Source organism: Schistocerca piceifrons, chromosome 8, assembly GCF_021461385.2.
Source record: "Schistocerca piceifrons isolate TAMUIC-IGC-003096 chromosome 8, iqSchPice1.1, whole genome shotgun sequence".
In the NCBI taxonomy this organism is placed as follows: Eukaryota; Metazoa; Arthropoda; class Insecta; order Orthoptera; family Acrididae; genus Schistocerca; species Schistocerca piceifrons.
In genome coordinates this window covers 5,205,631-5,493,988 of record NC_060145.1, presented here as the reverse complement: position 1 = coordinate 5,493,988, position 288,358 = coordinate 5,205,631, and the positions used below count along the sequence as shown (strand labels likewise).

The 288,358-nt window shown below is 42.1% G+C and overlaps 1 protein-coding gene, 1 non-coding gene and 4 pseudogenes across 2 annotated transcripts; 4 read left to right on the top strand and 2 right to left on the bottom strand.

Moving 5' to 3' along the window:
* Positions 1-84,615: 84,615 nt before the first annotated feature.
* On the top strand, positions 84,616-84,690 carry Trnas-cga. Its single transcript has one exon. It is a non-coding gene; the product is annotated as a tRNA-Ser (tRNA).
* A 44,809-nt stretch (positions 84,691-129,499) lies between these two features.
* Positions 129,500-260,823, top strand: LOC124711481 (proteoglycan 4-like). Its single transcript, XM_047241589.1, has 7 exons — positions 129,500-129,859; positions 156,779-157,081; positions 167,098-167,229; positions 176,908-176,995; positions 200,446-200,585; positions 204,644-204,734; positions 260,354-260,823. Exons 1-7 carry the CDS (start codon positions 129,500-129,502, stop codon positions 260,821-260,823), a joined length of 1,584 nt encoding a protein of 527 aa, XP_047097545.1.
* On the bottom strand, positions 227,686-227,803 carry LOC124712837 (annotated as a pseudogene).
* LOC124712930 lies at positions 228,940-229,057 on the top strand (annotated as a pseudogene).
* On the bottom strand, positions 250,745-250,862 carry LOC124712836 (annotated as a pseudogene).
* LOC124712929 lies at positions 251,999-252,116 on the top strand (annotated as a pseudogene).
* Positions 260,824-288,358: the final 27,535 nt, after the last annotated feature.

Below are 288,358 nucleotides of genomic sequence, written 5' to 3'. Positions count from 1 at the left end.
CCCGGGGCAACAGTTCTTACTGGCCAGGCATCGATGATATTCGGTAAGTTTCAAGCTTTGCCTCTTTTTTATATGATAAATACTTCTCAAACTTTAACTTGTCAAAACCATGTTTTCGACATGGTTATCGTCGCCCACGCTACAATTCTCATCCGATTTTAATGATTTTTGGTCCCCCTTGAAGCAAATTGAATTCTCCTCAGTTCATCGTAGTTGATGTTAAGTATTTTTTCGGCCAAAACAAGTGGCATCCAAAAATGGCATTTTCTTCAAATATCTATAATGTCACCAATTTTTTTTTGCAAATTCCTACGATGAACTAAAATTACATCCGTAAGAGTCAGGGAATATGTTAATTTCATGTTTCAGATAACCACAACCGCAGTTACAGCGACAACCTCCGATCTACTTCCCTTCAGAGCTGCCTCAGGAAAATCTCAATTACACAGTGAAGATATTAGGTTTTTTCAATAAAAAATAGTAACACAACTGGAATGTATGCTTTATTCATTGCAGTAAGCCCCATTTGTCTACTAAGTTCCAGTACGGAGAAGAAAATCCTGAATTTGAGCAATATTTGCGTCCGTCACCCTGTCGCTCCGCCTTCAGCGACTGGCGGAGTGTACAGAATCTACATGTTCATCTGTATCTTCACTTTATTTTGAAGATGTTGTGTATGAATAGAGCAAGTTGTGTTTCTTGCTATGGTTATCCCTGAATCCGTGCCGACTGTCTAAGATAAGACTGTTTTCCTTCAGTCGCGTCAAAATGTGTACGTTTACACTAGAAAGTATGGTCTAGGATCGTGGACGAATCTGCTGCTAGCGGTATCGGCATGCAAGTTTTCACGCTCTAAGAAGAAGAAAAAAAGACACGGCACGAAGTCATCATCCAAACTGAACGAAAATCGTTAGATGTCCTCAACAGAGAACAAAATGATTACAGTTTTAGAAAAATTGGATGAAGTATTCAATAGGATAAGCTTCACAAATTGAGTGAGTGAGTAACACTTTGATCCACCTCCGGTCCTTATGCCTATAGTTACCTGCTTGACACTGACTTACGGAGCTGTTGGGTGTGCTCCTGAGTGATATCATGCCTAATTCTGTGGAGAGATTCGGCGACCTTGCTCGCGAAGTTAGGGTTCGGCCAGCACGAAGACAAACGGTAGAGACTCTCGCCGCCTGCGATCGGAAATGTAACAAAAGGATGGTTTGCCACAAAGGAAACGAAACGGGGCGTAGACTATCGTCGTCTTAAAGCTGTACTGCAAGGGTGCCGCGAATAACACTAAAGGAGTCCGTTATGACCAGAAGTGGCTACCCAGAACATCAACATGCTTCAAATGACTCTAAGCACTATGGGACTTAACATTAGTCCCCTAGACTTAGAACTACTTAAACCTAACTAACCTAAAGACATCAGAGACATCCATGCTGGAGGCAGGATTCGAACCTGCGACCGTAGCAGCAGCGCGGTTCCGGTCTGAAGCGCCTAGAACCGCTCGGCCACCCCGGCTGGCGATGCAAACTGACAATGCAAATATGACCGAAGTTTAACAATATTGTACCGCTGATAACCTGAAATGGCAAAGATCTGTCGTAAATTATACAGTCCGACAATTCTCTGAAAGGCGAGCGCTCTAAAGCGCTGCAGTCATGGACTGTGCGGCTGATCCCGGCGAAGGTTCGAGTCCTCACTCAGGCATGTGTGTGTGTGTGTGTGTGTGTGTGTGTGTGTGTGTGTGTGTTTGTCCTTAGGATAATCTAGGTTAAGTAGTGTGTAAGCTTAGGGACTGATGACCTCAGCAGTTAAGTCCCATAAGATTTCACACACATTTGAACATTTGAACAATTCTCTGAAAAATGTTTAGCACTGTTGGAACATCACTGCTGGTTATCGGGTCATACAGCGGGCGACAGTCAGATCGGTATCGCTCTGCTGTCCGGAGCGTCTGCAGACGCGTCTTCGCTCAGTTCGAAGGGGGACTCATCGCAGAAGACAATTCCAGGCCGAATGTGCCCGACACCGCTGCAATTGGGCTTGTTGGTGTACAGAAGTCAACTGTAGTCGGCTCGTGGGGCAACGTAAGCTCAGCCTCCGTTTTGTGAGCCGCCTGTTTTTTCCTTCTTGTGGTCACTGAAGCGCCAATTACACGTGGGATCGATGACGATGGTGAATCCGTGGCTCTGGATGCCTCTCTGACGTTTGCTCCATGCTCAGGATCTGTCCTCTCTCTAGGTCGACGGTTTCCTTCTTGATGCTGTCTTCGGCCACGGTTCACCCATTCCTGCCAACGTCGTTGAACAGTGGCATGGCTCCTATCTAAATCTGGAGCGATTCCCCGATTACCCCAACTGGCATCTTTGAGCCCAACTACAAGTACTCTCTCAAACGTTGGCGTATGCGTATATTGTTCACACGCCGATCTGCGTCGCATACTGAGCTACTGACGAGGGGAACTCCCCATCGCACGCCCTCAGATTCAGGGGTGAAATGGCCCAGCAGGTTGCCCGTCAAAAACCGAAGACCTATCAAGCTTAAAAACAAGAACGTGTACTGAACTGTAGAAAAAGAAGCAAAAGAGATATGGTGAATGGTTCAAGCAGAAGACGTGCAACATTGAGCGCCTTGCAGGAACTACGACTTCGTGGTGGTGTGGTCACGGTGTTTGACTGCTAGGCGAACAGCGTGTTCGGTCAGAGGGTTAGCTGCCCTCTGTAACACAAAAAAACTGAGTTAACCGATCAACGACGAACTGAAACGGGTGTCTTACGACGTCCGCCCCGAGCAGATGCAACGAACGAAAGCGAATAAAATGAGACTAAAAAAAATAAAAAAGGCGGAAGATCCCTATTCACGTCTCCCTTGTGCCACACTTTTTTTTCAGAAATTTGTGAACTTTCAGTCCTGTCAGTGCTGAATCAGTTCTCCTTCTGTAATGTTGGCAGTTGTCCTACTATACACTGATTTCAAAAGATGAGTCATGTGTAAGAATATATTGCTGTCGCAAGTGAATATGATGAATAGAGACAGCAGGCGAAATGTCGCATAGAAGTCTCACAGAAATGAAGACTACAAATAAATGATTGTCAACTGTGTAACACAAAGAGTCAAAACTTCCAAAACGGAACGGAAGAGGTATAAGATGTGGTACTTGTGTAGAAGAAATAGGACTTACGTACGTCTGGAGGTCCCAACTTTACATATCGCTGTTGTAAACGGACGTTACACCATAACAGTCACAAATTTGAATATGGCTCACAGACGCGTCAATTACAGGACGGACAGTTCATAATTTTGTGAAAAAAAATACGTGTGGCACGAGGAACATTTGAAGACGGCTCTGCCCCTCTGCCCACCCACACCGTGACCAGATAGCCACAACGCCGTGCTTCTTGTTATTGCCTCCGTGTTGAACATCTTGAGCTTGGACCGTTCACTGTTTCCATTTTTTTTTTCACAGTTCAGTGCACTTCCCTCCTGTTTCCATGCTTGATCTGTGTTCTGTTTTTGACGGGCTACCTACTGCGCCATCTTACCACTAACTCTGAGGGGGGTGCGATGGGTAGTTCCCCTCGTGACTACACGGAATGAAATTCGCAACGACTTTATGCCCTAGTATCGCTATGTCCCCTGTTTACCATCCTTGCCAATTTCGCGGTGAAACTGCGCTACAGCGTCACAAATTCATCCATAGGCTGCCAAAGTTTACAATTTTGCATTTGATGAACTCTTCTCGGGTTATCAGCCGAGTGGTGGCGTCATCTTGTCGCAACGTTTCAATGAGTTTCGTACACATTAACTTCTGGCGCCAGAAGATCATGGGTACGACAGAATATGATGGGTACGAAACTCATTGAAATGTTGCGACAAGACGACGCCACCACTCGGTTGATAACCCGAGAAGAGTTCATCATTGGAATAAGCCGAGAGGGACTGCAATCGCATAAATTTTGCATTTTCTGTCGGCAGCTGTTTGGATATCAGTTTCTGACCTCTTTGCATAGCTCCTTCGTGGTGCGCCGTTTTTTTACGTTTATTTTTTTCTCCTTTTAAAGTGTGCATCAGGCGCCGATCATTCTAGGTTTTCCTAATAGATCTTTCGCAGGATCTGACAGTGGAAATTGTTACTGTTGTGTGCCTTGCGCATGGCTCTTTTATGCACTCACGAGTTGGTATTAATTTTTCTTTATCAGTTTTCCTTCAGTCTGTTTGGCAGTAGTCTCTATTTTCGCAATACTCTCCGAATCGTATCATTCAACCAACTTGGATCTCTGCGCCTTTTATTACTTTACTTGGTACGCATTCATCTATGCAACACTTTTTAAGTCCATTACGTCTTCGAGTTTTATGTGGAAGTACAAACCTTTTTGACGACACAGAGTTGTTGGAACGCCTAAATGGACTCTCAGCAACAGGGTCAGCAAGCGGCACTTTCATCGTCCGTGGAAACATTAGTTTCTGCGTGTTTTCCTGGTGTGAGACATGACGTGGGAGCAGACCTTTGCTGTCAATCATATAAAGCGGTCTGCTTTAAAACACCTGATAAGTGCGGGAAGATAGTGACACTCGGCAGCTGGTTTTATGACTTTGTTCTGCCTTATTGTTTCGGTTCTCCAGCTCCAAAATATGAACCCACAGAAGTTGGTCTAGAGGGATTCACCCTCAAACTGTACATTCCTGTAAGTCTTGATCCGGATGTTTTACATCAACACTAAAATGCCGACCTCTATGCAGGCTTAAAATCATTCGCTTCAACAAGAGTGTTGTGCCGGATTTTCGCAGGCTTTAGTACAGCCTTCGGAAATGGTAACGTAGGGTGCTTCTGCTTCCCTCAATGAACAACTTTAAACACGTAAGAGAGCGAGATGTGCAGCTACCGCCTTTGCACAAACGTGGCGTCAGTAATAATGATTTTTTTGTATTGGTACGTATTGCACAACAACATTAGTGAAGTCGTAACTTGCTTTTGATGTTATATTACAACATTCAGTCACAAAGAGAAACACGTGTGATCCTGTCATTAAGTGTGAACAACTGATCGATTCTTCTGTTTAGTATATTTGATCGTTAAAAATGTCGTGTGACGAGGGCCTCCCGTCGGGTAGACCGTTCGCCTGGTGCAAGTCTTTCGATTTGACGCCACTTCGGCGACTTGTGCGTCGATGGGGATGAAATGATGATTATTAGGACAACACAACACCCAGTCCCTGAGCGGAGAAAATCTCCGCCCCAGCCGGGAATCAAACCCGGTGCCTTAGGATTGACAGTCCGTCCGGCTGACCACTCAGCTACCGGTGGCGGACTATTTGATCGTGACAGGGTTACATAAATGGTGGATAAACCAATGAACTTATTTACATTATAATCGAAACAAGTACCTGGCAATAATTTTCTTAGATTTTCCAATTTTCCAACAATGTAATGAGAGATTATTGTTTAACACAGTTGCAAATACAGTGACGAATGGAATACTTTGGTTAAAATTGAACTATAGAAATCTGTTGACGTAAGTTATGGAAGCAATTTGGACATGACGCTAACATTAATCAGTTGGTTGTTTAATATTACTGCAAAAAAAAATGTATACAGCTGGATTCTAATCGCTCTGTTTCCTTATCATTGATTGTAATTATACAGAAACAACGGTTCTCACGCCACTTAAATATTTTTAGTATTTTACTTCAAACAGAATCTGAAACGACTAATCAACCAAGTTCTACAATAAAATGTACCGCTTTACAAAATAATAATTTATTTGTAATACAGTTTGAGCTATTACTCTCAATATACAATAATACAAGAACTGCGACACTGTTGACACAACACAGGTACATTCACTCGTGACCAGTCACAATAAGCATAAGTACATAGACAACACTTATCTAAACACAGCTCAAGAATATATCTCAATGCCATTGACAGATTCCATGAAACTGAAATTACAGTTTAAACTATAAAGGATTAATTTAGAAAAATCATTACAGTTCTGCAGTTTACTGAAAACTGGCGTTGAAGTACGAGGGTTGTCCAGAAAGTAAGTCCCACTCGGTCACTAAATGAAAACCACAGTGAAAATCAGAAACATTTTATTTGCAAGAGTTAGCTACACTTTCCAGATACTTCTCTACATAGTAGCCGCTCCGACTCAGACATTTTTCGCAGCGGTACACCAAATTTCCAACACCATCGTCATAGAAGGCAGCCGCCTGTGCTTTCCGATAATTCTCTACGCTGGTCTATAGCGCGTAGCCTGCGCCCAAGTATTGTCCTCGTATCCAGCGTTTCATGTGATCGGAGATGATACTCACGACGAGCCAATTATGGCTGTGTTGTGGGTGATCGAACACTTGCCATCGGAAAGGCTACAGGAGCGTCTTCACTGCCCCTGCAGAGTGTGGCTGGGAATTGCCGTGAAGAAGGAAGTGCGTGGCAGTTGTGTCAGGTGGGCTGCATTCATTAAGGCGAAGCCTCTGAGCGGGCCCTCCTACTTGGCGGGAGACATTATTGTTCTAGGCACCTTTACTCGCTCACAGTGCGCTCATGACAGAAAAGAGCGTCTTGACGCGATCGACGGTCATACTAGAGACACTACCCAACACATCTGTGCAAAGCTCCATCGGGTTTTCACTGTGGTGTCCATTTTGCGACCGATCGGAACTAACTTTCTGGACAACACTCGTATTTCAAATAATTACTGTAGAGTGCAGTCTGTCAGTTATTCACTGAGGCACACAAGCAGATGGCGGTAGTATTGCGTACACAAGCTATAAAAGGGCAGTCCATTGGCGGAGCTATTGTGTGAAATGGTTTTCGACGAGATTATAGCCACACGACAGGAATTAGCAGCTTTTGAATGCGGAATGGTAGTTGGAGCTAGACGCATGGGACATTCCATTTCGGAAATCGTTAGGGAATTCAGTATTCCGAGGTCCATAGTATCAAGTGTGTGTCTAGAATACTGTTGCATGCTAACCTTGTTTAGGGCAGTAAAACTGGTAAACTTTTGAAAGTCCTAGAGCGAAGCTATCTCGGTACATTATGGCAGTGTCAACACGAGGCGGCCACAATCAAAACAGTTTGCTACCGAGACTGGATCAGGTCAAAACACATGGGTGTTTCTGGCAAGCCAGACAGCAGAGTTCACCAGAATGTAGTGTGTTACAGCAACCAAACAGGGTCACGTCACCTTCGTCATGTGAAGAAAGAAAGGCGAGGGCAAATGCAACAAATGGTATCAAGAGCTTCTATGAACCAGATATATGTATGTATGTATGTACACTACTCGCCATTAAAATTGCTACACCACGAAGATGACGTGCTACAGGCTCGAAATTTAACCGACAGGAAGAAGATGCTGTGATATGGAAATGATTAGCTTTTCAGAGCACTCAGACAAGGTTGGCGCTGGTGGCGACACCTACAACGTTCTGACATGAGGTTAGTTTCCAACCGATTTCTCATACACAAACAGCAGTTGGCCGGAGTTGCCTGATGAACCGTTGTTGTGATGCCTCGTGTAAGGAAGAGAAATGCGTACCATCACGTTTCCGACTTTGACAAAGGTCGGATTGTAGCCTATCGCGATTGCGGTTTATCGTATAGCGACATTGCTGCTCGCGTTGGTCGAGATCCAATGACTGTTAGCAGAATATGGAATCGGTGGGTTCATGACGGTAATACGGAACGCCGTGCTGAATCCCAACGGCCTCGTATCACTAGCAGTCGAGATGACAGGCATCTTATCCGCATGGCTGTAACGGATCGTGCAGCCACGTCTCGATCCCTGAGTCAACAGATGGGGACGTTTGCGAGACAACAACCATCTGCACGAACAGTTCGACGACGTTTGCAGCATCATGGACTATCAACTCGGAGAACGTGGCTGCGGTTACCCTTGACGCTGCATCACAGCCAGGAGCGCCTGCGATGGTCTACTCGATGACGAACCTGGGTGCACGAATGGAAAAACGTCATTTTTTCGGATGAATCCGGGTTCTATTTACAGCATCATGACGGTCGCATCCGTGTTTGGCGACATCGCGGTGAACGCACATTGGAAGAGAGTATTCGTTATCGCCATACTGGCGTATCACCCGGCGTAATCGTATGGGGTGCCATTGGTTACACGTCTCGGTCACCTCTTGTTCGCATTGACGGCACTTTGAACAGTGGACGTTACATTTCAGATGTGTTACGACCCGTGTCTGTACCCTTCATTCGATCCCTGCGAAACCCTACATTTCAGCAGGATAATGCACGACCGCATGTTGCAGGTCCTGTGCGGGCCTTTCTGGATACAGAATATGTTCGACTGCTGCCCTGGCCAGCACATTCTCCAGATCTCTCACCAATTGAAAACGTCTGGTCAATGGTGGCCGAGCAACTGGCTCGTCACAATACGCCAGTCACAATTCTCGATGAACTGTGGTACCGTGTTGAAGCTGCATGGGCAGCTGTAGTTGTACACGTCGTTATTACGGCCAGAGGTGGTTGTTCTGGGAACCGATTTCTCAGGATGTATGCACCCAAATTGCGTGAAAATGTAATGACATGTCAGTTCTAGTGTAATATATTTGTCCAATGAATACCCGTTTATCATCTGCATTTTTTCTTGGTGTAGCAATTTTAATGGCCAGTAGTGAATTAAACTGGGAACCTAGAAACGACTGAGAGGCTTTGTCCTTCCACAGCCCTCAGTGGTTTACAACACCACTACAGGCCACAGCAGTCCACCCATACCGCCGCCCCCCTCCCCTCCCCCCACCGAACCCCGGATTATTGTGCTGTTCGGGCCCCAGTGGACCCCCCCCCCTCCCCCGGGGACGTCTCATACCAGATGAGTGTAACCCAAAATGTTTGCATGGTACAATAATTACGGTGTGCGTGTATGTGGAAACGGTGTTTGCACAGAAATCGCGGAGACTGTGTAACTGAGGCGGAATAACGGGAACCACCCCGCATTCCCGAGGTAGATGGAAATCCGCCTGAAAAACCACCCATAGACTGGCCGGCACACCGGAACTCGACACTAATCCGCCAGGCGGATTCGTGCCGGGGACCGGCACGCCTTCCCGCCCGGGAAGCAGTGCGTTAGACCGCGCGGCTAGCCGGGCGGGCGTAACCGGTTACATACTGTGACCAACTCGTTAAGCAAGCACTGCAGGAGGAACACCACTGATACCTTCGTTACAGCAACCCCTGTGCGGTCATGACGAATGACATTGGATAAACATTAGCCACTACTTTGGTCCATAAATACCCCAGCAGTTTAGCTCTTAAGAGAAGACCCCGCAAGTGGCAAAGTGCCACTTGTTCGCCCACTGCTTGAATACTGCTCAGCAGTGTGGGATGCGTACCAGATAGGGTTGATAGAAGAGATAGAGAATCTCCAACGGAGAGCAACGCACTTCGTTACAGGATCATTTAGTAATCCCGAAAGCGTTACGGAGATGATTGATAAACTCCAGTGGAAGACTCTGCAGGAGAGACGCTCAGTAGCTCGGTACGGGCTTTTGTTGAAATTTCGGGAACATACCAACCACGAGTCAAGACGCTACTTGTATTTTTATAGAAATAGATAAACTAATCCTGAATCTTCTGCCAGTGCGCCTATTGATGACCATACGTCACTACCATTCTTCGGAGGAAAACTGGCAAGGAACGAACTACCGACCTACTTACGCCCTCCTAATAGTCGCCTCTTGCAATACCAAATCTCAGGCGTTACTTCTCACCACGGACAACACAGTGGCCGCAAGTATTCACTTAACGACCGAGAGCAGCGATGTTTGCATAGAGTTGTCAGTGCTAACAGAAAAGTAACATTGCCTGAAATAATCGCAGAAATCAATGTGAGACGTACAACGAACGTATCCGTTAAGACATTGCGGCGAAATTTGGCGTTAAAGGTCTATGGAATCAGACGACCGTCGCGACTGCCTTTGTTAACAGCACGACACTGCCTGCAGTGCTTCTCCTGGGCTCGTGGCCATACCGGTTGGACCTTAGAAGACTGGAAAACCTTAGCCTGGTCAGATGAGTTTCGATTTCAGTAAGTGCTGATAGTAGGATTCGACTGTGGCGCAGACCACACGAAGTCATGAACCCAAGTTGTCAACAAGGCAATGTGCAAGCTGGTTCTAGGCGCTACAGTTTGGAACAGAGCGACCGCTACGGTCGCACGTTCGAATCCTGCCTCGGGCATGGATGTGTGTGATGTCCTTAGGTTAGTTAGGGGTCCTATGGTGCAACTGGAAGTGATTATGTTCGGCTTCTTGGAGACCATCTGCAGCCATTCATGGCTGGAATTTTTGTGGATGACAATGTGCCAACCGAGCGAGGTGGCGCAGTGGTTAGACACTGGACTCGCATTCGGGAGGACGACGGTTCAATCCCGCGTCCGGCCACCCTGATTTAGGTTTTCCGTGATTTCCCTAAATCACTCCAGGCAAATGCCGGGATGGTTCCTCTGAAAGGGTACGGCCGACTTCCTTCCCCATCCTTCTCTAATCCGATGAGACCGATGACCTCGCTGTCTGGTCTCCTTCCCCAAACAACCCAACCCCCCCAACCCAACCCAACAATGTGCCATGTCATCCGGCCACAACTGTTCACGATTAGCTTGAAGAGCATTCTGGATAATTCACGCGAATGGTCTGGCCACGCAGATAGCCCGGTATGAATCCCATCGACTATTTATGAGACATAAAAGGTATGCCTCTTCGTGTACAAAATCCCGCACCGGCAACATTTTTGCAGTTTTGGACAGCTATAGAGGCAGTAAGGCTCAATATTTCCGCAGGGCCCTTCTAACGACTTGCTCAGTCCACGCCACATCGAGTAGCAGCACTACACCGGACAAAAGGAGGTCCGAAACGACATTAAAAGATATGCGATGACTTCCGTTACCTCAGTGTATGACTATACTTGAAATTGCTATATTATGTACGGAGGATTAATTTGGAAAAATTGTCATAGTTCTGTACTTTACTGAAAACTGGCGTTGAGATATATTATCAATACTAAATAATAATTACTTTAAAACGCAGCCTGTCAGTTGCACACTGAAGAGAAAAGAAACTGTTACACCTGCCTAATATCGCGTAGGGCCCCCGCAAGCACGCAGAAGTGCCCCAACGTGACGTGGCATGGACTCGACAAATGTCTGAAGTAGTCCTGGGGGGAACTGACACCATGAATCCTGCAGGTTTCTCCACAAATCCTATAAGAGTACGAGGTGGTGTAGATCTCTTCTGAACAGCGCGTTGCGAGGCGTCTGGGGAGTTTCGTGGCCAGCGGAAGTGTTTAAACTCAGAAGTGTGTTGCTGGAGCCACTCTGTAGCAATTCTGGACGTGTGGAGTGTCGCATTGTCCAGCTGGGATTGCTCGTCAGAATGCACAATGGACATGAATGGGCGCAGGTGATCAGACAGGATGCTTGCTTACGTGTCATCTGTCAGAGTCGTATCTAGACGTATCAGGGGTCCCATATCACTCCAACTGCACTCGCCCCACACCATTACACAGCCTCCACCAGCTTGAACAGTCTCCTGCTGACATGCAGATTCCATGGATTCGTGAGGTTGTCTCCATACCCGTATACGTTCATACGCTCGATACAATTTGAACCGAGACTCGTCCGATCAGGCAACATGTTTCCGGTCATCAACAGTCCAAAGCCGGTTTTGGCTGGCCCAGGCGAGGCGAAAACCTTTTCGTCATGCAATCATCAAGGGTAAGCGAGAGGGCCTACGGCTCCGAAAGCTCATATCGATGATCTTTCGTTGAATGGTGTGCACGCTGACACTTGTTGATGTTCCAGAACTGAAATCTGCCGCGATTTGCGGAAGGGTTGCATTTCTGTCACGTTGAACGGTTCTGTTCACACGACGTTTGTCCCGTTCTTGCACGATCTTTACCCGGCCGCAGCGATGTAGGAGATTTGATGTTTTATCGGATTCCCGATATTCACGGTACACTCCTGAAATGGTCGTACGGGAAAATCCCCCACTTCATCGCTACCTCGGAGATGCTATGTCCCATCCCTCGTGCGCCGACTATAACACCAAGTTCAGACTCACTTAAATCTCGATAACCTGCCAGTGTAGCGGCAGTGACCGATCTAACAACTGCGTCAGACACTTTGTTGACTTATATACGCGTATTGTGACTGTTTACATATCTCTGTATTTGAATACGCATTCCTATACCAGTTTGATTGGCGCTTCAGTGTAGTATGATGTGAACTGTAACTGACGAAGTCTCCAGATACACAGCACGTAATGCTGTAAATAGTGTTCATATCCTTCCAGTGGCGCTCCAGTGTAATATCCTCTTTTATAACTTTATCATTATTACGGTATTATAGTTCACTGACAAGACATAAAAAAGAACACTACGCGTGTAAATTGAAATGAGACAATAACAGGCTGCACACACTGTTCAAATTCCAGATGAATTGTATTCAGTTCATAACAACACATACTGATGTTTAAAATTCTAAATAATACGGGGCATAGAGTTGCCGTGATGCTGTGCGTAGAAAGAAGTGTTTGTTTTCGACGTCCATTCAGTCTCTCTACACATTTGGCTCACACGTAGCACTTTTTGACTGTGTGTAGGTTCTATCCAGATCAACGTAAAACGTCTAATAACACATTATGGAACCTCATAGAGAACTCTGACGCGGCAATAAAAGTTATCGGAGGCCATCACATCACTACTCGTACTGTGTGGACCGCTGTTCATATGTCTTGTTTCCAAACTACTCTATCCGATCTGGGGCGATTCTTGGTTGATGAACACACAGTTCTCGTTCCTTCCACCTTGTCCTTTGTCTTCTTTACATCTTTCTACTATAGAGGGACGTCTATTCCGCTTTTAGTGTCAAACATTACAGAAGTTTACCTACCGATTATCCCCATACGTGAATCTTCCTTTTTCGAGAACCTATCGCCAACGAAAATTCATTAGAGATTTATTAAGTCTGAAAGAAGTTTGCTCCTTCATTTTCAATAGTTAATAAATGGACAGTTAAGACAAAAAGGCGATATAGTTCTCTCAAAGATGGTGTATGTAAAGCAGCTGATCACGTTGGCGCCGTGGTTCGAGCTAACATCCCAGAGATATTCGGGCTCACATGTGGTTCCTCTTCGTCGAAATGCCCTGGCTCAAACTAGTCTAGAGGTTGAACAGCAATTGTTGCATTGTTGTTGTTGTGGTCTTCAGTCCTGAGACTGGTTTGATGCAGCTCTCCATGCTACTCTATCCTGTGCAAGCTTTTCATCTCCCAGTACCTACTGCAACCTACATCCTTCTGAATCTGCTTAGTGTATTCATCTCTTGGTCTCCCTCTACGATTTTTACCCTCCACGCTGCCCTCCAATACTAAATTGGTGATCCCTTGATGCCTCAGAACATGTCCTACCAACCGATCCCTTCTTCTTGTCAAGTTGTGCCACAAACTTCTCTTCTCCCCAATCCTATTCAATACTTCCTCATTAGTTATGTGATCTACCCATCTAATCTTCAGCATTCTTCTGTAGCACCACATTTCGAAAGCTTCTATTCTCTTCTTGTCCAAACTATTTATCGTCCATGTTTCACTTCCATACATGGCTACACTTCATACGAATACATTACATTGCATTACACGCCCTAAATTAAACACTTGTGACCCGTTGGTTAAATTTTCTGGCTGATGGCAAGTTTGCAAAATTGTATGAAACATACAATGTTTATATAACACATAATAACAGTAATAATAATATCAGGAGCTAGATTAATGACCCATAAATGATGTAGACCACACAGTTGCAATTGGGTTAGAATAATATTTATTCAGAAAGCAATCTAACAGCGAAAGTGGTCGTATTTAGAAATACTATTACACTCGAGCGCATTCCCATTTGACACAGTTCACAATCTCATCGCGAATTACAAGTCCAATACTCCATCTCGTTGACTACGCGAAAAGTTATTGTTCACACGAGCCGCGCGACTACTCACCGCTCAGAGATTGAGTCCCGCTATACAACACAACGCGAAATTTTCTACCTTATTTTACATTTTAACATATCTAAACAATCAAAGGTTGACCACTTTCACGTTCTAAATAAAGTAACAGTAATATCCATTACATAATAAACGTTAAATTCTTTTGCATAAAACAATTACAATTTACTTATTAACTTTGAATGACATGGCCAGTAGCCTTGCACCAATGTTCTTTCTGATAAATAAATAAAGAACAAAAGTAACTATTATGCACTAAACTGTACAACAAATATTCTGTTACCTAATGATTCAATAAGGTGTCATGCTGTCATCGTTCAACGTGTTTTGTGTCGAGAAAATGATGATCTGATACTTAACTGAAAATACTGATTATTTAAATTTGCTGTATCTTTTAAACAAATAATGTTATTTTTATGATGCGCTTCTATATGAAATGTCAATCGTTAGCATCGACCAAAACGTTGAGATTTTAGCATTCAGGTCTTTGTTACAAAATTTGTTAACTTCATTTTAACAGTAAATCATAAACTATTATAGATATGATCAATATTCAAGTTTTATTGGGATCACCCTGAAAATTTACGAAGGATGTTACATTAAAATTACTGCGGCTTCATTCCCTAAATTACTACAAAATTAAACAGTTTTTATAAATGTTTCCGATTATGGCCAGTTTCAGGTCCGTCGTATTTAAGACGCCTCCCTGGCCACAAACAGCTTCTCCAGGGTTTCCCTATGACGTCTGGCTCATTCGCAGACTACAGCGCTTAGGCCCCATTCAGCACAATAGACGCCTGTAAATTTTCCCATCTCGTGGCCAATCTGCACTCTTTGTGGCACACGGTCCTGGACGACACGGTTTGTTTCACAATTTCTGAAGTCTGACTCTTTCGGCCACATACGTAAATAAGAGCAGAACGCTCGTTAACTCGCAAGGCCTAGGACACGCATCAGGACGAGCAGAGTTGAAATTCCTGTTCGATATCGAGATTTGTTTTCTTTGGTTTCTTTAAATCGCTTAAGACGGATGGAGAAGGAAGTGTTTAGTAGTTAAGTAAGATTAAACGTGAACTTTGCTTTGATACCTATCTAGTCTTTCATTCCATGGGCAGATGATCAGCGAAAGACGTGTGTGACGTTTGCTGAATTCCTTTCAGAGCTACTGACAGTTCTCATGAGGACTAATAAAGGTAACTTTTCCCTCTAGTTTTGTAAATGTATATGCTAAAAATCTTCTTAAATTGGTATACATCATTTATGACGAATTTCATGAGAGAATATATATGAATATTGTCAAATAGCAGTTAGAACATCTAACTCCTTGAAGAGGCGACTACAAGATGACTATGGATGAATACCACTTATTATTCTACTTTTGTGCACTCAATGTTTTGTCCTAAAGTGAAGAAACATTCGCGGACCAGTGTGGCCGAGCGGTTCTAGGCGATTCAGTCTGGAATCGTGCCACCACTACGGTCGCAGGTTCGAATCCTGCCTTGGGCATGGATGTGTGTGATGTCCTTAGGATAGTTAGGTTTAAGTAGTTCTAAGTTCTAGGGGACTGATGACCTGAGCAGTAAAGTCCCATAGTGCTCAGAACCATTTGAAGAAACATTCAGGATATTATACCTTATATATTAACGAGTGGTTCCGTTTGTTTCCTAAGCTACCAGTAAAACGAAGAGCAAACAGTTTCAACGTTTGCGTTTGAGAAACCCAGTAGCGTGTTTCTTCCACTTCAGATTTTTAATCAGTACTCGGGAGGGCCAAAAATAACCGGAATTTCTCTATAAAAAGAATGTACTTTTTTACTACTACAACTTTAATCTCCAAAGTACCGTCCACTAGTACTAATGCACTTGTCCAGAGATTCATTCCAGTGTTGGAGGTACCTTTTAAAAATCGTTCCCATTAATACTTACTAGTGCCACCGTAACATTATATCTTACATCGTCGACATCGAGAAAGCGCTTTCCGTTCAAGTACGTTATCACCCCAGGGAGAAGAAAGAAGGTCGACGGGGATAAATCTGGTAAACGGAGCGGGCAGATCAAGGTAGGCTTTCTCGTTGAGGTCGAAAGCCGGTGAACACTGGAGAGCATTGTACGCAGGGCCTTTGTCGTACTGCACACACCTCTAGCTGAAATTCCACAAAACTGCATGTTTTCGCCCCAAACTTCTGCTGCAAAGTGTACCGCCAATTCAACGGTCGGCCTAAAAGAAATTTTGTAACACACCCTTTCCTAGCCGCTCAGCCCATGGTGTCTAGTGGTTAGGTGTGGTATCCGCCGCGGCCGGTATCCTGTTTACGTGGAGAAGGCTCTTGAAACTTCGCTGATCTTTCTAAAGGGCTCGGCCGGGACCACGTGGCTGGCTTACTGGGTGATCATATATATTTCCCTGTGGCGGCCATTGCTTTGCCTCGTGGCAGGGGGCAGCACGTTACAGGAGCACAGGTGGCGGTAGCGGGAGAATTTCCAGCATTATGCTTACTTTTTGCTCCTGTTTTCGGCCTGGCTGAAAGACACATATTTTAATCAATTTCCTGGATCTGAGATGGCAAAATCCGGGTGTTAGCCCATATCCGCGAGGGGCGCACCTTGTGTCTTCAGTGGCGTATTTCAGAAGTCAGGAGTAGCCGATGTTTCAGTATCCATCAAGTGTTTTAGTGGAATACGTAAAACTGAGAGAATCCGAACTGCGCGTTCGGTCTGGAATCTCATTCACTGGAGTAAAACTGCATTCAGTGATGCATCCAACTGAGTCCCGATGTGTAACAGAGGCATGCCTGGAGACCCCCCAGACAGCGCTAGGACACCAACCTATCTATTGCCCGGCAAATGACCCGACAATCAGGAACGATGGTCTGGGGGTGCCGTGTCTTTGGTTGTCATCAGCGGCACCCTTAAGCACACCGGTATGCCGAGGATACCCTACGTCCCATTTAGTTGCCCTTCATGGCAAGCCATCGTGGGCTTCCATTTCAGTAAGATACTTCCCATTGTGTTGTAATAAAAAAATAAATAAAAATATTATTATTACTAAATATCATTAAATATTCAATGAAAACACATTTTTGCAGTATATAATACAATTGCCTTATTAGAAATTTTCTGTGCTCATATTGAATTTTTCTTGGCTATCGGACTTGGCTTACATTTCCATTGTACTTGCAGGCAGCGGACTCCGATAACGGAGATATACAAACAAATAAATTAAGTAGAGTAAATCGTGTATTATCAATCACGGGGTAGGTTCCTCTGAATGGAATGAGATACCGCCAAATTCTTTGGGTTTAAAGACCTTAACTAATAGTACCCTGGTAAATATAATTAACATTTAAAATAATAGGGTATCTAATCCTAGTTTATTATTCAAATTTCACAGATTCATAAAAAGAGCTATAAATAAATTTTAACATTTCACCTTACAAATTTATATTTTAACCCTAAAAATATAAATAACTGTTTTAACCAATAATATTCACTTGTATCAATCGTATAACCGCGGCTGCTGGCATGAATTATGCCGATACTAAATCAATTGCTAAATCCAAAATCACTTGATAATTAAATCAAATTACTGCAAAATAGAACATTTAGTTTAACAAAACTTACATATAATACAAAGAAAAAGTGAATAAATAAGCAAGAATAAAACTTTTGGAAACAAAATAAGAAATTTTAAAATTTCTAAAAATAAGAAAAAATAAAAGATTCAAATATTTAAAGAAAAAAAAAGAAAAGAAACGCAAAAATGACAAAAAAAAAGAAACGCACCCTAGAATGACCACAACAACTTCTCTATTATATATAAATAAAAATTAATATGGAACATGTATACCGATAAATGTATTATATTCTTTCTTATTTAATCTTTCTTTTCACTAATAATAAAGAAAGATTAAATAATATAATAAATATATTTAATATAATTATGTAAATTAATGTAATATGGTATTAATATAAAATTAACTTTATATTAAGTTAACTTAAATATTAATTAGTTAAATAATCTAATTATAGATAATATATTAAATTATATTATTATAATTAATATAATTATTTATATTAATATCAAACTTTATATTTAATAATATTAATTATATTTATTATATCCAATTATAATAGTATTTAATATTAATTTACATATTATTATATAATTTATAATATAATAACCTATTTTAAGCTAAAAACATAAGTAGCTATAATCCTAGGTAAATAAATGTATTAAAATAATCATTTAATAATTATAAAATAACATTATAGGTATTTAAATTTAATTAAATGTAACATATTAATATAAATTATTTATTATATATAATATATATTCAGATTATCCTAACCGAGATAAATTAATTAGAAATAACCAAAATAATACATAAACAAATTTCTAAAAAAAAATTTTAATTTATATATTAAATATAAATGAAGTGCCTGATTAAAGGGTTACCTTGATAGGGTAAATCAAGTAAATAAAATTACCTTCATTGAAAATTACATAAGACAGAATTAAACTACCTCCTCTAGTATCAAAAACTAACGTGCATCATACACCTTAATGTAAAAAGGTAAGCTAAACAAGCTAATGGGTTCATACCCCATTTATAGAGGTATCAATCCTCTCCTTTTTAATGACCAACAACTCTACAAAACTTCTCTTCCTATCAACATTAATGATAGGAACGATCCTGTCCATTTCATCAAACTCCTGATTTGGAGTTTGAATAGCACTTGAGATCAACTTACTTTCATTTATTCCGCTCCTAACAAGAAATAAAAATATAATAATAAATGAATCATCAATTAAATATTTTATTGTCCAAGCAATAGCATCGACAATACTATTATTTTCAATTTTGCTGATTCAAATAAAGTATCCAATAGGATGAGAAACAGAATTTATTCCATCAATAATAATTAGATCTAGATTATTATTAAAGATCGGGGCTGCACCCTTTCATTTCTGATTTCCAGAAGTAATAGGAGCTTCAAGATGAAATAACTGTTTAACACTAATAACATGGCAAAAAATTGCCCCAATAATAGTATTATCTTATTGTATTCAACTAAGAACTTTCATTTGAACAATTATTATTCTAAGAATTATTATAGGGGCAATAGGTGGTTTAATTCAAACATCGCTACGACAACTTCTAACATATTCCTCAATTAGACATTTAGGGTGAATAATTAGATCCCTAACAGTTAGAGAAAACATTTGAGAACTATACTTTATTATTTATTCACTATTAAGATTAATTATGGTCCTATTATTTAAGCAAATAAATCTATTTTTTATAAATCAGATCTATTCAGCCAGAAATATAAAAACTGAAATTAAATTCATAATATTTTTATCCCTTTTATCCTTAGGTGGTTTACCACCATTTCTTGGATTTCTACCAAAATGAATTGTAATACAATCATTGATGGAAAATAACATAACAACTATTATAACAATTATGGTTGTATTAACTACAATTACACTTTATTATTATATACGTATTAGATTCTCAGCCCTAATTATATCATACACAGAAAATTCGTGATCTATAAACATAAAGTCTCAAAAATCAAGAATTATTCTTCCTATAACAGTAATAATTTCAACAATAGGATTAATCTCAACATCGACCTTAATCTCATTATACTAATGACTTAAGTTAAACAAACTAATAACCTTCAAAGTTATAATTAAAAGAATAATCTTTTAGGCCTTAGTAAAATTTTACACCTCTAGAATTGCAGTCTAGAATCATAATTGAATATAAGACCTAAAGTATGGTAAGAGAGAAACATCTCATAAGTAGATTTACACTCTACCACCTTAAATTCAGCCATCTTACCGCAAAAATGATTATTCTCAACAAACCATAAGGATATTGGTACTTTATACTTCTTATTTGGAGCGTAAGCAGGAATAGTAGGAACATCAATAAGAATACTTATTCGTGCTGAACTTGGTCAACCAGGATCTCTAATTGGAGATGACCAAATTTATAATGTCATTATTACAGCCCACGCATTTGTAATAATTTTTTTTATAGTAATACCTATTATAATTGGTGGATTTGGTAATTGACTCATACCATTAATAATTGGTGCACCAGATATAGCGTTCCCACGAATAAATAATATAAGTTTTTGATTACTACCGCCTTCACTTACCCTTCTTCTTACATCTTCTATAGTAGATAACGGTGCTGGTACAGGATGAACAGTTTACCCTCCTCTTGCAGGAGCTATCGCACATGGGGGGGCATCTGTAGACCTAGCTATTTTTTCACTTCACTTAGCAGGTGTATTATCTATTCTTGGTGCAGTAAACTTCATTACAACAGCAATTAGTATACGATCAGAAAGTATAACTCTAGATCAAACACCTTTATTTGTCTGATCTGTAGCTATTACAGCCCTTCTCCTCCTTTTATCGCTTCCAGTATTAGCAGGGGCTATTACTATACTATTAACAGATCGAAATTTAAGTACATCATTCTTTGACCCTGCGGGAGGAGGTGACCCAATTTTATATCAACACCTATTCTGATTCTTTGGGCACCCAGAAGTTTACATTTTAATTCTACCGGGGTTTGGAATTATTTCTCACATTGTATGCCAAGAAAGAGGAAAAATTGAATCATTTGGAACATTAGGTATAATTTATGCTATATTATCAATTGGACTAATAGGATTTATTGTATGAGCACATCATATATAGATGTTGACACACGAGCATACTTTACATCAGCAACAATAATTATTGCTGTACCTACAGGAATCAAGGTATTCAGATGATTAGCTACACTATATGGAACTAAATTCAAATTCAATCCACCGTTATTGTGAGCTTTAGGATTTATTTTTCTATTTACAATTGGTGGACTAACAGGATTAGTATTAGCAAATTCATCACTTGACATCGTATTACATGATACATATTATGTAGTAGCCCACTTCCATTATGTGTTATCCATAGGAGCAGTATTTGCAATCATAGGAGGTGTTATTCAATGATACCCATTATTTACAGGATTAACTATAAATAATACATGATTAAAAATCCAATTTACAATTATATTTATTGGAGTAAACTTAACATTTTTCCCTCAGCACTTCCTAGGACTAGCAGGAATACCACGACGATATTCAGATTATCCAGACGCATATACATCATGAAATGTAGTATCAAGAATTGGGTCCACAATTTCTATTGTAGGAATCATTATATTCATTGTAATTATATGAGAAAGAATGGTTACAAACCGGGCAATCATATTTAGAGCTAATATAAGAAGATCAACAGAATGACTACAAAATAACCCACCTGCGGAAAACAGTTACTCAGAGCTACCATTAACTTCTAGATTCTAATATGGCAGATTAGTGCAGTAGATTTAAGCTCTACAAATAAAGGTTTGACCTTTTATTAGAAAAATTAATTAATGGCAACATGATCAAATTTATCCCTTCAAGATGGAGCTTCACCATTAATGGAGCAACTATCATTCTTCCATGATCATACTATGGTCGTATTATTATTAATTACAGTAATTGTAGGATATGCCCTAAGTTACATATTATTCATTGCCTATACAAACCGAAACATACTTCACGGACATTTAATTGAAACAATCTGAACAGCACTACCAGCAATTACACTAATTTTTATTGCACTACCATCATTACGACTACTATATTTACTTGATGATTCAGTAGACGCAATAATTACAATTAAAACAATTGGACGACAATGATATTGAAGATATGAATATTCAGACTTTATAGATGTAGAATTTGACACTTATATAACACCAGAACAAGACCTAGAAAACGACGGATTTCGACTTCTAGATGTAGATAACCGAACAATTTTACCAATAAATACAGAAGTACGAGTATTAACAAGAGCATCAGACGTTCTACACTCATGAGCAGTGTCTGCATTAGGAGTTAAAATTGACGCAACGCCAGGTCGACTAAACCAAGGAACATTTACAATAAACCGGCCTGGACTATTCTTTGGACAATGCTCAGAAATCTGTGGAGCAAACCACAGATTTATACCAATTGTAATTGAAAGAACTTCAATAAACATATTTATCAAGTGATTATCTAAGATAATCTAAGGAGTTAGTTAAAATATATAACATTAGAGTGTCAATCTAAAATAACTAAATAATTAGTACACCTTGAAATACATCAGATGACTGAAAGTAAGTAATGGTCTCTTAAACCAAAAAATAGTAAATTAACGACTACTTCTGATGGGGAATTAAATCCAAATCCCTCAAATATCCCCTCTCATATGATTCTCCCTATTTATTATATTTTCGACTACATTAATTTTATTTAATCAAATAAACTTTTTCTCATTTAAACCAAACCTTATGAAAAGAGCATAAAAAAGAACAATTGATATAAAGAACTTGAATTGAAAATGATAACAAACTTATTTTCAACAGTTGATCCATCAACTAATATCTTCAATTTATCATTAAATTGAACTAGAACATTCCTAGGATTATTATTAATCCCATCAATATTTTGACTTACACCATCACGAATTAATATTATTTGAAATAAACTAAACTTAACCTTACACAATGAATTTAAAACATTGCTAGGACCAAAATCATTTAATGGAACAACATTCATCTTCATTTCAATCTTTATTATAATACTATATGATAATTTCATAGGATTATACCCTTACATCTTTACTAGAACAAGACATTTAGCATTAACATTTGCAATCGCTCTACCTATATGATTAAGATTTATATTATTTGGATGAATTAATCATACAAATCACATATTTACACACCTTGTTCCCCAAGGAACACCACCTGCATTAATATCATTTATAGTATTAATTGAAACAATTAGAAATGTCATTCGACCAGGTACACTAGCAGTACGACTAGCAGCAAATATAATTGCAGGACACTTACTATTAACGTTACTAGGAAATACAGGACCATCTATAGCAATAAACTTAATTTCACTATTAATTATTGGACAAATACTTCTATTAATTCTAGAATCAGCAGTAGCAATAATTCAGGCCTATGTTTTCTCAATTTTAAGAACTTTATATTCTAGAGAAGTATACTAAACTTATGTTAACAACTCACTCAAACCACCCATTCCACTTAGTAGATTACAGACCTTGACCATTAACAGGAGCAATTGGAGCAATAGTTCTAGTATCAGGATTAGCAAAATGATTTCACCTATTTAACATTAACTTACTTATAATCGGATTTGGAATTACACTTTTAACTATAATCCAATGATGACGAGATGTAGTTCGAGAAGGAACGTACCAAGGACTACATACTGGATTTGTATCAATTGGATTACGATGAGGAATAATTTTATTTATTGCATCAGAAGTACTATTCTTTGTTTCATTTTTCTGAGCATTTTTTAGAAGAAGACTAGCGCCTGCTATTGAACTAGGAATATTATGACCCCCAATTGGAATTCAACCTTTTAATCCTATACAAATTCCATTACTTAATACAGCTATTCTTTTAGCGTCAGGAGTAACAGTAACATGAGCACATCATAGTCTAATAGAATCTAATCATACTCAAGCATTACAAAGATTATTCTTCACAGTACTACTAGGACTATACTTCACTATGCTTCAAGCATATGAATATTGAGAAGCACCCTTCACCATTGCAGACGCAGTTTATGGATCAACGTTCTTTGTTGCAACAGGATTTCATGGTCTACATGTAATTATCGGAACAATTTTCTTATCAACATGTCTACTTCGACATTCAATAAACCAATTCTCACCAAGACACCACTTTGGATTTGAAGCAGCAGCATGATACTGACACTTTGTAGACGTAGTATGATTATTCTTATATATTTCTATTTATTGATGAGGTAGATAATTGTTTTTCTAATATAAATAGTACATTTGACTTCCAATCAAAAAGCTTGATATAAATCAAGAAAAACAATCCTAATTTTATCTACAAGAATTTTTATTAGATTTATTATTCCAATAATTGTTATAATCCTTGCAACAACATTATCAAAAAAATTAATTAATGACCGAGAAAATAGATCACCATTTGAGTGCGGATTTGAACCAAAAAGATCAGCACGAATACCATTCTCACTTCGATTCTTCTTAATTTGGTAATTTTCTTAATTTTTGATGTAGAAATCGCATTAATCCTTCCAATTGTAATTATTTTTAAAACTTCAGACATTACGATCTGAACAGTATCAACAATATTTTTTATTATAGTATTATTAGGTGGACTGTACCATGAACGAAATCAAGGAGCCTTGCAATGAGCAGAATAAATTGTTGTAGTTAACTATAACATTTGGGTTGCATTCAAAAAGTATTGATATAATCAATCAACCTTAAATAGAATAAGAAGCGAAGTATTGCAGTCAGTTTCGACCTGGAAGGTTGGTAAATAAAATACCCTTATTCTTATTAATTGAAGCCAAAAAGAGGCGTATTACTGTTAATAATATAATTGAACTATAAAGTTCCAATTAAGGAAATGTAAAGCCAATATGAAAGCTGCTAACTTTTTATATTAGCAGTTAAACTTTGTTAACATTTCTAAAATTTATATAGTTTAAATAAAACATTACATTTTCACTGTAAAAGTAATATATGTATATTTATAAATACCTAAAAGTAAAAATACTTCCTTAACATCTTCAGTGTCATGCCTAATTATAAGCTATTTAAGTAAACGAAAAATAATACCACCAAAATAAATATTCAAAAAATAAAAGTTAAAAGATAAATCTTAAAATTAGAATCATATCAACCTTGTATATAACTAATTAAATAAATAAATAGTCTATATAAACCTTGACCACCAAATAATCCACCTCAACCATAATCAAATGACTTTGATGAATAATAACCCAATTTTAAAGGAACATATCTAATAAACTTAGTTGAAATGAAAGGTATAAACCACATAGAACCAGCAAATCTAACAAAAGAAAGCATACTTAAAGAAAATAAATTTTGAGAAAAATCAAAGTTAGAAATAAGATAACCCAAATAAGCACCCAAAACAACTACAGTAATAGTTAAAAACTTCAAATAATAAGGCAAGGCAATCACACGAGGAACAGGAAAAATTAACCAAGACAAAAGACTACCACCAAAAACAGCAAAAAACAATAAACCAATTATACCAAAAGAAATATAATAACCCTTATCGTAAAAAGAAAATCTAGAATAAAAATTATTGTCACCAGATATTGAATAATAAAAAAGACGAAAAGAATAACAAGCAGTTAAACCAGTAGAAAAGAAATAAAGAAAAAAAATCAAACAATTAATTCATCTTAAACAAACCATCTCAAGAATTAAATCCTTTGAATAAAAACCTGCTAAAAATGGTATACCACACAAAGATAAACTAGAAACATTAAAACAAACTGAAGTTAAAGGCATAAAATTAACAATTGAACCTATAAAACGAATATCCTGAGAATCCTTTAAATTATGAATTATTGAACCTGCACACATAAACAATAAAGCCTTAAATAAAGCATGAGCTAATAAATGAAAAAATGCAAGTTTTGGATAACCCATAGCCAAAATTCTTATTATTAAACCAAGTTGTCTTAAAGTAGAAAGAGCAATAATTTTCTTCAAATCAAATTCAAAATTTGCACCCAAACCGGCCATAAACATAGTTATACAACCAATTAAAAGTAAGAATCAACCACAATTATAAGTATCTAATATTGGTCTAAAACGAATTAATAAATAAACCCCAGCAGTAACAAGAGTAGAAGAATGAACCAAAGCAGAAACAGGAGTAGGGGCAGCCATAGCAGCAGGAAGTCAAGAAGAAAAGGGAATTTGAGCTCTTTTAGTTATAGCTGCTAAAACAATTAATATAGTAATAAGCTTTATTTCAAAAGAATTAGAAATAAAATCATAATAATATATATAATTTCAACCGCCAAAATTCAATATTCAAGCAATAGAAATTAAAATAGCAACATCACCAATACGATTAGAAAGTGCAGTTAACATACCCGCACTATAAGATTTTACATTTTGATAATAAATAACTAAACAATAAGAAACTAAACCTAAACCATCCCATCCTAATAAAATTCTAATCAAATTAGGACTAATAATTAAAAACCCTATAGAAAGAATAAATATTAAAACAATAATAATAAAACGATTTATATTCTTTTCTCCCGATATATAATCCTCTCTATAATAAATAACCAAAGAAGAAATATACATAACAAAAGATATAAAAATAAGAGACATTCAATCTAAAATTAAAGTCATAACAACCATAGAACCATTTAAATTAAAAAGCTCTCATTCAACAAAAACTCTATAATCAATTATTAAATAATAAATACCCAAAATAAAAATTATAGTTCTAGAAAAAAATAAAGAAAAAAAACTCAAAGAACAAATAGAAAACAAATTCACGGCCTAAGATGAAAAAATTCATATCATTGATTCCACAAAACAACATTTTTAATTAAAATACTTAAGCAAACTAAACAAAAAAATACTCCCCCTTTAAACAAAGAATATTTAAAGGCAATCAATGTAAAAGTAAAAGATGATATTCACGAAAATAACCAAGAGAACAAATATAAACACCAGAATAATAATTACCATGCTGAGAATAAGAATACATATATAAAGTATAAACAGCTCTAAAAAAAGACAAAAAAATTAAAGCAAGAAATCTAAAAGAAGATCAAGACATAATTCTATTTAATAATCTAAGTTCACCTACCAAATTTAAAGAAGGAGGAGCAGCTATATTAGAAGATCTCAAAAGAAATCATCATAAAGCCATTCTTGGCATCAAATTAATTATACCCTTGTTAATTAATAATCTTCGTCTACCTAAACGCTCATAAATAATATTAGATAAACAAAATAAACCAGAAGAACACAAACCATGACCAACCATTAAAGAAAGAGAACCTATACAACCTCATCAATTCATAGTTATCAATCCTCCAATAACCATTCTTATATGAGCAACAGAAGAATAAGCAATTAAAGACTTTAAATCAACCTGACGAAAACAAATAAATCTAACAATAACCCCACCAGATAAACCTAAAGACAATCAAAAATAATTAAACTTTAAACCCAAATAAGAAATAACCTTTATAACACGAAAAATACCATAACCACCTAACTTTAATAAAACACCAGCAAGAATCATTCTACCTGAAATAGGGGCCTCAACATGGGCCTTAGGAAGCCACAAATGAACCAAAAGTATTGGCATCTTAACTAAAAAAGCAAGAATTATAAAAACATAAAACATAAAATAATAAGAACCAAAATCAACCAATAAAGGAAAGTATAAAGTATTAGAAAATTCATAAACCCTAAATAACACTAATAATAAAGGCACTCTAGCAACCAAAGTATAAAAAATTAAATAAACACCAGCCTGCAACCGTTCAGGTTGATAGCCTCAACCCAAAATCAAAAGTAAAGTAGGAACCAATCTAGCCTAAAAAAAAATATAAAAAGAAAGAAGACTCAATCTAGCAAATGAACAATAAAGTATAATCATTAAAATTAAAACTATAAAAACAAAAATATTAGAATGATAAGAACTTAAATAAACTGAACCTCTAGCAGTAATTATTAAAGAACAAATTCAAAAACTAAGTAGAATCAAACTAAAAGAAAAATAATCAATACCAAAATAATATCTAATCATATTTAAATCTGCACATGAATAAACACAAATCATAAAAACCAAACTAGACAGAAACATTAAAGAATGAACCAACCATCAACAATTATTAACTAAACAAAGAGGGATCAAAAAAATAGTTATAAAGAAATACTTTAACATAAGGGTAAACCAAAAGAATTAAAAAAGAAAGACCTAAAGCACCTTCACAAACAGAAAAAACCAAAAAAATAACAGGAAAAAAATAATCATAATCAAACTCAATAAGAAAAACAATAACCAACATAAATAAAGAAAGAACAATATATTCTAATCTCAAAAGAACCATTAATAAATGCTTACGTTTAGAAGAAAAAACATAAACACCAGCAAAATAAATCAATAAAGAAGTAAAGACAGAGAATATAAACATTAGTTTTAATAGTTTAAAAAAAACGCCGGTCTTGTAAACCGGAAATAAGTCTGGCCCCCGCTTTTAAAACTTCAGAGGTGGAAAGCTTTCCATCATCGGTCCCCAAAACCGATATTTTAAATAAACTAACCCCTGAAATGATCAAAATAATAATTATATCACTATCAAACGTAATAAATATTAATTTTATTAAATTAAGACACCCAATATCAATAATGCTTTTCATTATCCTACAAACTTTTCTAGTTGGACTAATAACAGGAACAATAATGGAAAGATATTGGTTATCATATATTTCATTTTTAACATTTCTTGGTGGTATATTAGTCCTATTTATTTATATTACGAGAATTGCATCAAACGAAATATTTCAACCTAAATCAATTACAATAATTATTACCTTAACAATATGAATATTTATCATATCAACAGTAATTATTTTAGATATAACAATATTTATAGAATTTTTCAAAAATACTGAAACTATAAATATTGATAATTCAATCAATTATCAAGAAATAACAATATCTTTAGAAAAACTATATAATAGACCAACATTCATTATTACAATAATAATAATTATTTATTTATTTTTAGCACTATTAGCAGTTGTTAAAATCACCAACATTAACCAGGGGCCTATTCGTAAAGAAGATAATTTACTAATGAATAAACCCTTACGATTGAGACATCCTTTAATTAAAATCATTAATAACTCTTTAGTTGATTTACCCGCACCAACAAATATTTCATTTTGATGGAATTTTGGGTCCCTACTAGGGCTATGTTTGGTAATTCAAATTGTAACTGGACTATTTTTAGCTATACATTATACATCAAATATTGAAATAGCATTTAGTAGTGTAGTTCACATCTGCCGAGATGTAAATAATGGCTGAATTATTCGAACCTTACATGCAAATGGAGCTTCTATATTTTTTATTTGTATTTATTTACATGTAGGACGAGGAATTTACTACGGATCTTATATATACATACACACCTGAATAATTGGTACAGTAATCCTATTTTTAGTTATAGCAACTGCATTTATAGGATACGTTTTACCTTGAGGTCAAATATCATTCTGAGGTGCAACAGTAATTACTAATTTATTATCAGCAATCCCATACTTAGGAACAGATTTAGTTCAATGAGTGTGAGGAGGGTTTGCTGTTGATAATGCAACATTAAATCGATTCTTTACATTTCATTTTGTACTACCATTTATTATTGCTGCAATAGCAGCAATTCATTTATTTTTCCTCCACCAAACAGGGTCTAATAACCCCCTAGGGCTAAATGGAGATATTGAAACAATCCCATTTCACCCATACTTTACTTTCAAGGACTCTATTACATTTGTATTAATAACATCATTATTAATTATACTGTGCTTGATTAATCCTTACCTCCTAGGAGATCCAGATAATTTTGTACCTGCCAACCCATTAGTAACTCCCGTCCATATTCAACCAGAATGGTACTTCTTATTTGCATACACAATTCTACGGTCAATCCCTAATAAACTTGGAGGTGTTATTGCATTATTCTTATCAATTAGAATCTTAATAATTTTACCATTTTATAATAAAACACCATTCCGAGGTATTCAATTCTATCCTATCAACCAGATTTTATTCTGAATTATAGTAGTTGTTGTATGCTTATTAACATGAATTGGAAAACGGCCTGTTGAAGAACCTTACATTATAACAGGACAAATCTTAACAATTATTTACTTTACATACTTCTTAATTAATGTGCATGTTGCAAACGCATGAGATAAACTAATTAAGGAATAATAAGTTAATTAGCTTAGGAAAAGCATATGTTTTGAAAACATAAAACTAGAAGTTTAACTCTTCTATTAACTTTTCTTAAAAAATTTCACTAAATAAATGAAATAAATAAAATCTTTAAACCAACAAAGAAAATAAAAAAATTTAAAGATAATGGCAAAAAACTTTTTCAAGCTAAGTACATTAACTTATCGTAACGAAAACGTGGTAATGTGCCACGAACTCAAATAAAACCAAAGGACATAACAGCAAGCTTAATAAAAAATATAAAAGAATAAAAATCACCACCTAAGAAAATTAAAGCTAATAACATTCTTATAAAAACAATTCTAGTATACTCAGCTAAAAAAATTAAAGTAAAACCTCCTGCACCATATTCAATATTAAAACCTGAAACTAACTGAGATTCACCCTCGGCGAAGTCAAAAGGAGTACGGTTAGTTTCAGCTAAACAAGAAGCAAAACAAGCTAAAGCTAAAGGAAAAGAAATAATAATAAATCAACAATAAAGCTGATAATTTATAAAATCAAACATGTTAAAACTACCAATTAAAATAATTAAAGATAATAAAATTAAAGCCAAACTAACTTCATATGAAATTGTTTGAGCAACAGAACGAAGAGAACCTAATAAAGAATAATTTAAATTAGAAGACCAACTAGCAATTATAACAGTATAAACACCTAATCTAGTACAGCATAAAAAAAACAAAAATCCATAAGAAAAAGAACATATATAAGTTAAGTAGGGGAAAATCACTCAAACAGCCAAGGAAATTTTTAAATTAAAAACAGGAGAAAAGTAATAAAGTAAATAATTAGATATAATAGGAATTGGCTGCTCCTTACAAATTAACTTGATAGCATCACTAAAGGGTTGAGGAATTCCAACAAAACCTACTTTATTTGGGCCCTTTCGAATTTGAATATAACCTAAAACCTTACACTCTAATAAAGTTAAAAAAGCAACACTAATTAAAACACAAATAACTAATAAATGAAAATTCAGAATAAACATAAATAAATCATAAAGTATCAATACTATTTGTAGAAAAAAATCTACATAAATGAATTCTAAATTCAACACTTTAATCTGTCAAAATAGTAATTTAATTAGTATTAATCAATAAAATAAAAAATATTTCAACCATATGGTCCTTTCATACTAATATGAATTAATAATCTTAGGATAGAAACCGACCTGGCTCACGCCGGTCTGAACTCAGATCATGTAAGAATTTAAAGGTCAAACAGACCTAATTACTGGGCTACTGCACCCAAAATTTTTCTTAATCCAACATCGAGGTCGCAATCTGCTTTGTTGATATGAGCTCTCAAAAACAATTACGCTGTTATCCCTAAGGTAACTTAATCTTATGATCATAAATTATGGATCAAAACAACAAACATAAATAAATGATATAATAATGAAGAGTTTATTTATTCTTCATGTCACCCCAACAAAACATCATCATTAAATATAGAAAGACAAACAAAAAACTATATAAAAATAAAATGTTAAGCTCTATAGGGTCTTCTCGTCCTAAAGAAAAATTTAAGCCTTTTGACTCAAAAGTTAAATTCAAAAATTTATTAAGAGACAGTTGATTTCTCGTTAAGCCATTCATTCCAGCCACTAATTAAGAGACTAATGATTATGCTACCTTTGCACGGTCAAAATACCGCGGCTCTTTAAAAATCTGCTCAGTGAGCAGGCCAGACCTCAAAGTATTTTCTAGAGGACATGTTTTTGATAAACAGGCGGAAATCAATTTTGCCTAGTTCCTTATAATAAATTAACAAGGTAAAAATTATATACAAATAAATATACCAATTCTATCATTATTACAAAAAATTCAAAATTAAATTTATAATCTTAATAAAAAACCTAAAATAATTATAAAATCAAAAATAAAAATAATGAACTAAAACGTAATCTTAGAGATAGCTGGTTTAAAGCTTACTATTATATTTTATAAAACAAATTATAGGTTATTAACTTCAAAGCTTATCCCTTAAAGAATAAATAAGTTAATATTTATAACTAAAAAATTAAATAAAAACAATTAACTTCAAAAAATTAAATTTTTTCTTAAGAAACTAGATATCTTGGGAAACGATTAACATCTCATTTCTATAAATAATTTAATAATAATTATGATACATTAACTATAAATTATTTATAAATCAACCCAAATCGAGACAAGTAAAGTAAATACTAAAATTTTGATAAACCCTGATACAAAAGGTACAATAAATAAAATCTACTTTTAAAAATTTAAAATAATATTTCATAAAACAATTACATTACCAATAAACTATAATATAAAAAATCAATTCTACAAAATATACTAAGACAAAATTCGACAAAATTATTTTTATTAAATAATTAAATAAACAAAAAATTAATATAATAAAATAAATAATCAAGACATCCTGATTTGCACAGAAAAATTTTCAGTGTAAATGAAACACTTTACTAATAAGTTATATCTTGAAACTCTTCCTAGATACACTTTCCAGTACATCTACTATGTTACGACTTATCTCATCTAAATTGAAGCTAAATTAAAATAATAAAATAGAATAATCAATAATGAGAGCGACGGGCGATGTGTACACACCTCAGAGCCAATATCAGTTAAATTAAATAAATTAAATTACTATCAAATCCACCTTCATTAATAGTATTTCACCATCAAATCCGTTATAAACAAAAATCTATTGTAACCCACCTCCTCTTAATTATAAGCTGCACCTTGACCTGAAATACTTTATAATTATAAATCTTGAGAATTATAACTCTAAAAAGATTCTCTGATAACAGAGATATACAAACAAATAAATTAAGTAGAGTAAATCGTGTATTATCAATCACGGGGTAGGTTCCTCTGAATGGAATGAGATACTGCCAAATTCTTTGGGTTTAAAGACCTTAACTAATAGTACCCTGGTAAATATAATTAACATTTAAAATAATAGGGTATCTAATCCTAGTTTATTATTCAAATTTCACAGATTCATAAAAAGAGCTATAAATAAATTTTAACATTTCACCTTACAAATTTATATTTTAACCCTAAAAATATAAATAACTGTTTTAACCAATAATATTCACTTGTATCAATCGTATAACTGCGACTGCTGGCACGAATTATGCCGATACTAAATCAATTGCTAAATCCAAAATCACTTGATAATTAAATCAAATTACTGCAAAATAGAACATTTAGTTTAACAAAACTTACATATAATACAAAGAAAAAGTGAATAAATAAGCAAGAATAAAACTTTTGGAAACAAAATAAGAAATTTTAAAATTTCTAAAAATAAGAAAAAATAAAAGATTCAAATATTTAAAGAAAAAAAAGAAAAGAAACGCAAAAATGACAAAAAAAAAAGAAACGCACCCTAGAATGACCACAACAACTTCTCTATTATATATAAATAAAGATTAATATGGAACATGTATACCGATAAATGTATTATGTTCTTTCTTATTTAATCTTTCTTTTCACTAATAATAAAGAAAGATTAAATAATATAATAAATATATTTAATATAATTATGTAAATTAATGTAATATGGTATTAATATAAAATTAACTTTATATTAAGTTAACTTAAATATTAATTAGTTAAATAATCTAATTATAGATAATATATTAAATTATATTATTATAATTAATATAATTATTTATATTAATATAAAACTTTATATTTAATAATATTAATTATATTTATTATATCCAATTATAATAGTATTTAATATTAATTTACATATTATTATATAATTTATAATATAATAACCTATTTTAAGCTAAAAACATAAGTAGCTATAATCCTAGGTAAATAAATGTATTAAAATAATCATTTAATAATTATAAAATAACATTATAGGTATTTAAATTTAATTAAATGTAATATATTAATATAAATTATTTATTATATATAATATATATTCAGATTATCCTAACCGAGATAAATTAATTAGAAATAACCAAAATAATACATAAACAAATTTCTAAAAAAAAATTTTAATTTATATATTAAATATAAATGAAGTGCCTGATTAAAGGGTTACCTTGATAGGGTAAATCAAGTAAATAAAATTACCTTCATTGAAAATTACATAAGACAGAATTAAACTACCTCCTCTAGTATCAAAAACTAACGTGCATCATACACCTTAATGTAAAAAGGTAAGCTAAACAAGCTAATGGGTTCATACCCCATTTATAGAGGTATCAATCCTCTCCTTTTTAATGACCAACAACTCTACAAAACTTCTCTTCCTATCAACATTAATGATAGGAACGATCCTGTCCATTTCATCAAACTCCTGATTTGTCACAATCAAGCAAGTCCCCCTTATATAGTTTTCACTTCACTTTAATACATAAAAATACACTTGGTACTGTTGTTCAGTACACTATTAATCATGCACATATATGTTACAAACGACTCGTAATACTTCAAATTTAAAATGCACATCTTCATCGCTTTTCTACATACCAGAGAGAGTGTGTGTAAAAAAACAAAAAAACTGTACAAAAAACTGAAAGTTTTTCTTTCATTTGTCTGCGCATTTCCGTGCATTCAGAATTAACGTCTTTGCTAATGCTTATTATCTATCGCTGTTTCAATTTTTATTTTTTAATAATTATTAACTTCACGATATCCTCGGTGTCTTTCATCATGTACTTACACACGACACGCACGCGGCAAGGGGTTGTAGTGCTTACCTTTGTGCTTGCCTAAACCTCCCTTGGCCCACAAGGACACTGGATCTCTCCCCAATTGAGAGCGTTTGGATCATTATGGGCAGGGCCCTCCAACCAACTCGGGATTTTGACGATCTTATGTCCCAATTGGATAGAATCTGGCACGATATCGCACAGGAGGACGCCCAACAAATCTTTCAATCAATGCCAAGCCGGATAACTGCTTGCATTAGGGCCAGAGGTGGACAGGCGTGCTGCTAACTCGCTCAGTTTGTGAAGCTCTTTCTCTTGAATAAGTCATCACTTCGGTTCTTGAGGGAGAATGGGCAGCCATTCCCCCCACAGACAATTAGATGCCTCGTGGAAAGTGTGCCCAACACAACTCAAGCTGTGACAAAGGCGAAGGGTAGACGCACCTCATAGTGATGTCCCGTAATGGGCGTTTGGATACCTTTGATCAGAAAATGTACCTGTTGCTGAGAGACACAAATCGCCAGCCAGTAGGATGGTGGGATCTGGCACAGAGTTGTAGCAACACGGAACTCGAGGTCACAAGGAGAGGCCACGGCGTTCACGTCACGAATTTACTTCAAACGTTCTACACATTTAGTACACCCGCAGGCGAACATAATGTGCTAATAATAAAGCGTACTAATTAGGCGATTTCGAGAAAATCGCAAGAGAAGTTTTGTATGTCAGCGCCGTACCGGCGCGTTGCGACCCTAAGCACGAGATGTCAGCTGCCACGTGGTTAGCGTCCAAGCTCCGTAGTCGCTCAACTGAGTCCCGCTCTTTTTTTTTCTTTTATTTATATATTTTCTCAACACTAGTCATTATTTCATAGATACTACATTTGGGAGGTAATATGATGGAAAGATACGCGTATGAACGTTTATTGAATAGTAGATGATTTTTTGCTTATCTTTTTGCCGCATCAAATATTATATTTATTTATTTATTTAACCTGGCAAGATTAGGGCCATCAGGCCCTCTCTTACATCTAACCAGGCATTCTACTTATTTTACATTCAATGTTTTAGTAGGCATGTTAAACTACATCTAGTACAAAAAGTGAAATAAACAATTTGAAAGTTACACCTGGAAAAATACATACATATAGAGTTTATATTCTTAGGTCACAAGTACTGTTATAATTAGACATGATTGAAGAGACAGATTTTAGATAGGAGTGCTGGCAGCAGGGAGTATGAGGGAGACTCATGGTGAAGGGAGGAGAAGAATAGAGACATGATGAAACATAATTACGGAAATATAAGGGAAAAGAAGATTGCGTGGCTAATAGAGATAGATGAAGAGGAAGGCATCTCAGGAGCAAGGTAGGAGACGCTAGCTTTGCTATTTGACAGATGAGGGGATTGTCCTTGTACATTAATTTTGCGGAGAACTTTGTGAGGATGATAGTAGGAAATGCTTCAACTTCTTCTTAAAAGCAGCAGGAGATCGAATTTTGCGCAAGGTAAGGGGCAGTTTGTTCCAGAGGCGGACAGCGGCAACTGAGAAGGAGTTTGCAAAAGTTTTTGTTTTGTGAGTGGGCACAGTTAGGATACCAAATAAGAACGGTGTTAAGCTTGCAATTTTGGCTCGAGTAGCTTCACTTAATACTATTCAGTTCTGTCATGTTTGTGACTGTCTTCTTTCCAGCTGCTGTCTTAATGATTACTCTGCCATCCTGAGTCCACACATTCTGAAGACCGAAATGGGATATGGCACTGTTTAAAATCTTTAGCCGTTCGTGTGTCAGATCTTCCCTTATTGTAAGCCCTGTCCTTGCTAACTTCTTCTTCTGGCTAAAGATCTCTGCCCTTTTTCGGTACGAGACAAATTTAATTATTATTGGACGAGGTTTGGTGGCACCTGGTAGTTTTCGTTCCACCCGATGGCTCCTGTCAATGTCTGCCTTGGTCACTTCAACGCCTAATTTTTCACGCGCAACCTGTATAAGCAGGTTGTCCGTGTCTTCTTCCTTATTTTCTACTACTCCAAACAGTCGTAGACTATTTCGCCTTTGGTACTGTTCTAGTTCGTCAGTTGCGGCAGATAGTTTCACTTCCAACTCTCGTGCCTTTTTCTCGTATTCAGACACAGACTTTTTTAGTGGTGTAATTTCGGCAGTATTGGCCTCAACAGTTTCACGCATTTTGGCCAATACTGCTGCCGTTACAGTATCTGATATAGTGCCTGCTATCAGATCAAATATTATAAGTGTCGACAAGCAAATTTTTCCTGTCGTGATTTCAGAAATCCCTTATACCTGCAGTTGGGTAACGTACCGAGAACTGCTACGCACCTGGACGCTTCTACCTGCAGACAAAGGTTTCAAGGACGCGGAAGAGGCTAGGAAAGCCCAAGTCACACATCGATAAATAAAGGTATAAATAATTTGTTCAATGATACAATGACTTACAAAACGCCAAAATGTGGAAATAATGCACGATTAATCGTCGGATTTGTTTTCGACACTACGAGCTGCAGGACCATATTTTTCATACAGACAGGGAAGACAAATGTGAATGTAGGCTTTCCCGGTGTATACTGCTGATGAAATCTTCTCGGGCTTCCATCCGGGAAGCTGCAAAGATGATGAGAATGATACTCAACGAAACGTCGCGGTTTTTCGACGCAGCTACTCGGATGGAAGCCCGAGAAGATTTCATCAGGGAAAACATAGATTAGAGCGGCATCTATACATCGAATGAATGCAGTTTTGCCTGAAGCACAAGCGATCTTCAGAGTTTCTGAGGAAAAACGAAGCTCGTTGACATCTCGAAAAATTTCTCTTTCTTCCGACAGTCTGGATGCAAACCGTGCGTAAAGCAACATTTTCATAAATGAGGGTGCCGAAAATTGGCGATGTGCGACTGAACGCACTTAATGGCGTCTTCACAGGAAGCAATTTCCCGTTCGTTTTCAGTCAAATATGAATAACTCTGAAGGCGTTTAACACAGGTTTTAACTTGCCTATAGAAATAAAAGGCGCATAATATCTATCGTAATAATAAAAATTAGTAAATAGCAAAAAAAAACATTGGAAGTTAAATAAAAGTTCATGCGAATACACGTGTCTTTTCTGCATATTACAAATGTAATATGTATCAAATAATGCGACTAGTATTGAAAAAATGTAAATTTAAAAAAATGACGAGTGGGGCTTGATCGAGCGATCCACGGATTACGGAGCTTCAACACTAACCACACGATCGCCGCTAGCCCGTATTGGGGGTTGCAGTGGGCCGGTACATCAGTAACAGGTAAAACCTCCCTTGCGATTTTTCTCGAAATCGCCCGAATAGCACACCTTACTACTTGCCCATTACGTTGTCCTGACGGACTGTTAAAAGCGTAAAAATTTTGAAGTAAAACAGTGATCCGAACGCCCTGACCGCCCCCTGCGAGTCCGATTCTACGTTCGACCGACTTTGGGCCATTGCTGCTGTCAGAAATGGCAGCTCTCTGTAGTAATTTCGCACCCTGTATACCGCCAAATCAGCAACAGATTTAGTCGTTTACTCTTCCTACTGTGCCGCATATACGCGGTGCGTAACGTGTTGTTACTTGTTGTCCTTCCTCGTGTCGCGACCAGGCCAGCTCTCTTTGCTGGGGCGATCGCAGCTGATACGCGAGCCCGCGACCCACGCAGAACGCTGGAGATTGCGGCCCGGATAAGCGAGCGACGCGGCGCGTGATAAGCCGAGATAAGGCGCCAGCTGCGGCAGCGGTTCGCCGCGCGCGCCAGTGCGCCTCTGGAGAGGTGGGACCGCCGACCACTGCCCATCGTCTTCTGCCTGCAGACATGGCGCCGCCGCGCGCTCTTCTGGCGTTCGCCGTCCTCTGCTCGGCCGTCGTCACCGCCCGAGCTGCCGCGCCCAACGGTATGTCAGCCGCCACGCATCTGCACCCCGCAGCCAGTGGTTCGCAGGTGGATTCGGTGCTTCATCTGGAGTGGGAATATTCCGCCCAGATGAGCGAGCTGCACATGTGTAACACCGTCAGAATTTGACATAGCACGCAGAGATTCGAGAGTAGCTTTCCCCGTGTACTGCAGGAACGAGATCGGTGTTGTAGGGGGCAGTAAAACGAAACGAGACAGCTGGGGAAAAAAATCCAGTGAAGTGGGTTCGCGCACTGAGGGTTCCGTACAAACATAATTACGTACAAAGACAGTTCACCCATCTCGAGAATCTGGACAATTTTTACCTGCTATCGAAATTGATACTGCCGAGATTTCGGTGCCAGCAATTCCAACACATAGGCTAAAGTATCAATTTTAAATTGAATGTTGGACAACAAATGTCAAAATGAAATATTTTTTTCACATGATGTAATTACAAAGTAACCATTTTCTGTTTTTTTTTTCCTTTAATTGCAGTGTCGAACCTTGCTTCTCGCCAAATTTCATCACGATCTTAGGTCAACGGGAAGTACCACATAGGTATCGAAACGTTTGCGAGTATCAAAACGTGTGACTTAAACCGCCGTATTCTTTCATTGCACTGACTTAGAAGATTCAGATCGGTGCACCGCTAAGCTACTGTTGGCCTCAGTAAGTTACATAAATTTCAAGCTGGTACGCCTACCCGTTCCTGATGTAAAGTCCTCTTAACAGACGGACACACAGACAGTCTGACAACAAATGACAAAAAATATTTTTCGGTGTGATATTATTACAAATCTACAATTTTAGGATTTTTCCTTTACTTGTAACCGTGAAATCTTGCTTCTTGCCAAAGTTCATGATTCCAGATCAACGGTAACTACCCTACAGGTTTTTATAATTGAGTTTTCTAGCAGCAAAATATGTCACATAAATGGTCGTATCTTTTGATTGCTTTGCCTCAGAAGCTTCACTTCCTTACTTCTCCGAGGCACCGTAGACCCTAGTGTGTGACGTAACTTTCAACTTGACGCCTCTGTCCATTCCTGAGAAAAACGGATTTTAACAGTCGGTCAGACATACGGGCAACAAACGGATCCTATAAGGGCGCCATTTTTACAGGCTGAGGCACCTATTTACTATTTGTAACGTGGGCGAGCCCATACTTTCCCACGGTTTTTTCGATCACGCTGCGGAAGTTTGGCTGGGAAGCCCTTACACAAATTCCGAGTTGTTACCTCGCGATTTCCATATTTTTGGACCTACGAAGAAAGACACTCGTGACCGTCGATTTGCTTCGGACGGAGAGGTGCATGCGTAAGTACAATCATGGTTCCGAAGGCAACTGCAAATATTTTTCCATGAACGCATTGACGTCTTGCCTCACGATGGGATAATGTATTAACAGTTACGGCGATTACTCGTAAATAATAGACAGTTTACTCACCTTCTTCAATCTCAGTCGTTTCCATTTGACTACTCCGTATGTCAGCAGAGGACGATGCGCACCGTCATACCAAGTTTTTTCATTTGTAAAACGACACGAATCCATGAAATAATACTTTAATGTTAAGAAGGCGTAGAGAAATGAAATTCGTTCCGTCCTCATACTTGTAAACGTGCCAGTGGCTGTGCATCTCTTTGAGGCCAAATTTCCAAGTTGCGAGGGAGGTAAGGTAGATCGATGGTAGAAGCCTTTCTTGACCCACGAATTAGTTTGCAGGAAGGAAAGAAGAAAGGGAGGAAAGAAGCAAGATTGAGTTTAACGTCCACTCGATATCGAGGTCATTAGAGACGGAGCACAAGCTTGGATTGCGTCAAGGATGGGGATGGAAATCGCCCGTACCCTTTCAAAAGAAAACATACTGTCATTTGCCTACAGCGATTTAGCGAAATAACGGAAAATCTAAATCTGGATGGCCAGACGCGGCTTTGAACAGTCATTCTCTCGAATGAGAGATCGGGGCTCTAACCACTGCGTCACCGCACTCGCTAATCACTTTACTAAGCGTGACTGTACACTAGTTTATTGCTCTATATTAAATATCACGTCCGCTCAGATACTTTCCCGAATTATTTATCAGATAAGTATCGCAACATTTCATAGCACAACACTTACTTTTGTAGACTTAGAGAAAGCTTTTGACAATGTTAACTGGAATACTCTCTTTCAAATTCTGAAGGTGGCAGGGGTAAAATACAGGGAGCGAAAGGCTATTTACAATTTGTACAGAAACCAGAGGGCAGTTATAAGAGTCGAGGGGCATGAAAGGGAAGCAGTGGTTGGGAAAGGAGTGAGACAGGGTTGTAGCCTCTCCCCGATGTTATTCAATCTGTATATTGAGCAAGCAGTAAAGGAAACAAAAGAAAAATTCGGAGTAGGTATTAAAATTCATGGAGAAGAAGTAAAAACTTTGAGGTTCGCCGATGACATTGTAATTCTGTCAGAGACAGCAAAGGACTTGGAAGAGCAGCTGAACGGAATGGACAGTGTCTTGAACATCAACAAAAGCAAAACAAGGATAATGGAATGTAGTCAAATTAAATCGGGTGATGCTGAGGGAATTAGATTGGGAAATGAGACACTTAAAGTAGTAAAGGAGTTTTGCTATTTAGGGAGTAAAATAACTGATGATGGTCGAAGTAGAGAGGATATAAAATGTAGACTGGCAATGGCAAGGAAAGCGTTTCTGAAGAAGAGAAATTTGTTAACATCGAGTATATATTTAAGTGTCAGGAAGTCGTTTCTGAAAGTATTTGTATGGAGTGTAGCCATGTATGGAAGTGAAACGTGGACGATAACTAGTTTGGACAAGAAGAGAATAGAAGCTTTCAAAATGTGGTGCTACAGAAGAATGCTGAAGATAAGGTGGGTAGATCACGTAACTAATGAGGAGGTATTGAATAGAATTGGTGAGAAGAGGAGTTTGTGGCACAACTTGACTAGAAGAAGGGATCGGTTGGTAGGACATGTTTTGAGGCATCAAGGAATCACAAATTTAGCATTGGAGGGCAGCGTGGAGGGTAAAAATCGTAGAGGGAGACCAAGAGACGAATACACTAAGCATATTCAGAAGTATGTAAGTTGCAGTAGGTACTGGGAGATGAAGAAGCTTGCACAGGATAGAGTAGCATGGAGAGCTGCATCAAACCAGTCTCAGGACTGAAGACCACAACAACAACAACAACACTTACTGTAAACAAAAGTACTGGGAATGTTATGGAATTTTGTCATCGCAGCTGCGCGCGATTAGCTGAGCGGTCTAGGGCGCTGCAGTCATGGACTGTGCGGCTGCTCCCGGCGGAGGTTCGAGTCCTCCCTCGAGCATCGGTGTGTGTGTTTGTCCTTAGGATAATTTAGGTTAAGTAGTGTGTAAGCTTAGTGACTGATGACCTTAGCAGTTAAGTCCCATAAGATTTCACACACATTTGAACATTTTTTGTCATCGGAGAATGTGATTGGTTTGCTTTTCAACCCTTTATTCTCCTTTAGGCGCAGACACAAAACGCTTGAAAATAACAGCTGGTTTTGACCTAAACTGTCCCTCATAAAACCACAAATGAAAGTATTATGCATCATTGTGATCACAATTTGCTGTCTTCATTCAAAGCAACTGATTATGGCCAGTCTAGGTCGACAGCGATTGATGATTTGAAACGTTACATGATTGTGTTAAATGAAAACGAAATGTTAACAATGATGTTTGTCGCGTCCAACCAACAGCAAGGCTATTAGAGTTTTGAAGCTCACCCCTATCAGAGAATTGTTCCAGAGCTCGTTGCTGAACTTTGGAAGCAGAGGGGGGGGGGGGGGGGGGGCACGCACGCATTATTTTGGACGAAGCCACAGTGAAGGTCGTTTGGGCTGAATTCCTGCCGCCTGCCTGTTGAGGAGGGTATCGCATGGTGCCTGGTGAGAGTGCGTGTGCAGTGTTGTGACTGTGTGGTGGTGTTTTGCACCAACAACGGTTAAAAAGAAGGGAAAGTGTGCGCTTCGGTGCTAGCACATGGGTTACTACTCTGGAATAGCTGAAAGGGGGCCGAACCTAACGTCATAATCATCAAGTCTGACTCAACGAGACTGCCGAGATGTTCAGTCTGAAGCTTCGGGTACTGGCACGCATTCTGGTACTCAAAAATATACGTCGCACCTTCCCAGATACTCCGGTGACAGAAAATTTCTTCCAAAATAGGAATCGAATTTCGTTCTAGGATCCAGGACCACCACATCAGCTTCGTTTGTCCTGCTGGGTCGACTGGTACACGACGCATGCGCCGTACGAATTGTGCACGGACTAGACCGAGTAGCCAAACGTCACGGGATGGGTTGTCCTACCAGAAGAGCTGCTGTCTGTGGCGCCCGAATTTTGCTGCTAGATGCAGCCTATGGCCTAATTATAGAGACGATATCAGACCAGCATGTCACAGGCAAGTGTGCAGTCGGCATCGAAACAGGCCCCGGGTTAACTAAATTCGAACGTGGGATAGTAATCGGTGCAAAGGGCATGGGTTACAACGTAATCAGGGTTACACAATAATTCTGGTTTCCGATGTCAGCATTGTCTAGGGTGGATCTCTAAAATAGCAGAGACAAAGTTAACACGTAAATAATATGATGACTGCAAGTGTTTACGAGCGGACGGCCGCGTCATCCCCGCAGAGCCATATTGGGCGATCGATGGTCATTTGTGAGTCAGATAGCTCCCGATTTGAAGAGTAATCGACGTGGTCGTCAAAGTCTACATTTGTAGTCGTTCATTATATCTGAAACCAACACAACGATAGAAATGATGAGAGCTAGCTCAATGGGAGAGGTCATTTAATTATTTCAATTATTTGTTACAGTTATGTTCAGCATGTTACACAATAATTCTACGTAGCTCTTATTCCGATTCTATATATGAGCAATAAATGGCAGGTCGATTGCGAACTATGTAAGTAGCCGTGTGTCCCATCTTCAAAACTGCTGCGTTGTTCGGATTTCGGCTGCTTCTCTTTTCCTTTATGTCGATGCTACGCGGGGTTGTGCGATCTATGCCCGCTCGTCTCCTTCGGATATAGGACCAGATCTAACACTCAATGCAGCACAACCTGAGTGATATGGGTAGCCCTCAACAATGTCGGACTAAACAGATCAAACATGTAATCAACCCGTCACGCCCCCCCCCCCCCCTTCCTAATGAAGCAAAGCAGTTCACGATATCGCAAATAGAATTAACGAAGCCTTTACTAAATGAAGTTCGAAATAATCAAAAGAATTTAAAAATAATACTGTGCAAGCAACACTTTACTTTCAATTGGTCACACAAGATTAAACATAGTTACATTTAAATTTGTTTTTAGATGGGAGACACTTTGACCAAACACAATTATTTCTATTATAAAATTCATAACACAAAGCTGTATTTGGTTCTTTTGCTGTACCACCGATATCAGTTACAAACCATGATCGTAATTGGAGCATGAATCACAAACATAACTACAGTCACAAAAATAGAATGTAAATGGCGAGGGCATTCTACTGCAGTATTTACGAAACTCGAACAGAAACACCTTATATATGATGAAGATGGAAACACAGGCACGCAGCTATAGACACATTCTTTGACAAAAATGCGTTAATCAGGTTCAAGTTGAAAAATAACATTACAAGATATCAGAAACCGACAAGGACGGCTGCATACGTATAGGTAAGGTGTAAACAGGTCACCTGATAATAGTGTGAGCAAAGCACATGGAACACAAGCAGCTACCAGTGGAATACAGAGATCAACACTAACAAGAAATTTCAGCCAGAATACAATATTATACAGTTCCATCATAGCGATGAACAAGTCAAAATTTAGTAAAATGGCAAGTTATGAAAACACACACGACACTGGTGTAACATTCTACAATAGTCATTATTTCTTTCACAGATCTGTTTTCAGATATTAGCCATCTTCAGGTACGAAGAAAAATATGTGGTGGAGTGAAATTTTTGTAAGGTCACAGTTTTTAAATGAGTGTGTCTACCGAGTATCTCCATTTCGAGAAATGAAAATTATACATGTTATATTCAAGAATAAACCTAGAGTAATTATTTCAGCGTAAATGTGATGTGAGATTATTTAACTGAAATAAGATATGTGACACAGTAACTAATGAACTGATCTTAAAAGAAAATAGGAAACTTCGGTGACATGATCCAAGGGTGTGACTGAACAAAATAATCTTGTCTTTAACAGGTCCTAAATTATATATAAGATGTACTAGTGAGATTAGGCAGGTAAGTGAAGCAGCAGTGATCACATAAAGTATTTTTTACCAGGACAAGAGAAATTACAGTAACTGAAATAAAGGAAAAAGTGGGGCTCGTGAGTTAGAGGGGTCATTTACAACATGGCCTGAATGAGTCTGCAGACACTACTCATAATCGCGTCCAGGCTACGTTGTAACTTACCCCTCTTACACACGTGCTCCAATTTTTTTCTTTATTTCACTTACTATAATTTTTCTTGTCCTGGCAAAAAATTTTATTTTCTACAATCACAGCTGCTTTACTTACCTGCTTAATCTGACTACTAATCTCATCTGTTTGTAATTGAGGACCTATTAGAGACTAGATAATTTTGTTAAGTCACGCCCTTGGGCTATGTCACTGAAGTTTATTGTTCAAGTCAGTTTTTTCTAAGAACATTTTTAATTTATTCAGTAGTTCGTCATTGTGTCACGTATTTTATCTCGGTTAAATAACCTTACATGGCATTTTCACTGAAATAATTACTCTCGTTTTATTCCCAAATCTAACATTAACAATTTTCATCTTTGGAAAGGGAGATATTCGGTAGGTGCACTCATTTGAAATCTTTGATCTTACAACAGTTTCACTCCACCACACATTTATATTTGTACCTGATGATGGAATAAGAGCCGAAAACCGATTTGTGAAATTATTAATAATTATTGTAGAATATTACCTCAGTGCCGTGTGTGCTTTCTTTCATAACGTATAAATATTTTATTTGTTTGATGACTTAATCACTTATTTTTTAAGCATATATTGCCAACTTTCGGAAGTATTGTTTCCGAAAGTAATATTTGTCATCTTTCGTTGCTTTTCTTTGGATCTGGTATTGTCCTGATTGCCCATCATGAGCAAGGATCAGGCAGCAGAATACCAATTGGCAATAAGTGCAAAATCACAAGCAGCGACTTTACTGTAGTGGTTCGAAATGCTCCGGTAAGCCTTAAAACACATCGGTCTACATCTTCCGCAAGATATTCCTACATCGAACCTAGCAAAGCTGGTGCGCCCTCGCTTCGGCCGCAAAGCTTTTGGTGGCCATAGAAATAGCATTGTGGTGGGTCATGAGAGCCAGAAGCGATATTCTATAGGTGATAGTTCCTATCGATTTTAACCTATGCATCACTTTAGACAGTTTTGGGGTTGCATTGGTGATGTACTATTGGAAAACTAATTCTTCGCTTAGGTACAGCCACAGGTACACAACTTACATAGAAACAGCACAGTCTGCTAACCGTATAGTTAGGTTTCTGTAAGTTTGGTTTTTCTTTCAGAAAAACGTATTTTGCCTTGTTCACTGTTACTGACGTCCGCCCCCGGAAGCTGAGTGGTCAACGCGACAGAATGTCGATCCTGCGGGCCCGGGTTCGATTCCCGGCTGGGTCAAAGATTTTCTCCGCTCAGAGACTGGGTGTTGTGTTGTCCTAATCATCATCATTTCATCCCCATCGACGCGCAAGTCGCCGAAAAGGCGTCAAATCGAAAGAATTGCACCCGGCGAACGGTGTACCTGACGGGAGGCCGTAGTCACACGACATTTACACTGTCACTGACAATTTGTTTCTGTGGATCACTGCTGCAAACAGATCAGGAACCAGACTTGACACCTCACATGATAAATGTGATTCAAAAAGAAAGAAGCGTTGTACCATACACTCAACGTCAGCACTTTGCGTTTCTAGAGAAGCATCGAAACTGTAGTCTATTTCACTCCACATACGAATCAACAGGCCCCTGTTTATTGAATAGACAGCTTCAACAATTCGATTTCTCAGCTCTTGAGGAGTAGCTAACATAGGTGGGATGAAGACTGTCTTTTAAGTATACACATAGAAAAAAAAATCGTAAGATGTTAGGACTGGTGACGTGGGAGGCAAAAACAATGAACAGGATCTTGTTGCCACTTCTTCCAGTCCAACGTTGTGGGATGGTGTTGTTAAGGTAAAGCCACACCTCAACGTGAAAGCGAGGCATGGCACTGTCTTCCTCAAAATTGAAATCAATGGCGCCTTCATGAAGTTGATGAAACAACCAATTTCGCAGTATGTCAGTCCTGTCACAGTTTCGCCCAAAAAAACGAAAGGCCCATAAACTTTGTGAACAGAAACGGCGCAGAACACATTCAGTTTCAGTGAGTCTTTCTCATGTTCGACAACGGTGACAGCATTTTGTGAGCCCCAAATTCTTACATTATGGTGATTTACTTTACCCAACAGATAAACGGTGAATCGTCTGAAAAGATGAGCCGTTCGGGAAAAGTGTCCTCTGCCATATTAAATCGAAATTGGTATCTTCTGTTATGGTAGCCGGGTTGCATTTGCTGCAGTAACTGCAACTTGTGAGGCCGCATACGCGGACGTGATTCAGGACACGTCGCACCGCTGTTTGAGGGAGCTGAAGTTGCTGGCCTGCTCGCCTTGTGGACACCCGAGGGCTCGGATGTGCTCGACACGGTCATCAGACGTGTGGGGTGGACCAGTGCCCTTTCCCTTGCGTATACAACAAACTTTGTAACCGCCCCGTTAAATTGTTAAAAACTTAGTCAACCAGCGTCGTAATTTTGAAATGAGAGTTAGTATGAATGTCGCGTAATAAATATTTCACGCGAAGCGCCGTTGCGACAAAGGCAGAGGTCAATTGTGTAAACGAAGCCACTGAATATTAAACGTAACGTTATTAAGGAATACACCTGACTACACAAAACAAGGGGGCACGTACATTCGTGAGTGGGTGGCTCAAAATAAGAATTAATACTGTAAGGGAAATGGGTCATAAGTAGTGCTCGGATTTATATGTGCTGAAAAGTATGAATGTATGCATGCATACATGCATTAAGAATCTGATAAATATGCCCTAAAAACTTTAAAATATGCACGATAAATAAAATTCATTATTTCAACTTTCTCACATCTTTTAATCCTCCTAAAGTAATCTGATTATACAATTATTCTTAAAACATTAATTAACAAAGTTAATATTTACTACTGTCTGTTTGTCTCTTTCTCTTAGTCTATTTCAGCATCAGTTGCTTTTATTGCAATAAACAAATATTTTTCACAGTTTTCTAGAAGAAATGATTTCCTTCTGTCACTTAAAATGTTTTTATACGAAGAGAAAGAGCTCTCTACATCACACGAAGTCACAGGAGAGTACCGAAAAGAGGCTATGTCACTTACAGAATAACCATTAAGCTGTTTTTCAGATTCTCCTTGTAACACCTTATTCACATCCCGAAGAAACATTAAACCTGGATCCCTTGCTTCAGTTTTTTCAATTCTGTTGCGAAGACACTTTTCTATTTCTCCTGGTATGTCTCCGACGACAGCTGTTTCGTAGACCTCAAGGACAGAAAATAGGCACTGCTTTTTCTTCCAAGCGTGTGATTGTGGTTGGGAGTTTACTGAAATAGGTCCTAATAAACACTAATTTACTCTGGAGACTCTCCTCATTGCAAGCACTAATTGCAGCTGGGATACTTGCTGCTTCGTTTCTGTCCATCACGTCCAGCACCCCTTTCACCACTTCTAAATGATCACTGTAATACAGAGCTGCTTCTATCCATGTTCCCCACCTCGTGATGATCGGCTGTGGGGGTAAACGAATACCTGGCATCATTTCAGTAAATAATTTTACTCTTGATGGCGCCTTCACAAACACTTTTTTCACAGAGGAAATTAAGGCATTTACTTCTGGAAAATACGCTCGAATTTCTTCAGCCAGTCGGTGAAGAGCATGTGCTAAACAAGTTATGTGAACTGCCTTGGGATAAAATACCTGCAAAGCTTTAACAGCCTTAGTCATTTATGCTACTGCATCTGTAACTATCACCAGGAGTTTTTCCTCGTTTTCTTTAGCGGGCCACAAAAACGTATAATGCATCACGAACAACCCTACCAATAGTAGAATGGTTTGTTTTTTTCCAGTGCTCTGGAGACAACGAGATGAGGTGTTCCTGGTTCAGATTCCGCCATTTTTCCGGCGACAACGTTGGCAATATATCTCCCACATGAGTCAGTCGTTTCATCTACACGTTTGAATCCCCAATATCACAAGTGTAAAATGGGGGGGGGGGGGGGGGGCAAGAGAGGATAAGTATAACAAAAAATGTTACTTGATCGTAAACTCGTTGACGCTACAGGCCATACGAAATTTTATGTTTCGATTTTAAAATATTTTTGTGTGATAGATTAAAAATTCTGAAAAAATTGAAAAGTTTTAATGAAACTTAATTGGAGGGTGGGGGATATGGGGGTAGCTGACATGCAAACTAATTTCATTAAATAAACGTTTGAACTTACTTCTTCATAAACTTTGCCAAGATAGTTTTTCCTTATTGTTGATTCTTCATGAACTTCTCGTTAGGTATATTTTTTGAGGAACCCTCAAAATTCCACATTATTTAATTTACTGAAAAGGATGTTGGCTGAAACTAAAGTTTTGCAGAGATCTTTCGAAAAATTATCATTGCCATCGTTTCCACTTCTGCTTGCAGAAATTGCTGCTGGTAAGGTTGTCTGGTTGTTGGAGATATTTTTATTAGCAGAATTTCTATGAGCAGCTGTTTGTAAACGTTGTGTAACCTGGTATTTTTTAACACAAGGCACCTATAACAATGGTATGAAAATAAAGTGAGTTTATTTTCATTAAGTAAAAGCCTAACTCGGAAATCACATTGATTCTAACTTTGAGAAAGCAAAAATAGAACGTACGTGCTTCTCACACACTTGGCACAATACAACATTTCCATCTGTTGTTACAGTAGGATTTCCATCAATCCATTGTCGAAGTAAATAAGCTTTACTGTTCTTCTCCTTCGGCATTGTGGTAATAAGGTCTCCTCCTGCGCGCACTTCAGAAATCACGAAGAGCAGCACACTAGTTAATGATTTATAGGTAGCTGACAATGGAACTTTTTCACTCTTGGAAATGTCATTGTTGCCGCCGCCGGCTTCGTTTGTTACACAATACAAACAGTACTGACTTTTATGACGAGATGGCCGATCGAACTTTAAAGGTTTGCCACATGACTGTTGATCGCTATTTAGTTTTCGTTAAGGTGTCGAGAGACATTTTTATAGTACAGGAACCGCTCATTGCTGATTGCTATGCTAGCCTCATTTTAGGCGCCCTTTAATGGATTTGTAAATATGACAGAAGCAATTCTACTCAAACAAAGCATAAAAGAGAAATTTGCTCAGGTCGTACTCTTCTTCTTAAATTATTGTGGTGAAATACTTGTATTTCAAGAATCATTGCTGCAAAAGTAAAATATATGCATAAATATGCAAAAGTTATTTATATATGCAATAACCCCTTAAATATGCATTTATATGCACTATCATGCAAATATGCAAAAATCCTAGCTCTAGTCATAAGTATAGTTACGTCGGTACATACTCAGTTGTATGCGGATAGCGGCACGTACGTTCTAAGTACTATCATTCCTCGTGGCGGCATAAAAAGAACTGTGATTAAAATGCACTTATTCATCTGAGAAAGAAAATAATTGGACTTCGTAATTACATGAAACTAAAGATTGCAGGTTCTGAATGTCGCGGCAAATATGATCTAGATTATGAAACTGACATTGGCGGCCACGGAGGGAAAGAGATGAACTCATTCACGCGCCTCTATTGTTGAGCAGCGCCGTCGTGAAGATCTTCGCCTCCACCTAAGTTCTACATACAAAATTAAAATAATAATAATCTTCCAGCTGCATTCCAAGGTACCGTAAATGAGAAAATCGTATTGTTTGAGAAGTTGCTTTCATTATTTAGCACAATTTCACTTGCAGGGCACTTCGTTTATACGTCTTATAACCAGGACATGAAAACAACGAAAGGTAGCTATTACTAAAACTAATAAACGAAGAGCGTAAATCTTCTTTTGTCCGTCAGTGCTAAATGCTATTCAAATGAATCTTTGGTATGAGAGTCGAATAATTATCTATAGTTTTATCAATAAGAAAAAATTATTAAGTTTCCTTACAACTTCCACGAAGTCATAAATCTGCTCTTGCAGAGGCGGCTTCTTACTTAATCGACGGCGGAATGCACGTTGCTGTTGAACAATAGATTGACATAGCGCAAATTCCAGCACACAAAATTATCTCTCCTTTGGTGTGGCCACGCTGCTACAAACAACAGCGCAACTGTGTCAAAACTGTGAAGTTCTCTGTCTCCAGAGACATTCGCGATGTGTTTCGATCGTTTATAGTTTGTAATACACAATTAAATCCTTTCTTTCTTTTTGAATCGCCCGGTACATCAACATTCCTCGGTTCTCTGTTTTTATGGTTCTCTTCATCAGTCCGTATAGAAAACAAACAATTAGTAGTGGTTATCGTGCTGTTTCCAATTCGTCGGTCTAAGATATACCCAAGTACCACTTCATTAGCTAGCGTTTGTCCCACGTATTTCCAGTTATTTTCTCACTGTGAGAGCTAAAGACCTCCAGTCTCTTTGTCCCGCCATGACGCAACTTCTGCTAGATGTCAGAGATAAGATATTATCGACTGACGCGTTTCTTACATTTGTTTTTTGATGTTATTGACGTGTTTCACAATGAAACTAAGTGTATTCTGTAGTCTGTACTGAGCTATCTTTGTCGGGTACATGTCATCGTGCTGTCAGGCGTCATGAACAAAACAACGATAAAAAAAACCTATTTATGTTTTAAGTATTGCTTCAAATCAAGCTCCGTTCCTGAGCCGTCAGCGCCTCTTGATAACAAGCGGGTAACCTGGGCTATGTCGCCACACCAAAGGGTTTGGTGTGAAGATCCAAACTACGTCTACCCAACCTTGTGACAGCAGCTAAGGAGTTACCTGAAGTGGCACTTTCAACAGCTGACACTAATAGCCCGTGATGAAGCACCATACAGTTCCTTTTCTACTATTTCTGTTCTTTCCGTTGATCTAGTAAGTTTCCCGCTAAGTTTGGCAAAGGTTTGCCTGTGAAAGCAAATCCGGATATGCCCTTATTTAACAATCATGCCGTCGCACATACAATGTTTCGACCTACGAATCAAATTTAAGAGTACGATCTGACGGAAAACTGTATGTAGAAAATTACCTAGGAAGTGAACCTAGCGCAACGGTTCACAGTGGGCAGAGTAAAAGGAAACTTGAATTTAAGTCAGCATGAGGGATCGTACCAATTATCTCAACAGGAATAAAAGTATTAAGGGGCTCCGGAACGCCCTATACTTGCAATGTTAAAATAACGCTTATAAATTACATCTTTCCTCACAAAGTATTTGAGGTAGGAAGTTGAACTTTTTACAGATTATTTATTGGAATATGGGCTACAACTTAACACAGGGATTTTACAAAATTTTAGTTCAGTTATTAAAGATGATTTTTTTTCAATTGTAATGAAAATTCACAACATTTTTTTGCAATTTTTTATTTATATATTCAAAAATATACAGTTTTTTGGAAAAAGGCTGTGTTAAATTATGCAGAAGGTACTGTGTAACATTTACTGAAAGTTTGAAACAAATATGTTTGGAAGATCCTTAGAAAACATGTAATTAGTATGAGAAAATAAAAGTTTTGGGAATCGAGCGACAAAGATTGGATTAACTTTTTAGTGGATTCCAGGTCCATAAGATGGATTATCTTCATCCTCTGCAAACTCCTCCTCCAACTTCCTCTTGTTCCTCCTCCTGTTTACTCTTGCTTGTATTTCTAGACTCTTTACAGCCCTGTCTGCAGCCCGAAGGCGTTCCTTGTCTAAAGCAAGCATCGCGCGTTGTTGTGTTCGTAGATTTTGCTACCATTTTCTTCAGTTGCAGTTACTGCAACACTGTTCCAAAAGGTGGTCATGTATGAACACTTATCACATTTCAGTTGTATTTCACTAGCAAGTCCTACGTGCTTTATTATGGAGAGTTCCAGACCAACTTCACTACAATGAATACATCTTACACAGTTTGAAAAAATTCCTTTGAGAACCGACATATCAAATATTTCATTCACATCCGATTCGCCCATAAAACATTCATAGTTTTCACTCATTGAACCAAGCTTCTTCTGTGAAGTATTTTCTTTCCCACTTTGATTGCTATGGGCAGGTGTACTTGAGAGGTTAGGTTCACTCACTTGGTTATCGTCTTTATTGTTTACAGTAATAACACATACCTTTGGCTTTCCAACATTTCTCCTTTTCTTAAAAGCCTTCAGAGGATTTCTAATAACTTTACTTTTACTCATTATTATACTTCAACAAAACAGAGACTCAAGAAACAGAATTAATTACGAATATTTTCGAGATAACGACAGAGTAAATAAACATGAAACAATCGACAATCACACCAGCGATATATATTGAACCATCACAGGTTAGCCACAACACATACTTTATCTCACATCACTAAAATGTACCTGATGAACATGGACGTTAATAATAATACCATTTGACAGCAGTTTAACAGCGCCACAGTGGGTCACGCCCATGTAGAACACATTTCAAAAAAAATTTAAAAATAGTTGTAGCCTTCGGAATTGAATAAATTATATATCTATTAAAAGGTAATAGTCTGCAGATTCAGAAAACGCAAAAAAGTAAAAATTGAACTTTTCATGATTTTGAGCCTTTCCGGAGCCCCTTAAAGTCACAAGCCCTACGGGGATTTACAGTGCAAATGGGCCTGTGGACCCAAGTTGTTACAATGATACGCAAATGTAAGGCAACCACTAAACATACGTTCCTTAGAACATAGGACTGCGGCTCCGCTACCTACGTCTGCACCAAAAGCTACCGTTTCTACTGAAAAGCATTCAAAGAAATGTGAAGTATGAAATTCGTAGGGACTACTACTGTTTTTATGTAAATTGCAATAACAAAATGATGATGCTTTACCAATTTCGGAAGGAATATACGACGGTCACTCCAAAAGAAATGCACACTATTTTTTTTTAAATCCATCTTCTATTCTACATGTTTGAAAGTTTTACAGTGTGTAGATACATCCTTTAGGAACAATATTTTCATTTCTTCACATAATTTCCATCCCTCTCAACTGCGTTACGCCATCTTGAAACCAGCGCCTGTATACCCGCACGGTAAAATTCTGGACCAACCTGTTGGAGCCACTGTTTGGCAGCGTGCACAAGGGATTCATCATCTTCAAACCTTGTTCCACGAAGAGTGTCTTTCAGTTTCACATGGAGCCACGTCAGGAGCATAAGGCGGGTGTTTCAGTGTTGTCCATCCGAGTTTTGTGATCGCTTCCATGGTTTTTTGACTGAAATGTGGCCGTCCATTGTCGTGAAACAGCAAAACATCCTGCTTTTGCCGATGTGGTCGAACACCACTCAGTCGAGCTTGAAGTTTCTTCAGTGTCGTTACATATGCATCAGAATTTACAGTGGTTCCACTTGGCACGATGTTCACAAGCAAGAGTCCTTCGGAATCGAAAAACACCGCAGCCATGACTTTTCCAGCAGAAGGTGCGGTTTTGAATTTTTTTTCTTGGGTGAATTTGCATGATGCCACTCCATTGATTGCCTCTTCGTCTCTGGTGAAAAATGATGGAGCCATGTTTCATCACCTGTCACAATTGTTCCAAGAAATTCATCTCCACCATTCTCGTACTGTTCCAAAAGTTCGCTGCGTACTGTTTTTCTTGTTTCTTTGTGAGCCACTGTCAACATACTGAGAACCCACCTGGCACAAACCTTTTTTAACGCCTACACTTTCAGTATTCTGCAAACACTTCCCTCCGCTATCCCAACGTAGCGTGACAATTCGTTCACTGTGATGCGTCTGTCAGCAGTCACCAATTCGTTAACTCTCTGCACGTTGTCTGGAGTGTGTGCAGTACGAGGCCTGCCGCTGCGAGGACAATCCTCAATATTGCCGTGCCCGCTTTCGTCACGTAACCTGCTTGCCCACCGAGTAACTGTACTGCGATCGACAGCAGCATCTTGGTACACCTTTTTCAACCTCTTGGGGATGTTTCCCACTGTCTCGTTTTCGCAGCACAGGAATTCTATGGCAGCACGTTGCTTCTGACGAATGTCAAGTGTAGCAGCGATCGTGAAGACATGCTGTAACGGCGCCACTCACGTGAACAGGTCGAACTAAGTTTGAAAACAAGCGGGAAGGATGTATCTACACACTGTAAGACTTTCACACATGCAGAATAAAAACTGTATTTCTACAAAAACAGCGTGCATTTCTTTTGTAGTGACCCTCGTAGTACAAATTGTCATCTTATCGCATTCCAACCGCTAATTCCAAGTCGGCCTATTTCGTTTAAGTAGAAAAATGTGTGGCAAGAAATATTATTGGAAATAGTAATTAAATGTAAATTCATACATGGTTGAGTCACGTTAATGTGACCGCAGCTTATGTTGGACGTCGACGTCCAATAACTGCTCACAGACGGAAGGTGGCAGCACTAGCCGTGCAGGGTATGCGAAGCGTAGCGGAGGGGATGCGAAAAACAGCGCAGCCGCTGCCGTAAAGCGGAGATGGACCGACAGGTCTGACGTCGAAAAGAGCACGGTCGTTGGCTTCCCGGCCAAGGGCGGAAGCAATTCCGAAGCGGCTAACAAGGGGAGGCTGCCAACTGTGAAATTCAGATTCGATTCATACTGCCCGTAATAAAAGCTCATGGCCAGAGGTGTAATGTGGTAAAGCACCAAGATGCACTTCTCAGCCGTTGTCGAGAAAATCGACAGTTAAAAGAAACCGTTGCGGTGAAATACTCTCTACGAGGAATAGTTTTTTTAAGCGTCGTGGCGCAGCGGTAAGCGCTCGGGTTCGTAATCCGAAGGTCGCCGGATCGAATCTCGCGCCATGCAATTTTTTAATTCAAATATATATATATATATATATATATATATATATATAAAATTCCCGGCAATCAGTTGCAACAATTATGCATATAATAAGTTGTTGAAAGTCGTTTGTCGTGGAAAAATAAAACTTGAAATAAAACATAATATCACAAATAATATTCAAGTGGATACAATTCATTGATAAGTTCGGTATACACTCGCACATAATTAACGATTAGTGACCAGAAGTAGCTGGGGTGTCGCACGAACCAGAGTGATAGTTATCATAGAAACATGGAAAGCAGAAAACAGCACGACATAGAGCACATCTGATAAACGATGCGTTTTTACAAGAACAATTGTTTTTTAATTATCTGTTGGGAAACACACCTGATTGACATTCTGAAAAATTGTTCTATCGTTCGTCAGGTTTGATGCATACCACGCGTATCGTATCGGCAAAAATCGGAGAAGACAATTGGTGGTGGACGATGGATTGGATTTATTTCAAGTATATATGTATGTATATATATATATATGTGTGTGTGTGTGTGTGTGTGTGTGTGTGTGTGTGTGTGTGTACATTTGAATTACAAAAAAAAAACAAATAATAAAAAAGGTGCATGGCGAGATTCGATCCGGCGACCTTCGGATTACGAACCCGAGCGCTTACCGCGTAGAGAGTATTTCACCGCAACGGTTTCTTTTAACTCGACAACGGCTGAGAAGTGCATCTTGGTGCTTTGCCACATTACACCTCTGGCCATGAGCTTTTATTATGCGCAGTAATGAATCTGAATTTCACAGCCGGCCGGTGTGGCCGTGCGGTTCTAGGCGCGTCAGTGTGGAACCGCGAGACCGCTACGGTCGCAGGTTCGAATCCTGCCTCGGGCATGGATGTGTGTGATGTCCTTAGGTTAGCTAGGTTTAATTAGTTCTAAGTTCTAGGCGACTGATGACCTCAGAAGTTAAGTCGCGTAGTGCTCAGAGCCATTTTGAATTTCACAATTGGCGGCCTCCCCTTGTAAGTTTGGAAACTGTTGGTGTGCCGCCATGGTCAAAGGCTACAATGCATGGCAAAATGGCGCCATCCAAGCTTGGCGCCGAGGCAGTTCTGGTGGACCACGGGTCATAGATGACCTTCCAGAAGGAGCAAGGGGCTAGCAAGTGTCTGTTCAGCGACCCGTTCAGCGAACATTGTAGCCGGAGGCGCCTGGTTGGCGCACCCACGCTGATGCCGTTCAGCAGCGACAACGGCTGGAATGTTCACCTCAGTACCACAACTGAATGGCGACAGGTGACCTTTCACATTAATCGTGTTTTATACTCCATCGGACAGATGATGTGTACGGCGTGAAATGTCTGAAAGCAAACACCTTGCAACAATATTCGGAAGGATCCAGGCCGTAGGAGGCAGCTTTATGGTCTGGGGAATGTTTTCGTGGCATTTTCTGGGTGATTTCGTCATTCTGAAAGGCACAATGGATCAACACAAGTGTGCAGCTATCCTCGGGGACCATCTCCACCCCTACATTCAGTTTGTTTTCCCTCGGCACGATAGCATCTACCAGCAGGACAACGCAACGCGTCACACAGCTCGCGGTGTACGTATGAGGTTCGGAGAGCAGCAGGATGAGTTTAACGTACTTCCCTGGCCGCCAAACTCCGCTGTGGGCCCACCTCGATCGGGCTGGTCGCGCCGTGGATTCTCAACCGAGAAACCTATCGCAGCTGGCCACGGCATTGGGGTCAGCATTGCTAAACATCTCTGCCGGTGCCTTCCAAAACCTCACTGGTACCCCTGCCGCACTGCTCGCAGCGATACGCACTTCAAACGGTGGCTATTCAGGCTTTTGACAAGCAATCAGATTAACGTATCTGGACAGTGTTCAAAAATAGTTCAAATGGCTCTGAGCACTATGGCACTTACCATCTGAGGTCATCAGTCCCCTAGAACTTAGAACTACTTAGACCTAACTAACCTAAGGACATCACACACATCCATGCCCGAGGCAGGATTCGAATCTGCGACCGTAGCGGTCGCGCGGCTCCAGGCTGAAGCGCCTAGAACCGCTCGACCACACCGGCCGGCTCCGGACAGTGTATAAATGACTTTAGAGAAGTGAGGAAATCACCGTGGCACAAGTCTTACTGGTGCCCAGAAGACACGTGGCACATAGAGTTCCAAAAAGCAAGAAAAGAAAAAACCACCAAACAACGAGTGATCCATACAAGTCGCAAAGCATTTACTAAGGTTCACTAGTAGGCAGTATTATCAAATTGACTGCATTACCATTCAGATGGATAGCAAACAAACTCCGTATCGAGCCTCAAGACATACTCGCCTCACAAGGACAGAAAGACCTAACATCAACATATGAGACGTGTGTCCAACACCCGAAGTTATAGTAATGTCCGCTGCGAATCTACACTACATCTACGTGACTGCTATTCACAATAAAGTGCCTGGCAGAGGGTTCATTGAACCACCTTCAAGCTGTCTCTCTACCGTTCCACTCTCGAACGGCACGCGGGAAAAACGAGCACCTAAATTTTTCAGTGCGAGCCCTGATTTCTCTTATTTTATCGTGATGATCATTTCTCCCTATGTAGGTGGGTGCCAACAGAATGTTTTCGCAATCGGAGGAAAAAACCGGTGATTGAAACTTCATCAGAAGATCCCGTAGCAACGAAAAACGCCTTTGTTTTAATGATTGCCACTCCAATTCACGTATCGTGTCTGTGACACTATCTCCCTATTTCGCGATAATACAAAACGAGTTGCCCTTCTTTGTACTTTCTCGATGTCATCCGTCAGTCCCACCTGATGCGGATCCCACACCGCACAGCAGTACTCCAGAAGAGGGCGGACAAGCGTGGTGTAAGCAGTCTGTTTAGTAGACCTGTTGCACCTTCTAAGTGTTCTGCCAATGAATCGCAGTCTCTGGTTTGTTCTACCCACAATAATATCTATGTGATCGTTCCAATTTAGGTTATCTGTAATTGTAATCCCTAAGTATTTACTTGAAGTTACAGCCTTCAGATTTGTGTGTGTTACAACGTAATCGAAATTTAGCTAATTTCTTTTAGTACTCATGTGAATAGCTTCATACTTTTCCTTATTGAGGATCAATTACCACTTTTCGCATCATACAGATATATATTATCTAAATCATTTTGCAAATCGTTTTGATCATCTGATGATCTGGACCGGAAGCCTTGCCTTAATTGATTTAAGCTGCTTCGTTACTCCTAGGATATCTACTTCTATGTTTCTCATCTTTGCAGTTGTTCTTCATTGGAATTCAGGAATATTTACTTTGTCTTCTTTGGTGAAGGAGAAAATAATTGTAGTTGAGCATAAACCACACCTTCGTCGTCAATTATTAACAAAATCGTAATGCAAGTGTGCACTTCCTGCACGTAACCAGGCTATCTCACCACCCAGCGACCAGCGGCATTAGATTGCAAGCAAGAGCTTCGTCCACACGGCGGAACACGAGAGTGTCTCTTCAAGCTCGCGACCTCGTATTAGCAGCGATACGGTTGGTCGGCTCCCATGGAACTCAGAGAAGACTTCCTGGATGCTTCACAAGGTGTCCTTAAGATAACGAAGTGCAGGATTGCATCTTTTCAGTCAGCCTGCGTCGACCAGTACACGAAGACAATTGATATATACTTCTTACGTCGTCAGCATGGGGGCGATCTGTAGTATTATGAACACTGAATAAACTCTCAACTGCCAAGATCGCTAAAATCACTTATTCATGCAGATGACCGGTTTCGGCAAATCTCTATTGCCATCTTTGGATTTATTTTCTTCCTGGCTTTTAACAAGGAGTGGAAATCCCCAACCGCCTGGCTAGGCAAATTCTTATATAAAACAGTGTTCGTAGTACCACAGATCGCCTCAGCAGTGACGATGTCAAAAGTATGTAAAGATTTGCCTAGCCATGATGTAGGGGATTTCCACTCCTTGTTAAAAGCAAGGAAGAAGATAAATTCGAAAATGGCAACAGAGAATTTCCAAAACGGGTCATCTACCTGAATAAATGATTTTAGCTATTTTGGCAGTTGAGAATTTTTTCAGTGTTCAGAAGATAATTGAGTTGAACAGTAGCAATAAAATAATGGAGGCTGCAGTGTAACAGCCAGCTTTCAAAGAGTTTTGCCTTTCGGCCAGTTCCATATCAATTACGTCATCTTTTGGTGGGCATTCCCACTGGTCTTGCAAACAGTAAAATCAGCTGATCATCCAGATTTCGTCTGCCCGGATTTCTGGAAGGCGTTCGATACTACAGGATGTAACAAAAAGGTGTGGTCAATTTTTGGGAACCATTCCTCGCATTTAGAGAAATAAAAGGTTTTATATGGACATGGGTCTGAGGACATTATTTCCATGTTAGAGCTCATTTTCTACTTTGTAATTAAATTTATCACGGGATACACGACTGGTTTGAATCACACTGAACAAAAAAAAAGTTGTGTTCAATAATTCAAACAATATTGAAAAGAGAAAAAAATTTAGTGAGGAGGGATAAATCACAAAGGGAGGCCCACAAGGTTCAGTTTTGGTACCACTCTTTATTTCTTATCATGAGCTGTCGAGAATCTTCAAGAAGTTGTGCAATCACGTCGTCAACAAAGATTTTCTGTCAACATTTAACACAGCACTGTAGGTGACCGTTTGTTAGGGCCTCATGTTCTTCCATCCAAGCGCAATGGAGAAACTTAGCATTCTTTCTTAGATAATACTGTACCTGTTCTGTTAGAACATGTGCCTTTACGAGAACGTCAAAACATGTACTTTACGCAAGATGGAGCATCTGCTCAATTCAGTTTCAATGTTCGGCTTCTAAGTAACAGATTCCGTGACAGATGGATAGGTAGAAGTGGAACCGGAACCACTTCCTTGGTCTCCTCGCCCTCTGGAACTAAACACCAGTTCTTTTATTTGTGTAAACATTTTAAATCTCTTGTGTGAGAAGCCTCAGTGCAAGATGTAGAGAGTATTCGTGCCCGTGTTGTGAAAGACTGCAGAACGTCACACAGTTTTTCAGTGATACATGAGCGCAACAGGGACTCAATGCATGGGTGGGCTGATGCATCTATCCTTACTAAAGGAGGGCACTTTGGAAATTTCATTTAGGAAAGCATCTCATACTGTTATAATATTATCTTCTTCTGTATGTTTTTTCCCATGATTAATGGGTTTAAGAGCTATAACATGGAAACAAACCACTGGACCCATGAACATATAACATATTTCCTTCACCTGTGTGTGAGTAACGTTTCATGAAAGTTTGGTCGTACCTTTTTGTTTCACCCTGTATACCACTCTACTGACTAATACTCAAGGTACTACCATACGGAGTATCTTCACAGACAGACGATGTGCCGGCCGCGGTGGTCTCGCGGTTCTAGGCGCGCAGCCCGGAACCGTGCGACTGCTACGGTCGCAGGTTCGAATCCAGCCTCGGGCATGGATGTGTGTGATGTCCTTAGGTTAGTTAGGTTTAAGTAGTTCTAAGTTCTAGGGGACTGATGACCACAGCAGTTGAGTCCCATAGTGCTCAGAGCCATTTGAACCATTTTTGAACAGACGATGTAACGGGTGTAAGTGCAGATACTTCTATTGGTGACAGGGCAGTACAGTGTAACGGGCAGCGTTACACCATTATTTACGTCATGTGCCGATAATTATAGCTATTATATGTTTAATGTTTTTAGGTTTGTTAGTACTTCCAAGTACATATTACGAGAGCAAGTGATTCATACTTATTTTCCTCTGGGCAGCTGGTAGGTGGTGAAAAAGTGTCGATACACGAACGCAAAACGGTTACTCTATACTGATAGGAGTAGTCCACTTACTGGCGCAGTAATGGCCGTGCAGAAAACATCAGATCGTAAAGATTGCGAAGTGTTTGTGGGAAGACTGTTCGACGCAGAGAAAAAAACAACGCACTCACACACACACACACACACACACACACACACACACACACACACACACACACACACACATGTGTGTGTACATATTAAGGTACCACATATAAAAATATATGCACTTATACTCATTGAACCCTGTATGTCAGTGACTCTGTGTACTTTTAACTAATAGAATCCATTACTTTAAATTGTATGGCGAAAGTTCAGCTGAAACGGAGGTACCACGAACAGTGGTACAAGGAAGCGTAACACTAATTCAGGTGTTCTCAATACACGAGAAAGATTTATCAGATAAGTCAGCAACGCTATCAGACTGTCCGCTGACGATGCTGTTGTCTAGAAGAATCTGTAATCGTTGGACTGTCGTTCGTGCAATCAATTTAGCTCAAGATACAGGTGCATTTACATCTACATCTATACTCCGTAAGTCACTTTGCGGTATGTGATTTGGGGGGGGGGGGGTACTTTATCTACCTCTGCCACTTTTCCTGCTCCAGTCGCGAGTAGTTCTCGGGAAGAACGACTGCCGGTAAACCACCGCCGCTGTTAGGACTATGAGAAATGGGTTTAGCCTATGCGAAAGTGCAACAGAAATGCTAGGCAAATTCATGTAACCAGTTTGGAAATCCGGTATCCGAAGACGACTGTGGAAAGATTTAGCGTCCCGTAGACAGCACGATTGTTAGAGACAGAGCACGAGCTCATATTGTTTCATGGGTGTGGAAGGAAATCTGCCTAACGCTTTCAAAGGAACCGTCCCGGTATTTGCCTGGAGCGATTAAGGGAAATCAAGGAAAACGTAAATCTGGATGGCCAGACACGGATGTGAATCATCATTCTCCCGAATGTAGATACATGGTGTCCCAGAAATGTTGCGGCAAACTACCACTTGTAGAGGGTGTCTTGACGAACAATTTGAGAACAGGAAGCAGTGTCCAGAAACCTCATCCGACGGCGCCACAGAGCGTCGAACTTGTATGCGCCGCCGCCTGCTACTAGGCAACTTCTGCGGCAGCACGCTGTTGAACCGTAAACCGATCTTCTCGCAATGTTGTCTGTTATTCAGTGATCGCGGCTCATTGTCAGGATCGCCAGGGAACAAGATGGAGCTATCTGGTGCATAGACAACCCTTGTCTCCTATAAATTAGGTGCTCTGTGGCCTTCGTGGATGATTGTTTCAGACACAGGTTTCCGTCTGCAGTTTATTTTTGGCCTGCAACCCTCTAAAACCTCCAATGTTTTTCGGCATACAGGAGAAAAATAAACAGCATCAGCGTACAGATTCACGTTCTGCTGCTGACCGGTTGTCCCAGTGGCAAGAGCTGCCGCCTGCAACTTCGACGTTGTGTTGTGTCGCTGGAGGACGTTTCAGGACATGGCTTCCTTGCGCCGATTTTTGCCCCAAGACTCCCTTTACAACTTCACGAAGTCAGTCGGATCATTTCCTGTTCCATTGCAAAGAAAACGAAGGAAAAACGACTGCGTATATGCCTCCGTATAAGCCGTAATTTGTCATATCTTATCTTTGTGGTCCTTATGCGCGATGTATGTAGGAGGCAGTAAAATAGTGTGGCAGTCAGCTTCAGAAGCCGGTTCTCCAAATTTTCTCAATAGCGTTTCTCAAAAAAGAACGTCACCTTTCCTCCAGTGATTCCCATTTGAGTTACCGAAGGATCTCCATAGTACTTGGGTGTTGTTTGAATCAATCAGTAACAAATCCAACAGCCCACCTCTGAACTACTTCGATGTCTTCCTTCAATCCGACCTCGTACGGATCCCAAACACTCGAGCAGTACTCAAGAATAGGTCGCACCAGCGTCCGATATGCGGCCTCCTTTACAGGTGAACCACACTTTCCTTAAATTCTCCCAATAAACCGAAGGCGACCAGTCGCCCTCTCTACCACAGTAACCACACGCTCTTTCCATTTCGTATCGCTTCGCAACGTTACGCCCAGATATTGAAACGACCTGTCTGTGTCAAGCACGACACTAGTAATACTGTATTCGAACATTATAGGTTTGTTCTTCCTACTCATCCGCATTAATCTACGTTTTTCCACGTTTACTGCTAACTGCCATTCATAACACCAACTAGAAATATTTTCTAAGTCGTCTCGTATCTTCTTTAGTCACTCGAATTCGACACCTTACAGTACAGCACAGCACAGCATTATCAGCAGACAACCGCATACTGCTGCCCACTTTGTCCGCCAAATCAGTAGTGTATGTAGAGAATACACATCCGTCCTGCCACACTTCCCTGCGACACTCCTGGCGATACCCTTGTTTCTGATGAATTGTCGCCGTCGACGACAACATACTGGGGTCTATTACTTAAGAAGTCTTGGAGCCACTCACATATCTGTGAACTTGGTCATTGTGCTCGTACCTTCAGTAGCAGCCAACGGTGGGACGCCGTGTCAAATGCTTTCCGGGAATCTAGAAATATGGAATCTGCCTGTTGCCCTTCATCCATAGCTCGCAGTATATCATGTGAGAAAAGGGCAACCTGACTTTCGCTCTCTCTTTCAGCACAAAAAAAGGCGAATATGGTTCGCATGTCAAAATTTTTGGTGAGGAAGGCGGATGAGCGCTGAGGTAGCTGGTTCCCCACTGTTTTGTCAGTCTCTTAGAGGGGAGCGTATTCAACTTTTTGCGCTCATATTGAAAGTTTACCCCTCGTTTATTAAGCTGATTAATTTTCATGTGAGAAGTATCTCCCTTTACTACAAGCGCACGCAGTGCTCCATGGTTCCCATTTCTACCGCTATGTGTCTAATTCTTTCAATTAGGCCCGATAAATTGAGATGTGGGTAATCAAAACCGCTAGGAAAGATAGTATTCTAATTTAAAAATGAAGCAACGGATAACGCAACAACGGTGAATTGCCATGGAACAATACGTGCACATTAGGGACTGTAAAACTTTCTTTTTTTTTTTTGATACTATGAATTCAGTTAGTCGCATGAAGTGCATAATGCATACAATGGATATGCCTGGATTGAAAATTCACAGAATATGGTCATTATGTCAGTGGTATGGATGAAGGATACTAAATAACGCTAAGAGAGAACTTCAATTATCATTCTGATTTATTTCGATAATATTTAATAAAACTATTACTCTCTGTGACAAAACATACATGAAGTCTATTATATTTAAGAAAACTACCACTCTCAGTGCCAAAACCTTCATGAAGCACTCACTATCTCTTGCATCTCGTCATGCCGGAAACATAGACAACACTTAGTTGTCAATTACATCCACTAATGATTAAAATGGGTAAAAATGAATGTTACTGAATGGTGGCCTCTTAACACCATTTATTTACTGTCACACCTATTTAACGTGCGGAGAAGGGAAGGATACCACCTTTCACTCTCTCAAACATTACTTGTGTTACTTCACGTGCAGTACCATGCGGATAAGCTCATGTTGAAACCGCGTATTATGCAACCGCAATGCAACGTGAGCAAACCAGCCCAAAAACAAATACTAAAAAAAAAGTTGCATGGCGCGAGATTCGATCCGGCGACCATCGGATTACGATCCCGAGCGCTTACCGCTGCGCCACGACGCTGTAGGAAATTGTAAATCGTAGAGAGTACTTCACCGCAACGGTTTCTTTTAACTGTCGATTTTCTCGACAACGGCTGAGAAGTGCATCTTGGTGCTTTGCCACATTACACCTCTGGCCGTGAGCTTTTATTATGCGCAGTATGAATCGAATCTGAATTTCACAATTGGCGGCTTCCCCTTGTAAGTCTAGGGGACTGATGACCTCAGATGATATGTCCCATAGTGCTTAGAGCCATTTGAACTTTACACTACTCTATATAAAAATGCAAAACTGTTTTAGGTTTCATCTACAGTGTATCAAAAAATGTGGTGAAATAAAGTCATATCACAAGATAATTTATTGCTAGGCGCTTACGCCGCTAGGTGACACCATTGAACAATATCCAGGTTAAGATACCTCATAGGCATGAACTGCCCATTATATAGAGACGGAACATAATAAAGATTTTTTTTTGGTGATCTCAGAATCGCTGCGATGAACCCAGAACTCTTGCTGCATGTTCACTGCGTAATACTATATATATGCCGCGCGGGGGAGCCGAGCTGTCTAGACGCCTTGTCACGGTTCGCGCGGCATTCCGTTCAACTGATCTTTCATGTCCTTTGCTGTTTCTGACAGAAATGGATTTTTGTAAATTGATTACATTTCCAGTTTTCTCCGTTTCCTTTACCGCTCGCCGACTGTACGGACTGGATGGATAACATGTGGGTAGGTTACACCAGTCCGTCTCCCCCCGGCCATCTCCCCGTTCCGCATTCTCGATTCCTGCCGCTCTTTCATGTCTTTCGACTCCTGCTACGGTAGTACGATTTCTGTACAACTTGCGGATAACCTTTCGCTGACTATGCGTCATCCCTGATACTTTCAGAATTTCAAAGAGTGTATCCCACTGTCGTAAGCGTTCTGTAAATTTACAAATACTATAAATGTAGGTTTGACTTATTTCAACCCATCTACTATAAGTCGTCAGGTCAGTATTGCCTTGCAGATTTCTGTATTTCTTCAAAACCAAATCCTTCGAAGTCTAACTGTACCGTACATTTCGTAGTTAACACTCAGGTGAGTACAAGTAACAAAGCCATCACAACCTACTAAAATGAACAGTGTTGGCATCGCCAGGGAAGATTTAGGCCAGCCTCAGAGAGCCTAATTCAGAACCACAAACCCGTAGCCACGATGCTCGCTACATATTTCCTCAGTCAGCAACTTACTCGGTTTATCGCACTCAGACGTTAGGAATGTTAACCTTTATCAGGTGCGCGATGGATTTAATCTGTGTCTAAACGTTTCTCAGAAATGGAAATTATTGACGTTTGATCTAGATAAACGATCCGGTCTGAATTTCTTTTGTACTTCCAGCAACAAGTTCTAATAAAATGATGATCTATTTTTTGAAGTTAGTTTAGAAACTGACAAAAAGGTTTTTTGTTTTATTTTTATCTCGAAGTGGAACTATTATCGTCTCCATCTGAAGAAGTAAATTGGGTTTCATACGCGACGTTTAAAAATCGCTACAAAATGAGTGACCCCATTTCAGCATGTGTCGCATCTCGCACGGCCGTACAGTTTCATCACCATAAATTGTTTTTATTACAGTGCCATACATCGGTTTACTTAAAATATCTGTATTAATACTTGGATGTCTGAATCGGCCCTTCCTGTATAACAGATCAACTCTTACAGATGTTTGTTTCGTTTTTTCATGTTATTCCGTTCGCACAAAGGAAGCTGTGTCCAGGAATTTAACTTCTCATACAGCTTAGTGACTTAAAACTATATAATTTACTCAGCTTACGTTTAAGCCTTTGTTTACCAAGCGCTCTTCATCAAACATGAAGAATTTTATAGTCTGTGTTTCAAGATTAAGAAAATTATTACACAAACTAATACCTACATCAGAAAACATCTTACACATAGACGAATTATTATACTTAACGAAATTATATTCGAGCTGATGTCTTCCTACTTTAGCTACTCTTATTTCAACATACCTTCCGTTTCGCAGTCACTACGAGTAGCTGAAGGCGATTTCTGCTAACAATGTACAATTAAATTGTAACCAAAGATTAACAAGTTTTCAAGTACACTGTTGTGCTTAGAAATGTCTGCATTGGCATTTGGACTATTACGGAGAAAAACATCTCTAAACAATAACCGACGAAAAATATCACTGTAGGTTTGCTTAGAGGGTCATCTTACAGCAGCTGTTATAAGCAATTATTATTAGTTGTCCAGTATTAAGCTTACTGCAGCTAAAGAGAATTCTTCGCCAGACGCATTTTGCTCTTCTTTATTAAGTATCGTCTGTGGCCATTCTGGAAATATGGATACATAATACGTCTAAATATTTTGGAATCTACAGACCGGAAACAGTATTTCTTTATAAAACTGACGTATGTATTTTGTATTATCCTTCTGAATCTTTGATGGGTTCATCTCATGCTTCATAGGAAAAGTTCTTTTTTTTTTTACTCTTTGAACATGGTGACGAGTTATTGTTGATTCAGAATTAGCCTCCACATCACTTTCAGCAGCAAGTTATTCTAAATAATAGTTTCATCGAAGGATAAATCCTATCGAAGATTCGTAAAAAAAAAAAAAAATTTTGAAGTTTTGTAAAGCATCAAGTGGAAAAGCTAAATCGAAATCTTTTGTTTGCATCAGCTTTCGTCTTGAACTTATGGAATTTAGTATTTTGTTACAAATAACTAATGAACACAAACTCTTAAATTATTTAGTATAATTTAATCAACCCAAATTCTTATTGAGTTGGTTTCTGTAAATGTTTAACACTGTGTTGTATACACCTACCAATTGAAATCTCAAAGGCCTTAGGCCATCTGTCCTACTCTCCCATCCAGTATCGCTCAATATTTTCTAAGCTAAACCTTGAACTTGTTTTAAAAGTATTTCCCATCGAAAGCTAAAAGCCCAAAAATTTAAATATATTTTTTAGACAAGATGGAAGAAATTAGCGGTTTTCAAGAATGCTCTTGCCATATAATTAACAGCAAGATAGGGAGAATGACTGCTACATGGGACATAGAATGCTCGCTAATTATACTGTTTAGTTCTGGATTACATTCCTGCTTAATCGCCCATCATATTGGACCCAGTTACGTATCTCTGCCCTCTCACATTCTGCAGATTTAAAACCAAGTCATTAAATTCTCCAATTATAAAAGCAGACATTTGTATTCCTGTTGATCTTTTGACTGGTAAGTCGCCTCAAAAATTTCATTAATTTTAATTTCAGGGTCAAATTTATTGATTGAAACATATCTGATTACAAAAGTCATCTGCTCTACCTTACTAATGTATGGAGTGCAGTCTAAAATTTCGAAAAAATATTTGAATTTTTCATTTCATCAATAATATAAGACTTTACACTTTTATACAGAACATCTATTATCTTGCTTTGTATATTTTTCCCGGGCTTCCATAATGGAATCAAATTCAGATAGCAACTCAATAATTTTTCAGAACTGACCGCTATTATAACTTGTCGATTGTAAAATGGTTCAAATGGCTCTGAGCTCTATGGGACTTAACATCTGAGGTCATCAGTCCCCTAGAACTTAGAACTACTTAAACGTAATTAACCTAAGGACATCACACACATCCATGCCCAAGGCAGGATTCCAACCTGCGACCGTAGCAGTCGCGCAGTTCCGGACTGAAGCGCCTAGAACCGCTCGGCCACCGCGTCCGGCTTTGTCGATTGTACCTTGAAAAACCAGACCACTTTTGCCAATCATTTTGTTAATTGTTATGATTCATAGAATCACCTCCTTCCAACGATTTCTTTCGGCATTAGTAATTCCTTGAGCATCAGCAGCTATGATTTTTCAACACCTCAACTTTTGATTCATTTCTAGCGATGACTTTTGTGCCTGTATATAAAACCCCCTCTGAAAGAGAACTGACTAGACACCTGAAACTCTTGCAATAGAAAAAATAAACACAGTTTTGTGAAAACGAGTAAACTAGCTAGTCTCAAAAAACATTGCTTTACATTCTTGTACAATAATTTGAGCTAAAATGTCGACTAGTGCCATTGGCAGGAAATTTGTAATTTTGAAATGGTTTAGGTGGACTTTGTCTTACTAAGAAACCTATTTTGGTGTCTCCTAAAATTCGTGGGCAGAATGCTGGACCTGTAGGCAGAGTTTGTAGACGCTTTCTGCGGGCGTCACGTTGTTGTCAGTTTCTTGAATGCTTTCATCTGGTGAAGAGTTAGAGAGCCGTTAGTTCCAGATGACTCAGAACTCTCGTACGTTTGTTTGTCGCTGTCATCCTTTGACGATTCTGTATTTTCTGTTATGATCATACTTTATATTGGATTCTCGGGGTCGTCATTTGTTTTGGTACAACTCTGGATACATTTTTTTAATGCGCCAGTTTGTTTTTGCCTTTCGACTTCCTATTCCGGCATTCTTTTTTTGTGCTGGTAACTAGATCGTTTCATTTGACATTTTGGAAAAGGCGTGTGTGTAACTGAAATTAAACAATATAAACTATAAAAACATAAAAGTCTAGATTTATCCTTGCTCTAAATAAGATTATACCGTAATTAACATAAGGTCAAAATTATTCTCCCGTCAGTCGACATGAAAAATATTTGTCTTCTACACAAAATATTTTTCGTATCATAAAAGAAAGCCTACTGATTATATAAGTATTTTATAATAACAAATATTTCAGCAAATCGTAAATAGTGATTAAAACAACATTTTACTCACATTTACAGCCAAAATGGAGCCCCGGCCAAATGTACGGGTTGCCCGCCCCTAGAGCGGTTTCTGAGCGTGCAGCACATTTCTGTGGTCCTAAAAAATAAAAGAACAATATGTGATATGGTATAAGGCAGCCGAACAACAAGGGCAGCCATCATGACAGAACTGAAGCTGTGTGTTTGTGAAAAACTACAGTGGAAGTAATGCATTCACAGGTTGGCAATATTCACGCTGATCTTCAAAACTACTACACGGATTTTATGGGAGTTTCACTGGTAACTTCAGCGTAGATAGGGGCACCGTAGGGGCTTTATTTGAACAAAATTGGAGCACGAAAGAAAAAGTTATTCGTACATGTTATACAAATTTGTGTATGTATCTACGTTCCACATCTCCTCTGAAACTACTGGGCCGATTTCAATCAAATTTTGTACACGGTTTGGAAATAATTGCTTTGGGAGTAATAACCACCTACCCATCCAAAGGGTCGCGGAAGAAAAAGCGTAGGTCACGACGCGCGCGAATAACCATATTTCATTCATCCAGTATTTGAGAATGAGAGTGTTTAAGGACATACAACCAACTTTACACATAGTGTCAAACCTTTGAGGTGCTTTACGTCGCTAAAAACCTCCAAAAATAACGAAAGGAAAAAAAGTTCACGACTTACTACATTTTCGCTGTTCACGCAGTGAAACTGTGACATGAGGCGTGACGTCATGACCTTTACATTTATTGCTCCTTTGTGTTTGCAACACACTTGGCAGACAGTGTCCACACATGCTGCTGAATGTACCTACAAAACTGCATCATTGAACGACACGTACTTCAGGCGATGTGAGGGAAGGAGGGGATGGACAGTGTAGGGAGTGAAGGAGGTGGATAGAGAGACGAGGGAGAAGAAGATTGACGGAGAGAGAAGATACGGACGGCGAGGGATGCGACGTGGAAATGTACCAGTAGAACTCAAATAAATAAATACCAGGGCTAAGCTAGAGCACACAGTCTCGTAACTTGCCCCACACCTGTGGTCGTCCATCCCTATGGCTGCTGGGTTCACCCGAGCCACTATCTTGATGGAAGGGGATTTTGCTCTTTCTGTAGACTGTCCAAACTTTTTTACTCGGAACCCACACACACAAAAAAAAGTTTTGCATCGCATTGGTTCCGAGAGTTCCGGAACCTGTACAGAAAATTGGAATAGAGATCAACATAAACAACATTTACGCCCTTTTTATTGCTCATGAAAACCACACATTGCATGTTGCACTACCATACAGCGAGACATTCAGAGATGGTGGTCCAGACTGCTGTACACACCGGTACTTCTGATACCCAGTTGCACGTCCTCTTGCATTGATGCCTGTATTCGTCATGGCATATTATCCACAAGTTCATCGTCCAGATAGTCCCACTCCGCAACGGCGATTCGGTGAAGTTCCCTCAGAGTGGTTGGTGGGGCACGTCGTCCATAAACAGCCATTTCCAATCTATCCCAGACATGTGCGATAGGGTTCATGTGTGGAGAACATGCTGGCCACTCTAGTCGAGCAATGTCGTTATCCTGAAAGAAGTCATTCACAAGACGTGCACGATGGATGTGCGAATTGTCGTGCACGAAGACGATTACCTCGCCAACATGCTGCCGATACGGTTGCACTATCGACCGGAGGATGGCATTCACGTAACGTACAGCCGTTACGGCGCATTCCGTGACCAGCAGCGGCGTACGTCGGCCCCACAATAAAGCCACGACAAAACAGCAGCGAATCTCCGCCTTGCTGCACCTTCTGGACAGTGTGTCTAAGGCGTTGAACCTGACCGGGTTGTCTCCAAACACATGTCAGACGATTGTCTGGTTGAAGGCACATGCGGCTCTCATCGGTGAAGAGAACGTGACGCCATTCCTGAGCGGTCCATTCGGCATGTTGTTGGGCCCATCTGTACCGCGCTGCATGGTGTCGTGGTTCCAAAGACGGACGTCGCCATTGGATGACGGGAGTGAATTTGCGCTTCATGCAGCCTACTGCGCACAGTTTGAGTCGTAACACGACATCCTGTGGCTGCACGAAACATCCACTGCAGTAGTAGCCCTTGGGCGGGCTGAGCCAGGCATGTCATCGACAGTTCGTCTCTCTGTATCTCTCCCTGTCTGAACAACATCGCTTCGGTTCACTCTGAGACGCCTGGACACTTCCCTTGTTGAGAGCCGTTCCTGACACAGAGTAACAATGTGGACGCGATCGAAGCGCGGTATTGACCGTCTAGGCATGGTTGAAATACAGACAACATTCCTGGTGGAATGACGGAACTGATTAGCTGTCGGACCCCCTCTGTCTAATAGGTGCTGCTCAAGCTTTGTTGTTTACGTCACTGGACGGGTTTAGTGACATCTCTGAACAGTCAAAGGGATTGGGTCTGTGATACAATATCCCAATATCCAGTGTCAAAGTGTATCTTCAGCAGTTCTGGGAACTGGGCTAGTGCAGAACTTTTTTTATGTGTGTATTAAGACGACGTAAGGGCTAGTGTTCCCCAGGATGGAAGGCGTTTTCCAGGTCCTGTAGGAAATAAACTTCTTAGAAGCCCCAACAGGACGCAACACTATGCAGAAAGTTGCTGCTGGCAGAGGCAGCAAGTAGCCAGTGGAAGTACCTGTATTCCAGTCCACTCATGAGGCTGATTGGCTGAAAGGCCTGAATGTTGAAATAATTTCATGGAGTGGCTTGGATCTCGCAGAAGCGAGGATTCAGCTGACGGACATCGTAGGTACGGGAGGCAGCTATGTGCCCTCTGGAGATGATGCGGTGTTTCGAAGTGTGCAACGTTCTGAAGTCGGGAGTTAGTGAACCTTCAATAGTCAAAGAAAACGTAAACCCTATAAAATTCGAAAGTTCGGTCCTGTCTGCAAGAGTGGAATTCTGATTGGTCACTTTACAGTTTTCGAGGCAAGTGTTGAATTTTAGTGAGCGTGTGCATTCTCCATAGGAAGAGCGTGGTAAGAGTGTAGAGCCATTGCTTACCTGTGTGTGGTGTTTAAAGAAAGAGACAGACTTGACCATGTGTAAAATAATGTAAATTATTTAAATTACATTTGTTATGATAGAATTTTGAACGGGTGGGGATTGTGGAACTTTTGACATACTGAGTTCCCTTCTTCTTTCTTCGTGGAGCTTAACGTCGGATGTTTCTAGGAATTAACTGGTTTGGGTGATGTGACTGTTTGTGGTGAACATTATCCAGCCCAGGCAAATGTAGAGAGCTCACGGATGGCATTACAGCGTGTTAATCATTGGTTTTGGAGAACTGGAAAGTCTAACACTGTTTGAAAGGTGTTAGCAAGGTGGGTGAACCTCGTGCAGCAGTGCAGTGAACTGATCCTTCTCCGCCCAACGCTTCCTCACTAGTCTTTTGAGAAATGCGTCACGTGATTTGCCTCGTGCGTCACGTGATTTGCCTCGTGCGTCACAAGTGCGTAGATTCCGAACGCGAGAGATATTTCACGTGACACAGCAGCTTCTCGGAGGACGAGCCGGATGGACTTTTTAAGTTATGAGTCACAACGAATTTCAGCGCTTTGAGTCTTGATGACAAAATGGTTCACAAGTGCATAGCCAGATGTCAGTTTTCAACGAGCACTACATTTCGGCAAGCAATCATGTTGTCATCATCATGTGATAGACTGGCTAACTAGGACTGTCTAGGCAGTCTTTGAGGGCACCTGATGATGGAAACGTAGTCGATTACCGAAATATTGTGCCCATTGGACACTGACATCAAGCCTTTCACCAGCGAATTATTCTGTCAGTTTCAAAGTTAATGCAGTAAAACAAACTATGAATGGAAACTCGTTCCGCACTTCTTAAGTCAATAAATACAGTCATTGGTTGTGCAGACATGATGCGTAAGTAACTTAGTTGAATTCCGGCACACTGGAACAGCCATGTTCTGGAAGGATGTCTGCTGCACCCGTGTTACACCGTCTGCTCAGACCTGCTATCGCTGCCAGTATCAGTGCATGTATATCGTATATCAGCAAAGATATGGCGCCGGCAATGTCGTGGATGAGCCAGTCCCTTATCTCCAAAACGCGTTCTCATAAAATCTGTAACATCGCGTCTTTGTTTCAATATTCGCTGTACAAATCCCTTAAGAGAAATGAAAAATCTGATCAGGTGGAGATTCGAGGAAGCGAAATGTGTTAATTAAAAATCTTAGGTCAAGATCGCAAAAATATCTGTCTGATAACTTGTTTCAGCTTATTGACTAGCAATGTTGAAAGTAATATAAAATTATAATTTTGTTCAGTGGCTGATACATAATGAACAAACTATTTTTATATTGATCTGAACGTGGCTCGTAAATAAGGCGAAACTAGTTTACGATAAAGATGTTTTTGCGATCTTGACCTACGATATACATTTTAACGTAACATTCGCTTGTCTCTCTATTTGACAATGTCAAATAACAACAAAAGGAATAAGAATGATTAGCTAATGAATTAGTTCTTTAATTTCACGTATATCACGCGAATATAGCCGGGCATCGTCCTCGACATCAGCCGATATTTCTACAGACGAGTACCCGGTCATGATCAGAGATACTGCTGTGCATGGAACTTAAATTCTCAGTCGGCAGGTTCATACAAGCCGCACATCAGACGGTGTATGCAGTGAAACTACAACACTGTAAATAATTAGAGCCACCACATAAGAAGAGATAGCTAAAATAAGAGCTTATCGACAGTAAAATATTAATTAACAACGGCTGATGAAGTAGCTCTGTTGCCGACTCACCGTTGCTTCCTCGAAGGAGGGAGAAAGTGCAGAACTGCAGGTAAAATTAAAGAAAAACCCACGTGTCTATTAGTAAGTAATTGGAAGTGAAATCCAGATTCTCTCTGTTTTCATATTCCATCGGATGACCGGCATCAAGGCAATGTCGTGCAATCGCAGATTTGTTTAGCTGTTGTAAGGGTGTGTGGGGCTTGCATTCTGTCCACACGTCGTCTACGATTCTGCTACTGTCGCTTATGTATGACGAGAACTCTCGAGGAAAGAGGTTCGGAGCACCTACTTGTAATTAGGGTGGGAAAAGCTCATATAATCTTGAAAAATTAGCAATGATCAAAGGCATCAGGCGGCAGAAGACAATGGAAACCACTACATTAAAGACAGACAACGCGTATTCACAAAACATAGGGCCCGTAACTGGAAAAGTGTCATGATGATCACTCTTTATTGGCAAAAGATTCCGGATTAGTCAATCATTCGGACCTCCGAAAGGAGACTTTATGTATTCTAGGAGGGGGGATTGGGGAGGGGGGTGAGGTGAGAAAACTATTGAATAAGCAATGGAAGAGTATAATTCTGATACTCTGGCAGAAGACTGTCAGAATTTTGAACGTGACAGGGAAGCTAGAAAATCTGAAAAGAGAAATGCAAAGGCTCAATCTGTAGTGGTAATTAGCGAAGTGAACTGGAAACAAAATAAGGACACCCGGTCAGAATAATATACGTTATATACGTTATTATCAAAAGCAGGAGAAATCGAATAGCGGGATTAGGATTGGTTATGAATACGAAGGTAGAGCATAGAGTTTGCTAGCGCGAACAGTCCCGTGTGACGGTTCTTCTCATCAGAATCGACAGTAAATAAAACCAACAACAGTAGTTCAAGTATCATGTCGACTTCACAAGCAGAAGCTGAAGAGGTAGATCGAATATGATACTGAACCTTTAATTCAGGGTAGAAAAGAAGTTGAAAATACAGAGCGACTCCTTGCATGCCAGAGATAAAAAAAAAGTCTTTCACAAAATTTCGTCCGCGGGGTACTTCCGCAACAAAAAGGACGTTAAAGAGTAGCAATCTGACAACACTGTAACCACATGTATGGTAACTACCCCTGTCACCACAAGTGTGATGTATGGTTGCTTCAGAGGATAGAGTTTCGGGCTAGCGTGCAGGAAGTCGAGAGCTCGACCCTGGGTTAGGGCTTACTTTTCTATTTGCTAATTTCATATTGTAATATTCTCCATTTCTTATTTCAAATGTACCCTAAATTTATAAATTTTAGTAACGCTGAATGTAACAAATACGTGGCTAGACAAATAAGAAATAGACAGTTGAGAAATATGACCTGTCAGAGGACAGAATAACTACAATAACATTATCAGTTTGGAGATGCTAACGGTGATAGCACAGTGCAGTGACACAACTACTTGTCATTTACACTACATGTAATATGAGCGCTCAGAAGTCGTACATTAACAACCAGTGACAATAATAATGTCCATATTAATAATGGCATGACCTTCATAATACGCTGTAGTCAGAACAACAGATGCTCAAAGAGACCTCCCTACACGTCCAAAGATTGCACATCCCGCCGGATCACACAGCTCTGGACCCTTCGCAGCAAAGCTGCGTCCACAGTAACAAGAGCAGCACGAACACGCGCTACCAATTCTTCCGCATTCGTCCGCGGAGTAGAGTACACGAGCTCCTTCAGGTGTCCCCAAGGAAGAAATCCTGAGGATTTAGGTCAGGTGACCGCGGTGGCCGTACAACTGGACCTCCACGTCCGAGCCGTTTCCCTCGAAATGTTCTGTCCAAATACTGTCGCACATTCATTCCAGAGTATGGAAATGCACCATCATGTTGGAACCATGTACTCCGTCGAACACGTAGTGGAAAATCTTCCAGTGTATCAGACGGACAGTTTGAGAGGAATACACGATACCTTCGTGCAGTCAACTGGCCAGGCAATATGTAGGGATCCAGACACCAGTCGCACAATATTCCGGCCCAGACGTTGATAGAAAAGCCAACTTGATATCCACGGCAGTGGGTGACGTTCGGGTTAATGTCACACTAATGGTGGGCATTGTGCATATCGAAGACACCCTCACGAGTGATTGCTCCTTCATCCGACCATATTACGGTGTTCACGGAGACATCGTTGGCCTACTGTTGTTGTTGGAACCGTTCACAGAATTGCATCCGCTGATGGCGATCTGCAGGATGCAAGTGTTGCGTGAAAGCATAATGACAGGGGTGCAGCCCATGCTCGTGCAGCACATTAACGACCTTGCGTTGCGAGACAGCAGCTGGTCTACTTCACTGAAGGTTTTGGTGTATGACCTCCAGAATAGCTTCCTCAGTAGCTGGAGTACGGCGAGTCCGTGGACGACCACTGTCACGCGATGTTGGAAGGAGAGAACCTGACTCCCGAAGGCGCAGCTCCAGGTGACGAAATACATATTTTTCTGGATGGCATCGACGAGGATATCTAGCAGCATATTCACGAGTTGCAACACCATCCCGGTTATCAGATTCACCAAGGACCAGAAGCATATCCACATATTCATCGTCTGTGTATGCCACACGTCTGCCACACTGGTTCAGAGGTTCACAGTGATAAAATTCGATACGTGTACGCATGTACATTGGAGCCTGTCACGGGTGCGTTACTCCGCTTGCAACTACTCCTTGTCTGGCGGACAGCGCATACAGTATACAAACATAGTCAATCCTGCGTGCTGTTGCAGCCAACGCGCATTACCCCTCTGACAGATATTGTCCTGTGTGATTCATCCCGAGACTGCTAATTGTGAAATGTTCGGTTTCTAATTACACTGTTTCCATAAGGGTAAACGTGATGTTTCCACAATCCCATAGATAATAATAATAATAATAATAATAATAATAATAATAATAGCCCGCATCTCGTGGTCGTGCGGCAGCGTTCTCGCTTCCCACGCCCGGGTTCCCGGGTTCGATTCCCGGCGGGGACAGGGATTTTCTCTGCCTCGTGATGGCTGGGTGTCGTGTGATGTCCTTAGGTTAGTTAGGTTTAAGTAGTTCTAAGTTCTAGGGGACTTATGACCATAGATGTTAAGTCCCATACTGCTCAGAGCCATATGAACCATAATAATAATAATCATAATAATCAACAACTCAACGAATTACTAAAGATAACAGAAGTATTCAGCAGTGATATAAATATGGCTTTTGGAACAGACAAATGTAAGAAAAATAGCATAGTCAAGGGAAAACACACTAAACAAGAAGATTACATATTGGATAACCACAGCGACTGCATAGAAGCGATGGAAAAAACAGATGCCTATAAATACCTAGGATACAGACAAAAAATAGGAATAGATAATACAAATATTACAGAAGAACTAAAAGAAAAATATAGACAAAGACTAACAAAAACACTGAAAACAGAATTGACAGCAAGAAACAAGACAAAAGCTATAAATACTTATGATATACCAATATTGACCTACTCATTTGGAGTAGTGAAATGGAGTAACACAGACCTAGAAGCACTCAATACACTTACACGATCACAATGCCACAAATATAGAATACATCACATACATTCAGCAACTGAAAGATTCACATTAAGCAGAAAGGAAGGAGGAAGGGGATTTATCGACATAAAAAACCTACATTATGGACAAGTAGACAATTTAAGAAAATTCTTTATAGAACGAGCAGAAACTAGCAAAATACACAAAGCAATCACTCATATAAATACATCGGCTACACCACTGCAATTTCATAACCACTTATACAACCCTTTAGATCACATAACATCAACAGATACGAAGAAAGTAAATTGGAAAAAGAAAACACTACATGGCAACCACCCGTATCATCTAACACAGCCACACATCGATCAAGATGCATCCAACACATGGCTAAGAAAAGGCAATATATAAAGTGAGACGGAAGGACTCATGATTGCAATACAGGATCAAACAAACACCAGATGTTACAGCAAGCATATTATTAACGATCCCAATACCACAACAGATAAATGCAGACTTTGCAAACAACAAATAGAAACAGTAGATCACATCACAACTGGATGTACAATACTAGCAAATACAGAATACCCCAGAAGACATGACAATGTAGCAAAAATAATACATCAACAGCTTGCCTTACAACATAAACTTATAAAACAACATGTTCCCACATACAAGCATGCACCACAAAATGTACTGGAGAATGATGAATACAAATTATACTGGAATAGAACATTTATAACAGATAAAACACCACCACATAACAAACCTGACATCATACTCACCAATAAAAAGAAGAAATTAACACAACTAATCGGAATATCCATACCCAATACAACAAATATACAAAAGAAAACAGGAGAAAAAATTGAAAAATACATCCAACTGGCTGAGGAAGTCAAGGACATGTGGCATCAGGATAAAGTTGACATCATACCAATTATACTATCAACTACAGGAGTCATACCACACAATATCCACCAGTACATCAACGCAATACAGCTACATCCAAATTTATATATACAACTACAGAAATCTGTAATTATTGACACTTGTTCAATTACCCGAAAGTTCCTAAATGCAATGTAACATATACCGTACAGTTAAAAGGAAGTCACGCTTGATCAAGGTCCGCGTCACCTTCCATTTTTAACCAGACATAACGTCTGAGACAAGAAAGAAATAATAATAATGCATTGAGATACATACTAAACAGCATGCAGTTACCAGACTCAATGTTGAAAAGCATAATCAGTGGGACCATGGTGGTAACACATACGAAGAGTATCCGAGTTTGGACAATATTCGCAAAGCACGTTGCTAGTCCTACTGGTAACGTAAGGCCCTAACGAAATATAGTATACCTGACAGAGGCAAGAGTAATAGTTGGTACTAATATATGGGACCATTCGAGAAGGTGAAACGTCTCTGTGAAGTCGTTTCATAAGACGCTTGTCGAATCCGGTACAACTTATTCACTTTACTACCTGATTTTAGCTCAATTCATGAACTCTTCCAGAAAGACTGAGCACTCAAATAAGGCCTATTGAATATTATATGTGTGTTTTAATGTGGAGTTTCGGTTTTGTTTTGTGGGAAACGCTGAGGTGGTCATCGTCTGCTGGGAGCAGACGATGTTGCCTCCCGTTCGAAGGAGAGCACAGGATGACACCAGCTTAGGTTTCCAATACCTGAACAGAGAGGTTTACCCATCTTAGTCGAAGGCTGTTTTGTGTGTGAGGTTGGTGACGGTGCCTTCCGCTGCACGGGGAGCTAGGAAATATGGAAAGAGAAAGGGGCACTCTTCGGTGAACGCTTGGTGAGTACGGATCGTAGCTGTTAAGGGGAGTTTCAGGAGATAGGAAGCAGGTTGAGTTAGGACTTCGCTATGTTTAACTGTTGAAATAAGAACTTAACTGAAACGTGTGAAGCGAGTTGCTTTTCAGAATGTGCCATAATTATATTGCTTTAAATAGGCGATTTTTGGGTGTTTGAGTTAAAAGTGTGGAAGTTACTTTGTTCATTTTGAACGACGATGAAGTAGAATTTCAAACGGTGAATCTGATTAGGAAAAGCTGGGTAGGACTACTTCAACCGTACGTGAGTGTAATACCGTGTCAAAGAGAGTATGATTTTTAATGATTTTTAATCTTATATTTTGTGGAAGTTGCTTTTGTCTTTGTGTATCGATTTTGTGCCACGTGTTTGGTAATCAATGACCCTTCTGGTCCACCACGGCACCGCAATAGGCTTTATTTTAACAGTTTGCTTCTTAAATGAGCTATAATTTCTGCAAGAATATCTGTCCTTTTGTGCGCTTTCTACAAAGCAGCACAACAGTTTGATTCGGAATGTACCACGTGCTCTAGTTCGGCCATTTGCAAGCAGCAGACGCAGTTAGTATGTTGAATAATTATCGCACAACTTCGTGCATTGGTTAAACCTCTGTCCAGAATAGTGCATGCGTAGAACCGTAATGCGAATCTCACTGAGATACTTTTATGGTATGAATGCAAAGGAGATGATATCATTGTCTCCCACCCCCGTTTTCTGTGTTTCTTCTTGCTGTAGTTAAATTGTGCTGTGTTACATTCTCACGGAATTCTTACTTAAATATTTCCAGTCAGGCATCAGTTATGTGTAGTTAGGATGTGCAACCAAATACTTAGATACAATAAATAATCTAAGTGAACGATAAATTCTGTGATGTTGATCTTACCCACTTACTCCGATTTTCAATCCTGACTTAATTAAGTTAATTCATGCACAACATGGTGTGCTGTTTATCTGGATGCTTAAAGAAATTTGCTTACTTGTAATTAAATTATTAAAGTAATTAAACTAATAATTTTCCAGTTCCGTTTTTTCTAAATGGTTAGGAAGGGCTTAGGCTGGTGACGACCCTGAACTTCTGAATTTTTTTAATCATTTGTGTGAGAGAAGCAGCTAGAAATGCGAGATAACGTATATGGCTCAATGAGAGACATCGTAAAGATAGTAATACGTTACAAAGAGTACAAAGAAAACAGGTTTCGCATCTAGTACATGATGTGGTGCGAATAAATTCACGCCCATGGCGTGGATAGGGCTTCTTTCAAAGCTGACTACTCCTCCAATTCTACGATTGTAGTATGTAAGTGCAAATGATTGCTAGAGCACCCGCTGCAATCACTGTTGACGACTAAGATGCCAAATACCGTATCCTCTGGACTACAATTACCAAATAAAAAATATATGCCTCAATCCAGGGTCGAACCATCGATCTCCTGCATGCCAGCCCAAAACTCTATCCACCGCATGAACTGCACATCACATCTAGTACGTGCGCACAGAGGTACTTACCACACATGTGGTTACAGTTTTGTCAGACTGCCACTCTTTAACGTCCTTTTTCTGCCGGATGTACTCGCCGGACGAAATTTTGTGACACACATTTTTTTTATCGTTGGCGTGTGAGGAGTCGCGCTGCCAAACCCTAGTGCGCGAATTTCGCTTCACCCTGTATAATAATCAAGGTGACTGGAACGCTGTAGTAGTGGAAGGTAGAGAGATCCTAGTTACGACAGAATGAAATGAAAGTAGAGAAAGACTGATTGAGTTCTACAATAAAATTCACCTAATAAGAGCGAATACACTGTTCAAAAATCGCAGGAGGCGGAGGTATACTTGGAAATCGGCTGGAGACTGGTACTATCCGAGCTGTATTACATCATGGCCAGACAGAGATTTTGATATCTGATATTGGATTGTAAGGAGTATTCAGGAGTATATGTAGACTCAGCTCACAATTTACTAACGGTGAAGAATAGACTGCAGTACAAAAGTATGGTTAGGAAGTATGAAAGAGGAAGGAAGTGAGATACTGAAGTACTGATGGAGGTTGTTCCAGGCTCTAGATACTGGGACAATGAATAACGCAACAGGGAAATCAGTTGCAGACGAATGGAAATCTCTAAAAAGAGCAGTCACAGAAACTGAGCACATAAATGTTAGTACAAGAAAGTTACTTGCAAAGAATATTTGGCTAACAGGAGAACTATTTCAACTGATTGTCAGAAGAGGAAAGTACCAAAACGTTCGGGAAAAGACGGGAATAGAACAACATAGGTTACTTAGATATGACAGAAATAGGAAGTGCACAGAAACCAAGGCGAAATGGCTGCAGAAAAAATACGAAGACGGTGCACATCAAATATACGGAAGGAAAGATGCTAAATTAATATGGTCCCAATGCGACCCATCTTGAGCCGTCTAAAATCACATAAATTTAATTAAGCCGTTGATTATTATTTCCACTCAGAAATAATGACAGGTAGGAATGCTGTTGAATTGTATAGTTCAGAGAAATTCTGACCTAGAGCACTGCAATGAGATTTATCGACTCAGAGATAAAGATGAGCATCAATTTCAAATACGAGCTGTATGAGAATCATAAGTTCTGTAAGTTATTGACAAATTTACGAATAAAAGTAGATAGAGACACGGGCAAAATCCAGTAGGGACCTATCTGAACGAAGTGAAGTGGGGCAACTATGTGTGACAGGGACAGTCGTAAGACACATGTTAATTGTGATCGAAGCTAATGTGTTAGTGATCAAACACTTTTCCACTCTGTTGCCAATGAAACGAAACTGCTACTAAGTGCATCCGCTATGAAGACAAGACTATTGCATTGGGGCGTGAAATCAATTGACGGATTCCCTGTCACCCGGAGCAGCATACATTACCACAAACAGCGAAATTGAGCCGTAATCGTGAGGTGAGGTGGGGTAAGAGTCAACCTTCCAGTCGCAGCCTCCACGAGATGTCTACGCAAGAAGCCCTGTGGCGTGGGCCACCAACGGTCTCTGCTAATTGCACAGTCTATGGGAGACCCTACAACGGCGAAGCGTCAGCAGACAATGCCACAGGCTGTAGCGTGTGTCCTCTGTCCTCTCTCCCAAAACACGCCGCTTCGGACAGCGGCCTTCGCCCCTGCTAAACGGTGCCCGGAGTGTCCGCCAGCCGCCGATTGCTAACTTCAGAAGGCGAGCCACGGGCGACGATCTTAGGCGCTTGTCCCTACGGCAGGTTACTTGGCCCGTCCCCACTCTGTTTACCGTCGCGCCAGTGAGGCTACTGTGTACGCAGGCCGCATTTCTGGGAATCCGTCAACTTTCTCCCCTCGCCGACAATGTACAAAACTGGCAGCTGGAACATCTATAGCGGTCGCGAGGTGGAAGATTAAGTAATTAAAAAATGATACTTGTCACCCATGCTAATTATTTCCCTTACATGGCGGTAAGGAGCGTCCGATCACTGACTTACATAACATAGTATATTAAAGGCAGTTTGCACATATGCAGAACCAAACGCAGTACTGGAAGATCGACTGGCGAGACGGATCTTACTAACATTGTGGGAGCGCCAGACCGCCTGCCATGCTTCTAGGAGTTATTCATAGTACAGGAAAATCAAAACAACTTTCGATCAAATTGGAAGCAAATGTAATAATATTTTGCAGTTTTTTATAATACAAATGAAACAAAAATACTTAAAATTCACTGTTAAGTGACGTAACATGGAAACAGTATTTACAGCCAATAATTTTTGAACGGGCGATACACTCTCACATGACACTTAGCCTCTTTAATAGGTAGGCCCTAGGCAGCACCTAGGCACCACGGTTCGCAGGGCTGGGACATCTACCATACGGATAGCAAGGTCAGTTATGCACGCGGAATCCCTAGGTCTGACAGGTTAGTGGCCACTCATTCACTTACGCCCAAACCACTGTCCACGTCAGTGCTCTGCTAACTTATCTAGCCTAAATGACTACAATGCCACTTCCACTAAGGCATTAGCGAAATCAAACTATATGGTTCTACAGACCAATTCAAGTCTCAAACAGCTATGATGTATACAGGGTGGTCCATTATGAGATTTTCACTCTGCAGCGGAGTGTGCGCTGATATGAAACTTCCTGGCAGATTAAAACTGTGTGCCCGACCGAGACTCGAACTCGGGACCTTTGCCTTTCGCGGGCAAGTGCTCTACCAACTGAGCTACCGAAGCACGACTCACGCCCGGTACTCACAGCTTTACTTCTGCCAGTACCTCGTCTCCTACCTTCCAAACTTTACAGAAGCTCTCCTGCGAGCCTTGCAGAACTAGCACTCCTGAAAGAAAGGATACTGCGGAGACGTGGCTTAGCCACAGCCTGGGGGATGTGAAAATCTCATTCTGGAAACATCCCCTAGGCTGTGGCTAAGCCATGTCTCCGCAGTATCCTTTCTTTCAGGAGTGCTAGTTCTGCAAGGCTCGCAGGAGAGCTTCTGTAAAGTTTGGAAGGTAGGAGACGAGGTACTGGCAGAAGTAAAGCTGTGAGTACCGGGCGTGAGTCGTGCTTCGGTAGCTCAGTTGGTAGAGCACTTGCCCGCGAAAGGCAAAGGTCCCGAGTTCGAGTCTCGGTCGGGCACACAGTTTTAATCTGCCAGGAAGTTTCAGGGTGGTCCATTGATCGTGACCGGGCCAAATATCTCAGGAATAAGCGTCAAACGAGAAAACTACAAAGAACGAAACTTGTCTACCTTGAAGGGGGAAACCATATGGTGCTATGGTTGGCCAGTTAGATGGCGCTGCCATGGGTCAAATGGATACCAACTGCGTTTTTTAAAATAGGAACCCACATTTTTTTATTACATATTCGTGTAGTACGTAAACAAATATGAATCTTTTAGTTGGACCACTTTTTTCGCTTTGTGATAGATGGCGCTGTAATAGTCACAAACGTATAAGTACGTAGTATCACGTAACATTCCGCCAGTGCAGACGGTATTTGCTTCGTGATACACTACCCGTGTTAAAATGGTTCGTTTATCAATTGCGGAAAAGGTCGATATCGTGTTGATGTACGGCTATTGTAGTTTTTTTCGTTTCATGCTAATTTCGCTAGATATTTGGCCCGGTCACTGTCAATGGACCACCCTGTACGTGCAGACTGAACCAACGAATGAAAATTTGTACCAAGGGCAGGCTTCGAACCTGGGTCTGCTGTTCACTAGGCACTTGCGCTAACCAGTACGCCACTCTGGCACAGTGGTTTTGCCCTAGCATGCCTCTCTCCCTTATCCACATTCGGATTTTCTCTGCTTCGTGATGACTGGGTGTTGTGTGATGTCCTTAGGTTAGTTAGGTTTAAGTAGCTCTAAGTTCTAGGGGACTGATGACCATAGATGTTAAGTCCCTTAGTGCTCAGAGCCATTTATCCACATTCCCATTCACGCCTCAATCAACTTGCTATTCCCCCTAAACACAGCCCAAATAAGATCTTATAATATTTCATTCTAATGACACTGACTGTAGTTAAACTTAGATCTTAATTCTAAACAAGACTCAGCCCCTTAACACTAGGTGGACACCAGGCCAGTTAATACAAAGTGGTCTCGGCATACGATGGTGGCTTGTCCACAGACAGGGAAGTAAGCTTAGTTGTTTTTCTGACTTTAGTAATCACAAGTCAAGAGACGAAAGCGCGGCAAGGTGGGGAACGCCGTGATCAAGCACTAGCAGGACACACAACAACAACAACAACAACAACACTCAAACTGCAGTCCTACACTCACAGTTATACAGGGCGAGTCACTAACTATTGCCACCTAGAATAACTCCGAAAGTTTGATAGGAGCTGAAAGCGTTGTGGGACAGAAGTTGCATGGGACAACGGGGGAAATAATATGAAGTTGGTGTTTGTTGCTAGGTGGGGTCGCTTCAGACATATGATGCTCAACTATGTTGTTGTTGTTTTTTTTTGTATGGGATGCTATAGTTTGGTACTTATTTTCTGATAGCGGCTACCGAGATATCGAGACGAATCCAATGATGTGATACACTAAGGTTTTTGAAGGTCAACGAAGGTCACAAAGATGGCATGAACGTCCATTTACAGAAGGCGTTCGAAGTGATGACCATTGGTATCAACGCAGTGCTGCAATCTTTTTATCGTGGATTGAGTGATAATATCTACAAGTGTAGTTGGAATGTCTTTGTAAACAATGTCTTTTACGAATCCTCATAAGAAAAAATCCAGAGGTGTCAAATCTGGCGAACGAGCCGGCCACGACACATCTCCTCCACGTCCAACGCAACGATTTGGGAACTGTCTGTGCAACACATTTTTAGCCATCAACGAAAAATGTGTCGCAAACCCATCGTGTTGATACCACATCCTGTTCCTTGGTCCTACAGGTATTTCTTCCGATAAGAAACCTCATGTTTCTTGCAGGAATGTGGTGTACTTCCTACTATTAAGATTTCCATCGATGAAATATGGGCCTATAATTCTGTCCTACAGAATCCCACACCATACATTCACTGAACGGATTCTGGTGTGCAACTTGCCGCAGCCAACATGGATTTTCAGTTGCCCAATAACGCAAGTTATGCAAATTAACATTTCCATGGTGATTAAAATTCTTGTGGGTATTATGCCGCGTCATTGCTAAAAACGTACAACAATAATAAACTAAAACCAACGTTTCGGCCGAATTCCAACGGCCTTCCTCAGGGCACTGAGCAAGGCCGATGCAATTCGGCCAAAACGTCGGTTTTAGTTTATTATTGTTGTTCGTTTTTAGCAATGACGCGTCATAATACCCAGAAGAATTTTAATCACTATGACACCGGCCGCGGAAGCCTACGTTCTTATAACATTTCCGTGGTTCGTGAATGTAGCCCCGTCAGTAAATAAAATCAAATTAATAAATGTGTCATCCCTCTGAATCTGATGTTGGGTCCATCGGCAGAATTCGATGCGACGCGTACAATCTGTACCAGTTAATTCTTGGTGGAGACTGATACGGTAAGGATCATATTTATGGCGATGCAGTACACGAACAACACTACTCTGGCTCATGCCAGATTCCCTTGCGATTTGAAGCGAACTCGAACCACAGTGCCAAGAGTAACAATTTGCGTTCCCTCGTTAGCAACTTTCCTGTGCAGGATATGTTTCCGATGCGTTAAAAGATCCAGTTGTTCTCAATTTATCATACACATATTTAATTGTAAGACGTGTAGGGTGAGTACGTTGAGGACATCTTTCAGAGTATAAGTCTCTAGCTGTCACTGAATTTCGTTGGCATTCTCCGTAAATGAGAAGCATATCGACTTGTTCTTCGAAGGAATACATCATTCACATTCGCTTGATTCGACGATACTAGTCTTACCGTTCCTGTTAGTGTTGTATTGCGAAACCGTCGAATGGTGTTTACATGTCAATCGCACGTTAGATGGATATGCCGTATTCGGCGAACATTTACTATTTGCACGATATACGAGAGAGAACTGTCAAGAGCATGTGCTTCGATAAGTGCCGATATGTTAGGGAGTACCACTCAATCCACGATAAGAAGATTGCAGCACTGCATTGATGCCAATGGTCGTCACTTGGAACACCTTCTATAAATGGACGTTCATGCCACCTTTGTGACCTTCAAAAACCTTCAAAGACCTTAGTGTTACACATCATTGGATTCGTCTCGATGTGTAGGTAGCCGCTATCAGAAAATAAGAACGAAACTATAGCATCCCATTTAAAAAAAAACATAGTTGACCATCATATCTCTGTAGCGACCCCACCTAGCAACAAAACCCAACGTCATATTATGACCCCCGTTGTCCTATGCAACATTTGTTCCACAAACTTTTCAGCTACCATCATAAAATGGTTCAAATGGCTCTGAGCACTATGCGACTTAACTTCTGAGGTCATCAGTCGCCTAGAACTTAGATCTAATTAAACCTAACTAACCTAAGGACATCACACACATCCATGCCCGAGGCAGGATTCGAACCTACGACCGTAGCGGTCGCTCGGCTCCAGACTGTAGGGCCTAGAACCGATCGGCCACTCCAGCCGGCGCTACCATCATACCTTCTAAGTTATTCTAGGTGGAAATAGTTGGTGATTCACCCTGTAGTTGAGTATAGTGGGAATAGTACTAATAGAAGCCAGTAATAGTTCTCCTTAGTTATTTATAATGAAATAAAAGAGCGAACACGGCGCATATCAATCGAACAATTTAAATTAGGCACACCAAAGCGCGTGCATTCTAGACCGTTTAAGGAACTGACTGCGGAGCAGCAAAATGATAGAAGTTCGCAGTGTAACTCAAAAGATCACTCGGGCTCTTGCGGCACAGCTCAGGTTATCGGCTCATACAGTCAAGCCCGCTTGACCATGAGGCGATTTAACCTTAAGTGGCGCCGCCGGCTTTGACTCAGCCAGACACTCGAAACAGCGGTGAACCAAGACCTAAAACAATAAAACGCAGCAGAATTACGAATCGTGTCCTCTGTATGGCATGCCGACGGCTTCAGTCGACCTGACTTGACCCTCTGCCCGAATAGCGCACTCGTCTTGTAACGAGGTCAGTACAAGCCTTACCTCAGTTCCACGACACTGAACTCTAAAAGTACCGCTGACAAAACAGTGCATTAGAACAGCAAGTATAGATCGCGGACTGCACAACAGTTTACACACACACACACACACACTCACTCACTCACTCGAGCGCACGCACACGTTATAAAGTCTCCGGATTAGCAACAAAATGTTATTGTTGATCATCTCACGCAAGAGTAAATCCAATTTCCAAATACGTGATGTTAATTGCTCAGCACTGCACACTAAACCACGTGCAACATTATCCAGCACTGGCCTTACGATCGGTAGCACACGTAAACGTGCCTGAATAACGCCATCAAACCTTTGAGGAAAAACGCTCTAAGCACATTCGCCTATCAGGAAAGTACCAGATAATATATCAGATCGCTCTTCTGCAAGCAACGTGGCGATAGAAAAGCTGCCACAGTGACATCTACCGAGATACTTTCACGACTCACCGGCACATGGGGGTAAAACTATCGCCCGACTACCAAACGCAGCCAATGCGTGCGGCCAGCTCTGCTGTGTTGAATGTTACGAGAGGAACAAACCACGTCCTCTGCTGCCGTAGGCCTCGGGTCACGGCACGAGGCGCGAGGTGGTGTCACTTCCAAAGGGAGCACTGCACGTGTTTTCAAATTTCGAAACATGTAAGGACCATTCGGCACAACCTGACTCTCCAATTGACACGCCACTTTCGTCTGCTGCCGTCGGGCTGTGCAACCCCCTCAGTACTCGGTGGGTGGAAGGATTCTGCAGAGTTCTAATTCGAATCGAGTGACCGGCGCAACAAAATAGAGTGGCGAAGGCTGCACCCTCTGCCTTTCCGCTGCGCTCTCTGTAGTCTAGAGAGGGTAGTTCGCGAACGAACGGGTGCAAAGGAACGGTTCACCAAGATGAACGAAAGAACCGAGGAAAGAATTCCAAGGAACGATCGGTTCATAGTTCACTTCGGTCGCGGCGGTCACTTCGGCAGTTCTCGTTCCGGCCTCGGTCGCGTGCTCGTCTCAGTCTCGGTCTCCCTCGGCCGCACTCGTCGTTCTTCGCATGAGCGCCTGTCTCAGTTCCACTGTCGACTGCTCCTAGTTAGTTCAGTATCCAGTTGTTCGTTTCGTTCACTGCGCTCGACCATTTTACATGTGTTCCAAACTGTTCTTGCACTTGGGTTTGGCTATTCAGCGTCCACGACCGGTAATCAAAAAGTATTTTATAGTTACGTAAATTACACAAAAATTACGTTGTATGTAATACGTACGTATTTTCAGGTAACAAAAGGGCGTATCAGCTTACTTCATTATATCGATGAACAGCAGAAAACATACTTATAACAATGCATATATTACTCATATATTTTTTTGGTTTCATCGACTTGATTTAGCAACTAACTTTCAATATTTGCTTAATTTTTGGTGTAAGAAAATTCATATAAAACTATTTTGGTGTATCTTTCATATACAAAACATTACATTTAGGGAGGCTCTAATTGTTTTTAAGTTTGGTTGTTTCCAATTTGGATTACATGCTAGTTTGCTAGTTTGGATCCTTTGAAAAAAAAAAAAGAAAAAGAAAAAAAAAGAAGAAAAAGTGCGTTGTGGGTCATTTTGGCTCAGTAGGAAAAGCGGTGCCTCTCCATTCGAAAAGGCATAGATTGACATAAAATCGTATTTACTTATTATCTCACATACATTTGATCAAAAGGAGCTTTCAAACCAAAATTTTATTACTGCGAACTTAATTATTGTTATTATTGCTGCATTAACTTTAATAATGCAACATGAAAACCTAATTTTTACTAAGCGTGTGACGCAAGAATGATGAGAAAACCACATTTTATTTTATGCTTCCATAAAGTCTACGAACTGAGAGACAACGTGAAGTATATATAGAGTGTAAACGATTATTGTTTACAACGTAGCATAGCTATGTAGTGGAAGACGAAACGAAGAATTTTATATAAGACACTTGTGGTCTATAAAGTTGGGAAACAGTCACCAACAGGTTTACAAGACTACATGAGCTATAGCCCACGCGCGTCGCGTGAGATTTTCATGTTCTCTTCTCCAGCTCTCTACACATCGTCATGGATTGTTTCGCAATTGTTGCTTGCATTAGCTCGTTATTTCTTCACTGCCTAATTATTATATGTTTGTCTGTTTGCTGTACCTGCTCGTAACGGGCAACACATCGTCCGTAATTGGCAAGCAGCCTCTACTCGGGGCCGGTTTTCCGTGCGCCACCCTATATTATTTCCCTGCGATCAGCCACACAAGGCTACGGTTGGCTAAACGAGAGGTACTGCAGAATCACAGAAATTACTTCTAAAAGTGTGTAAGAATTCTGTAATGAATAAAAACTCCACACTCCAGCGGGGAGGCAAGTGCCCCTTCTTGGTGCCCTCCATCCTTCAGTCACCTACACTACTAGTTTTCAGTTTTTCATAAGAACCACATACCAAGCACAAACGAACGGTGAACGAGTAAAAATGAACGGTTCACAAAAAAGAACGATCAGCAGTGAACTAGTTCCCAAGGATGAACGAGTTTGCTCATCTCCACTCTGTACGCCAGGCGAGAACTATGGCGTCGTATCACCGCATGCTCCTGCTGATCAGGCAACCCTGCACACTCTGCTGTAACGCGTCGACCTCCGTGCCCCGGGGATGCAACAAAGACGACTAAATAATGTGTGAACACCATGGAAGAGACCGTATCCATCCAAGATTAATATCCCACAAAGATTCCAACGTTGTATCTTCAGTGACGTAAATGCAACAGGCTAGATCTCTATCGACTTTAGGTCTGTTGTGTGCATTCTCTTCAAAGAAGAACGGATCGAGAACATAGATGCTTGTGAATCCACACCACATAGTCACATACGCTGAGTGCAATGGCTCTTCATGGACAACACGCAGTTAGCAGTACCCCATATTCGGCAGTTCTGTGTGTTCATTACACATTGTAGTCTAAAATATGCCTCGAGACTCCACCCGAAGAGCAAATTCAGAACGTTGCTACGGATCACGAAGTTTCAGTCACTGTACAGTCTGGATCTTGTACGGACACCGGTGTAAAACAGACTGTGAAACTTGCAGTACTATTGAGCATGGTATGCAGAATCTCGCGACACTGCAAACACCAGAGCTACCCTGGACACTGGCTGAGTGGCCACTCACAGCAACAGCGACGCCGTCAGTAACTTCTACCGGGACAGGACGGCCTCCTCCTCCAGGATTTTCGGATTTAGTCACCATCTTCTTTAACCCGTTTAATGACATCGGGTCTCTCCTCAGACCTTTCAGTAGGTGAAACTCCCGTAATGCTACAGTGTAACTGTTGGCGTTCGCACAAAACAATTTCACTTAGTGTACGGTCCCTGCTCGCTGGCCATACTGTTCACTCACGTTAAGGCTTGTCGAATGAGAGCGTGGAGGTCTAATCGTCATAGTAACAGTGTACGGCGCCAGATTTTCACGTAGTGGCCAGGATTGGAACTAATATTTTTTCCTGCTTAAATCGGTTCCGCATTAACGAATTAACATAACTACCATGTTTCGCTGCCAAACGATAACTGCAGCCCACAATGGACATCCCTGAGCAGCTGCACTTTAAGTACAACGTCCCAGGATGAAACAAAATTCAAAGGTAAAATAAATCCCTGACTTCATTAACAATCGTTGAATTTTTTAAAGTATTGTCAAACATTTCAATAAAAGCTTAGTCTTTATATGACAAACATTCGTTGTAACACGGTGAAATAAAAACGGAACGAACTGTGGTTGCAAAAGTTTAGGATAGGGAAGTATACGATGATAAATTCCGCTTCCTGACATATTAAAATTGGCTGAGCAAACCCGAGACCCGAAAACAGTGATTGCTTATCGTGCTCGAATACAGTTGTGAAGTTATTGTGCAACTATGCTTGCTCCTAGCTGCCGAGTTGGACCTAATCGTGAAACTGCGGAGGGTCAGTAAATCCATCACGACCTCATAATCACTGACGTACGAATGTGTTGGCTGCGGGTGATGCAGACGTCCTGCTGAGTACACCTGTTCGGACGCAGCTGCTGCATCGTTCTCAGACGAGCTGTGAGCCAGAAGTCTGCTGGGCGAAGTCTCCCCTTGAAGCGTCCTGACCGAAGTGTGTCAACTGAGAGCAGAATCCGAAGTTCGTCATCTCAAAGCAGAACCCGAAACGTCGAAAGAGAATGGAGTGCGTCTGTTCTTCAAACGGTTTCTCGTGCCTCAATTAGCAACTGCCAAACTGGAAAGTTACATTTAGCGTCACGCCCGTGAAAATTAAAGCTGACGCCGCCGTAGTTTCACGAATGCAGGAAAAATGTGACCATACTAATCAAGTGCAGTGATGCCCCACTTCCATAAACTTACATCTAAAAAAAATTACGTCACGATATTCCAGCCAATCCATGTATCTTAATTTTTTAGTAACCCTGCAGTGCGGTTTTCCAGCGCGGGAACAAAAAAAGAAGTATGAATGGTGGCCTAGACACCAAACCGTGCGACCACTGTTTTCCGACGCTTCACGTGCCTTTTAGAAAGTTTCTCAGTTCTGTATCTCCCCTAGAGTGTTCCTCTTAACAACGGCTAAAAAAAAGCTGCCCGTGGTGTTTAAGAATCCTCCTTCCACCAGAGAAGCGTTTTGCGCGTGTCCACAGCAGCAGAACTTTCAGCCGCGGCTCTTGACCGACAACGTCTCTCAGGAAGTGGTGACCCAGCGGCAGTCTTCAGTACCTGACGGTGCCGCTCTACCTACCTGCTAAGCTCAGTCATGGGTTGGGACGATCCCTGGAATGTCCTGTCTGTTCTGGAGCGGACACAGCTCGCCGAAGTCGTTTAAAAGCCATACGCAGCACACATGTAAGGTCTAACTACAAGTGCAGAAATGAGAAAGAAAAATTCACCCACGAAAACACAGTCGTTGTACTGAAAATACAAATAAAGATTCATTTACGTTATTAATTACCGTACCATACTGTCTCTATTTTGCACACCAAAAATTTAACAACTCTGCGTATGAAAGTGTAACCTAACTTCATGGCTTGTAGAGAATAAACTAACGCTAAATCACAGTAAGACTCAGTTTTTACAGTTTCTAATACACAATTCAACAAAACCGGACGTTTTAATTTCACAGAACGGGCATACGATTAGTGAAATTGAACCGTTCAAATTTCTAGGTGTTCAGATAGATAGTAAGCTGTAGTGGAAAGCCCACTTTCAGGATCTTGTTCAAAGACTTAATACTGCCATTTTTACTGTTCGAACGGTATCAGAAGTGAGTGAGCGTTCGACACGAAAAATAGTCTACTTTGCTTATTTTGATTCGCTTATGTCGTATGGTATTATATTTTGGGGTAACTCTTCCCATTCTAAAAGGATATTTTTGGTTCAGAAACGGGCGGTTCGGGCAATAAGTGGTGAGAGTTCACGAACATCTTGTCGACCCCTATTCACGAGTCTGGGTATTTTGACATTGGCCTCTTACTGTCATTTCTTGTTAACAATATTAGCTTATTCCCAAGAATGATCAGCTTTCACTCAGTTAATACTCGGCAGAAATCAAACCTACATTTGGATCGGACTGCATCCATTTTCAATAAGCTGCCACTCGATTTCAAAAATCTTAGCAGTAGTCCACGCGCTTTCAAATCGAAACTGAACAGCTTACTCATGGGTCACTCCTATTCTGTCGAGGAGTTCGTTGAAAAATTAAGCTGATTCTTATTGCATTGTTGATTGCGTTTACTTAATCTTATGGACTGACTTTTTTCGGGTTCATAAATGTTTATTTTTATCTGTTATTACTTTTATGTTGTAATTTCATGTACTGACACGTTCCATGACCTTGGAGATTTGCTCCTCAAATCGTACCGAACTTGACGTGTAAGTAAAATAAATAAAATGAAAAGACGCGAAGCACACGGCATCGACGTTTTTCAACGAACCATCGTTAATCCCACATGACAACGAAGCTGTATTCATCCAGTATGGTTTTCATCTGTCATGGCACCTGCGCGACAAGGCAGATGTTGACGGTAGGCACAGTGTGTCTTACTTGGAAACTTTTTTCTTTCTGGTAGTATGTGAAGAGCCTAGTTCTCCAGCGTCTGGAAAATGCTCGCATGGACCTGGTTGTTAAAACTGTCGTAGCTGCGGTAGTAGCACTCAAAGCCCTGCGATTCTTGAGCGTGTGAACCACCGGTGTGTCCGCAAATTCTCACATGCACCTTGTTACTATTGTTGTAGCTGTGAAGCAGTACACCAAACTCCTGCGATTCTTGAGTGTATGAGACAGTGATTGTTGTGTCGCTGTATACTCTGACACAACCATTGTGTTCGACATTTTGAACGATGCCTGAAAGGGAACCTGTCCTGCATTTGTTATGTACTTCAGACTGAGGTGAGAGCGATATGTACAAATACGGATTACTGTGGTACTGCTTTCACAAGGTATAAAAGGGAAGTGCATTGGAGAAACTGTCTTTTGTACTCAAGTTATTCACGTGAAAAGGTTTTCGAGGTGATTATGGCCGCACGATGGGAATAAACAGAGTTTGAACGCGGATTGGTAGTTGGAGCTAGACGCGTGGGACAGTCCATTTCGGAAATCGTTAGGGAATTCAATATTCCTTGATCCATTGTGTCAAGAGTGTGCCGAGAATACGAAACTTGAGCCATCACCTCTCACCACGGACGACTCAGGGGCTGACGACCATCACTTAACGACCGACAGCAGCGGCGTTTGCGTAGTGTTGTCAGTGCTAACAGACAAGCAACACTGCGCAAAAATCAATTTCGGACGTAGGATGTACGTATCCTTTAGGACAGTGTGGCGAAGTCTGGCGTTAATGAACCGATGGTCGGGTTCGAGTGTGGCGTAGACCCCACGATGCCAAGGATCCAAGTTGTCACAAGGCACTGTGCAGACTGGTGGTGGGTTCCGTAATGGTGTGGGCCGAGTGTACATGGAACGGACTGGGTCCTCTGGATGTTCAGCTACCTGGAGACCATTTGCAGCCATTCATGGACGGCGTGTTTCCAAACAACGATGGAGTGCTTACAGATGACAATGTGCCATGTTACTGGGCCACAATTGTTTACGATTGGTTTGAAGAACATTCTGGACAATTCGAGCGAATGGTTTGGCCAGCCAGATCGCCGAACACGAGTCCCGTCGAACAGTTATGGCAAATAACTGATAGGTCAGTTCGTGCACAAAATCTTACACCGGCAACGCTTTCGCAATTACGGCCGGCTATACAGGCAGAATGGCTCAGAATTTCTTCAGGGGACTTCCAATGACTTGTTGAGTCCGTGCCAGGTCGATTTGCTGTACTGCGACGGGCAAAAGGAGGTGCGAGGCGGCGTTAATCCCACGACTTCTCTCTCCTCAGTGTATTGTACACTGACAGACAGAACAGAAATAAGAACCTCTGATAAAAGTGCGTGTGTTTCCTCTGAGGGCTGTTGCATTACTACGTGTTTTATGTTGCACGTTTAGCTGATTGTGTAGTAAAAGTTGCGAGGAGGAAACAACTCTCTGTAAACAGCCGAATGCGCCAGATTTTCTCAGATTTTTGCCGTCGTGCTCATTTCGTAAGACGTAGGTGCGAAGTAGCACTGTTGTTATGCTACACCATGAAACCTTAATAGGGAATATAAAACAGAGTGACATACGGCGACAGTTACAAAGTGGCTTCGTAAACGATCTGTTCAAAACTGTCCCCTCCGTGGTTCGTGCTTCATTAAAAAAAAAAAAAAAGTTTCCCTTTCTATGATACCTACCTGTCTACATGATCTGTCAGTTTACTAGAATATGTATCAGTCTTTCGTCGTCGTAGTTTTTATATTTTTCTTTAACATTACTTTCGATCAATTACGATCGTCTTCAGGTCGGTCAAAAACGATAAAAATAAAGTTCTGAATTGTAATGGAGACAGAGTAACTTTTTTTACAAATCGTCTTTTGAAGTATAGTTTTAAATTGACACTTTCATACTACCTTATTTATTGTAGTGTATGAAAGTATCAATATAAAACTATATTTCAAAAGACGATTTGTAAAAATGTAATAATGTTTTAGTGTGTTTGTACAACCATACCATTTCCTGCATGTTTTAGATTAAAAAAAACCACTGATGATGGTGACATTTGTCGCCGAAACTAGTTTGGGATAATAAAGAAATAAACGAATAACACGGTCTTTTGCATCAAGGCGGACTCGATTTCTCTGATATTACTGTTTTTCTATGCGAACACAGACCAAATGGAAGAGTTCCAAGATAATATTATAGTTTAGGTCTGTTTGTGACTCCACAGCGGATCACCAAATGGTGAAATGTAGACGAAACCACTAAAGAAGCTTAAGACGAGAAGTCTTTTTACATCTACATCTACATCCATACTCCGCAAGCCACCTGACGGTGTGTGGCGGAGGGTACCCTGAGTACCTCTGTCGGTTCTCTCTTCTATTCCAGTCTCGTAATGTTCGTGGAAAGAAGGATTGTCGGTATGCCTCTGTGTGGGCTCTAATCTCTCTGATTTTATCCTCATGGTCTTTTCGCGAGATATACGTAGGAGGGAGCAATATACTGCTAGACTCCTCGGTGAAGGTATGTTCTCGAAACTTCAACAAAAGCCCGTACCGAGCTACTGAGCGTCTCTCCTGCAAAGTCTTCCACTGGAGTTTATCTATCATCTCCGTAACGCTTTCGCGATTACTAAATGATCCTGTAACGAAGCGCGCTGCTCTCCGTTGGATCTTCTCTATCTCTTCTATGAACCCTGTCTGTTACGGATCCCAAACTGCTGAGCAGTATTCAAGCAGTGGGCGAACAAGCGTACTGTAACCTACTTCCTTTGTTTTCGGATTGCATTTCCTTAGGATTCTTCCAATGAATCTCAGTCTGGCATCTGCTTTACCGACGATCAACTTTATATGATCATTCCATTTTAAATCACTCCTAATGCGTACTCCCAGATGATTTATGGACTTAACTGCTTCCAGTTGCTGACTTGAGATTTGGTAGCTAAATGATGTATTCTATGATGTATTCTATGATTTCTATGTATTCGCAGCACATTGCACTTTTGATGATTGATATTCAGTACAGCCATCACATTGTCATTCATCAAGTAAATTCCACGCTCAGCAAATAAGAACTTGGACCCTAGAGCTCAGTAAACATGGTGTTCATCGAAATAGAATGTGTGGTATCACGTACCGATACCATCCCAGAGGAGTCATGGTAACGGAATTGCGAGTTTCCGCCTGTCGCTGACAGCAGTCGCGGAGCCAGTGGTGCGCGCCCGCTGAGCTACCCCACCAGATGCCCTGCACCACGATCGCCCTCTACCGCCGCAACCACTCAGTCCAGTCACGCTAGGAGCCACTTCGCGGCGACGCCATCTATCGTGCCTAGAACAGTCCAGTTGACATATAGGTAGCTGCACTGTGTTTCTTGTTGCGTCATCTGTAATGAGTCTCGGAATGTTTGGAGAAACACAGCTTAAGTAAATCTTCCGTTGTCTGTCATACTTGTTCACTAATCATTTCCGCTCCTGTCCAGTTTTCCTGCGACCTGAGTTGCCGCACCACTCTGCAGCCTGGCTCTCCCTACCTTTGTGCACAAAGTCGTACACAACAGAATGTGGGCTCGCCACAAGTAGCTACCAGAAGAGCAGAGCGTCTAGGTTTCCTCGTCTTAGCACGGAATGTAATCTCTGTTGGCTATAATCAAGCCGAATGCGAACAATATCAAGCAAACAGCGTATAGAGATTTTAATAGAGTAAATTTGGAAAATAATACATGTGTTTCGGCACACATTGCAGCATACGTAAAAATTTAAATTTAATCCGATTTTTCAGAAAACGACCCACGACTACTGACAAAACTTTACCCCAACAGTCAGGCGACAGGGGATAATAGCTATGTTCAGTAAGGCAATGACTGTGGATGACATTTCATCACGTGGTTTCTCAAGGAATGGTCGATTACCACGTTCCCCGTCCATTTCAACGTGAGTGAGGTACAAAACATTCAGGGAAACAATACGCTGTAAGCAGTTCCTTCAGCTGACTGGAATCATCGTACAACAGGTAACAGCTCCTCTTCTGCGGTTTGAACGGCATATTTTTTTTAACTGTTCAGGAATGTCATTGTCAAGATGAGTCGTTGTATGCGTATCGTACAAAATTTCGCGTGGCTTTAACACGTTTTTGTACACTCATCTGCCACTCAGATTCTAACGTTATATAAACCGCCAAATGAAGTGGGTTCATGGGAAAAATAGTACCATAATTTTCCCCAACTTTATACGGCTAATTGCATAAAATACGATATACCCTTCGAGAGATTTTGGTCGAACTAGCGAACATAGAATTTGAGGAAGTTATCTAGTTCTTCAATCAATGAATGTAAATTAGTCAGTCGGAAATGCACTTTCCGTTTATGCCTAAAAGGGAAGTGTTAATTCCTTTTACGTGGGGAATGGTAGCCTGCCGTGATACGTTGTTCTCATCTCCATAATGTATGGTTGACTTTTCAATCAACAAGTTGCAAAAGATTACTCTGGAGGCGTTAAGTCTTCGCTGTAGTCACTTGAAGAGTGCGCCCGCTGCCACGCAATTAGAAACCAGCGGAAATGCCGACAATATTTACTTGAGTGCTGTTAAGCGTTTACTCTCGAGAGGCACACAGATAACAGAGTCCGTCTGTGTCCAACAGAAACTTATGTCGTCTCATATTTCAAGGAACGCATTGCATTAACAACCTGAGTTGAAAATCAGTTATCTCTTCTTATCACTTCTTGACGCGTGTAGGCGACCATGTGCACAGTAAGCGTAAGAATAAATACATTTTATTTTGAACCGAAAATTACTGAACATTGAGAGGCTCTGAGCTGAACTTTCCTGCACCCTTTTAGAACAAACGCTTTCCTAAGCAGTTATAGCAGTGTCGGTTCGGGATTCGAATCCGTGCACCTTAGATACGTGGTCACTACTCCTCCATTTTAGCCGTCTGAACTCGACTAGTACATTGACGCCTGTTCTAATTTATTTATTTATTTACTTACTTACTTATCCGGCGTTACTAAAGAATACATAAAATTCACAAAGTATAACATAGACAATAAACAGGAGAAATACTTTCCATCTGGGGGTTACATTCGCAGTTTCACAAGACATTCTTCGTTCCGTAATCGAAGCGAATCCTTCGACCAACAGACTAATGGTAATTTCCTTCAAAGGTGCAAACAAAATCTGCACAGTAATTAATGCACATTTGTCGACCAACGAAGAGAATAAAATTAACAAAAAAAAATAAAGTAAGGCACAGGAAGTGGTAGAAAATACAATATACAGAATTCCACAAAATCATGTTAAATTTTCAATTGGTGATTTTAACGCATAATTAGGGAAAGTGAAAAAATTGAGTACACAATTGGACCAGTCAAAATGGAAAGAGACTGGTGGAACTGTGTAGAAATTTCTACCTCCAAAGAATGTCAACTCTCGTTAAGAAAAAAACCATCCAAAAACCTGGCGATCGTCCAACAAGAATGTGTGTGAATTCGTTTCGGTCATATCGACATACAGTAACCACACGAAACGGATATTGTAAATGCCGGCCGCGGTGGACGAGCGGTTCTAGGCGCTTCAGTCCGGAACCGCGCGACTGCTACGGTCGCAGGTTCGAATCCTGCCTCGGGCATGGATGTGTGTGATGTCCTTCGGTTAGTTAGGTTTAAGTAGTTCTAAGTTCTAGGGGACTGATGACCTCAGATGTTAAGTCCCATAGTGATCAGAGCCATTTGAACCATTTGATATTGTAAATGTTCATGTACGCAAAACAGCAAATACCGACACAGACCCCTACCTAACCCGAGTGAAACTAAATTTAAAGACCCCAAACTTCTGCAAAGCGATGTCACTAATTCTTAGATCTTACAGCACTCAAATCGAACTACTGCTATTAGCAAACGAGCTCGACAAAATGCGAGAACAAAATGGGAAACAACTCAAGCACAGGTTTATCAGAACTGTTCAAAACCAAATTCCTTTACAAAGTCGGAAAAAACACCCTCGGCAGAATGAAGATTGTGAACAGGAGCGACACAAGGCATTCAATTACGGAACAGTAACACACTAGAAAAAGAAGCTTCAAAATTAATTAGACAAACAAAAAGACTCTGTGAGAAGAGTCGACGCCATAAAACTGAAAAAAACTCCTCAAAAAAGAAAAAAAACGGTACCAGGAGTTTTTATATAACGTTTAAAACAAAGGTAAATGGATGTCAGCTCCAAAATCCAACACTTGAACAAGGAAAATAGACAACTGCACTTAACAGCGAAGAAAACTTCAGAGAACTTTGAAAATATTTCAAATACCTCTAGACTGCTCTGAAACCACAGAAATATTTATGCCGCAAATTCCCTTAGAAACCCAGCCAGATTCCAAAGGGGCAAATGAAGAGGAATCTGCCAAATAAATTAGAAGGTTAAAAAATGACAAAGCGTCTGGTCAAGACGGACTTGTTGCAGAACACCTGAAATTAAGAGGCCAAAAACTTTAAAAGAAATTACATTAATTTTGCAAGAGATTTGGTAAACTTAGAAAATTCCCTATGACTGGAAAACTGCATTTATGCATCTACTACATAAAAAAGCAGACCGAGGGGTTTCTCCTCTGCCTGTCCCATGCAAAATTCTATCCCATTGTCTCGTAGACCGAACACACACCAACTTGAATGCAAGGTTTGTAAATATCAAACGGGTTTCAGACCAAATAAATCTTTCCCGGAACAAGTTCTAGTTCTGAAATTAATTCTCAGGCTTCAAAAAATTTATAATAAGACAGCATAGAATATCTTACACGATTTTAAAAAGTTACTGATTCGAGGCGTGCTCCCTCGGGATGGTAGATCCGCAACTATTCAGTACTGTGGAAACGTGATAATTTTTTTTGTCAGTCTCAGTTGCATGAATATACAATTTTTGTGCAGTGATTATCGATTTCGGACTGAGACGCCCATTTCCAGACCACACACCTTGTTGTTAAATGTAAATAATCATACAATATGGTGCCAAGAGGCACGGATAGCTTCTATACAGAAAGTCGAACTGTGGGCAACAAGTAGGCCGTACTCTCTCTGTTGCATCCGACTGACACAACCAAAGTTTGGTTGTGTCAGTCAGTCAGTTCATGCAACTGAGGCATATAAATAAAAAAATTATCAAATTTCCTCAATTTTAAAAATCTTATGGCTCTATGAACTGTAAGCCTCTCTACCAAATTCTGGAAGAAAACGGTCTGAGCCTCATAACCACAGTAGTTACTAGTGAAACATTAAATTGTGCAAAATCTGATGTAAAATTCAAGGAAGATATTTTGGAAAATTTTGAAATTAAAACGAGAATAAGACAAGGTGACACTCTCTCTTCACTTGTGTTAGAAGAAGTAATCCGAGAGTAGCGAAAACTGAAATCAAAGCTTAAAATTGACGAACGTATCAAATTGGGAACAATCTCTAATGAAGATAGACTGCTTAGCTTTTTCAGAAAACTTGCCGATTCTGTGTCAGGTCATTGATACAGAGCAGAAACAAATAGAAATTCTTAAACAAACAGCGGAAATAGTAGGGCTGAAAAATATCATTTTAAATAGGAATAATTCATGAATACTGTTTTACAAATTTATTGAAGGGTTATTTCTGTCACTGAGACAAAAGCAATGACAATGGAAAGGAAACACGTAGGAAGAGTAAAAATAGTGATGAGCAGTATTCGTTTAAATATCTCGGTACATATATATCAATATAACAGGTGCGGCAGTGAAACGGATGATCTTGAAACCTCCACCAGCGTTACAAATTTATTAGCAGCGATGTAAAAGAAACACGACATGAATCATGCAGGGTGGTCAGAAACAATCTGGAAAGCTTTTAAGGATGTAGCAGAGTAGGTCTTGCTGAGAAACAATTATTCACAAAAAAATTCGATATGTTGCGCCGTTTCCGATTTAATTAGGATTGACGTTAGCCAATTGGGCCGCTTCGCGCGCAAATGCAAGCACTTTCACGCGCTAAACTGCGGCACTGCACAGAGATCCAACGGGGCGTGAGTTACCACTTGTTCGGATGATCATTGCCAGTTAAAATGTGCCCAGGTGAGCAAAAGCTACGTCTGTGCGGTTCGAGGAAACCAAACGATGGAAAGGACTAGCAACACTCTCTCTGGCAGGCTGCTTGAATTTGCGCGCCTAACAACCTGACCGCCCAACTTCAGTGATAATTACACGGGAACCGCCGCAACGTATCGACCTTATTTTCTTAACAATTATTTCTCAGTACAATCTGCCCTCCAACACCCTTATAAGCTTCTCAGACTGTTTCTGACCTCCTTGTATATAGGCAGGAGTTTGGAAGGTAGGAGACGAGGTGCTGACAGAAGTAAAGCTGTGAGAACGAGTCGTGAGTCGTGCTTGGGTAGCTCAGATGGTACAGCATTTGCGTGCGAAAGGCAAAGGTCCCGAGTTCGAGTCTCGGTCCTGCACACAGTTTTAATCTTCCAGGAAGTTTTTCCTTGTATATGCTTGGCACTGTTCACCTATATGGGCGATCTAAATTAATATGAAAATAGATATGTATTCTACAGCATTTAATGAGATTAAGTGCCTCGACAAATTAAGTTGCCATATCCGTACATTTCCATATCTTAAGCTTTACATGTGCACATGGCCGAGACTGACTGCAATTGATAAGACCTGAAGATGTCAACTTCATTTGCTGAAACCGCTGCTCTAAATAAATTCTGCAAAATAGCGATCTCGACTTCTATTTTCACAACACGAATGCACGATGTTTGTAACTTAAAATGCTCATTACTTGAAAATTACATCACGTAAGTGGCTGCCGTTTTCCTTCATGTACATTTCAAATCCGTTACAGAAGTTAAACATCACATCCTGTAGGGTTAGCACTGCAATCCCATTAACTTCCTCCCGAATGTCATCCTTCAGTTGCTGGATGGTGTGTGGTGGAACACCCCGGAAGATTTGAGATTTCAAATGACGCCAAAGAAAGTCATACGCTGAACATCTACATCTACATGGTTACTCTGCAATTCACACGTAAGTGCCTGGCAGAGGGTTCATCGAACCATTTTCATACTACTACTCTACCATTCCACTCTCGAATGGCACGTGGGAAAAAGGAACACCTAAATCTTTCCGTTCGATCTCTGATTTCTCTTATTTTATCATGATGATCATTTCTCCCTGCGTAGGGTGATTGAAATTTCGTAAATAGATGTCGCCGCATAGAAAACCGCCTTTGTTTCAGTGACTGCCATCCCAAGTCGCGTATCATATCAGTGACACTCTCGCCCCTATTGCGCGATAACACGAAACTAGCTGCCCTTCTTTGCACTTTTTCGATGTCCTCCGTCAATCCTACCTCGTAAGGTCGGGGTGACTTGGAGGCTGGGAAATGTTCCCCGTTCTTGGAGATGAGATAATAAGGAAAGATGTTCTGTAGTGCGTCAATGGAATGCCGCGAGCTATGCATGTGGCTTCGTCTTGTTGGAAGAATGTCTTTGTATTTACAGGAAGATTAGAAAGCTGTCACACTAGGAAACGGTTCAACATGTGATCAAAATATTTCGTATGGGCAGTAACAGCATTGCCACAATCGTCTTCAAAAAAATAAGGCCCTGTGATTCCGAACAATTACACGCCGCACCACATTACCACTTTCTGACTGCGAAGTGGCGTATCGTGGTGCGTTCCGAGATTTTCACGTGACCGGCATTTAAAGTTTCGCTTGTTAACACAGCCCGACACATGAAAATTGGCCTCATCGCTGAGGATCAGACTGGAGCGCAGGCCTACGTCGTCGCTCATGAGTTCCAACATTTCCCGGCAAAAGCGTAGTCTCTCTGGGAGGTTGTCCGCACTCAGTTTCGTACTGTCTGAATTTTTGTGAGTGGTATTGCTGTTCCTTGTGCTATATTCGCCGTACACTGCGATCCGATATGTGAAGTTGCGGGACATGCGTGCGTGCAGAACGCCTGCGACTTCGGCTGAAGACTCCTGCCGTTCTCACAACATTTCCTCTGCTGTGCGCACGCATTTGCGCTTTCACCCCTCTTCCGTACCGTATCACCGGTCTCCTGAATGTTCTATACCCATACTTCCATAGCATGTGCCTCCGGGACTGTGGCGTGAAGTGCGAGATTCTAATGAGCACGAAACACGCTGCGTGGCCACGTACCGGCCGTAGTCTTTGTAAGGCGCCTTCACGGCAACAGTGCGTTGTTTACAGGTCCGTGAACATCGGTATCAGCGTCAATGACTAAGGTTTGTTGTCCACTTTGCACCACTCTCCAGATTTCTGATTATTATCGTAAAGTGCTACTTCGAAGTTTGCCAAATCGCCCGTTTCACTGCCCCACCTGTTAGGAAACTAATTAAGATCTGGTTCAGAATATAGAGAAATATAAGGCTATAAATGGTTGTATAAGGAGGTACCCCGGCAGAAATATGAGGAAAGAGACAACATTAATACTGCACGACGTCGTGGCTAAGCCTGCTCTTTCGTATGGTAGTGAAAACTGGACTCCTTTTCTTAGAATCCAGTTTTAACTAATATACACAACAGCGGCTTAGCCTCCGTGTTCTGCAGTGTTAATGCTATCTGTTTCCTCAGATGTCTGCCAAGGTACCTCCTCATACAACAGTGTATAACGTTAAAAAAAAAAGCTTTAAATCTTCTGAAAGCACGTGATTATTTAAAACAGTGAGCTTTGGAATTTATCAGCATTCTGTTCTTAGTCCTAGCAACGTAGCGAGTATGACTCTTTTGCAGTCCAGCTGCCATGTGAACAAGTGCAATATGGATTACGAGTATCAGGTTTTAGGCTACAAGCTCTTGATAGCAATAGCTGAAAAACAGAGACGAGATAACGAAGCTCAAACGCGCCATCCCACAGTCTCTTATTTCTACCACCGAGCCCATATTTTCCCGTAATTCAGTCTCCTATTCTCTAACGCACTACAGCGTTCCAATCGCCCACGGTTATTAAATTTTCATCTTCCTTCACGTACTAAATTACATGCTCGATATCCTCATATACTTCTTCTATCTATTCATCTTCTGCTTTTGACGTTGGCATACATTCCTGAACTGTTGCCTTTAGTTTTCTGCCGTTTCTGATGAGAATAATCTTACCACTGAACTATTAACAGTAACTTATCTGCCGTGTCTTCCCAATACTACTCCCACTACATCATTTCCTGCTACTTTTGGTATTACACTACATTTTTCTAACCAGAAATCCTTGTCTTGTTTCCATTTCGCTTCACTTATCCGTACGATAGATTTTTTTTTTTCAGTTTTCCTTTGCAGATTTTCTAGTTTCCCTACAAAGTTCAGACTTCTCACATTCCACGCCCCTTAGCTTGTTACCCAGTATTTTCTCATGGTCACCTACCCCTTGGCAGTCCCCTCCCGGATTCTAATGGAGGACTAGTCAGGAATGTCATCATGTATTTTTTCCAGTTACAAGATACGTTTTCTGTTCTTATATATTATGTTTTTAACGCGGTGGTTCCACTGCCTTCTGCATCCTCATGCCGTTCTACATTGCTCATTCATCCGCCTTTATGAACAGTTTCCCACCAGGGTCACAGTACGCCCTGAAACTCTTTGACAAGATCGTTGGCATAACGAGACAGAATCACTTTACGGGAAGCCTGCGGCAATCATTGCTGATGATTGTTATTCACAGTTGAGCAGGGCAAGGATCGAACCCGGGAACTACAACTTTTTAGTTAGAAGTCAAAGATTTTACCCCTAAGTTGCATAAATTTGGTAGTTGTTGATCTATCTCTAGCTGCCCGCTGCTCAGTAATCATTAAAACGGTTGGTAGTATAGAAGGGTTACTACATAATTATGTACCAAACATACGGCCAGTAAAATGCAGCCACAATATAGTTTTTTTCCACCCAGTGTGAGGTCAGAAAATTATAATCACCACAGTATATAAATTACTTTTAACACTCTTGCTCGAGAGAAGATTACATTTTAAATTTGTGTAACTATTCATTTACCCAGCTGGTTTCTGTTGTGTATTATAATATACTAAAGAGATGTAGTTTGTCATCTCTCAATTTCACTTTTTCAGTTTTTTAAAACTAAGACATTGAAGTTCGATTTAACATTTTCAAACATTTCGTGGAGCTTTCATCCAGACCGCTGTTGAATTGACTAGTAAATCATCCCTGGACTGAAGTACATAGTGGAAAAACAGAGTCATGACACGGCGCTAAAATTCAGATTCCGAGAGAGTAGCTTGGTCTGACTTTTAAAGATCCGTGTTTGGTGGTTTTATAACTTGCATGTTGTGAAAATATTGCTTGTCGCAGATCTCGCTCGAGAGGAAGTCGCTTGTGGTGGGACAGAAGATTTTCAGAAACGGTCTATCCCCCACCACAAGCCTGCAGAGGTCGGCTTCGGGATATCGAGGTGGCCATTCGTTTCTCACACATAAAACTCTGTGTCGTAGTCGCATTAGTACACACCAACAGGACCGATGTCACGTCTATTTGTCAAACTGACTAGAACGTCCGAAAGCAGAGACGAATACGTACAATGCGTTTTCCGTGGAACTACCTTAATGGAACGGCTCGGCGTCAGTATGTCAAAATGGACGCTTGGAGATAAGGGAAAGGAGTATGTTCGCATAGTGATACGTAGTGATTCGTGCCTGTCACTGTCGCAGGCGCATTAAGACACGCCAACAGGACCGATATCACGTCAATTTGTAAAACTGATTAGAACCTTCAAAAGCAGCGGCGAACTCACGGGCGTATTTCACAGAAGAGAACGGTTCCCGCGTTTTAAATGTGTGTGAAGAGAGAGATGGGATGTTCCCAGAGCGGAGAGAGACAGAAGGAGACATACACACAGAAATATTTGACTTACTTTCGAGATGGAACACGCCGTACGGAATAGAAAGGTATTCGAAGGAAATCCGTTATGACACACATTATATTCAGAATCTTCCGTGCGGCTTTCCAGCTTCGCCATTTCGAATAAAATATTACAGTTTCCTACAGCAGTACCTATCTTAGCCATCAGGAAATAACGCGGCTTAAAAACCGATAAGATTAGGCACATCGCAACGAAAGACTCCGAGTATAACATACGTCATAATGGATTTCTTTCTAGTTCCCGTTCGATCGATAGGACGTATTCCATCTCGGATGAAAGTCAAATTTCATTTTATTCGTGGTTTATATTCCTGAAGCCTCTTCACAGGTGCCTAAATTAGGTTTTTTTAACGAAGCGTGAAGTCCTGGTTATAGCATGTGCTGAATTCCAAACAAGATAACCATTCACACAGGTTTCTGAATTTTCAGGGAAAGATAAGCGTAAGAGTTGATATCATAAAACTGTTAAGTCTTTGTTGCAATACGATAAAGTAATCGTATATTTAGAAAAATACCAGATATTCATAGGATTTCCCTACTGTATCGAAAGCACCAACAATATGGAAACCACGACTCATTTCCTCCTCTATCCTTGTCCATCTGAGTACAGCTGCAATCATCACGATGCTTACCGGACATCAGAAAACTCCTCCCTTCGTTGAGAATTAGGCGCTAGCCTTACTCTTGCTTTAGCTTCCTCTCGCAATACACTTTGTAATTTGAGTAGACTAAACCTGATCTTACCATTTTATTGTATTGCATTGTATGAAATCGGGGACCTAGAAACGACGGAGAGGCTTCGTACCCAGGCTACACCAGTCCACCCACCCCACCGCCGCCCGACACCGAACCCAGTGTTATTGTGCGGTTCGGCCCCCAGTGCACGCCCCCACCCCCCTCACGGAAACGTTCTCACGCCAGACGACTGTAACCCCAATGTTTGCATGGCAGAGTAATGGTGGTGTACGCGTACGTGGAGACAGTGTTTGCTCAGCAATCGCCGACATTGCGTAACTAAGGCGGAATAACGGGAACCAGCCCGCATTCGCCGAGGCAGATGGAAAACCCTCCTTAAAAACCATCCACAGACTGGCCGGCACACCGGACCTCGACCATAATCCGCCAGGCGGACTTGTACCTGCAGTCGTAATTAACCTTGGCCTCTCACTTAATCACTGCCATCGCTTCCAAGCTATTAACAGAAATTGACAAGGAGGGTGTTTGGCGTGGGGGGAGGGGGAGAGACCACAAAGCTACATAAATAAGAGCCATACGAAGCAAGCAAAGCTCTGCGTTCTGGCCCGTACGAGCCAACCGTGAGCGACCGACCGCCGTGTCAACCTATGCGGATGCGGCACTGAGAAGCACGAAGTTGGCACACCGATCTTCGGGCCTTCGGTTTTGCAGGCCTTGGAGCCGCCACTGCTCCCTCAGGTAGATCCACAGTCGGCATCACGATACTGAATGCGCTGTGTTTCAGTCGTCCTAGCAAGGAAAAATGCTTGACAGTACCGGGAATCGAACCCGGACACTCTCACCAGCGAGTTACAGAGGCGGACAACAGTTACCGATGGTCTCAAATAAACAGATAAATTAAATCCTCAGACACAGATAGAAGAATCTCACTTAAACTATTAATGTGATGGCACTGAAATGAGTGTCAAAGCGTGCATAAACTGTTGTTGGTGTTGTTGTGGTCTTCAATCCTGAGACTGGTTTGATGCAGCTCTCCATGCTACCCTATCCTGTGTAAGTTTCTTCATCTCCCAGTACCTACTGCAACCTACATCCTTCTGAATCTGCTTGGTGTATTCATCTCTTGGTCTCCCTCTACGATTTTTACCCTCCACGCTGCCCTCCAATGCTAAATTTGTGATCCCTTGACGTCTCAGAACATGTCCTACCAACCGGTCCCTTCTTCTAGTCAAGTTGTGCCACAAACTCCTCTTCTCCCCAATTCTATTCAGTACCTCCTCATTAGTTATGTGATCTACCCATCTAATCTTCAGCATTCTTCTGTAGCACCACATATCGAAAGCTCCTATTCTCTTCCTGACCAAACTATTTATCGTCCATGTTTCACTTGCATACATGGCTACACTCCATACAAATACTTTCAGAAACGACTTCCTGACACTTAAATCTATACTCGATGTTAACAAATTTCTCTTCTTCAGAAACGCTTTCCTTGCCATTCCCAGTCTACTTTTTATATCCTCTCTACTTCGACCATCATCAGTTATTTTGCTCCCCAAATAGCAAAACCCCTTTACTACTTTAAGTGTCTCATTTCCTAATCTGATTCCCTCAGCATCAACCGACTTAATTCGACTAGATTCCATTATCCTCGTTTTGCTTTTGTAGATGTTCATCTTATATCCTCCTTTCAAGACACTGTCCATTCCGTTCAACTGTTCTTCCAATTCCTTTGCTGTCTCTGACAGAATTACAATGTCATCGGTGAACCTCGAAGTTTTTATTTCCTGTCCATGGATTTTAATAGCTACACCGAACTCTTCTTTTGTTTCCATTACTGCTTGCTCAATATACAGATTGAATAACATCGGGGATAGGCTACAACCGTGTCTCACTCCCTTCCCAACCACTGCTTCCGTTTCATCCCTCGACTCTTATAACTGCCATCTGGTTTCTGTACAAATTGTAAATAGCCTCTCGCTCCCTGTATTTTACCTTTGCGACTTTCAGAATTTGAAAGAGAGTATTCCAGTCAACATTGTCAAAAGCTTTTTCTAAGTCTACAAATGCTAGAAACGTAGGTTTCCCTTTCCTTAATCTTTCTTGTAAGATAAGTCGTAAGGTCAGTATTGCCTCACGTGTTCCAACATTTCTGCGGAATCCAAACTGATCTTCCCCGAGGTCGGCTTCTACCAGTTTTTCCATTCGTCTGTAAAGAATTCCCTTTCGTGTTTTGCAGCCGTGACTTATTAAACTGATAGTTCGGTAATTTTCACATCTGTCAACATCTGCTTTCTTTGGGATTGGAATTATTATATTCTTCTTGAAGTCTGAGGGTATTTCGCCTGTCTCGTACATCTTGCTCACCAGATGGTAGAGTTTTGTCAGGACTGGCTCTCCCAAGGCCGTCAGTAGTTCTAATGGAATGTTGTCTACTCCCGGGGCCTTGTTTCGACTCAGGTCTTTCAGTGCTCTGTCAAACTCTTCACGCAGTATCTTATCTCCCATTTCGTCTTCATCTACATCATCTTCCATTTCCATAATATCGTCCTCAAGTACATCGCCCTTGTACAAACCCTCTATATACTCCTTCCACCTTTCTGCTTTCCCTTCTTTGCTTAGAACTGGGTTTCCGTCTGAGCTCTTGATATTCATACAAGTGGTTCTCTTTTCTCCAATGGTCTCTTTAATTTTCCTGTAGGCAGTATCTATCTTACCCCTAGTGAGACAAGCCTCTACATCCTTACATTTGTCCTCTAGCCACCCCTGCTTAGCCATTTTGCACTTCCTGTCGATCTCATTTTTGAGACGTTTGTATTCTTTTTTGTCTACTTCATTTTTATATTTTCTCGTTTCATCAATTAAATTCAATATTTCTTCTGTTACCCAAGGATTTCTATTAGCCCTCGTCTTTTTATCTACTTGATCGTCTGCTGCCTTCACTACTTCATCCCTCAGAGCTACCCATTCTTCTTCTACTGTATTTCTTTCCCCCATTCCTGTCAATTGTTCCCTTATGCTCTCCCTGAAACTATCTACAACTTCTGGTTTAGTCAGTTTATCCAGGTCCCATCTCCTTAAATTAGCACCTATTTGTAGTTTCTTCAGTTTTAAAGTGAAAATTTTACTTTCTTTATTTTCGCAAAGTTATGATCTGTCCGTTCGTTCATTGACGTCTCTGTTCACTGTAATAAGTTTAGTGTCTGTGTTTTGCGACCGCACCGCAAAACCACGCGATTGGTAGACGAAAGGACGTGCATCTCCAATGGGAACCGAAAACATTTGATCGCAAGGTCATAGGTCAACCGAGTCATCCACAGGAAAACACGTCTGATATATTCTATACGACACTGGTGACGGCATGTGCGTCACGTGACAGGAATATGTTGTCGACCCACCTAACTTGTACACTTGGCGAATGGGTAAAAAGATTCTTCTACATTGCCCGATTTAGATTTTCTTGTGGATGTGATAATCACTCCCAAAAAAGAGATGAAAACATAAGAGTTTGTCACGTAAACTGCAACAAATGAATGCAACAGTTTCACAGTGCTCTGTCAAAACATGTTTTTAACGTTTTCAAATTTTTCCGCGTGTAGACCGTCAAATCCTGCATATGTCCAAGCAAATCTGAACATGTCCTGGAATTTTGGAGAGCGAAGTTGATTATGTGTGAGCGCCTGAACTTTGATAATTGTCTGAAAATAAAAAAAATTAAACTTTTGACTTGAGGTAAGACTTGAACCTAGGACTTCTCGTTCCGCAGCTGCTCACGCCAACCACGAGACCACGGCGCTCCTGCGCTAAGATTCTCCTTGGTGTTGCATATCTTGTGCATGGACTACTCAGTCTGTATATTTTGCTTATTTTTTCATAGTTCCACACGACTTCTTCCTGTTTTCTCGATTGATCTGTGTTCAGTTTTTCAAGGCCTATCCACTGTGCCAACTTATAACTAAATCTGAGGGGGGTGCGATGGGGAGGTTCCCTTGTAAGTTCTAGGGGACTGATGACCTCAGAAGTTAAGTCCCATAGTGCTGAGAGCCATTTGAACCATTTAGAGCAGAGTAGTGACAAAAGCTTTTCTGAGAAATAGGAGATCGAATATAAATGTAAGTGCAATGAAGACTTTGCTGGAAGTGTTAGGCTGTTTTATATCCTTATACACTACTGTTTGTAAAAAGTGGAATGCTCAGAAGCAATAGTTTTGGAACATGCCACGGTAAGAGGACGTGTAGGACGGTGGAACCGTAATAAGTGATTTAAATGGCAGAGAGGTGGCTTGCACGTAGACCCAAAGAGTCATCTTTCGTGTGACCGGACAGGTGAGTGTTACGCAACCTGCAGGCGATGCCGGGCCGCCCGCATCTCGTGGTCGTGCGGTAGCGTTCTCGCTTCCCACGCCCGGGTTCCCGGGTTCGATTCCCGGCGGGGTCAGGGATTTTCTCTGCCTCGTGATGGCTGGGTGTTGTGTACTGTCCTTAGGTTAGTTAGGTTTAAGTAGTTCTAAGTTCTAGGGGACTGATGACCGTAGATGTTAAGTCCCATAGTGCTCAGAGCCATTTTTTTTTGATGCCGGGCCGTCATACGAAGTGGAAACGTGTAACCGAGTGTCAGTATGGCTGGCGCGCGGCTACCCCGCGCGCTCTCGGGCGCCTTGCCACGGTTCGCGCCGCTGCCCCCGTCGGCGGTTCGAGTCCTCCCTCGGGCATGAGCTGTGTGTGTTGTCCTGAGGGTAAGTTAGCCTAAGTTAGATTAAGTAGTGTGTGAGCCTAGGGACGGATGACCTCAGCAGTTAGGAACTTATCACCACCACCACCACCACTGTGCCACTGATCACTTGCCCCTCTGGTTGTGGTATTTTCACCTGAAAAGTACCTGTTTGCTCCTCGATTCATAATTTACATTTATTATAGATCTCCCTACAAATGGCTGCGTAAATGAGTTGAGATGTCGGAGGAAGACAACGGCATACCGTCTCCCACAAGACTACGCCTAGAAAAGCAACGTAGTCTTCAGAGGAACCTCCGACTTGACAACAACTTTATCTTTGGAGTGTGGAAGTCATTCTACGTTGTGACGAGTTATATCTGCACGCACGCATCGGCGTACTTGTCAGAATATCCCAAAACGTCGCGCTTTAAATCGGGGTTTCTCTGACGCTCATACCTCGGGTTCTAATGATGATACAAAGTGCGAGCTAACATCCCAAAAATGTTTGGCCTCACATGCGGTTCCTCTTTGTCGAACGGTGTCGGCTCAAACTCGTCTAGGGCTGAACCGCATGTGTCGCATGTGTCCTTTGGTTAAATTGTCTGGCTGATCGTCATCATCATCATCATCATCATCAAGACTGATTATGCCTTTCAGCGTTCAGTCTGGAGCATAGAACCCCTTACAAAATTCCTCCATGATCCCCTATTCAGTGCTAACATTGGTGCCTCTTCTGATGTTAAGCCTATTACTTAAAAATCATTCTTAATCGAATCCAGGTACCTTCTCCTTGGTCTGTCCCGACTCCTCCTACCCTCTACTGCTGAACCCATGAGTCTCTTGGGTAACCTTGCTTCTCCCATGCGTGTAACATGACCCCACCATCTAAGCCTGTTCGCCCTGACTGCTACATCTATAGAGTTCATTCCCAGTTTTTCTTTGATTTCCTCATTGTGGACACCCTCCTGCCATTGTTCCCATCTACTAGTACCTGCAATCATCCTAGCTACTTTCATATCCGTAACCTCAACCTTGTTGATCAGGTAACCTGAATCCACCCAGCTTTCGCTCCCATACAACAAAGTTGGTCGAAAGATTGAACGGTGCACAGATAACTTAGTCTTGGCACTGACTTCCTTCTTGCAGAAGAGAGTAGGTCGTAGCTGAGCGCTCACTGCATTAGCTTTGCTACACCTCGCTTCCAGTTCTTTCACTATGTTGCCATCCTGTGAGAATATGCATCCTAAGTACTTGAAACCGTCCACCTGTTCTAACTTTGTTCCTCCTATTAGGCACTCAATCCGTTTATATTTCTTTCCCACTGACATTACTTTCGTTTTGGAGATGCTAATCTTCATACCATAGTCCTTACATTTCTGATCTAGCTCCGAAATATTACTTTCCAAACTTTCAATCGAATCTGCCATCACAACTAAGTCATCCGCATATGCAAGACTGCTTATTTTGTGTTCACATATCTTAATCTCACCCAGCCAGTCTATCGTTTTCAACATATGATACATAAATAATATGAACAACAGTGGAGACAGGTTGCAGCCTTGTCTTACCCCTGAAACTACTCTGAACCATGAACTCAATTTACCGTCAACTCTAACTGCTGCCTGACTATCCATGTAAAGACCTTTAATTGGTTGCAAAAGTTTGCCTCCTATTCCATAATCTCGTAGAACAGACGATAACTTCCTCCTAGGAACCCGGTTATGTGCATTTTCTAGATCTATAAAGCATAGATATAATTCCCTGTTCCACTCATAACACTTCTCCATTATTTGCCGTAAGCTAAATATCTGGCCCTGACAACCTCTAAGAGGCCTAAACCCACACTGATTTATGGTAGGTTTGCGAAATTGTATGAACCAGTCAAAGTTAATGTAACATATATCAACAGTGATAATAGTATTGGGAGCTAAATTAACGACCCATGAATGATGTAGGCCACACAGTCGCGATTTGGTTAGAATAATGTTTACTCAGGAAGCAAACTACTAGCGAAAGTGGTCGTATTCAGACTTACTGTTATACTCGAGTGCATATCCATTTGACACAGTTCGATCATTCACAATGTACTCCACCTCGTTATTTACACGAAAAGTTAAGAGTTCATACCAGGCGCGCCGCTGCTCACCGCTCAGAGACCAAGTCCCGCGATACCACACAACGCGAAATTTTCCAAGTCGTTTCACTACCTAGCTACCTAAAGACCGACCGTCCGCTTTAGCGTCTCCACCAGCACTGTACCCTTTGGTGTCTCCAGCCGAACTGTCCCTCTGTCCCTCTGCCCGTCCGGGGCCACGTTTCCCGCGCGCCAAATATCCTCGCTGAACTAACTAGGGCAGTTCCCTTTCCTGAAGCCGTCCATCTCATTGGCTACAGCTTATTCTACATTATTTTACATTTTAACGTATTTAAATAATCAAAGCTTCACCACTTTCTAAATAAAGTAACAATAATATCTACATCAACATTTATACTCCGCAAGCCACCCAACGGTGTGTGGCGGAGGGCACTTTACGTGCCACTGTCATTACCTCCTTTCCTGTTCCAGTCGCGTATGGTTCGCGGGAAGAACGACTGTCTGAAAGCCTCCGTGCGCGCTAGAATCTCTCTAATTTTACATTCGTGATCTCCTCGGGAGGTATAAGTAGGGGGAAGCAATATATTCGATACCTCATCCAGAAACGCACCCTCTCGAAACCTGGACGGCAAGCTACACCGCGATGCAGAGCGCCTCTCTTGCAGAGTCTGCCACTTGAGTTTGCTAAACATCTCCGTAACGCTATCACCCTTACCAAATAACCCTGTGACGAAACGCGCCGCTCTTCTTTGGATCTTCTCTATCTCCTCCGTCAACCCGATCTGGTACGGATCCCACACTGATGAGCAATGCTCAAGTATAGGTCGAACGAGTGTTTTGTAAGCCACCTCCTTTGTTGATGGACTGCATTTTCTAAAGACTCTCCCAATGAATCTCAACCTCGTACCCGCCTTACCAACAATTAATTTTATATGATCATTCCACTTCAAATCGTTCCGCACGCATACTCCCAGATATTTTACAGAAGTAACTGCTACCAGTGTTTGTTCCTCTATCATATAATCATACAATAAAGGATCCTTCTTTCTATGTATTCGCAATACATTACATTTGTCCATGTTAAGGGTCAGTTGCCACTCTGCACCAAGTGCCTATCCACTGCAGATCTTCCTGCATTTCGCTACAATTTTCTAATGCTGCAACTTCTCTGTATACTACAGCATCATCCGCGAAAAGCCGCATGGAACTTCCGACACTATCTACTAGGTCATTTATATATATTGTGAAAATGGTCCCACAACACTCCCTTCTGGCACGCCAGAGGTTACTTTAACGTCTGTAGACGTCTCTCCATTGATAACAACATGCTGTGTTCTGTTTGCTAAAAACTCTTCAATCCAGCCGCACAGCTGGTCTGATATTCCGTAGGCTCTTACTTTATCAGGGGACAGTGCGAAACTGTATCGAACGCCTTCCGGAAGTCAAGGAAAATAGCATCTACCTGGGAGCCTGTATCTAATATTTTCTGGGTCTCGCACGATCGCTGTTTCCGGAATCCATGTTGATTCCTACAGAGTAGATTCTGGGTTTCCAAAAACGATATGATATCCATTACATAACAAACGTTAAATTCTTGTACGTAAAACCAGTTCAATTTACTTCTTAGCTTTGAATGCCACGGCCAGTAGCCTTGTATCAATGTGATTTCTGATAAATAAATAAAGAACAAAAGTAACTATTATGCACTAAAATTTACAGCAAATATTCTATTACCAAATGATACAATAAGGTGTCATACCGTCATCGTTCAATGTGTTTTGTGTGGAGGAAATGATGATCTGATGCTGAACTGTAAATACTGATTATTTAAATCTACTACATCTTTTAAACAAATAAAGTTGCAGAGTTAATATTTACAACATTTATCATTTTAATGATGTGCTTCTATATGAAATGTCGATCGTTAAGATCGGCTAAAGCGTTCAGATTTTAGCATTTGTTACAAAACTTCTGAATTTCATTTTACCAGTAAATCCTAAACTATTATAGATATGATCAATATTCAAGTTTTATTGGAATCAACATGAAAATTTATGAAGGATGGAAGATTAAAATTACGGTGGCTTCATTCCCTGAATTCCCTTTTTGGCCGATATTAGGTCCGCCATATTTAATACTGCTACGCCTCCCTGGCCACAAACAGCTTCTCCAGGGTTTCCCTATGACGTCTGTCTCACTCGCACACTACAGCGCTTAGGCCTCATTCAGCGCAATAGACGCCTGTGAGTTTCTCCATCTCGTGGCCAATCTGCACTCTTTGTGGCACACAGTCCTGGACGACAGAGTTCGTTTCACAATTCCTGAAGGCTGACTCTTTCGGCCATATACTTAATTGAGAGCGAAATGCTTGTTCACTCACAAAAGGTAGCGTGAAGTATTTTCGATAGCCCTCGGGCTATGGACCACTTCTATGCGAAAGAAGGATCTTCTTAGTCATTATCCCACAGTATAGGGTCAATATAAGAGTAGTACACAGATTGGTCGGTTGTTTTTGCATTTGATGTGATCTAGGGTGTGTCTTAGGGGATAGTTCATCGGTGGTGCTACAGAAAACCCGAAAAAAGCGTATTCTACCATTTTTTCGTACCGAAGACGAGCCGCCGTTTCCAAGACGGCTAAGCACAGAAAAGGTTGAAATTTTTACCATACATTACTAAGATCCTGATCTCCAACAGCCTTAAAAATTTTCTTGAAATCTTTATCCCTCTTCGAGGCACAGGGGTTCAAATTTACTCTACTTTTACACGGAAAATACGCACGCAAAATTCAACAGTAGCGAACTCTAAATAACAAACAACCGCAGCGAATTGCTCGAACTTCATCAGTATACTCTCTAGGCATAAATCTAGAAATTGCATCTCCCCGTTTTCGAAACTCTTTATCCGTTGTAGAAAAATACGTCAAAAATTTTGGTTCTTGGGTACCAAACGCGAGCAGCGGTTTCAAAGACGGCTACGCTCAGCAAATGGCTGAAATTTTTGCGATACATTCCTAAGATCCCGATCTCGAACAGTCTTGAAAATTTTCTTGACTTCTTTGTCCGATTTCGAGATTCATTCAAATTTACCCTACTTCTACACGTAAAATATGCACGTAAAACCTGGTACAAGGCGAAACGTGTTTTCGAAAGGGATGCAGCACGGATATGTCTCCATTATCATCATAAGGGTACTGGAGACCGCCTGTTATAGTACTGAAGCACACAAAAAATTTATTTGCACCTAAAATTCCGTCTGAGGTGTAAAATTCGTTTTGCTTTATTTCAGTTTCACCTAATTAAACTATCAAATTTTTTTTAACCAATACATTTCATATGCGTAACATTTCTTGCTGCAACAGGGAAAAGGAGGAAACCAGCGGAAAAATACTCCTATTGGAGCCAAAAATACGAAGCTGCTCCTGTTTGGATGACTCTGACTGCAAAGTGGGATACCAACTGTTCATTCTACCATACTTAGCAGCTTTAAAAATGTTCCCAAAAATTTTGAGATGCAAACACATTTGCGCTTTTTTATGCTGAAAGAGGAGGAGACTGTGGCAGCGGGAAAGAGACAGAAGAGTAATAAATACTGGATGGTAGTAGACAGCGGATATGGTACTGAAAGAGCGAAGGAGACAATGGCAGTGTGACAGAATGAGAGGGACATAGTGCCAGCAGAACATAGTTGACACTAGCAGAACTGCGCTAGGCAAAGAGGGAAGTAGACGGTGCCAGTGGGATAGAAAAGAGGAGGAGGAAGTGGGAAGGGGTGAGAGACAGTGATGACGAGAGACAGCGCCTGTGGGCCTGTGACTATGACAGCGAGAAAAAGAGAGTTAGTCAGAGTTAGAAGAGACAGCAGCAGAGGGGGGGAAAGAACGAGATGGTAGAGATAGAGAGAGGGAGAGGGAGGCAGCGACAGTGACAGTAGTAGTAGTAGAACAGAGTGACAGTTAGAGAGACGGAAAGAGATAACGTCAGTGAGTTGGGCTGAATGAGTGAATGAAAATGGACAAGTGAGAGTGGTGAGTAAGAGCGACTTACAGCGATGGACTAATTGATGTAACTGACTGAGTTTACAGTTGGGGGAGCCTCTGGGAGTTACAAGTGAGTTGCATCTTAAAAATAATGCGAATAAGTTCACACGACAAAATTTTTGGGAAAATTTTCAAAGATGCTGGATAAAGGTAGAATGAGGCAGCCGGAACCCCATTTTTCACTCAGAGTCTTTTAAATAAACAGAGACATTCTCACGTTCCTAGCGCCGATAGGAGCATTTTTCCACTGCTGAAGTTAAATTCGTCTACAATTCCCACAGTGCAGTAGGCCTTAACCTCTACGAGATCACTTGTTGACGCTTCCCTAACTGCCGCGTGCTGTAAGAAAGGAACGAAGGTGAGGGTTTAGCGTCCCGTCGAAGGAGGGGTTACAGACGAGGCACAAACTGGGATATATGAAGGACAGCAAAGGAGGTCGGCCGTGTCCTGTCCAAAGAATCTGTCCTCGAAGCTGTCTGAAGTAATTTAGGGGAACCACAGAAAATCTAAAACTGGGTGGCCAGACGAGGATATTCACCGACATCCTCTCGAACGCGAGTGTCTCTCAGTCCACGAGCTGGAGATGAGAAGAGAGGTATCGTGTGTCGCCACCGTATCTGCTTACGGCGGTAGCTTATCGGTTTGAAAGCCGCTACAGATGTAGCTTCTCCTGATAGCAGTGCAGCAACAGCACCGCACATGTGCTGGGTGTGGTCTCTGCACGATATCTGGTGTGATAACAAGGACGGGGATTTCCCGAACTTTCAGGTACTGGCCGTGTGACGGCGAACGCGCCATATTACTGCCCCGCCAACAGTCGCCCCAGTTCTCAACGTTTAGCCCCTCTTGTCGAAAAATACGAAAGTAGAAACACACAGTACTACACTAGCGGACGCTCTTCTCGCCAGTCTACGAATATGTCCCGCTGACATCACAGTACGATGTCTTAGTACAGTACTATGGTATCCGCTTGGTATAAGGAGAGTAATTTTTGGACAATTGAACAATGGAAAAACGGTGAGTGGAGTGACGAATCACGGTAGACAGTGTGGCGATCCGATGGCAGGGTGTGGGTGTGGCGACTGTGCGGTGAACGTCGTCTGACAGCGTGTGTATTTCTAACAGTAAAATTCGCAGGCGGTGGTGTTATGGTGTGGGCGTGTTTGTCATGGAGGGGCTTGCACCCCTTGTCGTTTGCGTGGCAGCATCACAACTCAGACCTACATTGATGTTTTAAGCACCTTCCCACTGTTGAAGAGCAATTCGGGAATGGCGATTGCATCTTTCAACACGATCGAGCACCTGTTCATAATGCACGGCCCGTGTCGGAGTGGTTACACGACAATAACATCCCTGTAATGGAGTGGCCTGCACAGAGTCCTCACCTGAATCCTATAGAACACCTGTGGGATGTTTTGGAGCGACACTTCGTGCCAGTCCTCACCGACCGACATCGATACCTCTCCTCAGTGCAAATGGCTCTGAGCCCTATGCGACTTAACTTCTGAGGTCATCAGTCGCCTAGAACTTAGAACTAATTAAACCTAACTAACCTAAGGACATCACACACATCCATGCCCGAGGCAAGATTCGAACCTGCGACCGTAGCGGTCGCTCGGCTCCAGACTGTAGCGCCTAGAACCGCACGGCCACTCCGGCCGGCTCCTCAGTGCAGCACTCCGTGAAGAATGGGCTGCCATTCCCCAAGAAACCTTCCAGCTCCTCACTGAACGTATGACTGCGAGAGTGGAAGCTGTCATCGAGGTTAAGGGTGGGCCAACACCACACTGAATTCCAGCATTACCGATGGAGGGCGCCACGAACTTGTAAGTCATTTTCAGCCAGGTGTCCGGATAGTTTTGATCACACGGTGTACTTCTGTGTAGTCGAAACGCGAAGGAACAACATCAGCTAAATCAACACCAGGCAGACATCATTTACTGACGGAGACAGACCATCGATCATTGTGGATGGGTTGCAAGAAATCGCTTGAAATCAACGGAAGAAATCACACGTGAAGTCGAAAGTGGTACCAGCATTCCTACTAACACAATGAATGTGCGTTTCGAAATTTTTTTTTTAAAAGAGGATTACAGTGGTCGAGGAGCTTCACATAAGTGATACACTACCGTGACCAATGCTAATCGACGTTTGAGGTGGTGTAAACAGAGCCGCAGTGGATGACTGTTAAATGAATCACGCCATATCCTGTGGCAATCCGCTGGGATGGTTTGGGTTACGGCAGTGAAGCATAGAGGAGGTCGTGTTACCGTATGGGAGAATTTTTGCTGGAAATGGAATGATGGCTCCCCTATTGAGCTCAAGAAAATGCTAAACGTCGAAGAACATGAACACATTTTATGGCATTGGGTACTTTGAACAGTAGAGGAAAAATTGGGGGACGTTGACTGTTCGTACCAGTACGACAATGCACACTGTCATAGAGCAGTACATGTGACGCTATGATTTGTGGACAATAACATTCCTGAAATGGACTGGCCTCCCCAGAGTCCCTACCTTGAACCAATGGAACACCTATGAGATGAGTTAGAACGTCGACTTGGATCCAGAACGCAGAATCCAACGTCACTACCTTCTCCGGTTTCGGCATTCCTCCACAGAAGTTCGGAAACCTCACTGAAAGTGTCCTCTGCAGAGTTGAAGCCGTCATGAAGGCAAAGGGTAGACACATTCTACATTAATGGCCACTAATAGGTGTCCAGATACTTTTGGTCATACGGGGCATTCTGACTCGCCTTTCGGAACCGTACTGGTGGGCTTACCTGTGTCTGAAGTGCCAGTTGTTGAGTTTAATTGTTGACCCACTCGTACCTCAGTTCCATCTGTCATTTGTCACCGCTAGCGGCTGCCGCTTTAAATGGGAACACCAATCCCGCTTTCGACTCTGAAGCGGTGCAAAACACTTCTCTCTGCCATCGATGCTACCGCAGCCGCCCGGCCGCGCTTTAGTGGGGACTGGTCTGTACTTCGACGCTGGCGTATCAGTAGACGTTTATGCCCACTTTAATGTCACGGTCGATGTGACTGTGTGACGTCACTATCAGGACGAAATGGAGGGGGGGGGGGGATATTGATCGACACCTTCTCACACTGCAGCCTTCATAACAAACTCGGAAAGGAAATATGACGTCCCTCACATTCACACTAAAGGTATATTCAATGGGCACCAGGGATTTACGTGTTAAAAAATACCTATGTTATATCTCTTTGCACAAACTGTATGAGCCAGCGTTCATGTTGGCGTCCCTTAAACAATCCATCAAATATCCTTGTTATCCACTCGTTTCCGTGCGAATGTGAGAATCGTTTCCATGCTACAGAAGGATAACGTTTCCATGCTGCAGAAGGATAGATGCGGGGTATCAGTTTATTCAAGCGTTTCGTGCAACAGTGCAGAGGGAAACTTAAACAGTGGATCGGCAGTAGCTTTGTTTTCATTCCCTGAGGGTATTGGCTTCAGCACATGTGGGTAGCTACTGCACATTGCGATATTTTACAAGTTACGCAAAATCTGAAGGTAAACCCAGCTCGTTTATCATCCCGTTATATTGTCTCAAGGTGTGTTTTTCTGTAGCTTCATTGCAGCTACTTTGAAACACGATTCATCCCATGAGACTTTCTTTCCAGCAGCACACGTAGGTTTTACAGTGTGCGATATATACGCAGATAGTACAGTCGTATTTCATGGATTCCTTTTGTGAGGTAGCTACACTTGTGGAGACATTTGAGACTGACTGTGAAGCAGCTCCTACTTTAAAACAATATTAAGAACAGTTGATATATGTTCAGAAATAATCGCCAGTTTTCATATTTTATTTAGGTATTGAGCTAGAACGTTTTTAAAAAGAAATGTGAAACTCGTAACACGTTTTTAATGTGTGTAAAAAAATTACCAGTGATAGAAAATGAGCTTATAAGAATAGTTGATGGGGACGCAAATATTTTCTAATAGTGAAATTATTTTACTCATTTAGAAGTTAAAGACTAGTTATCTGTAAGATATGGAAATACGATATTTGTCCCATTAAGTATATTAATGCCATCGTAAATGGAGTAGTGTATCAAAGAGAACATTTTGCAACGTGACGTAGGCTCCATTCATATATTGTGATGAAAAACTTACGAACATTTGAGTAGTATAGCTATTGTGAACCAAGCAACTTTTGACCCTGAATAATATCTGAACGATCTACATTGCGTAAATTGGCGCCATGTACAAAAGCATCCAAATAAATTGAATTATTTTTTTATAAAAATGTAGGTTATTGACAATACTGGTTTAACTTACAGTCATTCACGTCTGAAACATATGAGCACTTTTTTAAATGAGCTAAATTAAAAAGTGACTGATCAACTTTAACATTGCATACGTGTTCAAGGGAACAACGCTTACACAATCCATACAGTACATCTGATTGATATTTAAACGTAAAATTTCTGCTATTATAATCTAAAATACACCCTGGTCTTCTGCAAAATGTTACACCGTAACAATACTTAGGTAGGAAAAACCCTTAGTACAGTGGATTTCTAAATTCATCGTAACTTTCCCCCTCAACAACCAACAAGTTCCGATTCACAGTCTGTCATTGCGTATGTGCTTTTCTCAATTGAAATAATTATCTAATCTGAACAAAATGGTTATAATACCTGTAATCTATCAAAGATACGTTACTACCCAAGTCCAACAGGATACCTACCGCTTCATGATTCAAGGTAGCACACCTCTCCCGTCCAGGATGAATACCACCACAACAACTGACAAAAAAACCCTACGTGAGTATACACACTAAGGAAACTTTTTCCTACCAAAGAATGGGATCCGAACCCCGCCACTCAAATGCAACCACACTCCGCCACTATTGTTTCACTAGGGAGGTAGGTGCTGGAGTGATAGGTCACAATTTAAATATAACTATACTTTCCGCATCAATTTATTCATTATAAATAAGCAATAACATGAAAGCCCGTTTGGTACCTTTTAACAGAACCTCCATCAAGAACCGTTAACAATACCAAAAATTTTAGTTAGAGACCAGTGAAACTTGAATGCTAAATTAAAAATTATGAACTAAAAACTAATAAAATTTCCTTAAAATTTGAGTTCAGAAATATCAAAACTTTAGAACACAGAAAATGAACATTGTCGAACTGACAGAACATATAATAAAACAGTCGCCTTCAAAACGGCAAAATAAATTACAACAGTTGCACGTGACTCGTATTACTGTTTCAGCCTCTTCGGCAAGACAGATACCAAAACGTGCAGGCCCGGTTTGAACGCGGCGACAGCCTGTCGCATGCAGGCAGCAAATCTGAAAAGCAAACGTCGCTACGAGATTTAATTTTATCATTCAAAGGCTTTGAAAACTGCAATCAATTAGAGGAAAGTCTGAGGTGGCCAACAGACTGATAACAACATAATTGAGTAACGTCTCAGCAGCTTAGATATGTTAAACGCTAGTCTAAATAGACGTAAATGGTCCTCTTGAGAACTTGAATGCATTTACACTGATCACTGAGCTTGCTCAAGTTCTAGCCTGTAAACAGCGACTTGACATAAGTTAATCAGTTCATAAACAAACCCGTTGCTGTCATAGCACGGAGTACGGCTAACCATAGTCAGAATGTGCGTGCAATGAGATAAGGAATGAAGTTTTCACTCTGCAGCGGAGTCTGCACTGATATGAAACTTCCCGGCAAATTAAAACCGTGTGGTGGACGGAGACACAAGTTTGGGACCTTCACCTGTCGCAGACAAGTGCCCTACCCAAGCGCGACCCACGGCTCATTCTCACAGATTTACTCCCGCCTTCCAAACTTCATACTTCTCCAGAGTAACATGTAGAACTAGCACACCTGCAAGAACCAATATTGTGCAGACATGGCTCAGTCACAGCCTGGGGGATATTTCCGGAACGAAATTTTCGCTCTGCAGTAGAGTGCGCGCTGCACAGTTTTAATCTGCCAGGAAGTTTCACGTCAGCGCACACTCCGCTGCAGAGTGAAAATTTCGTTGTGGAAACATCCCCCAGGCTGTATCCGAGCAATGTCTCCGCAGTATCTGTTCTTCCAGGAGTGATAGCTGAGTAAGTTACGCTGGAGAACTTTCATGAAGTATGGAAGGTCAGCGACGACGTACTGCAGGAAGTAAGGCTCTGAGGACGGGGCGTGAGTCGTGCATGGGCAGCTCAGCTGGTAGATCAGTTGCCCACGGAAGACCAAGTTCAGCACGAATAAGTATTCTTATTGATGTTCCTACTATTCCTGCTCATGCTCCAAATAGAAAATATAAAGTACCAATGTCCTTACGGTTTGTTGAGAATAATCATTTTTGCGGTAAGATGGCTGAATTTTAGGTGGTAGACTGTAAATCTACTTATGAGATATTTTCTCTCTTACCATATTTTGGTCTTACATTCAATTATGATTCTAGACTGCAATTTAGAGGTGTAAATATTTACTAAGGCCTAAAAGATTATTCTTTTAATTATAACTTTAAAGGTTATTAGTTTAATTAACTTAAGTCCTTAGTATAATGAGATTAAGGTTGATGTTGAAATCAATCCTATTGTTGAAATTATTACGGTTATAGGAAGAATAATTCTTGATTTTTGAGACTTTATCTTTACAGATCATGAATTTTCTGTGTATGACGTAATTAAGGCTGAGAATCTAATACATATGTAATAATAAAGTGTAATTGTAGTTAATACAACTATAATAGTTATGATAGTTGTATGTTGTTTTCTATTAATGATTGTATTACAATTCATTTTGGTAGAAATCCAAAAAATGGTGGTAAACCACCTAGAGATAGGAGAGCTAAGAATATTATGAATTTAATTTCAGTTTCTATATTTCTGGCTGAATAAATCTGGTTCATGAAGAATAGATTTATTTGCTTGAAAAATAAAACCATGATTATTCTTAGTAGTGAATAAATAATAAAGTATAGTTCTCAGATGTTTTCTCTGATTGGTAGGGATCTAATTATTCACCCTAAATGTCTAATTGAAGAATATGCTAGAAGTTGGCGTAGAGATGTTTGATTTAAACCTCCTATTGCTCCAATAATGATTCTTAAAATGATAATGCTTCAAATGAAAGTTCTTAGGTGAATACAATATGATAATACCATTATTGGGGCAATTTTTTGTCATGTTATTAATGTTAGACAGTTATTTCATCTCGAAGCTCCTATTACTTCTGGAAATCAGAAATGAAAAGGTGCAGCTCCCGAGTTTGAATCTCGGTCCGCCACACAGTTTTAATCTGTCAGAAGGTTTCCAGGTATGAATGTTTCGAATCACAACGCAGTTTACTGAGAACCAGGGTGACGGAACGTGACGGAATACTACAGGTACAAAAACTCTGACTAGCACAGGATAATGGTAAGTCAGAAGCTCACCAAATAAAGCACATAAGTCCCGACAGAAAGAGTCCAATGCCAAGCGGTGGCAATTCAGACCTTAGAGCCGGCAGAGTATTTGGAGCCTCGCATTCAGGACTGCGGGCTCCCTCCAGTACCAGCAGCGAGCAACGGCTCGTGCCAACTGGCAGTAACCACACCACAGGTAAACACGTCCGCTGCACACCAACAAGCGAACCCACCCGGTGAACCAATCCCTCGGCGAATCAAAATGCGTAGACGATAAGCAGTTGAGACACGAAGAGAATGGATGCTTTGGAAAAAAGACTGTTGATAATTATATGTATACATCAAATAAGCAATGAGAAGGTACTGAACCGAACTGGGGAAAGAAGAAATCTATGGCACAACTTGACTAAAAGAAGGGATCAATTGACGGAACACATCCGGAAGCATCAAATAATCGTCAATTTAGTAATGGGAGAAGAACAGCACATTGCCTTTATTATCTGTTATTACTTTTATGTTGTATTTTCATGTACTGACACGTTCCATGACCTTGGAGATTAGCTCCTCAATTTGGTCCTACGGAACTTGACGTGTAAATAAATAAATGAACGAATACAAACTGTCAGCCGCTGGTGCTGAATTTGTAAGATCTGAACCTTACTTTCTCGTCGTTCTATGCTCACGGTCACAGCAGATAAACAAATTTACTTTAGTTAATATTTCCAGGTCGGGAAGGAACCTTATCGTTAGGTTAGATGGTGGATACCAGTCACAGTCGGGTGGGGTTACCACTAATAGCGATGAACTTGTTAATTCAGAAATTTGCTGGTTTATTAAGCTGTAGCACTTAATAACATAAGAATTCCAGCATTCAGGAAAACACACCGCTAAAACTGTGGCTTTTGCCATTTAATTTTTTGACGCAGGTGGCGCATGTGTCTTACGTGGAAGCGAGCTCGCCAGCGGCCAACCGCCGCCACGCGAGGCCGTAGCCAGCTAGTATTAAACAGTAATACTTGGAGCCGCTACCGCTCTGCATATTGTTACGTCACCATAAAACAAAGCGTACAAAATCCTTCCCGATGGGCGAGTGAGTTCTTACAGACAACGGACAACGTGAAAAAAAAAAAACTGTACCTGTAACATTGTCATAGCTTGTAGAGAAATGGAGATGATTCCTTCGAAAATTTTGCGGCCAGTATCCTCTCCCATCCATAATCAGTTGCTTTCAGTGTCTAGATTTGGGAAAGTATTTTATCAGCAATTTCGTTTTCTTTCTTTAGGTTTCCTCCCATGGCCATAAATAAAAATCCACGTTCCTTTGCCCTGTTTGCCGTCTTCCAATTGACTGTCAACCTACTTCAGTGTGCTAGTATTTTTTCTTTTCTCTGCATCTAGCAGTCTTTCTACAGACACCTCACATAATTCACTACCTGTGGTTACCTGCATAATCCTAACTGAGCCGCGAACTGCTCTGCGTCTGTCAGTATAGGCTATCCGTCTTGCGTTTACGCATCCATACATCACACCGGCTCCGCTGCCCAGGGCAAAGTAAACATTACTGGCTCACTCGTGCCAGAGGTATTTGTGGTGGGGGGGGGAGGAGGGGGGTACTAACTAACCGAAAAACATACAGCTAGGAATAGCTATAATTATTAGTCTGCAAAAGAAGTAAACACTGATGTAATATTGCCATCAACAGAAAGATCAGCACTTTTACCCTCAACAACACCTATACATATACACACAGTGTTGCAAAAAAACAGTGACAAACTTCCAATGGACCTAGAAGGAGTCTTGACGCGTCAGGAAACGTCATCCAGCGACGCTACAGAGGGTCGAAGTTATAGGTGACGGCGTCTGCTCATGTAAGTATACACAGATTGATTCTCTGATGATGTTACAAATTTTCGGGGATGATGGAGAAGGGTAAATGTATCATTTTGAGATAAAGGACCCTGATCTGGGAACGAGCGAGCTGAAAATCGTTCTGGCACCTCTGACGTGTACCGGTACTGTTGTTGATAAGACTGTAGGGCGGTCAACTTTCAGAGTTGGTAGTATAGATAAAACCATGGAAAAAAAGTCCAGTAAATACGGGCTCTAAATTGTATACCTTAAGGGCTATGCAGTTGTTGAATTGAGGAGAAGTGTTCCACAGTAGTGAGGATGAGCAAGTGGTCATAGCTCTTCAGGTATGGATTTTAGAGAACATATTTTGTTGTTTTGGTCCATACTACCATCTCTGAAAGTTACCTACCCTACAATCTTAGCAACAACAGTATCTGTACATGTATTTCACTGTCAGATCTATCAAAAGGATTTTCTCTTACAACTTTCGACTCGTTCCTTTTCAGGCCAGGGTCCACTGCCTCAGATTAATACATTTAACCTTCTCCATCGTTCCTGAAAGTCCGTAACATCATCACGGTACCTCCCTGTATATGTATACATACTGTACATATACAGGAGCCAGCCCTGTAGCTTCTATGCTCTATAGCATCGTTGGATGACGTTTCCCTGCATGGTTTCCTATCCTCATTTTGTTCCTCACGACCGAGCGAGGTGGCGCAGTGGTTAGCACACTGGACTCGCATTCGGGAGGACGACGGTTCAATCCCGTCTCCAACCATCCTGATTTAGGTTTTCCGTGATTTCCCTAAATCGTTTCAGGCAAATGCCGGGATGGTTCCTTTGAAAGGGCACGGCCGATTTCCTTCCCAATCCTTCCCTAACCCGAGCTTGCGCTCCGTCTCTAATGACCTCGTTGTCGACGGGACGTTAAACACTAACTACCTACCTACCTGTTCCTCAAGACACTTTCTGCATCCCCTACGTTTGTCGGTGTACTTTTGGAACACCCTGTATATTTGGAGCAACAAGACGGCATGTTATGGTGGCAGCGTCCAACTGCTGGGCGTAGGACAGTCGACACCGAGGAACTCACCTGGCACTGTTTTGTGACTGTTGCAGCTAACTGCGACCTGCTGTTTAATGGCGAACCAGTCTCCAGCTCCAGTTGGAGTAGCGCCCTCAATGCGTCCAGGTACGTGGGCGACCTCGTGGACACCACGGCAGCCCAGGCAGAGTACCTGGTGCTCACCACCAAGGAGGTGACCGCCTTCGCTGTCGACAGCCCGTCCGACTACATCGACGTGGTTTTCGATGAGGCCGCCAGCACGCTGAAACTCGTCGTCAAGGAGGAGTTTGCCAGTTATGAAGAGAAAATGATCTCTGCATCAGATGCGGTAATTCGCAGTGCGCTGTTGACTTTCAGGGCCTGGAAGTCGAATAATTTACGTCATAAAAGAATGGAAAGCAACAGCCTTTTATCACCAAAACCCACTATACAAAAGCGCCTACTTCAGTTATCCGAAGGACAGTTTCCCTGGTCGATATTTGATTAAAAGATTAGGGCAAGAATATCTACCCCCTGAAATCAAGTCGACTATGTGAATAAAATATACACTTCCTCTTCAGTGTTTGTCCCGCCCTTGGCAGGGTCTATTACGAGGGTACTCACTCACCCGTGATTTGACTTCCATCTTGTAGCCATAGTCATAAGTTACTCTAAGTGAGAAAAGTCGTATGTTTTTATACAGCAAAGTTACACAGCGTGTACCAGAACTCCACCGACAAACCTCCGGGATAGCAGTTGAATGGTGACAGCAGTACGTGGAGCTGGGAGTGGTAAGGTAATGGGCTGCAGAAAGTAAAATCATTACAGAACAAATTTTGTTTTATTTAACACTGGTGTCCGCAAAGGAAATTTGACACAATTGAAAAAAATAAAAAAAAAAACAGCCTTCAAGTAAATCTTAATACAGATTTAAAAAAAAAAAAAAAGACATTAGCAAGCGAAAATCAGTTACACTTACACAATTCAACCAATATCCAAACAAAATTTACTACTACTGAGACCAATTACGGAAGCAGTCTCCAAGGAATTTCAACGATCTTTAATTAAAAGAGAATTTCCAAGCTTAACAAGCTTCAATGACTGAAACCAGTAAAAGAATTACAGTCTGTTTGTCTGCAGTAAGGCCGCTGATTCGCATATCCATCGAGGTCAGCTTTTTACTGGTGACTGCGTGTCTTAAAAATTAGGAAAGCAGACCACGCTACCCGGGCACTTTACTACAAAACAAACAGAGCAGATTTAAACAAACACCAAATATAAAATTACACAAAACGATAAACACCGAGTCAAAGGACCATAGAACATGAAACTCACGCCGAAAATAATACTGCAGGTTAAGCAACACTCGGCTCGCCACTCACGAGGAGAGTACGGCTACTCGTCATCGCCGAATTCGTCCAGATTCGTGGTACTCGTAGGGCGTGCTGAGACAAGGAAGTGCCCCAAGTGGCAACTGCAGATGGCCCAGCGGTTAGGAAGTAAAAGGAACTTTGATACGCGTCTGTCACCATGTGCACCTTGTCAGTGGTCCCTGTGGTGCTGTGCTTGGCTCAGCAGTAGCCGGCACGGTAGCTCAGCGTGTTCCGGCAGAGTGGTATCTGCCCCCTGTAATAATTAAAAAAAAAACTGAATTAACGGATCGTCAATGAACTTGAACGGGTGTCAGAAGACGTCCGACCCGAACAAATGCAACGAACGACAACGAACAAAATGAAATAAACAAAAAAAAAGTGGTAAGAGATCGGATTTCGCATTGAAAGGGTCGCAGGTTCGACTCCACCAGGTGGCAAATATTTTTGCACTCCTTGGCAACTCGAAACCGGATTTCCCACTTCACGCGAGCCGTTCCCGTACATGGGAGGACATTTTAACTGAAAGTCGCTGTCTGGAACCGGCGGATAAACACAGCACTGCAGTGCCTGCGTTGTTCAGAGGAACGATGCAGTGTTCCCTCAGACAAGTCTGCAGGTCCGAAGGAACAGGTGCTGGCGCGACTACAGCCTGTATGAAAAACATGAAGCGCATTCGTAGTTGCGAATGCAAACGACCATCTGTTGCACACTATGTGATCAAAAGTGTCCGGATCCTGGCTGAAAATTACTTACAAGTTCGTGGCGCCCTCCATCGGTAATGCTGGAATTCAGTACGGTGTTGGCCCACCCTTAGCCTTGATGACAGCTTCCACTCTCGCAGGCATACGTTCAGTCAGGTTCCTTGGGGAATGGCAGCCGATTCTTCACGGAGTGCTGCACTGAGGAGAGGTATTCATGTCGGTCGGTGAGGCCTGGCACGAAGTCGGCGTCGGGGTTCTGTAGGATTCAGGTCAGGACTCTGTGCAGGCCAGTCCATTACAGGGATGTTATTGTCGTGTAACCACTCCGCCACACGCCGTGCATTATCAACTGGGGCTCGATCATGTAGAAAGATGCAATCGCCATCTCCGAATTGCCTTTCAACAGTGGGAAGCAAGAAGGTGCTTAAAACATCAATGTAGGCCTGTGCTGTGATAGTGCCACGCAAAACAAGGGGCGCAAGCCTCTTCGTGAAAAATGCGCCCAAACCATAACACCACCGCCTCCGAAGTTTATTGTTGGCACTACACACACTGGCAGATGACGTACACAGGGCGTTTGCCATACCCACACCCTGCCATCGGATCGCCACATTGTGTGACGTGATTCGTCACTCCACACAACGCTTTTCCACTGTTCAGTCGTCCAATGTTTCCTCTATTTACACCAAGCGTGGCGTCGTTTGGCATTTACCGGCGTGATGTGTGACATACGAGCAGCCGCTCGACCATGAAATCCAAGTTTCCTCACCTCCCGCCTAACTGTCATAGTACTTGCAGTGGATCCTGATGCAGTTTGGAATTCGTGTGTGATGGTCTGGATAGATGTCTGCCTATTACCCATTACAACCGTCTTCAACTGTCGGCGGTCTCCGTCAGTCAACAGACGAGGTCGGCGTGTACGCTTTTGTGCTGTACGTGTCCCTTCGCGTTTCCACTTCACTATCACGTCGGAAACAGTGGACCTAGGAATGTTTAGGAGTGTGGAAATCTCGCGTACAGACGTATGTCACAAATGACACCCAATCACCTGATTACGTTCGACGTCCGTGAGTTCCGCGGAGCGCCCCATTCTGCTCTCTCACGATGTCTAATGACTACTGAGGTCACTGATGTGGAGTACCTGGCAGTAGGTGGCAACACAATGCACTTGATATGGAAAAAATACGTTTTTCGGGGTGTCCGGATACTTTTGATCACACAGTGTGTAAGGGAATGACAACAACGGAAATTTCTACGTGCATGCACGTCCGAAGGGACGTCGCATCGTCCCTCTTGACAACACAGGCAGTGCAATATTGTATTTATCTGGCTATACAAGGCAGCAACTTTCAGTTAAAATGTCCTTCCCTGTGCGGGTACTGCGAGTACAATGATGTGCGTACGACTGCACGTCGTGAGACAGGAGCGGCGACATGTGGGAGGTCGGGTCTGGCCGCGAGTCACACCCGGGTAGCCAAAGCCGTTAAACCGACCGCTGGCGCAAAGCGGGAAATCTGGGTTCGAGTCCCGTTCCGGTACAAATTCTCACTGTCGTCATTCCCTTACACAGCTATTTCACGTATTTCAATGCGGCTCTAGTCGCTGCAGTGCCTCTTCCTCCGGGTATGCACACAAAGGAGCATCGCATCCCTCTGGTCAACACAGGCAGTTCAGTACCGTAAGTGAGAAGGTCTCTGAACGCAGTCGGAAGTTTCTGAACGCAGTCGTAACTCATCGACATGAGCAGGTGCACGTCTGAGTAGTAAGGACGAAAAGGAGGGAGAAAAGGCTCTAATAAACATGGGTTCTATGATGCACACTTTCAGAACTATGAACACTTGTTCGTCTTCGATGCTGTGAAACACATCTGTTCTACTGCAAGCTCTTTACTTTACATATTTTGAAAGGACGTAATATAGACCAAAACAAAACAAAAAAAGAATGGCGACTAAACATTGGTCTAAGATGCATATCCTAAGATATTTTCATGAAATGGTGGCCAGCAGCTCTTATATATTTGAAAAATGTCATATTACCGCCTTGAGCCGCTGGTAAAATTATTTATACAAGCAGTTTGTCATCTAACCATCATCAGATACCTTATACCAAATAAAACAAGTAACACTACAGGTTCAAACAGTCGCGAATCTGTTAGCTGATGTAAATGTTATAACACACATGTAATGGAATGTCCACCACTAACATAAACGTGCTTACTAAAACCACGATAAGCAAAATGTAAAATCGTTTTCGGCAGGTGATAAAACCACGAATAATACACTGAAATTAAAACCAAACCATAATTCAGTGATGTGACTCATTACGGAAACCACATCTCATAAAGTCGCAAATGGTTCACATTTCTGTGGAGTCACCTGTAGTCACATCGTAATAAAAACTGCATCGCCAGTCTATAAAAACTGTGGTAGGAAATGTACTCAGGAATGTAACTTCTCAGGTTATGAGTCAACTAAAGACGTAATCTTGAAGCAAAGTTTATAAATGGTAGATACGTGTGAGACGAAGGCATAAAAACTGCTCTTACTTTGAACATGTAGATTACTTAGGAACACGTATTTTTTTTTTAACAAACCTTCCCAGCAAAGAACCAAGTTAAGCTACTTATAAAGTGAACCTTAACAGAAGCCTGAACTTGTAGTGAGCAGTTACATCCACTCCATTAACAAATTCGTCTGCATGACCAGTGGATTTGTGTAATTTATTATGTAACATAGTGTGAGAATTGTGTAATATTTGCCTTCTCTACATCTTAAGAGCGATATAAATTAGTATTTCAAGTACCTTTAATTTGACAAGGCTTGAACGCAGCTGAGTAGCATTTACCTTATGCAGTTTAGTATGCATGTATTAACAAGTCTCTTACAATATACTGGCTGTTCTACACCCTTGAGGAGAATGCCACTAAGGATTTATGAAATCAATATTAAATCTGAAATTAAAATTTCTCGTGTACAGTATGTACTCCACATTATATTTTCCTGCCATATTCCACAACTATTTCCACATTGTAGCGCCATGAGACGAAAGATATATCAAATCTGTTCTAAACATCTTTTATGCATCTGTACATAAAATCACACACGGGGTCTGGACAAAAATATGGGAACACCGCGAGGAATGAATGCTTGAACGTAAATGAAGCCTGCAGGTTGCGCTGTTGCATTTGACCACGAACGGCGTCTTTACAATATCTTCACTATGTCGCAAGCGTCAGTCGCGCTGAGAATAGTATTCTGTGTACTTGAGAGTTCATTTTGTCGGAGCTAAGTAAATTCGAACGTGGGCCAATTATTGATGATCTTACACACACACAAAAAAGTTCTACATCACCCCAGTTCCCAGAACTCGTGAAGACACACGTTGACTGTGGATATTGTATCACAAACACAGTCCCTTAGACTGTTCAGAGATGTCACTAAACCCGCCCAAAGATGTAAACAACCACGCATGAGCAGCGCCTATTAGACGGAGGGGGGCCCAAAGGCCGATCACTTCCAGTCATTCCACTAGGAAGGAGGTTCAAAAATGTTCAAATGTGTGTGAAATATTATGGGACTTAACTGCTAAGGTCATCAGTCCCTAAGCTTACACACTACTTAACCCAAGCTATCCTAAGAACAAACACACACACCCATGACCGAGGGAGGACTCGAACCTCCGCCGGGACCAGCCGCACAGTCCATGACTGTAGCGCCTTAGGACGGAGGTACACGGCTCGTGTTGTCTGTAGTTCAGCCACGCCTACATGGTCAATACTGCGGTTCGATCGCGTCCGCATTGTTACTTTGTGTCAGGAAGAGCTCTCAACAAGGGAATTGTCCAGGCGTCTCAGAGTGAAGCACAACGATGTTGTTCGAACATGGAGAGATACAGAGAGACAGGAACTGTCCAGCGAGTGCAGCAAGGTGGAGGTTCCCTGTTGTTTTGGGGTGGCATTATTTGGGGCCGACGTACGCCGCTGGTGGCCATGGAAGGCGCCGTAACGGCTGTTCTAGAGTGGCCAGCATGTTCTCCAGGCATGAACTCTATGGAACATGCCTCGGATAGATTGAAAAGGACTGTTTATGGACGACGTGACCCGCCAACCACTCTGAGGGATCTACGCCGAACCGCCATTGAGGAGTGGGACAATCTGGACCAGCAGTGCCTTGACGAACTTGTGGATAGTATGCCACGACGAGTACAAGCATGCATCAATGTAAGAGGACGTGCTACTGGGTATTAGAGGTACCGGTGTGTACAGCAATCTTCACCACCACCTCTGCGGTCTCGCTGTGTGGTGGTACAACATGCAATGTATGGTTTTCGTGAGCAATAAAAAGGGCGGAAATGATGTTTATGTTGACCTCTATTCAAATTTTCTGTGCAGGTTCTGGAACTCTCGGAACCGAGGTGATGCAAAAGTTTTTTAATGTGTGTAGTTGGCTCTTCAATAACCGTGGCAGCCGAAGCGTTTGGTGTTTGAAGAGGCGCCGTATCGAAGATTTAAACCGCATACAGGGAAAGCGGAAAAGGGTATGTGGAGTGATCGTGACAGATGGGCATTTAAGCGGATTGTGACGCAAAATAAGAGGACAATAGTTGCAAAAGTTACTGCGGAACTGGCTGTCGCTCTCTTGAACCCTGTCACACCAAACCAACTCGAAGGGAGTTCCAGAAATAGGGAACTACATGTCGAACAGAAACTCTAAAACCACTCATAAGTGATGCAAATTCTCCTAACAGGAAAACGTGATGTCGAAGTCACAGAACCTGGACCACGGAGAAAAGCAAGAAATTCCTTTCGTTGGGTGAGTCTTGCTTCAACCTTTTCCCACTTCTGGCCGAGTTTGTGTCCCAAGAGCAAAACATAGCCGGGGTTCGGTGACAATTTGTGTAGCCGTATCGCGGTAATCCACTGATCCAAGTTTGCATTACTGCCAAGGGTTATGTAAGCATTTTGGCTCATCAGATATAGACCCGTCCCGTGGTAGGACGTTTGTCCCCCCGTGGTGACGCTGCGCTCCGAGACGACAGCGCCCTCCCTGTTCACACAGGTCACGTCGCCCAGGAATGGTTTTGCGAGCACAACAGTGGCTTGTCGCAAGCCGCCCTCTCACCGCGGTCACATGATCTCAACAATAATGCGGTTTTCTTGTCTAGTTTGGAGAGAAATGTGCGCGATCGCTATTCACTTTAATCATCGATACCTCAGCTTGACACATGTATTACTCATTCCGAGCAGACTGCAAGTTGTTCTGAATGCCAGCGTGTTTCACGCACCGTATTAGGTATGGTAGCGTATTGTGTTTTTGGTGTTTCCACGTTTCCGTCCACCCCCTGTATCAGCTACACGAGCATCAATTACATCACAAGCTTCCAGTCTTTGAACGGTAACTCTCTCTTCTTATTCTTCTGAAGACGTTCTCTCTCAGGGCGTTCTCCTTATAATTTTCAGGCATGTGCTATGATGCCATACTCGTCCCATGTGTACGGATAAAACGAGTGAAGAAATTAAATCCAGTACGTGAATGTTCTGTTTCAGTCCATGATCGACATCCGCATCACGTTAACTTGCAGCGACTCCAATACGGCTGGTTTTGTAAGTATTTAAGATGTATCTTATACGTTTTTACTAAATGCCAGATATTATAAATTGTCTGGTCGTTTCTTGTTGTTATTTTTTCTTCATATAAAATGTGTATTTGCTTGAGCTGCTGTATTTGCAGGGAATCAGACTATTTGTTGTTATAATTTCCGCACAACTTACTGTCGCGGTACACGTATCACTGTAATAACTTCCATAATCACGTGCCTATGTGACACGTTCTCCTTCAGTCTCCTACATCCATTCTGCAATATAACTAACTCAGTTAAAACCTTATGTTGAATAAGGGATTTTGAAATTCAACAGTTTATGAATAACTTTGAGTTAATGGTATCTTCGGCTTAAGAAAAAAGATCCTACATCGATCTCAAGTCCAGTCAGTTAACTTGACGACACACACCATTTACAATTTTCACTCGAATTCCCCATTGCTCTCTTAAATTCCGTTCGGTCACTGTAATTAAAAATGTATTGATTCGCAATGCTCAGCATTAACTGCTGCAATGATGTACACTTTCGTGAGAGACATTAAGAGAGACCTACGTGGTGAATACTGTGCATATAGTTGTTTTAATTTTGACATTAAGATCCATCAGTCTCCTAGTCTGTTACGTACCTGCCAATTATGAGGAAGAATTCGTGTTTTCTTGTTTCATATTGCACCCGACACTGTATACTACAACTGTTTTGCTGACGATGGTAACAGTGCTTATCGAAACCGGTCATCGGGAATAAAGTTTACTCTAGCGATCTTGGCAAAGACGTTTACCTTCCCTAATGTTCTGGAATAAATACTTTGCGCTCCTAATCGGGGCAACGACGTGCCACGCTCCGACACGTGTTTGTTCTCCTCGTGGGCCGATCTCTCAGACTGACTGTCTACGCGCCTTTTTTGCAGGCGCCGAAAGCTCTTCTCGTCTCTTGACGGTCCAGCAGAGATGGGTGAGGGTAAGATTCGATACATCGTAGGGGTATCGACAACTATGCCCCTACGACGTGTACGTTGAAAATTGGCTGTTGATATTGTTTTAAAACATGCGTTTCTTGTTTTTCAGCTGAATTAAATTCACGGAAATGAAACGGAGTCAATGGACATGCAACAGTATGAAATGATCTCACTCCAAACCGTACCCGGCTTGCCTTCATATCGCGGGCTGTCGTCTTAATCGTTTTCCAGTATTTTTATAGTCTCCAGCGACCCGTTGTAGTCCCGTCCTACGCTCGCCCCTAATACTCCTACCTCTCCGGCTAATTAGGCTTTTCTATATGACCGTGTACCTAAATCCCCTAATCTATGGGGGAAAGGCATCTGCTCGGAAGAATAATGCAAAACCGAGAGAAGTAGATGAAGTTATAACCGTATCGCCACTGCTCAGTCCTTTAGCAATGACGATTAGAAACGAAGTTCGATTAACTTTACATATTTTTATTACGTAAACTAATTTTTAATTAACAGTAGTTAGTGGAAAATTTGGAAAAATAGCTCCTCATCGGAACAAGAATAATCAAATTGAAACTGAACTTTATACTCGTAAGCAATCTTAGGTTACAACAGTTATTGGCGTCATGACGTAGGAACAGTACCTAACGCACACTTTCAAGTACAGGGTGATTCAAAAAGAATACCACAACTTTAAAAATGTGTATTTAATGAAAGAAACATAATATAACCTTCTGTTATACATCATTACAAAGAGTATTTAAAAAGGTTTTTTTTCACTCAAATATAAGTTCAGAGATGTTCAATATGGCCCCTCCAGACACACGAGCAATATCAACCCGATACTCCAACTCGTTCCACACTCTCTGTAGCACATCAGGCGTAACAGTTTGGATAGCTGCTGTTGTTTCTCGTTTCAAATCATCAATGGTGGCTGGTAGAGGTGGCCGAAACACCATATCCTTAACATACCCACGTAAGAAAAAATCGCAGGGGGTAAGATCAGGGCTTCTTGGAGGCCAGTGATGAAGTGCTCTGTCACGGGCTGCCTCGGGTAGTTTGGTTTTCAGCCTAGTCAACAGCGCCTCAAGCGAACAAATGTACAACTAAATGAAACTTTATAGCTCCCTTAATTCGCCGACAGATAGTGCTTAGCTCTGCCTTTTGTCGTTGCAGAGTTTTAAATTCCTAAAGTTGTGGTATTCTTTTTGAATCACCCTGTATTTCACACCACACATGTCACAGTAGTCAGATAATCAAAGATCAGATAAAGTAAGACTGTTTACGGGCTGTGAACAGAATCTTTTTGTTGCGTTACTCACCATAATACTGTCTGTCGTAATTGTAGCAAACAGAAAGAGTTTCAATTTACTCATTGGTAAGGACTGTCTTTACCTAGCAGTTACTCTGATATTTCTTTGTAATAAAAGTTATAAATTATGCCACAAGCAATAAATTAGAAACTGTGCTTTGACAGTGAAATTCAGCGCCCATGTTACGTAACGTTTTAATACGACGTTTTTATTACGAAAGATACATTTATTTTTATCAAATGAATTAATACTGGCTTTTCCATCATTCTATTTTGACATTTTTCATACTACAGCCAAAGATTTCATTATTACGTAATTGTCCAAAAGTTGGAAAAATTATGTTTTGAAAATCTGATAAATTGATGTACATTTTCAGTATATTTTCTGATTATCTCGGTTCGTACAAAGGGATAGGATGGATACTTCTTGGTTAACGACTTAGGAAAATTATTTACGTGATAATATGCACTACAACAATGTTATTCAAGCAATAAAATTCCAACTACGCTGGTCAGTCTATTACATTCTGGTTATAAAAAAGTCTAGACCTTATTTCACTTTATGATGCCGTTGGTTTGTCGAGCGGCTTCATTTAGCGGTAAAGTAGGGCACATACTGATCTTCTTGCCGTACCATAGCGTATAACAAGGCCCACAGTACTCTTGGTGCTGTTTGAATTACTCTTATTGCATTTATACTGTCCCCAACACGTTCCATACACATAGCTTGTCATATTAAACATCCGCCAAAACAACCATTTCAGTTATCACTGTTCCGCACTTCGGAAACAGACGTTATTAATCTCAGCACTTTTGCATAGCCACACCGGCGAATACACACAAACAACGACAATAGTCTCTTCACGACTTCGAACTGCTACCTTTTTGGAGCGCTCGCATGCCCACCGATACTGTATTTACAATTTATTATACTCTCTGACAATAGCTTTTCCCTGACTGGGCCAGCGTGTCTATTTACAAAATGTTACCATTCCATGCGCATTCTCCTTCTTAAATGACAAATAGCGTTTGTAACTTGACAACATATTTACAAGAATAATATTCACCACAACTAATAAAACAAACTTCGCAAAATACGTAGATAACGTATGATCATCCACGGACTTGTGGTGTTATAACTGGCATTTACGACAAATTCAATGTCGTTCATTGCAAGTAATATTGCGTCATGTTGGATACGGGAACATCTGATGTGTCTATTGACTTGACCTGACTTGCTTTAATCAAGGAGACGAAACAAAATTGGTAGCCATCTATTCTCGTACCGAAACTAAGTTTATTATGCATTGCACTTGTCAGAATTAGTCCATTCTATAGTGATACTTTCCTTTTAAATTCATCCCCATCAAATCAGAATGAAATTGTTTCTCACCTTGTAATGTCTTACTGTAGGCGGTGTGCAGTTAAGTCCACTTAAAATGCGAGATCTGCAATTAATTCCGGATGCTCTAACTTTCGTTTCTGCACTCCTTTTTCCTCCGTAAATTCAACAATGATGAGTTTTAAATCGAAAAATCGTTCCAGGCATGCCGCTTGACTTAACCAACGTACATTGCAGTAATGCATAAAGTCTCCACACTCTTCGTTCATTTCCATCGAAAACTGTTGCAAGTGACAGCGCAATAATGCGTCTAACTTCAGAAATTTTACTATTCGCACAACTAACTTGTTCACTTGCTACATGCTTGCTGATTTAGCGCAAAGTGCTTCTTCATGTGCTGAACAACGAATCCTGGTGTGTCGAGCGTTGAAATTTTACGCCCTTTCGTTGTCAACAAATTCTTTGTTTCTGCACGGTATTGTAATATCGTTTCATAGCAAATTTGTGGTGCGCATCACTAATGCGGCTGCATAATAGGTACTGAGAATTCTCATCCCTCTCTTCTGTCATTCCCCTTGATTTTTAAAGGCTTGTGAGCATAAATCGCTAGACTGCCTCTTTTTATGCAAACATCCAGTGGAGCTGTGAAAGTCCCTCATACCGTGAACAAACTAGCAAAGGGGAAGCAGCACCGACACCACGAGATTGTCGAACTGAAGTGAGCGGTGCCGACTGAGACACACCGCAGCACTAAGCGACGTGTCGCGCCGTATCGAGTACTTCGGAAAGGAGCGACCGAAGGCGAGACAGGTGGAGCTGTAGCCCGCGTGAAATTCGGCACACCGTGGCCGGCCCGGTTCTACGTTAATGAAAACAGACGCCTGAGGTAAATTTTACGTTAAACATAGCGCCACGAACTATTTATTTTTAAAAGCTGCATCTCATTTTAAATGGCTGTGTGTTTCATGTGCATGCACATGCAAACTTGGGGTGCTTTTTACAAATGCGTTTCGGATAAAAGTTTTCACTAACCTTTCACAAATGTTCAGTGCGCCCCTCAGCCGGATGGTCCACAAACATTCAGACGATACTCACAGTCTCATCCCACACTTTTTGAAAGTCTGCAGTTACTCCATTTGCAACTGTTGCCATGCACTACCGCGGTTCACCCAAAGCTATTGGTAGGTCAGGCCACAGATGGAGTGTTTCACAAAGCCCCACAAAGAAAAACTTTACATACTGTGAGACCAGACGATTTTAGAGACGAATGGTCCAATGCGAGGTCCATATCCAATTTACACCCGACCCATCACTGCTGCAACCCACTACTAACAACTGCTGTTACATTCAGGTGTCAATACGGTAGTGCTCGGACCTGTTGAGAAATGAAATTTTCGACATGTTCTCGCAATTTGAAAAAGAAAAAGCTACATCGCCCATGTACTGAGGTGCGAGATTCCTGTTACCGTCTTTTCCGCAAAAAAGGATGAGTCATTAATCTGTTTCCGGGAAACGGTACAATACGGTTGAATATTTGGAGAGTCTCTCTCGTGCTCGACTATAGTATGTGATTTCAGTGTTGCTCACATTCTTACGTTCTGGTGGTTCCCATTTCCACTAAGACGGAACGCAGGATTATCACTGACAACTGAACACGACAGGAAACTACACCAACGAAAAAAATCCTCACGAACACCAATAAACTGTGCGAGGTAAACGAAACTTTTAGACTTGTTTCTACATCTGAAAGATGACGTCTATTCAAATTTCACACCACGCAGATCAGGTCTGCTGTAAATACGTCCTGTGACGATGGTGTGAGTTTGCTACCTCTGAGACTGGAGTTGAAGTTCGTCAGCAATGCCTTTAAGACGACGAAGACGCCGTTATCGCAAGCTCACTGAGTTTGAACGAGGTCAGACTGGACGTTCCTTCCGAGATATGGCAAAAAAAGATTGTGCACGAATGCAGCCACTGCGCATGACTGCTGGCAGCGGTGCTCACGAACACATACGGTCGCAGGAAGACCGGGCTCCGGATGGCCGTGTCCCATTACCGAGGGGGAACACCGTCGTGTTCGGCGCGTGCCTCCGGCGCATCGCGCCGACCCTGCAGCACCAATTCGAGTAACAGTCAGCACCACAGTGACGCCACGAACTGTTACAAACCGCCAGGCTTCCCACGCACCCTGGCGGCAGATTTGTACATCAGTCCGAAGACTCGACCCCTTGTGCTGCCATTCGCGAACATCATACGAGGGGGTGTTTTCCAACAGGATAACGCTCGTACACATACCGCTTTTGAAACGCAACATGCTGCACAGAGTGTCGACATGTTCTGCTCGATCACCAGATCTGTCTGCCATCGAGCAAGTGTGGCACTTCATCGGACCACAACTCCAGCGTCATCTACAGCCGGCGTTAACCATCCCTGTGTACAGGGTGTTACAAAAAGGTACGGCCAAACTTTCAGGAAATATTCCTCACACACAAAGAAAAGATGTTATGTGGACATGTGTCCGGAAACGCTTAATTTCCTTGTTAGAGCTCATTTTAGTTTCGTCAGTATGTACTGTACTTCCTCGATTCACCGCCAGTTGGCCCAGTTGAACGAAGGTAATGATGACTTCGGTGCTTGTGTTGACATGCGGCTCATTGCTCTACAGTACTAGCATCAAGCACATCAGTACGTAGCATCAACAGGTTCGTGTTCATCACGAACGTGGTTTTGCAGTCAGTGCAATGTTTATAAATGCGGAGTTGGCAGATGCCCATTTGATGTATGGATTAGCACGGGGCAATAGCTGTGGCGCGGTAAGTTTGTATCGACACAGATTTCCAGAACGAAGGTGTCCCAACACGAAGACGTTCGAAGCAATTGATTGGCGTCTTAGGGAGCACAGAACATTCCAGCCTATGACTCGCGACTGGGAAGACCTAGAATGACGCTGACACCTGCAATGGACGAGGCAATTCTTCGTGCAGTTGACGATAACCCTAATATCAGCCTCAGAGAAGTTGCTGCTGTACAAGGTAACGTTGACCACGTCACTGTATGGAGAGTGCTACGGGAGAACCAGTTGTTTCCGTACCGTGTACAGCGTGTGCAGGCACTATCAGCAGCTGATTGGCCTCCACGGGTACACTTCTGCGAATGGTTCATCCAACAATCTGTCAATCCTCATTTGAGTGCAAATGTTCTCTTTACGGATGAGGCTTCATTCCAACGTGATCAAATTGTAAATTTTAACAATCAACATGTGTGGGCTGACGAGAATCCGCACGCAATTGTGCAATCACGTCGTCAACACAGATTTTCTGTGAACGTTTGGGCAGGCATTGTCGGTGATGTCTCGATTGGGCCCCATGTTCTTCCACCTACGCTCAATGGAGCACGTTATCATGATTTCATACGGGATACTTTATCTACGCTGCTAGAACATGTGCCTTTACGACACAACATGTGGTTCGTGCACGATGGAGCTCCTGCACATTTCAGTCGAAATGTTCGTACGCTTCTCAACAGATTCGGTGACCGATGGATTGGTAGAGGCGGACCAATTCCGTGGCCTGCACGCTCTCCTGACCTCAACCCTCTTTACTTTCATTTATGGGGGCATTTGAAAGCTCTTGTCCACGCAACCCCGGTACCAAATGTAGAGACTCTTCGTACTCGTATTGTGGACGGCTGTGATACAACACGCCATTCTCCAGAGCTGCATCAGCGCATCAGGGATTCCATACGACGGAGGGTGGATGCCTGTATCCTCGCTAACGGAGGACATTTTGAACATTTCCTGTAACAAAGTGTTTGAAGTCGCGCTGGTACTTTCTGTTGCTGTGTGTTTCCATTCCATGATTAATGTGATTTGAAGAGAAGTAATAAAATGAGCTCTAACATGGAAAGTAAGCGTTTCCGGACACATGTCCACATAACATATTTTCTTTCTTTGTGTCTGAGGAATGTTTCCTGAAAGTTTGGCCGTACCTTTTTGTAACACCCTGTTGACCAAGCGAACAGGTATGAAGCTCTAGTGCCTTTACCTTTCCTAAAGCCAAACTGATCGTCATCTAACATTCTTCTGCATATTATTCTCATAAGCATCTTGGATACTTGAGCTGTTAAGCTGATTGTGCTAGAATTCCCGCTCTTGTCGGCTCTTGCAGTCTTCGGAACTGTGTGGATGATATTTTTTGCGAAAGTCGATGGTATGTCGCCAGACTCGTACGTTATACACACCAACGAGAATAGTCGTTTCTTTGCCACTTCCCCTAATGATTTTAGAAATTATGATGGAACGTTATCAATCCCTTCTGTTATATTTGATTTCATGTCATCCAAGGCTCTCTTAAATTCTGACACTGGGTCCCATACCTTTTCTATGTCGATTCCTGTCTCTTCTTCTAGCACATCAGACAAATCTTCCCCCTCATCGAGACCTTCAATGTACTGTTTCCACCTATCCACTCCCTCCTTTGCATTTCATAGATGAATTCCCGTTGCACTCATAATGTTACCACCCTTGCTTTTAATTTCACCGAAAGTTGTTTCGACTTTCCCATACGCTGGGTCCCATATGCTTCCGATAATCATTTGTTTTTCGATTTCTTCACATTTTTCATGCAGCCATTTCCTCTTAGCTTCCCTGCACTTCCTCTTTATTTCACTCCTCAGCGACTGGTATTTGTGTAATCCTAGATTTCCCTTAAGATTTTTGTACTTTCCTCTTTCATCGATCAACTGTAGTATTGCTTCTGTTACCTATGACTTCTTCGCAATTACCTTTTTTGCGCCTTTTTTTCCCTTCCAACTTCTGTGATTACCCTTTTTAGAGATGCCCATTCCTCTTCAGCTGTACTGCCCACTGCGCTTCTCTTTGTTGCTGTATCCACAGCCTTAAGAACTTCAAGCTTATTCTGTAGTACTTCCGTATCCCACTTCTTTGCGTATTGGTTCTTCCTGACTAATCTCTTGAACTTCGGCGTACTCTCCATCACTACTATATTGTGATCTGAGTCTATACCTGCTCCTGGATACGCCTAACAATCCGCTATCTGATTTCGGAATCTCTGCCTGACTATGATGCAACATAACTGAAATCTTCCCCTGTCACAAGGCCTTTCCCAAGTATACCTCATCCTCTTGTGATCCTTGAACAGAGTATTCGCTGTTACTAGCTGAAATGCATTGCAGAACTCGATCAGCCTTTCTCTTCCCTCATTTCTTGTCCCAAGCCCATATTCTCCTGTAACCTTTTCTTCTACTCTTTCCCCGAGAAGAGCATTCCAGTCCCCCACGACTATAATGTTTTCGTCTCCCTTTACATACTGTATCATCCTTTCAATATCCTCATATACTTTCTCTATCTCTTCATCTTCACCTTGCGACGTCGGCATGTATACCTGAACTATCGTTGTCGGTGTTTGTTTGCTGTAGATTCTGATGATAACCGTTCACAGTAACACACTCTCTGCCCTACCTTCCTACTCACAACGAATCCTACTCCCGTTTTACCGTTTTCCGTTGCTGTTGATATTACCCTATACTCATCTGACCAGAAATCCTCGTCATCTTTCCATTTCACTTCACTGACCCCCGCAACGTCTAGATTGAACCTTTCCGTTTCCCTTTTCAAGTTTCCTACCTTCTCTACCACGTTCAGGCTTCTGACATTCCACGCCCCGTCTTGGAAAGTTATCCTTTCATCGGCTATTCATGCTGCGTCTATAGCCGTCCATAATTGCGAAAGTGTTTCCAGTGCCTGGATTTTGTGCACGAACGTCACTCTCGATTGTGTCCCATAAATGTCCGATGGGATTCATGTCGGGAGATGTGGGTGGCCAAATCACTCACTCGAACTCTATAGAATGTTCTTAAAACCAGTCGCGAACAATTGTGGCCCGGTGTCATAGCGCATTGCCATCCATAAAAATTCTATCCTTACTTTGGAACGTGACGTGGATGGTCTCCAAGTATCCGAACAACAACCATGTCCAGTCAATGATCGGTACACACTTCGACCAGAGGACCCAGCCCTTTCCATGTAAACACAGCCCACGCCATTATGGAGCCAACATCAGGTTGCACATTGCCCTGTTGACAACTTGGATTCACGGCTTCGTGTGATCTGTACGACCCTCGAACCCTACCATCAGCTCTTACCAACTGAAACTGGGATTCATGTGACCAGACTACCATTTCCAGTCGTCTAGAGTCCAGCCGGTATGACCACGAGCCCAGAAGAGGTGCTACAGGGGCTGTCGTGCTGCTAGCAAAGGCGCTCGGATCGATCGTCTACTGCCACAGTCCATTATTATTGTTATGTAGTATTCTGCCTAGTGGCGGAGACTTTCTGATTCCACTGTTTCCTGTCTTCAGCTTCTTCCTTCAGTCTGTTGTATCTCCTTCCATCTTTCATGTCGTCCAGATGTTGAATTCTTCTTCCTCGTCCTGCGTTTCCTCTGAGTTTCCCTTCGATGACATCATGTATGAGTCCGTCGTGTCTAAGTACATGTCCAATCCTTTCACTGAAGAATTGTACGCAGAATACTTCTCTTCTCTCCTACTCTTCGCAGTACATCGTCATTTTTTATGCGATCTGTCCACTTTATCTTTTCCATTCTCTTCCAGCACCACATTTCAAAGCTATCTAAGTATTTTTTCTCCTTCTTTCTCATGGTCCATGACTCTGCTCCATACAGTGCAATGCTCCAAATGTAGCACTTTATCAGTTTTTTCCTCAATGCCAAACTCAACTTGCTGGTCAGCAGAGTCCTCTTCTTGTTGAAAGCAGCTTTGGCCATGCTGATTCTTGCTCGGATTTCGTTGGTGCAGTGGGCATCCTTTGTGATAAAATTTCCCAGGTAATCGAACTGTTTCACATTTTCCAGTTCCCGATTGTCAACAGTTATCTTCAAGTGTTTCTCACGTTTTGATATGCGCATCACTTTTGATTTTTCGATGTTGATTTCCATGCCGTATTTTCTTCCCGTTTCCACCTAATTTTTCATCATGTGTTGCAGCTGTCTCTGATTTTTGGCGAGCACTACCAGGTCGTCTGCATACTTGGTGTTGGTGAGAGGTCCTCCTACTCTGAAGTTTGCGCATCCTTTCAGCGCTTCTCTCGCCAGCATTTCTCCATACAGGTTGAAGAGACTTGGCGACAGACAATATCCTTGTCTCACTCCCCTTCCTATTTCCCCACTGTTGGTTTCTCCATAGTTCAGTAGTGCCTTTACCCTTTGTCCCAGGTACAAGTTCCTTACAAGTCTCCGATCTCTCCAGTTGATTCCTATTTCCTTAAGGATGTTCATCAATGTATTCCTATTGACTCTGTCAAAGGCCTTCTGCCAGACTATAAAACAAGAGCAAACTTCTTCGTTAACGGCCAAAACTGTCTCTGACAATATCCTCATGATGCCAATAGCGTCTCTGGTGGTCCGTTTTCCTTTCCTGAAGCCAAACTGGTCTTCTCCCGTCACTTCTTCAATTTTGTTTTCCAGCCGTCCATTAAAACACCAGATATCGCCGCACTGTTCAAATCAAATGGCTCTGAGCACTATGGGACTTAACTTCTGAGGTTATGAGTCCCCTATAACTTAGAACTACTTAACCCTAACTAACCAAAGAACATGATACACATCCATGCCCGAGGCAGGATTCGAACCTGCGACCTTGGCGGTCACGTGGTTCCAGACTGTAGCGCCCAGAACCGCTCGGCCACCCCGGCCGGCATCGCCGCTCTGTCCTGACGGATACGTTCGTCGTACGTCCTACATTGATTTCTGCGGTTACTTCTTTCAGTGTCGGTTGTCTATTACTACTGACAACGCTACGCAAACGGCGCTACTCTCCGTCGTTAAGTGAAGTCCGTCGGCCACTGTGCTGTCCGTGGTGAGACGAGATATCTGGACTATGGTGTTCTCGGTACTCTCGATACTGTGGACCTCGGAATATAGAACTACCTAACGATTTCCAAAACGTAATGACCAACGCGCCTGTCTGGAATTACCATCACGCATTCCGAGTCTGTTAATTTCCGTCGCGCGACCATAATCACGTCGGAAACCTTTTCACATGAATCGCCTTATCACAGATGACAGCTCCGTCAATGCACAGCCCTTTTGTACCCTGTATACGCGATACCGCCGCCATCTGTGTACGTGCGTATCACTATCCCATCACTTACATCACCTCGGTGTAAACCATACTCTTGACGTGTCCCCAAACGAATTACTCACGGAGCGTCAAGTTAGACGAATACGCTGGCCACGCATCAGCTCTTCCTTGTCCTATGCAGCGTTCCTCAAAATCGACGTTTAGCTGTGCTCGCACATCAGTACTGAAGTGTGGTGGCGCTCTGCACAGAGTAAGAGACAGACTACCCAACACTTCTCGGAAGTGTGGTGTGCAGCAACTGTCAATAAGCTGCTCCAGTCAACCTAGGTGGCAGCACTGCAGGTTCTAGAAGATGGTTATCCGCAGTTCGCGCCCACATGTTTACGGAGAACTTTTGTTGGTGCGATCTAACAGCAAACGCATGCGGTTTCTCACGGACCCAGATGTGGCTGTTCCTGCTGTTAAAATATCCATGTGTTAAGAAGGCCTCATCTGCAAACAAAACATTTGTATGTGTAAGACGAAGGAGTATATAGAGGGCGATGTACTTGAAGACAAGGGCGATGTTCTTGAGGACAATATTAAAGAAATGGAAGAGGATGTAGATGATGAAATGGGAGATATGATACTGCGTGAAGAGTTTGACAGAGACCTGAGTCGAAACAAGGCCCCCGGAGTAGACAACATTCCATTACAACTACTGACAGCCTTGGGACACCCAGTCCTCTACTTTGTATAGTAGAGGAAACATTGGGCGACGATGACTGTTCGTACCAGCACGACAATGCACCATGTCATAGAGCAGTACCTGTGACGCTATGATTTGTGCACAATTACATAAAGAAGGGAAAGCAGAAAGGTGGAAGGAGTATATAGAGGGTCTATACAAGGGCGGTGTTCTTGAGGACAATATTATGGAAATGGAAGAGGATGTAGAAGAAGATGAAATGGGAGATATGATACTACGTGAAGAGTTTGATAGAGCACTGAAAGATCTGAGTCGAAACAAGGCCCCGGGAGTAGACAACATTCCATTATAACTACTGACAGCTTTGGGGGAGCCAGTCCTGACAAAACTCTACCATCTGGTGAGAAAGATGTACGAGACTTCAAGAAGAATATAATAATCCCAATCCCAAAGAAAGCAGGTGTTTACAGATGTGAAAATTACCGAACTATCAGTTTAATAAGTCACGGCTGCAAAATACGAAAGCGAATTCTTTACAGACGAATGGAAAAACTGATAGAAGCCGACCTCGGGGAAGATCAGTTTGGATTCCGTAGAAATGTTGGAACACGTGAGGCAATATTGACCCTACGACTTATCTTAGAAGAAAGATTAAGGAAAGGCAAACCTACGTTTCTAGCATTTGTAGACTTAGAAAAAGCTTTTGACAATGTTGATTGGAATACTCTCTTTCTAATTTTGAAGGTGGCAAGGGTAAAATACAGGGAGCGAAAGGCTATTTACAATTTGTACAGAAACCAGATGGCAGTTATAAGAGTCGAGGGACACGAAAGGGAATCAGTGGTTGGGAAAGGAGTGAGACAGGGTTGTAGCCTCTCCCCGATGTTGTTCAATCTGTATACTGAGCAAGCAGTAAAGGAAACAAAAGAAGAGTTCGGAGTAGCTATTGAAATCCATGGACAAGAAATAAAAACTTTGAGGTTCACCGATGACATTGTAATTCTGTCAGAGACAGTAAAGGAATTGGAAGAGCAGTTGAACGGAATGGGCAGTATCTTGAAAAGAGGGAATAAGATGAATATCAACAAAAGCAAAACGAGGATAATGGAATGTAGTCGAATTAAGTCGGGTGATGCTGAGGGAATTAGATTAGGAAATGAGACACTTAAAGTAGTAAAGGAGTTTTGCTATTTGGGGAGCAAAATAACTGATGATGGTCGAAGTAGAGAGGATATAAAATGTAGACTGGCAATGGCAAGGAAATCGTTTCTGAAGAAGAGAAATTTGTCAACATCGAGTATGGATTTGTCAGGAAGTCGTTCCTGAAAGTATTTGTATGGCGTGTAGCCATGTATGGAAGTGAAACGTGGACGATAAATAGTTTAGACAAGAAGAGAATAGAAGCTTTCGAAATGTGGTGCTACAGAAGAATGCTGAAGATAAGGTGGGTAGATCACGTAACTAATCAGGAAGGACTGAATAGAATTGGGGAGAAGAGAAGTTTGTGGCACAACTTGACTAGAAGAAGGGATCGGTTGGTAGGACATGTTTTGAGGCATCAAGGGATCAGCAATTTAGTATTGGAGGGGAGCGTGGAGGGTGAAAATCGTAGAGGGAGACCAAGAGATGAATACACTACGCAGATTCAGAAGGATGTAGGCTGCAGTAGGTACTGGGAGATGAGGAAGCTTGCACAGGATAGAGTAGCATGGAGAGCTGCATCAAACCAGTCTCAGGACTGAAGAGCACAACAACAACAACAACATGTGTACGGCAGCAGTATTCACTATTTGGTGCACAAACCACTACACAAACTGCATTGGATGTGGGTAATCTGCTGGTCCTAAGACTCTTTTAAAGATGGCACGCGTGTAAGTTGTACTCCTGTAATACTCCCCAAACAGATACGCGACCTGTTCCCGTAGCATGGGGTGTGATGCTTGAGGTTTCACTGTAAAATCTACGTATCAATTCACCCTGACGATCTGGTGTTCTCACGTCACGCCTGCGGCCACCGACATGCAGAGGACGCAAACTCCTTGTTTCTTTTGGGCACCACTGAGTTGCAGCCATGGTGCTGTAATGTGGGTGACTTCTGTTAGAAAACCGATTTTCACTGTTACCAAGAGCTGCCCTTCCAGTTCTCTGCGCCTCATTGTAACACATAATCAAATCAGTGGGCTCATCAAATCCATAATCCACATTTCACAGAGTAATAACGGCAAGAAAATCTCAATTCAGGACTAGTAAGATGCACGACACTGAATGTAACAGTATTACAACAACACAAGCTGAATGCAACAGTGGTAAGATGCAGGTCGCTGTACAGACAGCACTGCCAAACAAGTTGAGTGGCAGGACTGGTTCAACACCACAAAACAACGCCATCACTAGGATCTGTGGGCAAGTTCTCTTGGTAGCGGTGCGCCTCATGACCGTGCACATAACTCACAAACGGCGGCCCAAAAGTATGTGCTCCTTGACAAAAAATTATACTGTTTGTGCGATCGATCATCCCTCAAACACGGTCAGCGATGTGCTGAAACACACTGTAGACAGAAACTAACTGATTTTATGCCTTTGTTTCTTATTTGTGGCCCTGCCCCTAGCCCTACGTCTACAACACTTTCCTATGGAAACGTCTGATGCAGGTTCCGATACCCTATGCTGTCACGACCGAGGAGACAGAAAGACATTTCACGTAAGCGATTATTTATGTAGAAACGGAGTTAATTATCAGAGCAGCAGGTTTCTATAGTTACCAGCAACAGTATTCCAACATTTGAGTTTGCTACCCCTTTGGTGTGATTCGGTAGAGGCTAAAGTACCCGCCTTTCACAGCGTATACTTTTAGCTGTTGTTGGTTACTGTTTTAATATTTAGTAAATATATCGGCATCTGCGCGGTCGCAGTGCTGTAAGCGTTTCCGGACACATGTCCACATAACATCTTTTCTTTATTTGTGTGTGAGAAATGTTTCCTGAAAGTTTGGCCGTACCTTTTTGTAACACCCTGTATAATGTGGACGTCATCTGTGAATAGGATGGGTAACACAAATCCTGGAATCGTGGTTGTCTGGTGAAGAAACCAGTGACAAAACTGCTCCCGATGTGGATGCTCTGTCTCTAATAAGCCCTGCACACGCTTTAAGTGATAAGACTAGTAACAATTGTCATGGAGAATGTGCCATAAGGTCGTCTGACATACCCTGTACTGGGAGGGGCCAACTGCCTGGTGCTGACACGGCGGTCGCCTTCCACAGTGTTAATCACATTTTCCTCCAAGTCTGGTGTCCTTCATGATTTCCTGCTTCCTGAAACGACCTGTCGCAGACAAATGCCGAAACGCTGTTGCAAACATTGAGTGCTTGGTTGTTACCTGCGGGGATACGTCTCCTGATACAACCAAGCTGCCTGGCGCCCATTGCTATTTGCCTATCCTTAAGTAAAACAAATGTCGGCAAGCTCTCGATTCGAATGCGGAACCATTGTGTACAACGCTGTATCACATCCACTACAAGGTGAGTCAACAAGAGAAATGAATCGGACACAACATTAGAAACTACTATGGTAGGAGATGGCGCTAGGGTATGACTTACGAGGTATGAGGAACAGTACCACCCTCTAGGAGGAAACCATGCATACTGTAACTGTGGCCGCATGTTACAGTGCGCATTAGACGGCAGTCTCTATAACGAAGTATGGTTGAATAAATGGTTTATAGCAATATATATAGGGTAATTTTTTCCAGCGTGTACAAACACTAGAGACTGATTGATGATTATATATATATCATCGATCAGTCCCTAGAGTTTGTACTTGTAACATCAGTGTATATATGTGTGATAAAAGTCATGGGGTAGCGATATGCACATCTACAGATGGCCGTAGTATCGCATACACGTGTTGTAAAAGAACAATGCATTGGCGGAGACATTCTACGCCAACTTGTGGAAAACCTCCCATATCCTGAGGTTCTCCAAACCCAACGAGCCTCCATCGACCTCCATCCACCTCTTCCTATCGTCCTGTGTGTCTCCCCTCAGTGTTACGCAAGCTCTTGAAATCCATCCTTACCCAGCACATCCATCACCACCTCCACCGACATCACCTCCTCCCCAACACCCAATGCAGCTTTCGATCTTCCTTCTCTGCCAACGACCAACTTCTATGCCCCACTCATATCCTCTCCCTCCAGCTTAACTCCCGTCACTTCGCCATTTTTATCTCCCTAGACCTTGAAAAGGCCTACGACCACGTATGGCATCCCGGTCTCCTGTTTAAACTCCAGGCCTAAGCTCTTCCTATCAACTATGTCCGTCAGATTGCCTATTTCCTCTCCCACCGCCCCTCCTACGTTACCATCGATGACACTGATTCCCACATCCTCTACCCCTCCGTGGGTGGACCGCAGGGCTTTGTCCTCTCTACCTCCTGTACGCAGCTGATGTGCCCTCAAACCCCCCCCCCCCCCCTCCAGTCCACTTCCTGCAGTATGCCAACAACACTGCTTTCCTTGCCATCTCTCCTACCCTTCAACGGTCTCAACGCCTTCTCCAGAATCACCTTGACCGTTTTGTATATGGCGGAAACAGTGGCTCCTCAAAATCAATCCTTCCAAGGCCCAGGCAATCATCATAGGTCGTACCACTCAATCCTTCTGGCTCCTTGATTTTTCCCTTACCATCTGCTCCCATTCTGTCAGCCTCCCCCCACCCTCACCTACCTTGGACTCACCATTGACCGTCACTTCACCTGGATCGCTCATCTCTGCTCTATCCAATCCACAGCCCACAACTGCATCTGTCCACTTAAACTGGGGGATAGACATGGGGATAGAACCCCTCTACCATCCTCCACACCTACAAATCCTTACATCCATTCCTCTGTTATGCCAGTCCCACCTGGATATCCACCCCCCCCCCACCCGTAAATTCTACAAGCCCCTCCAGATCCTCGAGCCCCATGCACTCCATCCTGCCATCTGTATATGCCTACCGTCCCCCATGCGGATCCTCTATGACCTGATTCCTTTCCAATCTGCTCCTTTTCCTCGAACATATCCGAGTCCTCTACACCTCCCACCGACTTGATCCCCCCTATCCTACCCCCACTCGCTGCCGTACCTTCACTGTTGTGTCCCCCCTACCCTCCACCTCCACACCCTTCATCTCCTCTCCCATGGAGGCTTCCGTCAACTCCCCTTTCAGGATAATGACCTCTCTCCCTCCATTTATCCCTCCTATCTACTCTGATCCTCACCTACCCCTCCTTCCCTCTGTCCTTTTCCCTGGCTCCCTCCCCCCTTCCATCCTGTTGCCTTTTCCCTACCTACCTTCTCTTTGACTCCTTTCTCTCCCCCAAGTCCTTTTGCTTTCCCCTCCACTGCCTTCCCCCTTTCCTTCTCGCATCTGCCTTGCCCCCCTTTTTCTGTGCACTCTCCCTCCATCGGTTCCCCCTTTTTTTGCTTTTTCTCTCCTCCCCCCTTTTTCGCCCCTTCATCTATCTGGATCCTCATCCTCCGCCTCCCCCCCCCCCCATATGCCTTCGTACTCTATAGTGCAGTGTTTACGTGAGTGTTCAGTGTTGTGTCTCCCCCTTTTTAAGTGTTGCGAACAGCCACCATACTGTCGCTACATGTGTTTTTAACTGTTACAAACAGAAACCAGACTGTCGCCATGTTTTTCTAATTGTGCCTGTCCCTTTAGTATGTGTTTTAATCAGCATCACCAACCCACTGCTTTCATATTTCTTCGCAACTTTTTCGCCATGTTCCAGTTTTTAACAGTCGCCGTTTTACCGCCTGCATTTCTTGTTATGATATCTCCTCATTCCGTTTTTTATTTTTTTAACTTTTCTGTAGGCTGCAGAGCGGCGTATTATGCTGCTGTCAGCCCCCCCCCCCCCCCCCCCCCCGAGCCTCTGCCGTGAGGGGGCGGGGATAGAAATTGAATAAAGGAAAAAAAAGCGGAGCCGTCATTTGTACTCAAATGACCCATGTGAAAAGGTTTCTGACGCCATTATAGGCATTAGAGGGGAATTAACAGACTTTGAACGTGGAATGGTAGTTGGAGCTAGACGCGTGGGATATTCTATTTTGGAAGTAGTTAGGTAATTTAATATTTCTTGGAAACCGTTTTCAGCCAAAGAGCAATAGGATTTTCATGAATGGGGCCACAGTTGTTCGCGAGTGGTTTTAAGAACATTCTGAACAGTTCGAGCGAGTGATTTATCCGTCCACATCGCATGACATGAATACCATCGAACATTTATGAGACATAATCGGGAGGTCAGTTCTTGCACAAAATCCTGCACAGGCGACACATTCGAAATTACGGACGGCTTAGGAGGCAGCAGGACTGAATGTTCCTGGAGGGAACGTCCAGCAACTGGAGTCCACGCCACATCGAGTTCGTGCGTTATGACGGCCGAAAGAAGGTCCGACACGATATTAGGAGGTAGCCAATGACTTTTCTCACCTCAGTATGTATAAACAAGCCAGCCACAAACTGTCTGCAGGTTCAACATTTCAATGACGTAAACGCCAGTACTCTTTAGCCATTTCATAATTCCACAGTTATCTGATAGAAATACACGAAAGGATTTCCGAAGATAATCAAGAGAAGTCGTTCACAGGTATCGTTGTTTGGTTTACTGTCCTACGTTAAAGAAATCGCATGTGCTTCCAAAATTTCTAGGGCACAACTATGCAGTCAGAGGCAGGATGGTTTACACTGCATTAAATGTTATTCTCATCATATAATGTGATTTAGTAATGAGACGCACGCCTGAAGACGTTTCATCCTGATGCAGTTTATCGGTATGTTTCCTAAAAGGTAATTTTTCTGCTCAGTTTTCGCAGATCCACTGGGTGTGAGCTGATAAATGGACTAATATTGTGTCTGTTCATCCCGAGTCCGACTCAGGAGTCCACACTCTGATATTTCCCCAAGTACATTATAGCACAGAGGAGAGCCCCAACAGAATGATCGCGGTTGTGTTATGAAAGTAAAGCAGCAGTAGTCAGTTGAAAGTCACTGTGCTTCATTGGGCATAACCCTCTTGTTAACTGACAATAATATCCAAAGTCCTTAAGCGGTCAAAGACGACGATTTCTTAAAGTAAACTGATCTGTTGTGTATTGCACGGCATGCTGTAACCTTGGTGCCCCACGTGTGTGTCCTCAGGGCTTCAAGATTACGGTGAAGGACACGAACAACCATGCGCCAGAGTTCGACAAATCCAGCTACCCGTTCGAGCTACCTATGCCGCTGCCTTCAGACATCGATCTCTCTTGCCTTGTGGACGTGATCAAGGTGACGGACATCGACTTCAGCAATTCGGACATCACCATCGACTTCGACGAAGATGGAGCCAAACTGTTCCGTGGAGAAGCGACCTACCTGGGAAGCAGGAACTACGAGATTCACGTGTACAGCACGACGGCTATCGAACTCAAGGAGACCACAACCTTCACGATGACGGCAAAGGTAGGCTATTGTCTACTAATAACACCACACGTGGCCTGATAGGGGGACAATGATCTTCAACGTGACTACGCAGCAAGTTGTAGCAGGACAGTCTAGAAATGTTCGGAGACACTAGCTTCACAGCAGACACACGTCTCTCTCTGTAGGCCTTCTGCTGACCGCACGGCCCAGCCGTAGGCCCACCGCTGTACGTAAACGATCTGCAGTGTAATACACGACAAGCAGAATCAGCTCTTTTTGCGGATGACACTGATTTTGTAATAAATCCAATAGTACGTACAGCAACAGAGGAAATTGTAAAAAATATTCTTAAAAGTATCATTGATTTTTTTGCGAAAAGTCTGTCTCAATTTCAAAAAGACACAAGATATTCAGTTCTTTCCATTTAGAGGTATTACACCAATGATAAGTGTAACACATGGCGAGGTAATAACAAACAGGGTGGCACCTACAAAATTCTTAAGTGTCCATACCGATGAGAATTTAAATTGGAAGAAAGCACATTTTGGAACTCCTAAAACAACTTAATTCACCCACATTTGCGCTTAGAATCATTTCAAATCTTGGGGAGAGACAAATCAATAAGCTGAGATATTTTGTTTCATTCAGTACTGTCAAATGGACAATATTCTGGGGACACTCATCTTTAAGAAAGAGAGTATTCATTTTTCAAAAAAGTGCTTTAAAAGTAATATGTGGTGCTCACTCACGATCATTTTGTGGACATCTTTGTAAGGAGCTGGGCATTTTGATTATCGCTTCATAGTATATTTATTCGCTGATGACGTACATAATTACAGTACCAGAAAATGACATTCATTACTCCACATTAAAGTTGTCTTTAGCACAAAAAGAGGTGCACAATGCAGCAACAAAAGTTTACTCAGCGATATAAAATGCTTGACAGGAAGCGAATTAAAATTTGAAAACAAACTGATAAAGTTTCTACTCGAGAATTGTTTGTATTCTGCAGAAGAATTTCTATTATTTTAATTTTTAAAGGTGATGGATAGAAATTGCTAACTCACATCTCCATAATTTGAAAAAAGTAAGCCGGCCGAGCGGTTTTAGGCACTACAATCTGGAGCCGCGCGACCGCTACGGTCGCAGGTTCGAATCCTGCCTCGGGCATGGATGTGTGTGATGTCCTTAGGTTAGTTAGGTTTAAGTACTTCTAAGTTCTAGGGGACTGACGACCTCAGATGTTAAGTCCCATAGTGCTATGAGCCATTTTTTTTTTGAAAAAAGTAAATAAAAGACATAAATGTTCAGTATGTAACAAATCTGACCATACGTTCAACTGCAGCAGTGGGACAGAGTGAGTGGAGTGGATTGTGGTACATCCAGGACGGGTGGAGGCAGTGAGTTCACGATTCTTTGGAGGAGGTTAGTCAGTGCAGGTGAGCAGACAAAGCAATCACGTAATGACATTCGAATACAGTACCAGTGGTGTGCTGCTTCGCGTAGTCACGTCGATTAAGTACGTAGGGGTAGCGGGTGCTAAGCGATGTGAAACGGGACGAGCACGCCAGATCATTAGTATTGCAGGTGAATAGGCGACTTCGGTTTACTGGGAGAATTCCAGAAAAGTGTAGCTCATCTGCTAAGGATACCACGTATACAACAACAGTGTGGCCCGTTATTGAGTACTGGTTGAGTGTTTGGGATCCCTCACCATGTCGGATTAAAGGAAGATATCGAAGCAACTCAAACGCGTGTCGCTAGACCTGTTACCGGTACGTTTGCTCAATACGCGAGTTGTAAGTAAATCAGCATCACACCTGCTGCTGTGAATGAGTAGCTGCGAGAGATGGAATAGTGGAGGCTTCAGAGGATCAAATAGATAAAACGACAAGACCCAGTAAACATCCTCGGATCACACCTGAGATATTGAATTTAACTGATGAAAGAATAAAACGTAAAAATGCAGAAAATGAAGCATTCAAAAAGAAATAAGGACACCTAAAAAAATGAGCTTTACAGAAAGTGCAAAATGGCAAAGCAGGAATGGCTATAGGAGAAATGCAAAGCTGTAGAAACTCGCTTGGCAAGAGGAACGATAGTTGCCGCATGTAGAAAAGTTAAAGAGATGTTTGGGGAAAAGAGAATCCCCTTTATGAATATCGATAGCTCAGATAGCAAGCCACTTCTAAGTAAATAAGAAAAGGCTAAAAGGCGAAAGAAATATACAGGCGGCCTATACACATGAAATTAATTTCTTGACAGTATTGTGGAAGGGGAAGAGAAATACATAAAGAGAAGGTGAGAGATACGATGCTATGAGAATATTTTGATAGACCACTGAAACATCTATGTGTAGCAAACAAATTTTCCCTCAAGAATATTGATATTCTTGGGAGACAATATTGTATGAATTGATGTGCAAGAAATATAAGACTTTCGAAACACCGTCACAACAGAACTGTTCAGTCTGATATACCGCAACATGCCCTGAAATTTTTTATACAGGAAGAATACACCGAAACTATCCTTGGCTGACGGACTTTGGTAAACAAACAACATGGCACAACTCTTTCAGTTTCCGTTGACAGTTCCTTTGAAACAAATGTTCACAGTAACTATTCGCTTGAATTTGCAACTCATTTAATATCTACAATAATTGCCAGTTGCTTTTACAGTAACATCAGTGGTGTTAACAATGGGGATAACAGTGAATTAATTTTCTTTGTGATTCTTTCGTCTCTTCTTGCTAGTAGCATCTGTCATTGTGTAGTTTCCACAGTTCCACAGTAATGTCGAATCCAGTTAATATTTTCAACCTTGCAAAGAAAAAATATGAAGAACATGGTATGCAATTGAAATACCCTACTTCTCCTGAAGCTCTACATTTGTTTTATATATTAGTTAGTTTGGAAATTTATTCCAATGGTCCGGAATGATTGTGGAAACATTAGAGGGAACAGGAAATAACTCAGTCGATTTCGTGACCTGTGGTTTGAACGAGGACTATGGTCCTCACTGAGGCCTAAAATGAAAACAGAATACCTCACAAGCCCACAGAAAACGTTGACAGTAATCGTTTTCAGTGGGAAAGAAAAGACTATAAATTATTTAGTTAAATGAAGGAGGGCAAAAAAACTGCTTACATAATCAATGTGCAAAGCCCATTTCATTTTGTAAAATCTAAACATGAATTGTACAGATGGAAGAATGATTTACACGAAGTACAAAATATGCACCAAATTAAACTTACAAAAGTGTGAAAGAAAAACTATTCGAAAGATTCTGAAGTGCTCTTGACAGTCAGTGCGCCGCCACCGGGGGATATCTGCGAGACAGGCAGCTCTAATTTACAAGGGAGATGAACATTATTGATTTCCAGTCTTTCTCGACCTGGTTAAACAAACTCGGGAAATTATACGGAAAAGCATGTTTGCAAATTACAAAGTGTACCTCAAGTAAACACGTAGAGGAGACGTAATCAATAGGTAATATTGGGGAGAAATTCGTAGATGACATTAAGACAAAGCTCTTTGTTATCTCCTAAAAATTCTCTGTATGAAGCCAATCGGTCAGGTTTCGTGCAAACTGCACTTTATCAGTTCGAGCGAGAAAAAGACATAGGCGCTTGTGTAGTGAATGAATGCTCACTCACATTCGTACACAACTAATGGCAGTCGTAAATACCAGTAGATTACTCTTTCCGCTGCTTTGTATCTGTTTTCAGGATCATCGAGGTAAATTAAGACCTAAAACTAAAAAATGAGTGTTTACTTGCAAGTATCTTGTAATCTACATAGCAAAATTTTGAATAACGGGAGAGAACGGCTTTCAGTTTTACATCCGATAGGTGTTCTTAGTATTTGTAGAAAATACTTTATTGCCTTTGTTGGAGTCTTGGCCTGAAGATAACGACAGTTCTGTCTTAAGAAGGATGACGAAAAAACTATTAATATAATTTGCATTCAACTCGGAACTAATAACGTGATTCAGCCTCTCGATAAAAATATTTTCCAGCAGTGCAAAGCATTTTTTAGAGAATTGTCGGACAGTACAATTTACGACAGCTCTTTGTCATTTCAGGTTATCAGTGGTACAATATTGTTTACCTTCTGGTACGGAGCACAGTGTGCAGAATAGCGGCCACGACCATTCCTTACTTCGTTCTTGTTTTATATAGATAAAACTAGTAATTGTTGTGAAGTGCCTGAATGCATTAATATTTTCCAGATATGAAAGGTGAAAGGAAAAGGTTTGTTTTCGTAATCCAATAGATGCTTCGCATTTTTGTAACGACCACACGGAATGAGCAAGTAAGTATGATAATGATGGAAGCTGAGGATATGAATTAAAATTTGCACTACAGCCGAGACTTGAACCCAGGTCTTCCTCCTCACTAGAGCAGAATGCTGACCATCACACCGCCACTAGACCGCCCGCGCTGCTGCACGGACTGCCTACGCTAGAAGCCCTGCCGAACACAAACTTCAGTTCACATCTTCTGCTTACTTTCCCCTCTTAAATCGTCACCATTGTTGAGGCACTCGGGCATTGGACGTGATGGGGAGATGCTGTACCTCAGGTGTAACTGATCTATAGATCTTATAATTAAATTTTCCTCCAGATATTTGAGTCTCGTCTTAGTGACGATCTAAGAGGGGGAAAATAATCAGAAGATGTGAACTGAAGTTTGTGTTGCTGAGTGCATTTAACTTGGGTTGTCCGTGGAAGAACCCTAGCCATAGTGCTGCGCGGTGTAATGGTTTAGCATTCCTCAAAAATGGTTCAAATGGCTCTGAGCACTATGGGACTTAACATCTATGGTCATCAGACCCCTAGAACTTAGAACTACTTAAACCTAACTAACCTAAGGACAGCACACGACACCCAGTCATCACGAGGCAGAGAAAATCCCTGACCCCGCCGGGAATCGAACCCGGGAACCCGGGCGTGGGAAGCGAGAATGCTACCGCACGACCACGAGCTGCGGACTAGCATTCCTCCCTAAGACGGAAACAGACCAAGGTTCGACGCCTAGCTGTGATACAAAATTTAATCCATTTCTTCAGCTTCCATCATTATCGTAGAGAAAGATGAGACTCGAATATCTCGAGAAAATTTAATTATAAAAACAAGTAACTGTTTCATTATTAGCAAAATATACATTACTCAAAAGTTATCGTAAGGACTGTGCTATTGGAATTGTTACAAAAAATACACACATCAAAAAACCTTTTGCATCACCTCGGTTCCCAGAACTGCTGACTATAAACATTGACTGTGGATGTTATATCACAGACACGGTCCCTTTATCTGTTCAGATATGCCACTAAGCCCGCCCAGAGATGTAAACAACCATGCATGAGCAGCGCCTATTAGACGGAGGGGGTCCGACAGCCGATCAGTTCCAGTCATTCCACCAGGAAGGAGGTACACGGCAAGTGTTGTCTGTAGTTCAACCATGCATAGACGGTCAATACAGCGGCTCGATCGCGTCCGCATTGTTACTTTCTGCCAGGAAGGGCTGTCAACAAGGGAGGTGTCCAGGCGTCTCGCACTGAACGAAAGCGATGTTGTTCGGACATGGAGGGGATGCAGAGAGACATGAACTTTCGATGGCATGCCTCACTCAGGCCGCCCAAGGGCCACTACTGCAGTGGATGACCGCTACCTAGGATTATGTCTCGGAGGGACCCTGACAGCAACACCTCCTTGTTGAATAATGCTTTTCGTGCAGCCACAGGACGTCGTGTTACGACTCAAACTATGCACCGTAGGCTGCATAATGCTCAACTTCACTCCCGACGTCCATGTCGAGGTCGATCTTTGCAACAACGACACCGTGCAATGCGGTACAGATGGGCCCAACCAACATGCCGAATGGACCGCTCAGGATTGGCATCACGTTCTCTTCACCGATCAGTGTCGCATATGTCTTCAACGAGACAATCGTTAGAGACGTGCTTGGAGGCAACCCGGTTAGATTGAAGGCCTTAGACACACTGCCCAGCGAGTGCAGCAAGGTGGACGTCCCCCGTTGTTTTGAGGTGGCATTATGTGTAGCCGACGTACGCCGTTGGTGGTTACGGAAGGCGCCGTAACGAATGCACGATACGTGATTTCCATCCTAAGACCGATAGTGCAACCATATCGGCAGCATATTGGCGAGGCATTCGTCTTCATGGACGACAATTCGTGCCCCCATCGTGCACATCTTGTGAATGACTTCCTTCAGGATAAAGACATCGCTCGTCTAGAGTGGCCAGCATGTTCTCCAGAAATGAACCCTATCGAATATGCCTAGGATGCATTGAAAAGGACTGTTTATGTTCGACGTGACCCACCAACTACACTGAGGGATCTACGCCGAGTCGCCTTTTAGGAGTAGGACAATCTGGACCAACAGTGCCTTGAGAAACGTGTGGATAGTATGCAGGCATACATCAATGCAAGAGGACATGCTACTGAGTATTTGAGGTACCGGTGTGTACAGCAATCTGGACCACCACCATCTCTGAGGGTCTCGCTGTATGGTGGTACAACATGCAATGTGTGGTTTTCATGTGCAATAAAAAGGGCGGAAACGATGTTTATGTTGATCTCTTCCGGGACTCTCGGAACCGAGTTGATGCAAAACTTTTTTTGATGTGTGTATTTAATTCCAGCAAATTAGAGTCCCCTTTGATGGAAGTCGTCTGTAATGTAATATCATGCACTGCCTCGATTTTCTTTCCTTTGCTACCCAGTTGTGTAACAACTTCATCTGCAAAAGCTTACCTGCTGACGAACTGCAAGCCATTCAAAAAATTAATGAAATGGTGCAGTGTTGGTATAGTTTAGCCTATGTGCTTAAAACTCCAGTGTGTGCACTTTGGACTTTGCGCTACGCAGCAATACTTTCCCCCTGTCGCGGCTTCGTCTGCTTATTCGATGACGGCCTAAGCAGTCAGGGCTGCACAAACTGCAGTTATAAGCGGTTCTTCGTGCGGCAAAAATGATTAACTTTAACATTTTTTAAAGAAATTTCTTCCAGTGCACCGTAGCATCTAACATTTGAACAGTGCATTTCTTTCGATGTATTGCTCCTGAGCGAAAAATTTCAGCGTAGGTTTCGACATGTCGGATTGCATCATTCCCTTGACAGAATTCAAGAACATGGTTTAATATAATGTGGTGGGAAAACTCTAACACGAATCATTCCCAGAAGAATGGATAAACTGGCCAGAAACTGACCTCGTGGAAAACTAGATGTGAGGGAGTTACCATGTGATTAACGCACAATACGGCCATTCTCCCTTGTGGTGGCGAAGCTTGGGCTACTGGAAACTTGAAGCGTACTCCTGCCCTCGCGTTCCAGTGCAGTCCAGCACCGGACCACTGCCATTTCTGAATACCTCACAAATCTGCGAATCGTGCCATTTGACCAGCTGGCCACATGGCGACCAACTCGCGCTGATGATACTGTATCACACGAGCGCACGACATATGCCTGTCCTTCACTCAACATCTGTCGCTGTTCACGTATGTCCATGTATCGTACCATTCCCGGTAACAACACTAAACTCGAACCACGCCAGTGCACTCTTGTCGGCGTTCTAGGTGTCACGGAGAATTGCAGTTCTAAGCATTTACGTGCTCACCGCTGGTGTGTACGCATAGGACGATACATTGACATCGGACCACGTTGAAAGGTCTCTGTTGGATTCCTTTCATGTTAATTTCTTAAATCTGTTGTCATTTGCGGCATAAATTCCTCTTCTAAATTTACTGTGGCGTTTCTATCTGGGAGGAGACTGAGTAGTGGAACGTGTTACTTTTACACATAAACAAGAACGATCTGTCACACTACTACACTTTAAAACACAGTTTATATGTAATGCATGTCACACAGTCTCATACGGAACCTACATCCGCTTTCTTTTATATACTGTATATGATAAGATACTGTCATCCCCCTTCCCTTCTGTGTGAAAGAATGAATGAGCAAATGTATTTCTAGTTGCATGCTTGAGGGTAGCAGACAAGCCTGTCAGCTAGAGAACAGTAGGACCAACGTCGGAACAGATAGCTACGCTTTCTAAAAGCAAAGAGGTTTCTATTCTTAGTATGGTCCTGTCCGTCCCTTGTCATGTTGGTATAGGAAGCTGCCCCTCTGGTCACTTCCGTTTGTATCTGTTAGCACGCTAGGTAGGAGCCCAGCAGATCAGTCTGTCCGCGGCGAGCGTCTGAAGTGGTAAGATCTCCGGCTAAGCGCGTGTCTGCTAAGTCCGTAGGACAATGGATTTCTTAAGTTCAGCCTGACTGAAAATTTAATCACCTTTATTTCAGGTTTAGCTCTAAAAGATCTAATGTTATCTTAAATTGCAACGCAGTGTAATTCGAGTGCAAAGTTCAGAATGTCTTCCGGTAGTTGATTTGTCACTACTTTGTGAGTAAAGTGGAACCACGTGTTGATCAGTAACTCTAACTAAGATCATCGAGCTTAAATGCGAATGTGGATGAGATTATAACGTCTCGTCTTGACAATATGTTTCAATATAGCAACTTTTCTTTATGTTCAACCCACGTGGGGTGTACGTTGCGAGACCAGTACCATGTGCTTATACAATTGTTTGACCCATCAGGTTAATAGTAAGACCAGTTCGAGGTTTTTCTTTTGTAAATTTCGTTTCGATGTAATTTATTTTAATTATCAAAATTATTGTGGAGTTGCACTCTTTGTGTAAACCAAGTTGACCACGTGAAGCATGTGGTGTAATCATCAAAGTAGCCCTCAGCTATTCTTTTCGGGAAGATTTCACAGAGAGTTAGTATGAATTTAGTATACCAGTGTGTGGTAATTACGTGACCGACAGGATTGCGCTACGGACGTAACTTCTTTGGGTGAAAATTGAATCGGTTGGTTGTGGTTAATTTCCTCTTGCATATGTTTCAACGTTCTTCGTGTGTTATTTTATTTTATGAATGCAGTGTTTTATGTAGTCTCCCAATCTTGACTCCCTATTTGATGTGTTCCGTAAGATTACAAACTCACATTTACACAATCCTAAATAAGGCACCAGTTTAGTTATGAATCAAGTTTGATATGCTGAAATTATAACGGAACAATGATCAATGTTAAAATAAATGTCCAAATATAAACTGATTTATTTCTTTTTATCGTAAGATGAGTACTAAAAGATTATAACTAATGTTAGTCTGGTTGGGAATTTGGTAAGCTAGACTGGATACCTGGTGAAACAGTTGCGCAGTAATGCAAGGTTAACTTCCTCAGATAGCTCACAGCTTTTAACCCACTTTTATGGTCTTGAATATCAGCACCGCTTTCAGAACAAATTAATGCGACAACATTACAAAGTCTTCTGTGTGCTTCACTTGTGTTGTTAGGATGTGTGTATCATGTGAGCTGAACGAGATGTAGGATATGACTTCGGCCCAGCTTCATTGCCATTGGTGCGACCTGTGCACGTACAATATACCTTGCAAATTGATTTTCTTTTTTGTTGCTGCTTGTCTATAACAGCCTTGAATTATCGTATGCAAGTAGCATACGTCCACGTAAATATTCATTGTAAAAATTAGTGAAAAACAGTCTAGACTGCAACAGTCAGTAGACGACAGTCGCTGAAACCGACTGTTCTGAACATCGTCAACTTTGGCTGATGGTGCTTTCCTGAATATGGCTTAAGTCTAGGCCGAAACCGTTCATTTTAAATAAAACAACCATTGCGACCTAGACTGTGTTTCACCAATTTCATATCGCTTACAAGATCGCTGTTCTCCGAAAATGTTACCAAAAGTTTTGTATTCGTTATAAGCTTTTTAACTAATGATTAAACGAAGACACGTATAAAAAATTTGTCCTACGTCTTTGAGAACTGTTTCACTTAGATCCACTTCTCTGGTTGCTCCGCTCTACAACAGACATTCAGAGTTATTAGAGATTTGTGTAGGACGCCGCAGTAATTTTAAACGAACGTATTACCATGTTAGCCCACAGTTTTCTTGCGCTACAGTATTTTGTGGTGCCATTGTGTGTATTTTATTTTCCGCAGGACAACGGCTCTCCTCAGCTTTCGTCTACTCAGGCCACCATCACCATCAACGTGAACCAGCAGACGTCGCCCCCCACGGCTCCCAGGTTTCAGGATGCTGCGTCTCACAAGACAGTCGCCGCGGACGAGATAGTGAGTACACTGGCTCAACACACTCAGCGTCGACAGCTTTTCACGGAGCTGTCAGGCGCTGTTCTGTTCCGCCTTGTAGGCGCTAGGAGGTATGCTTTCTGCATCCATAACGAAATTTTGCAACATTTAGTTAACCAAATTCGCTTTTGGAATATGTGACTATCTTTCCGAAATATCGTCAGCAGGTGTTCTTCCCTTAGTTTACATTACTTTGCAGAGTAACCAGGGTCCTAATATAACACATTAACTGGGTAAGATCTCACTCCAGATACATGAAAACTGGGTAACGGGGAGGTGCACCTTAAACATTTAGTAGAAACTATAAACACATGATACAGGTTCGTAGGCTTCTACGGCCGATGTCATTTTCGACAATATAATTTTCGCTATTGGGTCGAGTCACTGTAACTGCTTCACGCCAGTTCACTGCTGTCTACTGGTGACTGTTTTCCTCCATCTACACCTACATCTACATCGACACTCAGCAAATCACATTTAAGTGCCTGGTAGAGGGTTCATCGAACCACCTTAACAATTCTCTATTATTCCAATCTCGTATAGCTCACGGAGAGAAGGAACACCTATATCTTTCCTTATGAGCTCTGGTTTCCCTTATTTTATCATGGTGATCGCTTCTCCCTAAGTAGGTCGGCGTCAACAAAATATTTTAGCATTCGGAAGAGAATGTTGGTGACTTGAATTTCGTGAGAAGATTCCTCCGCAACGGAAAACGCCTTTATTTTAATGACGTCCATCCAAAATCCTGTTTCATTTAAGTGACACTCTCTCCCCTACTTCGCTATAATACAAAACGTGCTGCCCCTCTAAGAACCTTTTCGATGTACTCCGTCGATCCTATCTGGTAACGATCCCACACCGCACAGACATATTCTGAAAGAGGACGGACAAGTGTAGTCTAAGCAGTCTCCTTAGTATATCTGTTCCATATCCTAAGTGTTCTGCCGAGAAAACGCAGTCTTTGGTTAGCCCTCCCCAGAACATTTACTATGTGTTCCTTGCAATTTAAGTTGTTGGTAATTGTAATTCCTAGGTATTTAGTTGAATTTACGGCCTTTAGATTTGACTGATTTACCGTGTGAACGAAGTTTAACGGATTCCTTGTAGCACTCATGTGGATGACCTCACACTTTTCGTTATTTAGGGGTTTCGCACCATACAGGTATCTTTTCTAAATCGTTTTGAGATTTGTTTCGATCTTCTGGTGACTTTACTGGACAATAAACGACAGCGTGATCTGCAAACAACCGAAGACGGCTGCTCAGATTGCCTCGCAAATCGTTTATAGAGATAAGGAACAGGAAAGGGCCTGTAACACTACGTTGCGGAATGCCAGAAATCACTCCTAGTTTACTCGATAACTTTCCGCCAGTTACTACGAAGTGTGACCTCCCTGACAGGAAATCACTAACCCAGTCACATAACTGAGACGATATTCCGTAGCCACGCAATTCCACTACAGGCCGCTTGTATGGTACAGTGTCGAAAGCCTTCCGGAAATCCAGAAATACTGTCATTTTCGGTTACTTGGTGGCTAGCGTCGTCACATATTTGTGATGTCATGGGACAATTTGAAGAGGCTGTTATGGAGGCTGTACGGTACTCTGTTCCCTGCGCTACCTCGGCGGCTAATGGGAAGCCAACTCTAGCAGTGACTGGTAGTGTGTTGGTTGCCTGTTGCCTGTGCCACTCCTGTAACAGGTTGGTGGGCGAACTCTCGTTGGTGACGGGAAGGCACCTTGTACCCGGGGAGTGGTGTCCTCCTGCAGTTGGCTCGCTGCCGCCGTCTGCGCTGTGAAACCGGGGCCAGTCGGTGCTTGTTCCACAGATCATGAATACGACACTTGGAACGTGCCAGGTATGCCGGCTCGTGGACACGCGGTCCGCCAGGCTGCAGAGGCGCGCACTCAGCCCGCCCCTAACTTGTGGCCATCCCCCCTGTTCATGCTCCGCCAGAGAACTACCGTGCGGCCCCAAGGGGAGTAGAACGGAAAATATTTTGTTTAACATTTTCGGGTTTTTATCTCATTATAAAATCTGCCATTTTCCGAATAAAATAATATATATGTCACTCATAAACTCACATAGGAAGTGAAACTTCCTGGTAGATTAAAACTGTGTGCCGGACCGAGGCTCGAACTCGGGACCTTTGCCTTTTGTGGGCAAGTGCTCTACCAACTGAGCTACCCAAGCACGACTCACAGCCCGTCCTCACAGTTCTACTTCTGCCAGTATCTCGTCTCCTACCTTCCAAACTTTACAGAAGCTCTCCTGCGAACCTTGCAGAACTAGCAATCACGAAAGAAAGGATATTGCGGAGACATGGCTTAGCCACAGCCTGGGGGATGTTTCCAGAATGAGATTTTCACATCCCCCAGGCTGTGGCTAAGCCATGTCTCCGCAATATCCTTTCTTTCAGGAGTGCTAGTTCTGCAAGGCTCACAGGAGAGCTTCTGTAAAGTTTGGAAGGTAGGAGACGAGGTACTGGCAGAAGTAAAGCTCTGAGGACGGGGCGTGAGTCGTGCTTGGGTAGAAATTAACACTTGCTGCCGACACGGTAGCTCAGCGTGTTCCGTCAGAGAGTAATGTGCCCTCTGTAATAAAAAAACTGAGTTAACAGATCAACAACGAACTTAAATGGATGTCTTACGACGTCCGCCCCGAGCAGATTAAACGAACTAAGCCGGCACGGTAGCTCAGCGTGTTCGGTCAGAGAGCCGGTTGGCCTCTGTAATAAAAAACTGAGTGGAAGGATCAACCACCGAACTTGAACAGGATGTCTTGCGACGTCCGCAACGACCAAACACAACGATCAATAACGAACAAAATGGACGCCGGCACGGTAGCTCAGTGTGTTCAGTCAGAGAGCCGGTTGGGCTCTGTATTAAAAAACTGAGTGGAAGGATCAACCCCCAAACTTGAACAGGATGTCTTGCGACGTCCGCAACGACCAAACATAACGATCAATAACGAACGAAATGCAAAATAAAAAAAAGTAAAAAAAAAAGTTGGTAAAGCACTTGCCCGCGAAAGGCAAAGGTCCCGAGTTCGAGTCTCGGTCCGGCACACAGTTTTAATCTGCCAGGAAGATTCATATCAGCGCACACTCCGCTGCAGAGTGAAAATCTCATTCTGGTCACATAGGAAGTGTTTCATTTTATTTTTTTAGATATAATCTACACAGGTTCAAAATGTTAAAATTTTTACGTGCATTTCTTCAAGATCTAATGAAATCGGTATTTTTTTATGTAGAAGGCTGTGGATTGCTGTGTTACAAAGGTTAAATTACGTCTTTGTATTGGTAGCACTGTCAAAAACAGTGTCCTATCGTTTTATAGTATAAACACGCGTTGCATGTCGAAGTGCTAACTTTTTTCCGAGGAAAAGTGACGACTAGATTGGTAAATGTCTCAAAAAGTAAAGTATGACGCCAAAACAGTGTTTTTAAGAAAGGTATCTTTCATGGTAATAGATTTTCGAATAAAGGGAAACATTGTGTTCAACGTGTGGCGTTTGAAGTTACAGACAATGAAATACAGGCAAACTCGTCAGTATCTAGAGAAACACCCATGAGTGCTTCGAAGATTAACATAAAACGTTGTGATACACAATTTCCTCAAAACGAAAGTGGTGTAAATGGTAGGTTAGGTTATATTCTGATAGATTTACACATCCTAACAAAGGTCTTACATGAATTTGTGTGTTGTAAAATATGTGGAGGGCCAATTAGTTTACATTAAGACTGTGAGCTATCTAATGGACTAGCCAGAAAACATATCATTAATTGTGCCAGTTGTTAGATATACTCATTCATTTTGTAATTCTGATAAGTGTAAAGATGTTAGGTGGTTTTATGGATTGAGAGCTATTGGCAAACGACACACTGCAACAGAAACAATGTGTGCCGTGATGAATATGCCACGCTCACCTTGTAAAATCGACAAGTATGCAGGATTTATTGGAGCTGCTCTGGAATCTGTTGCACGTGAGTCAATGAAGGGTGCTGCAAACGAAGCTGTTGAAATAAATGATGGTGCGACTCAACACATGGTGCATAATTCTCTGCACTGCAAGCACTTTGCTGATTACAAATTCTGGTCCTTAGTATAGCTGTGGAATTGGGACAAATCAGCCAGCTCCACCCGCTCCATAAATATTATTCTCATGTTACAATAACTGTCTCGTTTTGTAGGAGAAAAAAAAAAAGAGTCCACTCACCCCACTGTTAGGCTCGAATCAGCCGGTGCGGCTGTGACGTAATGCTGGGTCTGGCTGCCTCAGAGATGGTTCTGACACCAGAATGTAGACGCTCAAGATCTACGGCCTCTGCAGTGACAGTGTTGAGTTGAGGTGGTGTGTTGTCCTCAGGATGTTGACTGTGGTGGTTAAAGAAAACATCATCAACACATGAAACAGGCTACTCCACGCGTAGAGTCATTCCATAGAGGTAACGCCCCCTCGGTGTGTGCTGACAGCAGAGAGAAGGAAGGAAGGAACATTAGGGTTTAATGTCCCATCGACATCAAGGTCACTAGAGACGGGATAACGCAATAGGCGGCCAGAGCCCTATGGCGGCAGGGCCTAAATGCTGATATGCGATATCGACGAAACCATGTGCACCGTCTTGGCGTGACTCTGCTGTTCAGGGCAGGGTTTGATGGGGCAGACACGGTGTTTACCGTCGAACAGCTGCTAGCATGAGTTTATTAGAAGTAGATGCCTTAGGGGTTCCTAAATAACTCAAATCGCTTGATACGGGCAAGTCTTCAGGTCCAGATTGTATACCGATTAGGTTCCTTTCAGATTACGCTGATACAATAGTTCCCTACTTACCAATCGTATACAACCGCTCGCTCACCGATAGATCTGTACCTACAGATTAGAAAATTGCGCAGGTCGCTCCAGTGTTTAATAAGGGTAGTAGGAGTAATCCATCGAACTACAGACCTATATCATTGACGTCGGTTTGCAGTAGGGTTTTGGAGCATATACTGTATTCAAACATTTTGAATCACCTCGAAAGGAACGATCTATTGATACGTAATCAGCATGGTTTCAGAAAACATCGCTCTTGTGCAACGCAGCTAGCTCTTTATTCGCACGAAGTAATGGCCGCTATCGACAGACGATCTCAAGTGGATTCCGTATTTCTGGATTTCCGGAAAGCTTTTGACACCGTTCCTCACAAGCGACTTCTAATCAAGCTGCGGGCCTATTGGGTACCGTCTCAGTTGTGCGACTGGATTTGTGATTTCCTGTCAGGAAGGTCGCAGTTCGTAGTAATGGACGGCAAATCATCGAGTAAAACTGAAGTGATATCGGGTGTTCCCCAGGGAAGCGTCCTGGTGTGGCAGGTGGCAGTTGACGCTAAATAACGAAAAGTGTGAGGTGATCCACATGAGTTCTAACAGAAATCCGTTGGAATTCGTTTACTCGATAAATAGTACAATTCTCAAGGCTGTCAATTCAACTAAGTACGTGGGTGTTAAAATTACGAACAACTTCATTTGGAAAGACCACATAGATAATATTGTGGGGAAGGCGAGCCAAAGGTTGCGTTTCATTGGCATAACACTTGGAAGATGCAACAAGTCCACTAAAGAGACAGCTTACACTACACTCGTTCGTCCTCTCTTAGAATATTGCTGGGCGGTGTGGGATCCTTACCAGGTGGGATTGACGGAGGACATCGAAAGGGTGCAAAAAAGGGCAGCTCGTTTTGTATTATCACGTAATAGGGGAGAGAGTGTGGCAGATATGACACGCGAGTTGGGATGGAAGTCATTAAAGCAAAGACGTCTTTCGTCGCGGCGGGATCTATTTAGGAAATTTCAGTCACCAACATTCCTTCCGAATGCGAAAATATTTTGTTGAGCCCAACCTACATAGGTAGGAATGATCATCAAAATAAAATAAGAGAAATCAGAGCTCGAACAGAAAGGTTTAGGTGTTCGTTTCTCCCGCGCGCTGTTCGGGAGTGGAATGGTAGGGAGATAGTATGATTTTGTTTCGATGAACCCTCCGCCAAGCACTTAAATGTGAATTGCAGAGTAATCATGTAGATGTAGATGTAGAAAGCAGAGGCGTACAGTGTCAGTTCGCCTGCATAAGTACAGTGGCCGAAATGACTGCCCCGCCCTGGTCACTAATGCGTGCCCTTCACTACACAAGGCTGGCTGCAACTCGAGTGAGCCTGAAGGTAGCCCACCAGCTGGAACGCGCCAAGAACCTTAGAGCCAGTAGTGGGCTCGTAGGTGGTGCAGCCCGAGTCTCGTGGTAGCTGCTCGCAGAATGACGTCACCGTGCCGCCAGGTGTACTCCTTCCCTCGTAGATGGCGCTGCCAGAGTGGCATGACTCTGGCCGGAATTGGTGGGTGAGTATGCAGGTTCAGTAACTAGCTGTTGCGCCGAGTTACCGCTTCCAACCACGTACACCAGAACAAGGCGGAAACCAGAGGCACAGGAAAAGGTCCGCCGTCGTCGTGGGCGTCCAGCCCCTCCGCTGCGTCGTCGGTTCCGCGACCGCTGGCCCCTGGCCTGCAGTGTGGAACCAGGCTGCTCCTGCCCGCAACGGTGTTTTGGTCACCTCTGCGCTCACTAGATTCCACGACCATTCTGCAGCAGCCGTGGCACTGCTCTTAATGCACTAGCAGCGACACACAGTGCTGGTGCTACTCAACTTACAGCACCTACCAGATAGCAAAACAAAAAGGATAACATTTGGTGATGAAAGCAAAATTAAGTCAAAAATTCTAAAATGTGGAAAAATAGCAGCGCCAGTAACAAATTTTAAGTATATAGGATCCAGTAAATCACCTGAAGATAGAACTAATTTCTGGCATGAGACAGAGATATCGATCTTAGTGAATGGCACTATCGCAATAGCATTACAAAAGAACGTAAAGAAAGGACAACTGTTGAATATTACTCTCTGTTGTAGTGAATGGAAGAAGTACTTTGGAAACAATAACAAAGGATACTCTAAGCATCCAAAGTGAGGAAACGAAGCTTTTCACACATCCAGGCATAAACAGCTGATAAGATAGCGAAATATAGAAACACGAGCAGAACTGGAAATTAGAGTGCAGCATTAGGACTAATGGCAGCCGTGTCCTCATAGCCGCGAGCTCCATCACGCCGCTCCAAGATTCGGAGAGCCGGGCTAGCTCTGGATCAAAACCGCCGTGTGGATTAACGACCTCAGTTACGCGATTCGTATACTTGTAGAAAGCGTTCGCACACTTTCATGTTGGATAATGCTAGACACACAGGCGCACAAATTCCGTCCCTAAAGTGGAGGTGTCGGGATCTAAGGGTGGTGACGTGTACGGAATCCGGCCATCCTCTGCCCTTAAAAAATCCAGAAAGATATCCAACCAAACCCATGAAGACACAGAATAAGGCCAGCTAAAAGGAGAGTAACATGACTGGCTTTAAATCAAAATATTTAAGAATGCGGATGGCAATGGAAATAGCAAATCAATGGCTCTAGAATGTACCGCAAACAAAAAACTATGAAAATACAAGTCAGAGGTAAGTAGCAATGTAGGAAGGCCCAAAAAGTGAATGATTTAATCTATTTTTTTTATAAATGCAAGTAAGACAAAGAAGAATATCTCTCATTGCCTTGCCAAGTTCCATTACATAGCTATGGTCATCACAAGTGTGTGTGTGTGTGTGTGTGTGTGTGTGTGTGTGTGTGTGTGTGTACATTTTCCTGAACCGAACTTCGAAGGGCAAGTTTTGAATGAAGAAAGAAGGAGAGTCATTCGGTATTCCTTTCCTAAGAAACTAAAACCACAAGACAATCACAAGGATATGATATACAGGGTGTTACAAAGAGATACGGCCAGACTTTCAGGAAACATTCCTCACACACAAATAAAGAAAAGATGTTATGTGGACATGTGTCCAGAAACGCTTAGTTTCCATCTTAGAGCTCATTTTAGTTTCGTCAGTATGTACTGTACCTCCTCGATTCACCGCCAGTTGGCCCAATTGAAGGAAAGTAATGTTGAATTCGGTGCTTGTGTTGACATGCGACTCATTGCTCTACAGTACTAGCATCAAGCACATCAATACGAAGCATCAAAATGTTAGTGTTCATCACGAACGTGGTTTTGCAGTCAGTGCAATTTTTACAAATGCGGAGTTGGCAGATGCCCATTTGATGTATGGATTAGCACGGCGCAATAGCCGTGGCGCGGTACGTTTGTATCGAGACAGATTTCCAGAACGAAGGTGTCCCAACAGGAAGACTTTCGAAGCAATTGATCGGCGTCTTAGGGAGCACGGAACATTCCAGCCTACGACTCGCGACTGGGGAAGACCTAGAACGACAAGGACACCTGCAACTGCCGAGGCAATTCTTCGTGCAGTTGACGATAACCCTAATGTCAGCGTCAGAGACGTTGCTGCTGTACAAGGTAACGTTGACCTCGTCACTGTATGGAGAGAGCTACGGGAGAACCAGTTGTTTCTGTACCATGTACAGCGCGTGCAGGCACTATCAGCAGCTGATTGGCCTCCACGGGTACACTTCTGCGAATGGTTCATCCAACAATGCGTCAATGCTCATTTCAGTTCAAATGTTCTCTTTACGGATGAGGCCTCATTCCAACGTGATCAAACTGTAAATTTTCACAATCATCATGTGTGGGCTGACGAGAATCCGCACGCAATTGTGCAATCACGTCATCAACACAGATTTTCTGTGAACGTTTGGGCAGGCATTGTTGGTGATGTCTTGATTGGGCCCCATGTTCTTCCACCTACACTCAATGGAGCACGTTATCATGATTTCATACGGGATACTCTACCTTTGCTGCTAGAACATGCGCCTTTGCAAGTACGACACAACATGTGGTTCATGCACGATGGAGCTCCTGCACATTTCAGTCGAAGTGTTCGTACGCTTCTCAACAACAGATTCGGTGACCGATAGATTGGTAGAGGCGGACCAATTCCGTGGCCTCCACGCTCTGCTGACCTCAACCCTCTTGACTTTCATTCATGGGGGCATTTGAAAGCTCTTGTCTACGCAACCCCGGTACCAAATGTGGAGACTCTTCGTGCTCGTATTGTGGACGACTGTGATACAATACGCCATTCTCCAGGGCTGCATCAGCGCATCAGGGATTCCATGCGTCGGAGGGTGGATGCAAGTATCCTCGCTAACGGAGGACATTTTGAACATTTCCTGTAACAAAGTGTTTGAAGTCACGCTGGTTCGTTCTGTTGCTGTGTGTTTCCATTCCATGATTAATGTGATTTGAAGAGAAGTAATAAAATGAGCTCTAACATGGAAAGTAGGCGTTTCCGGACACATATCCAGATAACATATTTTCTTTCTTTGTGTGTGAGGAATGTTTCCTGAAAGTTTGGTCGTACCTTTTTGTAACACCCTGTATAGCTCAGTTAAGGAGTTCTCTTAGCACACTGTACTAAATGCTCTGGGTAAGAACACACAGGACAACAAGTTAATGTATTTCGTCAAGAGCCAATCATATTTTTCTCTGACGTATGTTTTACACTCTTAAAAACAGTTGGTACATAAGAGCGAAAACACTGCAATTTCTACATCCTTGAGCTATCTATGGAGGTTAGCTTCTGTTCACTTCGTTGCCTGATGACATATCTGTTACTCTGTATCTGTTTCAGGTGCCTGACACTGAGGTAGCTTCGGTGACAATTTCGGAAGGCTACGACGCGGATGTTAAAGTGACTCACTATACTTTAGATGAAACAGGTAACGTAACTTTTTTTTAAAAATATACGGTTTGACACACAGCACACAGAGAGGAGGAGGAAACGAAATAAAGGTACACCGTGTTATTTCAGTGATTACAAAAGCGAGACGAACTTGGCAGTATGACATCACTTATCAGAATGACGGTGCACCTATGTGGCTTGGATGCGTGCTCTGATTCGGTTGAGAAGGGTCTCACAAAGGCGTTGTGTCCTCTCCTAAGTTGGCCCACGACTGTTCCAGCTGGTCGCTGATATCCCGCATACTGGCACTGCAACGGAGTTGACGTCCGACCTGGTCACGAACACGCTCTGTCACGAACAGATCTGGGGATTTCACTGGCCATGGGGGTACCTTGGAGGAATTAGGGTCAAATGAGGCAGAAGGGATAGATAACTCCATCAGAATTTCTAAAATCGTTGGGGGAAGTGGCAACAAAACGACTTTTCACGTTGGTGTGTAGAATATATGAGTCTGGCGATATACCATCTGACTTTCGGAAAAGCATCATCCACACAATTCCAAAGACGGCAAGAGCTGACAAGTGCGAGAATTATCGCACAATCAGCTTAACAGCTCATGCATCGAAGCTGCTTACAAGAATAATATACAGAAGAATCGAAAACAAAACTAAGAATGCGCTAGATGACGATGTGCTTGGGTTTAGGAAAGGTAAAGGCACGAGAGAGGCGATTCTGACTTTGTGACTGACAATGGAAGCAAGACTACACAAAAATCAAGACACGCTCATAGGATTTGTCGACCTGGAAAAAGCGTTCGACAATGTAAAATGGTGCAAGGTGTTCGAAATTCTGAAAAAAGTAGGGGTAAGCTATAGGGAGAGACGGTCATATACAATATGTACAACAACCAAGAGGGAATAATAAGAGTGGACGATCAAGAACGAAGTGCTCGTATTAAGAAGGGTGTAAAACAAGGCTGTAGCCTTTCGCCCTTACTCTTCAATCTGTACATCGAGGAAGCAATGACGGAAATAACAGAAAGGTTCAGGAGTGGAATTAAAATACAAGGTGAAAGGATATCAATGATACGATTCGCTGATGACATTGATATCCTGAGTGAAAGTGAAGAAGAATTAAATGATCTGCTGAACGGAATGAACAGTCCAATGAGGAGTATCGACTGAGAGTCAATCGAAGAACGACTAAGGCAATGAGAAGTAGTAGAAATGAGAACAGCGACAAACTTAACATCAGGATTGATTGTCACGAAGTAGATGGGGTTAAGGAATTCTGCTACCTAGGCAGTAAAATAACCAATGACGGACGGGGCAAGGAGGACATCAAGAGCATACTGGCGACGGCAGAAAGGACATTCCTGGCCAAGAGAAGTCATCTAGTATCAAATATCGGCCTTAATTTGAGGAAGAAATTTCTGAGAATATACGTCTGGAGTACAGCACTGTATGGCAGTGAAACATGGACTGTGGGAGAACCAGAACAGAAGAGAATCGAAGCATTTAAGATGTGGTGTTACAGACGAATGTCGAAAATTAGGTGGACTGTTAAGGTAAGGAATGAGGAGGTTCTACGCAGAATCGGAGAGGAAAGTAATATGTGGAAAACACTGATAAGGAGAAGGGACAGGATGATAGGACATCTGCTAAGACATGAAGGAATGACTTCCATGGTACTAGAGGGAGCTGTAGAGGGCAAAAACTGTAGAGGAAGACAGAGATTGGAATACGTCAAGCAGATAATTGAGGACGTAGGTTGCAAGTGCTACTCTGAGATGAAGTTGGCTCAAATATCTCTGAGCACTATGGTACTTAACATCTGAGGTCATCAGTGCCGTATAACTCAGAACTACTTAAACCTAACTAACCTAAGGACATTACACACATCCATGCCTGAGGGAGGATTCGAACCTGCGGCCGTAGCGGTCGTGCGGTTCCATACTGTAGCGCCTAGAACCGCTCGGCCACTCCGGCCGGCGAAGAGGTTGGCACACGAGCGGAATTCGTGGCTGGCTGCAACAAACCAGGCAGACTGATGACAAAAAAAAAGGGAGGGAGTACCTCAACACAACGCAGACAGTTCCTGGAGACGCGCGCCATGTGTGAACGAGCAAGCTGAAACATGGCACCACGAGACTTTTGGATGAGAGGTAACACACGAGGACGCAGGCCGCTCGTGAAGTACCGCTATTACGCGGACTTCCCTCGATCACTACCAGCCGTGACCTGAAGCCATAGACGATGGCTCCACACACCATAATGCCAGGAATAACATCAAATACTTCCCTAAAAGCTTGGAAGATTGGGACCTCTGCGCAAGTCGTGGCCATAGTTAATGGTCATCCGGCATAATGTAAAACCGTGATTCATCAGTAAACATAATGCGACGCCATCATTACCAGCCTATGCTTTCCCGCCGCAGCACCACACCAGTCGCAGCCGTTTATGTTAATCTGTTATACTGTATTCAAACATGAATCACCTCGAAGGGAACGATCTATTGATACGTAATCAGCATGGTTTCAGAAAACATCGTTCTTGTGCAACGCAGCTAGCTCTTTATTCGCACGAAGTAATGGCCGCTATCGACAGGCGATCTCAAGTGGATTCCGTATTTCTGGATTTCCGGAAAGCTTTTGACACCGTTCCTCACAAGCGACTTCTAATCAAGCTGCGGGCCTATGGGGTATCGTCTCAGTTGTGCGACTGCATTCGTGATTTCCTGTCAGGAAGATCGCAGTTCGTAGTAATAGACGGCAAATCATCGAGTAAAACTGAAGTGATATCGGGTGTTCCCCAGGGAAGCGTCCTGGGACCTCTGCTGTTCCTGGTCTATATAAATGAGCTGGGTGACAATCTGAGCAGTTCTCTTAGGTTGTTCGCAGATGATGCTGTAATTTGCCGTCTAGTAAGGTCACCCAAAGACCAGTATCAGTTGCAAAGCGATTTAGAAAAGATTGCTGTATGATGTGGCAGGTGGCAGTTGACGCTAAATAACGAAAAGTGTGAGGTGATCCACATGAGTTCCAAAAGACATCCGTTGGAATTCGATTACTCGATAAATGGTACAATTCTCAAGGCTGTCAATTCAACTAAGTACCTGGGTGTTAAAATTACGAACAACTTCAGTTGGAAAGACCACATAAATAATATTGTGGGGAAGGCGAGCCAAAGGTTGCGTTTCATTGGCAGGACACTTGGAAGATGCAACAAGTCCACTAAAGAGACAGCTTACACTACATTCGTTCCTCCTCTGTTAGAATATTGCTGCGCGGTGTGAGATCTTTACCAGGTGGGATTGACGGAGGACATCGAAAGGGTGCAAGAAAGAGCAGCTCGTTTTGTATTATCACGTAATATGGGAGAGAGTGTGGCAGATATGACACGCGAATTGGGATGGAAGTCATTAAAGCAAAGACGTTTTTCGTCGCGGCGAGATCTATTTACGAAATTTCAGTCACCAACTTTCCCTTCCAAATGCGAAAATACTTTGTTGAGCCCAACCTACATAGGTAGGAATGATCATCAAAATAAAATAAGAGAAATCAGAGCTCGAACAGAAGGGTTTAGGTGTTCGTTTTTCCCGCGCGCTGTTCGGGAGTGGAATGGTAGAGAGATATTATGATTGTTGTCGATGAACCCCCTGCCAAGCACTTAAATGTGAATAGCAGAGTAGTCATGTAGATGTAGATGTAGATCGGCAGCTTCCGCATGGAACGATAATTCCCTACCCCATTTGCTACTTGCTACTGACCAGTGTTGCGGGACTACAGAGAATGTTGCAACAAGTCCATCATAACCTGTTCTCAGGTGACAGCTGTGTGTGTGACTGGGTTATGATGTGCACAGTACGACGACCCTCTTCTGCGGTGGTCCACCAGAATCTTGATGACGAGTAAACCTGCTCTCATGTTTCCACGCTGTCCATCGTCGGCCTGTAGTCATGTCCAAATACCTCAGAAATGTGGATACTACGCGATTCAGCCAGCTGGCCAAATGGTGACCCACAACGAGGCCCTTTTCAAACTGCTGTCAGACGCCAGTGATGCTGTCGGACACGGGTAGGCGCCATCTCCGCGTCCTTCACAGCGATAACTCGACATGTGACGCTGTTCGCGCCCCTCGTATACGCCACCATTCCTCGTCACAACACTGAACACCTGGCGGTTCTACCTGTCCCAGACAACTGCAGCTCTGATCATTTACATACCCCTCTGTTACTACAGGTTGTCTGCCTTGAGCTGACTGCAATCTGATTAAAAAGAATTACACCAGACGCGTTTCGCTTTTATTTACAAAGCATCTTCTGTCGTTATTCTGTGAATTGGATACATATGTCTGTACATTTGCTTTTTTGTTTGTTTTAGGTTAAAACAGTGTTTTCTTTAAAAGTTTGTCTGCAAACTATTTCCGGTATTTCTTTACATAATCTGCTCCTTCCCCTGCTGCTAGCAGTGCCTGGTGTCGACAGGATCCATTTCACATCTGCAGTAGTCAGGTGTAGGCATTCTGCGTTATTCCTTGTGCTGCACTATTTACAATCGACTTTCTTAACTGTTTTTCTTTCTTCACTGCGACAGTGTTTAAGCCTATTCGTTAGTCCTCGTTCACGTGGTCTTGTCAACCTGTGACACGATTTTGTGTGTGTGTGTGGGAGGGACAGAGAGAAAGAGAGAGAGAGAGAGACAGTCAGTGAAATTGTCTTTTTTTTCCAAGCTGGGGGTAGTGGGGGGGGGGGGGGGGGGAGAGGAAACACAGGAATGGGCCTGGACAGTGCTTATAGGACAGAATATCTGGGAGGAAATGGTAGTGATAAATGGAGCCTGTCGTTATAAGTGTACTTTTAATGTTGTATCAAGTGCTCAATCAGTTTAAAGAGAGTGTGGTTTGCCAACTTGATCTGATCGTTTATGAGTTGTTTCTTTTCTGTTATGTTTTTTTGGATGTGGTAGTGTTCCTGTAAGGTGAGGAGGCGCTTTTCGTTGTTTATCCCTATGTTTTTCATGTCCGTGTCTCTGGTTGTAATTTTAAGTTGGTGTTGCTGTAAGTGTTCTGCAAAAATTGATTTGTCCTATACTTCCATGGTCTTACATGTTCTTTGTATCTGGTGTCAAATGTCCTCCTGGTTTGACCTATGTATCTTCCATCACATGTATTGCATTTCAGTTGGAATATTCCTGATTCCTGATGTACATCACTCTCTCCTATTGTTTTTGCGAGGTATTTCTGAATTGAGTTGTTGGTTTGGTGTGCTATTTTTATGCCTTGTTTTTGAAAACATTGCATATTCTGTGTGTAATTGACCACTTCCCCCCCCCCCCCCCCCATGAAACATGGACCTTGCCGTTGGTGGGGAGGCTTGCGTGCCTCAGCGATACAGATAGCCGTACAGGAGGTGCAGCCACAACGGAGGGGTATCTGTTGAGAGGCCAGACAAACGTGTGGTTCCTGAAGAGGGGCAGCAGCCTTTTCAGTAGTTGCAAGGGCAACAGTCTGGATGATTGACTGATCTGGCCTTGTAACAATAACCAAAACGGCCTTGCTGTGCTGGTACTGCGAACGGCTGAAAGCAAGGGGAAACTACAGCCGTAATTTTTCCCGAGGGCATGCAGCTTTACTGTATGATTACATGATGATGGCGTCCTCTTGGGTAAAATATTCCGGAGGTAAAATAGTCCCCCATTCGGATCTCCGGGCGGGGACTACTCAAGAGGATGTCGTTATCAGGAGAAAGAAAACTGGCGTTCTACGGATCGGAGCGTGGAATGTCAGATCCCTTAATCGGGCAGGTAGGTTAGAAAATTTAAAAAGGGAAATGGATAGGTTGAAGTTAGATATAGTGGGAATTAGTGAAGTTCGGTGGCAGGAGGAACAAGACTTCTGGTCAGGTGACTACAGGGTTATAAACACAAAATCAAATAGGGGTAATGCAGGAGTAGGTTTAATAATGAATAGGAAAATAGGAATGCGGGTAAGCTACTACAAACAGCATAGTGAACGCATTATTGTGGCCAAGATAGATACGAAGCCCACGCCTACTACAGTAGTACAAGTTTATATGCCAACTAGCTCTGCAGATGACGAAGAAATTGAAGAAATGTATGATGAAATAAAAGAAATTATTCAGATTGTGAAGGGAGACGAAAATTTAATAGTCATGGGTGACTGGAATTCGAGTGTAGGAAAAGGGAGAGAAGGAAACATAGTAGGTGAATATGGATTGGGGGACAGAAATTAAAGAGGAAGCCGCCTGGTCGAATTTTGCACAGAGCACAACATAATCATAACTAACACTTGGTTTAAGAATCATGAAAGAAGGTTGTATACGTGGAAGAACCCTGGAGATACTAAAAGGTATCAGATAGATTATATAATGGTAAGACAGAGATTTAGGAACCAGGTTTTAAATTGTAAGACATTTCCAGGGGCAGATGTGGACTCTGACCACAATCTATTGGTTATGACCTGTAGATTAAAACTGAAGAAACTGCAAAAAAGTGGGAATTTAAGGAGATGGGACCTGGATAAACTAAAAGAAGCAGAGGTTGTACAGAGATTCAGGGAGAGCATAAGGGAGCAATTGACAGGAATGGGGGAAATAAATACAGTAGAAGAAGAATGGGTAGCTTTGAGGGATGAAGTAGTGAAGGCAGCAGAGGATCAAGTAGGTAAAAAGACGAGGGCTAGTAGAAATCCTTGGGTAACAGAAGAAATATTGAATTTAATTGATGAAAGGAGAAAATATAAAAATGCAGTAAGTGAAACAGGCACAAAGGAATACAAACGTCTCAAAAATGAGATCGACAGGAAGTGCAAAATGGCTAAGCAGGGATGGCTAGAGGACAAATGTAAGGTTGTAGAGGCCTGTCTCACTAGGGGTAAGATAGATACCGCCTACAGGAAAATTAAAGAGACCTTTGGAGATAAGAGAACGACTTGTATGAATATCAAGAGCTCAGATGGAAACCCAGTTCTAAGCAAAGAAGGGAAAGCAGAAAGGTGGAAGGAGTATATAGAGGGTCTATACAAGGGCGATGTACTTGAGGACAATATTATGGAAATGGAAGAGGATGTAGATGAAGATGAAATGGGAGATATGAGACTGCGTGAAGAGTTTGACAGAGCACTGAAAGACCTGAGTCGAAACAAGGCCCCCGGAGTAGACAATATTCCATTGGAACTACTGACGGCCGTGGGAGAGCCAGTCCTGACAAAACTCTACCATCTGGTGAGCAAGATGTATGAAACAGGCGAAATACCCTCAGACTTCAAGAATAATATAATAATTCCAATCCCAAAGAAAGCAGGTGTTGACAGATGTGAAAATTACCGAACTATCAGCTTAATAAGTCACAGCTGCAAAATACTAACACGAATTCTTTACAGACGAATGGAAAAACTAGTAGAAGCCAACCTCGGGGAAGATCAGTTTGGATTCCGTAGAAACACTGGAACACGTGAGGCAATACTGACCTTACGACTTATCTTAGAAGAAAGATTAAGGAAAGGCAAACCTACGTTTCTAGCATTTGTAGACTTAGAGAAAGCTTTTGACAATGTTGACTGGAATACTCTCTTTCAAATTCTAAAGGTGGCGGGGGTAAAATACAGGGAGCGAAAGGCTATTTACAATTTGTACAGAAACCAGATGGCAGTTATAAGAGTCGAGGGACATGATAGGGAAGCAGTGGTTGGGAAGGGAGTAAGACAGGGTTGTAGCCTCTCCCCGATGTTGTTCAATCTGTATATTGAGCAAGCAGTAAAGGAAACAAAAGAAAAATTCGGAGTAGGTATTAAAATTCATGGAGAAGAAATAAAAACTTTGAGGTTCGCCGATGACATTGTAATTCTGTCAGAGACAGCAAAGGACTTGGAAGAGCAGTTGAATGGAATGGACAGTGTCTTGAAAGGAGGATATAAGATGAACATCAACAAAAGCAAAACAAGGATAATGGAATGTAGTCTAATTAAGTCGGGTGATGCTGAGGGAATTAGATTAGGAAATGAGGCACTTAAAGTAGTAAAGGAGTTTTGCTATTTGGGGAGCAAAATAACTGATGATGGTCGAAGTAGAGAGGATATAAAATGTAGGCTGGCAATGGCAAGGAAAGCGTTTCTGAAGAAGAGAAATTTGTTAACATCCAGTATTGATTTAAGCGTCAGGAAGTCATTTCTGAAAGTATTCGTATGGAGTGTAGCCATGTATGGAATTGAAACATGGACGATAAATAGTTTGGACAAGAAGAGAATAGAAGCTTTCGAAATGTGGTGCTACAGAAGAATGCTGAAGATTAGATGGGTAGATCACATAACTAATGAGGAAGTATTGAATAGGATTGGGGAGAAGAGAAGTTTGTGGCACAACTTGACCAGAAGAAGGGATCGGTTGGTAGGACATGTTCTGAGGCATCAAGGGATCACCAATTTAGCATTGGAGGGCAGCGTGGAGGGTAAAAATCGTAGAGGGAGACCAAGAGATGAATACACTAAGCAGATTCAGAAGGATGTAGGTTGCAATAGGTACTGGGAGATGAAGGAGCTTGCACAGGATAGAGTAGCATGGAGAGCTGCATCAAACCAGTCTCAGGACTGAAGACCACAACAACAACAACACAATTGACCACTTAATATAACATTAAAAGTACACATATAACCACAGGCTCCATTTACCACTACCATCACTGTCCACGCCCATCGCTCTTTTTCCATCCCCCCCCCCCCCCCCCCAACGCTTGCAAAGCGAGCGAGGTGGCGCAGTGGCTAGCACGCTGGATTCGCATTCGCGAGGACGACGGTTCAGTCCCGTGTCCGACCGTCCTGATTTACGTTTTCCGTGATTCCCCTAAATCGCTTCAGGCAGATGCCGGGATCTTTCCTTTGAAAGGGGACGGTCTGTCTGGTCTCCTTTCCAAAGCAACCCAATCCAGCCCGCTTGCAAAAAAAATGTCCACTCCTCTCACGTCTCTACCTACATACAAGACAATTTCAATTCTCTCTCTCTCTCCCTCTCTCTCTCTCTCTCTCTCTCTCTCTCTCTCTCTCTTACAGAAACTCAGTTGTAAATAGTGCAGCACAAGGAATAACGCAGAATGCCTAGACCTGACTACTGCAGATATGAAATGGACCCTGTCGACACCAGGCACTGCTAGCAGCAGGGGAGGGAGCAGATTATGTAAAGAAATACCGGAAGTAGGTTGCAGACAAACGTTTAAAGAAAACGCTGTTTTAACCTAAAAAAATCAAAAAAGCAAATGTACAGACATATGTATCCAATTCACAAAATAACGACAGAAGATGCTTTGTAAATAAAAGCGAAACGCGCCTGGTGTAATTCTTTTTAATCAGATTGCAGTCAGCTCAAGGCAGATAAGCTATAGTTACACATGTTAACAGCTGCCGCGAAAGATGGCCTTGCAAACAAACGTATTTACGCACCCGCTGATAGGGCGTACTTGCATACCTGTACCAAGTCATAATGGGCAGTCAAATGCAAAGTAGACAGGCGGAAGAAAGTAAGTAAACTGCTTGTTATTTCAAAATTAATTGCCATAACTGTTAACTACTTTATCCTACTGTGAAACAAGAGTCACTGCCTTCGTGCAAAAACGTTCGCAGCTGCCTATAGAACCATAATTGTACCCAGGTGTCCACTTGTTCATCCGAATCAAATAAATGGCCACTCTTATGTTACTTCGGAACGCCAAAAATATGGAAATCGCATGGGGAGAGATCAGGACTGTACGGAGGATGTGTGTGGGCTTTCCCAGCTAAACTTCTGCACCGCAGTCAAGACAACCTTAGCAACATGTGGGCAGGCATTATCCTGTAACAGAGCGATACTGTTTCGATTTCCGCTGCAAAAGTTTCGCCCGGAGGCCGGTACATATCCTCCATACTATACCGATCTTTCCCCATATGTTTGCTTTATTTCTGGAGCCCTGAAGACGGACATTTGTGGTCGTCGGTTTGTTTCAGAAGAAGAGGGGCGCGCATGAGTACATTCATGTTTCCATAGAGAACTGCAAATGTTTTCGCATCAAGACTTTAGCTGTCTTGTCTCACAGTGAGATAGCTGTATTAAAAGTTATGTTGATTACCTGTGAAATAATAAGCAGTTTATACACGTTTTTTTCCCCATCTGTCTCGTTTCATTTGTTGAATCTTCTAGATATTCTCAATAGGACTCCCTCTTCCCAAACAGCGGGTTGGAGCTTAGTTGTTTACTGCGTCTCATGCTACTGAGGAATTACACAGGTCGGCATGGGTTCATGGGGTTTCGAAAGTAAGTGGTATTCTTCACTAATATGGCTCCCCTGAACATGAAAATATTAATTCTTTTCCCGTCACTCTCAGTTGTCTCTGCACAGTTACCCCTCCTCCCCACCTGCTATACGCTATTTACTATTGATTATTATTGAAATTTATATAAATAGGTTTGTCTTTAGGATGGTGAAGTAGAGGGAGGATGAAATTCAAAGCTTACGCTCCATTATTGTCACAGAAATCACCTGTTGAGTGCGAGAGGTAGAAGACAGTGCTTATCCGCGTTTTGTGAGTCGTGTTATTTCATCGAAGCCGTGTTCAAATGCCAGGAACGCAGTGTGTGAATAGCCCGTACCCATTTTGTTACATTGTTGTGTAAATTAAGTGATCAGTACAAGACGTCGACAATAACAGAATTTGGGCGGAAATCATATATTTCGGCATTAAGCTCGAAGATAATTGGAATAAGTCATTTGCTCCACACAGTGTGTCATACGTATGTGGTACAATTAATAAGCTAGAAGCTATATTCGCAAGTCACTAGGAGAGTGATACTCCTAGTTTCGGATATTTTGCTGTTAGGCGTACTGTGAGGCTCTCCAACTGCAGCTCAGACGTTGCTCATTGGTTTGCTTTTGGGAAAAACAGCTATGATTTAGGGCGACAAACGGCAGACACCTGCCGCAATATGACCCAACCACCCCACAGAGTGCAGCTGCTGTCTTCCGATCTGCTGCCTGTACATGTCTGCTGCCTCCCATATGCGACTATTCGATATGCTAGCAGGTCAGCCAACTGCCACATGATAACTATATGCACTACAGCAAGCAATCAAACGTCCAGTTGTCGATGTTTCGCTTCTTTCACTGTTGCTCTACATGAAAACGGTTAGAAATTAATGAAAAAGGTCAAAAATAATCCGAGGACACCTCAGAATGCACATACACCAATCTGCCATCTATAGTCTAGATATGTGAGTGCGTTTAAACGTTGAGCGCACGTAAGGTCTTATTTCGAAAATGAATTCAACAATTACAAAACCAAACAAGAACTTTCTCCCTTTCAAGGCATTAGCAGGACGACTACATTAAACGATTAATAGTAGGAAACACCGACGCCAATACTTGTACCCTGCACATATCCACCAAATCATCGACTTTTCTCTGTTACGCACATGAAGAAATGCACTTGTATGTGAACTAGACTTCCATATTTCTAGTCTGGGCCATATTATCCAAGAATAAAACAAATAATAGCTCCTATCCTCCAATTCTAATCGAGATTTTCTGGAGGTTTTCCTTCGTTGTAAGGTCAATTCTGCAACTTCCAAAAATTCTCAGTTGGGACTCCGTCTGCCCCATTACCAACTGTCCTAGTCTTCTTTTCTTCTGTTGTGATAAATACGAGCACTCGTTGGCAGCAGTTAAGTTGATAGCAGATGTCCACTCTTCACGTCTTTCTTATTTCCTCTTCATTTCTCCAGAGGTCTTACATACCCCATCTTTTATAATGTTGGCTATATACCTAAGCAGGAATGAGGAAGTTCGCCGCAGATTCGGCACAAAAAAGAAGGATGGCTGGACACTTGTTAAGATATCCAGGAATAATTTCCATGATAATAGAGAGAGCTGTAGTGGATAAAAACTGAAGGTGATGACAGAGATTTTGGATACATCCAACAAATAATGGAGGACGTAGGGTGCAACTGCTACTCTGAGTCGAAGAGGCTGGCAAAGGAGAAAAATTCATGGCGGGCCACATCAAACCAATCAGAAGATTGGACAAAAAGTTCCCAATTAACTTACTGTGATAAATTTGGTTAAAATCCCAAACTTTCGATAATTGCCTCCATCATCGTCGTCAGGGATTAAGTCTTACAGACTACTGACATGGTTGGATCGGGATGGGAGTGGTATGGTACCATGCCACTTTACAAACACACCTTAAAAATTGATTTATTGTTAGCCTCTTCAAAACATTAAACACTTTAACACGGATGGTCCATTTAGAAAACTTTAAATAAACTCTGATAACCAGTATTAAAGAACATTATCAATTTCACAACTCCGATTGCTGACAGAAAAATAACATTGACAATAAACAGTTTGAACGAAGAATTATAAGAATCTTGAATTACGATCTTTTCTCCTTAAAGAAAATAATTACACCACATAATTTCACAAACGGCTGAACAGAGAAACCACTCAAGACAATCAGTTAAACATCAGATACCACCGTTGCAAATCCGTTGACAACCAAGGGATAAAGAACAGTAGTTAACTTGTGGAAGGGGTTTATGCGCCACGTTACTGGCATTAGTTTTACAAATGGTAGATCCTTCAGTGCACTTGCTGGCCTTTCTCTTTACAATAGTCCACGTCATGGCACTTCCAGTTGGAATAACTTATGATGTCTGTAACATAAACCTATTACCAACTCACATAGACAAGAACTCACAGCACTGAATTAAGATGTTTAATAAGGGCAACAAACATACGTAGCCCCAAGCACGTGCGCTAACATGCACGCACTAACGCGCGCGCACACACACACACACACACACACACACACACACACACACACACACAAAGCAAATTTGCAATGAAAAGCAGTTACAAGTATTAGAATTATTCCTTGGCATTAAACGCCACATATCCATTCAATTTTAACCTTTTAATTTAGCCATCTGTGAATTAAGCAAATAGATGATTGCTACCTCTCATACCAACTTAACAAACCAACAATTTGAATGACTTCAAGGCGCTTCAAATAAGAAGTAACTATTTGACTAATGCAAAACAAGACTACATGACTTAATGATACAATTCTGGAGCAACAGTCGTGCAAACAGTTTTAGTGAATTACTCGTATTCCACACGCGCTCAGTAAGTTAGCGACTAGTTCGCATCCTCGATTTACGAGAAGCAACAGGGTCAGCCCACTTGATCGTATTAGAATTGTAAACAATTCAGTGATCATCCATCCAGGTAATCTTTACGTAATGGTTGAGTAAAAGGAACTCCGTTTAAAGCACAAAATATCTAAAGTACGGTGAAACAACTACAACAGTGCATGACAGTTCTTTAAATATGCACGCCGTACTAAATTACAGCCACCTGAAGCTAAGACATTTCTTAACTGGCGAGAGAAACTTGAAAGGTGCAAAGTCGGCAAAATATCAAATCACGCTCAGTAGTGCAATCCGGTCACAGAATATTGTGCAATAGCGGAACTGTAACCAGGCTGCGGGACACACTAATGCTTGAAACGGCCTTTTAGCCAACAAACTAACAAGCGGTCACCGCTGCTGGTGACCACCAGTGCAAACTGCAAACTGTCCCCTGAGACTGGGGTCCAGTACTCTCGTCGGACTCAATACTCAGCGACCCCGCCGTCTCCGAACACTCACAACAACGGACAACGCCCCCCCCCCCCCTCTCTCTCTCTCTCTCTCTCTCTACCAGCACCCGCGTGACCCGTCGCCTCGCGGAATATCCTCGCAGCACCGCAGGACCAAACTTGAAGGACTCGAGAGCAGCGGACACGTACCGCGCGCTTAAGTGGCCTTCCACTCACAGACCCTCAGACCAGCGTCTCTGATCGGAAGATTCAACCGCGGACGACCATCGATACCCAGAGAGGCGCTACTGTGGCCGCGAAGCCAGTGCGCATGGCTCACCGACAAATATTGGAATATTGAGTTTCTATCAAAATTTCAAACGGTACGTTAACTGAGAAAATCCAAGAACTCTGTCGCTGAAGAATTCATAGCCGTATAATTCAAAAGACTGCCGACTCAAGACGAATCTTACTTATGGCCTGTCTATACGCCCCTTTCCCTTAACTCACCCCTCTATTATCATGTTCAGGAGCCTATAATGGTACATGCACAATAAGTTTCTTTCTTCTTTTGACCAATGATTTCTATAGACTTCTCTTTCTCATCCACTCTTTTAAGAACCACATCGTTTGTAGCCATGTCAGTCCACGTTACTCTGAGCAACACCATGTATAACACCATATTTCGAAAGCGTTTACACAGAAGAGTCAAAGAAATTAGTACTCCTGCCTAATATTGTGTAGGGCGTCAGCGAGCATTCAGAAGTGGCGCACCACGACGTGGCGTGGACTCGACTAATGTCTGTAGTAGTGCTGGAGGGAATTGACACCTCTGAACCCTGCAGGAGCGTCCATAAATCCGTAAGAGTACGAGGGGGTGTAAATCTCTTCTGAACAGCACGTTGCAAGGCGTCCCAGATATGCTCAATAATGTTCATGCCTGAGGGGTTTGGTAGCCAGCGGAAGTGTTTAGACACAGAAGAGTATTCCTGCAGCCAGTCTGTAGTAATTCTGGACGTGTGGCGTGTCGCATTGTCCTGCAGGAATTGCCAAAGTCCGTCGGAATGCACAGTCGATATGAATGGATGCAGGTGATCAGACAGAATGATTACGTATGTCACCTGTCAGAGTCATATCAGGGGTCCCGGATCCCATATCACTCCAACTGCACACGCCCCACACCATTATAGAGCCTCCACCATCTTGGGCAGTCACCTGCTGACAATCAGAGTCCGTGGATTCATGAGGCTGTCTGCATCCCCGTACACGTCCAACCGCTCGATACAATTTGAAACGAGACGCGTCTGACCAGGCAACATGTTTCCAGTCACCAACAGTCCAATGTCGGTGTTGACGGGCCCAGATGAGGGGTAAAGCTTTGTGTCGAGCAGTCATCAAAGTACACGAGTGGGCCTTCGTCTCCGAAATCCCATATCGATGATGTTTCGTTGAATGGTTCGTACACTGACACTTGTTGATGGCCCAGCATTGGAATCTGCAGCAATTTGCCGAAGGGTTGCACTTATGTCACGCTAAACGGTTCTCCTCTGTCGTCGTTGGTCCCGTCCTTGTAGGATCTTTTTCCGGCCGCAGTGACGTCGGAGATTTGATGTTTTACCGGATTTCTGATGTTCACTGTACACTCGTAAAATGGTCGTCCCATCGCTCGTGCGTTGACTATAACACGACGTTCAAACTCACTTAAGTCTTGATAACCTGCCATTTTAGCAGACTAATCAATCTAACAACTGCGCCAGACACTTATTGTCTTATATTAGCGTTGCCGGCATTCGCCGTATTCTGCCTGTTTATATTCCTCTTTATTTGAATACGGATGTATATACCAGTTTCTTTGGCGCTTCAGTGTAGTTTCTTCTATCTTCAGTCCCAAGCGTTCAAACCACACACCAAACATTGGCTTTGAGCTACATGTTCCTGATTTCGAGATAGGTGTTCTCTGAATTTAAGATTTCCTTCTTCTTGTTGAAGACAGGTTTTTCTTGAGCATTTCTACTTCTGACTTCTGCTTTCTGCCATCCATTCTTACTGATCTTATTAACTAAAGAAGTAAATGAGTCAACTTGCTCAAGTAAGTCGTTACCTTTGTAAATTTCGACTTCGATTTTTTCTTCTTAATCAGATTTCATTACTTTTGTTTTTTATTTATTTATTTCCATATTATACTCTCTCCCCACAATCATAACCATTTTGATTGACATGGCTCCTAGGTCCTCTGCCTTTTAGCGAGGACAGCTGTTCTGCGGTGAGCCCTGCAGGATGCAGTGTGGCGTTGTAGTTAGCGTCGTGTGCTGCAGGTCATCAGGTCAAACCCAGTCACTAGTGATTTACCATTTTTGGAAGGTCCTAGAAATTTATTATCTTTGTAGTGTTTGCATATTCCGAAATATTCGATATTTATATAAATAGCAGCATTCTCTGTCCGGGAGTTGAGTCCTCCTCTGCCTGTACGTTGGCATTCCTAATAAAGATGCTTTCAGTGCTAACTATTGTACTTCGGTGACGATCCTGCTTTTGAATTCTGATTTGACTGTGGTTGCAACATCACAGGTGCTATCGGCTTATCTTGCCTATTCTATGGGCATGTGTTTGCGTACCTAAATGTCAGCAGTCCGCACTTGTTTTGTGCTCTCGTAAAGGTAAGTTATTTAAATTGTAGTAACAGCTCAGCACAGGTTAGTCAGTAAAAGTTTGTATTAGTGTCTGTTTCAAGTTAACTGTTAAATACTACTTTTTTTGAATGTATTACGCTGGAAAACGCGAAAATATCGCATTTTTGTTTACATTTTGGCGCAATAAATGCTGTGTAATTATTAGCTCCGTGGTGTGGTGTGACTTTTGCGGTGTAGGAACCTGGGAAGTAAATGAGGATATGTTCTAGAGATAGGAAGATAGTGCAACAGGAAGGGAAAATTGCTGCCCTTCGGGCTGAATTACATTAGGCTATGGAAGATATGTCCGCAGCTCGTGGTCTCGCGGTAGCGTTCTCGCTTCCCGAGCACGGGGTCCCGGGTTCGATTCCCGGTAGTGTGAGGGATTTTCACCTGCCCCGAGATGACTGGGTGTTGTTATATTCATCATCATTCATCCCCATTACGGTCGGAGGAAGGCAACGGCAAACCACCTCCGCTAGGACCTTGCCCAATACAGCGGTGCGGGTCTCCCGCATCGTCCCCTACGCTCTGTCAAAGAGTATAGGACTTCATCATCATCATCATGGAAGATATCGGTAGTATAATGAGGGAGAAGGGCGCAGAGAGGTCGAAAGTGGCGATAAGTAACAGCAGAAGCAGACATACTGCTTCATCTGACAACCTTGTGGTAAATGTGAAAATTTTGATCTGTTGCTTCCTTCAGTCAAAAACAAATGAGCCTCAGACAAGAGTGGCTCGTGACAGGGGACAGTAAGTATTCCAGCATTAAGCTGAAAAGTAAGACTGTGGGGAAGTCAGTAAACAGAAATCAAGTTTTATTGTTATGTAGTTCTGATACCAGAGGTTTAGGTTAACATTTTGCAGGATACACTAAGATCAAAATACTAGACCATCAATTATTTAATCCTCCTGCTAGTGTGGGTAAGGTGACAGAGGATTTAGGATCATTTTGTTAAGACATCCCCAAGGAAGATGTGTTTATAGTGAGTGTGATGGGCAATAGGATAGACAAAGATCATAAATACAGAATAGAGTATAAAGTAGTAAATGTTGCACCAGCATCGAGAGTGTTGGGTTTCTATCTGAGGTACCCTGATCGACCTCGTTTGATCTTTTCTGTCAGCAGAGTTGATTTGGAGCTGGAGCAGATGCTTACGTCAGGTACAGCCTCGTGTATTCGCGGGGTTCCTGTTGATTCTCTAAGTAGGTGGGATCACACTATCCGTTGCCTTCACCTCAAAAGGGAAGGAAAGGAGTAACTGTCCGCACCAATATCAGAGACCCTTCAGGAGGAGGTACTGTCGTGAGTGGTAAAATGCCAGTGGTTACAGGTTTCAGAGCAGTGTCAGGATAGAGAGGACAGGAAGAAAGTTTCAAGAGAGGTTATAACTGAAACAAATCTTCAGTTTAAAAAGGAATCTAAATAACATGATTCTGGCATCCTACATCAGTAGAAATAGTTGTTAGCTGAAAATTTTCAGTAATAATCAGAATGTTTTCCACCCAATTATATCTGTGACAGCGCGAAAATCTACCTATCACATTGATAAAAATATTCGAAGGCTGAGAAATAAAATTATTTAAGTAATTATATGATAAAACCCAGTTGATACGATCTGCTTCTCTGAACATTATGTGACTACTGGTATAGTTGTTTTAAGTGTTACAAGATACAGTTTAGGAGCTCAGTGAAGTAAAAATGGAGAAAGGAGAGTAGCCACATTTACCTGTTACTGTCATAAATTTAAAAAAATAGACATTCACAAATTCTGCTTAGGGCAGCATGTGGAAGCATGTGCCACTGGACTAGAATTTCGCAAAACATCTTTTATAATAGTAAGTATATACCGAGCATCTGCAGATAATTGTGTTCCATTCATAAATCGCCTTGAAGCTCTGATCGCCTACTTATTACAGTCAATAACAGTATCGTTCAAACCTAATTCTTATGCAAATATCTCAATTACGGTAGCTAATTACTCAAAAGCAAATAGAAAGGCGTGATAAACAAAATTATACTACGAAACCAATCTCAGTGCCTTCTCAGACCATGACATACAGGTCTTTCTGTTTATGGTTGATAATCAACATTTCTATTAATAAAGTCCGCACCTTTTCTTGAAAGTTGTTTCGCCGAAAAGTAACGCAAACTCTAAAAACAAGCAATGTGGATTACTCAAGAAATAAAGGTATCTTGTACAACAAAAAGGAAACTGTAAATTGTATCTGTCAGTCAGGAAGAACTCAGATGTTGATGATGTAGCTCATTACAAGGCATGATGCAAATTATTGAAGATTGTAATATAGACAGCAAAGGAAAAACATTACATGAGAAAGGTAGAGGCAACAAGATAAAGACAAAACGGGATATAGTGACAGAGGAGACTCGGAGAATGAATGATTAAGGATCAGATTGAATTAAGAATAAATGATACGTTCGGAACATGTGTGCAGCTTTGCAAAACTTTTTAACAAACATTTCAAACTGTTACTTAAAAGACGTAGGTTGTCTGGTTCGGTAGATACTGCCATGGAATATCTCAAACCAGCCATACAACTTCAGTAATATGAATATGACCATCACTACACCAGTAGAAGTAACATCCAGTATAAAACGTTTGAAACCATTCTCGTGGTTACAATAAAATATGAACAAAATTAATTAAAAAGAGTTCTGAGTTTAATGACATATTAAGTTATTTGTGTAAACAGTTACTTATACGTAGAACATTTCCCAAATAGGTGAAGAATGCAGAAATTAACGCCTTGTATTAGAAAGATGATCAAATATATCAAATTCCCATCCAATTTCACTTTTTATATTGATCTCGAAATTTTAGAAAAGGTGGTAAACCATAGGCTTCTTAATCATCTGATTAAAAACAACATAGTTCGGATTTCTAAAGGCTTCCACTACTGAGAATGCTACTTACACCTATAGCGAGAATGTTCTTATTTCATTAGACAATAATTTATAGACTATTGGCATACTTTCAGATCTGTCAGAGTCATGACTACATAAACGATGATGTTCTTTTCAGTTAATTAGAATAGTATGGTTTAACAAGAAATGCTGCACATTGAGTCTTTGACAGGAAACGAAGGATGTCAGCAGCAAAGCGTGCTGCATTAAGATCTGACTCGTAAGCCAACTGGGAACTAGTTACTCGCAGTGTCCCACAAGGCTCCATCTTAGGACCCTTACTTATTCTTGTGTATACCAGTGTCCTTTCTTCGGTAATATTACCATGTTCCAAGTTTGTTTTGTTTGTAGATTAAACAAACATCACAATAAATGACAAGTCAAGTGTAGTTTTATAAAGGTAGCTTAATGAAATTATCATGGAAATTAATAAATGGTTGCTAGTCATTCTTTTTCACTAAATTTTGAGAAAACACGCTAAATGCAATTCAGAAATTGTAAAACGTTTTCTCTAGTACATGTCAAAAATATGACAGTAAGAAGAAAGAGGCTGACATTCATTGGATTACAGCTTGATAATAAAGCCAACGGGTAGGAGCACTCCACAGACGTCCTGGACCACCCAAACAAACCTTCCCAATATGTTTCCATTAGCATATGTCCTTTCCTATGTAAATACGTACAGTGCATATTTGTTTTATGACATGTTCCACGTCCTTGATTATGTCCACACTGTGTACGTATGGAATGAAAATTACATCTAATACAATCTAATTTCAAACTCTCTGCGGGTCTTCTTTGATTTTTCAAAGAACCTGTAGCATACAATAGTTAAAGATAATGGGCAATAATGCACAACCGTTTTGAATCTGCACTACTTCCTTGTTTATCGTGCCATCAACAACAGCTGTCTCATTTTTGTTAAGGTTCCATATCGCTCTTTGATTTGATAGTATATTCCCACAGTTTTTCAAGATCACAAACATGTTGTCTCGTTTGACATTAACAAAGGCTTTCTCTGTGTCTATCAAGTGCCACGCATGTAATTAAGTTCCCTTTCTATCGTTTCTCTACATCTAGTATTGCTACTCTGATTAAAGCTGTTTTTCCAGAATGCAAACATCCCCATCTCCCATAGTATTTGACTCAGAAGTTCCGACACAGACAACAGATTCGTCTCAGCTTTGGCAGGTCGCTTGTGCACAGCCTAAAATGAAAGACTGGATGATGTTTTAGCACATTACCCTTCCCCACCTCCCTGTTTTCCCAGTAAACCAAATCTGAGGTTCATAATATGGCATCAACTAAGAACTGAAAGGATCCCTAGAAAACCGAAAACAGAGCATTTTTCGTCATTATAGGAAGGCTATTTTTTTTTACCTTCGATCGGTCACGAAACGGAAATCATAGTGACAATCGACAATGTTTTGTTTGCAACATTTAGCTACGTCCTCCAACTACTTCTCTACACAGTGGCTGCTCCGACTTAGACATTTGTCGAAGAGTGATACCAACTTTCTCATACCCTCTTCACAGAAGGCAGGCGCTCTGCGATTTCCACCAGTTTCCTACGCTCGTCTCCCGCTCATTATCTCTGTCAAAATGATATCCTCGTAACCTGCTGTTCATGTGACGAAAGAGATGAAACTCAGACGTAACCAAGTCCAGGCTGCATGGTGGGTGATCAAACACTAACATCGAAAACACTGCAGAAGAATCTTCACTGCAGCTGCAATATGCAGCTGAGCACAGTGAAGAAGAAGCAGGGAAAGCATGACAGTTACATTATGTGGTTTGCACGAAATCAGGCGAAATCCCTCAGCAGGACTTCACACTTGGCGGAAGGCATTAGTTTCTTGGCAAATTTACACGCTCACTATGTGCCCAGAATTAAAAATGCGACACGATGCGATAGACGGGCGTACTAGAGAGACTGCAAAGCACATCTGCGCAAAACTTCACCACATTATCACTTTGGTTTCGATTTGCTGACGGACCTGAGCTTGGAAACAAAATAGCCCTCGTACATGTGGTGCGAAAACGCTTATTTTACGAGAAATCGAAAAAAGAAGCTGTTACCACTGCCGCTTGTGCACCCATAAGGAAAGCGTGGTTGGCTGAGAGACCGAGGCAGCTCGCTCTCCAGTGGAGAACCTGTGTTCAGTTTCTGTGTACACTGGTGTCAAAAATGAAAACCGAGATGGGTGGCGCAGTGGTTAGCACACTGGACTCGCATTCGGGAGGACGACGGTTCAAACCCGCGTCCGGCCATCCAGATATAGGTTTCCCGTGATTTCCCTAAATCGCTTCAGGCAAATGAGGGGATGGTTCCGTTGAAAGGGTACGACCGATTCCCTTCCGCATCCTTCCCTAATCCGAGCTTGTGCTCCTTCTCTAATGACGTCGTTGTCGACGGGACGTAAAACGCTAATCTCCTCCTCCAAAAATAAAGCAACAAACGGAAATTTTGAAGGTTCCGTTCATTTTTCCACGAAGCACTATCAAATGGTTCTAATGGCTCTGAGCACTATGCGACTCAACTTCTGAGGTCATCAGTCGCCTAGAACTTAGAACTAATTAAACCAAACTAACCTAAGGACATCACACACATCGATGCCCGAGGCAGGATTCGAACCTGCGATCGTAGCGGTCGCTCGGCTCCAGACTGTAGCGCCTAGAACCGCACGGCCACTCCGTCCGGCTAAGCAGTATCAACAGTCGATACTAATGTAGAATCAATATTAAGAATACAGAACGTAATCAGCTGCAAGGTGCACAACGGTAGATAAAAACGTTCTTCGTTTTTTTTTGCAACCACTCACATTCTGACAATAGTTAATATGCTCAGTATGGGGTGTGACCACCTGTGGCATCTATACAAGCCTGACGACGACAGGGTTGCTGTGAATGATGTCACCAATCTGATGTTGAGGAAATAACTCCTTTCTTTCTGAAAATCTGCTCACAATTCTTACAGAGTGCTTGGTGGATGCTGACGTGATGCAACCAGTCTCCCTACTGCATCCCAGACGTGCTTTATCGGATCCAAACTGGGAGAGCGAGCAGGCCGCTCCATGCGTCCAATATCTTCTATTTCCAAAAAGAACATCAATCACCCGTGCTCTATGAGGTCGAGCGTTATCGTCCATCAGTACAAACTGTTGGGCCAAAACACTTCGCAACAACGCCGCATGAGATCCCAAGATCCTCTCACGTTGCCTGACAGCAGTTAAATCTTTCTGAATCAGCAGCACAGTTTCATGGAGAAGTGTTAGAGTGCTCAACATAATCCCTGTCCACACCGTTATGGATCCTCCTAGGTATCGGTCTATTTCCAGAATGTTTGGGTCCCTAAATCGTGTTCCACGTGGCCTCCAGAAGCGAATCCGTCGAGAATCACTCTCCATACCAAATCGGGACTCATCTGTGGGAAGAACATTGGCCCACCGTTTGACCATCCAACTGGCACATTGGCCACTCCACTCTGGACGTTCCTTTCTGTGAAGACACGCCAGAGGTAAACACATAGCAGGTCTCCGACAATAAGGGCCACTCTGCTGAAGCCTTCAGTACACCGTTTGCCTCGATACGACACGCCCAGTGGATGGTGCGAGGTCAGATGCAGGCTGCAGTGCAGTGCAGTGCTAAGGCGGTACCGCCGCGCCCTTACACCCAAATAACGGGCCACTCTTTCTGAGTCGGCCGTGTCCTAGTCTCCGGGATACAGTTTCGGTCTGTATAAGCTGACGCCTCATCTGAGAAACAACACAACGATTCGCATTAAGCCATCGGGCTTCATCGGTTTGCGACTGTCCTGCTTCCGTTCTTCTTATGACCCTCCACCGCAGCGAGTCTGGTAGGCTTCTTCTTTTTGCCATACTGCAACGACCGTGACTGTGGATGTGCAACTACCCGGCAAACACTACCCCCCTTAATAGGTGCCCTGACGTCATTGCTGGTGTGGTTGTCCGTTGACCGTAATGTCATCTTCCGTGCAGACTACCATCGTAAGGACATCTGTTGACAGTTTTCATAACTCTTCCGCTAATTAGTCTAAGGACGGTGAAATAGTAGGGTGTTACTTTAATTTTGGACACTAGCGTATATCTTGTAGTACACTTTTTCTTATGATTTTACTCTTGTTAGGTACTGGAAAGTACACAAATAATAAAGTATACTGCCCCGGACAGTAGGTAGCGCTAAATAACGTGCCGCAGCCTCTCTACGTGCTTATCATCTGTTTGGGCGGCACAGTGAAGTTTGCTCTCATTCGCAGGCGTGACCCCGACGAGCGACGCGTTCGCCGTGGGCGTGACGGCCGCCTCGGACGGCACCGCCACCGTCAGCCTGCGCTGGGCGGAGGGCGTGGCGCCGGAGGCCCTGCAGGACCTCAAGTACGCCCTCGTCGTGCTGCAGGTGAGTCTCCTCTGCAGTGCGCTGTTGCCACAGAGGACATCCAGGAGTGCGTCGGTAGGTCTCCGCAGTAATAGCTTACCAGAAAAAATATTAGCCATCCCGTCAAGAGCGCAGGCTGGTCACTTCGGAGCGCTGTGAATGATGTAGCTCCACCTCCGTAGCTGAGTGATCGGTGAGTCTGACTGAAATGTGGAGGATCCGACTCAACTCCAGGTACTCTCACTGACTTTTTCTTGATGGCACTATTGGAATAGGGTGCTCTCAGCCTCCTGACGCCGTTGGAAAGGCTTCTCGAGTGGGAAGTAAGAGATCCAAATGTCTGGAGAGGGGTTTCCTGACCCCATGCACCTCCGTACCACGTCAGAACGACGCCGTATGACGGAGGATGACACCGCACCAGTGGGCTCCCTGCAGTCCTCTGGTGTAGAACTAGGTGGTAATGCAACCCACTTCCGTACACGTAATTCGTGGAGACGAAGGGGTGTGATCGGTGGAACCAGCGCAGTCATATGGATAGGGTGGATAGATGTGTAGACTTGACAGAATGGCAGAAAGGCGCTATCGTGTTCGAACATGTCCGTGGCCTCATAGCGAATGAATCTGCCCCACTTGTCGGAGTACAGGGACACACTTTCTAAAACGTCTATAAGGAATGTGTACCACTTGCTGACAATGGTGTCATGAAGAATGAAAACGGCGCTGACAGCTGATAAAACTTGGTTTTGATTGACCACACTACCGGCTTCAAGACTTAAGAGCCACATCGTCAGGTGCAGCCAGCGCATTTAAGAAATGGAATATAATTATAACCACCCTGTATACGAGGCGAAGACGGCCAATGATCTCTTCAGTACTGATTCACACCATGCTCGAACTCTTGGGAACCAGCGACAGGCAGCGAGTAGCAAGGGTGATGGGAAAGGGCCGCTGCATTCGTAGTGTGTGGATAGGTTGAGAATTTGCGTCTGACGGGAGGCGTGCTCAGATAGTCAGTGCAGGTGCAATTACCAACGTACTGAGATGGCTTTGTGGTCACATTAACTGCCTAGTAAGCAGGAGACCCGCGTTCGAGTCCCAGCCCGGCATAAGTTTTCATCTTTCCCACTGATTTACATCAGTGCCCGCTCGCGGCCAGTATCTGTAATTCCTTTGTGTCTCAGTTTATAATTATATTTTAATTCTGAAATATGTAGGTTGCACCTGAAGATGCGGCTGTAAGCCATGATACCGGTGATGTGGTCAATTAAACTCAACTTTTACCGGCTGTGTGCGGTGTTTTCATTCATCATGGGCTTCAGCAGCTGCGCATGCCCTGCATATAAAATCGTTTCTGAGAACAATGCTCGTAATATGATCCTAACCAACAGGGACCGAAAACGATTGTTAAACCGTGTCCATGACAACAGTATGTACTGTCGTCAGTGAATGCAGATCCATCCAAGCCAGCTTCCGAGCGACATTGCGAAGGGAACTGCATGGAGTGGACATTTGGTGCTAAGTACTCCGCAAAAGGCCGTTGGTCACAGCAGCATTTGAAGCTGCATGCCCTCGAAGTTCCAGATAGCACAGAACTGGATTATAGCTGACTGGAGACATGTAGTGTGATTGTACTAGCCACAGCTTTGCTTCCTTTCACGTGATATAAGAGGTTAAGGGTCCCGACTGACAAAGAGGCGTTTTACTCGCAGTGTGTGGAGGTGGTACTTCTGACTGGCTCGCAGAGGGGCTGTGATTCCTGGGGGTGCTTTCCGTGTCACATGACCGAGGATGTTTATTTCAATATCCTCAGCGACCAAGTGCTGCCCTCGCTTTTACATCTTCGTGATGCTGGGCGATTCCCTTCTTCAAAGACGACACCACGTCTGGACACACACGTTATTGGCTTAACAAACACTGGGGCGACCCTTCGCACTTGGACTGGCCAATTAAGTCATCCAATTTTAATCTCACAGTGGATGTTTGGGGCGATATGAAACAGCGGGTGAGATGTAAAAATCAACTTTCCTGAGTTTGGTAGCTCTGTGGGATATAATCATCTACAACTGGCTTTAATTGGATATGACATACCTGAAGGAACCTGCGGACTCTCTTCCTCGCCTGCGTGGGGTCATTATCAAGACACTGGCATCATTTCCATTGGAGGGGGCGGGACTAAATTTTTGTCCGGTGTGCTTAGAAACATCATTTAGAGTAATCAGTTACACGAAATTGTAAATGTTGTCCCATGTTGTTACTTACTGAAACAGAAAAATGTTAACAAACACTCTAAAGTGTAAAAACTGCATTACGCGTTTCAAAAAAATGCGAAACAGTACTAATGTATGACGCAATAAACTTATTGAAACATTTTATTTCGTAACCTCGTGCGTTCAGAACGTACCGCACTTTTCAGCCGTAAACAACCCAGTCTTCTTCTCCTGGAGAAATAGCTGATATGTCGTTATGCAGAGTACTATATCGAATAAGTCGCAGTCGTTATTCCTAAGAGATATAGTGCACTTTGGAAACGAACGCAATTTGAATGGATGTGTGAAAAAAGCACCATCTGATCAGAAGTATCCAGACACCTATTAGTGGACGTCAGTAAGAGGTTTGTGTCCACCCTTCGCCTTTATGACGTATTTAACTCTGCTGAGGTTTCTTCCTTTGAGGTGCCTGAATGTCTGTGGAGGAATTCTAACCATTCTTTCTCAAGAGCCGAAAGTCTACGGCTAAGTCGACGTCCTAACTTATCCCAAAGTTGTGAGATCTGAGTTTCTCCTGGCGTATACAATTTTCAATCAACTTACAGGAATTCAGCCAGGTAAAATTTACAGCGACCGGTCTTTGACTTCTGAAGTTGACTAGTCACTGCGTACCGTCAGAGCAACAAATCTATCAAGAACATTTCAACTCTGCTAAAGCCGAGGAAGTCTGCTGTTGCTGATGTGATTGCCAAGTGTAAATGCGGAGGAAGAAGCAAAGCTGAACCAAAACTAAGCAGACTTCACGCACTGACGCAGAGGGTCCGTCGAGCGTTGCGGTGGCAGGTTGTAAAAAATAGCGTGGAATCAGCAGAAAGACTCACTCGTGAGTTTCAAAGTGATACAGCAGTCCTGCTGGAGCAATGCCTGGGCGTGCGGAATTAAGAAGAATGAGGTAGAATGGTGCAGCAGCTCCTCATGAGCCACGCACGTCTGTGGACACTGCTGAGCGACGCTTGAAGTAGAGTGAAGAGGGACGCCTCTGGACAGTGGACGAATGGAAACGAATAACTCGGAGTGATGAATCGCGCTGTACCGTGAGCCAGTCCGATGGAGGGGCTTGGGTCTGGCGAATGCAGGGAGAACGTTACCTTCCACCGTGGAATGTGCGAACAGTGGAGTTACTGTTACGTTATGGGAGTGATCTTCGTGGTTAGGACGTGGTCCCCTCTTTGCGCTTAAGAAAACTCTAAATGCGGAAGGATACGAATACGTTTTGCAGCAATGCGTGCAGCTTAGAGCAGAGGAACACTTCGCAGACGACTGATTGTATCAGCAAGACAACGCATACTTTCTCAAAGCGCCGTCTCTGAGGCAACGGTCTGTGGACAATAACAGTCCAGCAATGAACTGTTCTGCTCAGAGTCTCGAACTGAACCCAATGGAACAACTTTGGGATATTTTCAAACAATTTACGGGAATTCATCCAAGAAAAAGTTACAGCGACCGCCTGCCGTGACATCTGATGGTCAATGACGCGTTACATAGGGTCGTGTGGATACTACTGATTAGAGAATGTACGCCGCGCGGGGTAGCCGTGCGGTGTGAGGCGCCTTGTCACGGTTCGCGCGGCTCCCCCCGTCGGAGGTTCGAGTCGTCCCTCGGGCATGTGTGTTTGTGTTGTCCTCAGCGTAAGTTAGTTTAAGTTGGGTTACGTAGTGTGTAGGCCTAGGGACCGAAGGCCTCAGCAGTTTGGTTCCATAGGACCTTCCCACAAATTGAATTAAATTACACCCTGTACGATGCTAGGGATCAGTCTCTCGTAACGTGGCGTGCGCCCTTTCTGTGCTGATCTGCTCGCTCTCTGGTCCACAGGCGACACGTGAGAGGGACGTCTCGACCAACCAGGTTGCCACCACCGTGGTACATCTGTCGCTGCCGGGACTGCAGGATCCGACGACGACAGGTCAGTAGAGTGTCAACGCAGACACCACGTTTGCTGTACATGTCTCTCTCTCTCTCTCTCTCTCTCGTCTACATACATATGAGGTTATTTTTATAGTAGAAAGGTAGCACTTACATTCTACACAAGAACCTAAACGCAATCAGAGGGGCGTTCGATAAGTAGTGCAACACACTTTTTCCGAAATTATTCTCCACTCCTTGAGAATACGAAACCCTATTTTTGGACACAATCTCCATCAGTGCGACAGCATTAAGCCGTCGGCACACGGACCGTGCATCCGAACGTTGAGCGTTGAGCGTGCCGAGTTTCTGACGTCATAGCGTGGAGCAGCACGTTCGGGAGTCTTTACGAACGTGCAGAGCCGTATTTGGCATGTCAGATATTCTGAGCGTGCGTCTGAGCGTTGACCAACGAGATGGCACAACGCCACTACGTCACACACACGCAGTCTCCCTTCAGTACAGAGTTGTGAGGCGCCATATTGGCATTCATTTCAAGCCTATATGTATATATGCCGTTTCTGGGCACCAGCAAATTGACAATCACTGGAAAACCCGTTGTTAACTGCGTGATTCGTTCCAATAAAATAATGAGAAACGTCATTTTCGTGGCAAAAGTACTATTGTAACTTGCGTATTATGAGAGTAGGCTATCTGAAGGCAGCGACACACTGAAGATCCACCCAAAACGCATTGTTCTTGATACAATTTGTTACATTTAAATTTCAATTAGTAACACAACTACGAGTAAGGTTTTCAGCGCGGCGTAACATAATATTATTTCATGTAAGAGTTGTGTTGTTGGTTTAGCGAAATGAGTAGCGTCACTTTCCAGTGGTGGCGGCACGCTAGCTCAGCGTGTTCTGTCAGAGGGTTAGCTCCCTCTGTAATAAAAATAACTGAGTTAATAGATCAACACCGAACTTAAACGGATGTCCTACGACTTCCACCCCGAGCAGATGCAACGAACAAAATCGAACAAAACGAGAAAAAAAGCGTCTTCGGTCAGAGGGTTAGCTACTATCTGTAATAAAAAATCTGAGTTAATGGATCAACAACGAACTGAAACGGGTGTCTTTCAATGTCCACGCCGAGCAGATACAACGAACTAAAATGAACAAAATGAGATTTTAAAAAAGTGGTGAATTGTTTATGGGGGCGGTGGTTTGCTTCTTGACACTTGCAAATTTTTTTCCTATCATTCGCGTTTTTATTAGGTTCTGATACTTTATTATTAGTTTAATATAAGTATATACTATGATATTTGATGTTATGTAGATATAAGTTCACCTTTTCTTGAGGGGTGACTTTGTTCGATTGGCTTAATGTACAGGACAGCTTGCGCTACTTGTATAAAGATATTTTGCTCCTTTTTCTTTTACGCTTCGTAACTGACATGTTGCAAAGATTCTGCTACTGGGTAGGAACAGTGATCAAGTAAGACTGACTTGGGGTTTTACTAAAATGTGGGAATGATGAAATAATGTTTATCTTACGCGGAGAAGTATTCCAAATTTGTACCGCACTGTTTGTAATGGAACTGTTATAAACCTGTTTCCTTATTGATTGGACATGGTACTTCCCTTTCCGTGGACGATGGAGGAAACGTGCGTTGTAATAGAGCTAACGTCGGAATTTTACGCGCGCCCGTTTGGTAAACAGTGTGATCTACGAACTTGAAACATCCCTCAACTGCCGCTGGAGTGCGTTGCGATCGCGTATACCACGTTGGGGCCCACGTACCGTGTGCACGAGTCGCATCGTTGCTGAGCCTTCAGCAGCACGTTGAACTTGGCACGCTCAATGTTAACGTTCGACAGCACGGTCCGTGTGCCGACGGCTTTACGCCTCCTTGCTGTATGCCTGCGTGTTACGACGACGCAGCCAGCGCCTTGCTGCACCAGTAACCTCCCCATAAACCACACACTGCTTCCCGCGGAGAGCGTCCTTCATTGCGGCAAACTGGTGCAACATCCGAGCTGTTGGGTGGACGACGAAGAACAGTCCAGTGAAGTTTCGTGAATGTCTCTCGCGTGCATAGAGGATGTGAAAGGCCTCCCACTGCCATGGAGAAGAAGAAATTCGTTTGCATTTTTGTGGCGTCGGACACACTAAAGTCCAGCACTGCAGGAACCACAGCCGTGGTGTGCGGCGGGCCGGAAAGCGGGAGATGGGACAGATTCGCACGAATTTGTGGCGATGCTGACAGGCGTCTCGCCCAACCACTCACAGTACTTCTGTTCACTGCCAGAGCTTCGTAGACATTCTGCAAGCACCTCTGAGTATCTGCACTGCTCTGGTTTTGGGCCGAAAGAAACTCGATGGCAGATTTCTGGCTGGAACGTACCTACGTTACAAGTGCCACTTTGAAGGGTACGTATAGATCCGCCACTTATCTGAACTTCATGAAACTATAGGAGCTGAAGCGGGAATATTCCACGGTGTCCCACAACCACATCCGCTAAAATGGCCGAGAAAAGACGCGTTGCATTACTTACTGAACGCCCCTTGTATTTCCAAGTGAGCTTCTCATCTACCTCCAGTCCTAAGAATCTAAAATATTGGATTTTACCGAACATTTTATAGCCCTGTGGTAATAAAATTTCACCTGCACAAGAGAACAGAAACTACGAAAAAAGTTAAAGTTGTCATCAATCACAATTTTGGTTTTCACACCACAGTGGTTAACCAGCAACTGACCTCCTGCCGGCGGTACGCAGTTGCTTGCTCCAACCTTAAAACTTGTCAACCAGCAACGGGGAGCCTTTTAGTTTAATGCAGACCTCGAACCACGATTCAGTTTGGTATTTTCACATAAAGAAAAACACTGACAGAAATGAAATAAGCGGCAAGTGATGTTTGAAGGAGACAAGGTCTGATCGGTGAGTAACGTCGAGTGGGGCTTTGAGATGCTATGTGGTTGTGTAAAATTTGAACAAACTGAAATCAGGGTCTGCTGGTCATTAGCAGATAAGTGAGGATAATGCTTGGCTATTTTCTTGTTCGTGCGGCAAGACTTTGAGTGCTGACTTTCACGGTATTTTCAGAATGTTAAAGGGCCTTTTCCATGTTGAGATGTTATGCTTGTGACTTTGTAAAGTGGGTGATCTTCGATGCCTGGTACAGAATCGGTTTTTCATTGATACATCTGTATAGCAGGGCTTTCAAACGCATCGCATGGTCGTTCATTGAGCTCTTTTCATTATTCGTCCAGATATGTAGGTTACATTTGGTTGCAGTACTTCATGTAATATAGCCTATTATACGATATGCCTTGTACATAAATGCTGTGTTTGTCATCGTGGCTTCACTGTATTCTGGGAGCAATTACATGTGTCTAATAAAATATTTTCAGAGTCATTCCAATTTCATACCCACAATTTTTCCCATTCTGCGAATTTACGCCGAGATACACTTTGCACCGAGCGAGGTGGCGCAGTGGTTGGCACACTGGACTCGCATTCGGGAGGACGACGGTTCAATCCCGCGTCCGGCCATCCTGATTTAGGTTTTCCGTGATTTCCCTAGATCACTCCAGGCAAATGCCGGGATGGTTCCTTTGAAAGGGCATGGCCGACTTACTTCCCCATCCTTCTCTAATCCGAGCTTGTGCTCCGTCTCTAATGACCTCGTTGTCGACGGGACGTTAATCACCAATATCTTCTTCCTACACTTTGCCATCTGAACTAAATCATTCCACGAAAAGTGCATTTTGCCTTCAGCAAAGACAGCCACTTTTCTGGGTTGTTTCGACAATCAACATTACGTTATTCTGCAAATATGGTCAACAATACTTTCCATCTTTCTACGCATGATTTTTCAAGAGAGAAGGTAAGTCAGTCACTGGCGGTACTGACGGATCTTGGTTCGTCGTTTTCCATGAGGTATGATGTCTTGCATTTGTGAGTTACGCCAACAAACTGGATCCAGCACAGCCAATGCACGAAACTGAACTGTAAGCAGAGTTGCTTACACGTAACTCATGTAAACCCATATGTTTATTACAACTTGTCAGGATCACAGAGATCAATTAATTAATTACATCAGACAGAGTAAATCTCTCCTGTTATAGGCGATATTTCCTTAATGCTGTAGACAGATCGTGTTGTTGCATCAATTTGTTGTTGTTGTTGTTATTGTGGTCTTCAGTCCTGAGACTGGTTTGATGCAGCTCTCCATGCTACTCTATCCTGTGCAAGCTCCTTCATCTCCCAGTACCTACTGCAACCTACATCCTTCTGAATCTGCTTAGTGTATTCATCTCTTGGTCTCCCTCTACGATTTTTACGCCCCACGCTGCCCTCCAATACTAAATTGGTGATCCCTTGATGCCTCAGAACATGTCCTACCAACCGATCCCTTCTTCTAGTCAAGTTGTGCCACAAACTTGTAACCTCCCCCCTCACTTACCGACCTTAATGACAGTGAAAAATGAAACCGCGTGTACCTAATGGGAGTTTTGGAAAAGCAATCGTCACCGAAGTTAACCTGTCGGTAAAGAGGGAGGAAAGGGTAACATCTAAATGAAAGGAAATGTGCTAATGAAACTGGTGGTAATTAATTTTGAAAAGGGATAAAGTTAATAAAGAAAGTAAATGTGCGGCCGTTACGTTAACAATTAACTAGCGGTAATTAGATATTTGAGATTTGGAGGAAATCACGGTCGCCAGTCCTAAGGACAATTACTATAGTAACTGAAAAAGTAAGGTTATTACACATATAATTAACACTAGAAGCGTGGCAACTGAAGGTTGACACGTGTAGTGTGAAAACTGAAAGTTTGTCAGAAGTAATAAATTTCGCTACACTCTGACTTAATTTAGCAAAAGAATTAATAAAACCGGAAAATCGAAAGTTAATTTAGTGACTGAAGTTAATAGTGAGCTTTCTTTCTGACACATCGAAATCCAGTAAAATACGGTTAGTCTTGGACTACCTCAACAATCATTTCAAAAGCAACTTGACTGTACGCAATTTAGAAACAAGAGATTTTACTTTGAACTTGAATTAAATGATTCTGAACTATTAACAATAGTAAAATTTAGTACGTACCAAGCTGAGCTGCAGTCACAGGTAACTAAAATACGGTAACAAAACTCGCACTCTTAATTTGTGCTTGTGCAATTTAAATATTGTAGCCAGCTGAACTTTGAAATTAAAGCAGTGAAATGGAATTATGCTGGCGTTTGAATTTCAACGACACTCGGGTTCATTTCGGAAAAGGAAGGGACCCTGCTTGGCAATGAAATTGGGACAATGAGCAACAAAGGTTCATGCTAAGTTGCTGTAATTTTGCGAGACAAATGGAACAATTTGAAAAGCTGAGGTCTGCCATACAGTTCTGAAACTTTACGTGCTTTTAGTCTTCCTTGTTGGTTGATTGAAGGTTAGAAGCCGTCGATCGAGGAGGTGGCGACAGTCACTCATTGTCGGCCGTCGCTGTTGCAGAAGCTGGATGTTGGCGCGCCTTCTTCTCGACACGGTCACCAGGCGAAACGGGCTCTTGATGTGCGCCAGCTAATGCTTCCCGTCCGCGACACCATGTCAGATACTATCATCGCGAGTCGAGCGCAATTACATGCTGCCAAACCCCGAAAGCGCGGCAACTCGCGGGAGCGTCACACAACACCTGCTCCACTCGCTACTCCCGCCAGACTCTCCCTGCCCTGCCCGCGCTCCACGCGGCAGAGTTAACACTACCAAAGATCCTACACACTTTGAGTCTTCACACGACCCATCGATGTAATCGTTTGATAGCAGTTTTCCCTAGGCAAGACCCAGCGTAAAAATACAAATAATATTTACGAAACAAACCAATTATACATCGACATAAGTGCATAAATATATATATATCCAAACAGTAAAGCAATTACAATATATAAAGAGACAGAAATGTCATATCTTGAGGTAACAAAACAAGGAAAAAAATAATAGTACAATAGATGGAAATAGGAGGATATGCATTTCCGGCGTTACACGTGCCCCACATTGTCTGAGGATGTTCGTGTAACGTAAACAGACTCAGAAAATGTCCCAAAAAAGAAACAGCGGAAATGCATATGCTCAAAACATCAAAAAAATTTAGCATTCGTCTAATTAACCATAAACCAATTTGTAGACAATAATAATTGAGTGGAGAAACTCCTAATCTTATTCCACTCTGTCATCTTGCACAAAATAAAACAGGTTGACAACATATCAAAATTCATAGAAAACATAGAAAACGGTTTAGCTATTCCAAAATCATTAAAATTCGTAACACTATAAGAAATGGAATACTATTTGCAAAATTGATCAGAGTACATGGTCATAAAAAACAGGTATATCAAAATACGCAAACTAATAATTAATTACATAGAATACACATATTTATGTAACCTTTTCATAATTAATATTCTCGTCATGTCCAATTAACGCTAAACAAGAAAATAATATACAGCAGATAAAATAAAACATAAATATTGACAGCAGAATCCTTTCACATCAGCTGTCCGGGAAGAAAAGCAACTCCACATTCCGTACTCGCGAGTACAAAGGATGCCGACAGCGGCCCAAGAGCCAACAGCGGCACAAGAGCGGACAGCGGCTCACCTCGCCAGTATTGTTGCGCCCGCGTGTGCGGCACGCTTGATCTCACTCGCCCTTGTGACGGCGTTTCCAGAACGTCCGTTCCACTGAATTCTTTCGGAAAAACTCACTCCCGAGTAATCTCAAGGAGTCCATAAACACTATCACAGTGGATAACTCAACACTGTCCATCATCACACATGTACAAGCCTGAAACTTGAAACAGCGTCTAAGTACATCGGCAATGACTAGTAAAACACATATTCATGAAATCTTACAGCTAGTTACAAAATCATATTTACATTGCTTAATCTACTGTGACTCAGCTGAAAACTTAAACTAGCAGCTTGGATTTTTAAATTGATTAATATTCAGTAACTCTTAAATCATTTAATCAACATAAATTACTTATTAATTACAACTTCTTTAATGACCTCTAGGTCAGGCAAAAGCATCGCCACATGGCACATCCTTAAATCTTACACTCTATATCTACATACTGTGCAAATTACCCTATCTGTGGTACTAATCAATCCTTGGTTGGTACAATTTCAAGTCTACAATATTCCGTAAGCATTTGTGTGAGGTATACCAATGACTTTATATGGTCCATTATAAACAAACTTAAATTTAGAGATTTCATGGTCTATCTCGCTCGATTTCTCATGAGCTTTTACAAGTACTAAGTCTCCGATTGCAAACTTAGCAAAACGCGCTTTAGCGTCATGACGACGTATGCGAGCATCAGCTTTTAGCTTCGTTACTTCTCGCAAACGATCTTTTTTCACACCAATACTAATGTCAATCCGTGGAGGGAATTTGATTATCACTTCCACTAAACTTTTACTTCTGTCATCCAACAGGATTTCCTCTGGAGAAAATCCCGTAGATTCATGTCTCAAGGCGTTCATAATTCTCTTAAATTCTGCTTCATATTTGCCCCATGCCCTATGGTTGTGATGGCAGTAGGTACGGGAAAGTCGGCCTCGTCTTTGTTCGTGTGTTACGTTTGACACACCTTCTACAATACTTTCCAATTCACTTTCTACATTATTGTCAATGCCGAGATTCTTCACATTACAGTAGTTCAGATTCATACCTACGTCAATACCATCCGGCCAGTTAACAATGTGTGTAGGCTGGTATTGCCTATGCACACCGTCTCCTGCCTCGTCAAAACTAACTACTATTGTTTTATCTTGGGACGTATATGTCAACGTTTTGCTTTCGCAGTTAATCACTGCACGGTACTTTAATAGCCAATCTAACCCGATAATTACTTCCGTAGTTAAGTCTGGCACGACGACAAACTCTTGTTCAAATCGTGCCCCACATATCTCGAAGTTGACAAAAATCTGTTTTATGACCGGTTTACTGGCCTTCCCAGTAGCACCGATAATTTTCACTCCTGTTACTGGCATAACTACGATGCCAGGTCTGTCTTTCAGTAACTCAAATATTTTCCCAGATACAGCACTCAATTCTGCACCGGTGTCAATCAACACGTTTAGTTGTAGGTCGTGCATATTAACAGACACTACTATCTGTCTACACTTGTCCTCGACTGTTTCTTTATTTTCCCACAGTAAATCCTAGTCTATATCCAAGTCATTCCAGAAAAAACCATCCGGCTTTGATCCCAAATCCGGTTTATCTGGCGGCTTTTTCAGCCTCTGTTCACATACAGTTTTAATTTCAACACGTCTGTCCTGAGGCTTAGTCTGTAGCTTCGCCTCCAATACCGAAACCTTTTCCTGTAACTCGTCAACTAGTGAGTGTTGCTTTGCTATCGATTCACTAATTGTCACCTTCGTTGATTCCTCTTTAATCAGATTGATCTCATCTGCCAATCTACCTGGAGGAATGTGCCCAGTCGCATCTGAAATTACTTCCTCTGGATCTGCGCAACCCACACTGCTACCGTCTGACCGTATAACGTCAGCTCTAACCTCATACACGCTGAAATCTATGTGCTTTTCTACCAATTGTGTCCGGCTATCACTAAAATTTTCGTAATATTTCCCCTTAATACTCTCGCAACGTTTAAACTGGAGGTTTGCGTCGGATGGGTCGGCTACTTCTATCACTATAACTTTCGGTAAAGTCTGCCGGTTAGGGCCAGAACTTTCCGTTACTACTTCAACATCCAACTCTTGCGGGACGAAACACGACGCATCTTGCTCGTGCTCCCCATTAACATAAACTATTTCTAGTAAAGTCTGCCGGTTAGGGCCAGAACTTTCCATCACTTCACAATCACTATCTTCCTGCGGGACGAGACGCGGCAAATCCTGCCCGCGCTCCCCATAAACACTTCTCCCGTACAGGCCCCTATAATCTCTTAGTTCGTCGTATAAGCGACCGAACTGCCTTAACCAGACCTCATCCCTCTCTGCATCCCCTCGCTCGATGACGGACGTTTTATCCGACATCTGATCTTCTTTCAACACTTGCGAATCATTCTTAAACTCAATCTCCAGTTCCGCTGTGGGTATTACAGCTGCCACTTTATAGTCGATTTCCGGAACACTACTTAAATTGTTCTCACTCACAGTGAATGTATTTTCTACTGCCGTGTCTACAGCTGATCTACTACTTGTGGGCGCACTCCTTTCTCCTAATACTGGCACACTCTCCCGCCGTTGATTATTCCATACGGAATTTTCATAACGACGACACCTGGGTTTTCTCCTGTTATTGGGCCGCCAAAATTTCTCCACGCCCGGTCGGCCCCTCACCGGCGCGGCTAATGGTTTCCCTGTCTCGTCCCAGCAGATACGCTCCCCGGATACTGCTGAGGCGGCTGGTCACACCCTCTGGCGTTATTACTATTCTGCGCAGCCCGTATCATGCTAGTATGATACTGGTTTCCGTCATTCCGGTTATTATTTGCATTGTACCGATTGTCATTACGGCCCGAACCATTATTGTTATTGCTGCCAAGATTGCGGTATGCATTATTCCCATAGTTATCGTTGTTGTGGTTCCTGTTGTTGTTACCACGGCCTCCACCACTGTCGCGATTATTGCGCCAATAGTCCTCGTCCTCAACTCTTCCCAGGAAATCATTGATTGTCCTGTAATTGCTTCCTACGTAGCGTTTTGTATCATCTGGAAGCTTCTTGTAGAGTTCCCAGACTATTTCGGATTCCGAGCGGCGGTCACGCAAATATTCCAACTTGCGGATCCAGCCCTCACAAAACTCCTTCATCGAACCGCGCGAATTCGCATCGAAAGGCCTCGATACGATAAATTCGCGCCAGACACTTTGCTGTTTTTGCTCCGACCAGTATTCAGCCAGAAACAAATTTTTAAACTCGTCAAAAGTCAAGTTCGTAATGTTGAGGTTTAAGCCCCAACGCTTGGCATCACCAGCCAGCACATCAATAACCGCATTAATTTTTCTCTCATTAGTCCATGATCTGGGTAAAACTCTTTCACAATTCTTAATGAAATCCGTCGCGTGTATACCGCCTTTTTTCAAGGGGTCGAACCGCTCCTCTTTCGTCAACAATTCCGAACTATGTGCACAGATTGGCACATAGCTCTGTTTTTCATCAAGTTTCTTTTCTAATTCCGACACTCTCGTAATTACTTGGCAAGTGGTTGTCGCAAGCGTTTCCACTTCCCTCTTTTTCTCTTCGCAGGTATTAGCCTGCTCCCTCACTTTAGTGTCTACTTCGGACACTAACGCCTTTAAAGTTTCCACCTTCTGTTGATCCTCTTTTTTCACTAATTGAATTTGTTCCGTCACCTTATTCTCGATGATCGGAGCAACTGCTTCTCCTACACTTTTCTCGATTCTGCTAATTTCGGAATCAAAACGAGTATTTATGCTCGCAATTTCCGCCTGAACGCCTATCATTTCCTGTTTAAGATTACCGATTTCGGTATTAATTACAACAATATCTTCTTTGATTTTATCAACTTTTGTATTAACAACTCCAACATTGTTGTTAACAACATTAATAGCTTTGTTCTGATTGTCTAGCTTTCGTTCAATCTTTTCAGACTGAGCTTCTTGCTTGGCAGACAGAGCTATAATTTCTGCCGATTGACTCTTGATTTCATTAATCAAAACATTCAATAAATCAGTTAAATTCCCGGAGACTACCGGTTTTACTTCCGTAGCTGGTTCCTCTATATATGTTCCCCCGTATTCATCATCAAGGGGTACAGATTTGATTTTCGCTTCCGATTCCGAAACATTTTCTAAAGTTTGGAATTCCATTTCTGCTCTTTGTTGCGTTTCGGCGGTCGCGTCTTTCATGCTAGCCGCCTGCCCCTGAACAATGGGAACCGCCGTGCGCGTTTCCCACTGTTCGACCGATTGTTCCGTATCCAAGTCTACCAAATTTTGGTAATTGTTGCCTTCACTCATTTTAATAATTTTCAATATAAATGCCAAATCTCAAATATAATTAGATTTACTCCCACTACTTAATGTCGCTGACGTAACGACCTGTTCGTAACCAATACTTTGTTACGAGATTTGCACCATACAAAATTCGTGTCCAGAACAACCTCAAAACTGAAGATTGTCCTGTCACCAGGTCGCCACGTGTAACCTCCCCCCTCACTTACCGACCTTAATGACAGTGAAAAATGAAACCGCGTGTACCTAATGGGAGTTTTGGAAAAGCAATCGTCACCGAAGTTAACCTGTCGGTAAAGAGGGAGGGAAGGGTTACATCTAAATGAATGGAAATGTGCTAATGAAACTGGTGGTAATTAATTTTGAAAAGGGATAAAGTTAATAAAGAAAGTAAATGTGCGGCCGTTACGTTAACAATTAACTAGCGGTAATTAGATATTTGAGATTTGGAGGAAATCACGGTCGCCAGTCCTAAGGACAATTACTATAGTAACTGAAAAAGTAAGGTTATTACACATATAATTAACACTAGAAGCGTGGCAACTGAAGGTTGACACGTGTAGTGTGAAAACTGAAAGTTTGTCAGAAGTAATAAATTTCGCTACACTCTGACTTAATTTAGCAAAAGAATTAATAAAACCGGAAAATCGAAAGTTAATTTAGTGACTGAAGTTAATAGTGAGCTTTCTTTCTGACACATCGAAATCCAGTAAAATACGGTTAGTCTTGGACTACCTCAACAATCATTTCAAAAGCAACTTGACTGTACGCAATTTAGAAACAAGAGATTTTACTTTGAACTTGAATTAAATGATTCTGAACTATTAACAATAGTAAAATTTAGTACGTACCAAGCTGAGCTGCAGTCACAGGTAACTAAAATACGGTAACAAAACTCGCACTCTTAATTTGTGCTTGTGCAATTTAAATATTGTAGCCAGCTGAACTTTGAAATTAAAGCAGTGAAATGGAATTATGCTGGCGTTTGAATTTCAACGACACTCGGGTTCATTTCGGAAAAGGAAGGGACCCTGCTTGGCAATGAAATTGGGACAATGAGCAACAAAGGTTCATGCTAAGTTGCTGTAATTTTGCGAGACAAATGGAACAATTTGAAAAGCTGAGGTCTGCCATACAGTTCTGAAACTTTACGTGCTTTTAGTCTTCCTTGTTGGTTGATTGAAGGTTAGAAGCCGTCGATCGAGGAGGTGGCGACAGTCACTCATTGTCGGCCGTCGCTGTTGCAGAAGCTGGATGTTGGCGCGCCTTCTTCTCGACACGGTCACCAGGCGAAACGGGCTCTTGATGTGCGCCAGCTAATGCTTCCCGTCCGCGACACCATGTCAGATACTATCATCGCGAGTCGAGCGCAATTACATGCTGCCAAACCCCGAAAGCGCGGCAACTCGCGGGAGCGTCACACAACACCTGCTCCACTCGCTACTCCCGCCAGACTCTCCCTGCCCTGCCCGCGCTCCACGCGGCAGAGTTAACACTACCAAAGATCCTACACACTTTGAGTCTTCACACGACCCATCGATGTAATCGTTTGATAGCAGTTTTCCCTAGGCAAGACCCAGCGTAAAAATACAAATAATATTTACGAAACAAACCAATTATACATCGACATAAGTGCATAAATATATATATATCCAAACAGTAAAGCAATTACAATATATAAAGAGACAGAAATGTCATATCTTGAGGTAACAAAACAAGGAAAAAAATAATAGTACAATAGATGGAAATAGGAGGATATGCATTTCCGGCGTTACAAACTCCACTTCTCCCCAGTTCTACTCAATACCTCCTCATTAGTTATGTGATCTACCCATTTAATCTTCATCATTCTTCTGTAGCACCACATTTCGAAAGCTTCTATTCTCGTCTTGTCTAAACTATTTATCGTCCATGTTACACTTTCATACATGACTACACTCCATACAAATACTTTCAGAAACGACTTCCTGACACTTAAATCTATACTCGATGTTAACAAATTTCTCTTCTTCAGAAACGCCTTCCTTGCCATTGCCAGTCTACATTTTATATCCTCTCTACTTCGACCATTATCAGTTATTTTGCTCCCCGAATAGCAAAACTCCTTTACTACTTTAAGTGTCTCATTTCCTAATCTAATTCCCGCAGCATAACCCGACTTAATTCAATTGCATTTTATTATCCTCGTTTTGGTTTTGTTGATGTTCATCTTATACCCTCCTTTCAAGACACTGTCCATTCCGTTCAACAGCTCTTCCAAGTCCTTTGCTGTCTCTGACAGAATCAATTTATGGGTCTAGATTTTGTATATGAGAGGGCAATTCAATTCAGGGCGTTTTATTATTGACTGTTGCATGTAGTCCGGTTTCAGTACTTGGACAGGGAGCTTACAGTGTTGAGCTTTTACTGGTATTTCATACACTGCCTTCACGTTACCTATTCTGAGATAGTTATTTCCGACCATTGGTTTCCTATCTCAACATTCTCATTTTAGAATCTTCTACATTTTGTGTAACTTAAACTCACAAGGTTTTGCATACGCATACGCTAGCCTTCTGGCTAGTGATCGACAAGGAACTTGCAACTGCCCACTGAGTCATGTGTTCCGACCAAGAGGCGGCACTCTAGGCCCATACTATAACAACGGCGTTGAAGCGCGTCTTCGCGGCCTTAGGTTGTCATTTTGCTTCCACAACCATAGCTGTCAATGGTGCTTTCCGTGCATCAGTACTATCCACACAGACAATTTTACAATTCGGATTCTGAGACCCAAACGAAGTCCACTTTACTAAGAACATTCTCAAATTTCATGATAGATAGCAGTCGGAGCGAGCTTTCTCGACTCTTCCTCTACGTATGTGATCGAGTCATCGAAGAGCCATGTACAAAGTAATTTAAATTTCATTTCTGGGCCGGCCGCGGTGGTCTAGCGATTCTAGGCGCTCAGTCCGGAACCGCGCGACTGCTACGGTCGCAGGTTCGAATACTGCCTCGGGCATGGATGTGTGTGATGTCCTTAGGTTAGTTAGGTTTAAGTAGTTCTAAGTTCTAGGGGACTGATGACCACAGATGTTCAGTCCCATAGTGCTCAGAGCCCTTTGAACCATTTTTTCATTTCTCGCTAGGCTTGAGAATTACCAAAGTAAAATCTGGCATTCTCAAATAATCCATACCTGGCGATATTATTGAGAATTTTGTTTTCTCAATATTGATTGTTAGACTCCATTTCTTATGTTATTCTTCCGTGTTAATGAGTAGTATCTGTAGATCCCGTGTGTTGCTCGCCTTCAGTATGGTGTTCGCACCATGTCAGATGCAATTTATCCAAACGTACTTGATACGCATCCCGCGTTAATGTTTTTCAGTACTTTCTGAAATATTTTCTCTGGATAAACATTGATCAGCAACGGTGGAAGACTACAGCCTTGTCCAGTTTCTCTGTGGAATTACATTTTACTGGATAGGACGTTATTTTTTAAAAAGCTTGATTCCGTCCGAATAGACCTCTGAAGGCCCAACGGTAGCGACTGACAGCCGCGTCATCCTCAGCCGATAGGCATCACTGGGGGTGGATGTGGAGGGGCACGTGGTCGGCACACCGCTATCGCGGCCGTTGTAAGTTTTCGTGACCGGTTCCGCTAGTTCTCAGTCAAGTTGCGCTTCGACTGGCCTCACAAGGGCTGCATTAACCCCGTTTGCCAACATCGCTCGCCAGACCCAGGCGGTCACCCAAGTGCTAGCCGAGACCGAGAGCGCTTAACTTCGGTGATCTGACGGAAACCGATGATACAACTGCGGCGAGGCTGTTGCCAGTGCATTATTTATTTGTAACTAAAATGTAAATTTTTCTAATCAGTATTCATTGCTTTGAGAATTTAGGTAATTTCCTTTGTTACAACCCATCAAAAGCTGTTCTACATTCGATAAAAAAAGACATGTAAATTTACTTTGCTAAAGCTTGTCAACAGTTTCGCATAATCTATAAAACAGAGATATGCGTTGCCCTCTCTGCATAACAGTTTTGCATCACTTTGTGTATGACAGTTTCATCTTTTGTACCTAAAATCATTTAACAATCCAAACATACAAACAAACAAGGAAGCCATATCATTTTCATTAAGAGAAATCACAATTGGCTTTCCGCAGGGTTCGATCATAGGTCCACTACACTCCTTGTTCTGCATTAAATGATCTAACAGTTTATTTGAGTCAAGAGAAAAAGTACCCGTTTTTTTCAGTTGATGCAAACATTAATTTGCAAAAACAGACATAATATCTGATGGGATACCGTAATCACTGGTTATACAATGTTACATATAATCCGTCTTGATTGCAAAAATGTCACGGCGATCATTTGGTATAACAAAAATTGTCAACATGGGGGACAAATAAATCAGTAAGTTAACACATTTTGTACTTTTTGATTTAATAATATTCTGGGTAATTTCTCAGTTACATAAGAAATATTCATTTTACAAGAGAAAGTAATTAGAATTATATGTGGAATTCACACACATATATCTCGTGTGCATCCGTTTAAATTGTTGCAGCCTCAGATTACTTTATTAGCTCTGAAATTTGATGTCAACATTCCATTGCAGTTTGAGAATAACAGACATACTGTCACGTTGTAACAACATTCAAACCCAAATCCTAAACTAGGGTCGTCGACGGAGTGCAATATTTGGCACCGAAACCACATTTGTTACGAACCTCAACGCGCGACCAAAGCGGAAATGAACTGAGCCCCTGGACGGAACTTGGTGCTACTTATACGGATACACAATATTCAAGAATATACAAAGGTTAAAACAAAATAAATTTCGAGAACCTCCCGGCAATGATAACAGCTGTAGCACGCCACGCCAGCCAGTAACACTAAACGCTATTCGACAAGTCATGTAGCACAGTTCACCCCACCGTCCCCTCTCCTGGACAAAAATCGATCCACTGTTTCAGAATTTCTCACTGCAGCCGACTACAGCTCCCTGGATCTAGGTTTTGTCGGTGGTATTCTGTACGGGAACATTCTAGTCGTGTTGTTGCACCCGCTTCAATATGATGAGCGTCGAATGTAGTCCCTCCCGTCGGAGCATTGTAGTCATCGAGTGCGTCTTCAGTTTCCTTAAACGAGAAACCCCATCTTCGATCTGCGCTCCAGGACACGGTAGGCTTTCCTACAGGGGACATGGACAACGTTTCTGTACTGCGGTTTTTGTCTTCTTGATGAAGCTTCATAACCCTCGACTTCATATGTGACTTCCAACAAGCGGTGAAGGACACGATGCGACCCAAGGTGGCGTTTTAGTAACATTTCCGATATAGCCATTTCACTAACAGGTGTAAAAATCCGTACCAAGACTCCAGAGCTTTATCTCACCGGTCGGTGCTTGGCGTTATAGCGCTCTCAGACCTTCTCCTGGGTGTCCAGAGTCTGTATGTGAGCCAACTGTTTTGCTTCTTCGTTCTCGATGATTGGGTGTTTCCTGCAGTCATCCTGAGTGTAGTATCCGTTGCTGAGCAGAAAGAATTGTGTGAAATCAGTAGTCTCTCGCTTTCCTGTGTTTTATGCGAATGTCACGACGGGTCAGTCTGTATGTTAGACATCAGTGCACGTCGACAGCATATTTACCAATATCTTATTTAAGCGTACTTTGAGGCCATTCGTTTGTGGGTGGTAGACTGTTACCGCCCTGTGCATGATGTCACAACGCAAAGCAACATGCCATCCCGACTGAAAACTTCTTCTAGATCAGGGGCATCAAGCAGGACGTTTCGTGATTCAAAATGATCTACATGGAGCTCTGCAGTTTCCGGAGCTTCGGCAGTCAACACAGTTTTATCCATAGCGTAGCAGGTCAGGTAGTCAGTGAAGACTATTATTCATCATTCCCGTTGTCGACTTCGGGAATCTCCCCAAGAGGTCGATTTCAACTAGCACCACATATCCGGAGATAACTGCGGTAAACGCTTCTGCCACTGACATTCCTCACAGTGGCTCACAAAGTGTCCAGCGGATTGGTAGGGGTCTGGCCTGTGGTACCTGCGTCTCATTCTGTCTACAGTCTTCACGAATTCCATGTGGTCAGATGTAGGAGCGTAGCGATAACACTTCAAGATAGCTCGCTGTAGATGATCTGGAATGAAAAGCAAATATTTCCGCCCCATTGGGTCATAGTGCCTCTTATACAATGTTCTGTTTAATAACTGGGATTCTACTTTGGTAGGTTCCTTCTCCATCAAGGCATCAATAGTTTTCAGCAGTCCTGGATCTTCCCTCTGTTCAACAGCAATATCATTTGGCGCAGAGGTGACTAATTTCATCCACGCCCGCTGTCTTCCGATAAGGGACTCCTTGAAAGGCAGTCAGTGTCCATTAGTTTGCGTCCAGTTTGTATACCACTGTGACGTTGTACTCCTGAAGCCTCGTTGCCCATGTCGCCAGTCGACCCAACTGATCTTTCTCACTAGCGAGCCACTATATAGAATGGTGGTCCGTCATAATGGTGAAAGGTTTTCCAAATAAACATCTCTAGACATTCTTGATGTCCCAAGCAACGGCTAGACACCATTTCTCAGCCGGGGAGCAATTCATCTCGTACTCCGGAAGCACCAGCTATCCGTCAGAAACTTCCTGAATTTGTGCTGCATCTATCCATCCTGCTAGAGTCAATATGAAGGTTTGTCTTGGCATGCAGTGTTAGGACTGAAGAGGATGGATGTTAGCGCCTCGTCCCAAAAACAACATTTGCCACCAACTTCCTCAGTTATTTGTTGCATGTATTCTAGTGTCTGTCTTCCTCTACAGTTTTTTCCCTCTACAGATCCCTCCAATATCATGCAAGTTACTCCATGACGTCTTAACAGATTTCCTACCGACCTGTCAGTGTTTTCCCTATATTATGTGGACAACCTCCTCTTGCATTCATTCATTACCAGTCCACGTAATTTTGAAGAATCTTCTGTAGCACCACATTTTAGATACTTCGATTCTCTTCTGTTCCGGTTTCTGCACAGTCCATGTTTCACTACCATACAACGCTGTGCTCGAAACGTACGTTCTCAGATACTTATTCCTCAGACTGAAGTCTATGTTTGGAATGCCCATTTTTACCGGTGCTAATCTGCTTTATATGTCCTCCTTGCTCCGTTCGTCATCGGTTATTTTGCTTCCTAGGTAGCAGAATTCCATGACTTCATCTACTTCATGAACACCAATCCTTCTATTAAGTTCCTCCCTATTGCCGTTTCTGCTAATTCTCACTACTTTCTTCTTCCTTCGATTTACTCTCAACCCATATTCTGTACTCAGCAGATCCTGTAATGCTTCCTCACTTTCAATAAGCATAACAATATCATAAGCGGATCTTATCAGTGATATCCTTCCACTCTGGATTTTAATTCCATTCTTGAACCTTCCTCCTATTTCCCTCATTTCTTCTTCGATGTATAGATTGAACAGAAGGGGCGAAAGACGGCGGCTCACACCCATTTTAATACGAGCATCTTGTTCTTGGCTTTCCACTCTAATTGTCCCCTCTTAGCTCTTGTATATTGTGTATATTCTTCATCTTTCCTATAACTTACCCTTATTTTTCTCAGAATTCCAAACTTTTTCCACCATCTGACATTGTCGAAAACTTTTTCCAAGTCGACAAATCCTATGAACGTGTCTCGATTTTTCTTTAGTTTTGCTGCTATTATCAGCCGCGACGTCCGAACTACCTCTCTGGTGCCTTCATCTTTCCTAAAGCCACACTGATCCTCATCTGACACATCAATTGTCTTTCCCATTCTTCCCGTTATTATTCTTGTCAGCAATTGGATGCATGAGCTGTTAAGCTGAGTATGTGTTAATTCTCGCACCCTCGGCTCTTGCTGTCTTTGGAACTGTGTGGATGATGTTTTCCCGAAAGTCAGATGGTTTATCTCCAGACTCGTGCATTCTACACACCAACGTGGATATTTGTTTTGTTGCCACTTCCCCCAATGGTCTTAGAAATTCTGATGGAATGTTACCTACCCCTTCTGCCTTATTTGATCTTAAGTCTTCCAAAGCTCTTTTAAATTCTGGTTCTAATACTGGATGCCCTGTCTCTTCTATATCGACTCCCGTTTCTTCTTCTATCGCATGATCAGAAACGTGTTCCCACTCATAGAGGCCTTCAATTTACTCTTTCCACCTGCCTCTCTTCTGTGCATTTAACAGTGGAATTCCCACTGCGCTCTTAATGCTACCACTATTGCTTTTAAGTTCACACAAAGTTGTTTTGACTTTTCTATATGCCGAGTCAGTCCTTCTGACAATATTTTCTTTTCGATTTCTTCACATTTTTCATGCAGCTATTTCGCCTTAGTTTCCCTGCTCCTTCGATTTATTTAATTCTTAAGTGACTTGTATTTCTGTATTCCTGAATTTCCCCGAACATTTTTGTACTTCCTGCTTTTATCGATCATTTGGTGTATTTCTTCTGTTGCCTATGGTTTCTTCGTACCCAGGTTTTTATCCAACTTCCGTGATTTCTGTATTTAGAGATGTCCATTCTTTCACAAGTGAACTGCTCACTGAGCTATTCCACATCGCAATATCTTTAGCCTCAGAAAACTTCAAGCATTTCCCTTCATTCTTCCTAATTAGTCCTTTATACTTCAGTCTATTTTTCCGCACTGCCAAAAAGTGATCTGAATCTATATCTGCTCTTTGATACGCCATACAATCCAACATCTGATTTCGGAATCTCTGGCTAACCATGCTGTAACGTAACTGAAATCATGTACTGGTGCAGAAGTCCTGTGTGACTCTCCAGTAGTACAAGCACATCAAACGAAAACTTCTCATATCACGAATGTACCGAGTACTGGGAACATCTATGACTGCTCTTATTTTCTCTTTATCGGGAGGAACGCCATTTTCTAGGTGCACCAAGATTTTTCTTCTTAGGTCGGCGAAGAGGAATTTTTGCATTCGGGCAGAAGCCTGGAGTCCTGAAAACACTTCAAAACGGTTATCTGGTCGCTTAGACGCCCTTCAAATGTATTCAAAGAAACGAAAATTTCATCTAGGCATATCGTTTATTTAAGGTGTCGAAGAATGTTGTTCGAATTTGGCTGGCGCGGTACTGAAATACTTTATCAGGTGAGGAGCTGGAAGTGGTAAGATGCCATGCCATAAATAACGTTAAACTTAACCTACAAGAAAGAAAAATTTATTAAATGAAAAGGTCCCCAAGCTGTTGTTAAAAAATTTCTTTTAACATGTGAAATTAACAAGATCAGATAAACGCATGACGTCACTCATCTATTCTGCCACTACATAAATTTAAACATCGCACAGTATGACCTCAATTATAGACAAAAATATTTTTATCAACACAAGGTTCCAAAAGCATACATCAAGCAATACAAAAGAGTTTAGTTAACTATATAGTTAACAATTGTATGCATAGCAAAAGAGAATAGGCAAGGACGACTCTAAAAGAATGTGAAATATAGTCCAGAGAAATGTTATTTGATCCTTCGTAAATAATCAACTAGAATGCAAATTTCAGCCAAAGAAAAGGTAGAAAAGTACATGGCTTGATTTTAAATTAAGATATTCAGGCTAGTTTTATAAATGAATGTACAAACAAAATTCAACAAGAATGCCCTCAAGGCTTCACTTAAAACAGTAAACAATAAAATTAATCCTCAGTACCAAAATTAGTTGCGTAAAACGAAGACAAATATTGTTCACAAAATACAAACCAGTATTAAACCTAATTATCCAACACAATCTGAGAAAAATAATGATATCCATACCTACAATACTAGAGTAAAAAATTTCCTTTATTACCCGTTACTGAAGTTGTCTGTGACTCAGAAAAAAAATTCAATAGCAGCTAAAAATTTTTTGATCATTTGTCCAGTAACATAAAATATCTGACAGTAAAGTAAGTTTAAATCTAACCTATAATCCTTTCTTCTATAAATCTCTTACTATTCCATGGACGAATTTCTATTTGAAAACTGGTAGTCTGTTAAAAAACTAATTTTTAAATGTAGTTGCAAGAGTAGGACTAAAAAATAATATGTTAATTGATGATAACATTAAACATGTAAACGTGCCTCATTACGTATCATTTCGGTAAAAGACTGTTCAAACTAATATTTTCTCTGCAATCTTCAGTTCAACTGACATGTGTCACTTCATAGCTAGTATCGTTATTCAGTGCATAGTGTTAATATTCGGAGACTGAGGTTTTTACTTTGTAGCATCATGACTTTATTCTTAACAAAACAAACAAAAAACGTATTCAAGTATTGTATTACGTTATATGTCTTGTGAACAACAGCATAAAATTCATTAACATAACTTATAAAAGTTCTTTAATAATACGATTTAAATAAAACTCGGTCCTAATTTGACGTTACTTTAATATTCGGATACTTCTCAGAACTAATTACTTCAATACCATTTTTTGTGAAAAGTATATGTTTCAATGTCTTGTCGGGTAGCCATTCTATTGTGTTACATGTTTCAAATGCTGTGACATATTGCTAATGATATTTTTTTAAATAGTCAGTACATAGATCGTTCCATTCTCTTTTAATCGAAGCTTCAAAGTTTCCTTGGAAGTTATTGGTGTTTTTCTCATACGTCACTCTAGGTCTCCCCATGGAAATGGAAATGGAAATGGAAATACATTGACAGTAGGGTTGAGGTCTGCTGATTAAGGTTGTGGTTATGAGACTTTCGGGCAGTTGTACAACAAATATTTCTGCGCAATGCGAGCCTTATGTTTCGAGCCATTGCTACTACTACTACTACTACTACTACGACTGTGTGATCAGGCCCAGTGGATGGCACGCATCTACAAGTTTCCTCCTCCATTGTATTCTGTCCTTTGCTGCTATCCGCCATTCGTCCACATCTGTTAACACTTGGTTTAAATCTTCATGGAGTCCATCCCTCCAGCGCTTCTTGGGTCTCCCTGGCGGTCTCTTTCCTGTAGGTGTGAAATCCAGGAGCTTCCGAGCCCATCTGTGATCCTCCTTCTGGGCCACATGACCAGCCCACTGCATTCGTTTGGCTTTGACAATTCCTACTGTGTTGGGCTGCTGGTATAGTTCCTCAAGCTCTTGGTTGTATCTGATCCTCCATTCCCCTGTACCTGCATCCAGAATCGGACCGAAGATCTTCCGAAGCACTTTTCTCTCAAAAACAAGGAGCTTATGGAAGTCCTGTTTTCGGATACTCCATGTCTCACAGCCATACAGAACAACAGGCTGGATCAGGGTTTTGTACAGTCGAATCTTGAACTGTCTGTAGAGATATCTGGGCCGAAGCAGTTGTGCTAGGCTGTGGTAAGATTGGTTTCCTCCTTGTATTCTGTCATTGATCTCTGCTTTACATGACGAGTTCTCAGTGAAAAGTGCCCCTAGGTATTTGAATTCTTGTACTCTCTTGTAGGACTGGTACCCAACCTGCAGTGATTGTAGATGATAAGCAGTCTGACAATGACCACGCATCATAACGAGGTACTCTGTCTTGGCTTCGTTTATGTTGATATCCTTATTTTTTCAGCATTTTTGTACATATCTTTGTACATAATACACTCTATGAACACTAATTGGCCAGGTTCAAATATGGATGTACAGCCCCAGACTACAACGTTGCCACCTCCATGTTTTACAGTTAGCATAACATTTGTGACTTTACTTCTTCTGCCACACGATCCTTCATCGATTCGACCCAAAAATTTTAAATTTACTTTCGCCGGTAAAAGTGACGACGTTCCGCCATGTTTCTTCCTTCATAATAAATTCCTCCCGCACAGGCTATGAAGGCCCAAAGGCACTGACTGGCCGCCGTGTCATCCTCAGATCACAGGCGTCACTGGATGCGGATATGGAGGGGCATGTGGTCAGCACACCGCTCTCCCGGCCGTATGTCAGTTTCAGAGACCGGAGCCGCTACTTCTGAATCAAGTAGCTCCTCAGTTTGCCTCACAAGGGCTGAGTGCAACCCGCTTGCCAACAGCGCTAGGCAGACCGGATGGTCGCCCACCCAAGTGCTAGCCCAGCCCGACAGCGCTTAACTTCGGTGATCTGGCGGGAACCGGTGCTACTACTGAAGCAAGGCCGTTGGCCCTTCATAATAAACTCTTTCGCAAAGTCCAGTCCCTTCTTTCGATATTCTGTTCATTCATATACGATTTCGTCCTACGCACTCTTTCATTGTACCCACTATCTGCGAAACGTTTGAGGAGGTACCTTCACTCCAGTCTCATTTAGAAGCACACTCGCTAATTTGGATGCACTAGGTGTAGGATCCTTCTTTAGTTCTCGTATTAGAGTCCACTTGTCACGTGCGTCCAACTTGTTTCGTTGGCCCTTCTGAGGTACAGAGTCTATACGGTCCTCGTTCTTGAACTGTCTGACGACATCTGCCAGAGTATTCTCACTCACGTTGTGCAGAACAGCAGTTTGTCTACATGATTCACCCTTTGCCTTATGAAAAATGACAGGTTGTCGTATATCAAACCTGAATTAGTTTTTCATGGCACTGTACCACGTGCACGGTCGATCGCTCTTGTAAACCAATGCTGCCTTCTGACTCAGAGTATAACTTGCGTGAACGATCAAAACAAGTGTTACACTGTCAACCGTCTGAGTACAACGCTAACGTGAAAATCGAACAATGTTATTTAACAACTGTTGCAAATCGTGTAAAAGAAGTTCATACTGTTATTTATTGGACATCTGCCGCAATATATTTTTTATTTTTTGTTAAGAATAAAGTTATTATGGTACAGAGTAAAATCTCGTGGTGTCCGAGTATTTGCGTTCCTCACTGTGAAAACTCTCTCATTTGTTGGTCTTCTGTGAATAACTCTAAATTTATTAGGTTGTAGCTCTTTAAGCTACTGATTAAATAACCTTTCGTATCTTCTTGTAATTTATTGTTTAAAGAAAGGAATAGCCACTGATAAAAGTCGCTGCACAACAGAAATACAGTGTCACAAACCTAATTTTCTGTAAGTTGTTATAATTTCCATGGTAACAGAAATTTAAAAATTCTATTGTGATATCATCTGGACTACCTGCCTTTTTATTATTATTATTGTTACTTTTATTAGCGAATGTCCCTAATGGAGGACGATAAGCGTAGACCCGTAAAAGAGGGAATCCCTCCTGCGTGTGGAACATGTCAGATAAACACATTACAAAAATGTAATTAGAAAAACTTGAGTTTCATTAATTTTAATGATCCTCAACAATAAACGGCAACGGCCTTGCCGCAGTGGATACACCGGTTCCCGTCAGATCACCGAAGTTAAGCGCTGTCGGGCGTGGCCGGCACTTGCATGGGTGACCATCCGGGCCGCCATGCGCTGTTGCCATTTGCCGGCCGTGATGGCCGAGCGGTTCTAGGCGCTTCAGTCCGGAACCGCGCGACTGCTACGGTCGCAGGTTCGAATCCTGCTTCGGGTATGGATGTGTGTGATGTCCTTAGGTTAGTTAGGTTTCAGTAGTTCCAAGTTCTAGGGGACTGATGACCTCAGATGTTAAGTCCCATAGTGCTCAGAGCCATTTGAACCATTTTGTTGCCATTTTTCTGGGTGCACTCCGCCTCGTGATGCCAATTGAGGAGCTACTCGACCGAATAGTAGCGGTTCCAGTCAAAGAAAACCATCGTAACGACCGGGAGAGCGGTGTGCTGACCACACGCCCCTCCTATCCGCATCCTCATCTGAGGATGATACGGCGGTCGAATGGTCCCGGTGGGCCACATGTGGTCTGATGATGGAGTACTTTCCCAATAATAAACAGTAAAATTATATATATGAATTAAATTTAAACTTCTAATATTTACAGGTTTAATACTTATATATGCTTTCATTAAACCCATCATTCAGACATTTGCTAGTTTCTTGGCTATTACAACCAAGTATTGTCAAAAGTTAAAGTAAATTACTCATTTCAGTGATCCTCAATTAAGAACAGCCAGATTATGTACAAGATTTAAAATTAAACTTCCACTACTTACAGACTTAATGCTTACATCTGCTCTCCATACATCCATCCTTCACACAGTAGGTAGTTACTTGGCTGTTACAACCAAGTATTGGCAAAAATTAAAGTATAATAAATTTTCATTAAAATGGTCTACTGCACTTGTTGAGAAACTCATGGATGGAATAGGAGGAGTTGGCCACCAAAAATTTTTTTAAATTATGTTTAAATTGTGCCTTGTTTGAAACTAAACTCTTAATGGTTGCTGATAACTTATTGAAAATATGCATTGTTGAAGACTGGGATCCTTTCTGGGCAAGAGTAAGTGATTTTAAATCTTTATGTATATTGTTCTCATTCCTAGTATTGATACTGTGTACTAAGCAGTTAGTTGGTTTTGACGTGATGTTCTTGGATTTACACTACTCATTACTCTTATTATACGCTTCTGTACTCTAAAAATTTTTTCTCTGTTTGTGGAGTTACCCCAAAATATGATACCATATGATATAATGAAGTGAAAATAAGCAAAATATGCCATATGTCTGACATTCGCATTGCAAACACAGACTTGTTTAGCCACTTCAGCAGTTTGTTAGTATGTTGCCCCCAACTGAATTTATTATCAAGTTGTAATCCCAAGAATTTTATACTCTTAACTTCTCCTATTTCCATGTCATCATATTTTATACACACACCAGAAGGAAATCTCTTGGAAGTTCTGTACTGCATATACTGGGTCTTTTCAGAGTTTAATGACAGTGAATTGGCTATGAACCACTTATTAATGTCCTTTCTAAATTTATATTTGATTTACTAGTTGTTGCAATGTTTGTATCATCTGCAAATAAGACAAACTTGGCATGTGGTAATGTAACAGATGACAGGTCATTAACATACACAAGAAACAGTAGTGGACCTAGTATGGAACCTTGGGAACACCATATGTAATTTCTTCCCAGTCAGATGATGTCTGATTGCCTACTGCTGAAGTGTTACGTAATGACACCCTTAGTTTTCAATTAGTAAGATATGACTGAAACCACTTTGCAGCATTAGCAGTGACGCCATAATATTATAATTTACTTAAAAGAGTGCTGTGATTCAGACAGTCAAACGCCTTTGACAGATCACAGAACATGCCAGTTGTCTCTAATTTGTTGTCCAATGAATTAAGGACATTTTTGCTGTAAGTGTAAATAGCTTTCTCAATACCAGAACCCTTAAGAAACCGAAACTGTGACTTTGACAGTATGTTATTTTCACTAAGGTGCTTAAGTAGACGCTTGAACATAACCTTTTCAAAGATTTTTGAAAAATCTGGCAAAAGCGAGATCGGTCGGTAATTTGATGGCATTTCTTTGTCCCCTTTCTTGTGGAGAGGTATAACTTCAACATATTTAAGCCAGTCCGGGAATGTTCACTGTATTCTGGGAGCAATTACATGTGTCTAATAAAATATTTTCAGAGTCATTCCAATTTCATACCCACAATTTTTCCCATTCTGCGAATTTACGCCGAGATACACTTTGCACCGAGCGAGGTGGCGCAGTGGTTGGCACACTGGACTCGCATTCGGGAGGACGACGGTTCAATCCCGCGTCCGGCCATCCTGATTTAGGTTTTCCGTGATTTCCCTAGATCACTCCAGGCAAATGCCGGGATGGTTCCTTTGAAAGGGCATGGCCGACTTACTTCCCCATCCTTCTCTAATCCGAGCTTGTGCTCCGTCTCTAATGACCTCGTTGTCGACGGGACGTTAATCACCAATATCTTCTTCCTACACTTTGCCATCTGAACTAAATCATTCCACGAAAAGTGCATTTTGCCTTCAGCAAAGACAGCCACTTTTCTGGGTTGTTTCGACAATCAACATTACGTTATTCTGCAAATATGGTCAACAATACTTTCCATCTTTCTACGCATGATTTTTCAAGAGAGAAGGTAAGTCAGTCACTGGCGGTACTGACGGATCTTGGTTCGTCGTTTTCCATGAGGTATGATGTCTTGCATTTGTGAGTTACGCCAACAAACTGGATCCAGCACAGCCAATGCACGAAACTGAACTGTAAGCAGAGTTGCTTACACGTAACTCATGTAAACCCATATGTTTATTACAACTTGTCAGGATCACAGAGATCAATTAATTAATTACATCAGACAGAGTAAATCTCTCCTGTTATAGGCGATATTTCCTTAATGCTGTAGACAGATCGTGTTGTTGCATCAATTTGTTGTTGTTGTTGTTATTGTGGTCTTCAGTCCTGAGACTGGTTTGATGCAGCTCTCCATGCTACTCTATCCTGTGCAAGCTCCTTCATCTCCCAGTACCTACTGCAACCTACATCCTTCTGAATCTGCTTAGTGTATTCATCTCTTGGTCTCCCTCTACGATTTTTACGCCCCACGCTGCCCTCCAATACTAAATTGGTGATCCCTTGATGCCTCAGAACATGTCCTACCAACCGATCCCTTCTTCTAGTCAAGTTGTGCCACAAACTTGTAACCTCCCCCCTCACTTACCGACCTTAATGACAGTGAAAAATGAAACCGCGTGTACCTAATGGGAGTTTTGGAAAAGCAATCGTCACCGAAGTTAACCTGTCGGTAAAGAGGGAGGAAAGGGTAACATCTAAATGAAAGGAAATGTGCTAATGAAACTGGTGGTAATTAATTTTGAAAAGGGATAAAGTTAATAAAGAAAGTAAATGTGCGGCCGTTACGTTAACAATTAACTAGCGGTAATTAGATATTTGAGATTTGGAGGAAATCACGGTCGCCAGTCCTAAGGACAATTACTATAGTAACTGAAAAAGTAAGGTTATTACACATATAATTAACACTAGAAGCGTGGCAACTGAAGGTTGACACGTGTAGTGTGAAAACTGAAAGTTTGTCAGAAGTAATAAATTTCGCTACACTCTGACTTAATTTAGCAAAAGAATTAATAAAACCGGAAAATCGAAAGTTAATTTAGTGACTGAAGTTAATAGTGAGCTTTCTTTCTGACACATCGAAATCCAGTAAAATACGGTTAGTCTTGGACTACCTCAACAATCATTTCAAAAGCAACTTGACTGTACGCAATTTAGAAACAAGAGATTTTACTTTGAACTTGAATTAAATGATTCTGAACTATTAACAATAGTAAAATTTAGTACGTACCAAGCTGAGCTGCAGTCACAGGTAACTAAAATACGGTAACAAAACTCGCACTCTTAATTTGTGCTTGTGCAATTTAAATATTGTAGCCAGCTGAACTTTGAAATTAAAGCAGTGAAATGGAATTATGCTGGCGTTTGAATTTCAACGACACTCGGGTTCATTTCGGAAAAGGAAGGGACCCTGCTTGGCAATGAAATTGGGACAATGAGCAACAAAGGTTCATGCTAAGTTGCTGTAATTTTGCGAGACAAATGGAACAATTTGAAAAGCTGAGGTCTGCCATACAGTTCTGAAACTTTACGTGCTTTTAGTCTTCCTTGTTGGTTGATTGAAGGTTAGAAGCCGTCGATCGAGGAGGTGGCGACAGTCACTCATTGTCGGCCGTCGCTGTTGCAGAAGCTGGATGTTGGCGCGCCTTCTTCTCGACACGGTCACCAGGCGAAACGGGCTCTTGATGTGCGCCAGCTAATGCTTCCCGTCCGCGACACCATGTCAGATACTATCATCGCGAGTCGAGCGCAATTACATGCTGCCAAACCCCGAAAGCGCGGCAACTCGCGGGAGCGTCACACAACACCTGCTCCACTCGCTACTCCCGCCAGACTCTCCCTGCCCTGCCCGCGCTCCACGCGGCAGAGTTAACACTACCAAAGATCCTACACACTTTGAGTCTTCACACGACCCATCGATGTAATCGTTTGATAGCAGTTTTCCCTAGGCAAGACCCAGCGTAAAAATACAAATAATATTTACGAAACAAACCAATTATACATCGACATAAGTGCATAAATATATATATATCCAAACAGTAAAGCAATTACAATATATAAAGAGACAGAAATGTCATATCTTGAGGTAACAAAACAAGGAAAAAAATAATAGTACAATAGATGGAAATAGGAGGATATGCATTTCCGGCGTTACACGTGCCCCACATTGTCTGAGGATGTTCGTGTAACGTAAACAGACTCAGAAAATGTCCCAAAAAAGAAACAGCGGAAATGCATATGCTCAAAACATCAAAAAAATTTAGCATTCGTCTAATTAACCATAAACCAATTTGTAGACAATAATAATTGAGTGGAGAAACTCCTAATCTTATTCCACTCTGTCATCTTGCACAAAATAAAACAGGTTGACAACATATCAAAATTCATAGAAAACATAGAAAACGGTTTAGCTATTCCAAAATCATTAAAATTCGTAACACTATAAGAAATGGAATACTATTTGCAAAATTGATCAGAGTACATGGTCATAAAAAACAGGTATATCAAAATACGCAAACTAATAATTAATTACATAGAATACACATATTTATGTAACCTTTTCATAATTAATATTCTCGTCATGTCCAATTAACGCTAAACAAGAAAATAATATACAGCAGATAAAATAAAACATAAATATTGACAGCAGAATCCTTTCACATCAGCTGTCCGGGAAGAAAAGCAACTCCACATTCCGTACTCGCGAGTACAAAGGATGCCGACAGCGGCCCAAGAGCCAACAGCGGCACAAGAGCCGACAGCGGCTCACCTCGCCAGTATTGTTGCGCCCGCGTGTGCGGCACGCTTGATCTCACTCGCCCTTGTGACGGCGTTTCCAGAACGTCCGTTCCACTGAATTCTTTCGGAAAAACTCACTCCCGAGTAATCTCAAGGAGTCCATAAACACTATCACAGTGGATAACTCAACACTGTCCATCATCACACATGTACAAGCCTGAAACTTGAAACAGCGTCTAAGTACATCGGCAATGACTAGTAAAACACATATTCATGAAATCTTACAGCTAGTTACAAAATCATATTTACATTGCTTAATCTACTGTGACTCAGCTGAAAACTTAAACTAGCAGCTTGGATTTTTAAATTGATTAATATTCAGTAACTCTTAAATCATTTAATCAACATAAATTACTTATTAATTACAACTTCTTTAATGACCTCTAGGTCAGGCAAAAGCATCGCCACATGGCACATCCTTAAATCTTACACTCTATATCTACATACTGTGCAAATTACCCTATCTGTGGTACTAATCAATCCTTGGTTGGTACAATTTCAAGTCTACAATATTCCGTAAGCATTTGTGTGAGGTATACCAATGACTTTATATGGTCCATTATAAACAAACTTAAATTTAGAGATTTCATGGTCTATCTCGCTCGATTTCTCATGAGCTTTTACAAGTACTAAGTCTCCGATTGCAAACTTAGCAAAACGCGCTTTAGCGTCATGACGACGTATGCGAGCATCAGCTTTTAGCTTCGTTACTTCTCGCAAACGATCTTTTTTCACACCAATACTAATGTCAATCCGTGGAGGGAATTTGATTATCACTTCCACTAAACTTTTACTTCTGTCATCCAACAGGATTTCCTCTGGAGAAAATCCCGTAGATTCATGTCTCAAGGCGTTCATAATTCTCTTAAATTCTGCTTCATATTTGCCCCATGCCCTATGGTTGTGATGGCAGTAGGTACGGGAAAGTCGGCCTCGTCTTTGTTCGTGTGTTACGTTTGACACACCTTCTACAATACTTTCCAATTCACTTTCTACATTATTGTCAATGCCGAGATTCTTCACATTACAGTAGTTCAGATTCATACCTACGTCAATACCATCCGGCCAGTTAACAATGTGTGTAGGCTGGTATTGCCTATGCACACCGTCTCCTGCCTCGTCAAAACTAACTACTATTGTTTTATCTTGGGACGTATATGTCAACGTTTTGCTTTCGCAGTTAATCACTGCACGGTACTTTAATAGCCAATCTAACCCGATAATTACTTCCGTAGTTAAGTCTGGCACGACGACAAACTCTTGTTCAAATCGTGCCCCACATATCTCGAAGTTGACAAAAATCTGTTTTATGACCGGTTTACTGGCCTTCCCAGTAGCACCGATAATTTTCACTCCTGTTACTGGCATAACTACGATGCCAGGTCTGTCTTTCAGTAACTCAAATATTTTCCCAGATACAGCACTCAATTCTGCACCGGTGTCAATCAACACGTTTAGTTGTAGGTCGTGCATATTAACAGACACTACTATCTGTCTACACTTGTCCTCGACTGTTTCTTTATTTTCCCACAGTAAATCCTAGTCTATATCCAAGTCATTCCAGAAAAAACCATCCGGCTTTGATCCCAAATCCGGTTTATCTGGCGGCTTTTTCAGCCTCTGTTCACATACAGTTTTAATTTCAACACGTCTGTCCTGAGGCTTAGTCTGTAGCTTCGCCTCCAATACCGAAACCTTTTCCTGTAACTCGTCAACTAGTGAGTGTTGCTTTGCTATCGATTCACTAATTGTCACCTTCGTTGATTCCTCTTTAATCAGATTGATCTCATCTGCCAATCTACCTGGAGGAATGTGCCCAGTCGCATCTGAAATTACTTCCTCTGGATCTGCGCAACCCACACTGCTACCGTCTGACCGCATAACGTCAGCTCTAACCTCATACACGCTGAAATCTATGTGCTTTTCTACCAATTGTGTCCGGCTATCACTAAAATTTTCGTAATATTTCCCCTTAATACTCTCGCAACGTTTAAACTGGAGGTTTGCGTCGGATGGGTCGGCTACTTCTATCACTATAACTTTCGGTAAAGTCTGCCGGTTAGGGCCAGAACTTTCCGTTACTACTTCAACATCCAACTCTTGCGGGACGAAACACGACGCATCTTGCTCGTGCTCCCCATTAACATAAACTATTTCTAGTAAAGTCTGCCGGTTAGGGCCAGAACTTTCCATCACTTCACAATCACTATCTTCCTGCGGGACGAGACGCGGCAAATCCTGCCCGCGCTCCCCATAAACACTTCTCCCGTACAGGCCCCTATAATCTCTTAGTTCGTCGTATAAGCGACCGAACTGCCTTAACCAGACCTCATCCCTCTCTGCATCCCCTCGCTCGATGACGGACGTTTTATCCGACATCTGATCTTCTTTCAACACTTGCGAATCATTCTTAAACTCAATCTCCAGTTCCGCTGTGGGTATTACAGCTGCCACTTTATAGTCGATTTCCGGAACACTACTTAAATTGTTCTCACTCACAGTGAATGTATTTTCTACTGCCGTGTCTACAGCTGATCTACTACTTGTGGGCGCACTCCTTTCTCCTAATACTGGCACACTCTCCCGCCGTTGATTATTCCATACGGAATTTTCATAACGACGACACCTGGGTTTTCTCCTGTTATTGGGCCGCCAAAATTTCTCCACGCCCGGTCGGCCCCTCACCGGCGCGGCTAATGGTTTCCCTGTCTCGTCCCAGCAGATACGCTCCCCGGATACTGCTGAGGCGGCTGGTCACACCCTCTGGCGTTATTACTATTCTGCGCAGCCCGTATCATGCTAGTATGATACTGGTTTCCGTCATTCCGGTTATTATTTGCATTGTACCGATTGTCATTACGGCCCGAACCATTATTGTTATTGCTGCCAAGATTGCGGTATGCATTATTCCCATAGTTATCGTTGTTGTGGTTCCTGTTGTTGTTACCACGGCCTCCACCACTGTCGCGATTATTGCGCCAATAGTCCTCGTCCTCAACTCTTCCCAGGAAATCATTGATTGTCCTGTAATTGCTTCCTACGTAGCGTTTTGTATCATCTGGAAGCTTCTTGTAGAGTTCCCAGACTATTTCGGATTCCGAGCGGCGGTCACGCAAATATTCCAACTTGCGGATCCAGCCCTCACAAAACTCCTTCATCGAACCGCGCGAATTCGCATCGAAAGGCCTCGATACGATAAATTCGCGCCAGACACTTTGCTGTTTTTGCTCCGACCAGTATTCAGCCAGAAACAAATTTTTAAACTCGTCAAAAGTCAAGTTCGTAATGTTGAGGTTTAAGCCCCAACGCTTGGCATCACCAGCCAGCACATCAATAACCGCATTAATTTTTCTCTCATTAGTCCATGATCTGGGTAAAACTCTTTCACAATTCTTAATGAAATCCGTCGCGTGTATACCGCCTTTTTTCAAGGGGTCGAACCGCTCCTCTTTCGTCAACAATTCCGAACTATGTGCACAGATTGGCACATAGCTCTGTTTTTCATCAAGTTTCTTTTCTAATTCCGACACTCTCGTAATTACTTGGCAAGTGGTTGTCGCAAGCGTTTCCACTTCCCTCTTTTTCTCTTCGCAGGTATTAGCCTGCTCCCTCACTTTAGTGTCTACTTCGGACACTAACGCCTTTAAAGTTTCCACCTTCTGTTGATCCTCTTTTTTCACTAATTGAATTTGTTCCGTCACCTTATTCTCGATGATCGGAGCAACTGCTTCTCCTACACTTTTCTCGATTCTGCTAATTTCGGAATCAAAACGAGTATTTATGCTCGCAATTTCCGCCTGAACGCCTATCATTTCCTGTTTAAGATTACCGATTTCGGTATTAATTACAACAATATCTTCTTTGATTTTATCAACTTTTGTATTAACAACTCCAACATTGTTGTTAACAACATTAATAGCTTTGTTCTGATTGTCTAGCTTTCGTTCAATCTTTTCAGACTGAGCTTCTTGCTTGGCAGACAGAGCTATAATTTCTGCCGATTGACTCTTGGTTTCATTAATCAAAACATTCAATAAATCAGTTAAATTCCCGGAGACTACCGGTTTTACTTCCGTAGCTGGTTCCTCTATATATGTTCCCCCGTATTCATCATCAAGGGGTACAGATTTGATTTTCGCTTCCGATTCCGAAACATTTTCTAAAGTTTGGAATTCCATTTCTGCTCTTTGTTGCGTTTCGGCGGTCGCGTCTTTCATGCTAGCCGCCTGCCCCTGAACAATGGGAACCGCCGTGCGCGTTTCCCACTGTTCGACCGATTGTTCCGTATCCAAGTCTACCAAATTTTGGTAATTGTTGCCTTCACTCATTTTAATAATTTTCAATATAAATGCCAAATCTCAAATATAATTAGATTTACTCCCACTACTTAATGTCGCTGACGTAACGACCTGTTCGTAACCAATACTTTGTTACGAGATTTGCACCATACAAAATTCGTGTCCAGAACAACCTCAAAACTGAAGATTGTCCTGTCACCAGGTCGCCACGTGTAACCTCCCCCCTCACTTACCGACCTTAATGACAGTGAAAAATGAAACCGCGTGTACCTAATGGGAGTTTTGGAAAAGCAATCGTCACCGAAGTTAACCTGTCGGTAAAGAGGGAGGGAAGGGTTACATCTAAATGAATGGAAATGTGCTAATGAAACTGGTGGTAATTAATTTTGAAAAGGGATAAAGTTAATAAAGAAAGTAAATGTGCGGCCGTTACGTTAACAATTAACTAGCGGTAATTAGATATTTGAGATTTGGAGGAAATCACGGTCGCCAGTCCTAAGGACAATTACTATAGTAACTGAAAAAGTAAGGTTATTACACATATAATTAACACTAGAAGCGTGGCAACTGAAGGTTGACACGTGTAGTGTGAAAACTGAAAGTTTGTCAGAAGTAATAAATTTCGCTACACTCTGACTTAATTTAGCAAAAGAATTAATAAAACCGGAAAATCGAAAGTTAATTTAGTGACTGAAGTTAATAGTGAGCTTTCTTTCTGACACATCGAAATCCAGTAAAATACGGTTAGTCTTGGACTACCTCAACAATCATTTCAAAAGCAACTTGACTGTACGCAATTTAGAAACAAGAGATTTTACTTTGAACTTGAATTAAATGATTCTGAACTATTAACAATAGTAAAATTTAGTACGTACCAAGCTGAGCTGCAGTCACAGGTAACTAAAATACGGTAACGAAACTCGCACTCTTAATTTGTGCTTGTGCAATTTAAATATTGTAGCCAGCTGAACTTTGAAATTAAAGCAGTGAAATGGAATTATGCTGGCGTTTGAATTTCAACGACACTCGGGTTCATTTCGGAAAAGGAAGGGACCCTGCTTGGCAATGAAATTGGGACAATGAGCAACAAAGGTTCATGCTAAGTTGCTGTAATTTTGCGAGACAAATGGAACAATTTGAAAAGCTGAGGTCTGCCATACAGTTCTGAAACTTTACGTGCTTTTAGTCTTCCTTGTTGGTTGATTGAAGGTTAGAAGCCGTCGATCGAGGAGGTGGCGACAGTCACTCATTGTCGGCCGTCGCTGTTGCAGAAGCTGGATGTTGGCGCGCCTTCTTCTCGACACGGTCACCAGGCGAAACGGGCTCTTGATGTGCGCCAGCTAATGCTTCCCGTCCGCGACACCATGTCAGATACTATCATCGCGAGTCGAGCGCAATTACATGCTGCCAAACCCCGAAAGCGCGGCAACTCGCGGGAGCGTCACACAACACCTGCTCCACTCGCTACTCCCGCCAGACTCTCCCTGCCCTGCCCGCGCTCCACGCGGCAGAGTTAACACTACCAAAGATCCTACACACTTTGAGTCTTCACACGACCCATCGATGTAATCGTTTGATAGCAGTTTTCCCTAGGCAAGACCCAGCGTAAAAATACAAATAATATTTACGAAACAAACCAATTATACATCGACATAAGTGCATAAATATATATATATCCAAACAGTAAAGCAATTACAATATATAAAGAGACAGAAATGTCATATCTTGAGGTAACAAAACAAGGAAAAAAATAATAGTACAATAGATGGAAATAGGAGGATATGCATTTCCGGCGTTACAAACTCCACTTCTCCCCAGTTCTACTCAATACCTCCTCATTAGTTATGTGATCTACCCATTTAATCTTCATCATTCTTCTGTAGCACCACATTTCGAAAGCTTCTATTCTCGTCTTGTCTAAACTATTTATCGTCCATGTTACACTTTCATACATGACTACACTCCATACAAATACTTTCAGAAACGACTTCCTGACACTTAAATCTATACTCGATGTTAACAAATTTCTCTTCTTCAGAAACGCCTTCCTTGCCATTGCCAGTCTACATTTTATATCCTCTCTACTTCGACCATTATCAGTTATTTTGCTCCCCGAATAGCAAAACTCCTTTACTACTTTAAGTGTCTCATTTCCTAATCTAATTCCCGCAGCATAACCCGACTTAATTCAATTGCATTTTATTATCCTCGTTTTGGTTTTGTTGATGTTCATCTTATACCCTCCTTTCAAGACACTGTCCATTCCGTTCAACAGCTCTTCCAAGTCCTTTGCTGTCTCTGACAGAATCAATTTATGGGTCTAGATTTTGTATATGAGAGGGCAATTCAATTCAGGGCGTTTTATTATTGACTGTTGCATGTAGTCCGGTTTCAGTACTTGGACAGGGAGCTTACAGTGTTGAGCTTTTACTGGTATTTCATACACTGCCTTCACGTTACCTATTCTGAGATAGTTATTTCCGACCATTGGTTTCCTATCTCAACATTCTCATTTTAGAATCTTCTACATTTTGTGTAACTTAAACTCACAAGGTTTTGCATACGCATACGCTAGCCTTCTGGCTAGTGATCGACAAGGAACTTGCAACTGCCCACTGAGTCATGTGTTCCGACCAAGAGGCGGCACTCTAGGCCCATACTATAACAACGGCGTTGAAGCGCGTCTTCGCGGCCTTAGGTTGTCATTTTGCTTCCACAACCATAGCTGTCAATGGTGCTTTCCGTGCATCAGTACTATCCACACAGACAATTTTACAATTCGGATTCTGAGACCCAAACGAAGTCCACTTTACTAAGAACATTCTCAAATTTCATGATAGATAGCAGTCGGAGCGAGCTTTCTCGACTCTTCCTCTACGTATGTGATCGAGTCATCGAAGAGCCATGTACAAAGTAATTTAAATTTCATTTCTGGGCCGGCCGCGGTGGTCTAGCGATTCTAGGCGCTCAGTCCGGAACCGCGCGACTGCTACGGTCGCAGGTTCGAATACTGCCTCGGGCATGGATGTGTGTGATGTCCTTAGGTTAGTTAGGTTTAAGTAGTTCTAAGTTCTAGGGGACTGATGACCACAGATGTTCAGTCCCATAGTGCTCAGAGCCCTTTGAACCATTTTTTCATTTCTCGCTAGGCTTGAGAATTACCAAAGTAAAATCTGGCATTCTCAAATAATCCATACCTGGCGATATTATTGAGAATTTTGTTTTCTCAATATTGATTGTTAGACTCCATTTCTTATGTTATTCTTCCGTGTTAATGAGTAGTATCTGTAGATCCCGTGTGTTGCTCGCCTTCAGTATGGTGTTCGCACCATGTCAGATGCAATTTATCCAAACGTACTTGATACGCATCCCGCGTTAATGTTTTTCAGTACTTTCTGAAATATTTTCTCTGGATAAACATTGATCAGCAACGGTGGAAGACTACAGCCTTGTCCAGTTTCTCTGTGGAATTACATTTTACTGGATAGGACGTTATTTTTTAAAAAGCTTGATTCCGTCCGAATAGACCTCTGAAGGCCCAACGGTAGCGACTGACAGCCGCGTCATCCTCAGCCGATAGGCATCACTGGGGGTGGATGTGGAGGGGCACGTGGTCGGCACACCGCTATCGCGGCCGTTGTAAGTTTTCGTGACCGGTTCCGCTAGTTCTCAGTCAAGTTGCGCTTCGACTGGCCTCACAAGGGCTGCATTAACCCCGTTTGCCAACATCGCTCGCCAGACCCAGGCGGTCACCCAAGTGCTAGCCGAGACCGAGAGCGCTTAACTTCGGTGATCTGACGGAAACCGATGATACAACTGCGGCGAGGCTGTTGCCAGTGCATTATTTATTTGTAACTAAAATGTAAATTTTTCTAATCAGTATTCATTGCTTTGAGAATTTAGGTAATTTCCTTTGTTACAACCCATCAAAAGCTGTTCTACATTCGATAAAAAAAGACATGTAAATTTACTTTGCTAAAGCTTGTCAACAGTTTCGCATAATCTATAAAACAGAGATATGCGTTGCCCTCTCTGCATAACAGTTTTGCATCACTTTGTGTATGACAGTTTCATCTTTTGTACCTAAAATCATTTAACAATCCAAACATACAAACAAACAAGGAAGCCATATCATTTTCATTAAGAGAAATCACAATTGGCTTTCCGCAGGGTTCGATCATAGGTCCACTACACTCCTTGTTCTGCATTAAATGATCTAACAGTTTATTTGAGTCAAGAGAAAAAGTACCCGTTTTTTTCAGTTGATGCAAACATTAATTTGCAAAAACAGACATAATATCTGATGGGATACCGTAATCACTGGTTATACAATGTTACATATAATCCGTCTTGATTGCAAAAATGTCACGGCGATCATTTGGTATAACAAAAATTGTCAACATGGGGGACAAATAAATCAGTAAGTTAACACATTTTGTACTTTTTGATTTAATAATATTCTGGGTAATTTCTCAGTTACATAAGAAATATTCATTTTACAAGAGAAAGTAATTAGAATTATATGTGGAATTCACACACATATATCTCGTGTGCATCCGTTTAAATTGTTGCAGCCTCAGATTACTTTATTAGCTCTGAAATTTGATGTCAACATTCCATTGCAGTTTGAGAATAACAGACATACTGTCACGTTGTAACAACATTCAAACCCAAATCCTAAACTAGGGTCGTCGACGGAGTGCAATATTTGGCACCGAAACCACATTTGTTACGAACCTCAACGCGCGACCAAAGCGGAAATGAACTGAGCCCCTGGACGGAACTTGGTGCTACTTATACGGATACACAATATTCAAGAATATACAAAGGTTAAAACAAAATAAATTTCGAGAACCTCCCGGCAATGATAACAGCTGTAGCACGCCACGCCAGCCAGTAACACTAAACGCTATTCGACAAGTCATGTAGCACAGTTCACCCCACCGTCCCCTCTCCTGGACAAAAATCGATCCACTGTTTCAGAATTTCTCACTGCAGCCGACTACAGCTCCCTGGATCTAGGTTTTGTCGGTGGTATTCTGTACGGGAACATTCTAGTCGTGTTGTTGCACCCGCTTCAATATGATGAGCGTCGAATGTAGTCCCTCCCGTCGGAGCATTGTAGTCATCGAGTGCGTCTTCAGTTTCCTTAAACGAGAAACCCCATCTTCGATCTGCGCTCCAGGACACGGTAGGCTTTCCTACAGGGGACATGGACAACGTTTCTGTACTGCGGTTTTTGTCTTCTTGATGAAGCTTCATAACCCTCGACTTCATATGTGACTTCCAACAAGCGGTGAAGGACACGATGCGACCCAAGGTGGCGTTTTAGTAACATTTCCGATATAGCCATTTCACTAACAGGTGTAAAAATCCGTACCAAGACTCCAGAGCTTTATCTCACCGGTCGGTGCTTGGCGTTATAGCGCTCTCAGACCTTCTCCTGGGTGTCCAGAGTCTGTATGTGAGCCAACTGTTTTGCTTCTTCGTTCTCGATGATTGGGTGTTTCCTGCAGTCATCCTGAGTGTAGTATCCGTTGCTGAGCAGAAAGAATTGTGTGAAATCAGTAGTCTCTCGCTTTCCTGTGTTTTATGCGAATGTCACGACGGGTCAGTCTGTATGTTAGACATCAGTGCACGTCGACAGCATATTTACCAATATCTTATTTAAGCGTACTTTGAGGCCATTCGTTTGTGGGTGGTAGACTGTTACCGCCCTGTGCATGATGTCACAACGCAAAGCAACATGCCATCCCGACTGAAAACTTCTTCTAGATCAGGGGCATCAAGCAGGACGTTTCGTGATTCAAAATGATCTACATGGAGCTCTGCAGTTTCCGGAGCTTCGGCAGTCAACACAGTTTTATCCATAGCGTAGCAGGTCAGGTAGTCAGTGAAGACTATTATTCATCATTCCCGTTGTCGACTTCGGGAATCTCCCCAAGAGGTCGATTTCAACTAGCACCACATATCCGGAGATAACTGCGGTAAACGCTTCTGCCACTGACATTCCTCACAGTGGCTCACAAAGTGTCCAGCGGATTGGTAGGGGTCTGGCCTGTGGTACCTGCGTCTCATTCTGTCTACAGTCTTCACGAATTCCATGTGGTCAGATGTAGGAGCGTAGCGATAACACTTCAAGATAGCTCGCTGTAGATGATCTGGAATGAAAAGCAAATATTTCCGCCCCATTGGGTCATAGTGCCTCTTATACAATGTTCTGTTTAATAACTGGGATTCTACTTTGGTAGGTTCCTTCTCCATCAAGGCATCAATAGTTTTCAGCAGTCCTGGATCTTCCCTCTGTTCAACAGCAATATCATTTGGCGCAGAGGTGACTAATTTCATCCACGCCCGCTGTCTTCCGATAAGGGACTCCTTGAAAGGCAGTCAGTGTCCATTAGTTTGCGTCCAGTTTGTATACCACTGTGACGTTGTACTCCTGAAGCCTCGTTGCCCATGTCGCCAGTCGACCCAACTGATCTTTCTCACTAGCGAGCCACTATATAGAATGGTGGTCCGTCATAATGGTGAAAGGTTTTCCAAATAAACATCTCTAGACATTCTTGATGTCCCAAGCAACGGCTAGACACCATTTCTCAGCCGGGGAGCAATTCATCTCGTACTCCGGAAGCACCAGCTATCCGTCAGAAACTTCCTGAATTTGTGCTGCATCTATCCATCCTGCTAGAGTCAATATGAAGGTTTGTCTTGGCATGCAGTGTTAGGACTGAAGAGGATGGATGTTAGCGCCTCGTCCCAAAAACAACATTTGCCACCAACTTCCTCAGTTATTTGTTGCATGTATTCTAGTGTCTGTCTTCCTCTACAGTTTTTTCCCTCTACAGATCCCTCCAATATCATGCAAGTTACTCCATGACGTCTTAACAGATTTCCTACCGACCTGTCAGTGTTTTCCCTATATTATGTGGACAACCTCCTCTTGCATTCATTCATTACCAGTCCACGTAATTTTGAAGAATCTTCTGTAGCACCACATTTTAGATACTTCGATTCTCTTCTGTTCCGGTTTCTGCACAGTCCATGTTTCACTACCATACAACGCTGTGCTCGAAACGTACGTTCTCAGATACTTATTCCTCAGACTGAAGTCTATGTTTGGAATGCCCATTTTTACCGGTGCTAATCTGCTTTATATGTCCTCCTTGCTCCGTTCGTCATCGGTTATTTTGCTTCCTAGGTAGCAGAATTCCATGACTTCATCTACTTCATGAACACCAATCCTTCTATTAAGTTCCTCCCTATTGCCGTTTCTGCTAATTCTCACTACTTTCTTCTTCCTTCGATTTACTCTCAACCCATATTCTGTACTCAGCAGATCCTGTAATGCTTCCTCACTTTCAATAAGCATAACAATATCATAAGCGGATCTTATCAGTGATATCCTTCCACTCTGGATTTTAATTCCATTCTTGAACCTTCCTCCTATTTCCCTCATTTCTTCTTCGATGTATAGATTGAACAGAAGGGGCGAAAGACGGCGGCTCACACCCATTTTAATACGAGCATCTTGTTCTTGGCTTTCCACTCTAATTGTCCCCTCTTAGCTCTTGTATATTGTGTATATTCTTCATCTTTCCTATAACTTACCCTTATTTTTCTCAGAATTCCAAACTTTTTCCACCATCTGACATTGTCGAAAACTTTTTCCAAGTCGACAAATCCTATGAACGTGTCTCGATTTTTCTTTAGTTTTGCTGCTATTATCAGCCGCGACGTCCGAACTACCTCTCTGGTGCCTTCATCTTTCCTAAAGCCACACTGATCCTCATCTGACACATCAATTGTCTTTCCCATTCTTCCCGTTATTATTCTTGTCAGCAATTGGATGCATGAGCTGTTAAGCTGAGTATGTGTTAATTCTCGCACCCTCGGCTCTTGCTGTCTTTGGAACTGTGTGGATGATGTTTTCCCGAAAGTCAGATGGTTTATCTCCAGACTCGTGCATTCTACACACCAACGTGGATATTTGTTTTGTTGCCACTTCCCCCAATGGTCTTAGAAATTCTGATGGAATGTTACCTACCCCTTCTGCCTTATTTGATCTTAAGTCTTCCAAAGCTCTTTTAAATTCTGGTTCTAATACTGGATGCCCTGTCTCTTCTATATCGACTCCCGTTTCTTCTTCTATCGCATGATCAGAAACGTGTTCCCACTCATAGAGGCCTTCAATTTACTCTTTCCACCTGCCTCTCTTCTGTGCATTTAACAGTGGAATTCCCACTGCGCTCTTAATGCTACCACTATTGCTTTTAAGTTCACACAAAGTTGTTTTGACTTTTCTATATGCCGAGTCAGTCCTTCTGACAATATTTTCTTTTCGATTTCTTCACATTTTTCATGCAGCTATTTCGCCTTAGTTTCCCTGCTCCTTCGATTTATTTAATTCTTAAGTGACTTGTATTTCTGTATTCCTGAATTTCCCCGAACATTTTTGTACTTCCTGCTTTTATCGATCATTTGGTGTATTTCTTCTGTTGCCTATGGTTTCTTCGTACCCAGGTTTTTATCCAACTTCCGTGATTTCTGTATTTAGAGATGTCCATTCTTTCACAAGTGAACTGCTCACTGAGCTATTCCACATCGCAATATCTTTAGCCTCAGAAAACTTCAAGCATTTCCCTTCATTCTTCCTAATTAGTCCTTTATACTTCAGTCTATTTTTCCGCACTGCCAAAAAGTGATCTGAATCTATATCTGCTCTTTGATACGCCATACAATCCAACATCTGATTTCGGAATCTCTGGCTAACCATGCTGTAACGTAACTGAAATCATGTACTGGTGCAGAAGTCCTGTGTGACTCTCCAGTAGTACAAGCACATCAAACGAAAACTTCTCATATCACGAATGTACCGAGTACTGGGAACATCTATGACTGCTCTTATTTTCTCTTTATCGGGAGGAACGCCATTTTCTAGGTGCACCAAGATTTTTCTTCTTAGGTCGGCGAAGAGGAATTTTTGCATTCGGGCAGAAGCCTGGAGTCCTGAAAACACTTCAAAACGGTTATCTGGTCGCTTAGACGCCCTTCAAATGTATTCAAAGAAACGAAAATTTCATCTAGGCATATCGTTTATTTAAGGTGTCGAAGAATGTTGTTCGAATTTGGCTGGCGCGGTACTGAAATACTTTATCAGGTGAGGAGCTGGAAGTGGTAAGATGCCATGCCATAAATAACGTTAAACTTAACCTACAAGAAAGAAAAATTTATTAAATGAAAAGGTCCCCAAGCTGTTGTTAAAAAATTTCTTTTAACATGTGAAATTAACAAGATCAGATAAACGCATGACGTCACTCATCTATTCTGCCACTACATAAATTTAAACATCGCACAGTATGACCTCAATTATAGACAAAAATATTTTTATCAACACAAGGTTCCAAAAGCATACATCAAGCAATACAAAAGAGTTTAGTTAACTATATAGTTAACAATTGTATGCATAGCAAAAGAGAATAGGCAAGGACGACTCTAAAAGAATGTGAAATATAGTCCAGAGAAATGTTATTTGATCCTTCGTAAATAATCAACTAGAATGCAAATTTCAGCCAAAGAAAAGGTAGAAAAGTACATGGCTTGATTTTAAATTAAGATATTCAGGCTAGTTTTATAAATGAATGTACAAACAAAATTCAACAAGAATGCCCTCAAGGCTTCACTTAAAACAGTAAACAATAAAATTAATCCTCAGTACCAAAATTAGTTGCGTAAAACGAAGACAAATATTGTTCACAAAATACAAACCAGTATTAAACCTAATTATCCAACACAATCTGAGAAAAATAATGATATCCATACCTACAATACTAGAGTAAAAAATTTCCTTTATTACCCGTTACTGAAGTTGTCTGTGACTCAGAAAAAAAATTCAATAGCAGCTAAAAATTTTTTGATCATTTGTCCAGTAACATAAAATATCTGACAGTAAAGTAAGTTTAAATCTAACCTATAATCCTTTCTTCTATAAATCTCTTACTATTCCATGGACGAATTTCTATTTGAAAACTGGTAGTCTGTTAAAAAACTAATTTTTAAATGTAGTTGCAAGAGTAGGACTAAAAAATAATATGTTAATTGATGATAACATTAAACATGTAAACGTGCCTCATTACGTATCATTTCGGTAAAAGACTGTTCAAACTAATATTTTCTCTGCAATCTTCAGTTCAACTGACATGTGTCACTTCATAGCTAGTATCGTTATTCAGTGCATAGTGTTAATATTCGGAGACTGAGGTTTTTACTTTGTAGCATCATGACTTTATTCTTAACAAAACAAACAAAAAACGTATTCAAGTATTGTATTACGTTATATGTCTTGTGAACAACAGCATAAAATTCATTAACATAACTTATAAAAGTTCTTTAATAATACGATTTAAATAAAACTCGGTCCTAATTTGACGTTACTTTAATATTCGGATACTTCTCAGAACTAATTACTTCAATACCATTTTTTGTGAAAAGTATATGTTTCAATGTCTTGTCGGGTAGCCATTCTATTGTGTTACATGTTTCAAATGCTGTGACATATTGCTAATGATATTTTTTTAAATAGTCAGTACATAGATCGTTCCATTCTCTTTTAATCGAAGCTTCAAAGTTTCCTTGGAAGTTATTGGTGTTTTTCTCATACGTCACTCTAGGTCTCCCCATGGAAATGGAAATGGAAATGGAAATACATTGACAGTAGGGTTGAGGTCTGCTGATTAAGGTTGTGGTTATGAGACTTTCGGGCAGTTGTACAACAAATATTTCTGCGCAATGCGAGCCTTATGTTTCGAGCCATTGCTACTACTACTACTACTACTACTACTACTGCTACGACTGTGTGATCAGGCCCAGTGGATGGCACGCATCTACAAGTTTCCTCCTCCATTGTATTCTGTCCTTTGCTGCTATCCGCCATTCGTCCACATCTGTTAACACTTGGTTTAAATCTTCATGGAGTCCATCCCTCCAGCGCTTCTTGGGTCTCCCTGGCGGTCTCTTTCCTGTAGGTGTGAAATCCAGGAGCTTCCGAGCCCATCTGTGATCCTCCTTCTGGGCCACATGACCAGCCCACTGCATTCGTTTGGCTTTGACAATTCCTACTGTGTTGGGCTGCTGGTATAGTTCCTCAAGCTCTTGGTTGTATCTGATCCTCCATTCCCCTGTACCTGCATCCAGAATCGGACCGAAGATCTTCCGAAGCACTTTTCTCTCAAAAACAAGGAGCTTATGGAAGTCCTGTTTTCGGATACTCCATGTCTCACAGCCATACAGAACAACAGGCTGGATCAGGGTTTTGTACAGTCGAATCTTGAACTGTCTGTAGAGATATCTGGGCCGAAGCAGTTGTGCTAGGCTGTGGTAAGATTGGTTTCCTCCTTGTATTCTGTCATTGATCTCTGCTTTACATGACGAGTTCTCAGTGAAAAGTGCCCCTAGGTATTTGAATTCTTGTACTCTCTTGTAGGACTGGTACCCAACCTGCAGTGATTGTAGATGATAAGCAGTCTGACAATGACCACGCATCATAACGAGGTACTCTGTCTTGGCTTCGTTTATGTTGATATCCTTATTTTTTCAGCATTTTTGTACATATCTTTGTACATAATACACTCTATGAACACTAATTGGCCAGGTTCAAATATGGATGTACAGCCCCAGACTACAACGTTGCCACCTCCATGTTTTACAGTTAGCATAACATTTGTGACTTTACTTCTTCTGCCACACGATCCTTCATCGATTCGACCCAAAAATTTTAAATTTACTTTCGCCGGTAAAAGTGACGACGTTCCGCCATGTTTCTTCCTTCATAATAAATTCCTCCCGCACAGGCTATGAAGGCCCAAAGGCACTGACTGGCCGCCGTGTCATCCTCAGATCACAGGCGTCACTGGATGCGGATATGGAGGGGCATGTGGTCAGCACACCGCTCTCCCGGCCGTATGTCAGTTTCAGAGACCGGAGCCGCTACTTCTGAATCAAGTAGCTCCTCAGTTTGCCTCACAAGGGCTGAGTGCAACCCGCTTGCCAACAGCGCTAGGCAGACCGGATGGTCGCCCACCCAAGTGCTAGCCCAGCCCGACAGCGCTTAACTTCGGTGATCTGGCGGGAACCGGTGCTACTACTGAAGCAAGGCCGTTGGCCCTTCATAATAAACTCTTTCGCAAAGTCCAGTCCCTTCTTTCGATATTCTGTTCATTCATATACGATTTCGTCCTACGCACTCTTTCATTGTACCCACTATCTGCGAAACGTTTGAGGAGGTACCTTCACTCCAGTCTCATTTAGAAGCACACTCGCTAATTTGGATGCACTAGGTGTAGGATCCTTCTTTAGTTCTCGTATTAGAGTCCACTTGTCACGTGCGTCCAACTTGTTTCGTTGGCCCTTCTGAGGTACAGAGTCTATACGGTCCTCGTTCTTGAACTGTCTGACGACATCTGCCAGAGTATTCTCACTCACGTTGTGCAGAACAGCAGTTTGTCTACATGATTCACCCTTTGCCTTATGAAAAATGACAGGTTGTCGTATATCAAACCTGAATTAGTTTTTCATGGCACTGTACCACGTGCACGGTCGATCGCTCTTGTAAACCAATGCTGCCTTCTGACTCAGAGTATAACTTGCGTGAACGATCAAAACAAGTGTTACACTGTCAACCGTCTGAGTACAACGCTAACGTGAAAATCGAACAATGTTATTTAACAACTGTTGCAAATCGTGTAAAAGAAGTTCATACTGTTATTTATTGGACATCTGCCGCAATATATTTTTTATTTTTTGTTAAGAATAAAGTTATTATGGTACAGAGTAAAATCTCGTGGTGTCCGAGTATTTGCGTTCCTCACTGTGAAAACTCTCTCATTTGTTGGTCTTCTGTGAATAACTCTAAATTTATTAGGTTGTAGCTCTTTAAGCTACTGATTAAATAACCTTTCGTATCTTCTTGTAATTTATTGTTTAAAGAAAGGAATAGCCACTGATAAAAGTCGCTGCACAACAGAAATACAGTGTCACAAACCTAATTTTCTGTAAGTTGTTATAATTTCCATGGTAACAGAAATTTAAAAATTCTATTGTGATATCATCTGGACTACCTGCCTTTTTATTATTATTATTGTTACTTTTATTAGCGAATGTCCCTAATGGAGGACGATAAGCGTAGACCCGTAAAAGAGGGAATCCCTCCTGCGTGTGGAACATGTCAGATAAACACATTACAAAAATGTAATTAGAAAAACTTGAGTTTCATTAATTTTAATGATCCTCAACAATAAACGGCAACGGCCTTGCCGCAGTGGATACACCGGTTCCCGTCAGATCACCGAAGTTAAGCGCTGTCGGGCGTGGCCGGCACTTGCATGGGTGACCATCCGGGCCGCCATGCGCTGTTGCCATTTGCCGGCCGTGATGGCCGAGCGGTTCTAGGCGCTTCAGTCCGGAACCGCGCGACTGCTACGGTCGCAGGTTCGAATCCTGCTTCGGGTATGGATGTGTGTGATGTCCTTAGGTTAGTTAGGTTTCAGTAGTTCCAAGTTCTAGGGGACTGATGACCTCAGATGTTAAGTCCCATAGTGCTCAGAGCCATTTGAACCATTTTGTTGCCATTTTTCTGGGTGCACTCCGCCTCGTGATGCCAATTGAGGAGCTACTCGACCGAATAGTAGCGGCTCCAGTCAAAGAAAACCATCGTAACGACCGGGAGAGCGGTGTGCTGACCACACGCCCCTCCTATCCGCATCCTCATCTGAGGATGATACGGCGGTCGAATGGTCCCGGTGGGCCACATGTGGTCTGATGATGGAGTACTTTCCCAATAATAAACAGTAAAATTATATATATGAATTAAATTTAAACTTCTAATATTTACAGGTTTAATACTTATATATGCTTTCATTAAACCCATCATTCAGACATTTGCTAGTTTCTTGGCTATTACAACCAAGTATTGTCAAAAGTTAAAGTAAATTACTCATTTCAGTGATCCTCAATTAAGAACAGCCAGATTATGTACAAGATTTAAAATTAAACTTCCACTACTTACAGACTTAATGCTTACATCTGCTCTCCATACATCCATCCTTCACACAGTAGGTAGTTACTTGGCTGTTACAACCAAGTATTGGCAAAAATTAAAGTATAATAAATTTTCATTAAAATGGTCTACTGCACTTGTTGAGAAACTCATGGATGGAATAGGAGGAGTTGGCCACCAAAAATTTTTTTAAATTATGTTTAAATTGTGCCTTGTTTGAAACTAAACTCTTAATGGTTGCTGATAACTTATTGAAAATATGCATTGTTGAAGACTGGGATCCTTTCTGGGCAAGAGTAAGTGATTTTAAATCTTTATGTATATTGTTCTCATTCCTAGTATTGATACTGTGTACTAAGCAGTTAGTTGGTTTTGACGTGATGTTCTTGGATTTACACTACTCATTACTCTTATTATACGCTTCTGTACTCTAAAAATTTTTTCTCTGTTTGTGGAGTTACCCCAAAATATGATACCATATGATATAATGAAGTGAAAATAAGCAAAATATGCCATATGTCTGACATTCGCATTGCAAACACAGACTTGTTTAGCCACTTCAGCAGTTTGTTAGTATGTTGCCCCCAACTGAATTTATTATCAAGTTGTAATCCCAAGAATTTTATACTCTTAACTTCTCCTATTTCCATGTCATCATATTTTATACACACACCAGAAGGAAATCTCTTGGAAGTTCTGTACTGCATATACTGGGTCTTTTCAGAGTTTAATGACAGTGAATTGGCTATGAACCACTTATTAATGTCCTTTCTAAATTTATATTTGATTTACTAGTTGTTGCAATGTTTGTATCATCTGCAAATAAGACAAACTTGGCATGTGGTAATGTAACAGATGACAGGTCATTAACATACACAAGAAACAGTAGTGGACCTAGTATGGAACCTTGGGAACACCATATGTAATTTCTTCCCAGTCAGATGATGTCTGATTGCCTACTGCTGAAGTGTTACGTAATGACACCCTTAGTTTTCAATTAGTAAGATATGACTGAAACCACTTTGCAGCATTAGCAGTGACGCCATAATATTATAATTTACTTAAAAGAGTGCTGTGATTCAGACAGTCAAACGCCTTTGACAGATCACAGAACATGCCAGTTGTCTCTAATTTGTTGTCCAATGAATTAAGGACATTTTTGCTGTAAGTGTAAATAGCTTTCTCAATACCAGAACCCTTAAGAAACCGAAACTGTGACTTTGACAGTATGTTATTTTCACTAAGGTGCTTAAGTAGACGCTTGAACATAACCTTTTCAAAGATTTTTGAAAAATCTGGCAAAAGCGAGATCGGTCGGTAATTTGATGGCATTTCTTTGTCCCCTTTCTTGTGGAGAGGTATAACTTCAACATATTTAAGCCAGTCCGGGAATGTTCCTGTGACAAGTGATTGATTATACAAAGAACTTAAGATATGACTAAGCTCACATGAACACTCTTTTATTAACTTTGTTGATATGTTATCATAACCACTAGAATGCTTCGATTTCAAGGACTTTATGATGGATTCTATTTATTTGGGTGAAGTAAGTGTCAACTCTATTTCACTGAAGTTGCTTGTGTGCACTGGTCTCAGATATTCCATTGCATTATTTACTAAACCTGACAACCTCATGCTATCAGTAACAGAGACAAAATACTTCTTCAAATGGTTTGCAACACAACAAGCGTTTGTTACCAGGGTTTTTTTTATTTTCAGAGCTATTTGTTGCTCCTCATTTCTGGTCCTACCTGTCTCTGACTTAACTATATCGCATATTGCTTTTATTTTATTGCTGGATGTATTTATCTTCTTCTCATAATGCAGGTGTTTAGATTTCTGGATAACCTCCTTCAATATTTTGCAGTAATTTTTGTAATGAGCTATAATGCAAGTATCAAAGGTGTCCCTATGTATCAGATAGAGTTTCCTTTTTGTCTCACATGATATCTTTAACCCTTGTGTGATCCATGGCTTCTTATTAGACTTCTGCTTAATTTGAGTTATCTTCAGGGGAAAACAATTTTCAAATAAGGTGCTAACTTTATTAATGAATGTTTTGTATTTTCTATTTGTGTCTTGAATGCTGTAAACATCCATCCAATTAATTTCTTTGAGCAATCTCCTAAATTTTTCACTTTTTGACTGTTTTATTGGCCTTCTGTACACAGTTGTGATAGATGTTTTACCCTGACAATTTTCAAAATTTAATGTTAGTTGTTGCATGTCATGGTCAGATAGTCCATTTACTACTGGTTTTGTAATGTGGCTTAGTTGCCTAGAATTGTCTATAAATATATTATCAATAGCACTCTTAGAACATTTGTATACCCTATTTGGGAAATTTACAGTAGAAATTAAATTGAATGACGATGTAACTGATTTCAGTAACTGTTAACTGACAGTGCTTTTCAGGACATCTATATTAAAATCACTAGCAACCACTAGTTCTTTGTTTCATAATTTTAGATGAGATAACAAATCTTCTAGACTGTTTATAAACAGGTTGAAATTTGCTGAAGGTGCTCTGTATATGGCTACTATTATAAAGGACCTATTATGAAATTCTATCTCTGTTGCACTTGGTTCTAAGTGCTGCTCCAAGCAAAATTTATTAATGTCAATATTCTTAAATTAAAACTGTTTTTAACAAATGTGGCAACTCTTCCTTTCTCCATCTTTTGTCTACAGAAGTAGGAGGCTAACTTAAATTCTGTAAACTTTAACATATCTATACCAGTGGTCACATGATGATCAGAGAGGCAGATTATATCAACTGGGTTTGATGGCTCTAATTCATCAATGCACATAAGTAGTTCATTAATTTTACATCTAAGCCCTCGAATATTTTGATGCACTAAATATAGTTGGCATTTCACATTTGCCGAGATGAAATCAGGTGGAAATAAAATTTCTGCTGACTACTGTAAATTTTTAACCAACAGCTGTGTTCGCTGATCCAATGTTCCAGGATTATGCTGTTGATTTCTTTATAAAACTGAAGGTTTGTTTCAATCTTTACTTCTCTCAGAACTTAACTTCGTTCTGTCCTACCTATCCTAAAAAAGGTGCTGCTCAAACACCTATGACCACTGTTATATTACTACTCAAGGCAGTGCCTCCCCTCCTTACATTTCCTGCTATTAGCCCAGCCAGTTTACCCTTCCATTTCCTGTTGAGGTGTAGGCCATGTCTAGTATAATCCCACCTACTGAGAGAATGAACAGGAACCAAACCAATATGTGACCCCGCACACGACCCAAGCAGCCGTTCCAACCCCAAATTAACTCTCCTGACAGAAGAGTTTAAATGAGGTCGGTCATGGCGTCTCAGAATAGCCACAAACTCAACACCGGTATGTCTCGTTGCTGATGCAATCTTTGCTAGGTCACACTCTATATTGTACCCAGGATCTCTGTCAATACTATTGCCCAGCCCACCCAGAATAACCACGGTGTCTTCCTTGATAAAATATTTACAGAGTGAACCTAAGTCCTCTGTCACCTGACCCAGACCAGGGCTTGGTTAGAATGAAATTGTGAACTGGTATTCTGATCCTAACTGGTCCTGCAAAAGTTGGCCTACACCTCTGGCATGTGAACTACCTAACAACAAAACTTTCTTTCTCTTTGGTAACTTCCCTACATTCTTATTCAATTTTCTACTGAAAGTTTGTTGTGCCCTCTCTACACCTAGGCTCATCAGCTTCTAACTGAAGCAACAGGTCACATTCACCACAAAGCCGCCTGACAAAGTTCTAGGTCTGTTACTCCTGTTACCTGTTGCCACTTCCCACCTCTCTTTACCCTTCTCGCTCCTTAACCTATTCAGATCTTCCCTAGCCTGCTCTAACTGTGCCTGAAGGGCGGCAATTTTCCCTCCTGTTCCACTATTTTCCTATCTTTACTGCATATCCTACCGAACCACTGATGAGTCTCATCCACTTCCCCATTTCCCACGCCGCTACAGTCACCACAATGGAAGAAACTACTGCACCCATCACACCAAACCCCGGAGCTAACAATTCTACGGCACGTCAGGCACTTTTCACTCATGGTAAAAATATTACTTTAGCGAGAATAAGTTAAATTAAATTACAGAAAAAACAAGTAAACACGTTTACGAAAGATTAGGTCTAGTCTCAATCGTATGTAAACAATCTTACTTTATGACAATAAGTTAGATTACCGAAAAGAAGAAGAAAAACACGTTTACAAAAATTAGGCCTAACCGCAACTGTAAGTAGAATACTTCTTCATTTTCTCCCCGAATGCCTTCTTTCGTTCTTCGATACACTTTGGTCGTTATGGTTTTGGTTCCCTCTCTGGAGTAAACTTCCACTTGTCAATTTTGCTTCTGAATGCATCCCTGTCTGATGTGTTTGTTAGATCACTTTTGGCTTTTGTCAAATCCTTCTTAACTTCAGTTCCCCAGGCTACTGATGCTTCAAGTTATGTCACATAGTCCATTACATCACACAGTCCATTAGACATTAAGTTAGTCTGTTTCCACGTAAAATGTTAAGGTCCATAGAACTTAATTCGTCACTCTATGATGTCAGTTTCGATGTTTGATACTTTTCCTGATGTCTCGATGGTTTGCAGTCTGTATCCATCTTGCGTATATCGTGGTCCCAGAATTGTTCTAATAATCTTTCTCTCTACTTTCTTAATTTCTTGTATATCTAGGTTTCGATTCAGTGAGAGTGTTCCATCCGCATATGTGACTGTCGGTTTGATTACCGTGTTATAGTGTCTGATTTTAGTGCTTTTTGACAGGCATTTTTGTTATACAAATTTGGACGCTTTCTTGATTCTCTGCAATCTGTTTTTGTGCTATTTTTTCAAGTTCAGTTGGTTCAATAATTTCACCGAGATATTTAAAGTGTTTGACTCGGTTGATTTCACCACAATTTGTTTAAAGTTTAGGAATATCTAACTTGGAACAAATGAATTCGGGAGATTTGCAAGCCATCCTTCTCTGCACATTCGTTGATTGTCTCGATTTGTTTTACTGCTATTTCTTCACTGTCATTTAGAATCGCTAAGTCATCTGCAAACGTTAAATATAGACGGCCAATTTTCCTTGACCTCTTCCTACTTCAAATTGGCTTCCAAACGTTTTGTTTTCTTAGTTCTATGTCCCATTCTGTCATTACTATATCTGAAGCTATGTTGAGTGTTGGTGGCGAGACTCCATATCCTTGTCTTACTCTTGTTTTAACTAAGAATGGTTACGAAATTACATCTATTAATTTAATTTTTTTATTTTGTTTCTGCCAGTGTTTGTTCGATCAATTTCGCGTTTTGGCATCTAGTCCGCGCTCTTCTAGAACACTGCACAGAGATTGTCTATCTGAAGAATTGTAAACTTTTTTGAAAAATTAAAGAATGTGCAGGCTATTGCTTTCGACTTGATTTCTTTAATTTTTAAAACAGTTTTAAGATTAAAGATGTACTATTCTTAATGTCTCTGTTTTTCTTAGTATAACTGTTTTTTGATTGCACTGGTTTCCATTAGTCAAGAAGAATCACGAAAAAGTGATTACTCGAACAGCTGTAAATACTTCACATATCCTGCAGACGGTCAAAATGTTGTGACATATTACTTTGTGCTAATGCCTAGTTATTTAAAACGATGCAACAGACTCCAGAAGTATCGCATCTAACCTTGGGTTCTGTCTCATTGTTACAGACCTTATCTTTCATTTATCGACACATTAAATGAAATCACCGTTGTAGTGGCCGCAGGAAAAACATATCTTATTTGGTGCAATGTTTTGGCGCGTTTCCTTAGTATAAATAAAATCAAACATAAATCGAAGGAGCGCGAGATAGTCCTCGGGCATTCTTGGCAGAAACATTGGTTGCAAATTGGAGCCATAGTACGTAAACAACATTAAACCACCCCTGTCTGAAAAGGAGACTGGATCCCCACCAGTGAGTCAAGAGTCCTGCATTGTAACTGGCCTGAAAGACATCGGAATGACATCATTACAGCCAAACTGGTTGCCCCAACTGCCTCCTGTTTGTAAGGCACACCGCTTATCATCAAATTGTAACACAATGAAGGTGGCATCCAACAAGTGTCAAACTGACATGTTATATAGTACTCGCTTGGGTATGTTGGCTGATTGTGAGAAGATCGATGTATCCTCATGCAAGGAGGAGATGCATCTACCAGAGTGTGTTATAATTCGTTCACCCCAGCTGGTAGCCTATTGAGGCTGATTTATTGCCCTATAGTATTGCTCTTGATTTGGTTGGGATCCCATCACTGGTATGCGAGCATGGAATCGGTGGATTCTTTGATGGCCATACTGAAGGCCATGCAGGATCTTAATGAGCTACACAATGAGCGCCAGACAGGACAGGCATATACATCGTCCCGCCATGCAGGATCGTAAAGGCACATCTCTTAGTTCAATCAGGAACTGTGTTTGTTTGCAGGGCGACAAGTATGCACACAGACATTGTAACTACGCCTGTACCACCAAATTCACAGTACAGCGATCATCGTTGCAGGTTCTGTCTAGGTATCACCGGCGAGATGTTTACCGAGTGTGGTGCGCCCACCATTTAGTAAGTTAGTAGTAATTGTTGGGTTGGGGTTGTTTTGGGGAAGGAGACCAGACAGCGAGGTCACCGGTCTCATCAGATTAGGGAAGGATGGGAAAGGAAATCGGCCGTGCCCTTTGAAAGGAACCATCCCTGAATTTGCCTGGAGCGATTTAGGGAAATCACGGAAAACCTAAATCAGGTTGGCCGGACGCGGGATTGAACCGTGGTCGTCCTGAATGCGAGTCCAGTGTTTAACCACTGCACCACCTCGCTCGGTACCCACGATTTAATAACAGGCACAAGGGTGGCACCATGTCATCTTTCCAAACGAGTTTCATTTCTGCGCACAGACGTATGTGGAGGTTCCGAGAAGAAAAAATGTTGCCAGATTGTATTTCTCACGGTCACATGGGCCCAGCACCTATTGTGATGATATGGGGTACCACCTCTGTAATTTGGACATCAGATGTTACATTTCTGCCATGTTAATGCCAGTGGCTGTACCCTGTTTCTGAAGAGTCCTTCGTACTATCTACCGACAAGCCTGTGCTGTCCTCATCTACCTCGACACACGGCATGTTTAACGATTGCACTGGCCAGCACATTACACATGTGTCTCACCTGCTGGAAACATCTCAAAACGTTCAGCCAAGAGATTGGCGCACCACCACTTGGCAGCCACTACAATTTGTAATCCCTGGTATACTCGTAGATTTGAAGCAGCATGGAATGACATACCAGTGTCTGCCACTCAGGCTCACTTCGACTCGATGCTCAGGCGAGATAGCACTGTCGTTCCTGCCTGAGATGATACCCTGTATACCCTCAAATCATCTTCAAAATTTAATCATATGTTGCTCCTACCACAGCATATATGCGTATCAAGTAAAATTACGTTAGTTTCAATGCATCCTTTCACAGGCCAACTGTGTATTCTGCAGTGTTACGGCTGTCCACACTTGTGGAAACCATTGTAAACGAATGCCGGAAGGCAAGTGTTCGGAGCACTGTAGTCTCATCAAGTTTCTACTCGTTGCAGCATGCCCGACTCCAGAGCCGTGCCCCACGACGGTGGAGCCCACGCCGTGTCCTGAACCGGAACCCTGCCCCACCACACTGCCTCCGGAGCCATGCCCCACCACGGTGGAGCCCACGCCGTGTCCTGAACCGGAACCCTGCCCCACCACACCGCCTCCAGAGCCATGCCCCACCACGGTGGAGCCCACGCCGTGTCCTGAACCGGAACCCTGCTCGACAGCAGCGCCGAGCTCCACCGCTGAACAGTGCCCGGTGTGCCCGGAATGCTCCTCGACAGCTGAGCCTACAACCTGCCCTACCAGCTGTCCCACGAATCCTTCGTGGCCCACGACGCCGTACCCAGTGTGCAGTTCTTCGAGTATCACGGATCCGTGTATCTGTGAAGCTCCTTCACAGTGCACGTCGGCCGAGACCACCTCTCCTGGTACAGTATTGCTCGCACCCTCCGCCACATGTGTCCCCACACACTAACACTACACACTTTCCAGATTATACGCAGAGGATTCTTGAACACAGGACGTGATCGAGTGCATATTGCACTCTTCTTCTGGTTCTCTAGACATTTTAGTACAAAGTATTTTACACAGGAATGGTCAGTTCCCATATTACAAGAAAACTGACACACATTTTAACTCTTACTCTGACGAGAGCAGTAGTCATAAGCTCTTCATCTTCATCATGCGAAAAATATCAAGGTGTGACCAAGAAATATGTTGATGCTTTAGTCCTTTTCCACATATTCACCATTCAATGCAATACATTTGTCGCAGGTTGCAGATATCTGCATTTTGTCTGTTCAGGAAATATTCCAGCTTGAAAATAACCTCGTCCTTAGCCTGGGAAGAAGTGACTGGGTGTCATGTCAAGGGAATGCAGAGCATTGAAGCAGCGGTTTGCAGAAGCAGCAGAATGAGTTGGTTCAGTGTTGTGTAGAGGAACCCTGCAGGTGGCAGCATTGGTCATTATCAAAATGTCGTGCGAGCTGTTGATCCACGACTGATTTTCCATTTTCTCCACTATCGCCCCAAATGTGATACTCAACACTTGGAGCACCAGGACATCTATTTCTGCTGTGATTCCCAATTATTCGCAGAGAAATCGTCTCCTTCTCCGTTCTTAGACACTCAGATGTGTTTCAATACACTGGAGGCGTCTGCGCCATCCAAACATTCTGTCATATGATATGCATTGTAGCCGTACACTTCCATCAATTCAGCGCGGATTGTTGCGGCGTTGTTCCTCCTCAAATTCGAAAAACTAGCCACAGCCCGAGATTCTACATTATCAATGAGCTGCATTATTCTTTTTTTCCTCCTCTAGTGGCGTGTTATGGTACAGAGGCGTGGGGATTTCAATGTGTACCCCTACTTCAGTCATCTACCTGCGAACAAACGAAACCTTAAACATGTAACTACATTTTTTTTTCAAAGATAATTAAAGTTTTGTGACTACCACCTCTCCTTCAGGTGTCCCTTACATAGTCAATCACAAAATCTCTTTGTTATGCCTAACACTGCGTGCATTCCATAAAATGTAGTGCACAGTACGTTCTGATGCACTCGCTGATAGACCCAATCCATGGGCAATCTGGTCATTCTGCAACCGTCTAAGGATCTTGTGTAGGCCAACAAGAAAAACTGTAGAGGAGTTAATTTCAGATACGTCCGACCGAGCATGCGGCTCACCTCAACCTGTAAATCTTCCCCTGAATCGCGGTAGTAAAATGTACTTGCGTGCCACTGTGCAACAAACACGTTTCTTCACGAGCTCACACTGGCAAAACGTCAACAAGTCTGCCAGTACTTACTGCAAGAAAATTAAGTACCATTGCCCTGTTAAGTGGAGAGTTAAGCTAAACAGTCCAGTTGTGCCACAATCGACAATACCACCCCGTACATTGACGCCGAAACTGTGCCGAACTCCACTGAAATGTGTGATGTGACACTTTAGTTGAGATCAGATTTGTCTATTTCGAACGTTCAAACTTTGATATTTACAAGAGTTTAAACAGGATTTTGTTTTTGTTGTGATATGAAAACAAAGCATTTCCCATGTCCACACGCGAAATTTCATCTGCTGATTCGTTTCCCACACATCTAGATATGTAAAAACAGGGACTGCACAATACTGAAATAAGCTAATCAAGTCTGAGGAACACAATTTCCCACTTGTCAGAAGCACAATACTAGATCTACAATGTTTTTAGTAGATCTTAAACAGTTAGTCATTGAATCTCCATTCATTGTACAGTACATCGACAAATACAAATACACCTTGTAAGACATACTGCCGTAATATGATGTTGCTTACCACTTAATATAACCATCTACGCCCTTAATATACAGTGACGGAGGAAAAAACTCACATCAAAAAGTAATTATGTCAAGTAATGATATTTCGAAAATACGTTTGTCTGGGTAACATATTTAAGTGATCAACATTGTTAGATCACAGGTTAATATAAGCGCCAGATAAGACATTGGAAATGTGAAATGCTGGTACATTGATAACCACCGTAACCGCCAGTACGTTTAATGCAAGCATGCAAACGCGCATGCGTTGTTTTGTAAAGGTACCGAATTTACGTTTGTGGGATGGGGGATGGAGTGGTAGAGCACTTGCCCGCGAAAGGCAAAGGTCCCGATTTCGAGTCTCGGTCCGGCACACAGTTTTGATCTGCTAGGAAATTTCATATCAGCGCACATTCCACTGCAGAGTGAAAGTCTCATTCTGGAAACTTTGAGAATGATTGCATAAACGAAAGACAACACCATTAGAAGAATTTGCCGAGGGGAGCAAAGTGTTTACCTGTAACTCATCCTCAGAGCATGAAATAAATTGAAAAGTGATTTGATAATGTCCAGTTGGTACTAAAACTGAAACATTGTATTTATCAAACGATAAGGAAGTAAAGGAGAAAATGAGGGTCTTAAACCATTTTACAATTACAAATAATCATAATAACTGAAGATAAAGGAAAAGCTACCCAAAAGAGTTTACTCAACTATTTACAGAATATTTGCAAACTAAGACAGGGGATTTTCTGCAAGTCGTGGATGAAATTACAGAACGGATCGGTAAGTGTGGATTACCTATCTCTCTTGGATTTACAAAGATGGAGAAAGCTTTTGCACCTTTTTTGACGAAATCTGTATTAGTATTCCGTTAAACAGAAGACAGCGATTCATCCTATTATAGCATACTGTCATTCATATACACCAATTATACAGATTCTAAACACCTGGAAATGGAAAAAAGAACACATTGACGCCGGTGTGTCAGACCCACCATACTTGCTCCGGACACTGCGAGAGGGCTGTACAAGCAATGATCACACGCACGGCACAGCGGACACACCAGGAACCGCGGTGTTGGCCGTCGAATGGCGCTAGCTGCGCAGCATTTGTGCACCGCCGCCGTCAGTGTCAGCCAGTTTGCCGTGGCATACGGAGCTCCATCGCAGTCTTTAACACTGGTAGCATGCCGCGACAGCGTGGACGTGAACCGTATGTGCAGTTGACGGACTTTGAGCGAGGGCGTATAGTGGGCATGCGGGAGGCCGGGTGCACGCACCGCCGAATTGCTCAACACGTGGGGCGTGAGGTCTCCACAGTACATCGATGTTGTCGCCAGTGGTCGGCGGAAGGTGCACGTGCCCGTCGACCTGGGACCGGACCGCAGCGACGCAAGGATGCACGCCAAGACCGTAGGATCCTACGCAGTGCCGTAGGGGACCGCACCGCCACTTCCCAGCAAATTAGGGACACTGTTGCTCCTGGGGTATCGGCGAGGACCATTCGCAACCGTCTCCATGAAGCTGGGCTACGGTCCCGCACACCGTTAGGCCGTCTTCCGCTCACGCCCCAACATCGTGCAGCCCGCCTCCAGTGGTGTCGCGACAGGCGTGAATGGAGGGACGAATGGAGACGTGTCGTCTTCAGCGATGAGAGTCGCTTCTGCCTTGGTGCCAATGATGGTCGTATGCGTGTTTGGCGCCGTGCAGGTGAGCGCCACAATCAGGACTGCATACGACCGAGGCACACAGGGCCAACACCCGGCATCATGGTGTGGGGAGCGATCTCCTACACTGGCCGTACACCACTGGTGATCGTCGAGGGGACACTGAATAGTGCACGGTACATCCAAACCGTCATCGAACCCATCTTTCTACCATTCCTAGACCGGCAAGGGAACTTGCTGTTCCAACAGGACAATGCACGCCCGCATGTATCCCGTGCCACCCAACGTGCTCTAGAAGGTGTAAGTCAACTACCCTGGCCAGCAAGATCTCCGGATCTGTCCCCCATTGAGCATGTTTGGGACTGGATGAAGCGTCGTCTCACGCGGTCTGCACGTCCAGCACGAACGCTGGTCCAACTGAGGCGCAAGGTGGAAATGGCATGGCAAGCCGTTCCACAGGACTACATCCAGCATCTCTACGATCGTCTCCATGGGAGAATAGCAGCCTGCATTGCTGCGAAAGGTGGATATACACTGTACTAGTGCAGACATTGTGCATGCTCTGTTGCCTGTGTCTATGTGCCTGTGGTTCTGTCAGTGTGATCATGTGATGTATCTGACCCCAGGAATGTGTCAATAAAGTTTCCCCTTCCTGGGACAATGAATTCACGGTGTTCTTATTTCAATTTCCAGGAGTGTATTATACTTTGTCGGAACACCCTAAACTAAGGATCGAAAGGGGAGGCATGGAACGAGATTCCATATCTCAAAAACTATTCTCAGTAGTTGCAAAGAAAGTTTTCATGTCCTTAAACTGCAAAAATGAAGAATAAATACCTGTCAGTGAAATATATCCAAACCACCTACATTTTGCTGAAATCATTGCGCTATCTGCACCTAATACAGATAAACCAAACCCAATTTGAAAGAAAAAAGCCCTGAAAACCAACTATATTTAGCCTAAAGTAACGTATGATCCACAAATCGAAAAGGAAATAACACAAATTAACAATGAAATTGTAGCACCAGTTGATGAATATTTGTACGTAGGACAGTAACGAGTGGATGGACAAGAGAAGAAATACAGAGCTTTTGATAAAAAGAGTTTACGTGAATAGGTTTGCAGTTAAAATAAAGAACTTTAGGGTTAGTATATACTACCAATTTTGAATTACAGCTACGAAACATCGAAGCCATGAAAATACTCCAGGTTTTTCAGTGCCCAAAGGAGAGATTCTTGCTGGAAATTACTGAAAAACAAACACATCTGTAGGGAAAAAGACTAGTATGAAGGTGATTGCATCAATGAAAATTTAAATTGAGGTGGTATAGCGAGATAGGGACTCCCCTCTCAATTATTCTTCGTAGCAGTAACGCCCGCGTTCACACAAAAAAATATAACGAAATTTTAAATTATCTGTTAAATAAATTTGAAGTCTGTCAGGTAACTTTAAGAGAGGGGGAAAAACGTGATCGCCTGCTAAGGAAACGAGTAAGAAGTCTATTTATTTAATGGTGGAATAACTAAAAAACCTATAAATTTTGTATGTGGCCAAAATTTACCGCATAGTAATGCTCATCAATACAAGCAAATAAGTCCCCTCGACAGCCCTGAAAGCCGGCCGGTGTGGCCGAGAGGTTCTAGGCGCTTCAGTCTGGAACCGCGCGACCGCTACGGTCGCAGGTTCGAATCCTGCCTCGGGCATGGAGGTGTGTGATGTCCTTAGTTTAGTTAGGTTTAAGTAGTTCTAGGGGACTGATGACCTCAGATTTTAAGTCCCATAGTGTTCAGAGCCATTTGAACAGCTCTGAAATACTGTAACATGATAAGTTCCTATACGTAAGCGAAGTTTATTCAGTACGATACTTCAGAAGTATGGATGTCCAAAGGAACAGACATCCACATCTACATCGATACTTCACAAGCCACCGTACGGTGCGTGGCGGAGAGTATCCTCGCAAATAGAGCGAGAGAAAAATGACCGTCTGTACGCTTCTGTATGAACGCTAATTTCTCGTGTCTTATCTTCGTGGTCCTTACGCGCAATGTATGTCGGTAGCAGTAGAATCGTTCAGCAGTCAGCTTCAAATACCGGTTCTCTAAAATTTCTCCATAGTGTTTCTCGAAAAGAAAGTTGCCTTCCCTCTATAGATTTCCATTTGAGTTCCCGAAGCACCTCTGCTACACTTAGGTGTTGTTGGAATCCACCGGTTGCAAGTACAGCAGCCCACCTCTGAACTGATTCGAGGTCTTCCTTCAGTTCGACCTGGTACGGGACCCAAACATTCGAGCAGTGCTCAAGAATAGGTCGCACCAGCGACCTATGTGCGGTCTCCTTTCGAAGCCCACCATTCGTCTTCTCACGTGCTCATTCCACTTCATATATCTCTGCAGCGTTACGTCCAGATATTTAAACGACTTGACTGTCAAGCAGGACACTAGTAATTATCCGACAATTACAGGTTTTGATCTCCCTACTCACCCGTATTAACTTACATTTTTCCATATTTAGGGCTAACTGCCTTTCATCACACCAACTGGAAATTTTGTGTAACTCGTATTGTCTCTTCCCACAATCACTCAACTTCGACAGCTTACCGTACGCCACGGCATCATCGGCAGACAACTGCAGATTGCTGCCCACCCTCTCAGCCAAACCATTTATGTATATAGAAACAACAGCGGTCCTTCACACTTCCCTGGGACACTCCTGACGATACCCTTGTCTCTGATGAACACTCGCCGTCGACGACAACATACTGGGGTCTATCTTTTAAGAGGCCTTCGAACCTCTCACATATCCGTGAACTTATTCCACATGCTCGTATCTTCGTTAACAGCCTGCGTAGACTGCAGACATCATGATATACACAAAATGTATTCGCATTAGCGAATGTGGGCAACCGTCAGCTGTAAAATGGAAAGACGAAAATGAAAATTTGTGTCGGACTGGGACTCGAACCAGCATTTCGCCCTTACTGCGAGCCGTCAGTCTATCCGAGTATGACTAACAGCCAGATCCACGTATTACGTATGCAGGCACGTCTGAAGGAAGTTTGCATCGTACTTCTGAACAACAAAGGCACCGCAATAACGTGTTTATCCGCCGGCACTGGACAAATGACCTTCAGTGAAAATGTCTCCCTTGTACGGGAATCTACATAACGAATGACAAAGATAGTTGGTGTCATATGGGAATTTGGATCTGGCAGTAAGTCGTGTTGGGACACCTTACTGGTGAGGCGACCGCTCGCGATACGCAGGAAATCCGGGTTCGAGTCCCGGTTGGCACATCCGCTATGGTCATTCCATTAGACAGCTGATAGTTGTCCATATTCGCAAATGTGAATACATTTCGTGTAATTTTAAGCTTTCCCGCTGTCTAAGCGCTCTACCAGTGAACTACTCTACTGTGAGTGGTCGAATCTATCTGGCTCAACGGCGCTCACTTTGCTGGGCGTCTACTTTTCCAACACGAGTGAAATATTCTACAGCCCACAACACAATGTTCCCAAACATACGAAAGAAAGAGCGAGACCCACAAATACTGTGCTGGTGCCGACTTACAGTGTATTGACTGTAAGTCGGAAGATTGCAGAAGAAGGTAGCGGGAAGGGTAGGAAGCAAACACGGCCCCACATAGACCGCCAAGGGGGGAGGTGCTGCGCGAGGGAAGCAAGCCACGCCAGGCCCGTGCAGTGTTGGGCCAGGCACGGAAGCAAACATTCGCTTTAGTATTGTTCGTAAACAAAACTGAAACCGTCTTACGTATTGATACGTTTAATAAAGATCCTAACTGCAGTAACACATCTGAACTGCAGCTAAGTGACGCAGCAGACAAAAGTAGCTACCCCGCGCGGTACTGTCGGCTAGCTAATGAGCTAATGTCGGTCGCAACGAAAAACAAAGAACTACCGCCGAAGCTGACCGACTTTTACCGACTTCTACCGATTGTGGACTAGGTAGCGGTCGGCCAACTTAAAGTTGGCACATTGTATGTACACTGATGGAAAAAATTGCAAGAATCACAAACAGTTAATGTAGAGTAATTAAATTTCCGGAATACATTTGTCTAGGTAACATATTTGAATGCTTAATATTCCAAGACCACAGCTTCACGTAAGCGCGAGGTAAGCAATATCAAATGCGAAATGTTGGTACATTAATAACTGGTGTAGCAGCGAGAATGTTGAATGCAGACGTGCATGCATTGTGTTGTACAGGTGCCGGATGTGAGTGTGTGGGATGGAGTTTCATTCCCGTTGCACTCGGTTGGTCACTACAGAGACGGTTAGTGCTCTTTGTGGATGACGCTGCAGCTATCATCGATGATATCCCATATGTGCTCGATTGGAGACCATATTGTATACAGAAGTCTGGGTAGCCCTTGTCTAGGCATTAGACTGCGAATGGTTTGCTGTGGCGATGGCTGTATACTAGCGGACGCTTGTAAACTAAATATAACGTGTAATATTTCAACAATCCCTCGTTACTTGCTGTATCACCGTGCACGAAAGAAAGCATTACACAGAAACTATGTGTGTACTTGTTTGTTTTGTTTCATCAGCCTTCTGACTGATTTGCTGCTGGCCGACACGAATTCCTCTCTTGTGTCTCAAAGTAGCATGCCTTACAGATTTTACCTTCTGCAGCTCCCTCTAATACCAGTGAAGTTATTCCCTAATGTCTGAACATATCCCATTACCCCGTTTCTTCTTCTTGTCATTGCTTTCCAAATGTTCCTTTCCTCGCCCATTCTGCAGAGAACCACCCTGGTCCTTACCTTATCAGTCCAGCTAATTTTCAGTATACTTCTATAACACCAAATCTCAGACGCTTCGATTCTCTTCAGTTCCGGAAGTCTCACAGTCATATCATACAATGATGTGCTCAAATGTACATTCTCAGAAATTCTTCCTAAACTAAGGCCAGCAATGCCTCCCTTTGCCTGTGCTAATGCGCTTTTTACGTCCTCCTTGCTACATCAGTCATGTGTTATTTTGCTTCGAAGGTGAAACTCGTAGAATTCCTTAGCTTCGTCTATTTCGTGGTCCCCAACTTTAATGTTAAAGGTAGCGCTAATTTCATTTCTGCTACTCATCAGTACTTTCGCCTTTCTTCGGTTTACTCTCAGTTCATATTCTGTACTCATCACACTGTTCATTTCATTCAACACGTCTTGTAATTCTTCTTCACTTTTACCTAGGACATCAAAGTCGTCAGTTAATCTTGTCATTAATATCCTTTCACTCCGATATTGCTTTTTCAATGCACAGACCGAACAGCAGGGGCAAATAACTACATTTCCGTCTTACACCCTTTATAATCGAACCACTTTGGTCTTGGTCTTCCATTATTATAGTTCACTCTTGGTTCTTGTCCACATTCTATGGCAAACGTCATTCCCTTTAGCTTACTCCTATTTTATTCAGAGTTTCGAACATCTTGCATCGTCTTTAAAGTCCCTAAAGTTTTTTACAGGCCTATGAATGTGTCTAGATTTTTCTTGTCTTGCTTCCATTAGCATTCGCAACGTCACAAATGCCTCTCTGGTGCCTTTACCCTTCCAGAAGCCAATTTTCTTTCCCATTCCTCAGTATATTTTTCTTGTCAGCAACTTGGATGCATGAGCCATTAAGCTGGTTGTGTGATATTTCCAGTGCTTGACTGCATCTGCTGTTTTCGGGATTGTGTGCATGGTATTTTTCCGGAAGACTGATGGTATGTCTTATGACTCATAGATTATACACATCCACTGGCATAATTTATTGGCTACTGTTCCGCCAATAACTTACGAAATTCCAAAGGAATGTTACCTACACCTTATGCCCTACTTGATTGCAAGTTTTCCAAGGTCTATTAAACTCTGATACCAAAATTGTATCCCCTATGTCTTTCATAACGATTCCCATTTCTTCCCCAACAAGGTCATCATCCACTTCCCTTCCCTCAAAGAGGCCTTCAATGTACCACTACCTGCTCTCTCCTGTGCGTTTAACAGTGGAATTCCGATTGCACTCTCAGTGGTGACACCTTTGCTTTTAATTTCCCCGAAAGCTGTTTTGACTTTTATATACGTTGAATCTGTGTTCCGACGACGGTTTTCTTTTGATTAATTCACATTTTACCTGTAGGCATTTCGTCTTGGCTTCCCAGAAGTTCCTATTGCTTTAATTCGAAAATGGGTTATTCTTCTGTATTCCCGCATTTCCCTTAACGTTTTCGTTTGCTTTCTTCTCTCGTTGATAAACTGAAATATTCCTTCTGTTACCCAATGTTTCTTCGCAGTTACCTTGCTTGTGCCTATGTGCCTCTGTCCATCTTCTGTGACTGCCCCTTTCAGAGATGTCCATTCCTCTGCAACTGAAGGGCGCTGTAATGCTCCCTGTCACTGTATTTTCTGGCCTCGCAGGCTTGGAGTACTTGCGAACCCTGTCTGGGCGTGTTCAACAACTCATACAGATAATTAGACAATATCAGAGTCCAACGTTGCAATTTGTGCGCTGCCTGAGGTGGGAAAGTCTTGGCAAGATTGACAAACACCGATGATCTCTCATCAAATAGAACTCCTGGCCATAAAAATATTCAGCAGGCGTAGGAGTCGTGACTACAGTATCGTCTAAATAGTTTGTGCAGAAGGCACCTTTCCAGTTAACTGTTACAGGAACCATTGAAAAACTGCAGTAACCGAAGCACTTCCAAACGATAGTCGTTGAAACTGCAAAAATCCTAGGGGAACGTTCATCACAAAGCAGGTTGGACTGCTTGTCCAGTGGTAGCTGTAGGTGTGTCCCACACCAATCAGTTTATGCAAAGTATCTGCCCTGTCACAGTCTGACCATCAACTGCTCTGGACGTGGAAGAGGAAAAGAAGCCATGACATTTTGTAGGTTTTCTGATGCTTTAAAATCAGCACACAGACGTAAACCACCTGAAGGCTTCGTTACAACTACTAAAGGTTGTGCCCACTACCTTGGAGAAATGAGTTGGATGATCCCATTGTCTTTCCACCCGTGTAATTCTTGCGTAACTTTCTGACGTGTTGGATTGGGGACAGGGCGTGCGCGAAATAGTAGCGGCTGCGCATTTTCTTTCACTTTAATGTGCACTTCACACCATAACCTGGTCCTGATGAAAAGTTCACTCAGATTCAAATGTTTGAAGAACGAGCCAGTAAAACTCAAGTGGGAACTAGAAAAACCGAAAACTGAGGGACTGGCAAAGCGCTATGCTCATTAACCATACAAGCTAGCTAAAAATTTTCAACATGGTGGAGTAAATGAAGACTGGGATCAAATTAAATCTGGTATATAAAAAGCTGCAGAAGAGAAAGTTGGAAAAACAAAAGGACGTGGATTACAGCAGATATTATTGAGCTCATAGAAAACAGGAGACTAAGCAAAAATGCAACTGATGAACAAGGAAAAGCTGAATACAGAAAACTAAAGAATTTAGTTAATAGAGAAGCTAGGGACCCAAAAGAAAATTTTCTTGAGGAAATGTGCAAGGAAGTGGAAGAAAATATGCAAAATGGAAGAACTGATTTAGCCTACAGAACAGCAAATCAATTTTTTTTAAATGTAAAACAACACTCTCAGGCTTAATATAAAACAAAGAGGGGAAAATGCTGTTTGGTGAAGACACGGTGAAGAGATGGAAAGAATACATAGAGGAGTTGTATGCAGGAACACCTCTTTCGGAGGAAGTAATAGGAAGAAAAGAGCAAGTAGACGAAGATGACAAGGGAGATGACATTCTGCAAGAAGAATTTGACGAAGCTCTAAAAGAACAATGGGACAACAAAGCAATGGGTATTGATGACATCCCTGCAGAACTGATAAAGAATGCTGGTGACAACATGAAAACTCTTTCCACTTGCTATGTTTCCAGTTTCGCACCTGGTCATCCGATGCGTCGTGCCTTGAGTTCTGATATCCGTAGCCACCACGGTCGCCTCTGTGAGCGCCATAGCCACAAAAATCACCGTAATGTCTCCTGTCATTATTATTATTCCAGTGTCGTCCATTGTGTCTATTGTTATGGTTTGAATGGGTATCTGTATTGGATTCGTTGTCCCCTGATACTCCACTGTCACCTTCTCCTCCTCCTGTTCCTTGTGAATCGTATAACGTGTCTAATTGCCCTAAGGCTGACTTCATTGCCTCTACGTCATCTCTAGGAATTGCTAACAACTTATCCTGAACGCCTGTCGGTAGTTCACTTACAGGCAGGGACATTATTGCTTCTGTCGTCACTGGTTCACCAAAATACAAGTTCCTCTCATAATAATCTTGAAAAAATTTAAGTTCCGGTCAGGCGCTCTCAAAACTTCTACCTTGATAAAGGCTGTTACGTACTTTATTTTGCTTCCGTCGCGACCAATATTGTTGCAAAAATTCCTTTTAAAATTCAGCAAAGGTTGTACACTTATGTCCTATTCTCATACCCCAGGTACCAGCTTCACCTTCCAATCTTGCTGCAACAAAGCGCACCTTTCCCTGCTCATCCCATAATTCAGGTAACACGCCCTTAAATTGATCTAGGAAATCTCTAGGATGCCATCTTCCATTTGGTTCGAAATTCTTAAAATTCCCTATACCAAGGAAGACCTCATCATTTTGTTGTATACCAATTAAGCTACCTTCGGCAATGCTTCCATCACGTAATGGTGATTTCACTTCGCTCTTCACCTGCTGACCGACCTGCTCCTTAGTCTTTCCTATTTCACTGTTCACCTCTTCTATTCGCCGTGTGTAAGCATCCTGGTTTAGCGCAACAGCTGATACCCTGTGTTTACAGTGCTTCACTTCCTCATCCAGTTGTTCGAAATGCTCGTCGCAAACCTCAGCCTTTTTAGTAAGTTCTTCCTTCACCTCTTTGACATCCAATTCTACCCTTTCAAAACGTTTAGCATTACCTACAACGTTCTCTTCAAACCGAACGGTAAGTTCATCTATCCTTTGACTCAGCCAGTTTCCTTAGAGCCTCATTAGTCTTATCGATCTTTTTACTGATTCGTTCGTTTATCTGCTCCACTGATTGCTTGATATCTTCCTTTAATTGTTTGTTATTTTACAATAATAATTTCTGGTTGCCTAGTGATCGCCTGCCGGCCGCGGTGGTCTAGTGGTTCTAGGCGCGCAGTCCGGAACCGCGCGACTGCTACGGTCGTAGGTTCGAATCCTGCCTCGGGCATGGATGTGTGTGATGTCCTTAGGTTAGTTAGGTTTAAGTAGTTCTAAATTCTAGGGGACTGATGACCTCAGATGTTAAGTCCCATAGTGCTCAAAGCCATTTTAGTGATCGCCTAATATCCTGCTTTAATTGTTTGTTCTCATGCTCTACCGATCGTATAATATCTTCCTTTAATTATTATTATCATGTAATAATGTTTTGAACATGTCGACGATAGACAGGTCAGACCTAAATCTACACTCATCTCGTTTTGGCGTCTCCATGATTGGTGGCGACACTGCATTTGGACTTCCCAACTCTGTTGATAAACTATTGTCCCCTATACCAGAATCCGTTGACATTTCTCTACTACTTGCTTCTGTTTTCGTCTCCACCTGATTACTTTCACCTAACAGGCCTGCTTTCACCTCCCTGTCTACTGCAGTTGCACCAACATAATTATTTGCCATATTGAACCGCCAATAATCACACAACCGAGAAATAAACAAATCACAATAACACTCGTAGCACAGACTGGACGGCAACCAAACTACAACGCCGTATGCATTCAACGCTGTAATTCGCGATCAGAAGTACACATAACATACAAGATCACGTAACAGAAGAAAAAGAATGAAATATAAGCTAGAGTAAATACAGTTCTGCAGTTGTATTAACTGTTGTTAAAAATTAGGCAACTAATTAATCAGGGTCTGGCAGTGACATTTGCTTTACTATATGACTGTCAAAGTAAGTAATGTCCCATACCTTAGTGGTACAAAAGAATTTCAACTGTTACTGTTTGTAATTACGTAATGATAGAATGCAATCTGCACTGTCAGTGAATTACTCTCGTTGCTTCAGTTGCGTCAGATAACGTTGTGATGCGCGACTTACTTTGCGTTGTCTTCTGGCTCCGTGGTCGCGGCTGTTGCGTAGCGCCGACTCAATTGACGCCGTGCCGCTGTGAGCACTGCACCCTCTGTGCAAAGCGTGATTAAGTTTGCTGAGTCGTTCCTAGGCGCTGCTCACGTTGTATACGGTGATGGCTGCCAAAATGTTTTCACTTTCGCACATAGGTGCCGCTAGCGTCATCATAAGTATGAAGTATGTTTACTTCGTAGCAAAAGTTCTTTGCACTGTCACTAATCGGACGAGTGTATTTACTGTGTCACAAGTTCTTTGGCGTACACATCCTACAGCTCGCGTTATGTCACTCAACAATCCAAATTAACAGTCACTGTTCATACACAAACAGTTCACTCTCCTAACTATACGGCACCACTTATCCTAAAATTGCAGGTCCTGAATACACGTAGCCATTTAACACGCCCGGGGGTACAAATACTCTCGTTTCTCGACCGTGTGCCCCGTCCACACCACGTGCCTGATACTCCCGCGGCGGTCATATTGTTCTGCTCCACACTGCTGCTGACTTGCCTGCAATTATGTATCTAAATATACAAACGCATTTAGGGGAGCCACTCAACATTAAACACAACACTCTCCTATGTCTCGTATGAACAACTATATTCTGAGACGATAACAAAATCGCAGGTTGCACTGTTTACATTCTAAGTCACAAGTTCTTGATGACTATCTGCCACAATATCACTCGGACGAGCATACGCGTTGATGATGCGGAAGCCGAATGATCGCACGAAAGTTCTTACGCTCGTCATGCATACACAGATATTTTGTAACAGTACCTCCTTGACACTAGTAATAATATAACACTGTTCATAAAGTTAAATTTTCAGTTCTCGCTTGTGCGAGCGTGCGCGTAACCGTCGTGGCGCGGATGATTGTTGCTGATGCGGAACGCGATGACCGAACGCACGTTCTCACGCTCACTGGCACCTAAATGCTCTTTTTTGTGGTAAATAGTATTACTGATTCACATTAGTTCATCTGGGAGACCGAACACGGCGTGGATGATTGATGCTGTACGGTACGACGCGCGACGAGCGGACACACAAATACGTTATCGTCGGCACTGCTCATATTTAATTACTTCTTTGCCGCCCTTTTCACTGAATTCACCTCCATATCTCATTACTTTACTGCAACAGCACTTGTATCAACACTTGAACCTCCGTAACAATACCTTTTACATGTAGAGCTACTGACAGCACAACATAACAGCTCCGTGTCCCGTGCTCGACTCTGCAAACGCGCTGCCCGCAAAGATACTCCACAATCAAGCCAGCGATATGACAATACTCTTACAGAACCTACCAGTAACAAATCCAGCAGCCCACCTCTGTATTGCTTCGATGCCCTCATTTAATTTGACCTGGTGTTGATCCCAAACACTCAAACAGTACTCAACAATGGGTCGCACTAGTGTCTTATATGCAGCCTCCTTTTCAGGTGACACTTGCTTTATAATTCTCCTAATAAACCGAATTCGACCAATCGCCTTCCCTACTCCAATCCTTACATGCTCATTCCATTTCATATTGCTTTGCAACATTCCGCCTAAACATTTAACCGACCTGACTGTATCAAACAAAAAATTAATAATACTGTATTCGAACATTATGGGTTCGTTTTTCCAACTCATCTGCATTAATTTACATTTTTCTACATTTAGGGCTAGCTGTCATTCGTCACACCAACTAGAAATTTAGTCTCAGCAATCTTGCTTCCTCCAATAATTACTCAAAGACAACACCATCTCATGCACCAAAGCATCAGCGGCAAACAGTTGCAGACTGCTACTCACCTTGTCCTCCAGATCATTTAAATGTGTAGACTATAACAGCTGCCCTATCACAGTTCCTTGATACACTCATGACGATACCCTAGTTACTCACATACATGAAAACCTCTTACGTGTGCTTGTAACTTTGTTAACAGTCGTTAGAGTGGCACCGTGTCAAATGCTTTTCGGAAATCTAGCAATATCGAATCTGCCTGTTGCCTTCATCCATGGTTTGCAGGCTCTCATGTGAGAAAAGGGCAAGCTGAGTTTAGCACGTGCGATATTTTCTAACACCGGGCTGATTTCTAGTTAGAAGCTTTCGCCTCTTAAGGAAATTTGTTATGTTCGAACTAAGACTATGTTCAAGGATTCTACAGCAAACCGATGTTAGACATTGGTCTGTAATATTGTGGGTCTGTTCTTTTGCCCTTCATATATACAGGAGTCACTTGGCTCTTCACACTGGACTCGCATTCGGGAGGACGACGGTTCAATCCCGTCTCCGGCCATCCAGATTTAGGTTTTCCGTGATTTCCCTAAATCGTTTCAGGCAAATGCCGGGATGGTTCCTTTAAGAGGGCACGGCCGATTTCCTTCCCCATCCTTCCCTCACCCGAGCTTGCGCTCCGTCTCTAATGACCTCGTTGTCGACGGGACGTTAAACACTAATATCCTCCTCCTCCTCCTTGGCTCTTTTTTCCAGTCGCTTGGGACTTTGCGCTGCGCGAGAGATAAAAGCAAGTTAAGTAAGGGGCCAACGCTGTAGAGGGACTCTACCCAGACCTGGCGAATTATTTTCTTTCCGTCTTTCAGCTGTTTCTCTACAGCAGCGATCATCGTTACTGTGTCTTCCATACGGAAGTCTGAGCTATGGTCAAACGAGAGTTACAAAACTCAAACTGAATTTGGTCTGGGCAGAGTTATCGGCATAGTGAGTCGATGGCGGAGGCGCCTCTGATCATCGCATGCGATGAAACTCGAGTTCATCGCTTCGAATCGGAAACAAAATGGCAGTCCACGGCCTGGCGCCACACAGCCTCTCCTCCGAAGAAAAAGTTCAAAGCCGCAACTTCAGCCGATTAAGTCATGGCGACGGTCTTCTCGGACTCTGAAGGTGTTACTCTGTTTTATTCCTCCTTCGTGGTGCAACGACCAACTATGAAGTGTATTGTGCTACCCTCAGAAAACTGGAGATACGACTTCAGTGTGTTCGTCGCCACGAAAATACACACGAATTTCTCTTTCTCCATGGCGACGCTAGATATCACACAAGTTGTGCACCAGAGAGGAGCTCACAAAACTTCCTTGTAGTGTTCTTCCTCATCCATCTTACAGCCCAGCTCTCACATCTTTCAACCCCGTCTGTTGGGCCAATGAGGGGCGCACCCCACGGGAAGCATGGTTATGGGCAGGTTACTGATGCAGCCAGACGTCGACCAGTAGAGTCGTACCGTGTGGGCATGCAAGCCCTCCCATAAAGATGGCGTCAGGCCGCCGCATTGGACGGAGATTATGTTGCAAAATTGGGTTTTGAAGTCAAAAGAGTAGGGAATAATATGGTGTATTGTAACCCCGAATATAATCAACCTCCTTAGAAAAAAATATGTTGCATTACATACTGAACGCCCCTCGTAATTTCAAGAACTTTTATGTAATCGCCGTGAGTGACTGTTATGTTGCAAAAGAATGGTTCAAATGGCTCTGAGCACTAACTTCTGAGGTCATCAGTCCCCTAGAACTTAGAACTACTTAAACCTAACTAACCTAATGACATCACACACATCCATGCCCGAGGCAGGATTCGAACCTGCGACCGTAGCGGTCGCGCGGTTCCAGACTGAAGCACCTACAACCGCTCGGCCACACCGGCCGGCTATGTTGCATCAGAACCAATTTTCATTTCGTAGAATTCAGGTGATGGCAGACAAAACGTTACATCTGAAATCCTCAGTTTGGAATATATCGATTGTCACAATCGATCTGTGTTTTAAGAAAATAGCGGTGAGTTCAATAGAATTATATCACTCACTGAAGGCAAATCCCAGAAACGGCTGATTTCCTTCCCGAACCTGAGTTTGTCTCTAGTGTTCTTGTCGTCGACGGGCCGTTAAATCCTAATTTCCTTCCATGCATATGCTGTCCCCGCCCTCCCCCCCACCATTCCCCCCACCGCCCGTGTTTGGGGTGGGCAACACACTTGCTGAACTTTGCCTCGGAAATATACGACCTTCATTCCAGATTTCCCATTGCTCACTTCCGTTGTTGCTCTACCTTATTAAGAACGCCTCTGCGGCGTCTTTTCTAGCTCATTCGAATTGCTGTCAACAAATGAGGACTCATAGGGCTGAACAGACGTCATGTAGAAATAAGTGTCCTACTGTTGCATCTTGTACACTAATCCAGGAGTCATCCAAACTCATCTGGTGATTGTGAGAATGATGGAGTGTTTGCAGCATAGCGGTATACATCCCTCTTGCTCGAGAAGATCGTCGTTTCCTTCTACAAATACATCCGATGTCAGGCTGCTTTTACAGTTGTCTTTCTCCGTTTTGTGCCGGATTTGGTGTTTACTCCCAGCGACGGGTAGTTTCAACTCTTTTGTACTCGTCTTGCCGGTGTCCTTCAGTCAAGAGACAGTTATTTTGAGAAAACAGAAAGATACTTATCTGCATAAATAGCTCCTGTAGTACCCAACGTTATTCAGTGATGCAGAAAATTTCATCGGTAAAAGAATTCACTTTCTATTTAACATATTGTATTGTAGATCCACTAATAATCCCGCCCGGCTAGCCGCGCGGTCTAATGCCCTGATTCCGGAGCAGGAAGGCGTGCCGGTTCCCGGCATGAATCCTCTCGGCGGATTAGTGTCGAGGTCCGGTGTGTCGGCCAGCCTGTGGATGGTTTTTAAGGCGGTTTTCCATCTTCCTCGGCGAATTGCGGGCTGGTTCCCCTTGCTCCGCCTCAGTTACACTACGTCGGCGGTTGTTGCGCAAACACTATCTCCACGTACGCATACACCATAATTACTCTATCACGCAAACGTTCCGGGGGGGGGGGGGGGGGGGGACCACTGAGGGCTAAGGCGGAGCGATGCCTCTCGGTCGTTTCTAGGTCCCCAGTTCAGTACGCAAACACAGATCCAGTAATACATGTAGACATATTTCAAAATTACGGTAGTTTTATGCAGGGTGAATCACCTAAAACTTGCACCGCAAATATTGTGGAAATGGAAACAGCTACGATGTGCTCTTTTCACAGAATGGACAGGTAGTCAGGGGCTCGAACTTTTAGCCATTAAACAGATTGTAATAATTCTTAGAAAGCTTATTTTTGTGCAGGCATACACCTTTTTAAACGTAACAATGCATATTGACGGTAGCAAGCTCAAAATACGGTGAATTTGAATGTCAGTGGTGTTTGTTGCAGAATTCTGTTGTAAGTCGTTTACGAGATATCGTATTCTGAAACGATTCCACACCGACGATTGTTTTTGCCATTCAACTTGCGTAGCTGCTAGGTACGATGCTATTGTGTTTGCTTACAGTGTGCTTGTGTGGTCCTTGAGTCCGTTGCGACTTCTTAGTCTGTCAGCGTGTGGCAGTCCAAGCAGTAAGTTGTGAGTGGACGATGGAATTCACGAAGGCAGAAGAAGCCGACATGTTCAGGGTCTACAGAGGGTGTAGGAGGAACGCAGTTCGTTGTTGTGCAGTGTATGCGGCAACGTATCCAAACAGGCGCCAATCATCTCGACAGTTATTTATCAACTTCCTCAACCAGTTGCGTGAAAGCAGTACTGTAGCACCTAAACAACGTAACAGAAGGAAACAAGTGACGACAGAAGAGGGGCAAGAGTCAGGCAAGTGTCCTACGCATTTCCCGTTGACACACGTTCCATCCACATCACATCTCTGATCATCAAGAACTGCATGGAAACGATTAGGAGAATAGTGTTAACTTCTGTACGTGAGCATTAAGACAGGATACACCAGAGGTATAATGTATCTTGTTTAGTGATGAAAGGACGTTTATCAATGGTGGTCAGGTAAACAGCCGAGAAATACACTAGTGGTCTCTTGAAAATCCTCGTTGTCGTCTTCAGGTGCAACGTCAGCATCCATGGAGTATAAACGAGTAGTGTGGGATAGTGAACCATCAGCTCATTCGCCCGTTCTTCGTAGACGGAACACTGAACGCGCACAAATATCGCAGCCACATAACAGACCGTATTCCACGGAGACGTTCGTTTGTAAACTAGGAGGAACCTGTGGTACCAACATGATGGCTGTCCAGCACACAGTGCACCAAGTGCTACAGCTTGTCTTCACGAATTGTTTCCAAATCATTGGACTGGACGCAAAGGATCTTCACCTCGGCCGGCCCATTCCCAGGACATTTTTCTCTGGGGAAAGCTGGGAGATGCTGTCTACAAGGACATACCAACTGCACCCGATGATATCCTACGACGTATTGTTAAGCACGCTCGGACATCTGCGCTGAAATGTTAGCACGACTGCGGCAGTCACTCTGTACCACACTGGAAGCGTGTGTTGGCGCTGCGGGTGGTCATTCTGAACACAATCTGTGATGGTCAGTTGTCTCGTTACTGGTCAGTGCTACCACAGGTATTGTACAAGCCTCCCACAGTATGATACCTCGTAAATGACTCGCAATCCTGCAACAAACACCGACACTCTAATTTACCCTACTATTAGTTTCTTAATGTCCATAGACATTGTTCCATTTAAAAAAGTATATATTCGTACAAAAAATACTTTTTCTAAGTATAATTACAACCTGTTTATTGGCTAACAATGCGAGCCCCTGACTGGGAGACAAAAAAGATCTGGGCGTTTCAAAAACATTTTATTTTATTTTCTTCGTTTTAGTGAATATAGATATTTTCCTTGTTTAAGAAAACGCTCTGCAAATCTGTCTCTCATTCCAAACAATGATTGTCCTCCTCTGCCTTGGTATGTAAGCCATTCACTGTTCGCCACAGAATGGGAGGAAGCATCTCAGGGGTTCTTTTGGTCGTGAACTGTACCGTAAAATCAGGATCAGAGTTGTCCGTAAGGAAGTGTGAATATACAAGGCGTCCCAAGAAAAACACGGACAAGCCTTACAGACAGGTTTCTCACACTCAAACAAGAAAAAAAAAGTCTACTAAACATGAACTCCAAAATGCACACTTTAAGAGCTATGAGCACTTGTTCATCTTCTATTCAATGAAAAAGATCTCTTCAACTGCAAGGACTTTGCTTTCCACATTTTTGTGAGGAGGTAGTATGGAGCAAAGCAAGGAAAAAAATCTATTAAAAATGGTGTCTAAAATGCATACTTTCTGCTGAACAAGTGCTCATAGCCTGTAAGGTACGCATTTTAGAGTTCCTGTTTACTAGACCTTTTCTCTTGTTTTCATTGCTACTATCTCTTCCAAAAACATGGAAAACAAAGAGATTAAGTAGAAGAGATGTATTTTATAGTATCGAAGATGAACAATTGCTCATAGCTCTTTAGGTATGCATTTTAGATCCCATGTTTACTCGACATTTTTGTCTTGTTTTGGTGTAAGAAACATGTCCCTAAAGCTTGTCGGTGTGTTTCCTTGTTTTTTTGGTGGGGGGACACTATTTTTTTCGATCAGGAGCTGTTTCTCCAGATCATTGCCGGCATGAAAGAACAAGAACAAATTGAACATGCATTCGAAGACGAAAAAAATAACCGTATCTCGTGTAGTTTCGTTGCAAAGAAAGGCAGACAGGAGATGAGGACGTCCTGTTAATGAAGATGCTTAATTCAAGTGCACAGCAAAGGAAATTACGCGAGTGGCAAGAAGTAGAAGACGAACACAAAATGCTTTTATTGTCTGTACTGAACCCACAAGTATTCTCAATACAACAGATGCGGGAGAATTATTTTAAGAAATAAGACGTGTAAGCAAATGAAATATTTGTAGTATAAAATGTGCGTTAATTATAAAGTGCTTTTGATGTAAAAACTGAAAAATCACTTCTATGTATACATTACAGTTACAGCCAAAACTGTAAGAAAAGCACTGCAAACAACTACCTTAATGCAATAAATCGTTTATTTCGCAGTCAGCAGTGAAGCAAAGAAAGAACCACCTCCTTTTCTGCATTATCTTTAGAGCTGCCGGGGCATCCCAGCGCGGTAGGGCCCTTAACGCACGTGACATGAATCCAGTTGCTTCGTTCAAGTTCCAGAACCAACTAGGAACAAACGTGCTTGTCAGCTACACTGGTAAACAGACTAAATTTACAATAATACCCGAGTGTGCGACTAACTGTAGTTTGAATGGCTTTGAACCATGCACAGTGAACTCACTAGCAGCGCAGAAGTCGTACATCCTCAACATTTTGTGGTATCTCGTAAAAGTCAACCTCGTGAGCACAGCGAACCCTATGTGGTCCTGAAGTTTATAAGTATTGCCACAACTGCAGGAGGAAGACGACCAGGGAGTTTGGTTTTTTAGTGTCTCTAAGCTTCCAACGAAGAGGAAGAGCAGTTTAGATACAAACAAATGAAAAATTGCTGTCTGGATAGAAGAAAAGGACAAAAACTAGAAAATAATATTTAGTAGTATGGTATTCTACCTTACGGCAGGTCTTGTCGTGGGTTAAGCCTCTTCCACTTTTGTCTGTCCAGAGCCAGTCTTTTCATTTCTGAATATTTGTCTCCTTTAATATTGTCCAGCCTTTGATATCTTCTTTTTCCTCTTCCCCTTCTTCCCTCCACCATTCCTTTTATTCCTTCCTTCAATAAACAAACCCTCCTCAAACAATGTCCAATCTAGTTCCGTTTTCTCTTTCTGATAACTTTCAGCACGTTTCTTTCTTCTCCAACTCTTCTTAACACTTCTTCATTCCTTAATCGGTCTTCCCATTTCACCTTTTCCATCCTTCATATCCACATCTCTAGTGCCTCCAGTCGTCTTTCATCTTCCTTCCTCAATGTCCAGGTCTCCACACCATATAGTGCAACGCTGCAGACGTAAGATTTGGCAAGTCTTTTCCTCAGATCTTTGTTTAGTGGTCCACAAAGAAATTTCTGTTTCCTTTTGAATCCTTCTCTGGCCATTGCAGTTCTTTTCCTAATTTCTGTTGAGCAATACATATCATCCATTGTTACACTTCCCAAGTAACTGAAGTTATTCACTTCCTCTATTTCCTCTCCCCCCATTTTCATACGGCATTTTCTCCCCTTTCCCCCAATTATCATACTTTTCGTTTTCTTCTTGTTAATCTTCATTCCATATTATTCTAATTTTGTGTTTAGATCATCTAACATTTGTTCCATTTCTCTTGCACTCTCTGCCATCACAACCATGTCGTCTGCAAATCTTATGCACTCCACTCTCCGACCCCCTATACAAGCTCCTCTCCTTCCATCAAAACTTTCACTAATAATTTCCTCCAGACATGTATACTGAACAGCGTTGGTGATAAACAACAACCTTGCCTTACACCTCTTCCCAGTTCTATTTCTTCATTCATCACACCTCCTATTCTTACTCTTGCTCTCTGTTTCAAATATAAATTTCTAATTAGCCGTCTATCTCGCCAGTCAACTCCATGTTTCCTTAGGATGTCCATCAGTTTGTTCCATCTGACACAGTCAAAAGCCTTTTCAAGATCAATGAACACAACACACACCTTCCTTTTGTTCTCCATGTACCTCTCCCCTATCACTCTCAGTAGCCAAATGGCATCTCTAGTTCACACTCCTCGCCTGAAACCAAATTGTTCATCCCCTATTACGCAATTCAGCTTTCGATATATCCTTCTATTGAGCCTCCTCATCAAAACTTTGGCTGCATGCGATATCAGGCTCACTGTTCTATGTTCCTCACTCTTTTTGCTGTTCTTTTTCTTTTCCATAGGTATTCAGAAGTCCTTTGGCCACTTTTCCTGTCATGTATATTTGATTTGCACTATTCAATCAACTCCCTTTTCGCTTCTCTCTCTAATGACTTTAACTGTTCCGCAGGAATCTCATCAATTCACATTGCCTTTCCTTTTTCATCTCCTTCATAGATTCTTCAATCTCACCAATTAGTATTGCATTTCCTTTGTCATCATCTGCAACTTTATCTTCTTTTTCTATCCCAAGGTCTTCATCACGTCTGCTGTCTGCAGCGTATAGCCATTCTATATATTCTTTCCATCTTCTCATTATTTCTTGGGATTCACTCACCATTTTACCGTCTGCTGCCTCTACTTCCGTTAGTCCATTGTTATTTCTCTTTTCCCTGAATGTCAAATCCATTGCTTCTTTGTACATTAAACCCTATTTTCCTTCTTTCTCTAATTTCTCTATCTTGTCACACTTTCTGTCAGCCATTTCTCCTTTGCTTTTTCTGTCTCCCTTAATAATTCATTATTTAACCTCCTGTAGTTGAGCTTCCCTTCTTCTGTGTTTACAGTTTTCCATTTCCTGTAATCATCCAACTTGGTTATCATATCTGGCGTTACCCATTCCCTCTTTACTTTTTCCTCTCCTTGACCCCAAGCATTTCCTTAGCTGCCTTTTTGATCCAATTTTTAAAACGATCCCATCTGCCTTCTGTGCATTCCGCTTCCTGTCTTTGCATCATGATTTCACAATATGCATTCTCTAATTTTTCACAATTGTCTTTGTCTTTCAGTTTCTCAAAGCTAATGTGCTCTCTCTTCTGTCCTTTCCAGTTTTTTTTCAATTTTACTAGAACCTCAGCTACCACTAATATATGATCTGAATAATTATATGCCCCTGGATACCTTTTGACATTCTTTAGGCAATTTCGGTATCTTTGTTGTATCATTATATAATCAATTTGATATCTTTTGCTGTCAAATCGAGATATCCAAGTCGTCTTTTGTGGTTATCAAATAGAATATTTCCAACTACCACGAAATTTTCATTGCAGTATTCCAACAATCTTTGCCCTCTCTCATTTATTTCTCCCAGTTCAAATTTTCCCAGGGCTTTTCTTTCTGGTCCTTCACCAACTACTGCATTCCAATCACCCATTATAACAATACATGCATTTCTTTTCTCTGTCTCTGCTAAGTTTTCTATAGTCTCATAACATTCTCATAACACTGATCTGCGCGATTACTTGTTGGCATATAGACCTGGATAATAACTTTCATTTTCCCTTTCAGTCTCATCACCATTATTCTTCCACTAACACATTCAATCTACATAACCTTGCCCTTCAGTCTTTTACCTATCAAAATTCCAACCCGATACATTCCATTTTTATCTCCACCTGAATATTACAATCAGAAGTCGTCACTTTCTAGTGCTCCACAACCACCCCATCTCACCTCACAAATTCTGCGTACATCCAATTTGTTTCTTGTCATTTCATGTTTGGCGTTTTCTAATTTCCCTTCATGGAGAAGGGTTAAAACATTCCAAGTCCCAATCCTCAATAAGTCTTCCGTCTTCTTCTCCTTCCTTCCATTTCCATTTGCCCTAATCTCTGTAGTTCTCGTTGTATTCCCCTCCCGGAGATCCGATTGAGGGGAAGCTTTACCTCCAGAATATTGTACAAAGAGGTCCATCCCATGAACGTCTAGGGAACTAATTCGAGTGGTGGTATCCCGTTGCCCTCCACTGTGCTCCACATCCTGTCGGCTCGCTGACCCAGTTTCCCACTAGGGTTGGTTACCCAACATTCCACTGGGTTGCTCAGGGTAACGGGGGCATCACGTGTAAGTAGCATTGTGGAGAATTGAGGTGAGAGAGCCTAAGAGAACTCTCTTGTTGAATTCTTGTACTCGCATCTCACCCCATTTTTAGCCAAAGGCGCAAGGTTGTAGCAGTAACAATAACGAAATTTGAAGTCTACCTTACGATGCTCCATTATTAATGTTATTATTTTGAGATTTTACTATCATCAGAAATCATTGACATATGACGTAGAATGCCTGCCATGCCCACTAGCTTCGCTGAACACAACATGTTGCATATTCAGGACTTTCGATACAGTCAGCTGGCGAAACTGTGTTGGCATTCAACATCATATGTCAATGATTTCTAAAGGCAGTAAAATCTTAAAATGATTACATTAATAATGGAGCATCGTAAGAGTAGCGACACTTCGTGCTAGGTAGACTTCAAATTTCGTTATTGTTTCTGAACATTTAAATATCATTTTCTAATTTTTGTACCTTTTCTTCGATTCAGACAGCAATTCTCCATTTGTTTGTCTCTAAATTGCTCTTTCTCTTTGTTATAAGCTTCGAGATAGTAAACAACCAGACTCCCTCGCGGTCTTCCCTGCAGTTGTGGCCAACATCATTAGCTACCCTAAAAATATGTTTACCAATTGGCTCTTCTGACTGTACAGAATAACCAGTGAACTGTCGGCCATGGTGACGACTCCTCAGTTCACAGGTTCTCCAACTGACTGTTCACAATGTCCAGTGACAGTGTATCCGCCCACTTCCCCGAACACAGATCCAGCAACTGACTCTACTGATTGTCCAGAATGTCCAACTACGTGTTCAACCAGCCCATCGACTTGTCCTGACACAGGTTTGCCACATGACTCTATCAAATGTCCAGAAAGTCAAATGACATGTAGCCCATGGTTATCAGCTTCTTATTTCATAGGTTCTACAACTGACTCTTCACTATGTCTGACGACAGAGTGTTCACTAACTTCTACAACTGACTGTTCACAATGTCTGATGACAGATTGTCTGATAACTTCCACAACTGACTCTTCACAATGTCCAACAACAGAGTGTCCACTTACTTCTCCTAACACACCAACTAATGCTACTGAATGTCCAGACTGTCCAGCTACATGTCCTACTAGACCACCGACTTGTACTGACAGAGGTTTGCCACGCGACACTACTGAATATGCAGAACATCCAGTGACATGTAGCCCATGCTCATCAGCTCCTTATATCACAGGTTCTCCAACTGACTGCTCACAATGTCCGACGACAGAGTGTCCATTAACTACTACAGCAGACTGCCCACAATGTCCGACGACAGAGTGTCCACTAACTTCTCCTAACACAGATTCACCAACTGACGCGACTGAATGTCCAGAATGTCCAACTACATGTCCAACCAGCCCACCGACTTCTCCTGACACAGGTTTGCCACCTGACACTACTGAGTATACAGAATGTCCAGTGACATGTAGCCCATGCTCACCAGCTTCTTATTTCACAGGTTCTGCAACTGACTGTTCACAATGTCCGACGACAGAGTGTCCGCTAACTTCTCCTAACACAGGTTCACCAGCTAACTGTACTGAATGTCCAGAATGTCCAACTACATGCCCATCCATCTCAACGACTTGGCCTGACACAGGTTTGCCATCTGACTCTATTGCATGTCCAGAACGACCAATGAAATGTAGCCCTTGCTATCATCCCCTTATTTCACAGGTTGTACAACTGACTGCTCACAGTGTCCGACGACAGAATGTCCGCCAACTTCTCCTAACACAGGTTTACCAACTGACGCTACTGAATGTCCAGAATGTCCAACTACATGTCCATCCATCTCAACGACTTGCCCTGACACAGGTTTGCCATCTGACTCTACTGCATGTCCAGAGCGACCAATGAAGTGTACCCCTTGCTCATCATCCCCTTATTTCACAGGTTCTACAACTGACTGTTCACAATGTCCAACGACAGAGTGTCCGCCAACTTCTCCTAATACAGGATCACCATCTGAGTGTACTGAATGTCCAGAATGTCCAACTATATGTCCAACCTGCCCATCGACTTGTCCTGACACAGGTTTGCCATCTGACTCTATTGCATGTCCAGAACGACCAATGAAATATACCCCTTGCTCATCATCCCCTTATTTCACAGGTTCTACAACTGACTGTTCACAATGTCCGACGACAGAATGTCCGCCAACTTCTCCTAACACAGGTTCACCAACTGACGCTACTGAATGTCCAGAATGTCCAACTACATGTCCATCCATCTCAACGACTTGGTCTGACACAGGTTTGCCATCTGACTCTATTGTATGCCCAGAACGACCAATGACATGTAGACCATGCTCATCATCTCCTTGTTTCACAGGTTCTACAACTGACTGTTCACAATGTCCAACGACAGAGTGTCCGCCAACTTCTCCTAACACATGTTCACCATCTAACGCTACTGAATGTC

Bases quoted from the DNA above. Each gene is read 5' to 3' on its own strand.
- LOC124711481 (XM_047241589.1), top strand. From the start codon at position 129,500: ATGTTATGGTGGCAGCGTCCAACTGCTGGGCGTAGGACAGTCGACACC. The intron at 157,082-167,097 runs GTAGGCTATTGT...TATTTTCCGCAG, and splicing joins CCTTCACGATGACGGCAAAG to GACAACGGCTCTCCTCAGCT. The intron at 204,735-260,353 runs GTCAGTAGAGTG...TACTCGTTGCAG, and splicing joins GCAGGATCCGACGACGACAG to CATGCCCGACTCCAGAGCCG.